Source organism: Corvus kubaryi, unplaced genomic scaffold (genome assembly GCF_017639235.1).
Source record: "Corvus kubaryi isolate FWS band 111438036 unplaced genomic scaffold, C.kubaryi_AGA036_p1.0 137, whole genome shotgun sequence".
NCBI classification, from domain to species: Eukaryota; Metazoa; Chordata; class Aves; order Passeriformes; family Corvidae; genus Corvus; species Corvus kubaryi.
This window is the reverse complement of record NW_024580671.1, coordinates 21,529,775-21,805,324: the sequence shown is the minus strand read 5'-3', so window position 1 is coordinate 21,805,324 and position 275,550 is coordinate 21,529,775. Positions and strand designations below refer to the sequence as shown.

At 39.0% G+C, this 275,550-nt stretch overlaps 7 protein-coding genes and 2 long non-coding RNA genes across 20 annotated transcripts; 5 read left to right on the top strand and 4 right to left on the bottom strand.

The window, feature by feature from the left end:
* Positions 1 to 5,057: 5,057 nt before the first annotated feature.
* Positions 5,058 to 17,545, bottom strand: LOC121659733. The gene is made up of 2 exons (XR_006014431.1): positions 16,269 to 17,545; positions 5,058 to 6,745 (listed from the first exon to the last, which is right to left on the bottom strand). It is a non-coding gene; the product is annotated as an uncharacterized LOC121659733 (long non-coding RNA).
* A 96-nt stretch (positions 17,546 to 17,641) lies between these two features.
* On the top strand, positions 17,642 to 69,386 carry WASL (WASP like actin nucleation promoting factor). Of its 2 annotated transcripts, XM_042018176.1 has the most exons (11): positions 17,642 to 18,103; positions 44,626 to 44,760; positions 46,046 to 46,132; positions 46,646 to 46,742; positions 51,609 to 51,632; positions 56,403 to 56,571; positions 59,787 to 59,829; positions 60,234 to 60,387; positions 63,456 to 63,976; positions 65,056 to 65,164; positions 66,586 to 69,386. In XM_042018176.1, the coding sequence occupies exons 1-11, from the start codon at positions 17,990 to 17,992 to the stop codon at positions 66,645 to 66,647; spliced, it is 1,515 nt and encodes a 504-aa protein (XP_041874110.1). In that variant the 5' UTR covers positions 17,642 to 17,989; the 3' UTR covers positions 66,648 to 69,386. The 2 variants fall into 2 exon arrangements, with proteins under 2 accessions (XP_041874110.1, XP_041874111.1); XM_042018177.1 differs by lacking the exons at positions 17,642 to 18,103; positions 44,626 to 44,760; positions 46,046 to 46,132; positions 46,646 to 46,742; positions 51,609 to 51,632 and adding an exon at positions 53,727 to 54,350.
* A 17,781-nt stretch (positions 69,387 to 87,167) lies between these two features.
* On the bottom strand, positions 87,168 to 93,693 carry LMOD2 (leiomodin 2). The gene is made up of 3 exons (XM_042018175.1): positions 93,058 to 93,693; positions 87,947 to 89,287; positions 87,168 to 87,594 (listed from the first exon to the last, which is right to left on the bottom strand). Exons 1-3 carry the CDS (start codon positions 93,328 to 93,330, stop codon positions 87,568 to 87,570), a joined length of 1,641 nt encoding a protein of 546 aa, XP_041874109.1. The 5' UTR covers positions 93,331 to 93,693; the 3' UTR covers positions 87,168 to 87,567.
* Positions 93,694 to 104,054: 10,361 nt separating this feature from the next.
* Positions 104,055 to 116,837, bottom strand: ASB15 (ankyrin repeat and SOCS box containing 15). Its single transcript, XM_042017571.1, is given in 13 exon segments — positions 104,055 to 104,186; positions 104,764 to 104,792; positions 104,795 to 104,926; positions 104,929 to 104,967; positions 104,970 to 105,162; positions 105,165 to 105,348; positions 105,682 to 105,844; positions 106,482 to 106,634; positions 108,596 to 108,650; positions 108,652 to 108,755; positions 109,155 to 109,286; positions 109,383 to 109,416; positions 116,745 to 116,837. Coding segments are annotated over 13 exon segments (1,443 nt in total).
* Positions 116,813 to 120,958, top strand: NDUFA5 (NADH:ubiquinone oxidoreductase subunit A5). Of its 2 annotated transcripts, XM_042018173.1 has the most exons (5): positions 116,813 to 116,910; positions 117,896 to 117,940; positions 119,210 to 119,326; positions 120,054 to 120,119; positions 120,735 to 120,958. In XM_042018173.1, the coding sequence occupies exons 1-5, from the start codon at positions 116,836 to 116,838 to the stop codon at positions 120,834 to 120,836; spliced, it is 405 nt and encodes a 134-aa protein (XP_041874107.1). In that variant the 5' UTR covers positions 116,813 to 116,835; the 3' UTR covers positions 120,837 to 120,958. The 2 variants fall into 2 exon arrangements, with proteins under 2 accessions (XP_041874107.1, XP_041874108.1); XM_042018174.1 differs by lacking the exon at positions 119,210 to 119,326.
* Positions 120,959 to 121,048: 90 nt separating this feature from the next.
* On the top strand, positions 121,049 to 147,914 carry IQUB (IQ motif and ubiquitin domain containing). Of its 10 annotated transcripts, XM_042018162.1 has the most exons (13): positions 121,049 to 121,449; positions 123,630 to 124,739; positions 125,681 to 125,949; positions 126,779 to 126,916; positions 127,024 to 127,199; positions 127,441 to 127,596; positions 129,445 to 129,655; positions 133,381 to 133,556; positions 137,774 to 137,944; positions 139,387 to 139,563; positions 140,900 to 141,148; positions 141,570 to 141,755; positions 143,944 to 144,275. In XM_042018162.1, the coding sequence occupies exons 3-13, from the start codon at positions 125,715 to 125,717 to the stop codon at positions 144,103 to 144,105; spliced, it is 2,037 nt and encodes a 678-aa protein (XP_041874096.1). In that variant the 5' UTR covers positions 121,049 to 121,449; positions 123,630 to 124,739; positions 125,681 to 125,714; the 3' UTR covers positions 144,106 to 144,275. The 10 variants fall into 10 exon arrangements, with proteins under 10 accessions (XP_041874096.1, XP_041874102.1, XP_041874101.1 ...); XM_042018167.1 differs by lacking the exons at positions 121,049 to 121,449; positions 125,681 to 125,949 and having other exon boundaries at positions 122,112 to 123,764; positions 124,582 to 124,739; XM_042018161.1 differs by lacking the exon at positions 121,049 to 121,449 and having other exon boundaries at positions 122,113 to 124,739.
* Positions 147,915 to 151,344: 3,430 nt separating this feature from the next.
* On the top strand, positions 151,345 to 202,306 carry LOC121659727 (V-type proton ATPase subunit S1-like). Its single transcript, XM_042018172.1, has 10 exons — positions 151,345 to 151,561; positions 157,769 to 157,895; positions 157,998 to 158,066; positions 163,763 to 163,956; positions 164,992 to 165,035; positions 169,538 to 169,623; positions 188,981 to 189,222; positions 189,814 to 189,867; positions 196,622 to 196,859; positions 201,592 to 202,306. The coding sequence occupies exons 1-10, from the start codon at positions 151,449 to 151,451 to the stop codon at positions 201,799 to 201,801; spliced, it is 1,377 nt and encodes a 458-aa protein (XP_041874106.1). The 5' UTR covers positions 151,345 to 151,448; the 3' UTR covers positions 201,802 to 202,306.
* A 334-nt stretch (positions 202,307 to 202,640) lies between these two features.
* SLC13A1 (solute carrier family 13 member 1) lies at positions 202,641 to 252,933 on the top strand. Its single transcript, XM_042018171.1, has 16 exons — positions 202,641 to 206,392; positions 225,120 to 225,254; positions 227,057 to 227,185; positions 227,930 to 228,066; positions 231,907 to 232,094; positions 232,691 to 232,748; positions 232,837 to 232,903; positions 233,403 to 233,563; positions 236,164 to 236,283; positions 237,473 to 237,571; positions 237,661 to 237,762; positions 243,843 to 243,946; positions 244,864 to 244,973; positions 245,639 to 245,800; positions 248,032 to 248,169; positions 248,270 to 252,933. Exons 2-16 carry the CDS (start codon positions 225,156 to 225,158, stop codon positions 248,411 to 248,413), a joined length of 1,818 nt encoding a protein of 605 aa, XP_041874105.1. The 5' UTR covers positions 202,641 to 206,392; positions 225,120 to 225,155; the 3' UTR covers positions 248,414 to 252,933.
* Positions 252,934 to 254,181: 1,248 nt separating this feature from the next.
* Positions 254,182 to 269,311, bottom strand: LOC121659729. The gene is made up of 3 exons (XR_006014430.1): positions 269,190 to 269,311; positions 257,558 to 257,700; positions 254,182 to 255,852 (listed from the first exon to the last, which is right to left on the bottom strand). It is a non-coding gene; the product is annotated as an uncharacterized LOC121659729 (long non-coding RNA).
* Between the last annotated feature and the right edge of the window lie 6,239 nt (positions 269,312 to 275,550).

Genomic DNA, 275,550 nt, shown 5'->3' with positions numbered 1-275,550 from the left:
ACGGTACTTTCAGGCAACAGCAGGAGATAAATGAATAAGGAGAAAAAAAATGTCAATTTATATTGACTAAAGAGGAAGCTAAAGAACAGCCATGACTTCCCACATACTTCTGCATGGCACCTTTCTTCTGCTTCTATTGTATAGCCAGAAAGCAGAAGCTGAGGCCTGTGGCTAAGTCACATCTCATCAATTTTCATGTATTTTCTCATATGATAAGGAAGCAAGCAGGATCATTAAAAAACCTCAGGAGAGCAAGTTATTTATTCATATTGAAATAGAAGATTTTTAACTGCACTAATAAGTACTTTTGAATGCTAATAGAAAATAATAAGACAGCAGTTAAGAAAAAACTTTTTTTTGTGAAAAATAAGTCTGCTTTTCTCTCTCTCTGTGTGTGTGTATGTGTGCATACAGAAGTGACAGTCAGAAACACACCGCTCACAAAATGCACCTCACATTTTAGACTCATTTTCTCAAGCCTGTGCTGTTACTTGGGTAAGAAGGGAGGGTAACAGTAATCTACTGATAAAACCAAGAATCTTGGTTTTTTGAAATTATTCAGTCCTTTTCTTTGTTGAACATTCACGTTCATGAAATCTTGTGAAAAGCTTGCTTGTCAGCTAGTAGAAATATCATAAATATAAATATTTGCAGAAGTGTTCACTTTGGTCATGCCCCCTGGCCTTTTAAAAGCTCTCTGTGTAGGAGAACTGAAAGAGGAAGGATTCTAAAAAGTGCTGAAGATGAAACAGGGATGGAGGAACAGAGAACCAGCACCCAGACCCCACTGGCAGTGCACACCTTCGCTACACCACCCTACAACAGATAGCAAACAGGTCATGTTCCTGGCACCGCCAGACTGCCTGGGCTCAGCAGCCCTTTGCTCCAAAGAGGCATTCCCCACCGCAATCAGTGGTGGGGAAAAAGCCTCCTCAATCCTCTGACACAAGCCCTTTCTAATAACCATCCTTCTAAAGTATGAACTTCCTTTCCAGCTTTTTTTTCTTCTTTGCAATGTTTTTTTCTCAATCCTTTCTGCTTTCTGTCTGATTGAGACTCCATCTTCACCAGGCAGATCACCTTAACCCTTCTACATTTAGCTTAGCGCAGCAAGATAAAAACTTACCCCAAACAATCAGATCTAGGTTAAAAAGAAAAAAACAACAAGTTTTCCATGAATTGTAGAGAGGAAAATAAGAGCAAAAACGCAAATGTTTTTCCTGGCTTGAAGGCCACAGTTTGGATCATGTACTCCTAAGGCTATCCAGATACAGAAGCTGTATTTTCCTGCCTTTGCTATGCCTTCCTCCTTTCCCTTCCTAACAGAGGGCTTTATTTTGATTTACAAGGAAGTATGATTCAATTTTAACTGTGAAATACAAAAGAAATTGTCTCAAATTAATACTTTCTTTTTTTTCACAGAAGAAGCATTAATTATGACTTTAAAGAATACCAAGAGAGGTTATTTCCTCTAAAATATGGTATAATATAAAAAACATGGTATTATAGAATTGAAATATTTAGAAATATGGTGTACTGATGTTTTTAATAAGATTTAACTCAAATTCAATTAAACACTCCTTTAAAAATCTTAATTTCAAAGCTTTTTCTGTTTCCTTTTTCCCTTCCCTCTATTTACCTCCTCTTTGTTACCATTTTAGTAAAAACGAAATGCCATTTTACTTCTTACATAACTAGTAAAATCCAAGGGCCTTGCCACATAAGCTCGACTCCAGATTTCAAGGAAGTAGTACAGTCATTTTCCATGAAATGTCGTGCCTCACCTTTAAAATAATTTTTGTTTTTCAAGGATAGGCGGCATATGCATGTGGGGAACTCCCATATGCATGTGGGGAACTCCCATGACGTAGGCTGGAACACATCCTCAGGCTTGCAGCTTGCCTAAACAAATGAGGTACGGAGTCATCAGACTGCTGTGAGTCACCAAGAATCCCACACTAATCCAACTTGAATTGAAGGATATCTTTTGACACCCACTGGGATGGTGACATGCTCCAGGTGGTGAATAATTTGCTCCCTCCGGAACGTGGGATTACCACACGGATGACACTGTATCACCTGGCCAGGGTGCGAGCGCGGAACTACCTTGGGACAATGATTTGCTTCCCGGGTCAGAGGTGGAGTCATGCTTTGACACGGGCTGCTCATATTAGGGTTTCTACATTTCAGAAGAGTTTGTCAGGCAATAAAAATGCTTGAAAGCATTTCAGTTATTCACACTGCTGTTCGTACCCATGTGAAGGGAAGCAGTCTTGGCTTACACTCTCAAATAAGTCTTACAAGACTGCCTGAGAGATGTAGGAGGCTACATGTTTTGACTTTCAGTAGGAATCACTCACACAACTCATTTGAATGAAAGGTTGGGTTTTCCACCTTAAATAAAGACTAGGACTTCCATGATAAAACACAACATTACACCTCTATTCTTAGTAAAATAAAACATAGTCTCATCATGTGTTGTACTAGTAATGATGCACATGGTCAAGTTTGTCCAACATTTTTGCATCATTACACATTATTTTTAGGGTACTTGAACCCCAAATAAAAGCAGGGAGACACTCTATGCTCTTTTGCTCCCCTGCACTTTTTTGGGGTGACCACAGAGGAAGCAGCTACCAAGTGAGTGTGAGGGGAAGCAGACAGGGCAAACAACCAGGGCAAACAACCAGAAGATTCATGGAGAAGGTCGGGGCAAAGGCCAGGGCCTCCAGAGGGACCAGTGGAGATGAGCAAAGTGGAGCCAAGCATGGGGGCAGACAACTGCCAAGGGATTGCCCCTTTTCCCATTTCCTACTCTTTCAGCATCTGACTTCAAGATAATTTTATAGACAAAGTACTGCACAAACCATAGATATTTTTCTTTCCCTTTTATGTTTTCACCCATATAAGGTGAAAAGAATAATAAACCACAGTTACTATCTCAAAAGGTCATCTTCTGAAATGGCTCTAAAAAGAATCTTGTGAATGGGTCAGATGCGTTCTCAGCCACACACTGGCAGCCCCACTCTTCCTAAATTTCAGTTGTATCTGTGCAGATCACCAATCTTCAGTACACTTCCACAGATATAAAGGTTTGAAATTTGTTAATAATTGTTTTTATGGTACACAGAAAGAATGAGAAACCCACTCAGATGGAGCACCATGACTTGCTGAAGAGCTGGCAGTGACCATATGCACTAAAAGGCTATTTCTGTCACACAAATTAGCAAATACGTCCCTGAATTCAGGCAGGATGTGTCCTAGTCTTGTGCAGAGGGCCAACACAAGGACCATATGTCATTTAAATGCCATTTAAATGCTATTTTAAAGGCACTAGTAGGACTTCTCTGCTCCTTCACTCTTTCCACGTGGATTAATTTGGTAAATGTCATTTTGATACCGTTTTCAAAGGAAAATTGTACTTTAAATTGAGGAAGTGGCACCATCTGGTGGGTGAAAATTAAAGTGTAACTCCTTTAGCAAGTGTAGTTGTTTTTCACTTTTCTTTCAATTCCCTGCCCGCCCCCCCCCTTTGTTTTTTGGGTTTTTTTAGATTCTCATAATTCTACAGAGTAGCTCTCTGAGTCTGAAAAATAATCATTGTTTCAGAAGACTTTAGCACAAAACTGAGATCTATTATGCAAAAAATGCACACTATTATGATTACCTACCATGCTATACAGATTTCTAACACATTGGCTAATGTCACAGAAAGATTTTTGAAAAATCCTTTTGAGGTCAGCTCCATAAAATTAGAAAAAAAACATGTTCATCAAGAAAAGAATGCTACATTTGCAGTGGCAATGTGTTATTCATTCCAAGGAGTCAAAATTCTTCATATCCACATACAGATTTGTTTACAGATTTAAGCCTATAATTTAAGCTTCAATTAAATTATCCAAACTAGATTTAAGCATAATGTGTGGATTTGCCTTTACTCACGTGTTTTCAGGACCATTAGTAAAGTTCCTAACAGTTTAAAGATAATAATATACCTACATAGCAATTTACTTAAAAACAGATACCCCTGCCTTCACTCTTAGAATTTACAAATCGCAGAATTTTTTTTTTAATACCTAAATTTCTTCTTTTAAAGGACTAGTCAGAATTGTCAGCAATCTACTGTGAAGATAGAAAAAAAGGATATTGTGGAAGCTGAGTGTTACCAGATTGTTTAATACGCAAACAGCTGCACAGCTAAGAGTAAATGTGTAGTGCTCAAGCTCATTTAAAAGAGTGCTCATAATTGCTGTCAGTGACCTCAGTGGGATTCACCTCTCTTTAGATATCAGCAGTGCAAATGTCTATACCTGAGCAGGTCACCAAAGCTTGTTTTGAAGTATATAGGGAGTAAGAGTTGCTTTTAAGGTGCAGTTCATCTCATCCTGTACTAGACATCAGAAGTAGATCAGCTGACTCATACTTATTTCTCTCCTTTGCTTATAAAGGGAAAATAATGTGATTAGCATAGGTGCAGATAACTCCTGCAGTGATCTGCACACAGTCAAATGAATCCTACCCCTTGTGCCTCACAGAAGGAACATTATCAAGATTTGTTGAGCCCTGTGGATATTTAATTCAGAACTCCAAATTACTTTAAACAGAGAATCTTAAATACATATTTCAAGAACAAGCTCTAAAAATAAAAAACAAATTAAGAGCCATTAAAAAAGCTTTATATAGGGCTACACATGCTGTGTCAGGAGGTTGGCATGATCCTCTGTGGTGAACCTACAAGGGGAACTGTATATTATACCACCAGTTGCTTTGCATTTAGAGGCACTTTCAGTTCATTTTGCCTTTGCTAAGCGTATGTAGAAAGCAACATTTAACAAAAGTTAATGGGTGAAGTAACAATAAGTGCTGTTTTTAATCACTGAAATACAACAGCACCATTTAAAAATGAAGCAGCAAAAGAATATAAAGAGATATACATATAGATATATAGATATCTATATACATATATATATGTATAAAGTTGTAAAGGCAAATCATAAGACAATGCTTCCACAAAAACTTATTTAGCAAGACCATAATTACCTAGAAAGGAGGCAACACAGATTAAAAGTGTTTATTGCAAACCAGCCCAATTACACAACTGTTGAGAAAAGATACCAGAACTTTGTGCAAAAAAAACATAATTTGGCAAGATAAACTTTGTAATTACATGTCCAGTGTTTAAGGAAAGTACAATTCCTAGCCCAGCACAAAGCCCTCTAAGAATTAAGGAGTTTGCCTGGGCTCTCTGGCTCCATGTTTGTATGGAAGCAATTGCACAGACCAAAACCATTATGGAAATACTGCCTTAGGCAAGGCAAGAACCTGGTTGACCCTTTGGCCAGTTATTGAACTGAAGCTCTTTTGATGTTAGAAGCAGTCTGGCTCATCTAAATGCCAGCCACTCCACCCACCTTTTCATCTCCTGCTGTGCTTCTTCAGTTGAAAATGTCACCAAGATTACAAACTGTTCCTGCACTATCATGGGCCTGACAGCAAGTGTGATGCCTTTCCCCAAATCTCTGTTCCTGCCATTGGCATCCCATCCTCACAGAATTAAGGGCATAACTTCAGTGGAAAATCCTCTGAACATTAAACTTTGCCTCATCAATTTGAACACAATTTCGAGTGAGCCTGAGAGAACCCAGAGCCTTTTCTGTAACTGCAGAAGGCATTGCCACCATCAGTTGGTATACTGATTGCCATGCTAATTGTCACATTCTCTACACTTCCTTGATGTGCCTGTACTAGAATGAGCAACACCTTATTATAGTTTCTCTTTCTCAGTATTTTTGTTGGGACAAAGTGAGAGACCAGTAGAAACACTGGAAACAAACATATTATTATGAAAGGGAAGCCATCAGAAGATTTATCCAGATTTATTTCATCAAGATTTATCAATCAAGAATGATTTTTGTAAACATTCTAATATGGCACAAAAAAAGCAGAATAATTTGAAATTTCTTCATTAAATAATCATACATTTAAAAAATCTTAATGATCAAGTCTCTGTATCTTCCCTGTCTGTAATTAAACTCAAGAGAGGCGTAAGACTTCTTGCTAATAAACTAAAAAGAGATTTCATAGAATAATTTAGAATTTTAAGTCAGCGGTGGCTGAAAAGAGAATACAAAAGAGTTGAGTACTGAGCCATGGCTGGTTTTGGGTCTGGAAATATTCCCACACCTTTTCTTAGTAAAAACCTCATCTACCTTGCTGCAGGTAAGACTACACACTGGAGAACCAGCCACGTTTGCAGTGCCCTTGAATTCCCATACATCTGTTGAACTCAACATGCACCCACTACAATCTCTTTGATTCATTGTAAATGTTTACCATAGGAAGAGATTTACATTTATAGGCTAACTGCTTACAAAACTCGCAAATACATCAGGACTTTGAGAGTGGGAGGTTTTCCACATGACTTTGGATTCAAATTATCTTGCATGACCAGCAGTTATTTCAAAAATCAATGTGAAGAAGCAGAGCTATTCAAAACTTTCCAATAAAATGCATCTTGGAAATCCTGCCTGTCCTGAGGCCCCGGGCTATAAAACCTCATGCAGACAGAAAAGCCACATTAAAAGTTCAATTATAGCCTTTGCTGCTGTAGAAGTTCCAGTATAAAATGCATTGGAAAGGCCAAAGACAAATGATGCTCTACAAGACTGTTGAATGTAAATGGTTCTTCTCTCACGAGAGTTTTCCTCTACCCAAGTGGTCAGGTTGCATCCTTGTTGGAATAAAACTGCAGGATAAAAAAAATCTGTGACTCTATACGAACAAATAATGCACACACACATATATATATATAAAATACATACATACATATACACACATGAATGCTCCCATCTCTGCAATACATGGCAATTTTAATGAAACCAACTGTAAATAACTGTGCTGCTCTCTGGATTGTGGGCTGCCATGAGACATAGAGTGATAGAGACCTGTAAAGTGCATGTTTTGCTGGAGGGAAGGAGGTTACAGCTGGTGGGAAATTATTGCTAATCTTAGAGAGTATATTATGGTTGATTAACTTTACGGACTGCATTGGTTAATTGATGGTTTTGTTTCCAAATACTTGGAATCTCTGATTCCTGGCTCAGAAGAATGTGTTTAAACACAGCTCACTTGTGTAGATTGTTTACTGGGTTTTGTTCATTTGCTTGTTCAAACTTTTGGTGTAACTTTAGCTATTCAGTTTTACTGAGAGAAAAACATATGTACAGCAAAGCACAGACTTTGATCTTTTATTAGTGGCTGCTTTTGAGGAAGAAGATAAAGTTAGAGCAGCTGATCACTAGCAGTAAACAGTAATTTGCTTTAAATTAACAAACAAGAAATAGCATGTAGAAGTGGATGTTGACAAAAATTATTGCTACAAGACAGAAAATGCTAATAGTAACACTCTTGAACAGTGGCAGGGTCTCACTGCATTTCTCTTTCGGCACTCCTGTCTTCTGAGAAGCACAGTGCTGAGCTGCATGGGGTTTGTGTCCACACACGTAGCTTGCAACCACCTTGCAATGCCCTTCCCCAGGAAGTTACTACCAGTGCCAGATCTTAAGCAATCTAGAGGTTGTGATAGCAGAAGGCTGAAAACAAGATATAACTTGCACAGCACCATGTGCCTGACCTGATGTCACAAAGGATTATACTGGGAGTGGTGGTTTTTAAGCTCACGTAGCTGTGTAGGCTTTGAGAACCGCTCTGAGAATTGCCACCATCAAGAAGCATCTGTGTCCAAAAACCTCACCATGAGCCCAGCCCAGCAACCAGGGGCAGCTTCACAAAATTGTGATCACACACTGGCATTTATGAGTGCTCAGATTCAAGGAGAACAGGGATGCTACAAACTCCCAAAACACCTGCTGGTGATGCCTTCTCTGTTGTTCCAGAAAGCTGTCCAACATCTTTACATATCCTCTTTTTAGAATTCTTCCTTTGCATCATTACAATATCATCTGTGATCTCCCTAGTTTTCTCTTTCATGTGTATGCTCAGCATTCCAAGTGGATTGACTGGCATTACACTTGCCAATTACTTTAGATATGGGAAACAGTTATTTCCCCTATGCATTATTTTTTTTGTGACAAGAGTGGTGTTTGAATTTTTTAATAATTTTGAACACATTTACATTTTCCACTTATAGGTTACCCAGAGGTTATAAGGGTAAAAACTCAAAATGAAGCCAAACTAATAGTTATGGGAGACAAAGTTGATGAAACCACAAAGTAAGTTTAGAGGACATTATTTTTTTGTAAATCTTGGACATTCAGAATACAGGCCAGGAAGTATTGTGATAGGTATTTTCATTTTACTAAAATACTTGTTTCAAGTGATATTTGCAAGAGCAATATCCAGCTCTAATGAGATATTGAAATAAACCCAACCATTTTTATTTACGTGGCCATTGCTTTATTCCTGTGGGAAAACATCATTTAGGTAATTGCTGCTGGCTGATGGGCTCTGCACCATTAGATATCCTGTCCTCCTGATGGAATACTACAGGTGTTCCAGCCACGCAGTTCCCAACCATATAGGTTCTCACAGCTACATAAACTCTCTACAAGCCATTCTCTGAGATACTGCACCTTAGTGCCCCCACACCCAGTGAAGGAAATTCATCCCTCAGCGTTTATAGAAGTGTATTGTTTAATAGGATTGCATTTAAATTTCTATAAAGGTTGTCAATCCAATGCTTATGACTCACAATGGAAAATTCCTCCCAGAGAGACTTTATTTAACCACTGACTTCTAGATTCAGAGAATAAGCAGTGTACTGCAAAGAGACGTTATAAACTTTTCTTTCTTTTAAATTAACCAGCAATCAGTTCTGGCTTCAGAAGTTTTATTACTTTTTATTAAATGCAGTAGAGATTGTCTGTTATTGGAAAATGCTAAATAGAATGAAAAAGCTTTTTGACAAAACCCATTACACATATTTTATCATGTGTTTTCTATTCAAAGCAATTTCACTGCTGTAGACAAAACAGAGACTTAAATTAATATTTGACAGATTTGTTTAGAAGCTACTCTTCTTCAACAGACCCCAAAACATTATTAGTTTTAGACAACCTCAGACAGAAGGATTTAAAACTCCTTCCATAGCAGTGATTGGGTTTATTATTACTTTTTAGACAGCAAGATATCTAAAAGACAAAGATGAACAGAAACACTAAAGGGATTTTCTGAATTATTGAGTCCTGTCCTTTCGTGTTAAAAGCAGCACTGTATAGAATCACTTTGTCTTGAGCTCCAGCTTTAAAGCAGTGTAATCTTTTTGTCTCCACTTAATTCTGTTGGAGATATGTTACAGACTGTCCTCATAATTAGGAATCTGTAAATGTCTCTAGAAGTGTATCTTATTATATTCTAAACACTTTTCTGGAACTAACATCACCCTTTACTTTAAAAAATATATATTTCCTCCCTGTTGCTTATAAAGTCCTTCAGCGCCTGAAAAATGACAATGCAGTCACTGTTGATTGATAAGAAACTACAATTTCTGTTCTGTAGGAACAGAAATTATATCAAGTCAACAGAAATTATACCTATTCATTGATCACGAAGTATACTGTACTTAAATTGTTACATCTTTTCTTTGGTCTTCTGCCATTTTGTTTTACCAAGATACCTCATCTCCTCTTTCCTATTCTCCCAGACATGCTATCTATCCTCTGAACCTGTCCCAATCTAAATAATTCTTCCAGGAAATAGGCAGAGAGAATCATACACATTATTCCTAATTAGTGCTTTAGGGCCTTGCACAATGGCACTGATGCCTCCCCAGCTTTAGAGGGAATCTCTCACCAGGAGTGCCAGGGACCTGCATTCACCTTTCCAAGGCAACATTGCCAGGGCAACTCCCAACCACTCCCATATCTCCCCTTCAGTCATGCTCAACTCAGACACTTAAGCACAGCTGCTTTTACTACTCAGTTTCATCTCATTTCTGAAACTCATCCTCAAAGCCACTGTGCTCTTTCTGTCTAATGTTCTAATCCTCCTCATATCTGAACACGATAAATAATGGATAAAAACAGCTCATACTGCAAAATTAAGCAGAATGCAGGTTATGGGTTGCATCATATTTGAAGTAAACCACAAATGGTTATAGACTTTGGCAAATACCCTGTATATTCAAGAACAATTGAGTGAGTTATTATTTCATTTTAAAAAAACCCAACAGTGTAAATATGAATTGATTTTTGTCTTCTCTTATGAAAGTTTAGAGTTCATGCTTTTGTTTTAGTCCATCTTCTTTATACTATTCCTTAGACAAACACTGGGTTATTTCAGTGTGAAGGAAGTCTCTGCATGACACAGGCCTGGGTAATATTCTCTTTTCAGCCTTGACCTTGCACATGGAAAGAGCCAGAGAAAGGAGAAGTATAGATTCAGTGCAGCAGTTGAATACACCTAAACCTGCTCTGGAGATTGGAACTATGATTCAGTTATACTTGAACAGAGATTTTGGGTTACAGAACACCATAAAGCTTAAAAGACCATTCATATTCCCACAGAGTTATGCTACATTTAGAACAATGAGTTATGCTATATATATAACTATATAGAAAAGCAGGTTAATTCATTTCCTGTTACATGTTGCTAATCTAGATGACATTCAAAAGCAGAACAGAATATCTAAAGGCTGCCTCTTCTGCCATTAAATGTTTCTCATGTTTTCTTGTTCTTATCGTTCTAATTAGTAGAAATAAAACCACCTATCAAAAATAATAGTCATAATGTATCTTCATGGGAATAATCTTATATTGCCTATATGTGAAATATACCTCAGACTACTGCAATGTGTAGGTAGAGTCAAAATAGCATAAAAATCTTACAGAGCTTTATTCCATCTGAATTGAACAAATTACTTTCTACCACAGTTAAAAATGGCTTAGCTTTTAGAAGTTTAGTGAAAAATTAAACCCCCCCACCTTAAGCAAACACTGCAGGCTATGCTTATGGAAAATTATCCTCACGTTAATCAGCTGTACATGCTGACAAACTTGTTCTTTTCTGGTTGCCTAGCTGTGTACCAACCTCCTCTGGCTCCCCGCCATGACCTCTGCTATAGCAGTAGCAAGTATGTTCTCAGAAAGCCTTATTAGCTGTGCTGTAGTTTTCTAGTTATTGAACAGCAACTCATTGTACTTCAATTTTTGTGAGAGTATTTTAAATAAAAATGCTTCATTTCATCTTTTAAATAGACACAAGAAAATTCAAGGTCAAGAAAGCTAACTGGACAAAACAGGTCAGCGTTACATGTTATGCTGTTGCAGCAAACACTACAAAACCAAATCTACATTTCAAAATGGTAGGTCTGAAGCTGTCTCATATATACACATATAATTTTAACACATGTAATGATAGGCTTGGAGAACTATGACATCTACAAAGAAAACTTACACATCTTCCAACATTTACTGTCACAAAGTAAAAACTGAACTAAATTTCACTACTTCAGGCTGTAGCACACAGAATCAGTATTTATTAAAGACTGGTTAGTTTTAGGAGGGGGACTGCTGTGGATGTTCTTCAAGTTTAACATTTCCTCCCTCCAGATCAGCCACTGGGTTCTCATACATGTTTAAAAGGCAGTTGGGTACCAAAACTATACAGGGCTTCAAGCAATGCTATGCTACACATATACCAGTATTTTAGTTATAAAAGAAAAAATCAGGTAAGTTTGTTCTTATTGGACAACTTCTCCTTCAGGCAGAGTTGGTGACCATGAGCAAAGTATATATCCACATAATGCAATGACGTAATTTGTATGTGCAATCCTAACATACCATGGGAAGAGTCCTTAATTGAAAGTAATAATAGGGTCCTCACGAATATACCAATTAAAATAACTTGGTTGTCTGTGCTAAATTCCAGATAGTCCTAAGGTCTTAATGAAATTTAACTGTCTTTACTTACTAGAATGCAAGTAAAAAAAAAAAAGAAGTACTTTTAGACTTAATTCTCTCAGAGATGAAACAACTGGACAGACTACAGATTTTCTTACTGATGGATCATATGCACTAAGCAACATAGTTTTGAATAAACAATTAATTAATAGTTTTCATCCATCTTCTCAAGACAGTTTGAAGCATGTTCAATTTTATTTTGATTATATGTTAGAACTCCTACAGCATACATTTGTTAAGATTTTAGATTTTTAAAGTATATTATCTTTTTCCTATAAAAACAATATAATTCACTGTACCAGTTGCTCTAGTTGGCCTGCAGCTTATATAAGTAACCTCCCCAAACACAAAAATCAGGCTGATCAAGATATGCATGTTCTCAATCTTGCTTTATGAGGTGGAGCCATGCACCTGCAAGAACACTGATGCATAAAGACTGTTCTCTTTTCCCCCTCCCCCCCAAATATTTGCATCAACTGGCAAAACCCACACAGAAGCAAGACAATTAAAGAAGTACCAGAGAGAGTATGATGCAACAGAGAAGCACCAGGTCTGGACTCAAATCTGCCCTTTGACAGGATCTCAGTCTTTGGCCTCCAGGAGAGCAGCAGCAGCAGAGCAGGACTGGCAGGCCATGGCCAGCCCTGACACACCACAGGGCTGCAGTAAGGAATTGCTGGTGTGAGCCCCAGCACAACCTCAACACAGAACAAAGGTGTAGTTCATGCCTATTCCTTAAGGTTGTTATGTGCCAGAGAGAGAATTAAAGAAAAAAAAGAAAATCTAAAAAAAAAAGAAATAAAAACTATGTAAAAGTTATTAAGTCATCCATCAGGATCCAAAAAGCAATTGTTGCTGAGTGGCCTTACATATTTGCCAGTTGCTCATTGACCTGTTGGGAGTAAACTATTGACCTCAAGGCAGATTTTAGAGGGCAAGTATGTACTTTGTTCTTAGCACTTACAGTAAAAAGGGTGGATTTTGAATGCACTTGCCTGTGCTTCCCTCCTCTCAGTAAGATGAGGCTTCCTGGTCAGAACCATGCTGATCAGGGTGGGAGGTCAGTCACGCTGCAAATAAGAACTGACATTTCAAAGCCAGAGCAAGATTTTTGTTGTTAAGGAAATGTGCTCTAACAACGGATTTGCAGATCACAGTAAGGAAAGAACATGTTTTTCTTTTGCTTTTTTTAAACTGGTGAAGTTCTTGAGCTCCATGGTGGCTGACTAATGGCTGAAGGGGGGTTTCATTATACTGAATTCAAAAATTGTCAGGAAACTTACAGGAAGGAATAAATATTCCTTGTAATACCTGTGAATAAAACAAGACTGACTTACTTACTCCACTCATGGTCATTGCTGAGTGTAAAACTCAAGAAGTCATACCTCTGCTGAGGTATAAACCAAGCAAAGAGAATAAAAAGAGTGTTTCAACCAACCGTGCGCCATACAATTTTGAAGACAAGCTCTAATGCAAGGCTAGATGCTACCTGGACTGGGGAAAGAAAAATGTTTTCCTCTAATTTGCAGAGCACCTACAGAACTGTTGCACAGTTGCTGTAGGCAATGATGAATAAGTAAGAGGAGAGAAAGGATGCCTCAAATTCCAGCATGTCCATCTTCCTCACAGTCTTGAAAAGGAGAGCGATACAGTCTGATGCTTCAGGCCACAAAGGAATTGCTGAGGAGCTCTTGAAAAGAGCGACATCTCCCCATAACTCGAAAGTACAATTCTATATCCAAAGCAAAATCAGTATTAATCCTTTGTTGAGTAAAATGGAAGGGCACAAATTACTTTTCAAGTAAGCAGTATGATGTCCAAAATGAGGGCTAGAAAAGATTCAGCAAACAAAAAGATATATACAATGGGCACTACAGGAAGAGAAAAGTTCTAGCTGGCACCTAAGACAGGATTCGTGCAAGAAATGAAAGAACTTACTGTCCCACAGCACTGGTTCTCAGGCTGCAGTCTGCTCACTCTTGCGGCAAGGACACACTGCTGCACGGCCTGCCCACCAAGGGGGAAGCTTCTTCCTACATCTGCATGGAATCAGCAGAGGCTTTACTGACCAATTAATATAAAACTTAATTGTCATCTTTTGTTGCTAATTCATGTCCTTCTGTTATTGAAACCTACAGCATACAAATTCAATACAGAGAAAATAAAACACCATAGGTTTGATCCTCTTTCTTCCAGACTATTCCTCACCTGAAACAGATAATGCAAAATCTCTGAGAAAGGAAATGCAGTGACTGAATCTGAAACCAACCCTACATGATTCAGTTACCTCCAGAGGGGGTACCTCTCAGGGCTGTGATTCCTAAACTTTTAAAGGCTCAGAACACAGAGAGTAGAAGTGAACGAGGTTATTATCAGTGAAATAACTAATATGTTATTTGACATCAATTCAGTAACAGTGCAAATCCAATCCTCTTCAATGGAGTCTCTTGAGAAAAATGCGATTTACTCAAAAAAGAGAACTTGTGTCTTTACAGCTGCAAACCCACTTCCAAACACAAAGACACTTCCTTATTTTCAGTTACCACAAGCGGTTTTGCAGTGAGCAGACTGGTATTTTCTACAGGCCCAACCAAAAAGGGTATTGAGGGAAAGACGCTTTTCTTCCCTTTTCTTCATTCCCAGGCTGCCCTGTTGACATACCCCTCCTGTGTGGTCACAGTAATCACAGCTCTCACTCCTGAGCTCCCCCGGCCATGCTCTTGTGGTTGCTACAGCGAGGTTTGCCCTTGTCCCAGACCATTCCACTTGTCACTGTGAATGTCATGAGATGGAAGAGATGGTAGGAATTTTTTTTTTCCCTATGGAAAGGCATATTCTCTGTTACCCTTGCTTGTTCTTTGGTGTAATCAACTGTCTCTTCATTTTATGGAAAACAAGAAAACCAAACCATGACCTAAAATCAGGACTGTGACAAGATCAAGATTTGGGAAACGCAGTGATGATACTAAAAAAAAAATAAATCCTTGGATAACTATTTCTTTTTTCATTTATATAGTTCAGTCATTAATAAAATCTTGAATTATGATTCATAGCACTAGAAAAATGAACTTTAGATAGAAAGTTTTCCTCACATTCTTACTCCATTTTCAATTGTAGAATGTTACTTCTGAAATTGTGTGAATATTTAAACTGTGAAACTCAAAGTACGAACTACTACTGTAGAGGTTCACATTTAAAGACAAAATTCGATTTTCTGTCAAAGGTAACTGACAAGGATAATAAAATCTATTTATTGAATAAGTATTTATAATACAGATCTTTAAAATCATGACACTTGCTTATATTGATACAGATTATGCAATTTCCAATGTATTTTAGTACCCAGGTGCTATGAGCTGGTATCCTGAAATGGAAAAATATGAAAGAAGAACATACTCCCAAGAAGATCATAGACATCAGCAATGGGTATCACAATTTGAACCCTAAGGAGCACAGTGAAAAATTCAGAGGACTGCCTCCAATAAACAGCAATTGCCCTAAGTCAGCAAGAGCAGTCCAATTCCTTTAAAATACAGACAGGTAACTCTACTTGGTGGCTTTCCTTGAGAGAACTTTGCTTCAAACTGAGTGTTGTATGCAGAAATAGCAGGGTTTTGCTGAAATTTCTGCAAACATAAATATCAAAGGCAAAGATCTATTTTTCAGTGGATCCCTTGGATGTATTGACAAATACTGGTATTTCCCTTTCCCTTCAGGACTTGCTGCTTAGCCATGACACAAAAACAGAAACAGCTTTTGCATAATTAATGAAACACAGGGGCTGAAAATAGACCTCTTTTCTTCCCTTTCCTGGCTACCCTTATTAAAAAAAGCAAACAAAATCCTAAGAATAGAGCCTGAAGATTAAAAGGCCCTTAAGAATAGCTACCAGCCTGCTGGTCTGAAAAGAACAGTATGAAGCAAAATGCATCACCTGTAACACCCAGGCAATATGGCAAGATCTACACAGGAACAATCATCAAAAATTTTTAGAGAGAAAAAATAATCAAGGAATACAAGTGATTAAAAGATGAGGACAGTACCCATTGAAGGCATACTATATTTTTGGTTATTTACACCACCAGCAAGAGAGGCATGTAAATTTCCTCAAAATCGCTTCGGCTATACAATAATTGTTTGGTTTATGTAGTACAAAAACCCCAAACAAACAAACAAACCTCAAAAAAACCAAAACCCACAAGAAACCTCACCAAAAATCCCACAAAATACCTTCTTGCAAAGTGCTGCCAAGTGTTTCATCTTTTTATGTATATTTGCAATGAAAGAAATGCTGCCAATATTCTATAGCTAAAATATTTCCCATTCTGCTAAAAATACACACATACTTACACAGAAAGTGTATATTTTACAGGAAGTGCGTAAAACTGAAGAACCTAGGATTGCTGAGAAGTACTTTGGAAGCACTTGGTTCCTACTGGTTTTCCTTTACACTGAGACTCACGCCACTTCTGAGAGACCTGCAGATTTAGGAATCCTGCATATGCATGCATTTTAAACTATTTTTATGGTGTAAAATCAGGATTTTCTTCCATATTCTTCCTTGCTTACACTTTTGGACACAGTTACAAGCTCTTAAGTACAGGCAAAAGGGCCTGCAAGTAGAGCAGAAGGGGCTGCCATCTGTCCTCGCCTGATCTTCATATAAAGACTTGTGTTCCCAGGTTTTCCTCCAGTCTTCCCTAGTTCCTTTCCTTTTGTACTTCTTCAGTTCTCCTCCACAATGCACAGTAAACTACAATGCAGGGATTGCTTTAGCACCTTCCACACGGACAATTAATTTATCAGAGGATGAGACACCAACACACTCTCCACCTAAAACCACAGAAAACTAGCAAGGTGCTCACTTTGATATTTTTCACCTTTGCACGTGAGAAACACGAACATTTCTTTTGTGCAGCTGAAAGCTGGGTATAAGCAGCAGTGCTCTGGGTCTTTGGGTTTTGAAAGGTCTTCAACCTTCATCGCAGCTAGTTGCCTTCACATGGAGAGAAGCAGGGGGAAGAAAAATCTAGCTGACAAAGGCTGTTGATTGTATACCTGATTTCTCCTAAGCAGCTGGCCTCTGGAGAGCCTGAAATATCTACTATTTTGAGGTGTTTCACCTCAGACTGTGGCAGGCAATGTTTGGCCGGGTTTGCCCGGCCTCCCCGCTGACTGAGAACAGTGACACCCCGGCTGGGCAATCTGCGCGGCCAACAAGCTTCCTTTCTGCTACAAAACGAGAAAAGACTTTTTGAGTTACAAATTACATCGGGTTCTACTGACAGCTGAAGGGCTTCCAGCACACGCTGGTTCCCGCATCCCCGCGGGCGGCCCGGATACCCCGCGCTCAGGCGATGTTGTCGGGGCCCCTTCGCGCTCCGGGCGATTCCCCCACAGACCCGGGCTCCCCACGACCTCGGCCCGCAGCACCGGGCGGCACCGCCCCTCGCGGCGCTCCAGCGGTTCCCACGGCTCCGGGACAGCGGCCGCGTCCCTACGGCAGCGACCGCTTCTCCTTTTCGTCATCTTGTCTTTTTTTTTTTCCTTCGTGCTCTGAGCATCCTTCCCCTCCTCCTCTCGCCCCCGCTGGCCGCCCCTGCCCAGCACCGCCCGGCCCGGCAGGTACCGAGGGGGCGGGCGCGGAAGGCGACGCCCTCCCCTCCCCCCCGCACGGCGCATGGTCGCGGCGGCCGCGCGCTCGCTGGGCTCCCCCTTGGCTGCCGCGCGCCGTGGTCTCGCCCGCCCCCGCTGCCATGTTGGATCGCGCGGCCGCCGGGGCCGGGCCGGAGTTGGAAGTTTAGGGGCGGGAGCGATCGAGATCGGCCCCGGCGCGGAGCGGCTCCGGCGCGGCTGCACCGCTCCCCGGCTGCCCGGCATCCCCTTTCTCGGCCGCCCCCTCCCCGGCACCCTCCCCGCCGCCCCTGTCCTCCTCCCTCCTTGCCCGGCCCCGCGAGGGAGGCTCCGCGATGCGGCTGCTGTGAGGCCGCGGCGGCGGCGGCGGCGGAGGAAGGGGCCGCGGGCGCCATCGGTCGCAGGGCGGCGAGGGCAGCGCCGGGCCGACCCTGGCCATGAGCGGCGCCCCGCAGCAGCAGCCCCCGCGGCGGGTTACCAACGTGGGCTCGCTGCTGCTCACCCCGCAGGAGAACGAGAGCCTCTTCGGCTTCCTCGGCAAGAAATGCGTGGTGAGTCCCTGCCAGGGGGGCGAGGGGACTGGGGCACCCCCAGCCGCCCCACCCGGACGCGGCGGGCCGGGGCCCGGGGCGGACCGGGGGCGTGTGAGGACAGCCCGGCCGGGCGCTGGGAAGTTGAGGCTGCGGAAGTTTCGTCCTGCTCCGCTGCCCTGTCCCGGCGTCGGGAGCGGGGCGGCCCTCGCAGGCCTCGCCGCTCGCCCGGCTCGCCCGCAGCGCAGGGCGGGGGGCGATGAACGGCGGCGGCAGCGGCCCCTCGGCCGGCCCGGTCCGGCGGGGCTGCCGACCCTGAGCACCGAGCCCCGGCCTCGTTCCCTCCGAAGCCGGGCGCTCCGGGCGGCTCCGAGACCGCCTCGAGCACCGGTGTGGGCGCCGTCCTTCCGCGCCTCGCTGTCCATCGGCATATGGAGCTCCCGGGGGCCGGCGGGGCTCCATCTGCCCTGCAGCGCTGCAGGGGGAACCGGCCGCAAAGGAGCAGCCGCGGAGCTCGAGGGGCACAAGTTCCATTGCTCGACGAGGCTGGGACGGACCTCAGGTGCACCAGCGGTACAACAAAGTAGTGTTGACGAAGTTGTAGGAAGGCTCGTATCAGTGCTAGGCCTGCCCTGGGTTTAGTCTGTACTTTCTTAGCCTAAACAACAGGTTCGTGTACTCAAATACGACTCAAATCTTTCATATTTTCCTATTTCTTTATCAGTAAGTTCGTTTTCAGAATACCTTCTTGCATGTAATGTAAAACTGTACTAAAACTATTTATCTGTATTAAAGAACTATTTGAAGGCTTCAAAAGATAACTGTTTTTATTAGAAAAGAAGCTTCTTTTTAAAAAATCATGTTTTCCAAAACAATGATTGTGTTCCGGTGCATTGTGTCCAGTACCTAAAAGACTATTAGGCCTTGCTGTACAGCTAGGGAGGATGTTTCATGAACTTAAAACTGTGACTTAAAGCAGGATATCCGTGTAGTCATACTGGTTCCACATAACTCTGGACTTTGAAATGATATTGTTGATCAAACTGACTTTTGCAAGGAAAACATAAGATGCAGTAACTGAACAGGAAGTAGAGAATATTTACATTGGGGTGGGTTAGATAAGATGCTGTCACAGTAACTAAGTGTGTCAGAAGGTATGAGCCTGAAGTATATGTTTTGAAAAGTGTAGATTTGTAGAAATCCCTCAGTTAATTTCAGGCACATGTTTCATATCTTCAGCTTCTTTGCTAAGAAAGAAAAAAAAACTGTATCAACTTTTCTCTAAATACAAAAAATAGTGCATGAATTTGTGTGTAAATTGATTTCCAGTTTGCTTTTCTGTAACTTGATTTTTTTCTCGTCAAGTGGATGCACTTTTCATTTTTGTTATACTCATCTGTAAAACTCAGTTAAGTTCCCAACTTAACTGCATAAATAGTATGCTGAAAGCAGACTGCAAGTAAATATCTTCACAGGATCTGGGTGTCATGGGATTTATGGCTTGCTTGAAATTATACATTCTGATTTACACTGAATATTGAATGAATTTCCAGTTGAGGTTCTTATAATTGTGGTCTGTTCTTTCCCCTTTTCCCCAGCCCTTTATGCTCTCTAAGTTAATCATAGGCTTATTTTAGTACTGTTAAGGTTCTCTGTTCAGTCCTGAGGACTTGAGCATTGAAGGTCTAGAGGTATTTAACCCGGCTTTTTTGGCTTACTGTGTGGCATGAGCCAGAAATTCAGAAACAAATGAACAGATGGAGTATTTCTGTCCTTTGGCGGGCATTGTGTTAAGCAGAGCAGTGGAATGAGTACCTGGAGATGGTAACAGCCTTGGCTAACTTAAAACCACAGTATCTGTTTGAGCCCAGTAGGCCTCTTGGTACTCTTGACCTTCTAGCTTGACTCAACATGCTGTGCTGATAAATGCCTTTTTGCTGTAATGTACACGATATTTGATCTCATAATATCCATGTTTGAATTACTCATTAGTGAAGCCTCAGACTGTAAGTGCTGCTTTTTAAGAAAGGAAAATTTTGTGAGTTCTGTAGGATGCTAAATGCTTGCTCTTGCAATCAGCTGAAATGTCTGGGCTGCCTGGCTGCTGCAGGTGGTGTTTCTGTCACTCTGGGGTGTGGAGAGGCTACTGGATGTGATGTGCATCAGCCACATTGACAAAATTTTAGGTGTTGTTTGACTAGGCCTCGTGTTTAGATCACTACTGCAGTGAACACCAGAGGAACAATTGAGACATTAAACTACGATCCTAGATAGTCTTTGTAGTAATAATTTATAGAGCTCTTAATGGAGGGCATAGTGCTGCTATTAGGCCTGAAGGGCTTAGTTAAGAAAGCATGTGGTGCTCTGGATCTGATTTATTTCAGTGTTTCCTTTGTTCCTGACTGATAACAAGGCAGCTATTTTGAAATAGCATTGAGGATTCAGCTACCTGGTTTTTGTTCTGTGAAAAAGCAGATGAATTTATCAAGTAGTATAACTTCAATTGAGTACTCACAATCTGTGAACTCAGAAATGGACATAGTTCTAATGGCATCTTAAGTAATAATGCCTGATAGAAAAATTTCCTGGGAGTGGGGGAAATGGTGAAGAGCCATCACTCTTTATGTTGCTGAGGTTGATACCATTTTGCAGACTACTACTTGTACTTCGAGAAACTCACTAGTAAGCAAATGTACATACAGAGGGTAATAGATCTTTTTTTTCTGCTCTTTTTTTTTCCCCCCTCCACTTGCTGAGCTGTAAAATGGTTTATCTGAATCTATAAGTGATTAAAGTACCTTTGCCCATGACAGATCAGGCTTTCAAAACCAAGCCACTGGCTAATAGTTAAAGCTGTAGCTATAGTTAATTTGGCTGAAATACGAATCCAGATGTAGAACTACTTACAATATGTCTCCAGTGTAAGGCAGCCCTTTAGGATTTTCATTGTTTAGGCATGTAACTAATTTTCATTCAAGTTTGTGACCTTTGTTATCTAGGTCAGGTGTAAAATTTGCTATCTGTAAAAAGCTTTCAATAACTTTTTTATCATAATGTAGAAATAAAATTCTATACTTATACTAAGGGGAGATATGAGATTAGTTTTGTGCATATTAATGGATTTTTTTTGTGGTTATGCTCAACTTAGAAATTTTTGCTGAAGTTCTGATAAGTTACAAATCGTTACTTTAAACAACGATGAGTTTTGTAAGAAAAAGCAAATGCTAGATGTTCATTTTATAATTTGTGTGATTAATATTGGTCAGAGATGTCAGTAATGAAAAACTAGCTTGTTCTGTAGAAATAATCTTTTGAGAGGCCTGAGGAAAAAAAACCATGAGAAACATGTATTTGGTAGCATTAGGAGTAGGTAAAATTGAGTATGGATATTTTATGTTGCTTAGAAGTGAGACTCAACACTTGGATAAGGCGTAATGAATAAGGCTAGGAATATGTTGTTCTTTGTAAGATCTTGCCATGGTTCATGTGGTAAACAGGAACTGGTGAATGATGCAGAAAAAGAAGTGACACAGCAGTAAGCTAACTAAGAAAACTGTTTTGGCTGCTTTTAAAAGTGAATGTGACCAGAATAAGTTTATATATCAGAGCCAAAGAACAAATTGCAGTAATAGTTGAGATAAAACAAAATAAAAACTTGAATGGCAGTTATAGCTCTTAGTTGATAAGAATTAAATGTTTTATCAGGAAGGGACTTGTAAGATGGCTTGTTCTTATGAAAATAAGCATGAACTAGGACTTGAAGGTGGACTGCAGGTCTAAGTAATGGGCAACTTCATGTGTCTGAGAAGTGCTGGGATTCCTCAGTTTGAGTTTAAGCTGCAGTCTGTAGGTCCAAAAAACATCAACATTGCAGTTTAAAAAGGACTTATCCCCTATACAAATAGGGAGAACTGAGTCATTAGTTCAGTGGTGATTCTCTCATCTTTGCATTTGTTTTTAAATGAAATGTTGAGGGAGAAGATTAAGTGTAAAGGATAGGGTTTTGTGGAACAGAAGAGTTTTGAGAATTATGCCTAGATACCTTTTGGGATTTGTCCTGTTCTACAAAAGACATGTAGCATCTTTAGAGACCTCACTAGTATCCACTAGAGTGAGTTCCCTGAACAACTTGTCAGTGATAATCCTCCATTCTAGAGGGAGTGACAGTGGGTTTTTGACAGTTCCTTTGAACCAAACCTGTGCCTACAAAAGTGATTTTCACAGTAATGGATCATATCAGACTCTCCAGAGCAAGTGGTACAACCGTCGTCCTTATCATAGTGTGTTTCTCATGCTCGTTTTCCTCACAGCTTGCTATTAATGTCTTTACAGCATAGTTCACTGCCTTAGCTTATTTACTCATGGATGAGAAATGCTTTGAGACCGCTTAGAAACAGTCTAGAAGGCATCTTGTAGCTGTATGTATTTGAGACAGAGCATCAACTCACAAAGTGTGGGATATGGTTAAGTGCAGAGCTGTCTGCTTCCTGACAGTTAAGGAGTAATAGATGAAAATTTAGGTGTTAAAATCCCATAATTGTCAATAAACTTCACTGTCAGTTATCTAAATCTCCTATTCAACTTACTTTAAGATAGAAACTCAGCTAATAGAAGTTTTTATCTTTGCTTCAGTGACTGTAGTGGTTACATCCCTCCTGGCCATGCTTGTACCTCATGTGCTAGACAAATTGTGTCTTGATATGAGGAGCGAGTCCTGATAGAAGTTTCAGTCACTGTGTATCTCTGTTGTGAAGCCTTATGTATTGCTGAATGAAGGGTGACCTAGTAAGGTAGACCTGCAACCAGTACCTCACTCTGTTAAGGCTTCAGCATGATTGCATTCTCTTCTGAGCATCTTTGTAGATAAAATATATCTGTTTTGGAGACAGTCGCATGCCAAAAGTCTCTCAGCATCTCTGTGGTTAATCAGATGGTCAAGCATGCTACTCATGCTCCTGATAAGTGCTCTGGAATCCTATGGTATACATACACAACAGGATGAAAACAATTTGTAGTCACAAGCTGTTGTGTTGTAACTTGCTGGTTTTTCACAGATAAGAATCATATTGAGGAATTTAGAAGAGGGAAAAGTTTGAATGTAGGATTCAGATGAATGGTCGTGTTTTGACTGCTAGATTTTCACCAAGATGTCCAGATAGCCCTTGCTTAGCAGAACACCCAAGGAAGAGGTAGGTTCTTGTTAGAAGATAAAAATTGAGTTTGCTATTTCATGCAAATATGTAAATGTAAAGACTACTTTGTTCTTCCTTGAATGGAAAAATTAGTGTGATTTCTTAGCATTATCTGCTTGTAAATACTGTTTTGAATTTTTTATCACTAGAATGTTTTTCTCTCTGGTTATTTCTTCTGAGGTTCTGAAAGATGTAGTACAAGCTGAATTTGCCACAAGTGAAGAGTGTAAGATCTGTCTCATAAGAACCGTGCAGTTTCAGGCTAAAAACATGATCGTGGGGAACACTCTAACTTTAGATCTTGAATTTCTTTTTTTGAAGGAATTCTGGTACTTCTGCCTGAAAAACTCACCTGTTTTTTCTTTAGAACTTCTTATGACCCTTATTGCTCTGTTTTTAATAGTGCCAGCATCATCTACTGCTTTCATTGATAGTGGCTGCAGGTGCCAGCAGTGGCAGCAATTGCCACTGGCAGCTTCTATCTTAGTGCTGGAATGGGTGAAGTGAAGCATTGAAGATATTTGTATGTCCTGAGTGAGTGCCACCTAGAAACTCTGTACTAGTTCATTAACCAATGTGAAAAAAGGCCCAATCTCATCATTGACCTCTTATAGGCAGAACTGTCTGCATAGTAGATGGGGTTTGTGGAGCTTTAAGCATTCAGTTTGCTGAGAAAATTTGCTGTTGACTTAAAGCTGTGTGGTAAGATTTATGATGTCCTCTCCTCCAGTGAGCGTGTTTCATAGGCTCATCTCTTGAGGAATCTTTGTAGTATAGAAATAAAACTTAGTATAGTATGGAGACTTATGGTTTCATTACCTAATACCTAGATAATAAAATACAGGAAGTAACGAATATGTGTCAAAGGCACTAGACAGAGTTGCTTATTGGTAGGTTAGGGTACAGTTTCCTCAAGAAAGGCTGACACTGTTGCTTGTGCACAGAGGGATTTTAATAATGCAAAGTGGATTTAATGGAACTAGAAGTGTATCTTCATGGGTGGTTTTAAACAGCCCACTCTACCAGAACATGACTCAGATGCTGTACAAGATAGTTTAGTTTCTCAAGGTATTTGCTTGGGTACACTGCCACACTAAATTTTGTGGCTTCCAGACATGTTGTTTATGCGTGGATAACCAATAAAATGGGAACAGTAGGTGTGCAGTTACCTTCAGGGGCAATTACAGTTAAATTTGAAGATCCTGAAGTGTACTGTGATCATCACATGACAGGAGCAGTTTTTTAGAAGGTCCAAATGGAAAAAGAAAAGATTCAGTTCAAACAATCATAGGGACACTTTCTTAGAAAGCTGCTCACTTGCTTAATTCTTAAAATTAGTAGTGTTTTCTCAGACACTTGTGAGTTAAAGGTAGACAGTTTTGCTGACACCTCTGTGCAGTAAATGACACTTTAGGCACCTCAAATTAGAATGTCTGTGCTAAGAATATATGATTCTGGAATAAGTTCATTAAGTGAATTACTCAATTCCTGTAGACATAATGTTCTGTGGAGATGATCATTGCTGGCAAGGAAACTGTTGCTGCAGAGCTCCACAACATACTGACAGATTTGCAGATTGCTTCTCACTTTAAGCACTTGCTTTCATACATACATCCCCACCTTGGTGAGGCTGTTTTCCCTCTACTGTTTATTTAGCTGTCCTTAAAATCCTCACTCTTAAGGCAGCATTTTCTTTTTAGGTTTTCTGAGAAACAGTGTTAATACATTTCTTCAGTTCTCCAGTGTGTCTAGCTTGAAGCTGAAAGATCACACTAAGGTTGTGTTTCCATTTCTGTAAGACGGTTTCACACACCATTTTTCCCCTTCAGAACTTTGTGTAATTCATCTCCTTTCCGTTCAATGCAAATGTGTTATTTCGCCTTTATCTCCCGTTGTTCATTAGCCACTATGCAGCATCAATGGTGTATTTAGCGAGCATAGATATGTTCCCATATAAGCGTATTTTGCATGTGAAGGTACTGTGCCTGCAATTTGAGAAACGCCAACCTAGCAAAAGAAAATGTGACTTTTGCCTTTTTGAACAGCTTAGAAAACTGGTCATTATTTGAACTCTCAATTATGCAAAGATAACTCTTGCCTCCGAGATTGCAAATCCTTTACAAAAACCGCGCTTCAAGTGGTATTGATGATAATGGCTTTCCCAAAAGTTAGCCAGCACTTGCTGAGATTAAGTAACCAGCCCTACTACTTGTCTTGCTGTCTAGGCTGAAGAACAAGAATATTTGAAAATGGGAATTTGGCAGTAAATTCTAAATGTCTTCTCCCCTCTCAAGGTGACAGCCAAGAGATTAATTTATCTGTGTGTGATTTGTGGATAAGAAATTAGTATTAATTTGTTGTATTAATATTTTTTTGTGCTAGAAATAAAGAAAAGTGAGAGATTTTTTACAACCTCCTTAGTACATTTTATAACAGAAGCAGTAATTTATTGACTTAAAAATAATTTTATATTTTAGGAATCAATTTAATCACTATTTCTTTTGTAAGTCCCACCCTGCTGATGTACCATGAAGTCCTGCATAGTGACCTCTGCCCTCCAAATCTCGTGTCTCTGCTTTCATCATGTTCTCCTTGTACTCTCTTAACACACATACCCTTTTTATCTTTTTAGCAAGTTTTCTGTCCTGTCCCAGTAACAGGGTTTCCGCCTTTCCTCTTTCTGTCTTGTATCTCAAGTGCTTCCAGAATCTTCCTTTCTCCCTTCAGCTCCTGCATCCATAATCTGCACAAAGATCTCCAGGTAGGACTGACTCTTCTTCACCATTCTCCCCTCCACTCCCTTATTCCCCTTACTTCTCATTTCCTCAACTGCTTTGTTCTTGAGGATAAACTTTGTGTCGCATCAGACACATAGTCCTACTGTCCCGGTTTGAGACAAATTTGGAGGAATGCTTTGGGAGGAACATCCCCCTCGAAGGAAGGCAGGTTTCAGCCACCCCTCCCCCACCAGGTTCGGGAAGAAATTCCTTGGAGGAAAGTGAAAAAGGAAAAAAAGTTATTTATGTAACAAACACAATGCACGCAGGCATGGGAAAAGAATAATGCTAAATAATAAAACCTCTTGCTGTGGAGAGAACCTGGGTAGATTTCAGAGTCCTTTGTGGATGTGGCTTTCTCCTCTTCGGAGCTGGGTCAGCTTGGGCCCCTCCAGGCCGAGGTGTAAGGTCTCCCAGCTGATGTTTTGGTGTTGTTGGACAGTCCAGAGGAGAAGAAGAAGAAACCAAAGTTCCAGGAAGACTCCTTGTTTTAGCTAACGAACAAAAAGCTAGCTAGAAAGCAGGAGAATGCCACTCTCTTCCCTGCTGCAGAGAGCCGAGCTGAGCAGCCAGGCAGGAGAAGCCAGTGAGCTTATCTGTGTTTTTGAACACAGTGCTGAAGGAATTCCACCAGCTTCCCCCCTGCTCCCTTAGCTAGCTTTAAAGCTACAGAAAAGGCTCAGGATTCATGTCTGGGCATAGAGCAGGTCATAGGGGATACCCATAAAGTCACCCCAAGACACCTACCCATACCCAGTTCCCAGATAGACATGGCATGTAGTGTAACTCAGCAGAGCACTGCACAAGGAAAGACATGAGGAGAGGAGGCAGTGTCTATACCAGCTAGCTGTTTGCTGCTGCAGTCATGGAGTGCACTTGAGCCTGAGACCTGGCCATTACACGTTTCTCACCTGTTTTATCTTCACTTGCCAAAGTCATTGTTAATGTTACAGGGAAGAGAACTTCTAGTGGATATGAGAAGGGTACACAAAAGGAGGAGTATGGTATTCCTCAGGGTTCTTGAACTGCTCCACCCTTCACTGCTGCTTCTCCAGGCAGGACCAGACTCTCCAGTTTGTAAGCTGCTATATTAAGAAACTGTATGCTGGAAGATACAGCTTCAGCAACTCTACAGGCTCAGATCTGAAACCACAGAATTGCTTAGTCCTGCTTCGACTGAACTGTAAGTTATTTCCTGCTCCTCTAACCATGTGACAGCTCTCTCTGAGCATAGCTAAGATGTGGTCATTCTTTCTAAGTAGACATTTTTTCCCTTTACTCCCCCTCAGTCAGCCAAAGCAAACAGAAACATCACTTGGCTTATGACACTAAATATACAAAAAGGCATCCAAATAGACTCCTCTCTGTAAAACTGTGCTTGATTTCTGTGGTTAACTGAAAAGAGGAAGAAAACTATGAACATCCTGTAGTGGTGTGTGCTCTGTGCAATACCGCAGGCAAAAGCTTCCCCTTGCATTTCGAGAGAAGGAAGTGGTAGTTTCTAACAAATTAAATGCAAGGCTATTTTTTTCTTTATTTGCTTTAGGTTTTAGTTAAGAGTATCTCAGGTATGAAATTCATTTTATAACTGGACACGCATTTATATTTTTAGCAACCTGATAATTAACAGTTAAAAAAAAAAATCAGGGTTTGGGCTTAATTTTGTGCAATGTTATGTGAACCAATATTTTTTAGCCATACAATAGGTATTGTAATTTTAACCTTTCTTAAACAGTGTTGGCATCTTTGTGTTACACTGTTACTGATACTGTTAGCACTGCTCAGTTTGTGTAGCTGGAACTTTAAAACCTTGCGTAGTTTTAAATTTAAGGTATGATTGCAACAGAAAATGCTGGTTGCACTTGATGTCTAGAACTCAGTAGTGATTCAACACACCATTTCTTTATTTTACAAAATAGTTCCGTCTTTAAGAGATTTGTCCATATCATATTCAGGTGCCAGTATTTCCATACTTGAGAGACTGATAATACAGCTGTTGTCTCTGCTCAGAGCATGCACTTCCTTGCCTTAGTTCAAGCATCTAGATGCAACATACCTATAGTTGTGTTACAGTTTTGTTTGATAGGATGCATGGAGATTGATTTGGTGCTAAATGTTTCAGATATGTAGATCTCACTCCATGCCATAGTTTAAACCACATCTTTTTGTGTCATTTGGGAGGTCTTGCTTTGAATGCTTCAGTTCTTCATTGAGACTTTTCCTTAACAGCCTCTTTGAACACCTCTGGTCTTTTCTGCCTGTAAATGACAAATCCTGTTTTTTTCTCTGCCCTCTCTTCATATTGTTTATGCAATCTGTTTGTCGAAAAAGTAAGTGTTCATGCTGCTGCTCCAGGCTTCACACTGTGTAACCAAGGAGTCCATCTCTCACACTGGCCATACTTGTCTGGACCATACCTTTATGTCCCTGATAACACTTAAGCTTGGTGGCAGAAGGATGCATCATGTCCTTTTTCTCACCTCTGGTCTGTCAGCCAGCTATGCTTACATACTGATGGCTAACAAACCTAAGTAGGGCAGTAGCATGAACTCAGGCTCTGTTCCGTGACTGTCCACGGTGTTCAGTTTGTTGGCACACTTCCTGGCAGTTTTGAGTGCTAGCCTAGTAGTTGCTCAAATTAATAATGCGTGTGGGTTTGAGATTAGAATGGTATAAACAGCTTCTGATACATCTTACGGGGTAGGACTGTCATTACCCAATTTGTGTTGGGAAGAGAGTTTGTTCCTCCGTGCATGTGTGCATTCTGCACCACTTCCAGTTGTATCCAGAAAGTGGCCCAGATCTTTTACTATCTGCACAACCAGGGAAAGCTGCTGGGAGACAAAAGCAGCTCTGGTGCTGAGGATGGGGTGATGTGAGCTGTCTGTTCTAGTGTTGTCAGTAGCACATACATCACAGAATAAGGGTCAGCTCTTCTGCTGTGAACATAACTGCTTGCTTTGACATTAAGTTCAAGTCAAACCTGGTTTTTTTGACAGCAGCAAAATTCAGTATTGTCTTTCTGCTCCTAGAAATTGCTTTTGGAAGCCTGAGAAAATACAGGTGCACAGAAGTTTACAGCAGGCAAAAGTGTGCCTGTGCATGTAACAACCTGCTGCAGTGGACAAATGATCAGGTCTATTTGATACTGATACTGTGAACACAGTCTCATAAGGTTTCTGATATCTGATTTCAGGAGGAAAAAGATTTTGCCTTCTGGTAAGGAGATGTAGCTGACTTCTAGCTGTCCTCCTACAGAGTTCATGAGGTGCAGCAGGGATGACCTTAAAGGCATTTTTTTCACTTCACTTCTTGTTTGCAGAGTGCTGGCCTACCAAGAAGATGTATTCCTGTATGAAGGTGTCTCTTCTGATGAGTAGTTTGTAAGTAATTTAAGAAAAGTTCTGTGCATCTTCAAAGCCTCCAGGGATGTACTGTGTTCTCATGGAACCTTACCTGAAGCTGCATTTTGGAGTGTTTTGGCAGTTTTCCATCAGCTCAGATGCAATAATTTGTTTCCTGATTGAGCTCCAGAGACTGTTCTAGGGTGTGAAGTAGTGTAATTAGTGATAGTTTAATCATTGCATACTCTGTCTGTTCTGGTATCTCACCTTAATCATTGGTTCTTTCTGGGGTATAAAGGTATGAGCTCAGGCAACTTTTCAGTTCTGTCTTCTATGTCCACAGGATTTGCTAGATAGTGTTTGCATGCCTCAGTTCTGTAAACACTTCTCTGAAGTTTTTATTTTGTCATTTTTTCCTCTTGAGTGTCTGATTATTCCCTCTCTCCCTTCAAGCCATATTTTTTTCTCAATGTCACTTTTATAAGTCAGCACTGGCAGGAGCTGGCCCCCGGTGAGGCTTGGTGCTGTACAACTGGTTCTCTCCTACAACAGGTAGCATTTGGTTCAGAGCAGAAGGGAGATAACAATCTGTCATGGATTTGAAGCTGAGTGCTTTTAGTCTTTATTTCAGGATGGTGACTTGCATGTCAATTCTGGCTGCGATAATTGTTTTAGCAATGAAATGATGCAGTACCAATATCCATTTGACTGGATATAACTTCCCCAAAGTCACCGCATACAAAAAATATCACTATGATGCAAGTCTGAATTAGCAAAGGGTGTTACGTAGTTGGCTTATTCCAAATAAACAAATCAGAATATGGATGTCTGCCATGAGGTATGCATCATCAACGCTGTTTTTCAGTTCAGGTGCTCTGGGCACTTCATGGAGTGCAGCATGGTGCCTGGTTTATCAGGGTAACCTAGTCCTGAAGTGAACTGACTGACATGTAACTTCGTTGAGTCTGGAATTCTTCAGAGAACCATTGTGTTTCTTGCAGAACTGAAGCTTTTAAGTAGGGATTGTCAGATTTAGAGATTTTAGTTCCACGTAAGCTAATAAAAAAACTCTCAAGCTGTGTATCATATTGCACATAACATGGTGGATGGCAGTGACCTTCTTCTGAAGGATGCAGTTTTGAATAACAGATGTTCGATGGGACACTTCCATTGGTGAAGCTGACTAGCCTTCAAATTATTCTGTAGATCTGCTCTGTGTGCCCAGGAGTGGATACTAGACTATCAGGAAATCAAGATTTTATTTCCCTCTCCCCCCTAGGCTTTCTCAAGCTCCAGCTGTGTTACTGGCAGTCTCCATCACAGTCTACCTGTAGGAAGTGTTTGTACCACAATAATAAAGCTTCTGGCAATTTTATCTCCTAGGTCTTTTGAGGACCCAGTTATACAGACTTAAATCTGATGTTCATAAAATCAACCATACTGTACTTCTAGCAATGTATTGCTATTATGTAGGTCCTACACCTGTGATAATTTATTCCAGGAGACTGGGAGAAGTACCCTGTTTTTATATTAATGTAAAGTCTCTCAAGTAGGGTGTAATTTTTCTTGAACTCTGTCTTAGTGAGGTAACCAGCTTGTTTTGTCTAAACTGTATACTCATGGGAGTGGTATTATCTGTCATACACTCAACATCAAGAGCCTTCTGTTTCTATACTAGTAGATTGAGGCTGTTCAGGTGCTCAGAGCAATTGATGTAGTTAGTTGACCACAAAGGAAGGGAATATCCATACAAAAACTGGAAATCCAAAGTCTGCTTTGACAAGGGGGTACCTTCTTTCAGTCATTGGAATTTAAGGTGCATCAGTGCCCTTACAGAGGAATATCTTGTTTCCAAAAGTGTTATACATCTGAAAAAAATGATCAGTATGTCACTAATAACTTTTATCTGTTCAATGGTTATAACTAGCATTAATGTACATTTTTATTATGTTAGTATGGTGTAACAATTTACCTGCTGATTTTATACTGTCATAAAAGCACTGTAATTTATTGCGTAAGTGGAGGTTTTCAGAGTAGCAACAAACACTTGACCTGACAGGAAGGCAGCTGCCAGTTCTCTCAAGCAACAGGAACCAGTAACATTGAGCATGTTAGCCTCTGTCAGCTCCGGAACAGACTTGGAGACTTACAGAAAAGTAGTTCAGAAAACGAAGCATGTAAGGCTTCAAATCTGATGCTTGATTAGGATAATAATACTGGCTAATTGGACTGCAGTGCAGTACAGATTGATGGTTGTCAGTGTTTCAACTTCACTGTGATCCGAAGCAAAGCTATCTTAAGATCTTTTTCATTTCAGTTAATGTTTTGGCTAAACTTGCTGTATTTTGTTAATTCAGACAATACTCACCAAAAAGATTAAAGGTCAGTTTCAGACCAGATGTTTCTTCTGGATGTTCTTTGAAATAAATATTTTCTGTCCTAGGAGCTGTTAAAATACCTTAAACTACTGTGTCCATGTTAGTTATACATGTTAGTTATAAACTACTGTGTACATGTTAGTGTGACTTAGTGGATTCTAAACTCTTACATTGGTCTAATAAATACTTATTTTCTTTATTGTAAGCTTTTTCCCCCTCACATGAGTCTAATACTACTAGTACCGTTGTAAGTAGAGTGAAATAATTTTTATATTACTTGTCAATTCAGGTGGGTACACTTTTCATTTAGCATATATGTTATTGTTGTTGATCAATGTTCACAAGGTACAAATAGGAACACAGCAGTTATGGGGAGCTAACTATCTTCAAATGAAGATGAGGATGCTTTTGTTCTGATCATCCAGACATTAATATTTAAGAATTAAAGATTGAGAACAATATCACTGTATCTCTTCCTTCCTTCTGCTATGTGAACTTGTACTACCAGCTCTGCACCAAAAGAAAAAATAAGTATTGTATGGTATTTTAATTTTTTTTTAAAACTGGAAACTGGTGACTAGTTATGGACACCAAAGTGTTAAGTGCAGTGGAAAAATACATGCTGCTGTCCTCTTTCTACATTTTTCTTGTATAAAGAAACGCTTTATCATTAAATAAGTAGATTCTTTATGGTTTTTGCTCTTCTAGGTGTGTTCAGTAGAGCTGGTAATTTCATTATAAGAAACATTCTGGCACTCTAAAGAGTTACAGAAGAATTTTGGCTTCAGGGAAGGAGCTTTCCCGTTCAGCAGCCCTCTGTGCATTTATTTTCATATAGTGGGTAGTAAGTTCGGAAAGGAAATTGTCAACTCCATTGTTAATATCTGAGTTTCAAAATAGTTCTTAATCTGAACTTTTTATTAAGTTGTAGCTTGGCAGAGCTCAATTGTATTAATTTCTTTTTTCACCATGGAAATTGGATATTGCAAACTCAGCAGTTCTTTCCTTAAGGCTGGGTGTTTTTTCCCTTCAATAAACTACACTCAAATATTACCTTTGTACTACTCACTTAGATAATCAAGGGGGAGAGTGTAACAAAAACACAAGGTTTTTTTTGGCTGGGACTTTTTTTTAGTAGTAGAAGTTGAAGGTTTGTAATATCTGACCTGAGAGTTCAAGCATGGCAAAGGCCATGCTACAGTGGAGTTTTCAGCTCATAGGGGAGTTTAGGGGACCAAGTAGCAATGCCAAAAGCTAAGCTAAACTGTCCCTAGCATTTTTCAATGGAGCCTTAATCCTTTGTAAATGAACCTAGATATATGGGGATGATGAGATTGCCCATGTTGAAGGGCTAGTCAGAGCTAGGATAGAGTGCCTAGTTTTCAAAATGACGTCTTTTTTCTGGCTGGTTGGTTTGGTTTGGTGGTTTTTTTGTGCATTGTCTTACATCTTTTTCAATGCTTACATGCTGAGACTTTACGGATTATTGTTGCTCAGGGGTTGTCATGGAATAGACCACTGAGAAATTCCAGATACATGGGAAGTTTTGAGTCATACGCCTTGTACTCTTTAGTTTTCCTTCTTAAGAATCATGAGTTAAATGTACTGTAAAAAAAATAAGTGTGATGGGGACTTAGAAAAGCATTAGTAAGTTTGTTACAAAGAATTTGCAGCCATGGTTTGTCTAGAATGGAAATAGGTGACTTAAATTGTAAGCGTGAGATCTACATACAGTTGGCCATCTAAGACCACCGTTCTGTGACACTGCTTCCAAACTGCTAAAGTTTGTTTACACACGGGTGAATTTAAGTGGCTTTTGGCCTCCACAGCACATTGGTAAATGTAGTGCTGGTACCTGCAAAGAAGGAGCCCCTATGGGCAATGATAATTGAAACTGTTAGCTGTAATAAATGTCACTAGACTCAAGGGGCATCTGCAATGGTAAAAGAGTATCTCCATGTCCGTATCTAAAACAGATGTGGAAATTAACCTGTCTTAACCTTTGTTATTAGCAGAGAAGGTAATGCTGACACATATCCCACACCCTCCAAAATAATTTCTGTCTGTGACAGCATAATATTTCTTCATCAGTAGTTCTCCAAGCACTTTACAGAGGTAGAGCTTAGTGTCTCCTTTCCATGTTACAGATGAGGAAACTGAGGCACGGGGCAGAAACAAACACCAGCATTGCCAGAACTAAATGAAAACCAGCAGTCTCCTGGGCATTCAACTGCTGTCTAATGTTTTATCCCTGCAGTAAACTTTGAATATGGCAAGGGATCATAGAAATAATGCATCTTCATGCCTTTTTTTTTCCCCCCATAGTATATCTACTTTTTAAGACTTGTCACTGGGAACAACTATTCATAGTAGACTCAGTTGGTGGTATATATTTTAAAAAAAAATCTTACATGAAGTAGTTATGTTTTCTTGGATCAGACTAGAATTGCTACAAGTCTTCTCTTCCAATGTGAACTGCTGAAGGAGGAATTAAAACATGTTGAATTGTGGCACGGTGAACGTGTGAGGGGGGTTGCATGTCTAAGTACCTTTATGTAAGTGGATTGAGTCTGCTTTACAGGACAGGACACAAGTTGTATACACAATTGCGAGACCAGTTGCTGACTATTATTCAAAGAGGTTTTACTTTTAATAGCCTTTTCTCATATTTGCTAATATTTTGAAGGGAGTTCTTTGTTTTATGTTGGCATGTAATTAACGTAGTCTTAAAAAAGAGTTCTTTTCTTTTAAAACAATTTAAGCTGGTTTATTTCAATCTTCCCTAAGTATCAAAAGTCAAAAGTCCATATTATTTTCTGTCATCAAGTGTAAAGATCATAAGTAAAGTTCACCTAAACATCATCTCTGCAAAGCAAATACTCATTTTTTTAATCTGTTTTTTTTAAATCTGGACCTGGGAGTACCAGTGGATGCTAAATAGCACTTTAAAGGGCTCATTAATGAGTGTTTCAGAGCTGGGATAATTTCTAAATTCCTGAAGTTTATGCTTCACATCCTTTCCTTAATCAATTTAACTGCTGTTCTACAGATTTTTACTTGTGAACTTCATGATACCTGTATCATTGACTTGGTCAATAAGAAACTGCAGTGGATCTAACTCTAAAAAAATGGGCCTGAATTCTAATGTTTTTTCTCAAAGCACTAATATATTCAAAGTGGGTATGAGGATTGGCTTACAAGAATCTGCATTTAATGTGGAACTAGCATGTATCATCTAGAAAAATGTTACTGTGTAGAGAATGGAATGATTGTTGACGGCTGAAGAAAGAGGACCTTAGTTCATGAAGGCAGTGAGTTGCTGTAGAAGAGAAGGGAATGTTGAGGGAAAGAAGCTGTGTTTTCTTACAGCTGGATGGTCGGTGGAACAGGACAAAACAGAGGCAAACTCCAATTTTATCCCATGCGTTGCATGAAACTCATGATTCTTGACTTGAATCTGCAATTTCTGTGTATGACCACGAAACACAGTTTTGAGAACTGGTTAATCTATGTATAATCTGTACAATGGTCTGGTTGTGTAAGTTTCACCCGAGTCTTGGGAGTCTTGATAAATTTAAAATGGATCAAAATTCAAAGGTAGACTTCAGCATTTCATCTAAAAATTCCCTGACCGTTGGCAAGAACAGTCTTAAATGCTTTGAATCTGAGTGTTTCTTGGGAGGCTGTAGATGGGAGTGGAACTGCAAGACGAAATGTCTTCTGTAGTGAGAATTTTTGTTCTGTGACAGTAGACAGTGACAAATTTATGGAAAGCCTGTATGCAGCACATTCTCTTTTTCTGAAAATAACTATATGTACAGCTGCAACTCCAGAACACAAATGACTGTTCTGCCGTGTGTGCTATTTTGTGGCCAGCCTAGGTTTCAGCAGCATTAAGCAGTGACAGTGACGTGCAGCTCAGTGAGTGATGCTGTGCAGGTAAACAGGAAGTGACGGTGTTCAGTTTGCTCATCAGTGGAAGCCCCAGGTTGTGTATGTCAGCTGGTAAATGATCTGCCAACCTGAGATAGTTTGGAATATTATAATCTGCAGCATGCTTGTGGTTATGGTTATGTCATATCACAGGAAGGCTGAAGTCTTCCATGTGCTGTTCTGAACTGAGGTTGTAGGATTTTAAAATATCTTCATGCTGTGTCTGATAAAAGAATGTCTCTCTTAATCATGTGCTGTTTGATTAGGCTTTATATGCTATGCTGTTTACCCACACCTTAATTGTTGGTGTTCTGTGATCCACTGTTGAGCAGTGGGTGTTTTGAAAAGGAATTGGCCGGCTCTAACTGAACTGAGGGATTGTGGGAGGTACTGGAAATGCAAATGAATTTGTATCTGAAGTATCTGAAGACACTTGGAAAAATGTGAGCTGTCTTAACTGGCTGGCTGAGGATTAGGAGTGAAGGATCTCTTTACTGGACAACAGCAGACTTAAGCTCAGACAAGCACTTTAATGGCTTAGATTTGCTAAAGAGCAGTCCCTTGTTTCATCCCTTTTTTATATTGTGACATCACTTAATGATCACTGGTACCTTCTTCACATCAGTAAAAGATCTTCAGTGGGGATATTGCAGCTGACTTGTCTGCTTATCAGGGCACAGGCAAGGCAGGGAATCTGTTCTTAAGTATTAACTTTTGTTTTTTTTAATAGGTTTTATTTTTTTTATATGTTATCTGTAACTGTCTTCTCATATTTCAGAAGTGATAGGAAATACCTGAAGTGGCTTTGTTATTTCTGAAAAAATTTCTTTCTTCCTTCTCCCTTCAAATAAGAAAAAGCAGTATCTCTTACACAGTGGCTTTATTTCTAATAGCCTAACTTTGTGTATAGGTGGAAAAAAATTACTATTTTCTTAGCATCTATACATGCGGCATTTTTAAATCAGTGGGCAATCATGGGAAATTAATAAAAGTAAAAGAAAGCTTTAAGCTTGAAATTGAACACTGTTGGTAATTGTAGCAAATAATTTCACAAGCAGTAGAACTGGTGATGATGCCTGAGATGGCCACCTAAAAACAGAGACTAGACAAGAATAAGGGAATAAAGGTAGGTATTTATTTGAAGGGCCTTCAAATGTATACCCTGGGCAGGCCAAAGGCTACACCCAAGATGCTGAGTCACAAGTTCTTCACACTTTTGTAAGTTTGGTTCATTTGCATATCAGGGTTAACTCTTCAATTAAAACTTCAGTTAATGATGTAATTTCCCCGAGTTTACCCCCCATCTTAAGATACTGGTGTACACATTTTGGGCCTGGGACAATCTTGGTGTCCTTGGAGAGCAAGCTTGGAGAGGCTTGTTAGGTCAAACTAGCATGAGAGAGCAGAAGTTAACAGGCTACAAGAAACTTCAGAGTTACACACTAGGCAGTACAGGATTTGAAAAATATAAAAGTTAAAACCTAAGGCATCAGTGAGGCCTCAGTGTCTTCAGCTGAGTAATTTTTAAATTTGCACCAAATAAAGTTTTACTCATGTGATTGGATGTTTACAAAAGGCTTTCTTTTGTCAGTTCTGTCGATGTGAAGTCTTGCTTTAGTTTTCCTGTCTTTGGAGCAATCAGTTGGTCTTTTGAAAACAATGTCCTGTAAATGGCATAAAAAAGAAGATTGTTTCTAGCTGCTTAACTTACTGAAATCTGCCAGCAAACTTCTGAAATTCTGTATGTGTTCTTTCTATGGGAAACTAGTTTAAAATTGTGTTGGTAACATCTGAAGAGGTAGCTTTTTTGCAATACACAATTGTCTTTAAAGAAAACATTATTAATAATTTGCCAAATACATCTTTAGAAGCTGTAATAGCTTTAAAAATTGAAGTGATCACAGTTTATCCAAATTAACGTAGTAGTCAAATCCCCAGTAGATGAACACTGTCACATTTAGATTCAGTTGTGAAGATTCTGGAGGCAACCTGGTGTGAAAACATAAATTATAAACCAGTCTGAGAGTTGCAAAATCTGACTGACGAAAATCTAATTTTGTAGTCAAAATATTGTGGTGTCCTTGAAGAGTATTTTAGCAACAGGACAGCACGTGTGTGTGTGCATGCTATCAAGACAGTATCACACTTTTTTTGTAGAAGATGCTGCAGCCATAAATAGCCTGATACACTGGTTTTTGGGGGGGAAAACTTAAAAAGACAGATGTATCTCTTGTGCTTATTCTGTCGTCTGGGACCATAATCCTTGCAAGTCCTTCAGATGAAGGTGTCAGCAGTAAGCAAGAGTAGTCTGCCTTCAGCATCAGCAGTCCTTCCTCTCTCCAGTTTCTTCCCATCTCAATCCCTTCCCATCTATAACTGAAAAATAATTACAAGTTGACACTTGTGAATACTTACTGAGATTTTTAAAATTTGGTGGTGATGTTAATTTGTGTTCTTATTTCTCGCTGCTAGGCCTGAATTGCACCTATACCATCATACTAGACGCCCATGTTTAAAAAAGTTGGCTTACCTACTCTCCAGGGCTAATAAATATTGTAGGATTTTGAACCTAATTAAACTCTTCTAAGTTTCTGTGAAAGTGCCTGGAAATCTTTTTGTCTACTCCAGCAAATGCCTCTGCTACTTAAAATGTTGCAATTGTTAGGGAAGCATACTTGCATGTTTTTTATGTGGCCTAATTAGTTAGGGGGTCATTTCAATAGTGGCAGGCTTAGTCAATTCATTTAAGATTAGCTCTGGAGGAGGCTGCATTGCATGCCTTCTGTAGGAGTGCATGGTGGAGAGAACATTCTCCCTGGAAGTGGGTTATCAGCCCTTTCTAGCAGGAAGGGAACATACTGTTCCCACGTGATAGGAGACTCCTCAATGCCAAGAAAAAAAGCTACATTTTTTCTTGAAACAGGACCACTGTGCAGAAGGAAAATTAAACTGCCAGAAGGTGCAAGTAGAGCTTGATTGTGTAGGGCACCAAAGTCTTCCCTTGAGAAAGGGGTGGAAGTTCTGGTGCATGGTCCCTACAGCAGGTTTTATGGTTCTGTATAGAGTGATGAGATAAAATGCGTAGCTGTATTGTGCACTGCAGAAACATTTTTGGAAGGTCCATGTATTTATAACTCTGAAGATAAAGCATTTGCAAAACAACAGAGATTTATTATCACTGTCTAATTACAATTTTGTTTGCATTGAATAACACGAATTAATTAAAGTACCAACATTTAAGAGTGTAATTGCTTAAACATAAGCCTATTTTGGAAAAAAACTAAGATTTCAAGTGCTGTCTCTACTTGATTAGTCAGTGGTACATTTTGGTTGTTCTTCTCCTTCAGAATATTTGTCATCTGGAGAAAAAAATGTCAGCCACTGAATTCTATCTAATTGCCTAACTTTTTGTGAATGAAGCTCAATTTTCTATAGAGCACAGTCTCACTTCCGATTCTTGTCTTTCTCATTCACAAGTCTTAATGACATTGTTTCCGTATGTTCTTTCATGACTCAGCTAATGCTAGGCTATTAGAGATTGCTTTGGTACTGAAGCTTCCTGCTGTTCTTGTGGTCAAGATTAGAGTTGGACCTTACTAAGCATTTCCACTGTGAAGTGGTACTTGATGTTAGCATCCCTGTGTTCCTGAACCCTGCTGTCTGAGGAAAACTATTCCTGCTGTTGTAATGTCAGTGAATAGCAACAGCCCTTTATTCTTGAACAGTCACTCTAGAAGCAAATAGTGGGCTATCTTCCTGGTCTTGTATCAAAGGAGAAATGTGTGACCCAGGAGCACCCAGCTTTATCTGGTCAGGCTGCAGCATGTTGGCTTAGCCATAATGAGGGTTTCCACCAAATTAAAAATACCTGCCATGCATACTTTCTCACCAGCTCTAGTAGTGATTAGGACAATGTTTCCAGATACCTGGTCTATGGAAAAGAGAATAGAAATACTGATTTCTATTCTTTTACAGGGTTTGGATTGCACACAACTATTCACTATAGCTTGTTTTTTCCCACAGGAAAAAGTAGCTAATTGAGCCGAAAGTCCTCAGACTGACTTTGTGAAGAAAAGCTATGCTTACACAAAAGCCGTAGCTTCAAGAGGTTACTCTTTTTGGAAGCAACTGCTACTACTTGCATTCTTACATCACAGGACAAAGTCTTTTCTTTTTTTAAAATCATTTTTTCCTGGTTTTATTTGTAAGACACTTTCAGGGACTGGGAAGGATAACTTAAGGAAAGCAAGCCTGTCGTGTGATTAACTTTCGTGTGTATGCAGGGTTTTGCACCTTTATGGGAAAAAACACTCTTAAAGTTGGGAAAAGATTGAAAGTTAATGCTAGTGTGTCTTCAGTAGTACTGTCAACATGTAACACATAATGATACTGAACCAGTAGAGAAATACATGAAACCTAGATGCACTTATATGAGCAACAAAATGGGAGTGGTTAAGCACAGAAGTGATTTTGTAGCCCTTAAACTTAACTGGACAGGACCTTGAGCAAATGAATCCTAGGCTTTTAATTACCCTTTTTGTGAGCTAGAGCTTGGCTTGGAAGACTTACAGAGATCACATCCAACCAAAGTAATTTTATGAGTCTTTGATCTTTGCACCATAACCTGTTGTCAGCTGTATGTAAACACTGCAAAAAACATCACAGTGGGTCTTGCTTTCTGTTCTGGTGTATACTGAGGTGGCTGAATATCTTACAGCTTTAATCTTGCTGCCACTATTTGTTGTGACTCTTGGCCAGCTATGTTTTAATGTCTGTCAGCCATAAGCCATCTATTGTAATGATTCTTTCTTGTAATGAGATGTGCCACCGTCTGTGTTGGCTTGCTTCACTGTTTTTTGAGAAACACTTGAGTTACAGCAAGTCATTAACTTGACAGGCACTGCAGCAAATGTTCACACCAGAAGCTGATCAAAGTGCACAGCTATCTGCTGCCCAGTCGGAAACTGTCAGTGGCTGCTGTGATCACATTCTACGAACTTGTGATGACTGGTTGTGGCTAAGTTTTCCAGGCAGAAAGTGTTCTTGTGAGCCTTTTGTTGATACCACATATCCTGCAGTATGAGTCCAAGGGTCGGACCAGATCTTCCAGTGAGAGGAGCCAGTGTACAGCTGACAACACAGACTTACTGCTTCATAGCTCATCAGCTTGAAGGGTGTGATAAGTTCCTGGAGCTTGTGGAAAAAGTAAAGGGAATGGAGCGGGATTGCTTTTCAGCTCCATGGCCCATCAGTTTTTGGTGGACTACCTTACTTCTTTCCCCTATACATCTTTTCCAAATATACAGCTATATAAGAAGAACAAGGTCCTCACCAAAACTCTTGAAAAAAGCAGTAGTGACAACTTTAAAATCCTCCTCCTGAAAATACAGTAGTAACTAAGTAACCTACTACATGTCAGAAAAAAATACACTCATTATGTTGAATTAGTGGTGTGACCTACTCCAGCAAAATATTTACATATAAAAGAACCCATACTTTTAAATGCAATATTCTCTTCAAGAATGCTGTGAGAAATATATTAATTGGCTTCAAAATAGACAGTGAATACTCACTCAGTAAATGCAGTAGAATACTCAAATTATGATATTTGTAAATGTTCTCAGGTGCAGCAATTATGCAATTAAACTTGGAACTTTTTAAATTGAATTTGTGTGGCTAGGATTCATATTGAATCGTGGTAGGTAAAGTTTTATTTTCTCAAGTTTTACATTTTGCTGATAAGTCTGTAAATTTCCTAGTGGTGTGGATAATTACTTTTACCAACTTTGTTCTAGAAGCTGAATAGCAGAGAGCTTGGCACCACTGCTCTACGTAATGAAAATGAACAGGGCATGAAGTAAAAGGAGTTGGATTTTATTGTTTTTTCCCTATATTGTCCTTTTAATAAAAAAACATGAGTGGTGTGACAGCAGAATTTGTAACTTTATATTCTAATATGCAAAAGCCTCATCGCAACTTGTCAACACTAGGAATTTGTGCAGTGCTAATGAGTAAGTTAAAATGCAATTGAACTCTAAACTTGGTAGACCTCAAAACAAAATCTACTTTATATTCAGTGAAATTGTTTTCTAACTTGTAAATCAAGCTCTACTCATAGGGTAACCAAGTATACATTAAATATATTATGATTATGCAGAATGAGGACACACTCTGTGTAATATTCTTCTTTGTAGTCATGGGTTAGGTATTGGTTCAAGATTTTATAAGCAGTTGTCGAGTTATGACAGTTACTGGTTTACCCAGATAATCCAGTTGGTGCTTTTGCTATTAGATATGATAGTAAGCAATGCATTGGGAGCCCTTTCTTGACACAGATCACTGTCTCCTGTGCCTTGAATTTAAGTTGTATAATTCCTGCCAAGATTACCCATTTCTGTGAGAAGTCCTGTTGGGTAGAGGTTAGTGGAGCTGGAGTTGTTTTGGAGTGTTAAGAAGGTTTCTTGCAGGGGTGGCGAGGTAGTTACTGTGGTTAAATGTGAACTGTAAAATGGCCCACCTTTGCTCCTGCATACTGTCTTGTGTCTACAAGGTTATCAATTTAACTGTTAGACAATATTGGAGAAATGAGGGGAAAAGGCTGTTAGAGAATCAGAGGTTTTGAAAGAAATCTGCCCAGCTGTGCCCAAAATTAGGTCATTGCCTGTTTGCAACATAGAGGGGAAAATGGTATCTCTTAGCTGACATTAAGTTGCAGATGTAACTGTTTTGTTGTGGTAATATGGCTAATTCTTAGGTCCCATTTTACTCATCTGACAAGTGCAGTTATGATTAAATTACTCATATTACCCTGCAGATTATAGGGAGAGAAGTTTTACTCCACACTTAGTTGTAGAGCATTTGAGGAGGCATCTACAAAACGCTCTTTTCATCAGACAATCATGATTTAACTTCTTCTGTAGGTTACCAGCAAGATTAGTAGTAATCTGACAACTTCTGATGAGGTGGCTGCAAAGAAGAACAGAAATATATCTTGACTTGTGAAAGTTAGCATCACAGTTCTCGAGCAAAGGTTATATAGCTTCCCTAAGGCATAGTTGTCAGTCTGACTGTATTACATCGACTCTGTTTTAACAAAACTGAAAGGTTTTTGATTAAAAAAAAAAAAACAATTATACTTAGGCTATTCTTTTGGGTTTTAAAACAATTTAAAAAGTATGACCATGGTGATAATGATATTTAGTAGATAATCTCATAGTGCAAGAAGACATGCCTGCATTCTAGATGTCTACTGTCTTGGCTTGGTTGGTGTTGATGAAGGCAAAGTAATCCTTGTTGAGCAGGTGAGGAAAACCCCATAGGGAGCCCATTACTCAGATTAGGTATAATTCATCCAGAAAGGTCTTGGAATTATAACAGATCTAAGAGAACATCTGCTTAATATTTCATAGTGAATAAGGAAATACAGCTTTTGACTGATAGTGAAATAAGTAGAGAACAAAGCAGAAAACTATTATTGTGACCCTGTGTTCGAAGGGCTAACAAACAGGATTCATATGGGATAAGGATAAGTCTTACCCTCATTCAAAGAAGGACATAGTAGGACAATTAATATCCATGTAAGAGTGACAAGGGTAACATGCAGCATGATTTTTTTTCTCTTGGTACAAGAATGACTTAAAACCTAGTTTTAAGTTTGCTAAACTTCCTAAGGAGAACGTAGAGGCCAAAGAAGTGTGTCAAATATCTATAAAAGCATGTGCAGCATAAAGAAACAACTGTGGAGCCATCAATACCATCTCTTAGTATAAGAGTAAGGAGGGACAATCAACTGAAACTAGCAGGTGGCAAAAGTCTACATAAAAGGAGCTAATTATTCACACAGTGCATAAGTAAACTGTGAAACACAATCCTGTCCAGTGTTGTCATGCTCCGAATTTCACATAGGTCTGAAAAGTGAATAGACAAATTCACAAAGGAAGAATGAGGTATGTGCTGTAAAACGCGTGCTGGCCGGGGAATCTCTGAGCTCCAACCTGGAATTTCCTGGGGATATGCTTCCATAGTTGTAATGGTATACTCTTGTATTTTTACCTTCTCTTGGCATCTGGTGCTGCTGGAGAGTAGATCCTAGGCTAGATAGCCTCTGGTCTGGCCCATTACAGATCATTTAAGCTTTATGTCCTTATGACTTGGCTGCTAAATAAATATTCTTAGAGGGCTTCCATTTTCCTTCCCTCATGGGACTCTTAAGGCAAGACACATATATACTAGAAAATACGCTCCAGAACGTTCTAGTGACTGAAGCAATCTGGTGTGGAATAATCTTCATCTCTTACTAAAATCTCTCAGTTTGAAAACAGAACAATTCCTGGGTGCCAGTTGGCAATGAGCCTAGCTCATGTGAATTCTCAAACCATGCCCAGGAATTTTCAGAGTTCACTAGTTGGCATAGGTTAAAATTGTGCCAGAGACCACTCAAACAATTAAGCAATGTATTCCAGTTGCATTCCAGTACCCAGGAGTGTGTCCAGGCACTGTGTAATTTACAGTTTCATCTTGAGTATTGTGTTTGTATCCAGTTTGAAGTACTAAACAGACATTTCCTGGCACAACAGGGCTTCTCTGTGTGACTACTGTAGTTACAGATCTGCTTCTTACAGGCTAAATCTCTTCGCTGATTTTCATGAAAAAGAATGAAAAGTTCATTTGGGTTCTTAAAGTGTCTAAATATTGCACAGAAGTGAAAATCTAAAGCATAGGAGTGATATGGTGTTATTTGAACTTTATGGTGTTAACTACCTGGGAAATCAAAGTGGCAAATGTCTATATGGATATATCTATATGGCAGCAAAATTGCTGCCTAGAACAAGGAACAAAATTAAGAGATGCTTTGGGAAAGGATCAATTATAGAATTAATGATTTTTTCCTTAGAAATAATAGCTACCTTTTCTTTTTAGACGATGTCTTCGGCAGTTGTTCAGATATACGCAGCAGATCGCAATGCCATGTGGTCAAAGAAATGCTGTGGTGTAGCTTGCCTTGTAAAGGACAATCCGCAGAGGTCGTATTTTATCAGAATATTTGACATTAAGGTAAGCATCTTTTTTCTTTTTCAGACTCTTTTAAGTTTGGTTGCATTCATTCTCCATTTTGAATTCAATGAGTGTAGGTTGTAGCTATGCATTCACAGAAATTCTTAGATATGTGGTCGTGTTTTAAGCAGTGCAGTTGCAGTGGTTATTAATAGGCAATTGCAACTTTCTCAGGTATCCCAAATTTAAACAATTTCATATATGTCATCTTTAATGGATGAAATAAATATCAGATTCATTTTTTTTTATAGCTCTCAGAAGCTGTCCTCTACAGATCTGATTAGTCACATTAGTGGAAATTAGTATAGTGTCATTGGTATGGATAGCTATCAAAATTCAAGCAGGTGTCACTGCTTTGGATGGTTTAAGAAAATAGATGCTGTCTTATGCGTGGGTGGAAACAATCTTTTTGATCAGTGTGGTGGTGCATGTGAAAACTGCAGAATAAACAAGTTGTATGTTCTGACTTTTTGGGGGGGTTTTGGTGGCTTTTTCTTTCATCCCCTCTCCACAATATAGACACTCATACTGAAGATCTTTGTCTTATTATAATATTCCACTCAAGAGAGTGGGAACTGAGAGACAAAGTGTCCAAGATGTGTTGTCATAACAAAAATGATGCTGAGAAACCTAAGTCCTACTGACTGTGCTGAGACTTTGGAAAGCTTCCCTTTATTTCCACAGCCAGGAAACAGCTCCTTATCTGTCAGCAGTCAGTGCTTGAAGACTCTCAGATTTGTTCAGGATTGCCAGCTGGCACTTGCATTTGACTTTGTGATTTGGTCACTTGACTGTTAAGGCTTTGTGAGAAACCTCTTCTTTGGGTGCTGAACTGTAATGTCATTAAAATACATGAGACTTCTTAAAAAGATGAGATTTTTGTTCTCTTTAAGTTAACTGTTTTCAAGTCAAGCCTGAGATAAGAACAGGAGTCTGGAAGCCTCCTTTATTGCTGTTGCTGTTTTGTCACTGTATTCTTATGACTGGTCACTATTACTTCTCTCAGTATCACTCTTGCAGGGTTGTAGAACTTGAAAGAAGTTTTTGGAAACATCCAGGAATTTGAACAGAACGCAGCTACCTAAAGTAATAGGCTTTCATAGCTCTTCCACAAGCTCTGGTGTATTTTGATTTTGATTGAGCTTATCCATTGGGTTAATAGCAAGGCAGATGTTTAGCACTACGCTGGTTCAATTCTTAGTAGGTTCTATTGTAAAAGAAGTTAAACTCTGCAATTTCATCTGACGTTTTTCAGTCTTTTGTTTGTTTGTTTTCTTCTTTTCAGGATGGAAAATTACTGTGGGAGCAGGAGCTGTACAATAACTTTGTATATAATAGTCCTAGAGGATATTTTCATACCTTTGCTGGAGATGTGAGTCTCAATGTGTTTGAACACGTTTTAAAATGTCTTTGGTTTGAACAGTATCTTCTTTTAGTGTAACTGAGGTTATTAATTAATTCTGTAAATTACTTATAAAAGCTTATTTATTAAAGGAAATTTTTTTGGTATCTCAACTAGAAAATTCAATGTGTAGTACGGAAGCATAAAACATGGTTCTTTTTTTTTAGCTTTCTTTAATGAAATTACATTTTGACTTGCAGATGATGTTTATGACATATCATCTATTCTTAAAGCACTAATTTTCCTCTCCCCTCCCCCCTTTGATTTGTAGGTACAAGATTTTGCTCATATCTGTTAGCCATGATCTCTAGAAACTTGATTAGTAGACAGGCATTCCTAAGATGCAATGTTTCACTAAGACTTGGTTCCAAATCTGCAGTGATTTTTTCTGGTTATACCTTCAGAAAGGTGTAAGACAATATTTAAGAAAGCCTTTAAAACATCATCTCAGTCATGGGGGGGGGGAATATTAATGTTTTTCAGACATGTCAAGTTGGTCTTAATTTTGCTAATGAAGAAGAAGCTAAACTATTCCGCAAAACAGTAACAGATTTACTTGGACGACGGCAGAGAAAATCTGGTAAATATTCAAATTAATCTTAAATTCAGGCTTGTTTATGTTGTTGTGGGGAGGGGGAGGCAGGAAGCTACTGCTATGTCTGAAAGCCACTCGGGGCACTACTCCCATATTTATATTTTGAAGTAATTATGCTATTAAACCATGCTTCTTTCTCTATTGTGCAAAAATTAGTATTTTCTGAAACAACTCACTCTTGGTGTTCTGTTCTATGAGTCTATAAGTCTCAGTGTAAGCTGAGACCCCAAGGTTGTGATTTGAAAATATAGATCAGGGAAAATAAAAATGGCACACCAACATTGGGAAAACTAGAAATCTTTCTCTAAGTTGTTATTGTATTTGAATAAACTCTCTTTTAGCCCTGGGTTGTTTATAACTGATTTGTGAAATTCAGCCCAAGTGGGTTGTAACATAAATTTTACCATCTGGTATGTTCAGTAGTTCGTGAATTTTTGGCATTGATCCAGCAGCTAGTAGGGAAATATCTTTTATTCAGAACTAGTGATCTTGGCTTAGGCCAAGAACAGAAGACATAATGTGCCTATGCTGTCCTTAGCAGCATGGGACAGTGAAGCACAGCATGCTTTTTGCCAGCTGCAAGATGCCTTGGGAACATGGTCAGTGCTTTAAAGGGAGCTCAGGCTTCCTGCAGATATCGGTCATTTTCCAGGGAGCCCATAAACAACTTTCCTGTCTTGACAGCCGTATGTCCACGAAGGATAAAGTGATACAAAATACAGGCTTGGAACAAGTAGATGTGTTCAGGCTTGCTCTAAGATGTAGTGTGGACCTGTGTGTGAGCTACAGGATGTATTTTTGTAATGCATTCTGGAACTGAATTGCACTAGCAATGCAGTGTAAATTACTGTAAAAGGAGGAAGCCTTCCTCCTGGAGAACTGTCCTTGCAACTGTTCTTGGGAATGTGCATTATCTGTATGTATTCACTTGGATTTCACCAAGGCATGGTGACTCAGGACCAGAGCACTTGTTCCAGGAGCTTAAATGACGAGATTCCCTCAGCTCAGAAAAAGTTCATAAGGTTTCATGAGAAGAAGTGGAATCACTAAGAAGTGACATTAATAAAGTTTCTCATACCCACACTGGAAAAGTGATTTTGCATCTACTGTTCCTGAAGTTTTACTCTATCATATGTCTAAAACACAGTGCTACGATGCACAGACATGACTTGGGAGGAGGCATGTTTGCATTATTGGCCATAGCAAACTTCGTTTGAAAATAATGGTTCAATCAAACCTTCTGTTCACAGAGTTTTTCTTCTACATAGAGATTTTTTTTTCATGGGACCACATTAAGTTTTTCTCGTTCACTCTTTGGACTTAATCTTGGTTTGTATGCTAAAGCTCTTGTTACTTTATATATTGTTTTAACCAACAACTCCACCTCCCCAAACATTTGCAACTTCAAGACAACCATTATTTTAAAAAAGAAATGAAACAAAAAATAACCCTCAAAACAAAGCACTTCAGGTTTTTCCTTGTTAAAAGCTGCAAACCAAGAATTTAAAACAGTTAGGAGATTCCTTAGTCAAGCCACCAGATGGAGTTCTGTATTTGTCCTTGTGACTATTTATTTGTGCTTCTAAAATAACAGGCTTTGCACTTGTTCAAATCAAAGCTGATTTGCTGTTGGTGTTTATGCTTTTATTTATTTTTAAATGCTTGTATAAAACATATATTAATTTACACAAAGATTTATATATAATAGAAATGATACTAAAGTTGTGTATTATGTATAATATTAATACATCTTAATATAGCTTAACACAACTTCTCAGTCACAGAGATAATAGTCTGGTAATTTTGATGTTTTTCTGGTTTTACTCCCATACCTTCCAAACTATGTGTCATTTCATAGTAGTGCCACCTGAGATGCCTTCAACTCAACTAAGTACTCCATGTGATCATTTAGCTGCCTGTTATGCTATTCAGGGCTTGCTAGGAGACTTCTCCAGGAGTCTTATGGAAAACTTATTGAAAGGTAGCAGTAACAGCAGTTCTGGCTCACAAAGCTGTGACTTGGAGGTTAGTACACAAAATACTGTCAGACAGCTAAGAGAAGACACAACAGTGTTCTGCTCTTCCTCATTCAGCGTGAAATGCACTCCAGTATACAGACAACCCCTGAGTAAGTGCATCTGGAGTTCCAGAGAGCTGAAAGTTTGGCTCCAGAGAATGTACAAAAGCTTGCAAATGTACAAAGTATCAAGTAGAGACTAGAATGAGGGACAAAGGTAGAGAAACAATTCTTGATCTGTTGTCCTAATCTTTGTAATAGTGCAGGGTTTCATCTAACTGAACTCTGGTTTGGGTTGGCTTCATTTTGGGGGTCTTGGGTTTGTTTTTTTTTTCCTTGAGGTTTTTTTTGTCAATTAAATTCTTAACCTTAGGTTAGAGAGAAATTTTTATAATTCATTAATTTGTCTGTGGACTTACTTAAATAATCTCTCCATTTACTTCTTAAAACAATCCCAGATAAGTTCCCCCAGTAAGCATTGTGAACACAGTGTGCCCTTGCCACTGTAATACACTCTCACTTCAGGTATTGCACATAAATACCATTAGTTTTTATTTTTATTATCTTGCCTCAGAAATGTTAATGTGTGTGCACACACAAGTGCCTTCTCCACATGCTGAGCACTTAGCCCTAAAAGGGAAGCAGATACTTTTTCTTAACTGCAAATAGTCTTTTCTGAAGTAGGAGGCTTCTTGACTAGTTTTTATGTATTGCTTGTAGCTTTATGGGTGGGAGCCCTGTTAACCTTCCATGAAACTTCTTTTTTCCTCCACAAGCTCTTAGCTCCTTCATAATAGACTTCTTAAATTTCAAGATAGATACTTAATATGAAGAGGGATTTTTTTTATTTGTTTTGGTTTTCTTCTTTCATCTTTGGTCACAGTTTTTGCTGTCTGGGTGACAAGGGCATCTTTAACCTGCTCAGCTTGCATTGGATTCAACTCTTGGCAGAGATTATTCTCATTTCCAGGAATGGTCATTGAAGGGAGCTGTGGTTTTTTGTACATAGGTAGCTGCTGATATTCATCTGTTTTAGATCAGTAGGCATGTTCCTCTTTAAAAACTGCAAAATCTGCCACTCTTGTCAGGTCATCTGCATTTCAGGAACAAAAGTTCGTACTTTCTTGTCAGCAGTGGTAACCACAGAAAAACAGAGCTAGTCTCTTTGGGCCACAAATAAATTAGCCAGTAAAAGTTACAGGATAATGTTTTGGTTTGTTACACACTATTTATTTTCTTGAACTGTTTATTCTAATCAAAATTGTAAAGGATTCCCATGATTTGACTCAAAGCCACTTGAGTCACACTTCCTGTGAATACCTCCTGCTTTTGCCATCTTCCCATCCTATGACAGATGACTTGCAATCGAGTTGTTGATTAAAACTCTAATTATGGTCCAGAGGTTGAGGTGGGGGTTGATTGTTTTTTTTAAGTTTGGTTTGTTTTGTTGTTTGGGGTTTTTTTATTGTTATTATTGGTGGACAGTACAAGATGTGGTTTCTTAAACTGAATATTGTAGGAAGAGAGAGCACAGTATTTGGCCAAAAAGCCTTTTTTTTCTTTTTCTTACCTCAGACCTGATACCTTATGCTGAGGCACCCTTGCAGAGGTTCTCCACCTCTATGCCTGAAACTACCCTGCTGTGACTTAAAAATCGGCTGGCTGGCTGTGGAAGGCTTGTTCATCAAAAGTTGATTCTCAATAGGTTTTTGTCACCTTCCCATGAAGGTTTGATGATCTTGATGGATTCTTTTATTCCTATCTGAAGATCAGTGGACTGACATGAGGCTGACTTGCCTTGCATACTTATGATTGTATATTTTTTGATTTTTAAGTATTCTTAGGACAAGGTCAGCACCATCTGTGGAGGCACCTTCTCCCTTCTTATGTTTGTGAGTCTGGAAAAATACAAGAAGTTAACGGTTTTTCTGGGGTTTGCTGGAAAGCGAAATGCCCTTATTATACAACTCTTGGGAGCCCTGTTACTTACTACGGATACTCCAGATCCTTACAGAGCTGTGGGTTTTGTTGTAGTGAGATGATAAACTGCTTGCCTTTATGGGTGCTGCTAAATCCAAATTTCTTAAGAGTATGTGTATAGATGCACAAATAGTGTAAATATGTACTGGGGGTGGATAGGAATTAATAGTAAGTGAGGGAAATCTTCTTTAAAGGGGAACTTACTATTATAAGCTGAGAATATTGAGGTGTGAAATGCTTACATTTTAAATCATCAAGCCAGATTCTTCATGGTCTTTGAAACACTCTGGTGCTGTGAATAGAGTATCATATTAGTATCAAGGAGATTCTAGTTCTTACCATATTGTTCAGCTACCTGTTGGATAATGTAGGTGAGGTGTCTTGCCCCTGTGTGTCCTATTTTTTATGCATAAAGCAAAACTAATTAAATTTTAGCTTCTGTGAGAGAACAATACTCTATAAAGTGCTAATTATATTTCAGATTAAAATGAAAGGACAGTTTCATTCAGTGGACATCAGAAAGCATAATGCTTCAAAAATCTTACTTTGATAGGTCATATTAAAACAGATAGTTTTTGAATACTTCACTCTACTTCACGGTTGAAATGCCTGAAACCAAGTCAGTAGCTACTGCCTTATGCTCCTGCTCAGTTTGTACAGTTGAAATCAGTGCGTAGTGTCTAAAACTGGGGGGTTTTGTTCTGTAATACTTTTTTTTAACTGCACAGGTAGACTTTAGGGATATAAATAGATTCCTAAGTTTGAGGTCAAGGTCATTAAAAGCTTCAATAGAAACTAAAATTTAGAATTATTTTTTCCTGTTCATTCAAAGGTTCTTTTTTCTTTTTCAACAGAAAAAAGACGAGACCCACCAAATGGTAAGCTTTTTGCATGAATCTCTGCATTTTATTTTTTCCTTTTGCTGTCATTTACTGTTTATGTATAGCTTTGTTTCAGATTTGTTCAGGATGATCATGTAGTGACAAAAGAGGTAAACTGGAGGTTACAGTATCCTTTTTGTTTCTGTTCTATGGTATTTGTTTAGTTGCGGCTTGAAAACTTTGTGGCTTAGCTGGAATTTGTAAAGAATGTTTCTGGAGGAGCATATTTTGTTGCAAATAGGACAGAGGGCCCTTCAGCTTAAACTGAGAAGAAAACTTTGGACCTTGCATTTGCTGCTTGATCTTCAGAATATGATGTATAGGATCACTATACAGAGTTAGTCCATTCGTCTTAATAGCAAGCATAATGATGATGGATTTAATAGAATGTAACAGTCTTTTGGGTTTACGTCATATGTTTGTTAATATTAAACTCTTTCCGAATGAAGAATTATTTGAATCTCCTTGTCTCTCAGAAACATGTCCCACTAGGATGAAGATAACAGGTTCCTCAGAAGATCCTCGTATTAAATTGATGGAAGGAATCAAACTGTGTATCAGTTTGATACAGAACTTTTTTACCATCTATTCTAAAATCATGAAAAAGCCACATCACTGATTATCAAGTTTGATGGTTTTGATTTCTGAATTCACACTGAAGTTAAAAAGAGATTTCACCTGTCATATTTCTGTTGGTGATCCAGATCATAGATCATACCCCTGTATCTCTGAGTTTGCTGCTGGAGCAAGGGTAGAGTCAACTGATGTTCTGAAATCCCTGTATGGCTTGAGGTGAAAGCCTTAAAATTTGTACTAACCAAGTCATTCAAGCATCTCTCTGTAGGTCACCAAAATGTTTAATTCCTAACTAATCCTGAATTATGGGAACTACTGATTCCTTTTATATACGCAGATAAAACCTCCCTCATGTGGAATACTTCTTAAAAACATAGCTTTTTCATATTGATAACCTTTAAGTTTTGAGGAAATTGAGGCAATCATCAGTTGAGGCCAGGTATTTTTAGTATAGATTCAACTTTGGGCTGTTAAGTTTTGAGACACTCATAGTAATATCATCTGTGATGGTCTCGCCAGGTTTTCTGAGCTTTCAGAAGGTTTTAACTGTTCTGCTCTCCTAAACAGCACATCCGTGATAGCAATGTCTGCAGAGCAGATGGAAATTACAACAGCAGTGATCATGTAGTAACACCTACCACAAAAAATTTCGCCTTTGTCTCTATTCTGACACAATTTACTGGTCTAGTTTGCTATCCTTGATTAGAATAAGATTTAAGAAAACTAAGCCTGCAAAAACTTTTCTGCTTAAAATACTCTCCATACCTCATGCTGTAAGACCTTGGGAACAATATTTTTCTGAGAAAAATTCTCTCATACTAAACTTGCAGTCATTGTCCCTATGCTGGATTTATCCTGAGTATTCTGTGGAAGACATAGGGTTTATGCTCAGTGTTTCAGATTTGTAATCACTTCAAAGGTTTTCAGCATATCTGTTTTTTAATAAACTGTTTCCCTGGGACATCCACATGCTCTCTCAAAATCTGTCCGTTTTCCTTTTCTGAATGTATCAAATTCTGTCATGCCTGGCTTCTCTGCTGGTAGAAAGTTGCATAGCCATGTCCTCAAGTAGTCACAGATAAGACACAGTCAGGTCATGGATTATAGCCTTAGGTTGTTATACTCTCCACAGACTTCACATTTCAGTATTTGGAATTAAGACTGGAACAGATACATACTATCAAAATGTAACTGGAAAAAAAACCCCACACCTGTTCTAATAACAGCTAGTTTTTGTTTTACTCTTCATATGCAGTTTCTGTTCAGAAATTCTGTTAGGGAGGAATGATGAAACACCTGCTTTTTTGTGCTGGGTATTAGTGCATTATTAGCTCTAAAACTGAAAAACAAGAACAGTCGCATTTCTGTACTCACATGACCCATGGTTTAAATACTGTGGGGAATTTTGTTTTACTGGAGTTTGTTAGTCTGGATTTTCTGCATACATTGAAGCTGCATGGAAAAAGCACTTGGTCTTTTGTATGACGTTTTCAATGATACGGATTTAAGATTTTTTTTTTGTAGAATCGCAGGATTAAACTCAAATTGGCATTAGCAGTTATGTAAAATGTATTAGTCTGTAATTTCCTGGGATTTGTGTTCTACTCATTTGTAATAGCTAGGTCTCTTTATGCAAATAAAGAAGAGTTACTGTGGTTGAACTGACCTTTTAGTGAAGTACTGGATGAAATGAGGATTTGTCAGAGTATTAGGTTTTGAGGGAATCTCAAAGAACCATGTGATGGACTTTTGTTTCAGCTGTTAACTAGAACAGTTTGCATTTCTTGTAGGGCTGTCTGTAGTCTGGCACAGATACCTAGAGAGGCTCTAAATAAAATACAGAATAAAATTAACATTTCAAAATGTTCTGTACGACGTTTTCTGGAGCCCCTTCTGAAGACGTCACAGATACTGATAACAGTGGATGCTTAAGGCCACTGTACTGTCAGGTGCTTCCTAATGATGAGCTCTATATGCCTCTCTCATCTTCATTTATTGAGCTGTCTACACCTGATGGGGAAGGTGCATGTCTAATGATGGGAAAAATATTACTGGATATAAATATGGCAGTGCTAGAAGAGTACAATTCTTTCCAAGGTTCTTTTATCCCTCGTGGACATCTAAGGTCTAAACCAGACGGTAAGAAAAATTTTCATCTTTAAGTTTACTGTGACCTCTCTTGTATGAATATCATTGTCAAGGAATCGGGCTATTAATCCTTGATTTTTAGCTCAGCTGATTAAAACTTCCTTTTGCAAATTGCTGCTGCTTTACATACAACTGACCATGTTTGGTTAGTTCAGGATTTTATATACAAAAAGGTGCATTTCAGAGACTGCTAGAAATTGAGAGAAGAATATCACAAACTTACTAGCATTATAAAGGCACCCATTTCTTTTTTGAATGTCAGTACAGCTATTGAAACTGTAAATACCAATATAATAGGTGAAAATGGGCAGAATATAACAGAAAATGTAAGTGGTGATTAAAGTGAAGATTAACTCCTAGTGTTTTTTGTTTTGTACCATGGAAATTAAGACTGTAATTTTCAATTCATTCTGAGATTTTACTGAACTTATCGTTAAGTTTAGAGTTGATAATATTTGATGATTAGTCAATTCAGTGCTAATTTTAAGTGAAACTCCAACAATGCAGATTGTTTTGTGTTGTTGTATGTGGTCAGATTATGTACTCTCAGAGGACAGTTGTCTAGATCAAAACATTTCTAGATAAAAGCATTTCTGCTTAGCAGAAAATGTTTCAGAAATTTTTCCATGCAGTTTTAAATCTTGTCCTTTAAGACTCCTAGGGTGTTGGAGAATGTTAAGAATGTTGGAGTTGTCATGTTTTAGATGAGTTTTGTCTAGCCCAATGTCATGTTTCTGTTCTTATTTCTTTTCCTGGCCAGTACTAGGTGCTTCCCACTGAGGTGTTTAACTGCAGATGTCAGCTATGTTATCTGTTGTACTGTCTACTTGTCCTTTATGATTTTTATTTTGAACTCTGAACATAAGGCTTGTTGGTTCTTTCTGAATGCAGTTATGAAAAAATAGTGTCAAAATAAGGTTCAGATTTATCAAAGTCTAATTAGACTTTTTTTATCATCTGCCCAGTAAGGCTGGGTCTTACTTCAGCTGATTTGCTAACCACTGGGTCTTAACTCACAGGGAAGTAGGGAGTATTTTCAAACTATTTCTTGCCAAACTGGTTTTAAATTACCTGCTTAATCTCATTCTTCCAAAACTGAAATTACTTACCCTTTTTGTAGGTTTCTTTAAATATACACCTGTGTGTATGTATGTATACATATATATGTATATAATAAATGCATAAATTGCCTCTTAGTATTTAAGTACTGCTACCACTTGCTTATGTCAAGAGTTATCTTCTGTCAAAGCTAAAAAACCGGAGTGGAACATGTGCTAGGTATGTTCATTTGCTAGTATCACACAAGTAACATAACATTAAAATGCTAAATTCGCAGGAGTATAATTCAGATACATTTTAAATAACTAGAAAAATAATTCAGAATTATTTATAATTAAGGACAAAATTTGAGAACATGCATGACACACTCAAGTTTTATTTCTGGTGCCGTTTTTACTCTTTGCATGCTGTTGCTTATCTGGGACTTCACTGTTTTGAAAACCTGTCAAAGAGTAAGACATAAGAAATCCTGAACAGTTCCACAGATGTTGTCCTATATTTGAAGACAGTAGTGTGTCCAGAGCAGCCTTCTGTAGTTGTTGTGATGTTCAGGTTCTGTGTGTGATGGCAGAAGGCATTCCCACTTGGGGCTTATTAAGCAAAGGTTCTGTCCCCTGAAAGATTAGTTTAGTGTGCTGCCCAGGTAATGGCCTGCTGGCTCTTCGGGTCCAGCTGTTTATGAAGTCACATCTTTGATCTTATCTAGGACTGTAGCTATGTTGTATCTTCATGTGTCTCATCATTCCATGTGTTCTGTGCAAGCGGCAAAAACCAAGTCATAATTCAGAAAATATTTCTGTTTCTCTGCTTTAGCAACACTTTTTTTTTTCATCAAATAACTTAGTTTATGCATCTGACATCCAGAACCAATCTGGATGCACATGGCTTGTAGAGCTACAGCTCAAAAACAACCCTCAACGTTTGTGGATTGAACATGGCATTGTTGAAACACAGTAGTAAAAATCCTGTACTTTACTTTTACAGGCCCAAATCTACCAATGGCAACTGTTGATATCAAAAACCCAGAAATTACAACTAACAGATTTTATACTCCACAAGTCAACAATATTTCATATACCAAAGAAAAGAAGAAAGGAAAAACTAAAAAAAGAAGATTGACAAAGGCAGATATTGGAACTCCATCTAATTTCCAGTAAGTACATTTTTGAGTTTGGTTTTGGATGGGTGGAAGTTTTGTTGGGGCAGGGTGGTTGTTGGCATTTGGTTCTGTTTTCTTTTCTGACTTTTTTTTGTGTCAGTTACACTTGAAAATGGCCAAGTCTTGAATCTGTGTAACCTGAACTTGAGCTAAGTAAATGCTAGCTGGAATGCTGTGGGGTTTAAGCAGGTTAGCTTATACACAGATGAGGATTTACTGCAGCTGTTAACAAAAAGTCACTTGCTATCCAAAATCAGCTTAGAAAACACTTCAGCTGCATAGGGGTGCCTTACTGAAGTTGTTAGCTCAGTGGAGACTCATATTCAACCTCACTGGTCAACCCTTTAATACTGTTATTCCTATGCCTGCACATATTTAGCTGTGCTTTGTCATGTGAAGTACACATTTGGGTCCTGACTTGTCATAACTGCAGAAATGACTTGCCATAATTTCATCTTTGGCTTTCTGTTTACAAACTTTTTCTGATGTGTAGGCTAGGACATACATCTTGTGATGAAAGTACAGCATGTATACATCCTTCAAGAATTTTTCCTGATGTAGTTTCTAATGTATCTTTAATCTTTTGGAGTAGTTATGATGTACCACTTTAAGCTTCACTTTCATGAAACTTGGTTTTGGTCACTTTACTCAATTAACTGTTGCTTTCCTGAACATTATTGATATTATAATCTTCTGCCTTTTAAAATAAATGTACTTTATTTGCTGAAGCAACAGGAACTTAAAGAGCTTGAGTTAGTTACAGGAAAGATCAGTTTCTGTGAAGCATTAGAAAACCAGTGTGAGGTTTACATGCCAAGTGATTGTCTTGTTCTTTTGAACTGGTATGTTGCATCACTTACACTAATATGTTTTCCCAGAATAAAATTCCATTAAAATAATGTTGACATTACCAGTTACAGTAACATTACTGCACAGTGTTTTGGGATAGTGCTCTGTGGAATGGCATAGTGGATGGAACATAAAAGAGGTGGGCTAAACAGACTCTAAACAGAGTCTCTAAACTCTCCCTAAACAGACTCTGCCTAGAAAATTTAGGCATCAACCTTGTTCTTACTGATATGAGTATCAATGAAGTGCTGCATCTGTTAGTGTCACTTGAATGGAAAAATAGAGAAAAGAAGGAAGAGGGGAACAAAAATGAAGAGTGCTTGGTAGTTGGCCACTGTTGTGGCTGTACTGGTGCAGACTTGAGCATATGCGGACAAAATTTGCGTCACCATGTCAGGCCTCTGTTTGGAATGTCTGGAAGAGGTTGTGCAGCAGCATAGATACAAAATTACTTTGAGACTTTGTGTATGACGTCTATCAGAGTGTGACCTAGAAAAGCTGAGAGTAAGGTGATAAAATACTTCATGGAGCTCAAGCAAAAGATATGTTCCAGTATCATTAAATGTAATATTAAATTGTAAGTGGTGAACCTTTACAAAAGAAGTCTGTTGAAAGTCTTCCTGGCTATTTAAGTTCCCTGTGGAGTGCAGCGGCTATGTGTCATCTTACTGTGTAAGATAGTTTAATTGCGGGTTTTGTACAAACATGCGGAAACTGGCATTTGATATTGTTAGGCAAATAAGCTACTAGGATAACTTGTATGTCACTTGCGCTGTGATACTGGTGAAGACCAACACAGTCACTGTTCATTCCAGATCAAAGTTGCAATCAGTAGATAAAATTTTTAAATGCCTTCTGTTAGACAGCTGTGTAGTTTCAGTGTTTTGAGAGAAAAACAACAATTTGTACTCAACATGAGTACAACTTATTACTGTATACGTTCTTCTAAGTAGCATTGGAGTTTTAATGCATTTGTATTGAAAAGATCTGAAAAACATGTGTCACAGTCAGTGTGTACAAGTAATTTATCTTACTCTGAAGGGTGAAAAATAAATGATAAATAATGCTAAAAGTATGGCATATAAAACTTCAGTATCAATTAAGCGCACTAAATTCTGAGTCGTATGCTCACAACCTCTTAAAAGAGCATCCTGACTCACACACATGTGCTCAAGTATGTGGGTAATACTACATTAGTGGTAAACCAATGTCAATTTACATGTGCCAGTTAATACATTGCAATCAGCTATGAGACTCTTTTAGGAAATGCGTGTCTCATTTATGTGAAGTAAGCTGTAGCTTAGCATTCAGAATTCTGTAATCAATAAATCATCCCATATTTTGGTAGTTAAAGGCATTTAAATAATTAGGCAAAACAGGGCTTTCCTTGGTTTTCCTTTTTTACGGCATAATGTGACTTTAAACCAGACGTTTTACTTTTCTTCTTAAAATAAGTAGTTAGCTAGTCATAGTTACACCAAAACCAAAACTGATCATTGTACTTCAATATTCTCATGAAGAAAACTTGTGCTGTTGGTAATAAAAGACCCAAGCAAGAATAGGAGGTCTGGTGGGTGAGGCACTGTTTAATAGGAGCCAAACAGTCTTTGTAATTTGGCAAGCTTAGCCTAAACTGCATTGGCTACTAACAGCTCACCTGGTATTTTTTAACTCTGAGTTGAACTTCCTCAAAACTGTATCTTGCTTCTAGAAGTCACCATATGTGAAAATAATCACAAAACATGGAGTCCTGGTAACATTATGGCTCTGTCTTCATATCCAACAGCAGTAACATGAAGTAGCTTGGAGTGGCACAAAACCCATCTTTGTTCTCACTGGTTATAGCATCACATAGAGTAATACTTTAGTAGCCACATGACATGGCTACTAGAAGCTTAGGGAGATGGCAGCTGAAAATAGTCCTGACTTACCTTTGAAAGATGTAAATGGGAGAAGGGTGATAAGAGAACACACAGTGATGGTAGGGAGGAGGAGGTTTTCCAGCTGCATGCCACTGAAAAATTTGGCAATAGCTCAAGGTCCAGTTGCTCTGTAAAGGCTAAACTTCTCCTTGATCTCTGTGCAGTCCTTCCATCATTATCCGTGTGCACCATAGGGTAGCATGAAGCCTTCATGTTTTCCACAGACTGTAACTTAAGGAGAGAAATAAATTTTCAATCTTCTGGACGAGAGACAAAAAGTGGAAGTAAAGAAGTTTTACTATTCCATTCTCAAGTGGGGCACTGAGGAATAAGAATTGCTTAGAAGCTGGTAGTGATCTCTGGTTGTCTTGGTATCTTCTTATTTTAGTTAACAAGATCCTTTTTATGCTGATTAAATGGACTTTTCTGCTTTTTTAGACACATTGGACATGTTGGTTGGGATCCAAACACAGGTTTTGATGTAAGTAATTTAATAAGTTACTGAAGACAATGATTTAAACTTTAGAGACTTTCTAATGTAAGTCATGAAGATTTGCATTAAATAAAAAGTTAACTGTACAATTAAATAGTTATAAATGGGGATTTTATGATGTGATGTAAACAGATGTTGGAGTAGAAGGGAATAGGCCAAGGGGGACTGAGGGGGGGAGAAAAGATTCAGAACCTTCAGTTTTTCATGCAGGATACTTACCCCTCCTAAAGTAGTATTTTCCAACTTGAAAAGTCAACCCAGAGACATGTACGTCACCTTGCTGTTCCTTTTAATGATATGGTTTGTGGCTATTGTTTTCCCCCAATACAAATGATATTTTAAAAATACCTCCACATTTCAAGCTACTTAAAACTAATGTATCTGACTTGCAGGTGAACAACTTAGACCCAGAACTGAAAAACCTGTTTGATCTGTGTGGAATTTCAGAGGCTCAACTAAAAGACAAAGAAACTTCAAAGGTCATATATGATTTCATTGAAAAAACAGGAGGTGTGGAAGCTGTTAAAAATGAACTGCGCAGACAAGGTGGGATTCCTTTTATTTCTACGTAAAAATTAACAGGGCATTTTTTGCCTTAACGATGTTGATGCCTTAACTGTTGATGGTGAGCAGTTTTTGATTCTCTTCTCTGGGCTTCATGTCACTGCAGTTGCCCTGGATCATGTTTCCATACACTATATAAAAATGTTCAGGCATGACCCATGAGAGTACTTGTCCCTTAGGAATAAAGATATTTATGCCAATTAAATAACTTCCAGTAGCACTTAGTCTGGCTGCAAAGCTACGCAGTATGTTTGATAAAGATTTTTTTAGACTGCGTGTGTTAAATATTTATTTGTAATCTCAATCTTATAAAGAATATAAAATGTTGGAAGCCATAATGCTGTTGTCAGCTGTAGTGGTAGTACATGGCTGGCAGGTATGTATGGTGCCCATTTACCCTGGCAGCTCTATGTAGTGAGCCTTCCAACACCTACAGACCTGCAAATTTAATATTATTTTTTAAAGTTAGTTTTTTTCTAATTTGAAATTAAAAATACTAGTTTTAAACATGCTTCTGCTGCAAAAAATTTCTCAAGCTGCTGCCTGCCTAATCTTTAAATGTGACCTCAGCTGATGTATTATCTAGTGGAAGATAGCAAGTCAGTTTAAAATTGCCCTGCCAGTGCCAAACTTCCAAAAATTTACTTAGAGCTCTTCTCAAGAGGAAAATTACGTAAATTGAAATTAATAGCAGTTTGAAAGCAATGAGTAAATTGTTCAGTGACTGAAGAGATACAGAATCGGGGTACAATGACTTGTTAACATTTATTTCTTAGGTCCCCCGCGGTGGAGCGGTATGTACTTGAGCTGGCATCTAAGCATATGCTTCAAAGTATTCATGCTGTTGTGTGATTTTTTTCCTTGATGATATCTTAGTCTGCACCTGTTTGACTGCAATACTAAAAATTATGTTTGAACTTCTTAGTTAAATTGTAAGCAAAACTTCCAGTTACAATTTTTTTGTCTCAGTAAGATATGTCAGCTTCTTTATAGAATCTTAACTCTGTTTAAATGTTTACAGAGTTGTTGCTCCCAGATTGCTAACTGTAAAACTAGATTGAGAAGACTTGCCTTGGAGTCTTATGACTAGTTTAAAATATTTTTAAAATGCCCATTTTTTATTTTGTATGTGTTAACTTCACATTATGGCCACTTGCATGTATGCAATTAAAAGAAAAACCTCATCTAGAACATGAGTGATGATAATCTACCTCTGTGCTTTTTGATAGAGGTAGATAAAATACTCCAGTATTTCAGTGAGTTTATCCACAATTGTGTTACTTGACATACAGGCTTGACTGCTGTTTGAAGTGTTCTTTCTCGACTGAAGCACATTTTTCTGTGTTTATTGCAAGAATTTCTGTGCTTACATATTCACTCTGCGAGGATGCTGACTAGAGAGTTGCAGACAAGCCGTTCTGCTGAGATGGAAATTACTTTCCTGTTTTCCCTGCCCTTTCCCTAGTTTTGGTACTGGTGGTTGTTTTTTTGGTTACAGTACCATCAATAGAAGATTAGACAAACTTTATTGTTAATAGCAGTGTACAGATTAGCGTGCATTTATAAAAAAGAAAAATTATTTTCTTGCTTTACTTGTACCATCTGAGAGGGAAGGGAGAGAGGATGAGTTAATGTGCTCTCTCCCTGCTGCTCCTCCCTCATTTCACTACAGTTGAGTACAGAAGAGCTGAGTGCTGTTTCCACAGATTAGATTTGGCATCTTTCTCTAGATATAATGCGAATAAACCATTTCCCCGCAGGAAAACCTAAACCTTGTGTTCAAAATCTACAGACAGTGCAGACTGGAGCCATGACCACGCTGAGTATCTCCTCAGTATTGCCAAAATCCCGTACGGAGTGCTTGGCGGGTTGTTACGCTTGGTAATGCCGCCCTCCAGTGGCCGGAAAGGGAACTACAGTCATATCAGCCAAAAATGGTGGCAGTTTTTAAAATCGAGAACGTTGGCAGTATGTCTCTTGGAAAATATATGACATTTCAGAGGCAATTCTCTCCGTGTTGTTCTTGTGAAGGGGTAGAAAAAAACCAGCAGCTTGTGGAACTTAAGAACATAATATTTGATTTCAAGAGTAGTATCTTCTCTAAAGATGAGCCGGGAAGGAGCATTTGAGGTACTAGTGACTCCTGCTTCTGCAGAATCCCATTTTTAGGGATGTTCCCTTCTCCATGCCAGTGCAGCCAGCCTGCTTTCTTTGCAAGTAACATGAAGGGGATAGTAGAAGATGTAAAGAAGTATCTTCTTGAGTGTAATACCCTTTTTGTTATAAAGGCATATGAAATCAAACATGAATTTTCCTATTTATGTGACGGCACCTGGATTATTAAGTAGTTATGTGCAGCAACCACACAACCTAAAGTACCATGAACCATTAGATGCTTAATGGAAGAGGAAATGAAACGGTGCTATTTAAAATGCCATTAGCAAAGCAAGTACGTTTCAAGGCCACTTCACAGAGAAATGATCCTGTGTGTTTAGCCCTAAAGTTGTTTCCTTTTGGCCGTCCTTACCATGAAGATATTGTTGGAAGTAATTTTCAGTAAAAGAGACTAAGAGTCAGTTTATGCTGCATTATAATGCATTAGTAGGGGAGTTTCTGTTACTAGAAGATATTGCTTCAAAAAATGTTTCTGCAATTACCTAATAAAATAATGGATAGACTAGAAAGTGGAAAATTCATTTTAAGTCTGTTTTCTGAAAAGTTTTTCTCTTTTGTTCTGTCCTAGGTCAACAAAATTTTACAGGATTCTTCTGAATTTTAATCAGTCTTTCTGTGTATTGCATGTGCTTCGTGCAGTGGGTGACTCTTTTACAGAATATACAACTGACATAGGCTATGTTTAGCTTGGTTTGCCATATAGGCATAGCTTATATTCAGCTGTATCCAGTTTAATCCAGAAGTGGTAAAATTTGCACAGGCACAGAGATCCTTGCAAAAGGCAAGGCACAGCCTGTTTTCTTTTTCTGCTAGTCTCTGAAAGACTTTCAGGTATGGAGTAGCATGTAATTCAAAGTTGTTTTGTTTCATTTCAGCTCCACCTCCGCCACCACCGTGCAGAGGAGGACCCCCTCCACCTCCACCTCCTCCTCCCCATAGCTCGGGCCCTCCTCCTCCCCCTGCTAGGGGCCGAGGGGCACCACCTCCACCTCCTTCAAGAGCTCCCACAGCAGCACCTCCACCCCCACCTCCATCTAGACCTGGTGCAACAGTGCCCCCCCCTCCTCCAAACCGGATGTATCCTCCACCACCACCAGTGCATTCCTCATCTGCACCATCCGGCCCTCCTCCGCCCCCACCACCACCAGCAAGTGGGTCATCTGTTCCTCCACCCCCTCCACCTCCTCCACCCCCTCCTGGTCCTCCTCCACCACCAGGCCTTCCTTCAGAGGTTGATCACCAGCTTCCAGTTCTTGTGGGAAACAAAGCAGCACTCTTGGATCAAATCAGAGAAGGAGCTCAGTTGAAGAAGGTAGAACAGAACAGTCGACCAGTGTCCTGCTCAGGAAGAGATGCACTGCTAGACCAGATACGACAGGGTATACAGTTGAAATCTGTGAGTAAAAGCTCTTTCTTATCCAGGTCCCCTTGAGACTTGCAAATGCAGTGTGAACAGTAAATTGTGGCTCTGCTTTGGGGCCAAGATTGTAAGTTTTAGAGTTCCCGAAGTGATGACTAAACAGTAGTACTGAGAAAATGCAAAAAAACCACATTTGCTACAGATGAGTATTGGTACATGAAATTACCCTTTCAAACTCATTTCTCACTTTTGAGTAAAGCTTTAAGCGTAAATCCTACAATGATGATGCCATAGTATCATGGCTGTACAGAACTTCTGCAAGAATTATGAAAGATTACTGCTCTCCTGAGTATTCAGTAAAATAATCTAAACTGCAGGGGATGAGTTTAGGAGTAATGACAGCGGAAGGCAAACACTACATTTATTAGTTTTATTTTTGTCTTAAAACAGACCTGTGTTCTGCAACTGTTGAGGCTTGTAAGAAGGTGGCTGCCTGTGTCTGGACAAGTGCTGCCCATGAGAGAAGCTGTAGCTGTCCCTGCTGCAGTACAGGCTGTTACTGTTTCTTATTGATGCCACTGATTATCTTAAAATTAATTTCTTAGAAATAATTTTGCCTGTTGGTTCTTATTTTTTGCCACTCCTCTGCACTTGAGGCTTCTGCTGTAAAAAGTGTAAGGGTGTGTTCATATTTATTTGCCATTAGAGGTATGCGTTCTCAAAGTTAATTACTTCAGAAAGGATTATCAGCCCAAAGCAGTCTCAGTTTACAAACCCAAACAATGAAAAATGTTTTGTGGTATATACCAAAGACAAAATAAATAGTGGTTATGCAGCCACACAAGTCATGCCTGTACAATCATATTAAGAAGGTTTCCTTTAGATGAATGCTCATTTCATCAGAGCTGAAATATTTAACCTTGGGTATGGCTAACTGCAGGTCTGTTATACGGTAAAAAAGTTAACTTTATTAATAAAGATTTTGCAGTTTGAGCTAAAGGAACACACTTTCTTCTGGTGGAAAATAAACTCATTAATCTTAAAGGAAGTTTGTCTCAAAATGCAGAGGTTCTGTTTAGCTAACTGCATCTTTCTATTGTAACCTTTTTTCCAAGGTATCTGATGGTCAGGAGAGTGCGCCACCTACACCTGCGCCCACCTCAGGAATTGTGGGTGCGTTAATGGAAGTTATGCAGAAAAGGAGCAAAGCCATTCATTCTTCAGGTGCGTCTTACGGAATTTTTGTGACCTCCCGGTGTCGGGTTTTCAAGAATTAACACTTCTATTTATCGAAAAGTACTCCTGGAGAAAAGCATGGATTCCAGCATATAGTGCAGACCAGGATGCTCTCAGCAGCGCCCTGGTGATGGGCTGAATGGGTCCTTCATGCTGCTTTGAATTACTGGGGTGTAGCAATTCGTGGTAATCCTCAATTAAGTTACTAAGCAAGGTTAATATCCTTATAAAGACTTTCTTGTTGCAACTGACTCATTTTTATTTACTAGCTGTCTGATGAAATAAGTTGTCAAAATATTTTGGAAGAAAGTTTTTCATGCTTTCTGTTTGTTGATGCTAAATCTCTTGCCAGTATTCAGCTCCTGAGCTGTGGCTCCCAGTGGGCTTTGGCTGCCACCTCCTGGATAAGGAGCAGATATCCAGTGTTACTTGACTAGGCCTCTACCAGGATTGAATCAACTTTCCATGCTTAAGTGCTGGGAAAAATCAGGGCTGCAAGAGGATTTGCATTTCTCAAATACCAGCCTGTAATAAATGTGGTTCAGTAGCTGCAATGCAGCTGTTTGAGTACATCTGTTCTGTTTAGGCTTTGATGCATTTTTTTTCTAGAGCTTGCCTTGGTATCAGAACTGGGTATGCAGTCTGCAGAGCATTTGACCAAGTGCAGTATGGTTTGTTGATATGCTGTGCTATGTAGTAATTGCCAGTTTTGGTACTTAACATAAATTAAATACCTGAAGGGAGCTAAATGCAGTGTTTTCCTATGGGAAGGAAAGGCTCTTGTCCAACAAATAAGTAGTCTAATTTTAACAGGCTACTTTTTTTTAAAGTATTTTGCACATAAAAAAGTAGAAGGCTGAATAAAGTCAGCAACAAGCATTGACTTTGAAGTTGATGTTCATTACACAGCTTTGAATATTCCAGTATCCACAATGGTCTTTAGCACACCAGACCTTTTTTGGGGGCGCTGTTTTTTATCTGTTTGTAAAGTAAACGAATTCCATTATGTAGTAAATCTGGGAAAGCAGTTCTTACATTCTAGAAATAATTGTGTTCCTGAAGTTTTAAATCCAGTCTGGAACAAGCTGGTAACTCTCACATTCTCTAAGAAAGAGTAGTAAGTAGTAACTGTTAAACAAGAGCTTCTGATTCTTTTTCTCCTAGAACAAAACACGTTTTTCCTACGTGAGAAAAAGAGTGAGAAAAGAAACAAAATAGATTTAACTTATAGCAAGTAACTGTCTAAACTGGATGTCATGTCTAGCAATCTTAAAATAGAGTATTACTAAATGTATTGTCATGACAACCTTGAACTGATTGTTCTCTTTTCAAAAAACTGACAGAAATCAGTAACACTTTTATCATGTTAATTCTGTGCATGCAAGTGACTTGCTTTTCTTGTCTTACAGATGAAGATGAGGATGAAGATGATGAAGAAGACTTTGAGGATGATGACGAATGGGATGATTGATCATATATTATTATATATATATTTTTTAAGGTGAATGATATACTAAACACTGCTTTCTGTCTATGGATTCTGTAAAATTATCATGTAAATGTTCTACCAATTTGCTGTATATTTTTGTTGCCTTTTGCTTTTTTATTAATCTGTGCAATACCTCATTTAATCTGTAAAGGTTTGTCATAATCCTCTACAAAGCTACTCCCTGTTAATGTGTGCAAGTTTACACCTGGATGATCATGTACATGTGAATACTTTCCATTCCATCAATAAGGGAGTTTAAATGTAATATGTGAGACTGACAAAAACCTTAATGTAATTTAGTTATAATGCAAGAAGGAAAACACTATTTTCATACCCTACTTTTTCTGTATCTAAATTTTCTTATTAAAGCCTAGTATAGCACTATGTTCTTTAAGTGATGCAGCTCTTAGTTTATTTAGCCCCTTGATTTCAAATGCAATGCTATATGAATGTTGAGGCTGGTTTATACTATTGCATGGTTTCAAATACATCAAAACAGTATTGCAGTTCAAATCTTAGCAGTATGCTTTACATAACACAAAAGCACTACAGAAATGCACAGCTAGTTGTGAAAATTACCTTGCCCTAACTATAGTACTGACTGCCATTGAATGGCATTAGTAATTAAATTCTTCAATTGGAGACCTCTATCTGAAGTTAAACAGGGTGGCTCTATATTGTCTGAGTTGTGAAGGCAACTTCGATGCAGACAAGTTCAACTTTTGGTTGGTTTGTTTGGGTTTGGGGTTTTGGGGAGGGTTTCTGGGGGATTTTTTTGGTGGTTGGGTTTTGTTGGTTGGTTTTTTGGTTGGGGTTTTTGTTTTTGGTTTTTTTTTTTCTTCCCTGCTCTTACTTTCAGAATGAAGATGCCTAAATTACTGGGGGCTGTACTGGGGGCTGGCAATCGCTACAGCTTGATTTATTTTTAAAACCAATTTTTTGTGGTTTTTAGGCTGAAGGGCTACATTTAAGGCTTGCTTCAATAGCATTTAATTACTTTTTAAATTTTGTAGGACATTGGTGTACTAATAAACACAAGTGGTATTACTTTGCAGTCTTTGCTTTATGGTACACAGCAGATGCTGAAACATCAATCCTTCATCCTTTAGGTTGGAAAGTCATTAACTCAGAATGACACTTGGATAAGTACTGAATTTTATGGCAGGATTTTGTCTTCATATGTTGGCTTTAAGACTGAGGGTTGTGATGAAGATCAAGAACCTGATTCACAAGAATAGTATTTGAATAAGTGGATAGAAAATGGGATTTTCATTTCACAGCTTGCACATTTTTATAAGTTGTACTTTGTAGTGCAGTAAACATTGGCATATCTGCCTATTATGAGAAACTAATCTATGCTACGTGGGTATTTAATATCTGCAGCATTAATTACTGTACTTACTGTAATTTTCAGGTAGAAAATCATTTTAAAAACCACATTATCTGACACAGAATGTTTAGTTAAATCAGTTACCTTTGGAGTGTAGTTAATACATAGTGTCCTGGGTCTTTGACTGTAGTCAGGGTATCAAACGAAATTTAAGTTATCGAAATTGTATTGACTGAAACCCAGTGTTGACCTGATCTTGACAGGCTGGACCTGCATGATACGGCTTGGATTTCTAACCCAGTTATAACCTAGTCTTTAGCAAATTAATTTAGTCGTATGAGAAGAAAAGAAAGTTACTGAAAAGTAGTGAGAGAGGTAAGGTTGTAGTTAAATTATTCAGAGGATGCTAACTTCTTTCCAAGAGTAATTTAAGCACATAACTTGAGAAAAAAAAATTGCCAAGTGGTCTCACTTTCTTGCAGTAACTTTCGCATTGGCCTCTGCTGCTGGAAACACTTCCTGCTAGCTTTGCTGCTGTCATGGCTTGAGCTTTGGATCAAGTGCAAGTGCAGCCTGGTGTAGCTAATGGCAGTGGAGTTAACAACTTGTGTATAAGGAAAATATTTGTATGGCTTTCATATAACTTCTGGCACTACTCACTTATTTTTATTGCATATAGGGAATTTTAAAATTAAGCAGATGAGGCCTAGAGGTTTTCCTAACATGCTACTTACTAGATATGTTTAGCTGTTATGTTCCCAGAATTGGAATTTCTGTAATATAGTTAATAATTAAGCATCACAGTTTATTAATCAAATTTCTGTTCTGGATTTTGGGAGCTCTGAAGTTACATTATTGAATAAAACTTTGATTTGTAGATACTGGCCAAAGAAAGTTTTTGGGTTTTCTATTTCTTTATACAAAAAGTACACTCACACCTGTGGTGTCCAGGTTAATATTTACTTTAAAGTAGTGTTTGTTCATGATAGATGTCAGGCATACCGACTGCGATGGCAGTTAAGTTAGTCATAGCTGCATGCTTCAGCACTCTGCCACTTGCACTCCGAGCAGAAGATAGCATTTCATGATACTGGTGCATTGTTGCTAAACATTGTAATGAAGGCCTCTTATATATTCTGGTTAATTGACTGTCCAGATAGCCTTAGCAATTAACAAACTAGCATGAGGCTTTTGTATCTCAACACTCTATGTGCATAGACAATATCAGCTAGCCACTTGTACGTATGAAATTCGTAAGAACTTCTCAATCATTCAGTTTTCCATTTATCGAACTGAAATTTTTAGTATGTGAATTTTTGAAATGTACAGTGAATAGGATGTTGCACTGGTGGCAATTCATCATGAAGCATAATAAAATTAATTTGACCCAACTAGTGTAAAACTGTGTGGTTTTTAAGTGCTGATTGTGGCACAGGTTTTTAAATAGATCTGTAGATTGATGACACACTTTAAAAGTAACTTTGGTCACCTGGTCAAATTCACAAAGCAGTAAATAGCCACGGTCAAATCGCAGTAGTTTCATGTCTCTGGAAAGTTGGATTGTGCTGTTGAGTAAACACAATGAGTAAGAATGTGACACCCCATCCTCCTGGCAGATCTCACCACTGCTAAGCAGCTTCCTTGGAAACAGCTACTGCTGCAGGCAAGTGTAATAAGCCAGCAACATTTCAAGGTCAAACAAACATGGTATCCTTAATAAACATTCTAGAAGAAGTACTAAATAGTTAACTCTTGTCAATGAGTGCTCTAACTTAACCTGAGTTTGAGTTCAGGACACTTCAGAAGTTTGCTTCTGTCTTCTAAAGCATCTGAAGAGTCCAGCATTTCAAACTGTTACCTGGCATACGCTTTGTTTTGAAGTTTAGTGCTTATCTGATTTCTAGGCCTTAAGTATGAGGCAAAGTTGAATTGTTAATTGCAGGATGAGCTGAGGTATATAATCATTTCCTTTCCACTTCATAAGCAGAAGGTTAAAATATGCTTTTGAAAGGAGGCTTTTCTTTTCTTTTTTTTCTTTTTTCTTTTCTTTTTTCTTTTCTTTTTCTTTTCTTTTCTTCTCTTTTCTTTTCTTTTTTTCTTTTCTTTTCTTTTTTCTTTTCTTTTCTTTTCCAGTGGTTACTTTTGCAAGTAAGATTCTTGTAAAGAGGAAAAAGGAGGAAAGACCCTATTGCTTTTAAGACTGTTAGCAGTCCCACTGCAACAGCCTTTATCTAATCATTAGAGGAATTCTTGGTCTAATTAAAGTTCCTGAAGCTTAAGTACAGTGATAAGCAGCTTTATTTATAGAAAAGTGAAAATGGTTTAGGGAAGCTTAAAAGATAGCCTTTGTCTCTCAAAGGACCAGTGTTACCCTCTAGCACTGCAGTAAGGACTCCTGTTGCTATGTATTTGTTTACTGCCTGGAGTTTCCTTGTGAGTGAGAAGATGGAAAGGATGGGGTAGTAAGAACTAGAATGTGAGCTGGGAGGTTTAATATCCATGTTTTAACTATCTTGTCAGTGACTCTAGCCTGACACTTCTAAGACAGTCTTTGAAAGTTTGAGGATGTTTGCCCAGCTGTGAAGGAGCCTTTTTGGTTTGTTTTTTTTTTTAATTGCCAATCTGCTATGGCATGTCTGCTATACTGTGCTTGAAAAAAAAAAGCATTGGTTGTTTGAAATCACAGGTTTGAAAACAATTAAGATACATGTTGAGAAGTAGAATCATTGTCCAAATATAATTAGTGGGATGTTTTTCTGACTAATTTTATTTTATGCTGAATTTTACAGTATTTGCAGGTTTAACCTGCTGTAATGAGTTAGACTAGTAATCTGTCAGTTACTCAAATTTTTCTCTGATATAGTTTTAGGTAATAACTGCAGGATTTACCCATCTATAAACAGTGCCTCAAATTAGGAAGCTTGATATGTTACATTTATTGTGGGGTTTTTTAAATCTATTAGTATCAACAAATATAATTAAAGGCCTTTTTTCTTGTGCTCTAAAGGGTTTTTGGAGTCTCTCTGGAATGAAATTCTTGAGCCATTACTTCATGTGTGTGCTTTTTCCTCCCTGAAGCTTAATCATCTTGAGTTTCGTTACTTGAGCAGTATGAATTCTAAATTTATTACTGAAGGACTAGATGGGGGAGTGCAAGTTTTGCTTAAAAAACAGCCATTACCAGCATTATATTTTTATATGTAACAGTTGGGAAACACAATGAAATCTGGTGTTTAAAGCTTAAGAAATAGGATAATGGTTGTATCGTATATCAGACACAAAGTACTTGCTTAATTGACATTGGCAGGCACACAATTGGGAACTGGCTCTTCTGGATGTTGATGCCAAAAACCAGGGAACTGCTGGAGCATCTGAGCTGGATTTGGAGCACTTTGTTGGTAGATGGGTCTTTCCCAGATGGTCAGGATACAAGGAACAGGGACTGACAAACTGTTGAGAAGCTTGCACATTTTCTTTTCTCTTTCTTTTCTAGATAATACTACAAGATTTTTATGGTTTGAATAGTCCTTGGGACCAAAATAGTGCTTATTTAATAATCAAGAGAAGAAATAATCTTCAGAATACAGTCTTTCTGAGTTACGGCAGTCCAACTGTCAGCAGAGAATCTGGCTTTATTTTTAAATTCAAAAATGAAATGGAAAAAGCAGTCCACACCCTGTTAACATAAAACATGTTTTCTGTGGTTCATCTCCTGAGGGTAATGTGTATGAATGTGAAAGGCCCATGGTTAAAGCAGAAATCTGCTAGTTAGTAGTCTTTTTCACCTGTAGTAGCTTCTAGTATCTAATCCCTAGAGAATATGTTACTGAGGCTCACCTGCTGTCTCCGAGACAGGTAAGAAGTGTATTGCTTTTGGGGAGCAAACCGCTCTGCTGTCAGTTGTGTTCACAGTGCTCAGGCCTGCAGCTGGTAGAAGAAAAAGAGTATGAAATAATTTTGTAATGTTAAAGGATCCCTTTTGTGCTGCAGTATCTTGTATGCTTGCCTGACAGGAGCTGGGATACTCTTCTGACTCATACTACAATAACGTCCTGCCTAGACAACTGAGATGTTAGCCAGTCTCAGCCCTTACTACTTGGCCATTCTAGTCCTCACTAACAATGCCCCTAAACCTCTTGGTAGAAATACAGTTAGCACAAATACCTTCAGCAGCTTACAGCACACAGCTGTTTTTTAACACATCAGCTATTTCAAGAGAACACAAGTTGTCCTGATGTGGATTCCTCTTTGGGAAAAAAGTGGTCTTGCCTATGTACCAAGGTGAAGAACAACAGAGATCCTAAATGACCAGTTGAGAAAAGGTCGTGCTGGTTGCTCTCATGAGCCCTGTGGGAGGTGGGTGGCTGGTTAAAGGATAGGTGTAATCCAAGAAGCATTCTTCAAGGAATCAACCCAACACAGATCAGTGCTGGCACAGAAAACAACAAAAATACTGTAGTCTTTCTTTGGTACTGGGCATGTTGCCTGGTTCATTGTGTGTGCTCACTCTCCTGGCTACGAACCTCAGGAAACCATGCAAAGCCTGGGCAGCAGCCACTCAGGCTGATCATCATCATTCCAACATTGTATGTATAGGATAGGCGTCCTCAGTCAAGCTGCCTGTCCAGTCTAGAGATGATGCCTGGATTGGGAATGACTCAGAGCAGATTCCTTGTACTTTGTGCCCTGGATTATAGGTTTTGCAGGAGTTACCTTCAGCTGCACTGCAGTGGGGAGGATTTGGTGAGACCTGTGTATTCTGACAAGCAGAAGTGAATTGTCACAGTGTTACTTGTAGGCACAAGGTATCTTTGTTTTCTGAAAGGCTGTAATTTCAGCCTCCTGATGGAAATCAAATACTGTGGTAGATCAAGTTGTTAGTTGCATTCCTTGTGTTTTCAGTCAGAACAGCCTTTCTGTTTGTCCTAAAATCCTCCAGAAGAGTGATGCAATATGAAATCATTACAGATCTTCATCGCTCCTGACTTTACACCAAAACTAGATTATATGCTTCCTTCTGTTCTTCCCCAAGCCATTTTCAGCACTAAGGCTCTTAACCTTCGGTCCATTCTTCAAATATTCCTCCTCTGCCTCGGTAGAACCTAGTGCCTTCTGAAAGACAGTGAAGAGTCAAGCTGTCTGTACATTTGCTGTTGTGTCCATTCTTTGCCATAAAACAAATTCATGTTGTTAGCAGGAGTACAGAGCCCTGAATGAAACAGCTGCTGTGTGTGACTGAAGCATCTCGTCTAACCTCAAGCAGCACAAAGTGGAATCCTGCATTTGTCCAATTCAGTCACTCTTCTGACCCTTATTCTTCTCCACTTGCTGTAATGAGCATGTAGACAATGAGCAGGTGCCATCTTGCACTTCAGACACTTTAGATGCAGGTGTTTTAACAGAAACCAAATCTGTCTTGCCCTGTGCCTCTGTTGCTCACTTGTGTAATGGTGCTAATAGCACAATGCATATAAGTGCATCTAGTCCAGACATGTACTGCAGTCCAGACATGTGACACTTAAAATACTTTTAAATGCCATTTTCCTTATTCAAATTTAGGTATCTCAGTTCTCAGAACAAAAACATTAGGTAAGACTTCTTTATTTCTACAAGGTCTGGTTTTCAGAATCAGCAGCCATTTTTAAGCTCTCAAGAAGAAAATCAAAACAACACAAATCATGTCTAGAGCAGAGTTAATCTAAGCAGTTTGATTACTTGTGTGTGCAACTATTGGGTCATGCTCTAGTGTTGCATTAAAACTGATTTTTGATTTAATATTTTGGAAACCAGCCACAGTGTGCAGTTCCCCATGGATTTAGATTTAGTAAACTAAAAATGTTTCAATACACTATGTGAAAGACATGAGTTTTGGGACCTACAGAGTAGTTGCTAATCCCCTGGTTTACAAGCCAGGTTTGCAGCACAGCTCCCATCAGGAGCACTTCACTATGAGTGACGCTGTCAGAAGCTTAACTGATCCCGAACAGGGAGTCCTGCCGCAGTGTGTGGGCAGCCCTATCGTATGGCCGCGCCTGGGGCTGCACCAGGCTGCCTCCCTGGCTGCCCACCGACCTCCCTGAACATGTGAAAAGCGTTTGTTTCATGGGCGTGACTCATTTAAAATCGCCAGAATCGTCGCTTCTCTGACTCCCTATAGGTCTGCAAGGTCGAAGGTGCAGCAGTGCTGCTGCCATGCTTTCAGAAAGTGCAGGGGCCTTGGCAGATTTGAGCTACAGGAGGCATTCTGTTTATGGCTTGGATTTACTGCAGCTCTGTGTGTGCTGGCTCCTGCTGGTTTCGTCTTACTGCCTCATCTGTCTCTATCATCTCAGTTTGAAAGGGGCCATCCTGTTTTCATCAGGGTGCACGTTAGAGCTCTGACTTTGTTAGAGGAAAGGCAGCCAGTATCTTTGAAGCGTGTGATAATATTTTTGCTGCTGGATGATAGTCACACTATATTCCCCAGCCTCTTGGATCATCATGGAACATTAGGAGAAATTGTGACATGATGTGGCTGAAGTCAGATTGATTTACTTTCCTCTATTAAATTTCTTCTTTTACAATTTGCACTTGATAATTACGACCATAAGGTAAAAATGTGTCAGCTATTGCATCTGAACAACATGATCCACGCTTACTTAAAAAAACTTCTGGAGTTGCCATACATTTTAAGATTTCAGCTAAGATTTTATTAATCTTTCTGCATCATTTTCACTGGACAGCTTCACTGTCGACTTGGAGAAAGAGAAGGCTTCCAAGAAACACAAGGGCAAGCACTGCTCTTTAAATCTGACCTCCTGCTTTATTACTATGAAGACAGTGGGGTGCTTATTTAGCAGCATCTATTTTGTTGCATTAAAGAAGGAAAAGAAACCAACAAAACCTTTGTCCTTTGTGTTGCTACTTCGAGTGAAACTGGCAAAATGTTTCTGCCCTACACAATTTCTTAAGGTCTTGCTGAGCAGAACTTCATAGAGGTACTAACACCCAATTTTTTCACTTACTTTAAATCTTGGTTGTTCTCTGCATGCATGTGCATGCTGGTGGGATGTTCCAGAAACAGACAGGATGGGAGCTCTGCAGCAGCAAATGCAGTGGTACAGTTGTTACTTCCCTAGCAATAGTCTCAGTCCCAGAGAAGAATATGTGTTTAATTGGTGTGATACTTCAACCACAGGAGTAGAGTTATTGGTCTGCAGAGAGTGAGTCCCTGTAGGATTAGTCTTCATAATGAGCACTGAGCAGCTGTCATGGGCCATGGTTACCTGCTGGGGACTCGTGCTATGAGGCTGTCTCTGCAGGTCATCACTGTTTCTCCTCTGAAGTGTATGTTAGCAAAGAGAAGCTGATACACAACAGACAAGCTTTACACTGCAGATGGGAGCATCTGAAGCAATCTGCACAGTATGCACAAAGCCCCCTTCTCTCTCCTGTGGCACGCAAGGGTTTGGCAGCATTCACAGGGTGAAACAAAGACTGGAGTTACAGAGTTCAGAAGGGATGTGCTAGGCTGTCTGAAGCAGTGCCCCATCACACAGAAGGGTATCAGTCTGTATGAGGTTATATCAAGAGTTCCACAAGTTCTTTCTACACTTTTGGTGGCTCTTGCAAACTGGCAAAACAAAACATTTGGCGTTAGTAACAGGGGTCATTGCTGGGCTGACCAGAGACTGGAGCTATCTATATAAAGGACATACCTCTGTGGTACTGGAGAAGGCATTTTCAAAAAAAGCCTGATTCTGCATGCTGCACTGTATTCATAAAATTCTTCTGATAGAGAATTTTTATTACCAGAACAAACCTATTTTGTCCTCCAAGATACAATTATGTATTTTTTATGTGGTGCAGGTGATTATGTAACTGCTTTCCAATAAAATCTATAAAAAATAATTTTAGACTACAGAACAGAAGCAAATCTATATTTAAAAAGCTTTGTGAACTTTTTGCTTTTGAGAAATTAATGCTGAAGAACATTTATTTAGATTCATAGTGGAAGTTTCAGTTTTATCTTTATATACCAAGGAAACCTCTCATTTATGTTTATCACATACCCAGCTGTTGTTCCAAACACAGGCTTGTTATCAGGTGTGCAGTGCTAATTCACACTGAGATGAGGTATTTCTACTTTTTATTCTAGTTTGTGCAAAGTAGGGAGCTGGGAGGTAACTCACAAAAGGCTGGCTCCTCAATCATCAAAACTTTATGCTATTTATACATTTTAAAAAAGGCATCAGCATTCATTGGTTACAGAGTACATAAGTTTTTCATTAATTAGTACTGAACCTCCTATTTCCTAATTATATCTCTCACTTGTCACGCTAATTGTTCTGCATGCACAGTTCTTCCCTCCATTTGAGTTGGGTTCATTTTGAGTAGGTGGTGAATGGGTTGGTGGTCAAGACCTCCCACTGCTAGAATTACCTTTCCCCCAGTTACTGCTCAGTTCTGCTGACTTCACTCCTGGTGGCTCTTGTCCAAACAGCCCATTCAGCTTGGGATTGTCTTCCCTTTCCCTTAAAAGATTAGCCAAGCACACAATGTTCACAATGCAATTGCTTTATCATAACTGTCCAACTCTAGCTACTGATTAACAACAACAAAAAAATTCAGTTTGATTCAAATTTTGAGAGGCTCAAATCTTGACAGGCTTGATATCACAACCACAAGGAGACGACCCTTTACCTGAAACACACGAGGGATGTCAATTGAGGGATTGTGTGATATCTACTAGGAGAGAATATTCTTCATCAGTAGTGAGATGTGAGATGAAAAGATGTCTTATTCTTTGTTTTGGTTCAGAGCCAGTGGGAAGGAAAAAACATCTTGATGAAGCTTTGATTCAGACTGTCTTCATGGGTTAGGCTTGGCTTTTCCTTACCTCATGTACCTACATCTCCCATTACCCGAGCAATGCCAGATGAGGATTAAAGAGGGGGAAAAAAGGTTGCAGGGTGTCTTTTGGCATAAAAATGTGGACTTCAGCAGACAGACATGTGAGGAAAGGATTGACACTGATGAGAGCCCCTAAGCCCAAGCCGATACCACTTGAATCACGCTGATTACATCTCTGAGAGAGTTATTAAACAGACAAATGTCCCAAAGCAAACATGGAAAAAATCAAGCCTCTTCTATGCAAAACACTGCAATGAAGGGAAGGGGCAGCAGGAGAAAATGGAAGGGATGGAGCATGCTTCCTCCATAATTTTGAAAGTAGTAACTGGAGGAATGGCAAGAGATATGGAAAGAAAAAAGAAAAACTGACCATAGTCAAGCTTTTCTTGGTGCTGTGCAGCATGAAGGCCAAGCTGGTGAGAAAGCCCTTCCAGTGAGAAGTCAGGTCACTGGCAGGATGGTGCTCACCTCTGCCCTTCAGCAAGGTGATCCTTCACACACGACTTGGGGGAAAGGCAAATAAAATCAGAGTCATAGAGCCTGAGTTGGAAGGGACCCTAAGCATCATTTAGTTCCAACCCCCCCGCCATGGACAGGGACACCTCCCACTGGATCAGGTTTCTCAGAGCTCTATCCAACCTGGCTTTAAACACTTCTAGGGATGGGGCATCCACAAATTCTCTGAGCAGCCTGTTCATGTTTCACCATCCTCACAGGAAAGAATCTCTTCCTAATATCTAATCTAAACCTGCTCTCTTTCAGTTTGAAGCCATTCCCCTTGTCCTGTCACTACCTGATCTACAGAAGTCCCCTCCAACCTTTTTGTAGGCTCCCTTCAGTAGTGAAAAGCTGCAATTAGGTCACCCCAAAGCTGCCTTTTTTCCAGGCTGCACAGTCCCATTTCTCTTAGCCTTTTCATGTAGGAAAGGTGCTACTTCCCTCTAATCAACTTGGTAGCCTCCTCCGGACTCACTTCAAGGTAGATGTCCTCACTGTGCTGGGGTGTAGCATCCTTTCTTCCTCATACATTGAATGCAGCCTTCCTCTCTGCAGCACAGTGTGGGCCCCGCTCAAGAGCAGCTGTACAGATACCGTGAAGGAAATTCTGCCAGCACTGGTTAACTCAGGGTTTTCATTTTGAAGAATTATAATATATCTGGTGTAAGAGGCAGGAGATCAGAGTAGAGCTAGAGCTTCAACAGAATTTCCAGACTAAATCCCTAATTTCACTTAGAAGCTAACTGTAATTATGCAACTCCTGATCTGCCTTCGGGCCATCCCCAGCTGGTTTCAACTAAACCAGATGTTCTGCTTTTAAACTATGATATTCTGTGTCAGAAATAGCTACTCAAGCCCACTGCTTGCTTTTAAATGGCAGGAAGGGCCCTGGAAACCTCCCATGACCTCAGGACCAGCAGGCAGCATCTTTTGCTGACTAATACTAGAACAAGGTGGACACATTTGAATCTTCTTTTCACAGATCATTGCAGCTCCCCCAGCCCAGCAAGAGGACTGAACAGTCCTGCAGAAGTTTTCCACCTCATGGCTTGTTGAAGAACTGAGCAGTTTCACCATTTGTTCCAGAAGTAATGAACTCTCCAGACTTGTTAATTTAAAAGCAAATGAGAGAGAGACCCTGAGTCTGCCCAAGAGATACATTAACCTTGAATTTCAAAGAAGAAAATATCCTATAAACAAAGCTATAGTCAATTTGAAAATCTTTTGAGACTACTGCTTGATTTGGAGGGGGGTTAAATATTTATCATCTTGGAAATAAGCTGATTTGGAAAGCAGGTGTTTAAACATTCATTGGAATATGACAGAGTGAAGTTCAGGTCTTTGCTTTGAGACATCTCAGTCATGTGAGTCCCACCACAACAGCAGCACTGGAGACCCAGAAATTCCACCCAGGAAGTGATGGATTGACCCATCACTGATGAAAGAACCTCTGCATCTATGACTCCATTGCCCCTTTATCCCAGGTGGCACCACTAGTGTCAGTACAACGATGAGACAGTATCAGAGAACCAACAGGCAGAGCAAGAGATGGGAGAGCAGTCTTGGGTAATGCACATCCCCAAATGTGATAAGGACCCCACATTTCACCGTGTCTCCTCCGGTGGGGAATAAAGGTGAGAAGCAACACACCGCAGCAGGGATAGTTGGCTGCTTCAGAATCAGTCTGTAGGTGGGATCACAGCTGTCTGACATGGGCAAGGAGCTGAGGGCCCTGAGGGTGGCTGTCTGAGGACCTAGTGCCCTCTGCATTGAACAGGTCTGCTCACCCGGCACTTAACTAAGCATTAGACTGAGACACAGCAAGTTGTTGTACTGACGTGCTATACAGTCACTCACAGATAAGGCCATTCACTGCCACTCTGAGGTAGTCAAATGATAGCCATCCAGTGTGAATGGTCCTCCATGCCCAGCGTGGTTGATATTAATGACTTTACTTCTCACCTAAGAAGATGACAAAGTACTAAATAAGGCTTTCAAATGGATAGGAGCTCCATCTACTGTGTATTTTTAAGGGACGGTTTAATTATGTTTGATGCTTCCCTGGAGCAAAGGCCAGTCTGGAGTTTTTATGCTCTACAGACAGGAAGCTGACAAAATGTGCTCAGTGTCCTTGAGGTAACACCATGTCTTGTAACAGGGAGCTGTCAGAGCAGGATTAGGGCTCAGCATTGTCTGACACCCAGCTGTGAGCTCAGCTCTCCATGTGACCTGTGGGATTCTTTGCAGTGGGAATTTGAGAGTGGGAGCCAGTGGTGGGGTTATTCAGGCTGCTCAGCTGTGCTGGGCTATCAACTATCAACATCTGTGGCTCCTTTGTCACAAAGACCTAGAATACTGATCCAGAAAAATTTAATCCAAGCTAAATCCTTGCTGCCCAATACTGTCCTCCCTCTGTTTCTAGCTAGAGGTTCTCAGCATCTCCTTTGCACCAGCCACACAGCTCTGAAACTGCAATGAGAGGACTAGGGAAACAAACTGGAACAGTCTTCCTTTTTGTTGTGATTTATTACTGCAGTGCATGTCCAGAGCTGCAAAATTGTCTGTGAGCTGTACCAGCTGGTGTCACACCTAAAATCCAACTACTAGGATGTTTGGAGTGATTGGATCTCAAACTGATTTCAGTCACTTTAAACTATAGCAGAGACTGAAAAGTTTAGCTCGTGAGTGGCTAGACAGAAGATAATCCTGGCATGGGATGACATAAATCTTGTAACAAGGGCTTGTAACACACCCAAACCCATGCTACACTGGGATGAAAGTTTGTGTCACAAACTGCGCAGTCACAACAAACCTTTTGGAATGGTGCTGGTGCCTGTCTCACCACTCACAATATGGGCAGAGTTTGCCTGTGCCTGCCCACCCTCTGCAGCTGAGACTAACATGCCATGGTCAGGGCCCACTTGGTGAAGAGGAAAACAAAGAGCTGGAATTTGGCAGAAGTGATCAAGAGCACATGAAACCCGAGCGCTGTTGCCCTCCAACTTGTTTGTGAAACACAGCAACACGTGCATGTGTCACAGATTTAGAGAGCAGTAAGCTGAGACCCAGCGACAGGGCTGACCCCACACTGTGTACACATAAACACTTCCTTCAGGTGCCTGCAAAATTCACTGCTTTAACTGTAGCTCATTGACAGCCCTCAAGAACACTCATGAGTATGATAATTAAAAAATACAGCTATAGCTCCAAATGTTTCTTGGAAAAAAAACCTGGAAAGAAAAGCCCCAGAAATATTTAGTCCCTCACGGGTGGGCTGACCTAATGCTCTGAGCAGAAGGGCATAATGGGGTGCAGAAGGAATTAATTTCTTACATATAGAATTGAAACTTCAAGTACATCCCACACAAGAAAAATCGTCTCATGCGTAGAGGCTGTACCTGGTTAGTTTGGTGAAATGTCTTCTAGGCCACTCCTGGGAATCATCCCAAATTTATCCTCCTCAGAGTTCATAAGCATTTCTGACTGTCAGTTCCTTATACACTTGTTTCTTAGGTGAGGAAATGGCAGAAATGGCATGTTTTCCTTTCCACAGGCATTCTTTCACAGCCAGGTCAGCTGTGAGACTCCTGTCCTCATGGCTTGCCTCATCTGCATTTACAAAATTTCCTGCATTGGATCATGGGCTGTGCTTCTCTCACCATTTAGAAATGCACTGACAATGATCATAGTCACTTATATTCCACCAGTCAAAGCATTCTGTTAGCAAAAATAAAAATAAAATAAATATAGTAATAATGAATCCAATGGTATTTTATGCCTGAGGATCCTGGAGCACACTTCAGTCTATGTGAACATAACCTTGCAGTACTGTGAGATGGATCAGTACTGATGTCTCCAAGGCAAAGTAGAGGCACAACAAATTAAAAAATATACCCCAGAGTACACAAACAGCCCAGGACATAACCCTCAGTCTTGGCTTTGAAACACATGTTTGGGCTCTTACCAGACACTCAGTAAGAATTTTTACTGTGACTCTATTTTAATGAAAGAAAAACTTCTTTTCCTGTGTTATAGTTCTGTAGAAAATAACTCAAATTTTTTTGCCATTAAAAAGGCTTTATAAAATTCGTATTAATTTGAAGCTGAAAGTAGTCAAAGGTTATAGACAGAAATAAATACATCTGGCAGATAGACTGTTTCCTTGCTTTCCACAGTGACAGAATTTTTTCATATCTCCATTTTTCTTTTGGACTGATCCATCCTTTTCACACAGAACAGTTACATCTGGGTCTGATAGTGCCCCAGCTACCCTGCAGCCTGTGCATGACAGTTGCCCTATTTTTCCACTACCTCCACAGAAAGAAAGCCCTCAGCTGCTGTGCTCTCACTGCAGTTCTCTCCTTCGCCTTCCAGTTTCACCACAAGGTTGCATCCACCCAGCAGACCCAAAACCACCACGGACCTTCAGCCCATGCTGCCCTTGCAGGACAGCCCTGGAAAGTCAGGGAGCAGCGTGGAGCTGGGGGAAATGGTCAGTCCATGCTGGGAGCTGCCCCATCCCTACCAGTCACCCCCTTGCTTTGTCCAGCTTCACACCTTCACTTTGCCCACCCAAGCTGTGACAGCACCCCTTGACTCTACTCTCCTCCTTTCTGGCTTCAGGTCTTGGCAGCTCAGGGTGAGACTGAGGACTAGGAAGCTCAAATCCCACCCAAGAGGTAGGATATTGAGATGTTTTCCCTTGATAATGGTATTTTCTGAGTTAACAGCTTTTAAACATGAGTCCTCTGTACTACCTGGAGCAAGAGAACTGTCAGATAAAATAAAATTACCAAAGTACTGCAAAAATCACAGTCCCGAACGGAAACTTCATTTAGTGCCTAACTTGAAACACTGTGAGTGGGCAGATATTTTACATGTATGAAAAGAAAAATATCTCATGCTATTACATAAAAGGGGCCACCACAAATCACCAGGTGCTTGTAAAAAACATCTTCTCAGTGACACAGGCACACAATTTATTTTCTAAGCAAGGCTTTTTTTCCTGGGTGCAGGAAAATTTCTCCTTATGTGTATGGCACAATTATCACTATCCTATTTAAGAACATCAAAATCAAGTAATTGAATTGGCAAGTCAAAGTAAACTTGTGTTACAACTTTTGGGGAATGAATCTAAAAATTTATTATGTTCTAAGTGCAGCATTGGACACATGGATCTGTCAGAACCAGAGAGTGTATGTACAGTGCTGGGCTTATCAATATGTGAACCAAATTTTACTCCCTCTAGTAAATTATTAGTTTCCTGTCAGCATCAGGTGTGGATGGTATTAAGCCAGAATCTAATAGAAGACTTTGGTTTCCATCTGATAGTCTTTTTCTAAAGTTACATCTGACTTACATGGATTTGAAAATAAAGCATCTTACTACAAATTGTAGGAGAATTTTACAACTTTCAGTACTATTCCAGGTTGCAGATCCTGTGGAGTTATCACATCTAAGAGCATTAATTTAATAATGGCAGAGCTTCTGTGTTACCAGTTTCAGGCTTCTGCTTCTGAAAACACCAAAGCACACTACCATTTTCACAAGCTTCTTGCATTATTGTAACAGTAAGAATTTGCTCTTTCTTTTTTAATGGGAAGGCTGTTCCAAGAACCTTCTCATTTTAAGAGTTTGGACATGTCATCTAATTTCTGATCCAAATGCAGTCATGCACAGTTTCTGTCTTTCTTTTTTTTCTACTGCTAACCGTGTCCTGTAGCTCTTTCTACGCTGAGGTATTTATAGACATGAGCTGAAATCCCTTTGAGCCTTTGTTTGGCTAGATTGATCCCACCACCTGTTCTCATCTCTCTCACAGGACAGCCTCTTCAGTTTCCCAATTATCCCAGCCATTTTCTGTCCCTCTTCCAATTCAAAACTATTTTTCCTGGCTGTTAGTTACTGAAATTGTACACACCCTTCCAGATGCTCTTTCACTTGGGCCCGCACCTGTGAAAATAGTGTTTGGAGCTACCTCTCCGCTTACATCCAGGGACTGCAAGTACTCCCTTCATGGCTAACTCATGGTGGTCATTCCTGTCACTCTCTAAACAGCCTGCAGACAAGTCCTCTCTGTTTCGGGTGTGGAGCTGCTCTGCCTTAAGCATTACTTCATTGAACTGGAGGACTTCTGAGGAAGCTGTACTAGTGGTGGCGTGGAAGTCTGCAATACTTACAGCTTCTGCTGTGTTCTTCAAGTTGTAACTGTGTTGTGCTACCATGTGGGCAAGGGAGAGGCCTTGGCTACAGCTGCCCACTCCCCTCTGCCTCCCAGCCTCTCAGGACATTCATTCTCCCACATCATGCACAGGGACTGTCCCACACCAGCTCTTCTGGCTCCCCCGTTCTGTGCAGCACAGACTCGGCCTCCAGAAATGGATGTGGCTTCACCTGGCAGGAGACCCTATGGCCACCTGCCCTGTCTGGTGGGAAGGAAGCACCTCTGCAGGGCAGTTGGACCAGCACCTTTGTCCTCAGCCAAGCCCCAGCAAGGTGGGTCACTGTCCAGAACATCAACAACGGACTAAGAAGGAGACAGGAAACTTCCAGAAGATGTGAAAATAAAATTTAAAATTTCTTGCTCTTTTATGAGCTCATTTTCTTTCTATAATTTCAGACACTTCCCTTGGTAGTGTGACATGAACTAAAGGGCCACATACTGGAATTACAGGTAGCAGTCAGGCTCTGATATTTCTGGTGCTTTCAAAGGTCAGCTCTTTCACAGAACCACAGAATCATTAAGGTTGGAAAAGTCCTCTAAGATTGAGTCTAACCCTTAACCCAGCACTGCCAGGTCCACCTCTAAACTATGTCACGAAGCACCACACCTACACATTTTTTGAACACTTCCACCACTTCCCTGGGCACTTAATCACCATTTTGCTGAAGAAATTTTTTTTAATAACCAGTCTAAACTTCACCTGGTGAAATTTGAGGGCATTTCCTCTTGTACTGTCACTTGTTATCTGGAAGAGACTGACTCCCACCTGGCTACAGCCTTCTTTCAGGTAGTTGTCCAGAGCCTCCTTCTCTCCAGGCTGAACACCCCCAGCTCTCTCAGCCACCCCTCATATGACTCTCTGTCTAGACTCTTCACCAGCTCTGTTGTCCTTCTCCAGACATGCTCCAGCACCTCCATGCCCTTCTTGCAGTGATGGGTACAGGATTCGAGGCGCGGCCTCACAGTGCTGAGCTGTTCCATGTTACACATGAAACACACGGATGCTGGATTTTGATGTGTTTGTTTCTCTGACTGGTCTTCCACAGAAAATGGATGTCCACCCACTGCAGGAGCCTTAGGAGTCCAAACGAGGAGCATACCTGCATCCTGGGGCTCCCGTGTCCAACTTGGATGGGAGCCTAGCACAGGATGTGCAGGAGCTGACACCTTTCCTGCAGGCCAAACAAGAGGCCTCCAGCAGAGATCATTTATCTCCCTGTGACCAAAAAGAAGTGAACTGAGCTTATGGGCAGGACCTGGGCCCCAGGGGAAATGGCCTAGGGGTGTCTGTTCCCAAGCCGGAAACACGCCTTGGCACCTCCTGGCTCCTGCTAAACCATATTGCTGCCCAGGAAGGCAGCACAGTAGCTCCCAGAGGAGTCTGGATGCTTGTCATACTTGCCTGTTTGAATGGAAAAGAGATTGCTTCTTGGACACATCTGTGAGGAAGCTCAGGACCACTGGCAGCAGAGCTGACACCGAGGAGGGAAGGGGACTGGCTTTCCCTTCAGTGGGGCATCAAGACCTTAACAAGGTGTTTGGGGATGCCTTGTGGCTCTGCAAATAGGAGCCATGCCTTGAAATGCCTCCAAGGGAAACTGCCGTGAAATGTATGTAGGCAGAAGGTAATTGCCCAGATTAGACTTTGGCTAAGGCACAGGACTTGACACATGGTGAGGGAGTGTGCTGCAGGAGCTTCGACAACTGCACGCGGCCGCCGCTTCCGCAACTGCTCAACACCTCAGAGCAGGGCTCACACCTGAGAGGGCCCATGGCCACTTGACAGCCACCATAGGCAGTAGCTCTGGACAAATCTTCATAGGAGCTGTGCCCATCATCCTCCTTCCTCAAAAGGGTAATTCCAACAGCTCTTACCAACCTGAAAGATGAATTCTACCTTCCCTTTTCCTTTTTCTCAAGGCTTTTTCTTCTTCCACATTTTTCTCTTCTTTCATCTGCCACTTTTCAATATTCATTTTCTTCTTTATCACCTTCTTTTTCTATATAATTTTCTACCTCTCATACAGTTTCCTCCCTCGTCACTCTACTTCTTTCCTCAAAAGTATGGTATTGTTCCTTAAATACATTCACTTGTCTTGTCCAAATCCTCTCCACTGTGCTTTCCCTGAGTTACTTCATTGCCTTTTATTTTCCCTTGCAGCTGCTTAGATGCTTTTGCCTTTTGATTAAACACCCAGGATGTTTCTCATCCTTCACAAGTTTCTGTGGACAAGGCCTGGGGTCACAGGTCTGTATCCTGACTGTGATCTGCATTCCAGTACTGCTTCCATTCTCAGAAGATCCCAAGCCCCAGCTTCCATTTGGCCATGGGAGATTGACCATGGGTCGATTTTGATGCTATGGGAGCCTATGAAATTATAAAGGCAGCTAAAGACCAATTGTACATACCATATTTCCTGTAATACTGGATCTAGAAATACTCATGAGTTGTTGTGATCCTGAGCAAGAAGAAAATTGTCAGGAAGTGTTTCAGTTAGTTATAAATTGCTTTTGGTATGTTCTGGTCAATAAATACAAAAGAAAAAGGTGTCCACTGTTTTCTTGCCATGGCAGTAACATTTCTGACAATTCATCGGAAGATTCCCTCTCCATTATGCTTAATTTCCCTCCAGTAATTTGTTCCTATTTCTGGGAAAATCTGTCTCATTAATACTTGCAGGTACAAACTTACCCATATTTTTTCAGTACCACTACTGGGTAACCTGAAGTAATTCTCTTTGATGTGGCTTTATATAAAAGAAATACTAATTCTGTTATTTATAGTTGCAATGAGCTAACTAATTAATACTTAGTAGTGCTTCTGAACATATCTCTCTTCTCGCCTTTCAACATTTTGGCCACTACTCAGTTTCCTTCATGTTATCACTGCCTTCACACTAGCTGAAGCACCCAGAACCATAACTAATCTGACAGGGAGATGTCTAGTGCTACACGAAGAAGGGCTATTCGTGCCATTGCCTGCGATGTGATACCTCCAGTCGTGCATCTCCAAATGATGTTGGCTCTGCTTCCACTCTATCATATTGACAGTTCACACCCTGCTTGTTGTTCAACTGATACCATAGGAAAGCCTTTTTCCACCTGGATGGTAGACTGCTTTTCAAGTTTCTCTGTCTGACTGGATGTCTGCACTGGGGTTAGGTCTGACTATAGACAGCACTTGTACCAAATGGATCTCACTTGAATAACTCTGCTGCATCCTTAAAATACTGACGTTAACTTTCAGCCTGTAAGTCAAGGTGAACTACAGCTCTATTCATCTCCCAGTTCTTTAGGCCAATGTTCAGGACCTGGTGTGTAACATCGGTGACCTGACACAATCCCTAGCTTAGTTTTAGTGGTATATAGCCTTATGAACCATTTTTTCCAATGTCAATATGAAACTGCACTAACATATGGGCTCAGGTACTATCCTCCACACAGGCTCAAGTGCAGCTGAGAAAGATCTCAGGTTCTTTCCCAGGAGACTTCCCAAACGCTCATGAGCTTGATGCAACCATCTGGTGGGTTTTCACTCACAGAAATCCAGGACTACGTGTCTGCTTGAAAGCTTCAAACCACATTTATTGTAAATTCATGGGAAAAAAAAAAAAAAGAAACCACAGGCTGGTAAACTATTACATCTCAGTGTAAAGAACTTGTCCAGTGATGTGCAATCAGATATTGACAAGAATATCTAAATAAGCAACAGCTTCTCAATATAAATCTCATTAAATAAAAAAGAAAATTATTTCCATATTTACAGATTACAATGCAAATGGATCCTTAAAGCATTATTTTGTATTTAGCAGGTTTATTTCTTTGAAATAAAAGAGAAATGGCTTGAATCTAAGAGTGTACTTTGGAAGCAGCTTTCTAGACAGTCTATGTCACCAACAGTGAAAGGACAAGCAGCCTCCCCCTTGACCACTGCTCTGCTTCTTTTGTCATCCAGGCTTTCACCGAAGGGCTTCTGGTACCTCGACCTATAAAACAGGGGTGAGAAGGGCATTCATTACATTTGTTGTACAGTCTAGATGGCAAAATTCCTGAAATTCCAGCCAGACATACACTGCCAAGAGCTCTGTACTACACATTATCTCCCATAACAAGACTGAGCCTGGGAAAGTACCCCACTTTCTGTTAAAATCACAGTCAGACAGAAATTACTGCGCTGAGAAAAGCCCAATCAGAGGCAAACCTCCTCCCAAGTGCTTTATTATACTTACGTTTCTAAGATTTTTTTTTTTTTTTTTACTTAATGTGTGTACTAAAATTAACTGAGCTTGCGCTATAGTCAGGCCACAATCAGCTACTGAACTAGGATCTCTTACTTACCCGCCTTAATTGCTTTATGCTGCTTGCCCGAATTGCTTCCATAAGGTTGTCATGGAGAGACCTTTGTGGGGTGGATGGACGGGTGGAGGGTCGTGAACCTTCCTCTGATTTTCTGTCCGAGACTGATTTTAGAGAATCTTTAATTTCTTTCAATATGCTATTCTCATGTTTTCTGCTTTTTTTGCCTTTTTTCTTTTTCTGTCCATTATGTAAGGCTTTTTTTGAGCTTTCTTGCTGTTTGATGACTTCAGCTATATTCCTGGTTGGTGCCTTCTTCTGTGGAATAACTGGAGGAGGAGGAGGGGGAGGGGGAGGTGGGGGGCAAGGGGGTGGGGGAGGTGGGGGTGCAGGTGCTGAAGGCTGGCATTTCACTGGCAGTGCTTTCTTAGGGAGCTTTGGGGAAGACCATGGTGAGGTTTTAGGTGACACATAAGGTGAGGACCGAGGTGTCCCCTTCTGCAAAACTTTGGTCTTTGGACTGACGGCTCCATCACAACCTGACTCTTGTTGCCGCTGCTCCTGCATACGCTTTTGCCTCTGTTTATCCATATTTCTTGTCAGGATACTCGTCATGCTCATTCTTGGGCCAGCAAGGTCAAAGTGGTACCCCAGCTTTACCAGAGTGGTGTTCTCTTTCAACAGTTTGACTATGTCCATTTCCACCTGGCTGCCCATGATGTGCCTTTGATTGTGGAACCGCAGCTCTGTCAGAACCTTGTTATGCTGCAAAGCTCTCATGATGGCCAGCACGCCTTTGCCTGTGATAAAATTTGACTCAATATTCAGACTAGTTATATGCTGATTTACCTTTAACATACCAGCAATAGCTATTGCCACATTGTCATCAGCGTGGGTGTTAGCCAGGCTGAATGACTTAACCACTGTGTTGTCCCTCAGGGCTTGAGAAAATTGTATAAGCATCTGTGAAGTGATGTTTTCAATGTTGTTCAGATTGACCTCTGTGGTGTCAGGGTCATTGCTCCTAACTTTTTCCAAAGCATCTTCAATAACTGTTGGATTTCCACAAGGGTGGATGGCACTGCTTTTTAAGCTCTGATTATCGCTGTCTTTTCCATCATGGCCATTGAGGAAGTTTTCATTGTCCTTTGCACCATTACACTTTTTGTGTCTGATGTGGTCAGAATGCTTGCCGTAATCAGGTCTTTCACCAGCTGCAGCATTTTGCTCTTCCTCATTCTCATCATCACTCTCATCTTCATCTTCCTCATCTTCTTCTTCATCATCCTCTTCAGTATATGCCTCCTCAGACACTTCACTATTGCTTTCTGTGAAACACTCTTCTTGAAGTTCTTCTGAATTGTCTTCCTCTTGCTCGGAATCCTGAACAGGAATGTAGGTGTGCACATTAAACATGATTGAAGTAATGTAAGTACTGTCTTTTGGCACAGGAACAATTATAAGAAACTATATAAGTTAATGTAGAAAGCTAAAAAGAAACAGATACAGTTAGGAGAACAGAAAATGTTTCACCTAACACCTTTTTAACATTATTTCTTTTACATTCTTTAGAAAATGCTTAGCATAAATTGCAACCACTTTACCAATGTCAGTGATTTCTGCCAAGAGAAAACTTGATACAAGGTATTACGACACAGACATATTTCATGTTTTCTATGTGTTGGCATATCCACAAGGGGATATAATTTGGATTCTTGACAGCAGAAACATAAGACAACAATTTCAGAATGGACAGGAGCAACAAGCTTCTTCATTTCATGAGGAGCAGGCATCTCAGGCTGCCTTGCATATGTTAGTATGCCTAGAAGATTAAAGGTTGCCATGCTTTAAAATACAAATAGTGTCTGCATGCATAATCTTGTATACCAGCATGCAAAACAATACAGAATTACAGAAGTCATGTCAAAAATACTCTGGATGCACTGCATGGGCTGTACGTACTAATGAACTACTTGTTAAGAAAGGATTCAGATGCATTCCCACAGGTAACATGTAACCACATGTCAATAACCCCTGAATTTCTTCATGTTTGTCAAGAGCTAAGCTGGTGCTCACTGCCAGCTGTTGCAGGTCAGCTGCCACACTGTAAACTGTTATAACTCATTGTCTACAGAGCAAACACATTGTTTTTCTGAAATACGAGGTTATTTTAGTATGTTTGGTGAGTACCTGGAAGGCAAATTCGGAACCATGCCCCAAAGTTCTGCTTGTTGCCTTCAGCAGTTACGGTGGCAAAAGAGAATTCTCTGCAGAGGAGCAGGAAGAGGTGTTCGCCCCAGGAAAGCCTCACTCTCCACATGGAGGACTCCAGTAGTGCGGTGGGGATCTATGGGGTGTGACTGAACCCAGAATCTACAACAAACCTTAAACCTCTTGCTCAAAAAGATCTTCCATGTCATGTTTTGTCTACTGGAAAAACTATAGGCATGTATTTTTCTTTACAACTGTAAATGTTTATAAAATTTTGGATGAATCGTAGTTGTTCTGTATGCACTACTTTAGCAACATTTGTGTTTTAATCTTTGTAAAACACTAGAGTGTATTTTCCAAAGTGAGTACACTCTACAGAGACACAGCAGTTCTGTTTTGGAATACAAAAGTGTTACTAACAGGACAGCCTATTTTTAGACAACCTGTGCAGTTTTAGGTTTGCTTAATTATCTGGCTCTGAAAATAGAGAATTGTTAAAATGCATGGTACTATTTCACAATCTTCAGCAGAATTCTGTGTTGGGACATATGCAAAAAAGATGCTAACTGTAATGTTTGCAGAACTGTGACAGGACATTGAGCTGTTTCTGCCTGATGTTCCTGAGCATTCAGTGCCTGGGGGGCTGACAGGGTCTGATTGCACTGGGCTGCACACAGAGGTCTTGCAGGATCCAGCCCCACTGCTTCTCCTGTAGAACAGGTGCAGCAAGGCCCTTATGCTGAGAGATACTGTGCTACCTATAGGCTTATTATGGGAATAACACTTATATCTGGAGCTTCTATATATGTGTAGGGCTTTAAGACCTGAAAATACCAGGTACCTAAAACCCTGTCTTCATGGCTTTGGTTTTATATCTCTAGGAATATATACTACAGATGAACAGAAGGAGGTGCCTTTAAATGCACTGTTGATATGTTTAATGATGCTAGATTAATAAAAAAACACTTTTTTTTTTTTTTTAGTGGCATTTCTGAGGTCAAAGGTGGAATTTCATTTCCTGTCACATACATTGTCTGGTGTCATAATAATCTACATGATAATTTTGAAATTTGATACAGAGATGTATTCTTACTGTGGGAGCACTGTGGTACAGGACTGCTGCAGGTAGCCTGCAGGGCTTCACCTTAGTTTGGGGGAGAAATTTGATGAAAAGTTAGGACTAAGAGAGTCAATGCAGAGGTAAATATTTCTGGAGGACAAGTTATTCACCCTAAAAGGCTATCTGCAAGTTGTTTGCCTTTTGGACCAGCTGATCTCTCACCACTAACTATAGAAGGAGCATGAATAACCATCTTAGATAAAGGTGTATAATTTCCAGACAGCTGAAAGCAAGAAGAAAATTGCTTTCAAGGAGCTTTCTTATTGCCTTCAGTGGACAGTTTTTGTGCCCTCTATATCAGCACAGTAACCTTTTCTTATTTAAGGATGCATTTAGGGAGTTTTTTCTCAGATCAAAAAGTACAAAGTCTTTTGCCAGGACTTTGAGGTTTAGCCAGTACCCATCATTAATGCTATATATACATGGAAAAAGAAAAAAAAGAATGATCCTGCCATTATATAAGACACCAAACTAGACCTGTTCAGCAGGTTTTTTAAAACTGCCCAAGTTTCGAGTTCCAGGCTAAGCTGGAAATAAACATTAATCTTGCCATTTACTCTCTAGGACTGACAAACAGGGAGTGAAGTCAATGTCTGCAAGCTGATACTAATGGTCTGATGACAGCTACTGGTCTGTGCACTTGCCTGCAAAGACCTTATACCACCATTCACAAGCAAGAGAAAACACTTACATATAAAAACACGCTGGATATTGCAGGGTAATTTAATCCATCTGACTTTCCTTTAGGAGGATATTTTATCTAATGTATAAACTGCAATTATTTCCTTGCAAACGAACCAAGCTCCTGAATCAAGGCTGTTATATGTTTTGATTCAGTTTTGCTGTCTTTGCCTTTGTTGTATTACTTTCTGCTTAAACATGGGAAAATGTGTCCCTATAAACAGAGTAAGAGCTTGGTATGAAGCAGTGACTAAAAATTCCCAAGTCCCCACTCTGCTTTGAAATTACACGGAGCCATCATGAAAATAGAAGTTGCTTTTTGATTTGGCTCAGTCTCACAAATACTTTTAGCGAGGATCAGGGTGCCAACATGGACATCAGCTGAGACTGAGAGTGCTCACTGCTTGCCAAGACTGAGCCCTTCACTCATGCCCAGCTGTACCGTTCATTTGCAGTTCAGGAAATGGCCTTTATTAGTAACATTTTTATTTTGGGGGATGAGTTGCCTAACAAACACTATTAGTTGATTTTTTGGAAATGCAGTTAAATGGTTTGACTGATGACTCTATCCCAGGCCACTTTTCAAATAATGTACAGCTGCCCTCTGACAACAGTTGCCAGAAGACTCCTGAACCATGCCAAGGATCCTCAGCACGGACAAAGCAACACAAGCTGCTGACTGCAACGCAGCTTTCTTCCAACAAGCACAAAGCCTGGCATCCACTTACTCAACTTCTGACATAACATGTATTCAAAATTATCTTCCTGACATGCTTCTCAGCAGGCAATACTGGCTGTTTTTTAAGGAAAGGAAAAGGCATTTTGTGTAGCTATCTTAAAAAACCAAATGCTATCCAAAAGCCCACATCTCTACATATTAATAATTTCTAGCATGCCATGCCCTTTGAATTTTTTCCTGTCTTGATCACTAGTGATAGTTTTTATGGAACTTTCTTTTCTTCTGAACTGAGCATTTAAGGTACCTCCAGAGAAAGCAAAAACTCCCTGAGCTAATACTCAGCGCTTTAGCAGGCACAGAGGTATGGCTAACAATGTTCTTAAAAACGCTACAAGAGACTGAAAGGGAATTAAATCACTGAGTGAGATCACCAATGAAGAATAAAACCAAATAGCATCTTACCTTCTCGCATGCACCCAACCTCTCTTTTTCTAGGAGTTTCTTGGTCTCCCTCTCCCAGTAGGCCATCAGCGCTTCCCTGCTGAAAGTCCCTGTCGGTGTTTTCTCAGTCAGGCTCTTCTGCCGTTGTCCCACGGGAAGGTTACGGTCTGGCTCTATGTCCTCTAGCTCCCGCTCCAGCTCCTTCAGCTCCTCTTCAGTGAGAGAAGCGAGGAGCTCATCTTCATCAATGTCTTCATATTTACTGAGCTCTCTTCTATACCCAAAGGTAGACATGATCCTGCTTGGTCAGGCTGGTACAGAGGTAAAGTGACCAGGCATTCAAGAAGGCTGCAGCAAGCAAGCTGTGTCTCGTGTGGTCAGCAACTGTTTCCCTGCATAGCCAGAGGCACCCTTTTAAGAGTAATCATCGGGGGCTTACGACAATGCATGAAGGGATGAAAGCATGCTCCGTTTTAAGCATCAGACGTCAGCTAGACATCTGAACAGCAAGAATGTCCCAACACTAATGTTTGCAGGTCCCTTAAAGAGGGGGATTATTGACACACTGGCCATGGCCATATTTAGAGCAGGCAGCTAGTGGGAGAATACCAGCCTTGCAGACGGGGGGGGGCAGCACCAAATAAAACCCCGGGTGCACTTACACTGGCATTGTGTCCAAATTGCAGTAGGGAAAGAACAATGAAAATCCATTTAATCCTGAGCTGTCACAGGGGCTGGAAATAAAACACCCCTGTCATTGCTCAGTGGACTTCCTCTCACTTTCACAGTTTTCTACTGGAATGCTGTTATCCCGCCAAGGTGTTTGCAGGCACTTGGGATCGGTGGAAAGGCAACCAAGGGGTGGAGGTCAGCATGCCAGCACCTGTGGGGAGCACTGCTCCTGCAGTGTCACATGTTGCCTGGAACAAATCACACAATTGAATTTTTTATTAATTCCTTTATTTTTTCTAGGACTATCAGAGGGAGAATCAGCTTGACATGTCCATTTGGAGCACCTGTGAGATTTTTTTTTCACGTGGAGAATTGTGCTCTGCTGGGGAGTAAGGACAGAGTCACCCAGAGATTTAAGGGCAACAAGCCCTGGGTGGGCAGGGGAGCTGTGCCTTCATCACTTCTGACAGGCCGAGCAACTGAAGGCCTCTAGCGGCTATTAATGGCTGTTGCTCGCTGTCACTGACTGATGTGCAGCTGGAAAGTGCCCTTCAAATCTTTACTCTAAATGTATAGCTACATAACAGTTTCTGCTAATAGATGGTACACTATTCTAATATTATTTTTATAGAGAGGTATATTTCAGTAAGAAGAAATTTAAAAAAGAAAGATTAAACTTCGTACTGTTTATTGTTTGTTTGCTTTTCTGATGTGGTTGTTTTTTGTTTTTTTCTTTTTTCTATTAGCAGTGAATAATGGTGAACTAGCAACATTTTCTGAAACATGCAGGCCAGCAATATCTGATAACTTGTGTTGTGAGAGAGGGGGAGGGAGAGGAAGAGAGAAGGTTTTGGTACAGGGAAGTAGGAACGCATCCATAACAACATGTATCAACCTTCTTAAACGGTAACACACAGTGCGCTTTAGACAGTCAAGCCAATATTTAATGGAAAGGTAAGTGAACATAATTTGAAGTGTTGTTTTTGTCTAACATCATCTCTTTTTGGTCGATATGGATTGAACACCTGAATCGACATATGTTGTTCAGCCAAACTGCACATTTCGTTTTATTATTATGCATACTGCTTTACTGACAGTAGAGAGAGGAGATTGAGCAAGATTTTCATAGAGATTTGATAAACAAATTATATTTTTCCTTTGATCATTTGTCTGTATGAACTGCATGTAGTTATGTTGATCAAGAAAAGGTATGAAAGCTTATAACCCTAGTCTTTCCTAACCTACAAAATACATTAATAAAGCAAACATAAGACTATTGTACACCTTAAAATAAAATAAATATTTGCAGGTCATTTACATTGACAGAACCTTTGGATAAAATAAAAAGGAGGCAGATGCTTGGATTACGGAGCTAAGAGCGTTACCTTCACAGTATAAGGTACCATGATGGGTCAAGTGCACCAGACCAGTCAGTGGGTCCATAGGAGTTCTGCTCACTCCTTCAGCTGCACCTGCAGAATGAAGCCTGGGCCAAATTCTGAAAACTGTGAAAGAGCAGGAAAATAATAAGTACCTTTTTTCTTTTAACTTTGCATCATCAATGCGTTTTGGTAGAGCTGACATAGGTATTCATTTTATGTATGCAACTGCACTCCAAGCAATTTTATTTCTTCAGTATGTCTAGGACAATGGTTCACATTGTTATTGTTGGAGTTAGCCAGAGAAGCAGCACAACAAAGTTATGCTTCTTGAATGCATTTTTGCTGACAACATTTTGTTGCAAACATTTTTTTATGGAGTTAGGAAATTTGCACTGGACAGATTTTCTGTTGGAAGATGCTGATTGAAACTGAAATGCTTTTAGAAATATGCTATATCTTATTAGTACAATGTTGATATGTACAACACTGATATGTACAATATTAAAAGCAAAAATGTGCTGTTAAAAATTAAACCTATTCAAATATAGTGTTTCCCAGAAAAATCTGAGCTTGATGCTTTTCCTTTTTTGTCAGGTACAACAAAATTTGTAAGTCTTTCAATTTTCCTGAGCTGAGAGTCCATAATACAAAGTACAAAGATACAGATACCTGAATTGTCTATTCAAAGTTTTCTGTGTATAAACCAAATTTTTCAAACTCAAAGAAACTTCAAAAAACAACATGTATTATTCATTTCTACAATAATATTCCAAAGGAAGATTTAATAACATGAATATTACCTTCAAGGCTACTCCTTGCTGAGGCATGATACAGCACTGGGCCAGTGCTGATGTTTCCTACACAAAATGCCAAAGATGTGCATTCTAGCCATGAGATAATTTAAAGATGTTACTAAAGATGGACAAGGTACTTTCTTGTACATTTCTCCCCTAAATCAGGGGGAAAACTGGCAATTAAGTTAGGTTATGAGAGATTTTTGTCCTTTCTTGATCCTACATGACACTCATGGTAATTTAGGACCTATTCTTTACATGGAAATGGTCAAAGGTGAAGACCCATGAACACTTTCTAGGACAATTTTAATAAAAGAAATAAGGCTGTAGCACATGGCAAATTACACACAGAGAAAAAAAATAAAAGATGCTAAACCTGTAAAGCTAAGTACTCACAGGTCAGAAAATGTGGGAATAGTATTCGTTGTTGCTTGCTGAAGAGCACTTAAAGACAGTCCTTAATTCCACAGTTCTGTAATCATATATTTTGATCCTAGACCCATGAGTATGCAGGATCTTTACTCTTATTCATTACATAGGAAACATCACACACATTTAATAGCCTTTCAGCATTTTATTTTGCCCTGTTCTTCAGCATAGTAAGGCTACCAATGGTTTTAATTGTCCAGTGGCCCGTTTCAGGGAACATGAAGATGTTAACACTTTTTTAAGGAAAAAGAATAGAGGTAACAGAAACCTTAAGACTCAAAGTACCCACTAATTTTGAATTTTGGATTCCCTTTTTGGCAGTATTTGGCATTATGCAAGCATTTCAGCTGAAAGGGGTTTGGCTCCTGTGGGCATCAGCCATGGCTGAAGCTTCCCACCCCTACAACATTTCAGATCACAGGCTCCAACTTCGAGAGGAACTCAGAGCAACAACAGGAGTGATTGTATTTTCCTGTTATTAGCATTCTCACCGGAAACATTTTGTTCCTGTTTCATAGTCCCCTTTCTCAGGCACTATACATGTTCTGATTTCTGAAAAAAACAAGCAAAAACCTCAGCAGTCTGAGCAAACTGTTCTATCTCCCAGGCTGTGGAGATTCTCAGTCACACCATTATAAACAGTCTAGGAAGAGTCCATCATGTGCTAGTGAGGTGGCACAGTGAACTTCCTTCCATCACAGGAGGCAGTGAATAGAGCATGAACCACATGTAGTACAGGAGGCAGATTTATAACAGCTACACTGACTGTTGTTTAGGATGAATCCTCTAACAGGACATTAGGAAAAACTTCTTCATGGAAGGGGTTGTCAAGTATTGGAACAGATGGTCCAGGGAAGTAGTTGAGTCACCATCCCTGGAAGGATTGAAAAGATGTGTAGATGTGGCACTTAGGAACACAGTTTAGTTATGGTCTTAGCAGTGTTAGGTTCTAACATTTGGACTTGGTGACCTAAAAGAGCTTTGTGATGATTTGATGAAGTGCTTTGCCACATCCTAACAAAAAACCCAAACTCCTCCCTAATGCCCTGCTGAAATTCTGTATGAAGGGAATTAACCATTTCACCAATAGGCCATGAAAACTCATCACCCATTCAACAGAATTATTAAAAGGTTTGTTCACTTCAGAACCTGAGCTAAGATGAGAGAAATAGAGAACTGGAAGCATCCATTTTTATAGGAGGAGGATTCACTGTGTCATTGTAGATCTTGGCACCCAGGTTCCTGGCTTTCAGCAGCTAGATTTCAGACAAGACTTTAAATCTTTCCTAACCTGGTGATTTATTTTCTTGGTTTTAAAAGACGAAACCCTTCTAAGTGTCCTTTTTGCCTTTCCAAGCAATTAACTATTTCAATCAGCAGCCTAGGGAACTTTGTTCCACTTCTCATGTTTCTACATTTGGGGCACATTGGCAAAATTGCTGAAAGGACACAAGCAACATGTGGCAGGTGGTGCTCACCCCTCAGCAGGACAAAGCCCACAGTTAAATGCGTATTTCCACTAAGACGAGTGCAGGGAAAACTACAGGCAGGCAAAGAAAGGGCTGTACAACCTTGTCCTCAGGCACAGGACAGTGGCTATTTCAGTCCCAGCTCCCGAGGACAGCCTGTCAGACAGATGCATTGGCTCATACTGAGCTCAGTCCCACGCTGCAGGAACAGGGCCAATTGCCATAGAGCACATTAAAAACAATGCACCACAGCACGCTGGGCTTTCCCCATGTCTTCTGCTGCCTGTCTGCAGTGCTGCTGCTCCTGCCTCTCACCATCACTTTTGCAAGCCTCATTCCTCAACCAACTCCTTCCCTCCTGCCATCCACTCAAGCAGACCCTGAGGCCCCCACTGAGTTCTCTCTTCATGCCTTATTGCTGCTGTGCTGCCTTCTCCATCCCTGGCCCTGCAGGCCCCTCGTCTCCTGCATTGCCTGCAAGCCCCTCACTGTTCTCAGCCACTTCTCAGCCTGTTTGCTGACCTCTCCTTCCTACTCTTCCTTGCACGTCCTCTCTGTCCTGCCCTCGTGTTCCTCACTGCCTGCTGCTTTCCCCCTCTCACTATAGCAATATATGTATTTATTTATTTATTTATCTCTGTACGTGTCTCAGTTTTTGTATGTTGAGTGTACAGGCCCCGGGTGAATGAAGAATTCAAACCATCCTGGAGAGACACAGGGTCAAGCAGCCTGGCAAGTACACAGGGCCACGAGGCAGACTGATGGGACAAGCTGCAGCTCTTACCCTTGGGAGACTCACATAACTTGTGAAAATCGTGCGCACGGTACTGTGCCTGAAAAGGATGTGTCATCACCTACATTTAACAGTGGTATCAGCAGAGAAAATGGGATGAAGCATGCACTGAAGGCATTTGAAGGAACAATTTTTCAGCTGCTTTTCTCTATGCCAGATGATTCTGTTGTTCAGTCCATCTCTCCGGGTGGTGCTGTAAACAGGGAGTCACACAGAAGAAAAAGATCTTTTCTGTCAGCCATGCTGGGGGAACAAAAAATGGGGTAAGTGCAAAGATGACCCTCATTCAAAACCAGTCTTTGCTTGGGAATCAGATTCAGCATCCTCAATCAAAGATAGGTTTTTCCCACAGATTCCCTGCAACACACGCTAGGCTACCAGGAGGGCAGATTCCATGTCCAAGCTGTAGTTTAACAACTCAGACCATCACAAACAGTAATCAGCTTTCACTCAAAAACATGTGCATGTGGGCTGCCTTATTGCTCAGATCAGTTTTGAAAACAGCTTTCTCAACAGTTGCTGGGGACATAACTATACACCATATACCAACAAGCCACAGAGCAAGCACTAATCTAATGTATTTCGGTGGTGGGGGTGTTTGGGTTCCTTTACTTATCAAGACAGAAGAGGAAGAGTGAGTGAAGAAGTGAGTGGGCTCTGATAGTGCTACTGATGGGAAGACAGTAAGGATGCAGGCTGGCAGGGGAGTCAAGAGGTCGACCTGACTGCAGGGAAGGACTGGGGGGAAAAAATACATCTGAGTTCAACATTTCTGAACTAACAAATTTCTCAACCTTTAATTAAAAGAAAGAAAACTCACTGCTCACATTGCACAGGCACCTTCATGCATGGATCCTGGAGGTCTATTTTATTATACAGAGAGGATGCAGCTGGGTGCCAAAGGTGCAGCAGACTCGGGGTTTATTGCTCCTTTTGCATACCTGAATCACACTAAAATAAGGAAGCCAATAGGGAAAAATAAATCTTACTGAATAAATGTCATTCCCACTCCCAGTTTTCTTTCCGTCCTACACAGCTAATACTTTTTAATCATCTTGTGTCAGTACAATGTCATGTTCTGTAATAACAGTGTGAGATGAACCTGCTTATCTTTGACAGCACAAACTATGCCTGCCAGGGTTTTGCCCAAAGCAAGTGCTTCTTCATGTCTCTGCAGTCTGGCCATTTCCTCATTTCTGCCACACCAAAAAGATAAACTGCTTTGTGCGCAAGGAGGGTCTTAATGCTCTTGCTTTCACATAGCTGCTCTTATTCCTCAGGAAGAATCTCAGTCTGCTTTACAAACATTGCCAACTGATTTACAAACTATATATAGAAATTGTTTCACTTGCTACTGATGTACAGACATAGGGTGACCACAGCAGCTGTTTGGAATTACATCGCAATATTGCTCAACAGGTTTGGAAAGGAAGTAGAGGCCACTGTATTGCAAAGAAAGTAACAGAGGAACTGCTGTATGTACAAAAAAAAGTGGGATTTGGAAGGGCAATTTCAATAGGATGCAGTTAGGCTACTCTTTAAAAAACAAAGTATAATAAAACGGTATAATCTACCAATGTAAGAACTATATTATTTGTGGTGGTATTTGCAAATACACTGTAATATGCATGTCCATATGAGGTAGTTATTAAATTATAAGCGGTTACAAAAACTGCATGTATTTCATCCTTTGTTAATACCTGAGTCCCAGACAGCTCTCTCATGTAACTTAGCCAAACCCATGGTTTGTCATTCAATTTAAAAAATGACTCTATTTCTTTTTACACAGAGAGCAAAAGAGGTACTTACTTCTGTATTTAGCATTTCCTTTGTCACTTTTTTTTTAAAAAGGAGATGCCAGAAATACAAACAAGTTAGATACTTCATAGGGAATTAAATACAAGCAGCAGTACTAACCAGGTAAATTCTCTACTTTACTGTCTTTAATTAAGTCGGGTTTTTAGCTGGCGTTTTTTTTTGTTAGTCCATATTAATGATAACAGGAGTTCTGGTAATATCTACCATGCACAAAATATGTGGACAAACGGCAGTGGGTTTGCCCAATTAAATGTAGAGATTTCTACTGAAAATTTGAATTTTGAAAATTAAATATAAATACATTGTACATGTCAGCAGAGCTACACTGCTACATCATTCCTATGACTACTAGCCATTCACTAATATATTTTTACAGCTTTTCAGGAGAATCCAGCTCCCTCAGCCATTGCTTATAAGACTTATGTTCCAGCCCCTGGAAGTGATGGAAAAGCAGAAGAGATAAGACCTGTTCTATAGAGATAAGTCATCACAAATTTATGTTCATGCAAGCCATAGCCAAACCAGGGATATTTTAGAAGGCTCTTCTGCCCCAAGTAAGGGTCACAAAAAATCCCTTTACCTTACCCCAAGGTAGACACAAAAGAGCCTGTGACTTTGTGACTGTCTTTTTCCATGTGTGACTCCTGTACTAACGGCAATATTCTGAGAAAGGGCAGCTCAGGCACTTGGAGCCTGTGCCAGAACACAGGCTGCGGCAGTGAAACAGTAAAACTGGTGCCCACCTCCCACCTCAGCCTCACCCCCACCAGAACAAGCTCTGCCATGCCAGCTCCCAAAATTAGATAGTAGTCAGTGCATGGAGTTTTATGGATGACCCACACATAACATTATGGCTTCTGCAGGGAATAGCTGGTCATATACAGGACTCATGGCTGCGGTCCCCTCTTTCACCGAGCTCTGAAAACACTCACTGCTACAAAGTCCATCCCACGGGTGCTGAAAAGGCTGATGTAACCACTGTTGAATGTCTGGCTCCTTGGAGAGCTCATCAGCCTGGTGCAGCTGCTTGTGTCAGATTTTATGAGAAACAGAAACCAAATTATACCTCTGGTTTCAAACATTGCCCCCAAATCGATAGGAGTCCCTATCCCACAGCATGACTGAATCAGTGCCAGGGCATTTAATTACTTGTAGACAACATTGCCCGGGGGTGGGCATGCCATGGAATTGGGTTGCGGTGGAACAGCCTGTGAGACACACCCAAATAGTCGAGAAAATTAAATTCTAGTGGTGCAAGGGTTCAATCACAGTCCAAGCAGAGAAAATAAGAAGGTTTTTTTTCCTACCAATTTATTCTTCCAGCTGGGGATGTTGCCTTTGCCTCTTTTCACACAACCACCAGTTCTGGTCCAGTTACATTTCCTGCTCCTACCACCATTTAGTCAAGTCCACAGAAGTAGTATTGCTGCAAAATATGGGAGTCAAAAGAGTTGTTCAATTCGTAGCTGGGTCATAAACCTGACCTGGGGAAAACAGCTCCCTTTCCATGACTATCTCACCTCGTATTTCATTTAAAATAAAGTTTTGCTTCTCCCTCCATTCACTTCACAGATGCCTTGAAAACATGAAACACTTTCTCATAATTCTGTACTTGGTTTAGTAGCTGCGGGAGGGGGGCGCGGGAAGGAGAGGAGGGGAAAGCAGGAGGGAAGGGAGGGTGGGCAGAAGTCTTCAGTAAATGAACAGCTTCAATGGGGAAGGACAGAAAAGCTTTAAACCAGTATTAGGCCACCTCCTATAACAGGCAACCAAACAACAAAAAGGGCCTGGCTTTATTGATTAAGAGATAAACACAACCAAGACCACGTCTTTTTAACTTACCTAATGATAGTCAGAGAACTAGTTCATGGTATTTTAAACACTTGGGGCAATGCTCAGTGCTAGATTTGAATACTTTGATGCTGCAGGCAATGTAGCTATTGCCTGATGCTTGTATGAAGTCCTAAATATAAACCTTTGCCCGTGAACTAAAATTACTAATGGAATTTGGCTCTAGCCACAGAAAGGATTTAAAATCTTCTGTCTAAAGCCCTATTTGATCATGTTTCTTTTGCTGGTTGCAGTATACTGTATCAGATATGCAGTTACCCAGATTCTTGCATTGTGGTCACTGTATTCATTAAAACTACCACAATTTAAGGGTTTTTTTATGATTAACGCCGTATTTCTGATTAGGAATTCCCACAAAGAAATATCAGTTTATAGGTTATGAAGCATACATGTATTTATCCTGGTATGTCTAGGACATATTGGCCAGTGGAGCCTTGACTTGCAGTCAGCTGTGTTGGGTTCACTGGGCACTCTGTGCTCAGGCCATGCTTGCAGGCACCAGTCATCTGGGGCATCCTTCTATCAGGGGCCTGGCCCAGATGCCAGATGCCTAGAAATTTTTCACAAGCGACTAAATTAATATTTTTCATCCTGGTCAAAATTTCTGGCAAAACCCCCAGAAGTTATGTCTCAGAAAGCTACATCAATAGTAGCCCTACTGAGGGCAGAAGGAGGAATTAAGCCTCCTGTTAAACCTTCTATGTGTCCCAGACTAGTAATTTTCACTTTTTCCATTTGCTCCAGTGAATCTGTCATGAAGAAGACCAGACACACAAAGGACCGATACAGCTCTCTTTGGAAGTGGAATTTACATCTCTGACTCAGAAGTGAGGTTTCATATGACAATGACATAGAGCAAATAAGGAGAAATTCTGAAGAACAGGGAGAGCCAGTTTAGGGGGCAGGACAGAAGCAAACTGGAGCTCAGCTTTGGTTTGTGTGAATATGTGTGTGTGTGATAACCAGCATATCTCTCAAATAACAGGCTGCCCAGAGTTGTTGGGGCTGCTCCATCCCTGGAAGTGTTCAAGGCCAAGCATTCAACGAGATGGCTTTGAGAAACGTGGCCTAGTGGAAGGTGTCCCCACCCATGGTAAGGGGGTTGGAACTAAATGATCTTTAAGGTCCCTTCCAACCCAATCAGTTGATGATTGTGGATTTAGCTAAATGGATTATGCCCTACATAAACCCGACATCCACCAACTGAAATATCTTCTTAGTTGGGAGGGTTTGTATTTTTTTCTTTCCTCAAGATGGAAGGGATGGTAGAACAACAAAAGGAGTTTGGTAGAACTCCAAAAGGGAGTTTTGTGAATTAAATATTCTTTAAATTTATTCTGTCAGATTTTTTTTTCCTCTAAATGTGCAGAAGCATACTGTGCAGTGCATGGCAGCATGACTGAGGGTGAGTCTGTTCAAGCACTGATCTGCCACAACTCTGAAGAAACCATAATTAAAGTTACAATATTGCTTAACCAAGGGGATATACTGCTTGGTTTCCTGGTTTGTTTGCACATCAAAATCTATTTTTTGCTTAAAAGGGCCTACCTAAAGTCCCTTAAATTTTGCCAAGCCTTGAAATATGCACATACAGAAGTTGTACCTGGGAGCAAACACTTTGCAAAAATACCTAAAAATAATCATTTAGATGTTTGAAGAATTTTATATTGGACCATGATTTTTAATGTGTGAAGTATGCTACAACACTTTGGATGAATGTTACCTGACATAAGTAATTAAAGTTTCCTATAATAAATTCTAACATTATTAACTGGAAGTTAGATATTTACCCAGTCTGTGGTATCTCTCTTCATTCTTCCTGTGTTTCTATGAAAAACTTAATTCAAATACTTAGAGGAACATAATCCATATAATCTACAAAAACAGAAACCACTTTTCCAGCTAAATGCTTCAATCATGGAACAGCAATAAACTCACAGAACTGAAACAGAGAACATATCAAATCATAATTCCAAAATCTGTGCAGAGGAATGCCAAAAGAACAGACTTTAAAGCAATTACAGAAGATAATTTAAACAAAGTCCTAGCAATGGACTTTAACAGTCAAATTGATACCTAGGTAGGTTACTTTAAAAGCCATTTTCTTCCATGTTTAACCTTTGTGAACCCTTCATTTATGCAAACAGGCCTGAAGGCAAAAACAAACAAAAAAAAAAATTTGCTGTAATTTGTGGCACTGTTTTGTTCAACGGAAATACTTCTCTGGAAACACATTTACTCCACTGGTTAGGAAAGGAACAGAAATTCCAGAATCCTGCCTCATTATTTCTTAAAATTTCCTTCCCAAATCTCTAATATATGAATGCAAATATAAAACCACACTACATACATCATTTTCTCTATCTCAGAGTAGAAAATGAGAAATGGCTATTTTATTTTTAGAGTGTTTTTAAAAAAGGATTTTGCCAGTATGTTAATTCTACACAATAAACTAGAATGTTTAACTCTGGCTAATGAAAAGAGCAAAGTGAAGAGAAGCAAGGAAGGTATGTATTTACTAGTTTATCCTTTATTGAGGAAATAGTCAAAGTTCATGCTCTGGAGCTGCCCGCACAGAAGAGTTTCTAAAGATACCCTGACACATGAAGTCCAAACACATCTCTACATTATATCCATGGCTGAGCAACAGCCTCAGCATCATGTCACCATTCAAAGGATACCAAATGCACTGGGGAAATGCATATCATTAAGCAACAAAATTAGCAGTTGACATCTGCTCCATAAGATAGGAGTAGCTTTACAATTCCATGGCTGCCAGCTCTCACCGCCACACAAACACATTTTAAAGGATCTTTGTTTGCATTTGCTCCTGCTTTGAGCAATATTTTGGTGCAAAGGATCTCACTGTTAGAAACAGCACAATAAAGTGCAGTTTTCCTTCCATCCACCTTTCCTTCAGATTGTAAGTATCTGAAGTTACGTGTTCGGTCAAGAGAGTGTTGACATCCAAACCATTTTCAATGACGAGCTCTAGAAACTGGTTCTGGCCATCTACAGCTGAGTGAGCTGTTTGGGTTGTGGCTACAATAAGATACTTCTTGGCCCCAAAAAAACAGTGAACAAAACTAGGCAGGTGTAATTTCCTTGCATGAGGAAAATAACCCTCATCCAGCTATACTCTGAATTACCAACTAGACATTTTACAAAAGATCAAAACACAGGAACACCAGTTTTGAGCACTGTCAAATAGGATGTTGTGTTTAAGTTGTTTCAGTGGTTTTCACTTAATTCTAAGGAGAGTGTTTTGCATTTTGCTTTGATTATGCTAAAAATAAAAGTTTATTAAATCTAATCTAACACAGGTATTTCTAAAATATAAATTTGTATAAGTATGTTTCCAAGTTTACCACAGCCATCTCTGATGTGAGCTTGTGCCACACTTTTTCTTAGAGAAAATGTAAAGTCCAAGCTCATACTCACAAGCCACTTTGTGTATGGGAAGCAGTCCTGCCTCATTAGGCACATTGCCACTTCCTCCATATTCCAAAAGCAGAGCTATGCAGCCTAGACTACGTCCTCCAGCTGTTTTAAACAGTACTGATGCACAATCATCTGCTAAGGTCTTGACATCTCCACCTCAAAGGAGGATACAGAACTTATATTTATATCCAAAGTGATTTGTAGATCATCATAAAAACAAACCCACAGTACTTTCCTCCTTATTATCAGATATATTTAAGTTGAAACTTTACTAAAACAAGAAGTATTTTTTGTGGCAAATATAAAACTCGAAGGCAAAATAAGAGGTGTACAGATACAAGTTCAAGTGCTCACCTGAGTGGGCTCTGCTTTGACTGTAAGAATGGCAACTGAGCACTTTGAAACTGGCATATTTCAAAAACACTTCATTAATTAATACCAATATAATTCCATATGTGGAAGGAAAGATAGGAGGGAGGGAGCGATGGAGTGAGGAGAAACACTGAAGGGCAAGAAGGGCATGTAAAGAGAGAAATATAGAAGGGCAAGAAGGGCACGTATAGCAATCTCTCCTTGACTGAAATGAATTGCTTTCAACTCTGCCACTCCTCTCACACGCATTATGGAAAAATGGAAGCATCACTCCAGTCTAGCAAAAACACTCACCTGTGCTTCCTTTCCTTCTAGGTCATTTCCTCCTTCTTTCCTTTTCCATAATCACCTGAAAGACTTCATCAGTCAAGCAAGATGTATGCCAGTGCAGAGGTGTAGTTGTCTTTCCCTGACTACATAGGGGTATGATTAAGATGCTCCAGCACATTACAGTGACCACATTCAGCCGTAAGCCCTAAAGGTGTTACTCAATATTCACCCTTAATGTTCACATTTCCATCATTTGTCAGAAGATCAACAATGTCTGTGCATCTCTGTTTTGCAGCTTCATGCATTGCTAAGCTTTAGAAAAGCTTTTCCTCATGTTTCTATAAGAAGAAATTAAAAAGATTTCCAGTCCTAGAAATATGAGAATCCAATATATGGTAAATAAACAGTAATGTCATCTGCTTGGGAAATCAAGGTACTCCAATACGAGCTCAAAACTGCCTCAGTCTGGAGCATAGAAGGTAAAAGCCGCTTTGATTCTGAGAATCCAGAAGCAGGTATATCACAAGAAAAGCAAAAATTAAAATCACATAGTATTCAAATATGGTCCTTACCTTTAAAGTTGTTGCAAACATTACGGCATCCCAGGAAAATTCCACTTGTGACTTTCTTTCTCACCTGGCAGCTCAAATCCTAGTGTGTACTCTGTCGTTGTCGTCAACCAAAGTACTGTTGACATGTGCCATACTTAAAGGCCATATGCTGTTGTTTTGAGGTTCCATGGTTTTCATGGATAACTACTCTTGCAAATTATTTACATATTAAATCGTGATGCTGAGTAATAGTCTTATTTTACTTCTGAAAAGAATGAACTTCTGCTTTGGAATAGCAGATCACTCACTGGCGGAGCAGCTGAGAGAGATCAGCACCATAGGGTTAACAAATTTAACTTTTGTGAATGTCCCATTATATAAGAAGGTTTTCAAGAGGCAACAGTCTTCATAATTACCCACAACTGCTTTGAAGTATAATATGACCAAATGTACCTAAAAGCCCAGATCATCCCACTAGACAGATACTTCTTCAGCATTTACGTTTCTACTAAAGAGACCTCTCATCAGAGTTTTAAAATTAAAAGGAGTAACTAAATCATGAGTATCATCTATTAAGTGTTAAGCACCTGATCCTCTGTTTCACTGAAACTACAGTTGAAATGCATGATGTACGGCAATATCTACATCCACATTTTCAGTGCTAAGAGACAGAAAAACACAAAAAGCATCACATAAAAAATAAACTGATGACAGACCTCACTTTCAGGAGTTTATACTGTATAGAGAAACATTTAGGAAACTAAATTCTCATTATAAGGGGAAAGATCTTTTTCAGCAGCTCTAGTTAACTCTTTGCAGGATTCATTAAAAGCAATGGCTGAAAATAGCTGAAGTTTCACAGACTTACAATTATTGAAAAGAACTGAAAGCAAGAAATTTCAGAAGAATGCCTTATAAATGCCTCAGGGCCTTAAAATGGTAATACAGTATTTGCATTGGATGAAAGTTAATAAAAAGTTAGATAACTGAATATTTCAATAGTGATAATTGCATTATACATTACATTTTCTCATATTAATTTCACAGATTTATTCTCTTCAGAATCATGAAGATATTTTGACATTTAACAGAAACTGGAAGCTAATATAGCTAAATTACTCATGTACAGTAAAACTCACTTAAGTCTACCAATAGCATAAAATCTTCCAAAGGAATCATCTTTCTTTAGAGTGGGGTATTACAGTGCAGTTGAAACTTGTTTTCAGCACAAGAGGGGAGGGAAATGAGATGAGAGGTTTTTCAAAGTACCTGCCTACTCCTCAAGAAACCATCTGATAAAACCAAAAATCTCCACTAACCTCCAGAAAAAGTACATTCCAGTTAAAACCATAGCTTATTCTTGTATTCTACTTGTACCATAAGATGGTTGAATAGGACCAGGTTGATAAAGGTAGCACCTGACCGTACAGAGAAAGTACCTTGAATAAAAAAATTGGTCCCCTTTTCTTAGCAGCAGCTCAGCAACCACCTAAAACATAAGGAGCATCTTAAAGATCAGCTGAGTGATCACCTGAAGCATGATGAGTGCTGAACAAAATGCTGGGTACATTTCACCAGGTGTTGGGCATTTAGTTTCATCTAAAGTAATGACCAGCATTTAAACCACACAAGCCAACAGGAGTGCTGGGCTGGGTATTGAACAAAGAAGAAGTGCTGTTAGTCATGTTGCTTAAACCCAGACAGAGAAGGCAGTTACCAGGAAGAAGTGGAGTTTCTCCTTTGTAATTTATGGTACTGGGATAAATACCCTTTTTCCAGGATCATTTGCACATTTTTCACACAGCTAGTTTTTGCTGCCAAAGTTAATGCTATTTTTCCATTGCATGTTTTGTATTCCCATGTTGATTTATAAGATGCTAGAGGTAAGAGAGTGAAAAAAGATAAACCAAAATTAAAGCACAAGGCTGTTAACACATATACCAGAAATCCTTAAATGCTAAGCTTTTATGAAAAGTACCTGTAATTATGTTTACCTAACCAGTACTGCCAAGCACAACGAATGCTGAATAGTAATTTTTGCTTTGTCTGTACAAGTTTCTGAACAAAGTGTTAAAAATGGTCCAAGTTATTTGCTGGTGTAAATCGATGCAACTTTTCCAAACCCAGAAAATTTGCCTGAACATTTAAACAACACAAGCAAGAGGCTTCATGGAGGACTTGGTCATACTTTTTTAGTTCTAGCCTGTTGGCGTCTTCATTGTTCTCAGTTTCTTTGCTGCTCCCCTTATCTTATGGGCTATTTTAACCTTACTTGCCATCTAAAGTGATTTCAAGTATTTGTGGAATTGGTCGAGCTGCAACCTCAGGCAGTGGAAGCCACTCTCTTTGATCAGTTTCCTCCAAAGCACATGTCAGGTTCACAAGCTCTTGAAGCCCAGATACTTGACCTTAGAAACTCGAACAGATAAACATGATGCAGTTGAAAAAATAATATGCCAAAAGCTCAGATTTGCAAAGGGACTACTTTATTTTAGTTGTTTTACCTTGCTTCATGGATGTTACAATTTTCCTATTGTTCTTACCAGGTGATACAATCAAATGGTCTCATCACATGTTATTAATTATCACTTTTAATGGTCCTTAATATGTTAAAACCCCCCAAAGCAAACCACAGTCACAAATATTGCTTTATCTTTATACTGCCAAGGCACAGTCTATTAAAGAAGACAAACGACTTTGGACTCTGCACTACTGCAGCTGTGAAGTTTAATGGACATTCACAGGAGTTTGGTGCAGAAGGTCAGGTGATGGTCAAGCCATGCCAGCTATTATTTTCAAGGTGTGAGAGTCACTGAAATGCTCAGTGGATTAGCAACAGAGTATGTCAAACCTTTTAACTATAGTCATCAACTTAAATTCAGTCTGCTCGTATCACCAGCTGTAACTGTGGCTTATGTTCACCATGCTTTTTCCTCACATGTCACATCAACCAACCATCTTACTAGTAAATTCTCATTTTAACTGGAAGGTCAGGAATGTCACTCTTTACAACACCTTCTAGGTTTTTGAAGTGTAAAATGCAGTCGTTTATATTGTGAAACACACAGAAGGAAAAAAGCTTTCAGTTAATATATGCATAGCCATAAAAACCTAGGTTTTTCCAAATGAGTTTTGGGTTTTGATCGTTTCTCTGATTCAATCTTAGTGGCTTAACACATTTGTCCTGTTGAATCAGGGGTTTTTTTAAATTTTAAACTACTGCTCCCACAGTTTGTGCAGTCATGTGCTCTTTCTACCACACTGAACACTTATCATCCTCAAAGTGTTGAACAAATATTAAACAATTATACTAAGTCCCTGTTGTATGGTTTTCACAGAGGGATCATTGTTCTAGTCATTCTGCAAATAGAGAAGGAACATTGGAAATGCTATTTGGAAGAAATCTTCTGAAACTTATTTTCAAGGGGAAATATTCATCAAGTTTCTTTTTAGACTAGTTTCTGCATTGCTCTTGTAAGCAGTAAGTCACTCAAAGTACCACAGCCAATATTATAATCCCATCCGCAAATACCTTACTACTTAGTATATTATGATAAAGCTCGCAAACCAAAATTAAATTAGTAAGGGCTTACAGTCAGATTGACTCAGAAACTAAAGGTCTCTCGGATTCAGATCCCCACATAATACAGTGTAGTGGTTTGGTCTAAAATACTCATTACTGTTTATCTTCTGTGAGATAAGAATTAGGAGAAATGCAAAGCAGGCACCAAACTTGAAAGAATATAAAGAAGTTTATTAACAGACCTAAAAGAAGGGAAAAAAAAAAAAAAAAATTATACCACCTTCAGAACTCTCCTCCTCCTCCCACTTTCCTCCCTTCTCCCACTGACAATGTGAAAAGACAACCCTTAAGATGTTCAGTCTGTTTACCACTTCCATAATAACCTTGTTTAGTCCATTTAGAAAGAGAAGTCTCTTCTTGCTCATGCTATGACAACAGTATCACAACGAGACAGCCGCCCACTTCCAAATATTGTTCAGTCCATTTAGGAAGAGGAGTCTCTATGCCTGCGTGTGAGTCCTTTCCTCCGACATGCAGCTTGTTCAAGGTCACACACAGATAGCAATTGGTTTTCCTGCGTTTGAGGGTCCACTCTTGAAGTTTTTTGGGGTACAATTTTAAGGTTGAGCCGTTCAGGAACAAAACCAGAGGCCCTTCTCCTTCCCTGGGAGCAAAGGGTCTTCCTCATCTTCATTGTTAGGACTATCTCTGGGAGCATCTCTAGGAACTGAGGTTTTCTCCTTTCCCGTTTGGAGCAAAAGTCCTCATCTGGTCCATCTCTCCCTGTCCAAACTTCTCATGAAATTACAGCTGCGTCAGCATCTGCCTATCTCAGCGCAGGTGCTTTTGCTTACGAGCGGAACACTCCACCCCCCATATCTTCATGGAATTACAACGGGATACTCTGATATACCATAGCTTCACAACAGAATTTCAGCTTTAAGCATCTCCTCTCTCTCTTCCCTCGGGTTTTCAGCTCTTCACAGCAGTAAAAAGGGTTAATCTCACCTCGGCCTTGCAGCTTTGCAGCTGGAATGTTGAATTTTTCTTATCGCAGTGGAGAGGGGGGAGAGCCGAGCCGCTCCGGCTGCCCACGGCAAGGCAGTGGGGGGGTTCCACGGCTGGAACAGGTCCATCGGCTCCAGGATGGCCGTGGCCCGGCCCGGCCTGGCCCAAGCAGGGCCTGGCTGGGCCCGCTGGCCCCGCACGGGGCCCGCAGCCACCTGTCCCAGTGCCGGAAACGAGAGAGAGCTTGGAGGGGGAGTTTGCCTATTCTTAAATGTGGATCACAGAGGTGATCACAACTTTAAGTGGCTTAAAGAATTGTCCATATTCAAACTGGCCAGCTGATAGGTTCCATCAGGTCCCAGAGGAAACTGTAAGCACCCCTTAGCAAGGATATCCCTTCCGGGACAATGCTTGCTAACCTATGACATACAGTTTCTCACCTCTTTCAATGTGTACTGGAACCATGGCCTGGGTTTTTAACTGCAAGGAAAAAATCTGAAGGAAAATGTTAAAAATCTATACTTCAATCCCATTTTTTCTGAAGGAAAAAATATTCAACTTTGGTCTTGAGTGCCATCTCTGAACACAAAGGAGTCCAAGAATAACAAAAGAATATTCACAAACACCTTTTCACTTGGGGCTTAGAAGAACAGACCTTTTTGTTGTTCATAAAGGACAAGCTTTTCTGAAGGTTCTCTGCTCCTTCCTATTGTGTCCATAGTCAACGTTATAGCATAACAGGCTAAAAAAAGATTTAACACATATGATGAACTATTCATCACAATGTGGACACATGTATCACTCTCCCTCATCTCTTGTGGGCAATGCACTCCATTGACAGGCAGGAGAATTCTGAGGCAAGGTTCTTTTATGCATTTTTCCTCTCATTTTCATTAACACTTCTCTAATTCTGATGGCACCTTAAAGCTTCCATCATTTAACTCACAAATACACTCTTGTTATGTACACTCATAAACCTTTTAGAGAGCAAAGATAAAACCTCTCCTGGACTAACAGTTTCAGAAGTATACATTAATGAACATAACTACAACCTCAGCCTGCCATCAGCTACAAGGAAAGTACATTTTAGAATACATTAATATTTTGTTGGCAGCTAAGAGGTGCTCCTAATGAAATAGCTGATTTACATAAGATAATTTATTAAGGAAAAAATATATAACATTCATAATCTCATTTCCTCCACAACAGCTCTAAGACAGAAGTTACTTTCCCTTTTTTCACACCTTCCATTTTGAAAACCCTCCATTTGAAGGTTTCGTGCCACTGATAAAGCTTTTTTTAATGAATCATGATCCCCCTATTGGATCCACATGGATGGACCTCCATGCAAGCCCTACTAAGTTGCTGTCCTTAGGAGAGTTGAGAATTATTATATTACAGCCCATCATATCATACTTACCCCAGAGCCTGAACCAAGAAAGCTCACGAAGATTTATACAGGCCTTAGATCAAACCCTCACACCGCAAACTCTCTGAAAAAAGTCAGTTTAGCGTATTACAAAATCTTTGTAACAATGTACGGCCACATACGGTCTAGTCCTGCCAGATGATCAATACCCTCCCAACATCAGTGTTTCCAAGAAGAGTTAAGAACACTAAGCAAGATAGTTGTTTAGTAATAAAATCCTTTTATTTTCATTAAAATGTATTTCCTTTCTACCATTCCTTTCTCTCCAGAAAATCAGAGGAATAAATCAGTTCAGAGGCCATCACAGAAAATTTTCCTCTGGTCATGCAGTTTCCATACCCATGTGGTCAGCTTTCTCCTGCTTTGCTATACTCCCCTGACTGATAATGCCACAGGCATCATAAAGCTCTTGAACGCAAACTTAACCAGAAAGGTCTCAAGTGAGCAATGTTTCAGAAGTGCTGTGCGTACTCTTTTCCAATCGTCTTATCCCACAAAAATTCATATACTGTGAAATGAGAAAGCTGGTAAGGTAGCAAGCCACCGTGACAGGGTAGAGTAGGTGTACCACAAACAGCTCCCCAGAGCACAAGTGCTGGACACACTGCCAAGGGTCTGTCTACACGCGCTTCGAGAGCCTGATCTGCTATATCACTGCTGGTAATACACTGTGCTGAGGTGACAAGGTCTGACCAAAGCATGGATGTTCCACAAGGATCACAGGGGAACGTAACAGCATGGCTGGTACTCTGAGCAGCAACAGAAACATCCCTGCTACATTACGTGATGTGGCAATGAAAAGGCTAAAAAGCTCAGCAGGAAAATCTTCTTCCATTCACCCATGGCAGTTTCTCAATTGCCAGACCCACACACTAGATCACAGGAAACAACTGCAAATCCTTATTCTAAATGAGTTTTAGTTTTTTACATTACAAAGAATATTTTCATTAAACAACATTTTGAGTAGCCTGGTAATTTTCTTATATTTTTTTATATTCATACCTGAAAAACTAGATATTACTTCTTGATGTTTTACTTAAAACAGAAAAAATATTTTCTCTCTAAGTTACTCTTTTTTCATTAGTAAAAAATATTAACTACTTGCTAATCATGGGAGTTGCATCCTTCCTTGGAAAGAAGTGTATCAACTATTCATTGCTTTTAAACACATAAATTTATGTGGGAGTTAATGTTATTCTAATTTCTTATCCTTAAAATAAACTAGACAATCTTAGCATTACTCTATAAATAGAAGGCCCTTAGGCATGCACAGAGGTTATTCACAGCAACAAAATAATTACTAGCAATCTAAATTTGGACTCAGTTTCTTAATTATTACATTTTTAAACTATTTTTCTTTTAGTCTAATTGGCGAGCATACCACAGTCTCACCATTTCAACCCATTATCTTGCCAGTGTTACTCTGGGGCCTGCATTTTGAACAGCCAGGACTGGTGCCCTGCAAGCTGAGGTGTCCTGTGATACTTCTAAAATTAAATACGCAGTTGCTAGATAAATTAAGGTCTGACCTTGTACAACTGTAACATAAGCAGACTCGACCCTCAGGAAAGTATTACACATGACTTCTCTAAAATCTCATCAAATGTAACACGAGGTCTGGGGGTACAAGAAGATTATCTGTGCCCCCATTGGTTAAACAACTCCCATTAAGAAAACTAATGACTTGCCAATTATTCTCAAGTGCTACGTTAACAAAATATGGGAGCATATTTACATAAATCACAACAAATTTGAGAAGATTTAGCCTTTAACTAATTGCAGACCCCACCATATTACATCACCAAAAACTGATCTCTCTCTCTGAGGCTGACATGATGGAAAGCCTTAGAGATACCATGACAGACAATTACAGTACTTATTTAACTAGTTTAATAACTTGAAACTGGGCAAAGAAGCAGGAGGCATGGTACCACAGACAGCAGTGATGAAAATACAGAATAACCCCAGAGCAAGATCAAGAACAGCAGTACCCAGCAAGCTAAACCCAGGCATGTGGTAAGGAAGAAGCTGGAAACATCACTGATTCAAAACCTCGGTCATGTTCTGGTTTCAACCAATTTAACCGATTAGTTACCATCTTTACCATAATGAACAGACAATAAGGGTACACAACAAACTGAAAAAAACCTCCAAACTTCCAACTTCTCTTTAATTGTTCTAATGAAATTCAATTTTACACTGTGAACTCTTCCATGACTCTCGATTCACTTGCATTTATAGAACCATAAAAGTGTAAGCTTAACTAAGACACTACATGCATTTCAATCTTTGAACGCAACAACAACAAAAACATTTAATGATAATATTCACTGCAATTTCTTTTGCCAGTGTGACCTAAAAGTGGCATGCCCCTAAAAAACCCAGTCTAACAGAAGCAGACAGAAACAATTCTGAGATCCTGCTCTACTGTTGGCTAAGAGATGATATGAACAGAAATATATTCTTATCTAATTAAAAAATAAAAAATACATATTTATAATACATATAAAGAACACAAATATTTTACTTACTTACTTTCAGTCCTTTCATTTCCTTTACATAACCAGGACACCATCAGAATTAGTACATATCGACATTACAGACATGGTATTGCTTTGATTTTCACATATTTTTAATAACATTATGCATTCTGCATAAAGTGCCTGATTCTACTCTTACATAATCACTACATATAAATCCATCAATTATGTTCATACTGAATAAATAGAAGAGTTTTGCCCAGATACCAAATCATATGGCAATTTGAAATAAAATACCCTGAGACAAATTCATTGGAGAGAAAAACATGGGACGAAGAGCTACAGCAAGGCATTCCTAGGGTGCCTACATACTGAATATTAACAGACAGGATAATACTCCTAACAGTATCCCCAGTGTAAAACAGATAATAAATAAAATGAAATACTGTCTGGGTGGTTTGGAGGGGTTTTTTTTGGTTTGTTTTCAAAGCCAGGGACTTGTTGATTGTACACTGATAATACTTTGTAGTTTTCAGCTTTGTTATGTTTTAAAATAAATCATCTATTGAAACAGGGTTTGACCAGTTTGGAGAATTTCTCACAGTACCACTCTGGGATTGATTTCATGAACATTTTCATCAACACGGCCTACTGTTTTTCACCCTTTGTTAGGATGTGGCAAGGACTCCTACGTGCTTAGGCTGTCTAAACAGTCACTCAAAACTACTTTTGAACGATGCTGCCTTAAAAGATCACCAGGCACAGAACAATTTGTGCTGTGGTCTGTTAGTGTGGTCAGGAGAGAGATCATCCGGTTGGACCATCAGAGATAAGGGGAAAATACCGGGCTGATCCAAAAAAGAAAAGGGAGAAACTTTTAAAGACTGTCATTTTGCAAAGAGAAAGAACTTCAGTACCTTGGAAAGAAACTTCAGCTCTTTCCAGCGCAACTGCAAAGAACCCAGAAGTGGGGAAACACAAACCCCGAATTCTGATGTAAACTGTATTAACCACTTTGGTTTAGTTGCAGATTGGTGGAAGTGCATGTTTCCCCAAAGGACTGCCATCCAGGCAGAACTCGACGACATTCTGAAACTCGGTCTGTTCAGTTTGCTTACCAGCTATGGGAAAGAGGAGCTCAAGAGCAGCGCAAAGGAATTAGAAAGAAAAGTTTGTCCAGAATAAGATATAAACTTACAAGGTATTACTCACTACGCAAAACTCACCCATTAAGTTAGCAACTAAGCATAAGACTTAATAGAGGACCAACTGGATCGTCAAATTAACATCTTGTTCACCTCTACCAGTAACTGAAACTGTCTTTTCACTGCTCTTTTGTCCCGTTGTCTCTTATCTCAAGGCCCGCAATTAAGTTCCGTATTTTCTATTTTCTGTCTGTTTGTGTTCTAGGGCGTTTTTTGTTTACTGAGCGATCCCACCACCGGAGGCACCGCTCCGCGCGCGGCGCTGCCAGCGCCCCCCTTTCCGCACAGCGCCGGCCCGGGCCGCTGCGGCGCATGCGCAGCCCGGCGCCCTCCGCCGCGTCCTCTGAGGGCGCCGCGAGCGCGGCCATGGCGGGGGCGCTGAGGAAGGTGAGGCGCCGCCGGGGGCCTTGAGCCGTGTCCAGGTCCCGCTGCTGCGCGGGGTCGTCCTTTCTGGGGAGAGGGCAGGGGGTGTACGAGCCGCGGGGTGAGAGCGAGCGGGGCACCCTGCAAGGGAAAGGCCGAGGGCAGCGCAGGGCCCGGGTCCCCTCCCCGGTCCCCGGGGGCGGCGGGCTCGCGGTGTGGGGCGGCAGGAGGCGAGGGCACCGGAGCTGCCTCAGCAGCCACTTGGTGGGTATCAGGCACAGCATCGCCAGGCGGTCGGAGGGGATTGTGCCGTTCTGCTCTGCACTGGAGCGGCCTCACCTTGAGTATTGTGTGCCGTTGTCGTCATCGCGATTTGAGAAAGATACTGAGCTATTAGCATCCAAAGGTGGGCAAGAAAGATGGTGAAGGGCCTGTAGGGGAAGCCCTATGAGGAGCGGCGGAGGCCCTTGGTCTGTTCAGCCCGGAGGAGGCCGAGGGGGCACCTCATGGCAGTCTACAACTTCTTCATGAGGAGAAGACGAGGGGCAGATCTGACCACTGATCTCTATGGTCACCAATGACAGGACCTCTGTCAGCGGAGGTTTAGTTTGGATGTTATGAAAAGGTTCTTCACCCAGAGGGTGGTTGGGCACTGGAACAGGCTCCCCAGGGAAGTGGTGACAGCACCAGCCTGACAGAGTTCAAGAAGCGTTTGGACAGTGCTCTCAGGCACATGGTGTGACTCTTGGAGATGGTGCTGTGCAGGGAAGGAGTTGGACTAAGTGATCCTTGTGGGTCCCTTTCAACTCAGGATGTTCTATGATTCTGATTCTGGTAAGGTGAGCTGCTCCCTCTTGGAGCACTGGAACTCTGAGATAATGGGGATATGGCAGGAGGCAGGGCTGGTGTTACAGAATGGTCCCTGTCAGGTACATATTGAGTCAAAACAAAATAATGAGTGTGGAAATGATGTTTAGCTGTGTTAAGTATGTTTATGCTCTCTCTGCAGACCACTGGACTTGTAGGATTGGCTGTAGCTGAGAACCCTCATGAGGTATGTCATACATCTTGTTCTGTACTAATGGAAACTGTCAGTGAGATCTAAGGTTTTTGTGATGTGCTTGCATGTGTAGGTCTGCTGTGTATCTTAATCTGGTGCTAGCTTAATTAAACTAGTAAAACTGCCCACAGTGATAAAGGTTTAATGCGTATCATTGTAAGTTATTTTATGAACCAATATTTGATTTCTTTCATCAGTAATGCCAAAACAAAGAACTCTTTAAATTCAGTTCTTCATAAATATAATTTCTACTTCACAGGCAAAAAGATTTTTCCTGCTTTGCTACATGGTGTACCCAAGCACTGAAACAACTTATACTAGAGGGATAGCCTGATCTTAGATGATAGAGGCCAGCCATGTGGTGCAAAGCAACGTCAAGGCCCTGTGATGGCAAGCAGGGCTGAGATGGGAATTCAGTGGTACTCAGGAACTGCGTTAGGTGGTTCTTGTAGCAATATGTGGCTTTCTTTCTGCCTCCTCAGGCTCAGTAGTGTATGTTTGCCACATCATGCTTATTCAGGAGGCATTAGCTTTGAAAGAACTTCAGTAAAGAACTTCAGTTCTCCACTCTGAAATTTCTTATTATACAACAATTATGTTTCAAAAATGCTTTTTACTCCAATACTTAAGAATGTTGTCAAAAAGAACCATTGATAAAATCACTACTGTTTGGTAAACATTATTCCAGCTCAGTCTACAGCCGTTTCAGACACCTGCTGGGTGAGCTTACTACATTTCAGTTTTTTCAGTGACTTAAAGCCAAGAGTAAAGTACTAGACAATGCTTTAGTTGAAGCTCAGATTCTTTGCTAGTCTTCTTTTTGTTTCCTATTTTTTCTTCCTTGTATTTCTTTTAGTATTCTGCTTCTATTTCATATTGTTCCAATATAATCTCTTTGTATCTTCCTCAGGTAAATTTTCAGTATCTGATGGGTTAGACATGAATTTGCCTTTTTTTTTTTTTTTTTAAGAGCACTTTACAGCCTATATTGTTTTTTCATTTTGCATCAAGTGTGTTCAGAATGCAACTGTCTTTTTCCTTTTCTTTTTACTTTGAGGAATGCAATGGTAATTTTTCAGTCCTGATAAATCCCTGTTTCACCCAAGATGGAGTTCAGTGGCTCAGACTTAATTCTTAGTTAATCTTACACTTCTGGATTGAATACCATATTTTGTGTATAAATAGTAGCTTAGTAGGTTTAGTAGGACAAGAAGTGAAATAATTGTAGCTGTGTATTTTAACCATGTCTTGTGATCACTTCAGCGCCTGCGAATACTGTACACAAAAATCCTTGGTGTCCTGCAAAACATTCCCAAAGATGCAGCTTATAGGAAATACACCGAGCAGATTGTAAATGAGCGATTTGAGTTGGTGAAGAAAGTAAGTGCAGTGTTATTTCATTATAAGGCACATAAAAAAATTTCATAGGATGAGAAAAATGATTTTTGGAGTGCCTGGCTGTTTCTCAGGTGCACATGTAACTTTCTGCTATCAATTCAGAAACAATTGAAGCATCGAGGTTTATTTTTGTTATTTACTGGGATATTTTGATGGCATATTTAAAGGAATTGTTAATCTCCTGGTGATGATCTGTGAAAATTAGAAGCAAACATATATTTTTTGAAAGATTCATAGAAAAGTGGTAATTTTCACACACTTGCACAGAAAAATGTATGTGCTCAGGCCAATGTAGTATCTTAGAACAATCCTTGTTTTCAGTATTTAAAACCGCTTTTTTATATTAAGCTGTGCAATACTGGTTTTGTGTATTTAAGATGATAATTGAAAAGTTGCATATGACTCTATAAAAATCTAAGAACAAGACTTTTTTCCAAGATATAAACTAAAGCCGTTATCTGCTAATACTTCTTTAGGTTCATTAAATAGCATTCATTCTTTGTATTTATCATTGAGGGTTTGATGTTTGCTTTTCAGTAACAAATGAGTGTGAGATTTCTTTGATAATGTAAAATTATATAAGCCAGCTAATTTGATAGTAGTTCTGAGAAAGACTGGAGTGTGATCTGGTTAAAATACTGTTTTCATGCTTTTTATGGGCTTTCTACTTCTCACTAAAACATTTTATTGTATGTATTTGAACACACAGGAGACTGATGTGCAAAAACTGCAGGACAAACTGAATAGTGGTCAGATAGAAGAAGTCATTGTACAGGTAATGAGTGGAAATTTAAGATGAAGTACAAATGTAGAGGTGTTTTTTAGTCTTCCTTTTGCTGAGCTTCTGTACATAAAATTGTCAGTTTTGTGTATCTTCCTTTGCTGCAAAACAAACAGTGAAACAGAAAAAAAAAAAAACCTGAAAACTAATTTTCCTGTTGTGTTTGGGATGGCCATGCTAAAACTTTAAAAATTAACCAGTGTTTCTTGTATTATGCTTATAAATATGCATGTATACCTACATTGCTTCTTACAGAGTCTAAATTGGTGAAAAGGGCAGAAGAGGACTGAAAAACATAGGGGCATAATCCAAATAGAGTGGAAAATACCATGAAGTTGTCATTGGGGATGTCTTGCTGAACAGACTGTCTGTTTGGGGGTGATGCCATTTTTTTAAAAAAACAAACCCCAAAAACGTTACAGTTCCTTAGATATTTAGAGGTGAAATTTGTGGTAGTCTGTGATCATGGTAGATAATGACATCACTTAGGTGAAATATTAGGTGAAATATTAGGTGAAATATTATTTCACTATTAGGTGAAATAGAGGTAATTTAATATTTTGGCAATTGTATAGAATTTAAGACTTTGTGTATGGTGTTTATTAACAGGCTGAAAATGAGCTGTCCCTGGCAAGAAAAATGATACAGTGGAAACCATGGGAGCCTCTGGTTGAAGAACCTCCTTCTGACCAGTGGAGATGGCCAATATAATTTTCAAAATGGTGTAACCTCTTGAAAGTAAAAAGGAAAAAATGAATTATTGATCTATTGTTACTGACAGTTGTCTTTAAATTAAAGATAATCACTTCATTAAAATATATTTTGTCCACTTATATTTAGCAATCTAAAGACTGCTGCCAATTTCTTGCAAAAATGGTTTTAAGAAAATTCTTTCTGGCATTTCTACAACCTTTGGTTTATTTAATTTTTTGTATTTTAACAGGGTATTTGTGCCTTATGCTGAGTTATTTTTATAATCTGTATTTGTAAGTTAAAAATACAGACATTGCAGGCCACTTGAAATCAAAATCCAAGCTGAAGAAAATATGATGACTTTGTCCCACCTCTGGTTGTGTATTTTTGGTTACCCCCTGACAGGGTCTTCATGGCCATGCAGATACTGTGATGAGGGATCTAATGCTTCCCAAAAATAACAGGTTTTTAGGTTTCAGCTGAATCCCTGTCCTGAACTGGCTGACCTTGCTGCCCACATAACTAAACACTATTTCTGACTTGCGGGAGGTACTGGGAAGATTGGAGAGGTGAGGGGGAGAAAGAAGACTACTACTCAAAAGTGATGGCAGCACTGGTTTCTTGTTAGCAGGTAGGTTACCATACTTGGCGTAACACGTGTGGCACAGGCTTTAGTACTGGGATCCCACAAAGTCTTCGTGTAGACTTGTATTGGTGTATTGTTGATTCACATCGTGAGTGTTAAGTGTTGCAGTAAATGGGGTGACATCAAGCTGGCTACTGGTCACTAGTTGGGTCCCACAGGGCTCCATCTTAGGCCCAGTGCTCTTCAATACCTTCATTAATGACTTAGGTGCAGGACAGGAAGGCATACTAAGTAAGTTTGCCAATGACACTACTTTGAGAGGAGCTGTTGGCTCCCTCGAGGCAGAGAGGCCTTTCAGAGAGACCTCAACAGGTTAGAGAGATGGGCAATCACCGACAATATGAAGTTAAAGAGAGACAAGTGCTGGATTCTGCACCTGGGATGGGGCAACCCTGGATATGCGGACAGATTGAGGAATGATACACTGGAAAGCAGAGCTGTAGAAAGGGACCTGGGGGTCCTGGCCAGTGGCAAGTTGAATTTGAGTCAGCAGTGCCCTGGCAGCCAGGAGGGCCAACCCTGTCCTGGGGTGCATCAGGCACAGCATGGCCAGCTGGGCAAGGGAGGGGATTGTCCCACTCTGCTCTGCACTGGGGCAGCCTCATGGTGAGTGCTGGGGGCAGTTTTGGGTGCCACAAGAAAGAAAGAGCTTTTAGAGTGTCCAGAGGAGGGCAGGGAAGATGGTGAAGGGCCTTGAGGGGAAGCCGTACGAGGAGTGACTGAGCCTGTTCAGTCTGGAGCAGAAGAGACTTGAGGGGAGACCTCATTGTGGTCTTCAACATTCTCAACAAGGGGAAGTGGAAGAGCAGGGACTCATCTCTGGTGACCAGTGACAGGACCCAAGGGAACAGCATGAAGCTGTATCAGGAGAGGTCTAGGTTTGCTATTTCAAGAAGGTTTTTCAGAGGGTAGTTGAGCACTGAGATTAGCTCAGTTGGTTAAAACATGGGGCTAATCACACCAAGGATGTGGGTTCAGTCCCTGGATGGGCCATTCATTTCAGAGCTGGACTTGATGATCCTTGCAGGTCCTTTTCAATTCAGAATATTCTGTGATCTGGGAACTCAGGATATGCTATGATTCTTTTGAAAGCTTTTGTTCAGAGATTTAAGCTTATAAATCCCAATTAAAATATCCTAACTAGATCTAAGGGTACTGTGCAGGTTTGCCTTTACTGATGTTTTTTTCAAGACCATTAGTAACATTCCTGCAAGTTTAAAGACAGGAATATAGCTACATCACAAAAATCTGCAGTTTAATAAGCATTTATACATGAACTACTTACATCACACAACGTACTTGGTCATAGCTGTTTTTTCATAGTTTTTAGGCCTATACATTTACCTGTGACATCATTATTATAAATTATTAATTACAGATTTATATTCTATTTCTTGCAAATGGTATTGGAGTAGGTCAATAGAAGAGAAAAACAGTATTCCCAGGGAATTCACTCCAGAAACGTTTTTTTCATATTTAGCATTGGGGTTTTTTTTCCCCCAACTATTATTACAACAATTACAGAAATTTTTAGATTTTGAAAATTGAAAAAGCGTGAAATACTTTGTTTCATTGTTTGGTTTTGAAGGATTTTTCAGTCTTGACGAGGGTAGAAGCTGGTGTTTACCTAAGTAAAACCACTAGATGGCATTCCAGAAGAGGATTTCGATAAAGTTAACAAACACAATTTTCACATGAGAAATATTAAGGGATTACAGACTTGAATGAGGGCCAGTGCTGTCACATGAGTAATGCAAATCAGTGGATTTAGGTAATAAGTATTGAGCTGACCTGAGAGGAATCAAAACAAATAAAAAAACCCCGAAGTCTAGTATGAATGATACTGGCATGAAATACTGGAGGGGGGAAGGAAAGTTGCCAGAATATGGTAGCAACTACTGGAATTCCTTCTACTCTTCCATAACAGACATTTGCTGAACTCTTATTTTTCAGTTATTTTCTCCACTTCTAAAGATGTATTTGTCATGTGATTTAAAACAGCTCTCCTATAAGCTCATTAATTGTGCTCCAGGGGAGAGGAAGGTTTTTTTCTTGGCCCACTGCTGCTGAAATTCGATACATGGCCTTTAAAATTGAGTTTCACTGATAAAAGCATACTCTTATCTTCTCCCTTTCACAAATGCACATCTGTGTCCTCCATACAGATCCTAATTTATTCCAAGAGGAATATGCTAGCAAGGCATAATTTGAAGGCTGACTAATGATTTTGCTTGATTTTTCTCCTTTAATTGTTGGAAATACATGATGATGCAAAGGATTTTATCATCTGTAGTAATATGGTAAGGTAAATCATTGCAAGCTTTAGAGTTAACAAACTTTAGATCTTTATGAGATCATCTGCTTGAAGTCATGGGAGTAAAAAATTATTTTATCTGCAAGGATGGGACGTGTTAGAGACAGAGCCTGTTACACCAGAAAAACAACTTTCCCATTGCCAGAGCAGAGCAAGTACTGAGGTTTTTGTCATTCCGAACCTGCCATCTGTGCTGCTTAACCTATCCTGAGTGGCTGTGTTCTGAACCCGAAACCAAAACCAATAGGACATGAGTGAAAGCTGCTTTTTATTATTATTTTAATATTCAAAGCTTATATGCTGTTGCAATGATTCTTCATTTTTTTTATCTAATGAAACTTGGAAATGAGTTTGAATGTTAATCGACTATTTAACAGTGACAAAGTGACACAAATGACAGTATCTTTCTATAGGATTAATGGTGATCCTATTCTGGGAGTTCAAACCCCGTGTTAGAAAAAAACAGCATTAGCAGTGGTAATGGGAAATTTCTGTTGTTTTGATGTGAAACAGGCCCATGATCAAGTGCCTAACAATGTCTTGGAAACATGGTAACAGTGACCATGGCACACAATTACTGAGAATCCATATAAATTCAATGCCTGCTGAAATGGTTTTTTCAGGATTCTCCTGGAATTGCAACACAGAACTTGTGTATTTCACGTCTGAAAGTTGTGTGACTGTGTCCCCTCAGTTTTCTTGTAGCATGCTGAAACATTTGCAGGAGTTGGCACCTCAAACACCAGGAAATTCAATTTCATACGGTTTTCATTCTCATCTGCCTTTTAATTTCCACTTAACAGCCTCAGTCCTCACAGCACAGAACCTCCAGGGAGCAGCACTATTCGGCACAACCCATGGCATGGGTACGCACTGCCACACAGCTCGGAAGTGACCGTGTGTGGTACGAGGGCTGGCAACACTCACAACACCCTTTCTCGATATCCAACAGTTCTGGGGGGTTAGTACAACTTCTGCTACTATCTACAGTATACGGATATAAGGAAAAACAGTGTTTTCATACACTAGGGCCGCTGTGGGCTGGTAAGAGCTCATCATCGCCCTGCTCAGGGTCACAGCGTAGGCACGGCCACTGCGGGTGTGCCAGCACTGGGGCCGCTCCAGGCCGCCAGCACGGGTTCGTGCAGCTGCTGTGGGGCTGGAAGGAACCAGGGGCGTTGCTCATCCTTCAGCGCCGCTTCCCTTTCCCTCCCCTCCCGGCCCTTCCCGTCCCTGGTGCGTTTCCCGTCAGCGCAGCGCGGCCCGGCCCCCGCTCCCCACTGCGCACGCTCGCGCCGCCCGGGCCGGTTGCCGTGGCTACCGCGCCGCCGCCGGGGCGAGCAGTGCCCGCCCGGAGCGCGGCCGGGCCGCGAGGTGCCGCGGGGGCGGGAGGGTGCGCGGGTCCCAGCCTTGCGCCGAGCGGCGGCCGCAGTCCGGCCCCGGTGCGCACCGTGCCAGGGGCCGCCCCTGCGGTTTGGCACCACCGGCAGCCGGGCTCCCGCCGGCACCTGCGTCCCGGGTCGTGCGGGTTTGGTTGTGGTTTTTTATGTTCAGGAGCGTGGGCTTAGGACTCTTCCAGCCTGCGTCATTTCGGTGCCAGCCCGGAAAACCGTAAAGGTCTGCTGTGTCTGGGTAATGACCCCTTGGACCATCCTGTTCTATAGGCAGAGAACGAGAGGTAAAAAGAACTGTGCTGGCTACCTGCCTTGGAGTATTACGTTTGGTAAACACCAGCCAGAAGTGCTTTCTGTTTGGTGCAAGCAAAGGTCTCATGCTGTTCTCAATAGGCCTTTTGGGAATAGATACAGGAAAAGCTTTTCAGGACAGTAAGTTACTCACAATTCTAGTAGTAGAAATGTTTCAGTATGCAAGTTTTAATAGATCCTGTGATTATTCTTGCAGAAAGGTTAAAAGCGTGCAACTGATGCTTTAGGAAATGGAAGATGCATCAGATAGTGGCTTTGAAGTTGTTACATCAGAAGGGTCAGGTGCAGAGCAATCACCGGCATTCTCACAAGAAAAAGCTCCAGTTAGCACATCACCTGAGATCACATCTCCTGTTAACAATGAGAATTACTGTACTTTATCTGAAATAAGAAATTCAGAAAGGGAAGAACAAACTTCTCAAAATTCAGTACTAACAGAGAATACAGCAAATGGGACAGAGACAGGTAAAGAAGTTGTTAAAATGTTGGGCAGTAGTGTTTTAAAGAGGTATTTTTTCAACTTGGTTATAGCTTGTTGCAACCTTAGACACCCTCATTCTGTTTATGCTTGCTGGGATTTGGTCCTGAAGTAACTTTTTAAATTCTCATATAAATCATACTCTAAAGGTAAGAAATGTATTCTTTATCTCAGGCTGTACTAGTAATTTATAGATGGCATTTTAAAGAATGATTGTTATTTCCAGAAATGTGTATGAGTAGGTATACATATTTTGCATGTGCATTTAAATTAACAGTTCAGACTACATCACAGAAATCACCTTACTATTTTACTTTTCTTAGATTCCCCTGTAGCTTACCTGCCACCCTTCTTTATCCGTGTCTTTCTCCTGCAGTTCCCCAAAAGCTCCATGATTTCCTACACCTGTTCCTGAGTGTTTTGAGTGTCTTCGGTCACTTCCTCTTCCCAATACAGGACCCCGTTTCCTTAGTTCTTCAGAGCAGAGGCAGCATATCCTGTTCAGCACATGAGCACAGTGAATGACAGTTCCTAGTGGGGACCTGCTGACTACCTTCCTCTTGGCTGGGTTGCACTTGGATGCTCTCATACTGAGTGGCTGGCTAGGAATGTCTTTAGTGACATTACATTAGATATCTCCTTTAAAATTGTATGAAAATACTATTTCAGCTTTCAAATAGACTGTCTTTCCAGCTGAAAAAACTATGATTATGCTGTGTTGCAGTGCTATAATAAAATCACCCTGGGGTAAACTTGAATGAGTTACTTAGTTGTTTTGAGAAGCTTCTCAGGAATGAATTTTGGTTTTATTTTTAGCAAGCATGATTGAGGATAATGAAACACTTAGGAAGACTGATGAAACTGTCCAGTCTGAAAATCTGGAACATTTTCCCAGAGAAGTCATTCAACAGGATTACCACATGCCTGATGTCATAACTGTCAGAGTACAAACAGGTAAATGCTGGTTTTGCACATGTATCGATACATATATAATTATGGTCTAGTCTAGGTGTGTTACTGAAAGAAACAATATTTCTATTTTGGAACTTCCATTTTAACAGATTCGGATTCATTTCAAGAAGTAGTTGTAAAAATTGAAAGACGTACCTATAATAAACCTTTTCTGGGTGGATTTAGGAACATGTCAACAGGAGTGGAATTTCATAATGCAGGATCACAAACAAAACCCAAAAGACGACCTGACAAAGGAATTCAGTTATTTTGTAAGGAAACACAGGTAAAGGCTTTGTAGTGTCTTTTTAGGATGTTGTTTTTGCCAAATGGAATAGACTGCTTACACTATTTCTGATAGGAAAGAGGAAGTAAATCCAAAATAAACGTGCAAATGAAAGTATTTAGTGGACAAATATCATTAGTCTTGTGATTTTTATTACAATTAGCTAATTTTGCCACTTACTGTAATGAGGAAAAAATCTCTGTGTATTTTGTTCTAATCTAACATGCATTTTTTTCCCCAGACAGTTGTGGAAAAAAATAAGCAACAACAAACAAGAAATACAACATCGACACAGATGACTAAAATTGGCCTTTATGTATCAAACATGACTGACAAACTAATAACTCCTGGAAAGTATTTTACAGCAGAGGAATACCATAAACGTAGACTTGAAGCAGTAAGTCCTTATCTGTTTGAAACTCTCTGTAAAGCAATGTATTGTGAAGGTTATCTGAATATTTAATGCATGTTCAGAGTGTTCAAAGATTTAATTTAAAAGGGAACTGTAAAATGTCTTCTTATGCTCATCTTTTGTAATCTTTCAGATAAAGGGGAAGTGTGTGTTTGCTCTGTGGTTCTAGTGACATTTGATACCTTGCAATCTCTTAAATATTAAGAATTCTGAATTTATTGTTTTCTGTCTTACAGTGACAGTTAAGTTTCCATGTGGAGCATTAAGGATTGAAACAGGCTTGTTCCTACAACAAAGATCCTCGTGATCTTTGTGGAAGAACCTAAGCTACACGCTTAATGTATGACCTGAAATAGAGAGAGTATTGGGTTAGGATTTGGGAGATCTGCATTCAGCTGTTGAGTTTTGTGTTCTTTGTCTGTTTGGTTGGGTTTTTTTATCAGACTTGGCAGGTTACCTTGGGCAAACTGATCCGTTTTGGATTCTGTTCAAGCTCCCTGCTTTGACACTAAGGTAGAAATGGGCTGTTCAAACACAGGCAATGGGTCTGTGGGGTTTTCTGGTACACTGAGTTGCCTCATGAAGGTAATTCAGGTTATAGATTCTGCATATTCATTGTGCAGAGGATGCCATTGAGGCATTTCACATTGCTTTTTTGGAAACCATGTATTCCATGGCTGCACAGCTAACTCAAGTATGCCCTAAATGGCGTTAGGTGAGGCACTGCTTTGTAAATGCTCTAGTTATTAATTTGATTGCTGGAAATAGTCTGAATCCAACTGGATGGAGAAACAGTTGATTACCCAAGTGTCTAAGTAGAATAATTGTATTAGTAATTGTATTGGCATGGTTGGCAAGATCTTTGAAATTTTCTGGGTAGACGTTTCCTGTAAGAACTTCTTAAATCAGTCATCTTTAGCTGACGGCAATGAGCATCTTGTAGAAATGGAACCCAAGCAGGGAATCATTTCCTCAGGACTGTCTTTAGTGACACTTACTGAAATCTGTAGTGTATCTATTGGTAATTTATCATGCACAGTAGAGAGATGTCAGCTTGGTGTTGGTTCATGTTGATGGATTTGCACAGTGCAGTATAGGTCCATACTGAAATACTATTTGAAGGCATATTCAAGAGAAGTTTTAGATTAAGATATTACCAGAGACAGTGAAACTGTATTAGTATGATTTTCTCCTTGATAGCTTTCAATGCTGAACAATGCTTAGTATCTCATGGTATTGATCTGACTAAACTGCTTGTAGTTCAAGTGCTAACTCAGCCAGCAGAAGGTGAGGCTTGGGAAGGTAGCTGATTTAATTTTCTTTTTTCATTTCTGTCATAACAGCATTAGTAATTTCACTTTCATTATTTGTTCATAAATAAAATGCAGTTGATTTTGTGTTGATTTTTGTATCTAGAAATTTAAAAGAAATTTTGCAAATGTGTCTACATTCCCACTATGTAAATTGGTAGTAAGATAAGGAAAAGAAGAAAAGCAGTACATGGCAAAAGACATTTTTAAGAGGAGATTTGAAAAAGAAAAATGGGTATTTAAATATAGTTTATATTTTGATTTGATTATTTGAACCTAGTTTATTCACTGTACTCACTGGTTAAACTCCTGCAGTTACATAACTGAGTAATCATACTAGTGCTTAAACTACTAGTACATTACTGATTTTGTAACACTTAAATTAGTTTCACTACAAGACAAATCTTAGAAAATGTAGTTAGGGAGCTGGAGAACAGAACAGTTAAGAATAAGATACTATGCTACAAAATACTATGCTGTTTTGTTTTAAATTCATGATTCTTTGGTATTGTATCACATATAGGTAATAGTATTACAGAAATATTTCCGTCGTTGGCATGCTATAAATTTAGCACAAAATCTGATGGAACAAAAGAGGTTAAGGCTGGCACGGGAGGCACAAGAAGAATTACAGAAAAAAAGGGAGAAAGAAGAAAAATTGAGAAGGGAATATGAGAAAAAACTGAACCCTAAAACAAAAGAAGACTTTGAGCTACTGTACCATGACTTGGAATGTAAGTTTTCTTAACGGGAAATCCTTAAAGCAACAAAATAGTACCGTTTATTTAAAACAAACTTACATTTTTAATAGATATTTCCATGATTTTTTTTTTCACTTAGAGTGGAATTTGTTTCATTTTAAAATAATTATTTTACTTTCATGTGTTACTAGAAACAGAAAAAAGGCTTTGATGCTCTGTAAGCACTGTTCAGCAATAACTAAACATCCCTGTGTCATCTACATCCAGCACCTTACAAGCTACTATGAGGAGAAATTAACTCTAGCCCAGCGAAAACTAGTACACCTTTTTTGGAAAAAGCTGGCTTGTAGAATAGTGCTATTTGGCAGTTTTATTAACATTTTTTATTTATGTCTAAAGTTAAGGTCAGCTAGAAGAACAAAAAGGGTGTTTTTTAGATCAGAGTTACTTTGATTTTTTACTCTACGTTTAGGACACTGAAAACAATTCTGTGAAGAAATTAGTATTAAGATCCATAATTCATAATTTGCTATAAACTTTTTTATAATGGATTAAATTTTTGCACAGAATTTTACAACATATGACAGAAGTTACTCCTTTTGTCTTAGTTGTCTTCTACTGATGCTTTTTCTCCTTTCTAGTTCATTCCATGTTTCCCAAAACTGTGTTGTCAAAATTTTAAAAATCTCTTAGGAGTTCTGCAGGACATTCAGAAAGTCATACATTTCCTATTCTTGGAGTAGATGATGTCTAATACAGGCAAGCACCTCTAAACTTTTCCAGAAAAATAATGTGAATACTGCAGATAATTGGCATAAAACCTTACAGGAAACTAATGGTGCAAATTAACAAAAAAACTTAAGAGTTTGGAAAAATAAAAACAGTCAAAAGCTATGGACTCATACGAGCATATAAAGAAACAGCAAGACAAATTTTGGTTTTTCACAATATCTCTTTTAAAGCCAGAGGTTTGTACTGCGACTTGTAACAACTCCTTTGTTGTCTAGGCTACAGTGCTGTATGGTCTAGCTCTTTTGTAGTTTGGCTATTTTTGTCCCTGTAGCAGAACTGACCTAATGGATTACCTACTTCATTGCAAAGCCACCTGCCCCAACTTAAACCATCTCAGCTCTTTCTTCAGTGGTAAACTGAGCATAAATTTGGTGGCATGTGTTATTCATAGAGCTTAGGATCACGATTCAAGAATTCCCAAGTTATACACTAATCTTTTAATGCTGTCATACTTTGTGTGGCATTGAAAAAATCGCTTTGTCTGAATTAATAAATGATTTATAAATATCACTGTTTGTGACAAATGTAAAAATTATTGCTTGTCTTGAACTTTGCAGTTGTTGGAATGGTATCTTCATGAGATTTGTGGTTTGTTTAGGGTTGTTTAACCCCCTCTTTTTCTTTGTAGATAGTTTGCTTTTCACTTCCCAAGAATCAAGCCCTTTTAAAGGTGTATCTAAATAATCAAAAGCCAAGGTACTCAGTATTTTTTTCCTTGCCACTTATGAGAAGTCTTACTATTTGGCATCTGATTTCCTGCAATATTTTCTTCAAGAAGGTGTTTCCAGACTAATGTGCTATTGGATGTATGATCCACTTCTTTTTTTTTTTTCTTTTTAAGTATGAGGAGTCTTACTTGCAATAAAAACAACCAAGTACATATAAGCTATGGAAGAGTGCTGATCTCCATGATACTTTTAGAGTTGAAACTTATGGTTATGCAAGTGTCTCTTACTTAATTTAATGACTTTGGATTCACAAATAATAAAACTTTCAGCTAAGCATGTTCAGGAATTTCATATCTAGGCAACCTGAAAAAAACATGCACCACTTCAAAACAGAACGAATTCCAGTATTTGAGGGTTTTTTAATATTTTGTTAAATATAATGGTCTGGTATCAATCTCACTATTTAGTTTTTGTTAACTGATGTTGAGTAGTTGCTGCTCTACGTGGAGATTTGCAGTCATGCTCTTTTTTTTAATAAAGCTTAATGATTCTAGGAAGTTGAGGATTTTTTCCTACCTGCATCTGAAACAACTTTACATTCTTATAGTGCCAACAGTTTACACAAGCTAAATCATTGTGACAGTAATAAAATTGAGCGTATTGTCCTCCAGGGATCTGTGAAGGTTATTGCTGCAATCACAACAGGGTTACTATTACAGGGTCAGCCAGTACAAGCAATTCCTGGTGGTACCAAAGCTTGTCTGTGCCTATATAGTGCAAATGAGATCTATCTGTATATTCAGCATGTCTGCATAGGTATTTATTATTTATTTGAAAAGTATGAACTATTTTATTCTATAAAAACCAGAATAAAAATTGTAATGAGTAATAAGTAAAATCCCTGCCTATAGAACAGATAATCTAAGAGGAGTGTTTTAACTTGGTTGCATGTATAAAGGGAATCAAGAGGTGAGTATCTGTGTGAGTGACAGCTTCTTCATTTCTGAAAGTATAAAAGTGCTTACTCTACTTACTGGCTCCACCTTAGAAGTTGCTGCCCCCTTCAGGCATAATAAAGCTTCATGTAAATTAATTCTACATAATTATGTTGTTTGCTGAATTGACTTTATTTAAAAAATATATTTTGGGGTTCTCAGAACTTGTCAGACAAATGTCATATTACAGCTTGGAGAGCCTTAAGGAAATGAATTGAAATATTTTAAAATGGAAAACATAAGTTATTGTAGATAAGAAGCCACAGGCAGAAAATAAGCCTTCCTCCTTTCCCTCCTCCTGCTTCTAATCTTACCAGATCCAGCATGTTACAGGCTTTTTCAGTGCATCACATATTGGATTGTTTTCTTTTATGCTGGGTTTTGCTTTTGCCTAACTGTTCTGCAATGATAACAACACTTCGAGGTATTAATCAGGAACGTTGAAGTTTTGGATCTTACAAAATTTCCTACAAAACTCCAGAGGTATTTGAACTGAATCAGACTCTTCAGAGAAGCCAAAAATTGTTACAGGATATGCAAAGGCAGTAAACACAGTTTGATTTTACAAACAGACTTCTCTAAAGCCATGTAGTCTGTGTACGGGCAGCGTAAGTGTCGGGGTCAGATTCTTACACAGCATGTACTGATCCATGTGCTGCCCTCATGACCATCCTGTGGCTTCTTCTGTGGCCACTTTCTCCCACTTGGAGGGTTATGTTGTAGAAGAGTAAAAAGAGCGTAAGGCAATGACTGTCTAGTTATTAATGTATATTCATCTGCCTTGGATGGCAAAAGGTGATACCACTGCAATATCCAGTGTAAGACCTGGAGTGCTAAATGTGACTGTCAGTCAAGTTTTATCTCGGTTTTGGAGGACTTCAAGCTTCTTTAGATTCTACTAATTTATGCAGGGAGAAGCAGTAATATTCTCAGCACGGAGTACTAGTGGTACCACAGTTAAGAAGCAGCCATTTCATCACACATTTCCACAGGAGCTAAATTCTTTTTCTCACATAGAGCTCCTTTTTCTCCTACTCATCCTTAATTTTGGAGTACAAATTGGCAGTCTGGAATTGATGTACACACACATACTCTCACAGAACATCTGTATAATTTACATTCCTTTCTAGGCCATCTCACATGTATTGAAAATAACCATAACAATCAATGGCCTAAAATGGAAACTGGCTTTTAGTGAATATTGAAGGAAAAGTCAATTATATTGTTTCTTATTTAAATATGAAAGCAGAAGTTTTGCTGGAAATTGTCTTGTAAAAAATACCCCAAATATTTGTATCTGCAGTGTGGATGCAGGAGGAGACTGCACGAATTAACAGAACTCTCAGTGGAGCTGAAAGGAAGGCAGCACTTTGTGCGCTTCTGGAAGAAGAGACAGAGCTCATTGCCTGCATTGGGATGCACAAACTAAATGCCAATGTGGAGAATCAACAAAAAGCAATACTGCAACTTCTGGGTAAGGTCAGTAATTAGGCTGATCATAAAGAATACCAAAGTACAGGAACACAAAATACACTTGCAAAGTACAAAAAGTAACTTTCGTGGTTTTTAACAGTTAATTATGTGAATGCTAGTTTTATAAATATCCAAATTATGTTGTTGTTCATGTCAATACAATTCAGTAGATTTCTTTTTCCAAGCTGAGAATTTCATAGCTCTCAGACTGACTGAAGGTTGAACAGTGCATCATTAAGACTGTTAACTATAAAAATATAAACAATAAATATAATAAATTATAATAGTATAAATATGTTATCCTTCAGGAATAAATTAAATCTGTCATTAATTTCCCAACTGAGCATAGGCCTCTGGTCATTGTATGTCTGTCTTTAAAGAAAGCATTTATTCTGTTTTCATTTATAAAGAAGAATTTGAATCTGATGTTGAACTCAGTTATTGAATCACTAACTTTAGTTCCCTTAGAACTTCACCTTGAGATTTCATTCTTTTATAATCTTGAGGATGATATCTAAGGTAAGTGTTGTTCAGTCGTTACTAAAAAAATAAGCATTTCTTCATTCACAAAGATGATTTTAAATGACATTAAATTCAATGGTATCTTAATGTAAAATACAAAAAACCTTGTCCTTTTAGGTAGACATCCACTAACTGGAAAAAAGTAATAGATTATTTTCTGTTTTCAAAGTATGTGACATGATTGTGAAAAGAAATACTGCAACAGAAATGATCTTTAGCTAATTTTTTTATTATTATTTTAAAATTTTGACTATTAAGTGCTCAAAAGTAAAAATGGCAGTTTTGTCCAAAAGAGGTTTTTTTCATTATTTTTATTACTGGTGCAGGGGAACCATACTGTAAGTGTGAATTGATAAAATCTATTACATTTCTAATTATGAACAAATTGCTTATCTGAAATGTTGGTGGAACTATTACCACATTTATCGCTGTGGTGTGATTGTTTTATGTTTTACTGCTTTCATGAATGAAAATCCCCAGAAAACTAAATAATTAGGAATATTTTCAGAGCCTTGAATCATTCCTATGTTTAATGTTTGCTTCTATTACTTACAATCTATTCTGTTATCTTGTAAGAAAAAGAAGCTTAGAACAGTCAAAGCAAATATATTTCTCTCTTAACTGACTGTCATTACTTCTCCCATGAGGATGATTTCCAATGTCCTACCCTGAACAGATTACTTCCAGCACATATTCTGACAAACTGTACAATTCTCTTACATCTAAAATCAGGAGCAAAGTACGAGAATTCTCAGTGACAGCTGATGTTTAGAGATTCAGGAGATGCATCAGAGACAACAGATATTCTGTCTTTCCAAACAGTGGACGTTTTTCTGAAGCAGTTAATACTAATTTATTTATTCCTATTTTAAATGTATACATTATGTTTTTCATGAAAGAGGCTGTATTCTTTTAACATTTAAAATCTAATAAGCTTCTGAACTAGTGTAACTTTTCATGGTTTTTTATCATGTCGGCTGTAGGATTTTGAGTGTTATTCTAAACTGTTGACATAGACAGCAGCCTAACTCAGAGGTAGAAAAAGTAACAATTTCTGCATTTTTTAAAAAGATAAAATAATTTTGTAAATCTCAAAATTAGATGGATGGTTTGCTATGACTGTAACAGTGCAATTTAAGCACTTTAAATGACAGTATGAAATTTGTTGAGTGCTTGATTAGGGATTATTTAGTTTTTTCTGCAATTTAAGCACTTTAAATGACACTATGAAATTTATTGTTGAGTGTTTGATTAGGGATTATTTAGTTTTTTTCTTGAACTTTGAGCTGGTAATGTTGATCTGGATACTTGCCAGTTAAAGCTGGAATAACATCTTTCACATCTGAAGACTGCAAGCTGCAGTGGCCAGTGTGGTATGAAACTTGCTTCTCCATGGAAACCTTTGTTCCCTTCTTTGCTACTTTAAGCATGTACCTCCACAGGCATGTGTGCTCTTACAAAGGTTGCTACTGGTTGTTTGTGCACTGTGTTCTAGGGGGTTCTTCTTTATGCTGAGCTCGTTGTTCTTCTGCATTTGTACTTTGGAGATGAAGTATTTGATTAAGCTTTTATGCAGCAATCGTATTTTCTTAAAGAAATTTGTGTAATTATTAACTGTCGCTCAGTTCATACCCTTCATGGTTTGTACTATTTCTGCACACATCCTATGGATTTTTCTTTATTTTACTTACCTTTTTCTCTCTGTCTGTGGCAGTGTGTTTCTCTCCTCAGGCACTCAGTTTAGTAGCCTTGCTTTCTGAAGTAATACAGATAACAGGGTTATTGTAAATTCCACAGCACTGCCAGCAGACTGAAAGACAAGAAAAAGCTGGCAGAAGATCTCAAAGTTTTAGTTTTTCACATGTCAGTATGGAGAACAGACAAACAGTCCTGAATCACAGAGGACTTGTGATTCCTTCTTTTTTCCATAAAAAGCTGCATTTTTTTTTTACATTTGGAAATGTTTTAATGTAACACCCAGCTATGATAAGGTAGTAAGAAAAAATACAGAAGTTGCGGATATATCTTCGAAGAATTAATTATAACACAATTGGTCTGTGTTAAGGGTCATTTGCAGAACAGGATACCAAGACTGCTTGCACATACTCGGTTTGCAAAGTTATCAGAAGAATCTAATTTTACTGACTATTTCCTAGGCTATACTCTGGCCATTGATTCTTCCTAGCATAAGCAAATGACCTTTCTGTGTTATTGTAAGTGATTTCATTGAAGAGGATCAAGTGTGGGTACTGAATTAACTACTACATGGAAAACAGCAGTTAGTGCCAGTCTAACATACAAAGGATCGACAGCATGATAGACAGCTTCTAAGTCGGTCTGAATTTTATTATTTGCAAAATTTCCCCTCGCGGGCGGCGGCTGTTTTGGGTTTTTTAGCTAATGTCTGGTTTTGCTATTGCATTTCTTAATTTTGGCTCTGAAATGTGACCTCTGGTTAACAGTATCTCCTTTAATTAGAGTTCTACCCCCCCAATAATGTAATTAAATATCAGTAATTTGGTGTTAAATCCTTTTAAAAATTATTTTGTCTTTATTTTCCCTACCTAACTTTATTTAAAAGTGAGGAAAAGTCTGTTTTGATTGTGGTGGTAACTAATCATTTCTCTTCTAGTTATTTAAAATTCTTGGTATTTTTATTACCTATCACCATAGCAAGCCTGTTTTGTCAAAATAATGATTGTCAATGCTGGGGTCATGTCCAGAAAACTACTAGGCATGTGAATGCTGCATGAAGGGTTGCTGTTGTTAGCTCACACTGAGACTGCAAGGTGAAGTCTGTGAGTGTTAGTGAACACTTAAGTTCCAAATATAGTGAAAGAGAATAATTAATACACAAAAAGAGGTTTCAAATACCTCTCCCCATTAAGAAAAGGAAATGGAATTAAGTAACGATGGGGAGAAGCTTTTGAAAACTCTTTTTCTATTGGAATTGGATACCTATCTCCTTATGTAACAGTGTGATTTGCAACCAAAACGAGTCTTCTGGAAAGAAGAGAATGGTTGGACTTTTCAGGCCCGGTGGCGCAGGTGACATCACGTAACCTCCTATTCTCTGGAAAAGTTAAAGATGAGCAAAGAGATAATTGAAGCATAAAGCATATGGCATGTGGTTAAGCTAGCAGACAAGAACCTAGGTGAAGTTTCTGATAAACTGTAAACACTTACCTTGCCCTAGCTCTAACAAAGCGTATTCCTTCTATCTGTCTCTGCAACTAGCATAAATAGAACAGTTCCCTGGAGACATTTTTTACTGCAGTAGACTTTAAGGTCTTAAATTTGCAATCTCTACACAGTCAACAGACCTATTGATTTTTACTGATATTTTGAAGGGATTTATTTCTGCAAAGCGAAATACAGAGCAAATGTATTCTAACACTACTGTCAGTAAATTCACTTTAAAGAAGTAGAGCATTTCCCTGTAGGAGAATATTATTTGCTTTTAATATCCTGTAAGTCGAAATGTTCATGACCCGTGGCTTTAAATAAAGTGAAAACCATTCATTACAATTGAATGCTTGCTTTGGTGGAAGAGGTGCAATATCAATATTGACAATAGAATTAGCCTTTTGCATTCACATTAAGTCCCTATTTGCTCTGATGAAACTTGATGTAACATAATGCAATTGTTCAGCTGGTGGTCAGATTTTAATAGCTCAGAGTTCTACAAATTGTTTCTGAAGTGTGCACAACCTAGGAGGTGGAAAGCATTTGATGGAAAAATCACTGAAATGGATACACAGAACACGCTCCGTGGCAAAGAACTACTTGAAATCTACCGCAGCATTAGCACAAAGGACATCCCAAAAGATGAGAGAACATCTGTGCTGTTAACACTCAAATGTACAGTGAAGGTAAGTTTCAGTTTTCTATTTATTTTTAGCTTGAAGCTGTACTTTCCAAAGATGCTGTCACTTAATTATGTTGACACACAAGCAATGCTCCTGCTGGCAGACAAGTGCCATGATGATGGGCTGGCAGCAAGACAGCGCCGTGTACTACCTGGTGTGAGAGTGTACTTTACATTCCAGACACACTCTAAATTCGCATTTCACTTTGTCATGTGCATATTTGTCTTCAAGTCATGTTAGAATTTTAACCCCATGATTTTAGACTTCTTTGTATATTAATACATAATACAATTTTAGTATTATTTATTTAATTTTAGTATTATTTTTTTAATATTATTTTAGTATTATTAGGTTTACTACTTAATAGCAACCTTATGAGAACCATGGCAGAGATGTATGTGGAGATTACCATTTATTTTTTCTCAGTTCCTTGAAATACCTGTTTAGAACCTTATCTATCTGTTGGTTTGGATTACCAGTTTTATGGGTTGCAAATACTGATTTTTTTCTGCTTCTCTTTGCCCCTCACTCCCTGCCCCCACTCTTGCTGCCAGTGTTCCCAATGAATTAGAAGTTGGTTGCATTTTTTTTAAGTCTTTTATATTGGTTTTATTTATTTATTCATGTACAAAAAGAATGAGTTTCAAGGTCCTCTCAGGATGATACTGTTGACATCAGCCTAGAATAGAATACTGCTTCCTGATCTTATTTAAACAAACAAACATCTTGCTGTTTGTTTTAGTAGTGCCAGTATTTGATTTAAAGTCACTATGGCATTGAGAGGACTTCTGGTTTATGATCTCTTGCCAATCTTAATACAAGTCAGTATTGCTGTAGTGAACAAGCAAATTTCTGTTACTAGCACTGTCTTTTACCTGAGAAATCACTGAACTCTTTCACCTCTTACGTCTCTCTCTCTGGCAAATCTCCTGCCAAGCATTTGAAATACTGAAGTGACTAACTTCCAGGCCTACTGTCAGAGTCCCCCATGCCTTTTTTGTGGTGGATTTTTTGTGTTTATTTGTGGTATTTTTTTTAAACCCATCCACATTACACCTTCAATCTCACAGCCAAAGGAAGCTTCTTAGGGAAGTAATTCCTTGGGTTTTTGAAGACTTAAAATTTTGCACTTGTTGTGTACCCCTGCTAAGCATCTTTTAGTGCTTCCAGGCTGCCAGTTCCTCACAGCTTTGGTATACATATACAGGCCCCTTAAAACAGAATCTGTAAGCATTCTCACTTTTGGAGTTCTTTACAGTTGTTTCATTGGAGATTGTTTCCCTGAGACACTAACGGGTTCTGTGAACACGTTCTTACATTAACTTACAGAGGTAGCAATGGTAACGGGCATAGAATCCATAGTTTGCTTTCATATCTGCATTGAATGATTTTGTTTGTTTGCTTCTTTATTGTTGTGGAGTTTATTTTCCTTTTTTTTTTTTCAGGAACATGAATGTAAATTAACACAGGAAATAGTGTCATTAATTGACAGGGAAATTGATCTTATGTCAAGAGAGGTGAAAGAATGCAACTTGGAAGGACTGAGGAAAAGAATTTGTACATTATTTCTTCAGTATATTAAAATTCCAGAGTGTAACCCTGAAGTTGCTGGGTTCCTTAAGGTATTATTCTTATTTTGCAGCCTTACATTGTGGCCATTGAATTAAGGAGAAGGGGAATGGAAAACATTGAAAGCTTTTTTATTTTACATTTTGCTGTAGAATTGGTGGAGGAGTTCCTCAAGAAGTAAAATATAGCAAGTATATAGGCTTCACAGAAATAAATAAATTTATTTAGTTATATTAGGAAGCATGGGGAATAGACATGGTTATAAGCACCTGACAAAGTGGCTGGTAGCACTAAAAGAGCCCAGGAGCTCTTGTGTCTGAAGTAACAACTCTGAAAGTTATAAATGGTAGATCTTATAGGATGGTATCAGCAAAGCAGTACCAATATACTGAGAGAGCAATTCATGTTTTTTCTACTGGTCAAGAGGCAGCATGCCATGCATCCAGAAAGGAAGAACATTGCCCATGACAATGTCTAGTGAGCTTGCACCTAAGCCTTCTGTTGTAGAATCAGTTGCTATTGTGTGCGAAGAAGATGTAGTTAGTTTTGTGTGATTGTTTTTCTTTTCTGACTACACATTACAAATAAAAATATGATTCAGTATCACATGTTGCTGCTTTAAGTAGCAATGTCTATTTTTCATCTATCAGAAGAGCATTCCTCATACAGTGGTCAGTGTTACCTCAGGAGCAGAGAACCTGTCAGATTTAGATGCAGATGTTAACTAACCATTAATTTTACACTAGGTTTATTAGCAGATGTATCATAGCAGAGACTAAAGATTATCAGACTGCTCAAACTGGTCCCTCTGCACAGACTATATTATATTCTTTCCAGAACCCATGAAGGAATATGGGGATGAGGAAGTCTCTGTCAAGTTCTGTTTATTTTCTTCCCGTGTTGTTTCTGGACATGTGGGTCTGATGATTTTGTATTCTTATGCCAAAATATCAATATGCCCATGATCTCAGAGTTTCATCTTTGACATAAAGGGCAGATTCTACATGAAAAATTAAATGCAAAGAATTTAGTTTCTGTTTTCTCTCTGTCGTCATCTTTCCAGAATAACTGACAATCTGCATACATAAAAGCACCAGGAAGAGCACTGGAACATAATGTTTAGGATCTTCATATAGCTTAAAAATGCATTGACTGATTTATATAACTGATTTTAACAAATGCAGTAAGAAAATAGAGTGACTTTTGGTATCCTATCTAAGAAAAATCACAACACTATTGGATATTTTAAAATAAATACTTCTAGCTTTTACATATTAAAATACTTGCATGAAGATATGGAAAACGTATCCTGACAGAGTTAGAGTGACATACAAGTAATACAAAGATACCTTGTGGTAAATTAACTCTTTTTTTTTTTTTAATTTTTAGGTTCCACAAAATCCCTTAAAGCTTTATAAAAATGTTTACTTCTGTCATAGCTGCGAAAATTACTTACCATATACTGAGTTTCCCATTCCTGCAAATTCCCGCACCATTGGCAGATGTCGCTCATGTTACCAGCTTGATAATGAGGCTCGGAAACGAGAAGCATATTTCAAGTACAGACTTATACTAGAAAATCTCAGAAAGTCTGAAGTTGATTATCAGGATGATACTAAAATTGTTTTCTTAGTTCAGGTACTGTTGGAAAGAGCATTGGTACTCACAGTAACCAGTGGCTTTGACTATATGTCCTTTATTTTGTGTATGTTGTTGATAGGTTGAGAAAAGGGCTAAAAGCTGCAACTTCTTCTTGTGATATGTGATGTTCCACACCATAAAGCAGCAGCCTTTAAACTCTTGAAGCATAGATGTACTTTCAGAGGTGGTTTGCAAGCTATATATCGCAAGAAATCTAGCTGACAGATCAAACAATCAGATGTTCCAACAGCTATGCTAAAAGTATATATGTATGTCAAAATGCTCTTTAGCCAAGTGATCATATGACATGTGCATAGACTTTCTTTTTTACCCAAAGCTTTATTTGGATTTTTACATGGGTGCAAGACTTGTAGAATGAAACACGCTTCTTCCTTTTTAACCCTGTCTTTCGTTTCAGCTTCCAGATATGCAGTACCTGATTGAGAACATATGGAACTCCCAGTCAGCTCTCAGTGCCTGCGGTGACCTGTATGAGTTGGTTATGATCAGGTGGGATAAGCAGCATGAGTGGTCTCCATGGAACACTATTCTCCTCACTAAAGAAGAGGCAGATGCACATCTTAAGCTGTGTAACCTTCAGAAGGTAAAATTCAGTGGGCTTAATTTTTTACATTATTTATGTTAAGTTTTAATAGAATCCTGTGACTAATTATGTTGGGCCAAATTTAGTCATTACACTTGTCCATGTTTAAATTGGCTCATTGTGACTGTTTAAATGATACAAGGCATCTGGCATGTACAGCTCATTCTGTGTACCTGAACTCTGTCTGGCCCCAATTCTCCCTCCTGAAATGCAAGAAGCTAAGTGGCCTCGTCCCTGCTGCCTGCTGAGAACAGTGCCACGCAGGTGCTCCTCAGAGCAGATCGGACAAGAGCTAGCCTGGATGAGAAGCACACTAAAGACTAACCACAAATACTGTGACAACTGCGTGCCTGTGCTCTTGCACATGCTCTGGACTCAACAGTTTCTGGTCTTCTAAATTTCTCATTAAATAGAAGAATGGTTCTTTGTCTAGAACATACCCATTTGTCATCATAAAATTGGTCACTAATTTCTTACATAGATGTCAGCTAAGTATCCCTTACAATGTAACCTTAGACATTGCAATTAAGCAGTAAAAACAGAATTTCTCTTCTGAATTCAAAACACTTAGGACTAGGTTAAACTCATCATCATAACTGTATTTTTACACCAATCCCCCCAAATTCCATATTTAAACATGGTAGTCTGTGAAATATCTCTCCACTTGATCATATATCAAGAGTATTTTTGTAAGGCATGGGGGAATCCTGAGTTGTGTTTGTCCTGCAGTTAATAATGGATTATTAAGCCTTTCAGCTCCAGGTTATTGATTTATGTAAGTAGTGATCTGCAGTCATTGTTGCCTAGTGTTCTTTTGTTCAGGGTGTTCTTAATTCAATTTTTAACTCTATATGTGTGCATCAGAAATGCAGCTTCAGCTGTTATGTATTGCCCTTCTTTTTGGAATTCTTAAGAGGATGTGATAACTAAACTGACAGAGCAAATTAATTGCTCTCTTTAAACATTTGCTTTATGGATGAAATACATCAGGGAATTCTAAAGGTGAAAGGAATTCTGCCATCCATTGTATTTTGTGTGTGATTGCCCAGCTTGTGTCTTCAAGCAGACATGTTTAACTGAGCTTTAGCTTTAGAAGGCAAAATCAGTTTCAAGCTGGAAATCCCTTTATTGACTTCTCTGACTCACTGTGAGTCAACAAGGCTATTCAGACCATCTGAATCTAGTGATGCTCCTCAGCATCCATAAATTTCTATTACCAGCATTATGGCAGGCAAAGATCCTGATTAAGCACTTCTCTGGTTTGATGCCATGAGTCTGGATGTCATAGTCAAAGAAATGCCATTAACTTAATTAGGTCCAGAGCTTCAGTGGATGGGGGAGCTAGGTCAAAACAGGTAAGCTACACAAGCCTACCTAAAAATCATGAGCTATTTTCGTTAGCTCTTGCAGCAAAAATAGAAGTAAACCAGCTGTAGTGAGGAGTCACCTTTCTTCACTGGTAATGACCAAATCTTTGTTTCAAAAAAAAAAAAAAAAAAGAATGTGAAATAAGGAAAATGAGGCAAAGATAGAATGTTGTAAGTTGAATCAAAGTTTCTCATTCACTGAAACAAAAAAGGCATCTCAAGACATTTATTTCATAGCAATTATTCATAATGATGGCTACAGCAACAGCAAAGGGTTTTTTCAACTAAATATTTTGGTTATTTATTCCATCATCCAAACTACTACTAATCACTAGGAATTTAGGAAAAATGTCACCACTGCATGCAAATGCTGACTGAAATACTTGGCTGCCATGATTAGTTGTAAATAATGACTCTGATTCTTATCAAGGAATGCCCCTACAGGCTTCATCTTGCAAATGTTGATATCTAAGCATTGTCTTACTTAATTTTCAAATGTAAGTACAAATGTCCTTACCTGAAAAAAAGAAATAAATAAGCTTTATCGTGAATGGATAAAAAACATTATTCTGGTTTTAAAACATGACTAATATTTCGTAAGGAGTAATTTCACTACTGGGCCATAAGATAGTAGTACAGAACTACAAAATATTTCATTATGTGTATATAAATAAATTATCTGCCTTAGTTTATTAAAGGGTCATTATTTATAATGTATAAAATATGTCAAAATGTTTATAATGTCTGACATATGAAGCAAAACACAGAGTTGTAGATATTTTAATTGAATTTATGGGATTTGAATTTATTTTTCTTTTCAGGCTTATGAAGCTCCATTTATTTACAAAATAAAACAAAAGCATATCTGGGCACAAAACTACTTTGCTCAGTTTCCGGCGATGTCATCATTTTTGCATAGAAGTAACAATCAGGCTAATGCAAATTCCTGCAAAAAACATAATTCTTCGAAGTTAAAGAAGTGAACTAAATTCCAAGGTTTTAAAGAAATACACTTTTTCATCAGTACCTTAATTGTATTACAGAGATCAGAATAAACTTCTGAGGATAAAATGATTTGATCTCAATCAGTTAATTTAACTGCATTTCAAGTTTTGTAACCTCATTTAAAACAAAAATAAAATGTTGTTAAAGAGCTTTGTAAATTCTCAATTTTTAGAGCAACGATTGTTTTTCTGTGTATTCCTGCATTGCTTGGAACATTCTGTCTGTAGTGTAATATTCCTGTTAGGCAAACTCTGTTAATTCTTTGTCACCCTTTAATTAGAAAATTAATACTATAGCACTGTATTGAATTAATTTTTCTTGTGTTAAGCACATAAGGCAGAAACCCCCTCAAACCATGGATTCATACAGAACAACAGAATAGATATACCTTTGCAGATATAGCTGCTTTGCCCTGCAAACATTTGTGCAAAAGAGTAACTTTACTTTTTGTAGCTCATCTTGATGTTCACAGTGGAACTGCCAGCATGTAATTATTGTATTCAATGTCTTGAAATTATTGTAATTATTATAATTTATCACTCATTATAATAAATTATAATGAGTATTATTTATCATATTTTGTAATACACATTTCAGACTGTTTGAAATATGTTTACTTTTGAGGAGTTTGTATTATTTGAAGAAGTAAATTCTCTCTATAGCTAAAAAAGTTTATGTTTTATCATAGTTACAGAGAAAAACATGATATGGTGTAAATTCAAAAATCCAAGAGAAAATTGCAAGGTTCTTCTTGAAACCTCTGTTACAGATGTGGTTTTGACCCAGCCTTTTGCTCTGACAAATGAAACTGTATAGGAAAAAGCAGTAGCATTTACAGAGAGAATAAGCACATATTTGGCACGAAACAACTGAAAACTGGATTGACTCCCTCAAAAGAATATGAACTGTAGAACCAGTACCTGGATGACCAGTGCATTTTAACATCAGTGGAACCTTTCCATTGATTTTACCATTAAATTGAGAATTTTAGTTTAATTAAATTCTGGATTTTAATTCAGTACTGAATTAAATTGTAGAATTACTTAATTGTAGAATTCTACTAATTGTAGAATTGCAGCACATGAGTATTCCAGTTGACTTATGTGCTTTCTGACATCTGAACCTTAGGATATGAATGGCTGCTAAGTCTGAACTTCCTCCAGTGATAAAAGGAGTTTTGAAGTAAATTATGGGTTGAATGGCAATGCGTCACATAGAACCTGCCTCTTTATACATTTGTTTCCTTTCTTTTTAAGCAGATTTTAAAAAATGTAATTTACAATTCCAGAAGGATGATTTAAATAAACAGTAAGGAAATAGTTCAAAAAATATGAAAAGGTAGTAGTCCATTGATTTCAATGCAATGCAGTGTTGGAGGTTTTTGGAATCCTAGAATCATTTCAGTTGCAAGGACCTTTAAAATCGAGCCCAACCATTAACCTGACACTGCCAAGTCCACCATTAAACCATGAATCTAAGTTCCATATCTACACGGCTTTTAAATACCTTCAGGGACGGTGACTCCACCACTCCCCTGGGCAGCCTCTTCCAATGCTTGACCACCCTTTCAGTGAAGAATTTTTTCCTATTATTCAACATAAATCTCCTCTGGTGCAACTTGAGGCCATCTCCTTCTGTTGCTCTAGACCCTTCACCAGCTTCACTGCCCTTCTCTGGACATGCTCCAGCACCTCCATCTCTTTCTTTAGTGAGGGGCCAAAAAACTGTATTCAAGGTGCAGTTTAATAGTGAACAGCATTTGAGGTGTGACCTCACCAGGGCCAAGTACAGAAGGACAATCACTTCCCTAGTCTTGCTGTCCACACTATTTCTGATAGGATGCCATTGGCCTTCTTGGCCACCTGGGCACACGCTGGCTCACGTTCAGACAGTCATCAGCCAGCACCCCCAGGTCCTTTTCCACTGGGCAGCTTTCCAGCCACTCTGCCCCCAGCCTGTAGTGCTGCCTGGAGTTGTTCCGACAAAAAGGCAGGACCCAGCACTTCACTTTGTTGATCTTCCTACATCTGGCTTCAGTCCATTGATCCAGCCTGTCCAGATCCCTCTGCAGAGCCTTCCTACCCTCTGTCAGATCAACACTCCTGCCCAGCCTGTTTGCAAACTGATGGAGGGTGCCCTTGATCCCCTCATCCAAATCATTGGTAAAGACATTTAACAGAACTGGCCCCAGTACTGAGCCCTGGGGAACACCACTGACTGTCTGCCAGCTGGATGTAAACTCCACTCGCCACCACCATTAGCTCTTTCCTGGCAGTGCTGTTTAGGCACACTGTGAAAATTTTGTGTAAATAGTTAAAAATTTGTGCTGGAATTACAGTGAGTTGGATGCTTGACTAATTATTTGGGACATGGCTTTCAACAAAATAAGTGCCTTGTAACTAATGTCATCCTTCAAATCAGTGTCCAAAAATGGCATTTGAAAGCATAGAAATGGAAAGTTTTAGGACATGTTGTATGGAAAGAGAGCTGTTGCAAGATAGAAAAAGTATTTTCAATACTTAGGATAGCTGAGGTATTTGTTAGGGCAAAGCCAAGTAAAACCAACATAACTGAAATAGTATGTATTTTTTTAAATGTATCATAATGGAAATTAGCATAAAACCCTTCATGTTAGTGGTCTTAAGCTGCTAATTTTGATTATTATAAATGTTTTGTTGATATTGTTACTGAATTTAAAACCAATTTTTTTTTACAGCTTTTTGTCCATAGCATTTATAACTGTACTGCATTTTGAGAAGGAATTAATTCTAAATTTTCTCTAATAGTTACTGTATTGATTCATCTCTATATGTAGCTTATATATGACATTTAAAAAGGTACTGGACAAGTATGAAGAATGAAAATGTTCTCTGTATCAGACAGTGAAGAATACTGGGAAAGCTAACTGAAAATATCAGAGTCAGAGTAAAAATACTCCATTTCTAGAAGAAGTAATTGCACTTTATCAGGAAAAGAAAACTGTTCAGCTAAAGGGTTAGACCTGCCTAAGTTTCTAATAAAACTGAGTAAATTCTTTAAAAGCACAGCTGATCATCTTTGCTTGTTAGAGTTACTCAATAGATGGTTTTAGAATCCGTTGGTAAAAGGGCCTTTTGGAGCGCAGAGCCTTCCAGGATAATGAGAACAAATGACTGCAAAGTGTCAGTACCTCTTCAAAGAACAGAATGTGAGGTGAAATCCTAACCTCCATTCACTTCTGATAAGTGGCTGAAGTGATAAGCTTATCAAGTCTCTTAAATCATAGCTTAGAGGTTGAGCTCATGAGGAATCCATACTCCTGAAACACTCCGGAAGGGCTGATGAGAGTTGCTGGGATTGACTCAGTTCTTTCCCAAAGACTCTCCCTCCCAGGTAAAGGGGATCAGCCCGTATGGTGTGTAAGGTTCCTTCTGCACTAGTAAACACACAAGGCCAATCAACAACTTCTCTTACTTCACAGGATTCTTGTGAGCAGGAGTTTTCGAGCATCAATCAAAATTTGCCTTCTCCCCACCTCCAAGACCACTGGCAATCCATTTCCAGAGGGAAAGGTTCTAGCTTTCTTCCCAGATGCACAAGTGATTAGTATGGTAATGTGCAAGGAAACACATGTGTTTTACCTCCCCTCTATCAAGAGGAAAATCCATGGTTTTTTCAGGATGTAAATTTCCCTATTTATATCTCAAAGGAGGAAGAACTCAGAGTAATTGTTTTCTCCACTTCCTTGCCGCAAAAATATGTCCAAATGAGCAAAGTATTAGGTCTCTTCATAGATAACAAAATTATTGCAAACAGTGATAAAGCAAGATTCTAAATTAAATATGTGAGGGTAGCAAAGTAGTTGCTGATTCCCATTTGGCATATGGAAAGTACTTTTTCAATAGGAAATTACACTAATAGTAACTGAGATAAAAACCAAAATCATTGTCTTGGGTTTTTTTAATTATTATTTATTTTTAAAGAGCTTAAATTTAAATAAGTCTATTAGCTGAGCTGGGAGAAGTTCTTTAATATGCTGCTGTAGTACCATGTTAGCTCCCAAACCTGTTGGCTAAGGATGAAATTTGCATGCAAAATTGATGGGAGTTATTTTTGTCACCTATATATAGATAGTGCTCCTAGTTTATCTTGTGAAGTGTCCTTATCACAACAGTCATCTGTGGCATGTCTTGCAGGCCTAAATTTACCTTCATCATTCACACTTCTTTTTTAGTCCAAATTTTTTACATCAGGAATGTAGAATTCTGGAGTTGAGAGTTTTGGTGAGGTTTGTTTGTTTGTTTAAAGAGCATTGGCAAAAGACATTAGGCTTCCATCATCTTCATCTTTTCTCTCCAATTATTTTTTATGAGTCCCATCTTTCAACTTCAGCAGGATAAGAAATACAGATGATATGTGATAGGCATACAATTGTAAAAGAAAGCATGTAAAAATGGGTAGGAATAGAATGTAAATACAAAGTATGTCAATATTACAGCTGCTTTTAATAAAATTTATTTAGTTAACTGGGGATGCATGGTAATAGAGATATTTCCTTCTTAACTGCCATTTCATAATTATTTCACCGTAGTTTGATTTTCAGTATTTCAAATCTGGTTTGCATTTTAAAAAATCTTCATAATAAAGCAATTCTAAACCTGGACTCAAGATCACACATGAATTTTCAAGGAAAAAGCCCTGTGGAAATGCAACAGTAAATTGTGTGCGCTTTTGTGTATGCCAACAGACATTAATAAAAAGTGGGCTTAGGTTCCTGCTCACAGATAAAAGAACCACTTTTGATCTTGTCTTATCTTAATTAAATGAAAGAATATTTTTGTTAAAATCTCTTTGCAATAGGTATATTTTTTCTTACCATTTGGCAAAAAAACACCCTTTATTTTTAGGAGTGAAGAAGGAGAAAATATATGCAGATATATTTGTGAGCTAAATTTACTTAGTGAGGCAAATTAAAATCCCACTCAATAGGTTCTCCTCATTCCTTTTTTTTCAAAGCTTTCTTCACTTCAGTTTTTCCCAAGCTGTGGTTTGTGGAAAAATATTAAAAAGGAAAAGTCAGTTTGTTTTCAGCTAAAAGTTTGTTCATAAGTGATACGGTAATCTGAGAGAAAACAATCTGGTTTTGTTTCAAGAAGTTTTAAGACTGTTTCTGTAAGGAATGTGTGTATTCAGAGAATACAGAGTATATCCACCAACTGTGCATCTCACTTGTGTGTATTGGAAGCTTGTAATAGTGAAGAAACGGCCAAGCTCAGTATGTGATGACGGGGCCGATGGTGATCACAGCACGTACGGAAACCGGGTGGAGTCCTGTGGTTTGTGTTGCCACAGCCATGGGGAGGAACCGGAAGTGAGGCTAGAAACCATGTGCTCATGTTCTGCTTGTTGCCCAGAAATGTTTTGTACAAACCAAGTACACCTCCTACCAGGAAATATTCCATGCAACACAACAGCACAGAATGGTGGGTTTGACCCCAATCCCACTGACAGTGCTTTGCACAATAGTGGTTAATAAGGTATAAAATGTACCTCAATTTTGTACCTCACTGGGGAATGAGAATTTGACAAAAAATTTTAAGGGATAGGTGGACAGGTTTGTTTTTCTTGCCCTCCACAAAAAGGGCACCTTTTGGTAAGTCTTGGGTCCTCAGTTATGCTGAGTATTGACCTGGGAAATTAAACTTGTGATTGCAGTCTTACTATTAATGCTATATATTCTGCAGCTACTGCATTTGTCACCAGCAATCCCAAAGAACCATATAGGCTGCATTCAATAAACCATGTGATTTGTGAACCCAACTGGCTCTTCTGAATGTGACCAGGCCTGCAGACTATTTGTGCATCTGACATAGGGCCTAGGGTGATGTTCTTGCAACAGTGTGTGAATCGGTTAGTGCGTCAAATACTGTCCTTCTGCAAAATTGAGTTTTGTTGGAAATTCTGTGATTCACTTATTCTGCCTAGGTACTTCTGTTTCTACCTCTGTCTTTGTGGTCTGGTTTGCTGTCTTACCTGTACACACCCTTAAACAGATGAACAAACACTGGCTTGTTAAAGAGAAGAGGTAGGATTTCTAATATATCTCTGAGGAGCAGAGGAAAAAGTACAGTTAAAGAGTTAAATTCTGTGTTATGTAAAAGTAGCATGGAAAAGAAAAGGAACATGAGAATGTTTTATTGCTGTCTTCAAAATTATTAGTGTTTTTGTCCCAGAAATCTGATTTCAGATTGAGTTGATGAACAAATTCCCTTATGTTAGGCAACCACACTATAACAATGTACTGTAAGTTAAGGCAAATAGATTTAACTGATCCAGCTACATGTGCTCAGACAAACGTGTCTTCTGACCTCTATTTGTGTCTTCTTGTACAATTTTCATTGTGCTTCCTTATTTTTCCCTTATCACAACTCGTTTTAACATAGCTCAGAACTTCTTTTGTGCATGATCTCTAATGTCCTGTTCTGATGGTGAGGAGGCATTTGTGCCCAGAGCTAAACACGTGCTGAGACTGCTGCTGCCTAATGTAGTCACAAGGTGTAGGAACAGCTCAGTGTTTGGCAGGCACAAAAATGTGTGTCAGGGCAATTTGCTTCCTGGCATGAAGGAATTCTCTAAGACTATTTTGATCTTGCATGAGACTTGTGAAATACTGAAGTCATGTCACATTCTGAAGTGATTACAATTTGCCCCTGACTTTAGATATTTTTGATTTCTGGGATAGCATCACTGCATGCTAAAGATAGCTTAACAAAAGTGTTTCAGTGGCTCTGAACGTGCCATTTTCTCTCTCTCTTCCTTCTTGCTGGAATCTGCAGTTTGTTGCAGATTTCAAACCTGTCAACACCCAAATGTGTGACGCCAGATCTCAATACATGTGAAAAACTAAGCTGAGGGACATGATAACATGTAGCAGGGGAAGAAGATAGAAGTTCTGCAGAATACATTTTGTGCAGTACAGAAAACTTTTCTGTAAACTCCATTTTGAAGTTGTATAACTGTTATCAGCCTGCCTAGGACAGGAGTTTGGACTTCACGGCTCTCCCCTGCACTTGAAGGTTAGAGGAAACTGTCAGTGCTTTCACTGCAGAGAGTTTTACGAGCTGCTTAAACCACAAACCTGAAAGCATTAAAAATACGAGTGACTCCCAAGTTCAAGTGAAGGAAGTTCATGTTTTGAAAACCCCCCCTGCTGTTGGGGAGCAGCGCCAGCCCGCAGCCTGGCTGAATCCGGCCAGCAGCAGCCCGAGCGGGAAGTGCAGCTGTGCACACGCTCGGGCTCTCCCGCTGCAGCTGGCAGTTCCGCAGGCCCTCGCCTGGAGCCATGACACGGCTCTGCCCGGCTGCTCCCGCCCGGCTGCTCTGCACCCTTGCTGTGCTGCTCAGAACCTCTCTGGCAGTGGATCATGTGCCGATGCTGCTTTGGTCAACTCAGAGGTAAGAAATCGAGCAAAAGTATCCCTGCTTATGCTACTGCTCTGTGTGTGTGTGCACAGAATATATTGTGCCATCGATGGTGGTAAATCAGCTCTGGGCAACGAAATTGTCCAATAAATAAATTTGCACCTTGGCCATCAAACAAGCCAACAGATGATTTTGCCCATTTTTATTTATAATTTTAGTGTTCTACATTGAGCAGAAAGAAGTAAATAAATTCTGTAAACTAAAAATCTGAAGTAGATGTGCTTTATTCACCCTAAGGCATCTTTGAACTCCACTGTTAGAGATGTTGTTGACTTAAAGCCACAACATAAGGCAGTGACACAAAAAAGGAGCTGACCAGAAACTGTGTGGCAGTTTTTTAAGTCTTGCATTTCCTAACTTCTGAACCCTGGCTTTTCACTTTAATGTTCTTTTAAATACAGGTTCTTAAATACACTGCTGTATGTATATGCATCACTTGTTACAAACAACTGCAGTCTTGACAGATCCAGAGACACATGAAATTCAGGGGTTTGCGTGTATTTATGAAATAGGACTTTGAAGCTGTCTTGAAAGAACCAGATGTAGACCTCTTCTGTCCAACCAGGAATTTTATTCATGCTCACTTTAAGGATTTTGTACCATTACTTGGGATTTCCAGAAATATGGCAGGTTGGGCAATGCAGTAGTTTCAGGTGGATACTAGATATGAAAAGTTTTCAGAAATCTGTGGGTCACTTATTTACCACCTTTGCCATGATGTTTCCTCATCTTTTATGCATTTCCAGAACCTGAAACTCTACATATAGAAATCTGCAAGTTTTAAAAAAGTTTGATTTTGTAGCTTTCACTTTTTTTCCCCCTGGAAGAAAAAAAATGGATGTCTCAATGTCAAGGCATTTTTATATTCAAAATACTTAGTGATTCACCACTATGGAAGACAGGCACATATGTGAGTATTAACCCCTGCATTTAAAAGCAGAAAAAATGTTGGAAAGCACTGTTCTTAGGTTAAAAGTGGTCCTAAGCATCCAAGAAAACATCAGTGCTTCCTTTGTCCTACTTCCTGGTTTATATAGAAAACACACCTGCTGTAAATATAAACAAGATCTTATCACTAAATCCCATGTCATAAAAGTAAACTTTCCATCAAGATGCAATTAACTCCCTGTTCTACTGCAGATTTTTCTGGTTTATACAAATCTATGGCAAGAAAATCTGTATACTGGACTGGTAAACAGTTTCATGTTTCCAGAAATAGAACCTTTTATGGAAGAAGTGTTCCTCCTACCATGATATTTGCATTTTAAAAGGAGAAGTTCTTGTGGGGCCAAAATTAGTTCTGGTGAAGGTCAATGAAGCAACTGAAAAGAAGGGTTTTGTTATTTTATAAAATAAAGTAACACCAACAGCAAGTTGGTTGCTAACCCTTAACTCTGTGCTTTACATCTTGGTGCTTCACAGAGATGCAAGGTTTGCAGTGTGTGTTCTACAGGCCTGTGAAATTTGGAAACTACTATTAAGAGTTTTTGGAAACTACAGAATTGCAGCAATTACCAATGGATTTCTGTCCACTCCATAGGAACATATCCCACTGGTTTAAAAGTTTAGCTGTTCATTAATCAACAGAAATTGCGATTCACTGGTCTATCACTCTTTCCCAGGGTATCTGTTAGGATTTGATATCGAATAGTTGAAGGATACTACATTTTGTTGTAATTTAGAACTAGCCAGAGTTTGCCAAGCCATTATCTCAGGACAGCTATATTAGGGAATGTAACACTTTAAAGTCTTTTATGCATTATTACTGTACTGTAATCATGGTATTAAAGATAATGTTAGATGCCAGATAGAGATGAAACCTGCAGCTGACAAACAGATGCAGTGCACAAAGCAAAGGGAAGTGTGGTATCAGTTCTTACAGAGATATTAGTAAATCAAAAACCTCTTTCCTCTAGAAAGAAAAATGCAGATCCCTACTTGGAGAAAAGTGTGTGTTTTTTAAAACACAACATTCTTTCTCAATTTAACTAGGGAATAACTCAGTATGTCATACTGTCCTGTTTTTCACAAAAGAATACATCACTGAATAAATTTCAAATAACTTTGGTGTGGAAAAGTTGACCTTTATTCTAAATCAGCCTTTAAGCTAATATTCCCTGGTTGGTTTTTTGAAGCAGGAAAGATTGAAAGGCTCTTCTTGCATATGATACACAGAAGAAATTTGATTTAGCCATTTTGAACCAATATTCAGAGGAATTTCTTTCCCTCCACAGATAAAGAAAAGGAGTTTGAGGAAATAAATTCATTAAAATTAGCTTTTGTGATTGCCCCCTCGTGTTTGTTTTAGGAATGATTTTTGCCTACAGTATTTTAAAATATATTACTTCCTTTTTTTTTTTTTTTATGCTGTGCTTATATATGGAAAATAATCCTTTTCTGGCAAACCGAGATTATAAGTGACTTTGAGAAGATGTTAATGCCAATTAGTACCTTTGCACTTTTTCCTAAACTACAAGGACTTTACTGAAAAATCTGCTGAAAGAAGGTGTAACATAAAAGGGAAAATTTTTTTTAGCTGTAATTTTATTGGATGCCTATGGAGACTCTGCGTGCCAGTTTACTTCTGCTGTGAAGGGGAAAATCTGATTTCTTAGATGGTAATCACAAGGTGACTGATAGAGACAACTAGTAAGAATAACTTGTAGGAAAGAGTTCCAAAGCCAGCTACAAAGCAAAAATGTAAGGTCATGAGTTAGAGTGATAGAAGTCTTGTTATCTTCCCATCAGCCTTTCTGGTGGGTTCAGATACAGGAAGTCTTGAAATCTTTTCTTCCATCAAACCTAATTGCTCAAATTCCAGAAAGAATTCTGTTCAGGGAAGAATCTGTATGCTTACTGTTGTCATGTCAGAGCAGTGAGTTATAAGAACGAAGCAAAATATCAAGCTAAGCTTGCTTTCCTCACTTTCTTTAGTGCATTGTTGGACTGTTGGAGGAAAGAGAGAGCAGTTGAGTTTTAAGTTTCCTCAAACTTAAAGCTTCCATGAGATTCCTTAAACCTGTGTGGCCCTGCACACACATTAAAGCACATACATCAGCAGAGATGCTTGTCATTTTGAGCCCCGGTGGTGCTGTGGCGGGGAGTCCGATGCACTAGGCACAGGGATGAGTGTACAAGGCTGTGGGTCTTTGGGCACAGGGTTTTGTGTGAGCAGTTGATAACAGCAATCAATATGCGTGCTGGCCTACTGCCGGCTTCACACCGTGCCATCTGTCACTGAGGTGAGGAGTGCAGTGGGATGAGCTGGGTGACTCTGCTCAGGGAAGCACATCATCAGTGTATCTGTGACCTGTGGCACTCACAGATCTCTGTTTCACCCTGCACTTCACAGTAAAGCACCCAGTAAAACATACTGACTGGGCAAGGAAGCTGGTGGGGGGCTGGAGCACAAGTCTTGTGAGGGGTGGCTGAGGGAGCTGGGCATGTTTAGCCTGGAGAAAAGGGGACTGAGGTGAGACCTTATTGGTGTCTACAACTCCCTGAAAGGAGGTTGTAGCCAGGAGTGGGTTGGTCTCACAACTAGCAAGTGTGTGGATAAGAAGAAACAGCCTCAAGCTGCGCCAGGGGAAGTTTGGGTTGGATATTAGGAAAAATTTCTTCACTGCAAGTGTAGTCAGGCATTGGAACAGGGAAGTGGTTGAGTCAACTGGAAATGTTCTAAAAACACATGGATGTGGCACTAGGCACATGGTTTAGAGGTGGACGTGGCAGTGCTGCATGGACGGTTGGACTTGATGATTTTAGAGGTCTTTTCCAGCCTAAATATTTCTATGGTTCTACTTCCTGTCTGAACCACACTGAGAATGTTGTTGCACTGAGCGGACAGCAACAGCCCCTTCAGGGAAGGATGTCGCCTTCCCAGCTGCCATGCACAGGGCTCACCAAATTGTTTAAAAGAAGCAAAATAAATGCATGCATGATATTGTGAATATAAGTGTTAGGCAAATGCTGCATTCTAATAGAATTATTAACCAACTGATGTAGATGTTTTTTATGATGATGAAGTTACTGAAGTTTACTGCTTGAAAGTTAAAAAGTGTCACAAAGGGTTTTTTCAAGGTTAGATAGCAAGAACTGCTTCAAGGAACAGGGAATTTCTTAGAAGCAAGTATGCTTTAAAAGAGGATCATTAAACTTCTGAGGTTTTGAGTTCACAGCAAAAGCCTTTACCATTGTGCTGCTGCAGATAATTTCATTTTGTTTGATGTGCTTTCTGTTACCTTTTATTTTTAATTGCAAGTCCCCAAAGCTCTCAAAAGCTTCATTTTTTTCTTCTAAGATTAGGTATGAAATGGATTTAGTTATTTTTAAAAGAAACATACTAAGATATTCAGTGTCATTTTCTTTCCCACAAGACATTTTTTATCATCTCTTAATTTGATTTATCTGCTTTTCCTTTAATATCATTAGTATTTTGGTGTGGCCATGCAAGGCAAAAAGTCAGCATGAAAGTCAGTTTCTGAAGAGTCATTTCAAAATCTTTGGGACTTTCTGTGTTTTCAAATGTATTCATTTTAAAGATTTTATTTAATTTTTTGAAATTGTGAATTTTGTCTTCTCTGAAAAGTTGAGGCATGCCTGTTACAATTTCTGAGTTGTTTATGTTCATAAATATATGTTAATGTGGATTTCCAAGCAAAAATTAACAAAGAAGTGAAGATGCTGAGTAAAACTAAGAAAATACCAGATAATTTCACCAATAAAAACCCATTTTGTTCATCTCAGCAAGATTTATTTCTAAAGCTTAAAAAGTGACAGGCAAAAGGTCTACTGGAATTTAATTATCACATCTGTAGCATGTTGTCCTGAAGGAGCCGTCCACATACAGAGTTTGCTCTAACACTTTCCCAAACCCCAGAGTCTGAAGTGAGATAGGTATCATCTGGTGCTGCAGGACCGTGCTGGTTTTATCTCTGCCATGGGTGCAGTTTGAGGCTTTCGATTCACTTTCAGCGATCTTCATTGGAATTAACAGGGAAGACTTGGGAGTGCAATATAGGTTTTCTTTATCCAAAAAACAACATTGAACCCCACCTATGTGTTCATTAACCCTGTTCTGCCTCCATCTTAAAGGACTGCAGAGGTTGTTCTCATTCATAAAAGCTTACTGTGCAAGGGTCATTTGCAAATTGCTTTGGGTTAGAAAATTTAATTTGTATCTCAACTTGATCAAGTTGCAGTCATATAATAGCTGATGCTAGAGCACACAACTATTGCCTATATCCAACTCTTTGTAATTAGAACCAGTTAGAGTGTCTGGAATACCTGTTTTCTCAGGCCTTAGCAACTGATGTGTACCTGGGTAAAGGTGGGAGATTATGCATCAAGGTCATGGTTTTCCACAGACAGTTTTCATTAGTCAAAACACCAAGGATACAAATGTTCATAAACATTTTCATCCATATAGACCCATGTTGTGTACTGTTAAAATCCCAATGAGGTATTGAAAGAATAATGCCACCTCTTGTTTTGCCTGTTTTCTGTAGCAGCAAAACTAAATAGATGACTTATTTCTCTGTCCCGTCCTCATAGTGAGAGGTTCACAAAAGAGTGTAAGCTGAGTGCCTTGGGTCCTTCCATTCAGAAGAGCTCCTGCTGCTGGGAAGGTGGCTTTTCTGAGCAGCTGCTGTAGAATGATTCCTTCATCATGAAAACCTTAGGAGAAAACTTGTTTACAATAGCACTGAAAGGACACTTCTACTAACAAATATTTTATAAAAAAATACTACTTTATGACAACTTGTGATCTAGTCTGAGTTCTACTCCTCTTGACCTTCATCTGCCAGCACTGCAAAGTGTTTTGGGAGTTAGGATGCCCTCTGGGAATTCTCTCTGGATGTTTTCAACATATTCTTCTTCATTACACTTAGCAGGTAACTTTTTTTGGAAAGATGCAACTCTGCTGTTGTACAGAAACAAGAAAATAGAGAGACACATTAGCTCTATTCATTCTTACTGTAACACAGTCAATTTGATGTGTAACACAGGCATATGTGGGCAAGTTCTTTTTCTCTTGAGTAGAATGAAAGTAAACTGAACTGCAAAGTTGATCTTAAACTAGAAATGATGATTTCATTACCTGCTGCTGCATATTTAAAGGCAGAAGAGGTATCATCATTGGCAGCAAATTTTACAGAAAAGGAAATTATTCCTTTATAGATCTCAGTGGAATCCAGGCCCTGCTACGCACGAAGGACACATTGTCTCAGCACAGGAGCTGATGGAATTCTTGCAACCTCTTTTTACCCAGAACTCCAGAAACCTCGTCTTGTTCCTGCAAGATAGGGTACGTAAACCATTTTTTTTTCTCACCAATACTGAGCACGAGTCTGTACCTAAATGAGATGCCATGGCTCCTTCTCACCAACCTACTCTCTTTGTTTTTCAGCTTAGCATAGATGATTTCACATACTTCAGTGAATCCTATGGCAACAAGAATCCGTTTCAAAATGTTCAGGCAAGCATTTATCTCTTTTATTTCTTAATGTGCAGTATCTAGAAAGAGAAGTAAAAAGAAAAATAAAGATGTAAGAAAGATGCAAACAGAAAATAATTGGGAGAAGGAAACTGAGTTGCAGAAGTTTTCCTATTTAAATTTTTTGAGATTATTCCAGTTTAAGCTGATGTGTTAAAGGAAATCTACTGAGTGTGCAGATATGTGCTTTGTAGCTATTATATTTTTAAAGACTGAGTTGTCAAAATTGTTCATAACTGACAAAATTGTTCTTAAATATGATGCAATTTTCTGTTGTAAAAAACAATATAAACTTCAAGACTAGCACCCCAAAATTCTGTTTTGAAGCCATAGGAAGAAAAGAAGTTATAGGAACCAGTCATTTTGGTCTTATTTTCAGAATTTAATACCTATTTTGTTTTCACAGAAATTGAAGCTCATTTAGGGAGTTAACTGTTTTATATTTGTATTAATATATCACTAGATGCTGTATTGCCTTAATCTTGATGAAAAAAATAATGCTAGTTGATTAATTTGAAATAAACTCTAGGCACAGAATTTAAGATGGAATCCTCCTGAGTCAGTCAACAGCTTCAAATTCTGTCCTCACTGAGGTTTATGGATTTTGTTCACAGCATCTATGGTTGTACATGACAGTTTATGGAAATGTAACTAGACAAAATGTTCACTTATGGAAGTCATAAAGACATTCCTGGAGGCAGGAACAGAACTATTACTAATGCAAATGGTATCGGAGCACACAAGGAAGTGTAAATTCCCAAGCACCACACAGCAAGCACTATATGTAATTAAATACATAAATATTCACATATTACCCCTCTCTACATCTATACTAAGAACCTCACATCTTCTTTGTATGATTGGAACTGGAGATATTAATCTCTTTGTCATATAACAGCGTTTTAACACTGATGCTGGAAGAGAAAAAATTATGCAGAGTATCTACATGGGTTTTCTGAGGAATGAATGGGAGTCACAATCATCTGCACTGTAAGGATCAGTGGTTGTGTCTGCAAGCAGATGCACTGGTTCTTCTCTGCTATGCCTTATCTTCTCAGGGTTTAACATCTCTGCAGTGCTGTGGCTGGGGCAAATTTTTGTTGCCTAACTACAAAACTGGTTTAATTTCAGGAGCTGTTTAAAATGCATTGCAATGCATGATACTGCAAGTTCCTAATAATGTGGTGGTCTTATTTAAGTAGGCCCTGGATGTTTAAGAGGAGGGTTATCAAAGTATTTAACACATTCTTCTTTTGCCTTGTAATCAGGACTCCGTCAGCACTGTAGATAGAGATTAAAGGCTTTAAAGTCTAGAGATTAGTCCAGAGACTGATGGGTTTAGAAATCAGGTGGTGTACAAGGGGATTTGGGACCTAGTGAGGGCTGGTGAGGAGGTCCTCAGCTAAACAGAATGTAATGTTTAAGTAAATCTTTGTCTGTACCTGGCAGGTCAAAGATTTATACCCAAGTTTTTAACAATCTGAATAAATGTAATCAACTGTTTTCTTTCTGACCTTGCCTCTGTTCCCTCTCTGTCTTGGAGCTGAGAAATTTTTCCTTTTTATGGCTTCTTTAAACCTGAAAAGTTTATTTTTGCAAACTGCTCACCTTAACTACAGCACTTCCTACATTTGTTCTGTTGGATTTGGCAGTCTTAATGCTTTTCTAGTGTAGTTTGATGGAGGTGAGGGGCTGTAACGTGAGTGAAAGAAAATGAGATGTATAAATTACATACTTCTTTTTCAGCTAGATGCCCATAGAGAGAGTTTTGTCAATATCTACTGCATAGGGTTTAGTTCTTAGGCCCAGAAGAGGAACTTTATAATCATCCATATGGATGTAGCAGAGTCTACAAAAATTTTCTCAGTTGCTATCATATTACTTGAACTCCACTTGAGATACTTTGAGTAAGAAATCAATTCTTAATCAGTATATGAAAGATTGCAATAATATTTACACAACACAGGACCAAGTGAAAGTCAGGTCTGAATTTTCTCACTGGGGAAAGTAGAATCTTTGATGTTGCATAATCACAAGTTTTTTACCTACACAGTCTATATTATACAAATGATCGGTGAAGTTATAATAAGTTTTCCATTGCTCTCAAGCATCCTCCTTATGAACTTCAGAAATCAAACTTATTCATAAACCTAAGCCGGAGATTTCATTTAGAATGTATAAGTGCATGTAGCAGCATGTGTACTACAAGAAGAAAGTGTTATTTGAAAAAGAGTTATAGGCTTGTAAACCCCAGAAAGATTTGCAGATATTAGATTTGTTCAGCTGCATTAGCAGCTGTTCTGAGCTTTTGGTATGAATGGGTTTGCATGCAATGAAAGAGTCTTATTTCTAGTTAATACAAAAGGAATCTTACAGGTAGGTCATTTATCTTGAACTTTCAAACAACTTCTAAATTAAATAATAAAATACAAAGATTAGCATTTGGGGAACTTCTTTGTCAAGCAGTCACCTACCCTACCAACTATTTTTCTTTAATATTAGCTTTGGCTTTCCCCAGACAGTGCTCAGCTCCTTAGAACTGCAGTGTGTGTTAACACACTCCAATTAGTGGCCAGCTGTGCAGCTACATAATTATGACTGTAAGTCATTGCCATTTTTGGTCTGATAACTCCATCCTATCCTCACTCAGTGGTCATAGACTGAGCAGTCCTGTTTAGTCACGTGTGATACAGAGGTTCTAATAAAGTTTTAATTGTCTTTATTTTCTCTCTTTTAGTTTTATTATATTATTTCTTGACAAGGGAACATGGACAGAGCTGCATAATAATCAAGATAACAGTTCATAGATTTATTCAGTGGCATGATGTTTTGTTCTCCAGCCTTTTCTAAAATATTATTAATATTTAATTTTTTCAATCCTAATCACTATCAGCCTCTGAATTACCATTTTCAAAGAGCTGTTGTAATTCTCAAGGTTTCATTACTGAAGGGTAACACTCAGTTCTGAGTCTATTACCTATTATTGTGTATGTAAAATCAGGTTTGTTTTTCTGTCACCCTGTACTGCGCTAAAATCAATTTATATTTAATCTTACCAGTTATTCAGTTGCCCAAGACGTTGTACCAGAAACTGCTTCTGTGGTTCATCAGTCAGCCATTGCCTTTACTAACTTGAATAATTTGGCATAATGAGCAAGTTTCATTAGCTCAATATTTATCTTTTTATCAGATAGTTTACGAGCATATGGAACAGAACAGACCCTAGTGCAGTAACAGATACTTTTTTCTACCCTTTCTTGCTAAATCTTTACCTATCCTTTAGCTACCTTCATGTGAAGACAGCCTCTCTCTGGCCAAAGCAGCTTAGTTTCTTCAGTAGTCCTTACCTCAAGACTCTGCCAAATGCCTTGTCTGGGTTCAAGTAGACTGTACCCTCTAGACCTTCCTTTTGTACGTGCCTGTTGACTCCTTCAGATATTTTCAGCGGAATTGTGAGGCAAAACTTTGTTGTGAAAGCTACATCAAGTATTTTCCCCAGTATAGTCCTTCCTCATTGTTTTAGTCTGTATTTTATTCTTTGGAATGCTTCCTCCCATTCTTGGACTTCAGGTTTGCTTCTCCACAGTCCCTTGGATCTGTCTGTAACCCTCAGAAAAAAAAATTGGGTGTCATGTTTCCCACTGTACAGTACAGCATGGAGCTATTATTGTTCAGCAATAACTCCTGTAGCTGCAACACTGTTTATCAGGTAAAGTACATCAGATCAGTTTTCATTTAAATTATAACTTACAGCTTTATGTGTATATTTGACAGCAACAGCTACAGTGTAAAAGTTTGTGGGATAAATAATTGGAAAGAGAAAATTAAACCTTCCCCTTCTCCTTCCTTTTCCCCTTCCTCTCTCTCCCTGTCCCACTCCTGTTTCCTAGCTACTGTGTGCTTTCCTTTAGCAGAATGCAGAATCAGATGTTTTTCAATATCCTCTTCATACTCCACCCCCTTTTGGAGTTTTCGTGTCTTGAACAAGCATGGTAGCTGAAATCCTGAAATGTGTAAAGCAACATATGAGTATTGTAAAGAAAAGTGCACAACTGCCAAATGGCAAGAAGGACAAAGCAGAGGCAAGGGATCAGATTGCCTACCTGAGGCTAATGAATTGATACCCAGCTGTGTCTTCCCTTCACATGAAAAACAGCTGAATACCAGGGGCTGGAAACTGAGACAGATGGCAGTGCAGCACTGGCTAAGAGCAGAGGCACAATTCAGATATTACTCAGTGATACACTTTATATCTTATTCTACATTAAATGAGTAATCTGCTTAATATATATCCTTGGATGAAGTGGCTGTTGCCATTCTGGCTGCTGCTATGGGACAAGGGATTAAAATATTGAAAATAAAATCATTGAATTGCTCAGAATTTCAGGTCTAAATTCAAATCTATAAACAAATCAAAATGAAATGTTTCATCTTTTTCTTCCAGGAGGTGCTAAAAACACTACTCAAAGACCTGTACACAAGATCAATGCTTTCTGCTCTATTTTAATTTCTGCAGTTACTTTTCTATCCGTCTGGAAAATCAGACAATGCTGCATAATCCTCCCTTATGAGCATTTATAGAAATGTGAAAGTACCTATAGCCTTTGCCTAGGAAGGAAAATGTGAGCAATTAGAAAGAACCAGAGCAGGTCAGAAAAGTGGTAATCAGTCGAAGAACAGACAAAAAGGAAAAAAGGAATAGTAGGAAAATGTTAGGAACACTGTAACTCTTATGTTTTCTCTCCTTTGAAGAGTTGAAGGGAGCAATGATAAAGCATCTTTGGTTGACACCTGGCATCAGGCCAGGGTCAACCCACCACAATGTCAAATATGGGCTACATTAATTTTGATCATTTTCAAATCTTCATCTTGCATTTTGTTTCCCCAAATATTTCAAGTTAATTTTATTATCAAGAAAAATGCTTGGAAAGATGTTTTTTGGCTATGCAAGTCCCAGACTTTTAGAATGAGAATGTTTTTCAATTCATTTCACTCAAGTATCTTTATCAGAAATTCAGCTATCAGAATTTTTAATAAAGTGAAAGATACCCTGATGCTTTATCTGAACTAATTCAGCCTGAGCTTTATAATTTGTACTTTGAGTATAAAGATGGAAAGTTTATGACATGAATTTTTTTTGTGTTTGTCTGGAGGCTCTGTAGAGCCTGAAATCTGCAGCTTTCTTTAATTAATTGTTACAAATTAGACACTTTCCTGTACCGTGTGCTGTACCACCAGGATGTACACAAATGCAGGGTGTTTATTATGCAAAATATGACTCCTAACTGAATGGAGCTGCTGGAACTGGAGGTGTCTGACATTGATCTTTCTTACCTCCAAGGGCATTTAGTTAGAGAGTCATCTGAGCTTTGCTTCTGGCAATACTCATAACCACTACACTCTTAGCTTGAGAACTTCTACATCATCTGTCTCTCCTCTTCCACCACATGTGGAAAGGACAGTAAAAATTTGGTGTTACTGAGTGCTTTAAGCTTGCTACAAGAAAGTTCAGGAGCAGCCTGCAGCCACCATCAGGCTGTGAGAATTCACGTGCTGTTTACTGTGGTGGTTCTTCACCTTGAATATTAAATTAAGGATACATTAAAAAAAGCTTGTGTTTAATTATTAATCAGCTAAATATTAAGCAAGTAAATAAACTGTTCATAAATTTGTTACAGGAAATTCTTCAGTCTTCTCCTTCATCTTTAGTTTTGCCAGCTGTTGACTGCAAGGCTACCAAGTATCTCCTGACCGTTCTTCAAGAATCGAGAGATTGGAGGTTGACACATGTAACTAATCTCAATGTCTCTCACCTGGAAGTGAATGCATCTAACCCTAACTTACTGGTGGTTCAGCTGCAACCACTTGCCAGGTAGGAGCTTATCCCAAAGAAGAACTGACCCACATGTGTGTGTGATTTTTAGAGCTTTTGAAAATGTCAGTTGTATTCAGGAAATTCAAAAAAACAAAGTGGAAGCTTGTAGGGCTATCAAAATTGTTTCTCTTACAAGGATGAATTCAGTGTTTTTCAAAGTACCCTGATAAGCTTACCAGGTGTAATAGATGAATTATGTTGAGAAAGGCAGTCAGGCATTCCTATTTTGTCTGCCTCATTATATGAGAACAAAGGGGCAGCTAATAAAACTAAATGGCAACACACTTTTTAGCAGAAAGGCTCAATTACTTTACTCAACACATGATTAACCTGCAGAATTAATTGCTAGAAGGCATTCCAGGAGTCAAAAATACTGGCAGGATAAATAAGCAAGCAAATAAACCTACAGACAAACCTGAAGCTGATAAAGAGCCTGATTTTCCATCACTGTAGAAGGAAGAGGAGGGCTATAGTTTTTCATGTTTCCAGCTCTATGAGGACTGTGACCTAAGAGAGATAGGGAGACTGTTCCTTCAGGTGAATGTATATTTAGAAAATATAAGGCATGGTTGCTCAGCTTCTTCTACTTACTCTTCTTCCCAGCCTGTTACTTGGGCTTTTGTACGTCGGTGTAAGGGGCAGATATCAATGTGTCCTGAAGAAATGCAATTCTAGCTGTCATGTCATTACACAAAAAGAGGCATGATGACTATTTTAAGGAGCTCCTCTACAAATGTTAAACAATGGGCCAACACCAAATGAAAAAAAAGCTTCCCAGAGACTGATCAAAATAGTATCAGCAGTATGGCTTCTCTGCTGCCTAGGTAGTTTGAGGGGTTTAAGAATCAGCTGAAGATGTGGTCCTTGTATTTTTAATGGCTTTGCAGAAGAAAAGGGTCATTAAGAGGAGATGAAAGAATGGCACAGGGATTGACAGTAATCCTTTTATCAGTCAGTATCTTCATACACTTGATTCGCATCATTCTTGCCTAGAAAAGATCTTTAATTATTTCTCTCCCTCTTTTTCTCTAGTGGTTTAAAAGACATTTCCACCCTAGAAGCAATTGCTGAAAATGGTAAGTAATATTACCTAGATATAACTAACATTTCATCACTTGTGTTTTCACTTGAGTAGGGTGTATTTTCTACTCTCTTGCAGCTACTATTTAAAGGTTATTATCCCACTCCCCTTCTACAGTATTTATAACATGTGGTTGTCTTAGTGTTGGGATACTAAGTGTCTGATTAAAAATCCATGTGGATACAGCTCTGTGACTCGAAATGTCATGATAATTGTGAGAAATGAGACAACTCTTAAAAAGATTAATTTATTGAAAACAGAAAAATTGAAAAATTACACAAATTAGAAAAATATAAAAATTCGGGATCCTATGGCTCAGTAGATGGTATGCCCCAGGAGCGCAGGGATTTGAGATCTTCTGGCTGAGACAGCACTAGACCTCAGGTAGAGAAAAAGAACTTGCAGTGCTGGGCTGACTTTAAAAAAATTACTAAAAGCCCCTTAAAAAGGGGTAAGGCTTTGAATGCCCAGCACCAACACCTCCCACAGCTAGCCCGGAGCGAGCAAGAGGGGAAAAGAGACCCCGCCTCTATGCTTCATCTTTTTTATAGTGTCTTTGCTCCACCCCCAGTCCGCCCACAGCCTGCCCCTTCGGTCCAAAGCGATTGGTGCTTTCCCTTTGATGGATCATCTCCGTCCACCAATGGCTCATCGATGTAAGGGGGGGGGGGTATTAGTTGAGATAAGGGAGCTTACAATGCCTTCATTAAAATTCAGGTATTCAGGTTGCCATGGAGCTTGCCTGCAGAGTAATGGCTTTGTGGCTAAAAATAGCTGCTGGCTATTAGACTGGATGGGGGTTTTTTTGGCCTTGGAATCAGAATGCAAGTGAAAACACGTACAAAAAAGTATTAAAATACATCCAACACACCTCAAAACACTTGTAAAAGTATACAGTAAACACAGGAAAGGTAGCTCTTATGGTGTACCGGTGGTTTGAAGTTTGAAAAGGGCAACTCTCTTAATAAACTACTTTAAACAATTGAAAACACTGATAATGGAACTGGATTTTTGTACCTGGGCTGATGGGTTAATTTTAAGATTTAATCTAAAAATATTTAACTCAAAATTAATTAATTAAAGCACTTAATATGCAAAGACCAAGCACAAATAGGGATTTCATGTATGACAATAATTCACCTCTGCTTCAGGCATGAGCCTTTGCTCATTCTCTGAGCCCAAACCCTGCATCTCTGTACAGCTTTAGCTGCCTCCCTCGATCTCACCTTGCAGACTGGCAGCTGGAGGTGCCAGGCTCTTCTGGCAAATCCAAGGCCTTGGTCTCAACAAAGGGTGTCTGCGTGAATAGGAAATGTTTTTCTAATCTTTATAAAACAATACTGATGGCCTTCTTTGCCTTTGGTACAGTCTTTTATTGGTTTTGCAGTTTTAATAAACACTACTTGTTAAAGTTGAATCTCTCCATATAAGACTATAAAAAACTTCTCTTGCCTAGCATCTGGTTGAAAAAGAGGTGCCATACACAAAAATGGCACTGAGAGGTATCTCACTGCAGAGCTTTCACTTACTACTCCAAATTAGAAATTGAATTATGAAGGGCAAATCACTGAAGTGGTAGTTTGGGGGATTTACAGTGTAGTGGGCTGATAATTAAATAGCGTTTTTAATGCCTGTGACTGTTTCTGCTCACAACTGGGGTTATAAAATCAGAAGCAGATTTGAAAATCAGGGGAAAATACCTTAGTACTGAAATCAGTTTTGTATCCTTTTCTCTTTGTTTTTGCACTAGTCCAAAATGAGTGAGTTTTATACTAAAACAAGCAGTTGGATTTTCATCTCTGAATTGCAGCGGAGTTATTTTGTCTTCTTTGCTTTTCCCCGGAGCATATTGGATAGCTGAGACTTGATTTAATGTTGGTCTTGGCTGAACAGCAGCTTTTTCTTTATGGGACATTTCTTTCATCAGCTGCATGGATTCAAGAATAAGCTTCCCAAGCCCTAGGATCATAGTATCATAGAATATGCTGAGTTGGAAGGGACCCATTGGGATAACTGAGTCCATCCTGGCCCTGCACAGGACACCCCAAGAATCACACCATTTGCTTGACAGTATTCTTCAAATGCTTCTTGGACTCTGTCAGGTTTGGTCCTCAGCCATTTCTCTGGGGAGCTGTTCCAGTGCTCTGGGTAGAAAATGTTTTCCTGATAGCCAACTTAAACCTCCCCTGACTCAGTTTCATGCCATTCGCTGAGTCCTGTCACTGGTCACGAGTGATGAGATCAGTGTCTGCCCCTTCTCCTCCCCTCACGAGGAAGTTGTAACTGCAATGAGGTCTCCCCACAGCTTCCTCTTCTCCAGGCTGAACAGACCAAGTGATCTCAGCTGCTCCTCATAAGGCTCCCCCTTCAGAACCTTCACCGTCCTTGTTGCCTTCTTTGGATGGTCTTTAATTGCTTAATGTCGTTTCTATATCGTGGCACCCAAAACTGCCCCCAGCCCTCGAGGTGAGGCTGCCCCAATGCGGAGCAGAGTGGGACAATCCCCTCCCTTGCCAGGCTGGTGATGCTGTGCCTGATGCACCCCAGGACACTGCTGGCCCTCCTGGCTGCCAGGGAACACTGTGGACTCGTGCAACTGTTGTCTCAGGCCACTTTGTTTTGGGAAAGCAGAGTTAACAGATGACCTGGGGGAGGCTGGAAGGAAAGGTATGCCAGCTTTTTGGTTAGTATCAAAGTGTTAATCAGGAAGAAGGTGTGTGGATTAGGGAAGACATGCCACTTTGCAGGGCCAAGTACAAAACCTGCAGTATTGTTCCCATGTAGGCACCTAATTTAGACGCTCTAAAATATGGTGGACAATCTTTGGAGAATTTGAAAATACTTCATAAGAAAGGTAGAGTTCTGATCACAGGCAAACAAGAATCTATATCAATTCTGTTGTCATACGGATGTTCACAGAAGCTTCTCTGGAAGAAGGAATTACCTCTAGAACCTTCCCAAAGGCAAGAGTTGTAGATGTTACTGGTAACTATAGTTACATGTAGCTTCTTTCTGAAGGGAAATGCAAATAACATGTTATTGCATTTCAGAAAGCTGTTGGTTGCATTAATAAAAGAAAACCCAAACTCAATCTCTGCATTTTTCTATGCTTTTTTGTTGTTGTTGTTCTGCATATTTTTGCTAAGGCTGAGGAGAATTTCCAAAATCTTTGAATCCAGAATACAAAATCTACATTATATAATGCCTTGGATCTCCACAACCAATGTAATTACGGCAGTAGTTTTTAGGCAGCTTTTTTTCTGAGTAAGTACATTTCTTATAGTAGATTCTCTTAGCAATAATTCTTAGTAGGAAACTTTACATAGCTGTGATTCTTGACTGGTATGAGGAAATCAGTTCAGTTGAAACCCTACAGGAAAAAAACGTATTTTCATTCTTAAAAAAGCCAAACATTTTACTCAGCCAGGACACCATAATTACAGTAAGTAGAACTGGTTAAAAAGGATAATAATATAAACTCTTATTTTCAGCACATGCAAATAAAACACAATTTCTGTAAAGTATAACCTCGAAATCTGAGAAGTTTGTATGTCCAGGTTATAAAATATCCATCCATCAGGCTGGTATGTGAATGAGAAGTGGGAAGGCCAGAAAGAGTAAATGTGAGTCTGCTTGCTTGCTTCTCGAGCAGTCCCAATAACGCCACTAATAATGGTTCATGATTCACAGCTGTTATGCTCCTTATAAGCATAAGCATGTTCATGTTTCTGCATAAATTTTGGAAACATTTATCAGTTTTAAGTGTTTATTGTAACTGCCTGTGGTTTCAGAACTAGAGGAGCATCTTTTGTAGAGGCGTATTTGGACCTCTTTGAAAGGTTGTCTCTTCCTTATCTGACTTTTCCTTCCTTTTTCAGAAATATTCCACCATATATCTCCTTTGGCCTCCAAAGTAATCAGCAGGAAAATTTTCTGTGTCCTGTTGGGGGTGCTGAAGAAGGCTTTAAATCCACAGAAGGCAAAAGAAATACTGCTACCAGTATTACACATATCATGCCCCACACTAAACACCGTGTTTTGAGTGTTGTGTCTCAGTGGTAGTTACATGTATTTTGTAATTCAAATAATAATACTGCTTAAATTTTATTATTTACTTATTGACTGGTCACTTGACTAACAGATTAAGAGATCCTGTTCACATTTCTTAAGTGATTTCTTCTGCTCTTGCTTTTAATTCCCTAAAGTTCAAACCTTAGGGTATGTTTTCCATTGTTTTACTTTTCAGTTTCAAAATCACCTCTTTTTCTGAATTGTTGTGGTGTTTTTATATTATCTCAATGAAATTGTGCATTTTTCAAGACACTGAGCATGTCTTATCCCATTTGTACCTATTGTGCCTAGATGGAATGAGCACTTAAGTGGCTTGAATAGACTGAATAAACTTAAACATCTAGCTCATTACTTCTCCAACTACTGTAGAATTTTAGCTTTTTGATCTTACAGAGTTTGTTGAATTATACATGTTTCTATTTACAGACAAAATGATTGGAAGAGTGACCATGGATCTGCAGGAGCGAGGGATTCATTTTTCAGTAATTTATACTGCAGTGAGACCTTCAAGGGTGAGTAATCTGCAGTGCCTAGAACTGTCAGATTTTTATCATCCAACAACTTAATGTTTACAGAAGAACTCTGTAGATTATTTTCAAGATTATACAGGCAGGCAATCTATATTATATGAGGTTTTGACCAGAAATGATTGCATGAATTTTCATATATGATACCTATATCACATAACTATTGAAGTTTTACTATTCTAGGAGGCTATAAATCTGCCTTTGTCTGTAGAACTTATTACTGTTTTTAAGAACTGTAAATTAATTTTTTTTTCAGTTTAGCTCTAGTGGTTTTGTAGTGAGTTCTATGTGAAACATTATCAAGCTTCCTAGTGTGGCGGGTTAGTATAGGCAGAGTGTTATTAATTAACTGAAGGCTACTAAAGTATCCATTTTAAAATTGATTGGCTCAATTTCTTTTAATGAATACTTGGTATTTACAACTGCAAGGTAAAATTTTCACCCTTGCTTATAGTCAGAATATAATTTATAGATCGCATCATACCACATTAACAGTAAGCAGCAATGCAGAATAGTTATTTATGCAGAGTTGTCTTTTTGTATGACATACAGGTTGCAATCAAAAAGTATTCCATTTTTAATTTTAATGTGAATAAATGGAAGACAGTCCTGCCTTGAGGAAAACAAAATAGTTTCCATTAAGAAGAGAAACATTTGAAACATTAGGGCTGAATCCTAAAAAAAGCAACTTTGAGAGAAATATGTCTATCTGTTTCAGAGATAACACATCTGAGCTCCTAACATGATAATAGAATCACAGAATCATTAAGTTTGGAAAAGACCTCCAAGATCATTGAGTCCAACCTTTGACTGATCACCACCCTGTCAACTAAACCATAGCACTATGTGCCACATCCAGTAATTTCTTGAACACCTCCAGGGATGGTGACTCCACCACCTCCCTGGGCAGTCTATTTCAATGCTTGACACCCCAGTCAGTGAAGAAATTCTTCCAGATGTCCAACCTGAACCTCTCCTGGTGCAGCTTGAGGCCATTTCCTCTTGTCTTATTGCTGGTTGCCTGGAAGAAGAGGCTGACCCCCCCACCTGGATACAACCTCCTTTCAGGCAGTTGTAGAGTGGTAAGGTCCCCCCTAGCCTTCTCCTCTAATGGCTGAACAACCCTGGCTCCCTCAGCCACTCCTCATGTGACTCGCTCTTTAGACCCTTCACCAGCTCTGTTGCCCTTCTCTGGACTCTCTCCAGCCCCTCAATGTCATTCTTGTTGTGAGGGGCCCAGAACTGGACACAGCCCTCGAGGTGTGACCTCACCAGTGCTGAGTACAGGGAGACAATCGCTGCTCTAGTCCTGCTGGCCACACTGTTGCTGATACAGGCCAGGATGCCATTGGCCTTCTTGGCCACCTGGGCACACACTGGCTCGTGTTCACCTCCAGGTCCTTTTTACTCACATAGACTTGTGAGTGTCCAAGTGGTACAGTGGGTCACTAACTGCTTCCTCTTGGATTGCAGGGTTCCATTTTGCTCCCAGTCCCCGTCTACCAGCTCAGGGCACAGGTTGCCCTGAGGATAACCGGTCTTGCTGTTTAAGACTGAGGTAAAGAAAGTATGAGTACCTCAGCCTTTTCCTCATCCTTTCCTCAACCAAGTTCCACCCCCCCCCTTCCCCACATCCAAGGATAGAGATTTTCCTTAGCTCTCCTTTTGTTGTTAATTTATTTATAAAAACACTTTTTATTATGTCTCACAGCAGTTGCCAGATTGAGTTCTAACTGAGTTTTGGCCTTTCTGATTTTCTGTCTACATGACCTAATGACACCCTTGTACTCTCCCTGAATTGCCTGCTCCTTTTTGCAAAGGTCATCAACTCTTTTTTTCTCTGATTTCCTGTTCAGCAGGTCAGTCTTCTTCTCCCATTGACTCATCTTTTGGCACATGGGGATTGCCTGATTCTGTGCCTTTAAGATTTCTTTCTTAAAGTATGTCTAGCTTTCCTGGACTCCTTTGTTATCAAGGACTGTCCAAGGTAGAGGTTTTGTTGACCCCCTTCCTCCCTTCACCAAGAATCGAAAATTCTGTCATTTTGGGGTCACTTTGCCCAAGACAGCCTCCAACCACCAAATCTCCCACCAGCCCTTCTCTGTTCATTAACAGCAGGTCTAGCAGGGTACCATCCCTGGTAGGCTCACTTACCAGCTGTGTCAGGAATTTGTCTTCCTCACACTCCAAGAACCTCCTAGACTGCCTCTTCACAGTGTTGAGTTTCCAGCAGACATCTGGCAAGTTAAAGTCTACCACAAGAACAACAGCTAGCGATCATGAAACGTCAGCCAGTTGCTTAGAGAACATTTCATCTGCCTTTCCTTGGTTTAGGCAACAGGAAAGACATTTGTGCGATTGTCTAGATCTAGCATGAGACATGCTGACAGGATCTTGAGAGGCTGGAAGGTTTTCAGGAGGGAGCACAATGAAAAATGCACTTCTATTCTTATCACAAGAATAAAACCAAGAAAACCTGTGTTCAGTGGGTATGGAGGGAAGTCCCTTTATCTTATCTGAAAGAAGAGTAGGAGGCCACATAAATGGACTTCATAAATGTTCTTTAAGCCAGTAGTGGGTGAGCCCCTCAAAGGTGTTCTGTGTTTATTCAAAAGTATGGGTTCTTGCATGGAGGCAGAATTTTGAACCTCTGACTATCCAACAAGGTGATCACAATTGTCCCTTCAGGCTCTGGGACAAAGGCTAATTCTACTGAAGAAAAACTAGAACTTTCTTCAGAAATTCACCCTGTGAAATTCATTTCCAGAGACTGGATTTTGAACATGAAACTTAGAATAAAAAACAGTAGCATGAGGAGGCAAGCTCACATGGATATTCTGTGTACTGTGTGCTTTTGTGGCAAAGGACAGAATATTAGTCCAGAGCATGTGATCTGCCTTTTTTTCTATTTCATTTTTTAACAAAGATCCAAAATAAAAATTACTTAGTTATTGTGGCTCTTTACTGTTTGAAATCAAAGGTGCATGGGCATTCTTAGCTGAAAATTGCATTTAGAACAATTGGAATGAAAAATATTTTTAATTAATGAAAGAATTAGAATTAAGAGAAGGAATTTTTTTATCAATTTTAGAAGTTTTTTGAATTTTAAATCTATGCATATTGCAACAGTCTAAATTAAAGTAACTTAGTTTGAACAGCTGAAGCACTTCTAAATAATTAAAGCAATGTATTTTAAGATGTTCTACATTTTTAAAATACAAGCAATTTAAACTTTTCTCGATTGTATAAATTCAATACTGTATAAAAACATTTGAAGCATTTTTGTCCCCTCACAATAAATTATTTCAGTGCATTCAAGGTTATCAACTTCTGTACAGAGCTATAAAAGGCAAAGCAGAATGTACTTCTGAGGGTTCATCACTGTATATTAGCATGTAACCTCTCCTTGGTATGTATTGCAGATCTTTGGCTGTGCTTGAACTGCAGAAGGTATGAACTGTTTCATAACCATAAGTGAAAGTACTAACTCCCTTTGCTTAAACCATAAAAACTATATTGCATGATCTAGAAGTTACAGAATCACTCCCCAGTGATAGCCAAGATCAATATATATAAGAAGTAAAAGGCTTTAATCATGTTGAGAATGATTTTCAAATGCACTATGTAAACTCTATAGCTATCATTCACTATGGAAGATTTGCCTTTACTAGTGGCCTTATTCTTAGTGATGAAGGAAATTGGCTTTAGATATTACACTTAAAAAAAAAGGTAATCTCCTTCTATCATTCACTATGGAAGATTTGCCTTTACTAGTGGCCTTATTCTTAGTGATGAAGGAAATTGGCTTTAGATATTACACTTAAAAAAAAAGGTAATCTCCTTCTAGTTAGGTAAATTAATTTTGTACAGTGAAGGTCCCAAAAAAATGGTGGTTTTGGGCTGCTTCTCTTCTGAAAGCTCTACCTACTTGCTCTTGGGCTATTTGTGGCTTAATAGCATCACAGTGACATATTCGTTTGTTTTTCCATTGCCTCAAGCATAGAAAAAGAAATGTGAGAAATGCATGTATTGGAAGAGGTTCCAGGCTGATACTGGCTTCAGAGAAAGTGAATTAATGAGCAAAACTCACCTTTGATTGAGCATCTTTTCTGATTTGATGAGCAAGAGCTGTTTAGTTTAGTCAGTGCAGACACAGATACCTTTAGGCTATCATAATTATCAGTTCATTACCCCAGTGCATGATGGAGATTTGTTCAGGCTGATTCTCATTCTGTTCCAGTTTCAGCGTGATTGGAGGGCTAGAGCACCTCTTCTGTGAGGAAAGGCTAAGGGAATTGGGATTGTTCAGCCTGGGGAAGAGAAAGCTTCAGGGTGAACTAATTGCTGGCCTTCCAGTACCTGAAGGGAAGCTACAGGAAAGCTGGAGAGAGACTTTTTACAACAGCATGTAGTTATAGGACAACGGGGAATGGTTTTAAACTGAAAGATCGTAGGTTTAGATTCAATATTAGGAAGAAATTCTTTCCTGTGAGGGTGGTGAGACACCAGAACAGGCTGATGCCTCATCCCTGGAAGTGTTCAAGGCCAGGCTGGATGGGACCCTTAGCAACCTGCTCTAGTAGAAGGTGTCCCTGCCCATGGCAAGGGGCTTGGAACTAAATGGTCTTTAATGTGCCTTTCAATTCAAGACATTCTATGATTCTATGATTTGAAGCTGGAAGGCAGAATTAAGACTCTGAATGAGACACCACTTGGTGACCTACCCGAAATGATTTCACTAACCAGTTGATGATTCCTCCTACCATCTCATAAAGGAACTGCCTTCCTCCAACAAAGCAACTGCTGAGTCTTGTGGCTCTTGTCCTCAATGCTTTACCTTGTAGGTCTAGCTGAGTTGGGATCTCTCTGGCTGAGAGAGAGATTTGTATCACCTAATTCTGGGCAAGTGAAGTCTGTATGTCTGCATCTGAAGTCATCAGCCAGGGTTCTCTTCACAATCAAGTACTTTTTAGGGTATGATCCTTCTGACTGTTTAGTAGGGGACCACTGCAGGATGAGATGAAATGCACCCTTAAAGGCAGTCATCACGCTTAGGTTAGATCTTGACATGTACATATAGTCAGACAGCTCTCACTCAACATTTCTCATATTTTTTTCCATTAAAAACCAGAAACTTATCCCAAGATGTCAGGAGTGTCCGGCCAGGGTTTTCCTTCCCTTTGAAAAGCATTTGATAGCTTATTTTTCTTCATGAGAACCAAACCCCCTGCAGTCCTTGTTCTACTTTTTCATCAGGAGTTCTCATGAATATGTGAATTTCTGTGTTCTTGGGGAGTTTGATCAAGGTCACCTCTATACTTGTGCGTTCTTCTGGTTAGTTTTTTGGCTCATGGTTGTGATGCATAATTTTACCTTGCTGTTGTAACTGGAGAAGTTAAAAAGGCTGCCGTGATTTAAAGACAGATATGCTTCAAATCATAAATCTCATCAAGTCCCCCATACTTCCAATCCTCATAGGTGTCCCTGTAACATTTTTGCTAATTTTCTTCTGAAACTGCAAGACAGTTTTACAGTTGTTATCTTTTCCCAGTGAGATCAAATGCTGAGGGACCACATATTGCTAAAAGGAAATTTATGGCTACATCCCAGCTGATACTCATTTTGTTGACTCCACTCTTTAGAGATGCATTGTGAAATGCTGTTTAAATTTTCTGTATTGCCATTTTCAGAGAGCTTCAGTTATCATCATCTTTGGACTCCTTCATTCTACAGGCTGTCTGCTCTGGTTGGTGTTTATATGTGTTGAGTCTTTGATACCACTCAGAGCAAAGCAGTATGAGTTATAGGAACTTCATACAGCTGGAAGTAACACTGGAATCTGTCACACAAGTGGTTACTTTTGACACTTAAAAAATGTCTCTTGGAGGTATCCTCAGGTGCTACTGATGTGGACCCCAGCTGAAAAGAATATGAAAAGTTTTTATCTGCTTTGACAATGCTTGTGGTTATGTTTACTTTGTTTCTGCCTTCTATCTAATGCATTTTTTAAAATGCATCGTATTTTGCTGTTGCATCTTCCACTTACATCCAGCTCCCCTCTGTTTTGTTGACTATTCAGTTTAGCACTCTGAGGAGACTGAATGCTGCAACAGCCACCCTGCTGACTTCACAGCTTCTGGCTAATGGAATGCTTTTGATCATTTAATATACTCAAACATTATATAACGTGAGGTTTGCCATGAATAAAACATTAGAAAAATGCTTATAATGCCATTTCAGGAGTTGGGGTGTAGATTAAATATCCTCACACATCCTTGAATACAGGAGTTGCCTTTTTCATTTAGTCTTGTATTTTTATATTTGAAGGAGCAACTGTAGTTTGACATAGCATAATAAAGCATCAGTGTTTCCAGCCTAAAAGAAGAAGCAAAAGGAATTCCTTATCCTTTGGTCCTCTTCTCTCCCCACTTAATGAATGGCATTATAATAAAACATAAACTTTAACTTGTAGATGAAGCATGTACATTTAATTACTTCCTAGCTAACTCAGTTTTGAGAATTTTTTTCTGACACAAGTAGAGTATTTTTAAATAACTACAAAAGAACTGCTTAAGGCAGGTTGAAGCCAGTTAGTTGTCACTCTAGATGAACAAACATTTAGCTAAATTAGTTTCCAAATTGAATGATAAAGATGTGAGAGATGCTTGTTAGCAATTCTGTATGATTCATTCCATGTGTTAGTGGGGAATTCAGAGAAATAACTGAAAACTAGTGTTTTACCTTTAAGTCTAGACTTTCCACCAGGGTGAGTTAAGATGTACTTACTTTAAACATTTTTACAGATTTAGCTTAAATTTTATATTTATATATATATGTGTTTATGCACTTCAGTGCTGAATGAAAGGCAGCATGGAACTAAGCTATTATTTTTATATGATCAGGACAGTTTCGTTATTTTCAAATGCTAAGTTTTTAAGGCATAGATGAAACCTGTACAGATGTTCCATATAGATCAAATCAGAAAGTTGTATTTATTTTGCATTTTAAGCTAAGGACCAAGAAAACTGGGGTGGAGGAGTGGGATGGTAGAGAAGGACACAGGTGAGGATGAAATGTTTCTTACAAAAAAACCCCAGAAACTGGTAAAATATAAGTATTTTAAAATTGCGATGAGTATTCTAGAAGTTACGGCCATATATAAGCAGAGGTAATAAATGTAATCATGCAAAATGAAATTAAGGTATATGGGTAAAATAGGATAGAATAAATGGAATGTGTAACTGTAAAAAAGTGTATTTATATGACACGTTGGTTAGGCATGCTAAACACTTTGGAAGGAAAATGCCTGGGTAAAAAATGTGTTGGAGTGACAGAATAGAGCTGTAAGGGACTGATACTGTGTCTTGAAGGAGCTTTGGATTCCAGGAGACAAAGATAAATATTCTGAGAATTCTGGAGACCTATTCTAAGAATAGTGTTTGAAGACTGAGGTTGAACACAACATCCAAGTGATATGTCTTTAACATAAGGATTAAAATAATCCATCTATCTGTGATTTGATAACTTGTCCAATAATCACCACTAATTATGGTGACTGACACTGTTTATATCTGGAATACAAACTGTTTTAACACAACATAATAAAAGGGCAAACTGTGTCAAAAAAGGATTTTCCCCCACACCCTCCTCCCCACATGGAAGCATCCCAAACTGTGTCATAATTAACAGAGTGAAAGAGGTGAGGCTATTAAAAGTAATAGTCATGCTTCAAAAAGCATGGTACTGTATGATACAGAAAATTAAAAGGAATATACATTCTTGCAAATTTAGTGCAATATCATATGGCAGACCTAAAGAGATTCAGAGGAATAATGTGCACAAGACCCAAAAACTATTCATAAAAACACATCAGACAGGAATTCTTTCAGAGAGCACTGGATCTAATAAAAAAGAGGAACTCAGAAAAATGAGTGACAATGCAAAGCCAAATGTCCTGTGTGTTGATCATTGGTGTGGTAGAACACAGAGAAGTTCTCATGTCAAGCACTTTGTCAATAGTCATTGAGCCTCAAAACATTTTGCTGCTACTCAGCTGGCATTAGAATAGATCAATAAAATTAGTAGTGTCATATCATCAAGGTCATGTATTATTCACCTAAGTTTAAACTAAAGAAACTGCCAAACTTTCATCATGATTTCTAATGTACAATTTTTGAATTACACATTTATAATATATATGAAAATTATAAAATAGTTTAGCTTTCATCCCAGAGGAGCAGGTTCTTTCAAGTGTGAGATGGGGCTTGAGAACAAGCTCCTTCTGTCTGGAGCAATACAACCAGGAAACCTACCTTCCATACTGACAAAAATGGTTGAAACCGTAGTTATAAATATGTGGAAGAAAATACAGTGTGATTTCAGTGTTCTCTAAGAGGTGTAAGATGTGCAAGTAAAAGTGACTGTGTTGCTAGAGTAAAAAGGGTAAAAAAGTAGAATTATTTGGTAACAGGAATAAAAAATTTAAAGGTAGGAAGGAAAGGATTAAAATAAAGGATTTATATTCACAGTGGGGAGTATTTGCCAGTGGGATTCTGTGGGGATTGATGTTGATGCCTTTGCTGTTCAGCAGAGTAATTAGTATGGAAAGGGGGCTGAAATCCAAAGGTGCCAAAGTTTGCTGATGTACTGACAAGTTGGAGGAACCACTCACAGCACTGCATTACTGGGTGATAAAAAGAGAGATACAATCCAGTCTAAAGAAAAGTTACATGTAAGGAAAACCTTAAATATACATATTACGCTGTAGTGAGTGGCTGCTGTTTCTCAGAAGAGGGACTGCAGTACAAATGTGGGTAGATCTCTTAGAACATCCCAGCAGTCAGCAGTAGGATGAATAGCAAGCAGAGTGCTACCCACCATTTGGAAAGGAGGAGGGCAAAGCAGCACATGTCAGCTCACTAAGCCCTTGGTGAGTGCAAGTCTGCCAGTGGAATAGCACATGTGGTTCACCCCATCTCCAAAGGATACAGTAAAGCTACAAGATTAAAACATTTCAGCTAGGAAAAGTGAGGGAAATTCAAGAGGGAAATAATAAGTAAAACCACCAATTACATGGACAGGCTGAACAGGAAATATTACTCATTTTCTCTGGAAAATATCCATGGCAATCACCACTCAGACCATAACATGGGAATTTAGGGGAAGCAAATTCCTTTAAAGAAAAAAGTGAACTATTTTTGAATGACAAAAGCACACAGATTTCAGTGATTACATAAACTAACTAATGGAAGAAAGGCAGGAACGATGGATGGAAAGAAGATCCTATTACCTGTGTTAATTTGAATGCAACCTTCAGCCTTGAAGCTTTCTAACTCAAAGATTACAGAAGTCAAAGAGGGCATCCTAGGACAAGTATTGTTTGTATTTACCCTTTCCTTATTTCAGCTGCCAGTTACTATCAGGAGCTCTGGCTGTGAGCTTTGCCCTCACACAGTTTAGCTGGTCTTATGTCTTGGCAGTGGAAGGTTGGGATATTGACATAGCATTTCTCTGGGACAGGAGTGTGAAAGGTAATATGTAACTTATTTAACTAAAGGCCAGGAGCCAGAAGAGGCAGTCAACAGAGTAAGCAAAGCTACACTGTAAGAAGCTCATGGACTTTCCTCCTCATGCTTGCCTATTAGGTTGTTGTAGAATTGCCACCTCTGAAAATGAAAATAATTGCCACCTCATAAAAAAAAAACCTGCTGCACATAAATAATTGTTCTGCTGGCAACCAGGAAATCCATCAGGAGAAGTGACTGTGTCAGCTGAAGATTGGGTAGGTGCGAGCTCAAGCTTGGTGCAGTCTTCCCTACTTTCAGTGCAGTGAAATGGGCTGGATTCTCAAGATCCATGTGATTAAGCATCTGCAAATTGCCTCTGGGAGCTCTGAATCCTTTCCCTGTTCATTGCTACTGCTGAGCACAGAGACTTGTGTCTTCAGTGCCTTCTCCAGACACAAAAGCCCACAGGCATGATCTTTTCCACAGGGAGATATACATTCCCATTTTAGGGAAGCAAAGGGTTAGAAATGGGAAACGAGTACATCTCTCCAGAGGATGACAGTGTATGTGCATCCACCCATGAGATACCTGGGGCTGAAAAGCCAGGAGCTGAGAGATATGTGGCTGTATGGTTGGGTGGCTTCTGCATGTGGTCAGAACTGCCTTACGCTAAATATCTACCTGCAGTACTTCTTGTCTTCCTTGCCTTCATATGAAACTGAACTAAAGCTTGTGAGAGAACAAGCTGGTGCAGTCACAGGGATGCCCCATGCATTGAAAAAAATTTGTATCCTGGATCATTTGTTTTGTACTGCAGCCTCTGTTGTCTGTGCTAGAGACCTGGCCGTTAGAAGAACAAAGACACACTTTACCAACACGACATAAAAATTTGCTCTTAATCAGTAAATGCAGATCACATTTCCTGGGAAGTGTGAGATCTGATGGCAAAATAACAAAGCCCTAAGTTTTAGTCCATCCAGTCTGTAATACAGATAGGACTAGTTAGAAGAAACCTGGATTATTTCATTTTCATTTCAAGTGAAATTTCATATTCTGTCTTTCTTTTCACTTTACAAAACTTCTTGAAAAAAATTATTTTCTTTATGTAGTGCCACAGAAGGTTTTGATTTTGGAAATTCAGTGTTTTGTAGTAGGAAGACATTTTGTTGTGCTGTTCTAGATCTGCTATATTTATGCATGTAGTGGCTATGTTTTTCTCTACTTTTTAACTCTTACCCTCAATGTGATCCCCTGAAGTATTAGACTGCTCAAAGCCATCAACTAATAATTTCCAACCATTTGTAAAAGTAAAGAGGGGCCATCATTATTCATACATAGCCACTGTGTATACAAAACCATGGAATCATTAAGGTTGGAAAAGACCTCAAAGATCACAGAGTCTGTCAGCCTATGCAGCCATTTAAACTCCTAAGTGCAGCACACATGCCTCTAAAGTTAGCATAAAGAATTATAATTTCTTAACAGAATTTTCAAACATATTTATGGTTTTAGCAAAGGAATATGTCTTTGCTTTAGGGATGGATATTGAAATGCTCTCTCTAGAAGTTACTTTTATGAAATCTAAGGTCTTTTCCATAAAAATCTGTGAACTTGGAATTGCATGCAAGTCTCTTTTCAAAGTTTGTACATTAGAGTTCTAAGCATACAAAGCTAAGAAGTAGCCAGTGTGTCAATAAAAGGTTAACAGACTGCTAATGCAGTGTTTTGGTATTGAAACACAGAGCTTATTTCTTTCTCAGGACTCCATTACCCATTCCTGCTAGCTGACAACTTTAAACTGAAACGGATTTCAGTCAACTAATACATGATATCTTTCTTTTTAGAAAGCTGTCTAGTTAGAAAATTGACTGATAAAAGAAAGTTGTGGTATTAATATCCCTTGATAAAATAGTCTTGTATGGTCAGACCCCTGTAAAGTACAGCAGAGCTAGAGGCAATGGTGGGAGAGCTCTGGGACTTGCCAGTGCACCCCTGGACTGTTAGGTGGGGATGCTGTGAGAGAAGAGGCTAATTTGCCCTGGGTGAGGTTGACAAGTCACTGTTTCTGCTGGGATCCAACCTAGTACTGTAGCACTGCTCTGAACCATGCCAGCCTGCCAACTCGCTCCAGCTTCACACGGGAATCTTTGTTACTGAGCTGCTGTGTGACATTTGTCCTTAGCGTCACTGCTAGACCAGAAAAAAGGCAAGAAACGAATCCCTTTCCTGACAAAATGCCCCAGGCACATTTTTTAATTTGTTGGTGGAAGCGTTGCTTTAAAAGCTGTACATAAAGTGATGCCTGACATCAAATTTGATGTTACATGGCATATTTTGTTCTTGTTCTGTATTTTTTGTTTTATGAAAGCCTCAATGTTTACAATTTTATTGAAACACTGCAACTATTTTTCTGTTTTGTGATTTCTGATTTAGGCCAAGTAATTGAGCGATTTCCTAAATTGATATTTAATGAACCAGAAGAAATACATTCTACTCTTTAGTGCACTACAGTATGAAAGTTAAACATCAGTTATTTTAACAGCTAGATATCTCTTCTTCTGGGGCTTTCAGCCAAATCACTTGCAAAATTCTGCAACAGAACAGGGAGGGTGTCTTGCCTTATGTTGAGCGGAACTTTTGGAAGGTGAATGTTGGATTCTGCTGTGCCTCCTCACTGTTAAAAACTACTTCCTTCTCCCCAATACATGATTTCCTTATGACCCTAAAAATATTCCTTGCTCCTGATCCACAGTTCTCAGAATGTGAACTTCCAGCAGGAGTAACTGACTGTGGTTGAACCAAATCCGCAGCCAGGCTTGCCACTATCTGGCACTGAAGCTTGGATATGATATTGGAACAGCAATGGACATCAAGCTACTAAAGCAATTCCACAAGAATGCTGGAAGGAAGCTGGTGTTTGTTTTTTAATAATCCTTATGTTATAAATTTCCATTTTGCAAAGTTTCATATTAAAGCATTGTAACAAGGATCCATAACTAGCAGACACAGAGGTGGTAGTTCCACCTAACTTCTGGGAATGATTGCCTGCTTTGGTCTCATTTTGGTTTAGTTGATGGGCTAGAGGCAGGTAGGAGAGAAGGAAGTTATGAAATGGAAGTTGATGACATTGGCTGAGGTGTGTTAACTGGGAGATTTAACTAAGTTTTGGTGGAATCATGTCTATTTTGAGAAAAACTTGAAAGAGGAAGAAAGATTTATCAAGAGAAACAAAAGCATGGAAATCTTAAAAAAAGCATGGCTATTATTTCTGAGATTAGCTTTGTCTAGACTTTCTGATGTGGATTTCATTTCTATATATACACCTTCTAGCTTACATACCCTACTGTCAGAAAAATTATATGGATATTAAGTGCAAGAAAGCAGAGTAGAAGTTAAAAACATTTTTATCGATTTTCTGTGAAAAAAATGCTTGTTGTAACTTCTCTGTCAAAGAGATCCAAGCTGCTAGATTTATTGGCCAGTTTTGCAGATTAGTCCTCCTAAATCCTGCAGGATCAAAATATTAAGTAGAAAAAGGGAGAATTTTAAGGGTCTTCAGATTTTTAATTTCCCTGTGACTAGCCTACATCTGGGACAAACAGTGCTGGCAACTCTCCCAGCACTATGAGTAACACATTTTGGCTGCTGTCTGCATTTTTCAATTAAGTAACCCACCAGACCCCCATGCAACCTCTGTACAACTCTCACTGCGTATCTGTTCCATTTTATTGCAGCTGACACTCCTCTATCCTTTTCCACATCTCCTATAGCAACTTGAATTCTACATATGGACATAAGAAAGTGGGGAAAACAACCAGTTGGAAGTGGGTATTCCCCTAGCAGTCTAAAGCAAAATCTGTAGCTTCTTTTATCTCTACGGCAGAATTTCCTGAAACAGGGCCCAAAATCTAATGCTCAACCTGGGGACATTTGCATCAGCAAATATTCCTTGAATGATACATCTGGTAGATTCTTTTCAGGATTAATTCTGTTTTACAATGCAAGTTCTTAATACATTTCTTTTTCTCTCTTTTGTATACTGCTTGCAAAGTCTGATTTACTAAAAAGGTGTAAGTTAGTTTTAACACTTTTGATGACCAATACATTGTTTTCATTGAAACAATTGTGTTTGGGTTATTTGTCTTAACTAAAATTTAAGGTGTTGAATTAAGTGTAGTAGCTCCTTCCAGCTGCTATTCCAGCTTATACATATTCTGTTTTACTTTCTAAAATCAGGATATTTTTATAGTTAAAATTCCTGCTCTTTCTTATGTTAAATGAAAAAGTTTGGTATAAAAATCCATTGAAAATTGTATCAAGAAAATAACAGGAAATAGATATTTCTTCAGAAAATTTGGACTACATTTACAGACATGCAGGTATGTGCCATAGATTGCCTTATTTTGAAACCTTTCAAGTGGAGTGGTTTTCACAAGTGCCACATCACAACACCCTGCTCTGGGTTCTGTTGCTTGCATGGTCCCTACTAACTCTCTTGTCTCTGCTCAGTGTCGGAGGCACAGAGTAGTTCCATTCTCTGTAAATGACTGTCAAGAGATCTTTTATCCAGCCCAGTGCTGCTAAGGGACAGGCCTGTGAAGAAGCACATCTAGCCATAAATACGTGAGCTGATACTGCAGATTGTGTTTATGTAGGCCATTGAACTGAGCAGCCCAGTAAATACTGCTGTTTTATTGTCTCTTCTAACAGAAGATCTTGAAGTGCTTGCTCATTACTTGGGTGCCCTCCACAAGTCACAGCAGTTCTATCAGTTATAAAACAGAACATGATGTTTTACAGTGACATCATTACCTATTACTGTAAGACGTGCATTTTGACATTAACATTCATGTCCCAGCCTTGCTTTTGTGAAAAACCCTGAGTGATGTAGAACACCAGGTACAAGCTGATTGTCACAGCTGCCAAGTCATTTGGCTTGCTGGTAGAAGTGTGCATGGTTCAACAGGGAAGCCATCAGATACTAATGTGAGACAATAAGGTTGGTCATATGTCTTGCAAGGCACCAAAATGATAGTAATCATTGTTAAAAAATGAATGCACATTTCTGTGCATTCTTTTTCTCCTGCTTTATCAGAGTAATAGTAGAGGAAAATATAGAGGGAAATAGAGTCAAGGATTCTTCTGAGAAAAATACTATGCTATTGAAATGTATTCTGATGTCTTGTTTAGGCTTACAGTTGCTGTACAAGTACATGAAATAGGGCTGGAAGGGACCCTAAAGATCATCCACTTCCAATTCCCCATGCCATGAGCAGAGACACCTTCAACTAGACCAGGTTGCTTGAAGCCCCATCCAACCTGGCCTTAAACACTTCCAGGCCTGGAGCAGCCACAAGTCAGCCTAGAGGGGAAGTAAAAAACAAAACCCCAAAACATTAGAAATCATAAAAATGTAAACAGTTAAAACTTTCAAAAATAGAGGTAATTGGTAACTCTGCTTAATGTTCTAGATTTTGACAGTTTAAAACACTGTTATACTGTAGTCTTCCCCTGACAGGTGAATGAATAAGTCCAATCAAATATATTTCTGTTCACTGCATGTGTGATTTTGTAAAGTTGACACCACAAAGAACATTTTTACAGTTATACCAAATTCTAATGCTTGCCTTTCAAATTGCTGACCTTTAGCAGTGCGATTGCCTGCACTGCAGATTCGTGATGCGCTATCCTTCAGGAAAATGGATATATTAGCAGGGATGGTGGTGATACTATCCATAGTGAGACCATGATGCCACATCAAGTAGAAAACATGGAGGAAAACTGATCTGTTTTTGTGGGAAGGAATATGAAATGACAGTTTCAGAAAAAGCATTTGAAATGTGCGGGTACTTGGCTGGGGTGTGAGTGCTGAGTGGCTTCTGATATGGCACAGCCAAACCCCAGAAAGAAGCATGATCTGCCCTGCACTGAGCACACGGCAGCCTCCAAGTGTCATTTTTTAAAGGTCATCTTGCAAAAAGAAGATTTTGATGGTCCCTGTTAAAGCAAATTGAGAAAATGCAAGCATACAGTTCTTTTGGTATCCCGTCAAAAGAATTACAATTGGTACACAATATGTAGATGCAGTTCCATCTACCAAACCCAAAATCCAGTTCAGATAAAAGGTATTTGTCTTTGAGGTGTTATTGTAGCAGTTGCAGTGCCTGCCCTCCCCTCCGTGGACCTTGCACCTCATGATTTAGGCCATCATATGTGACTCAGGAAGATTCTTTGTCCTCATTTTTACAATGTATTTTGAGCTTGTCTCTACATGCAGTCCCTAAATATTTTCAGGTGCTTTTCTTCATTTGTGCTATGCTGTGCAATGCTAATAAGCAATATCTGGTTCTGATACTGCACTTCTTTTTCTTTTTTTTTAAGTAGAAGCTAGGATTCTTACGTAGTTTTGCCATACTAACAACTGATTTAATCATGTTATGACTAAAACTGGAAAAATTACCAATTGCCATCTAAGTCGGGTATATACAGAGAATGCACTGTAGTGCACAATGCAGTATGGATGTATGGATTAAACTAAGATACAGCCTTAAAAGAGAAAGGGAATGGACCCTTCTGCCTACTCACCTCCCTCCTTGAAAAGTACAGAAGTATCTTTTCAGTAAGAGCAGTAATCCCACAGAGAGGATGTGGTCATAAATCTATGCTGTTAGAAATTAAAAGGAGCAGCAAGCACCACCAGGACATTTTCTTATTCTTGATGTGCACACCTTAACACAGCAATAAGAGGTCAAGAAACACAAGATTGAAACAGAAGACACAATCACCTGTTGAACTGATATTCAAAAATCCCAAGTTGTAACCAGTGTAAAATTTAGTCTGTTTCTGTTGTTCATTACCATTCATCATTTCAGCAAATGAAAGTTTCATTTTCGCAGTATTTTGTATGGTTCTCATATGTGTTTACAACTATTTGATTTATATTTGTTTTCAACTGTAATTTCAAATGTATAAAATGGCCCCAAATCTTTTTTCTTGTCTCTAGCCACTCTGTGTTGGAAGAGCCAACAAAACTGTGGCAACAACAACAAAACAAATGAATAATTTTGGATGTGAGGTCTGTTTGCTTTGAAAAGGATTCGTATGTTTGTGTACCAAAATGTTGCCAGATCTGCTTCCTTCCTCCTTTCCAAGAGAAATGATTCTGAATTAGGAGGCTTGAAAAACAGATCAAAGGGAAGAATTTTGTTCAGGCTACCTCTAATGCAGGTTCAGTTAGTAATTACAGCATTCAGTTCTGGTCTAGGAAAATACAAGTGGCACCCTTTCTTTTTCTTTTCTGTACATTATTTAATCAGGTCTTGCTGTTGTTCACTGCATGACTGAGATCAAAAATGCCATTGATAAATTCAGAGAACAGACAGTGACTCACACATCCCTCAGTTCAGATTAGGTGAAGGAGAAGGGCACACTAAATAACAGAATTAAATATGGTTTAATGATTGGCAATGCTTCCACGATGTATTGTTCCTAAATAATCTAATTTGATTTACAGTAATTCAGTGTAAATGTAATCCATTTGTCAAGGAAGTGTCTTGTAATTTATAGTTTAGCACGAAATATATGTCATCAGAGAATGATTTTAATTCAGTAAGCTCATGTTTGTGCAGCAACAAAAGAAAAAGAAAATGTTCCTTGAACAGCAAAGCAGGGACATAGTGGATTGCAGTCACCTGGAAGGAGCAACTGCTGCCCTCTGGTCTCCAGTGGGTCCCAGGCTGGGCTGTTTCAGAGATCCTCCTTCCAGCCTGAAGACTAAATTTTTTAAAATCTCTGACTTCGAGTGTGCTTAATTCACAGAATCACAGAATATGCTGAGTTGGAAGCAGATTGAGGGATCCCATTAGTGCTCATTTCCCCAAATTTTGGCACACTATCTCATTGCTCATCACTGGACACCCTGGTTTTGTGCCTTTCTCCCTTCCAAGCTCATTTAAAGCTTTGTTGTCAAGCCCCAGTAGCTCCCGTGCTAGAGCTCCTTTTCCCCTCTGAGACAGGTGCATCCTGGCAGGTGTCAGTGGACCACGTGTTGAGTAGATCAGCCCATGGTCAACAAACACAAAATTTCTCCACTGACTCCAGCTTCAGAGCCCTGCATTGACCTGATGGACCTGCCTATTCCTATCAAACTAGTGGATTTTTTTGTTCCTGAAAGCCCTTCTTTCCAGGTTTACAATCTTTTGATTCATATGCTTTCTGAGAGAGAGAAGGGAATCTCTATGTAAGAGCCTCATGGCAAAGTACTGCTCAGAGAGCAACAGAAATAAAGCTGTAGTCTTATGATTATATTTTAATAGCATTCTTTTTATTTTAAGGTACTTCAGCCTAATCCCCCAAGTTATCCCAATCACAGTATCCAATGTAGCATTCTTTTCACCTGTTAGCAGGTGGTTTTTAAAGCCCTCTTTAGATGATACATGGGGCCCACATAGTGAAGTCAATAGTTAGACAGGATATAATTTAGACTTCAGCTTTTCCTCTCAGTTTGAAATAAAATGATTACATTTCAGGAAAGCCTAAGGCAAGATTTAAAGTTTTATATCAAAAGTTGAATATTTTCTTTTGTTGTACCCTGTTCTTTTTAAGAAAATGGTATTCATTTAAAATAATGCTTGTTCTGTTGTATTTGAAAAGGCACTACTCTGAATTGAAAAGAAATTCATAAAGTATGCATGTATGGGAGGGGACGATTGCATTCTTTACTGGAGCATGTAGTCAGAGGGTTTTAATGCAGCCCATTCTGCTTAACTGATAGAATGAGGTACCTGCAAAGACGAGCTGTAAGTAACAGATGGCCAGTGGTGTTTACAGAGCAGCCATTAAGGTGACAGAACCTTCTGGGGCTCCTCTCCACATCCAGGTTATAAAGTGATATTATAGTCTCTATTTCAGACCAGAAAATGGTCCTTGACTGTCTTTAAACCCATGGAAAGTAGTTCTGGGCAATAGCTCCACCTAATTACAGTTCTTGTAACCGTTGTGATGCCTTTCATTTCTTGTACCCTAAAGTTATACAAGGGTAGAGGCCACTTGTAGCATACAAAGTTGTAAAGCTGACATGGGACTCAAAAATAGGTGGAATATCCCAGATATGAATTGAATAAGAAATGAGGAGTAAGATAAGAACAGGTAAGGTTGCTTTAACTGTTGATATCCGTGGGGCTGCTTTACCAAGGACGCCCTGGGCACATTTTTTAAAATCATTACCTACTAAATGTAATTCCTGGAAATATCCTAAAAGCAGATGTGTCTCTTGTAGGAGTTCAACACATCAGCCAAATGAGCAAAGGTCTTCTTTTTCCAGAAGCCATCAGAAGAGTCTAAAAATAAGTTTGCTGTAGCTAAGTAGACTGCTCTCATGCTTGTTAAAATGGAAGACTGCAAAAACCATTATTGTTGCTTAAGGGAAGAGTGTCACTGAACTTGAAATTTTGTAAGTTGAAATTTTCTTATGATTGTATTGCAGAAAAAAACCTTAAATTTCTTTCAGTATATTCTTCTGGGGAAAAAAAATAATTCTTCTACCTGTTAGCACAAATGAATACTACTATCTTAAGGCAACACTACCAACATGGTTTACATTCATTTGCCTGAATTCCGTGGTGCTTGTTTTCACGTGTGGATACTTGGCCATAGGAACCTAGGTTAACATTACCTCATTAGCCTTCACACCACCAGTTAAACAAACAGACAATAATAAATATTGAGGTTGATTGGGGGTTTAAGACTGGGTGCTCATGGTACAGAATGGTGAAGGGCTGTTTTCAATTGAAATTACTCTTACAAAGGGATGAATTGTTAATGTGCTGTTATTCCAGATTTCTAGAAGAACTGATGTGGTGACAGAATTAAGACGACAATTAATGGCTGCTGAGGAAGAAGACAGTTTATCATATCCTCCTCTGAATGTGACCACTGGAAACCATACATGCATCCTTTTTTATGCTAGTAATTTCAGCCTCAAAGCCAGCAGTTCAGTTTTAATAGATTTGACAAATGCAACATTTGTAACACAGAATGTGGATATTTCTGCCTCTGAGTGCTCAGACAGCAACACAACGTGAGTAGCACAAGAAATTTCACATCATTATGCGTGCGATTCTGAAAACTATCAGAAGTGTTACAATGTAAAATTAGTGCTATTTTAATTTTCTTCTTCTAAAGCATCCAAAATTTAAAAAAAAAATTGTATTCTTAGAAGAAAAAAGTTAAGTCAAGACCACAAAAATTGTTCAGAAGAGGCCTCTTAGTTTCAGTCTTTTTCTTCTTATGTTCCTTACTTCCTTGTTTGTTTGTATTTGATCCAGACAGGTTTCCCTGTGTCTGATCTCACAGTCACAAAAATCTCCACTGGCATTAATGAGATCATAACTTCATTCTCTTGAAGGGGAGTATTGCCAGTTAGGAGGTAGTAATTCAGCTAGAAGTACATTAGTGAAACATGATCTCTGTTTTCCTTTACTTTGAAGCACCTGCTCTTGGGTAAATAAAACCCTAGAAATATTTAGTCATATTTTTCTGTGTACTGAACCTTTGCTATATGACTTCTGTAATTGCCTACTGATTTAGAATATTCCCTCAAATTGAAATGTCACAATGATCTAATTTAAGCTGACTACTCTAACATTAAAAATCTGTTTCTTATTCTTAGACTGTCATTAAAATACACAAAACCAGTGAATGGAATCAGCAGCCTAGAGATAAGGTAACTTACGATTTATTTTAAATAGATCTTTTGTGGTTTACAATGCCTGTTAATAAATTAGGAGCAAAAAAAAAAGGGGAGGAGTTAAATGAAGATATTTTTGAATTTGTTATTTTCTTTCTCTTCTGAGGAGTCACTATGCAGGAAAACAATAATACAGTCTTTATACAGAGAATATATTCATGTGCTCAGGCAAAGTTCTGAAAAAATATTGTAGGCAAACATCCATACTGTAAGGTACTGGTATATGCAGCTTCCTGTTTTACTGATAGGATCGGGCCACAGTCCTCTCTCAGGTGAATCTAATTGTGATTTGTAAGAACCTCTAGCAGCTGAAGTCTACCTGCATAGCCAGGGCTGGATTGAGTACTAATGTGGGTTGCCAGTGCACTCTATTAGTGCGAGCTTGTGGTTAATGAGGGGTGCAAAAAGTCTTAAAAAGTCCTTTTTGCTCCATGGATGCAATACAAGACTGTATTTCTCCTACCATGACAAGAGGGAAGAAAAGCTAGGGAATTGGAAGACCTGTGAAGAAAAATCAAAGGGAGAATCATGGAATCATTTGTGTTGAAAAATATCTCTGTGATCACTGAATCCAACCTTTAACCCAGTGCTGCCAAGTCCACCACTAAACTATGTCCTAAGTGCGACATCTTTTAGATATCTTCAGGGATGGAGACAAAGCCACTTCCCTGGGCAACCTATTCCAAGGCTTGGCAACCCTTTAGCTGAAGAAATTTTATCTAATATTCAACCTAAACCTCCCTGGTGCAATTTGAAGCCATTTCCTCTTGTCCTGTGGCTTCTTACTGGGGAGACAAAACGAACCCCCACCTCACTACAACCTCCTGTCACGTTGTAGAGAGTGATAAGGCCCGCCATAAGCTTCCTCATCTCCAGGCTAAACACCCCCAGCTCCCTCAGCCCCTCCTCATAGGACTTGTGCTCCAGATGCCTCCCCAGCTCCATCGCCCTTCTCTGGACAAGCTCCAGCCCCTCAATGTCTTTCTTGGAGTGAGGGGGCCCAGAACTGGACACAGGATTTGAGGTGTGACCTCACCAGTGCCAAGTACAGAGGGACAATCACTGTCCTGGTCCTGCTGGCCGCACTGTTGCTGATCCAGGCCAGGATGCCATTGGCCTTCTTGACCACTTGGGCACAGGCTGAGTCATGTTCAGCTGCTGTTGACCAGCACCCCCACGTCCTTTTCCAGTGGGCATCTTTGCAGCCACTTTGCCCTGAGCCTGTAGCGCTGCCTGGGTTTGTTGTGACCCAAGGGCAGGACCTGGCACTTGGCCTTGTTGAACCTGATACCATTGGCCCTGGCACTTGGCCTTGTTGAACCTGATACCATTGGCCCTGGCACATCAATCCAGCCTGTCCAGATGAATGCTCAAGTGAATAAATGCCATTATTTACACTGAGACAGAAGGACATCCTGTGTTTAGGTAAAAGGACCCCAGAAGAACTTGTGTAGAGGAGAGTCAGTGATGTGTTTGAAGTAGTATTCAGAGTGCATAGAGACACTTGCAGTCATTATCAGAGATCATGACAGGTGGCAAAAAACCAGACTTAAACTGTTATTTAGCATCTCCCTTCTCCCTCAAACATCTAGAGCTTCGTGGAAGAACATAATGTACAGATAAGATTGCTGTTAGTATAGTATTTTTACTTTTTTTACTATTAAAGTTAGCTGTGTATAGGATCCCAGAGACTTGTCCTTGGTGATGGTGTCAAGCATGCCTTGGTCTCAATATTGTGAATTATCAAAGGGACATGTTCCCTAAACACCATGGGGAATTAAAAAAATATTTTCCTTGGATCCCATTCAAAAAATACTGATCTCAAACCAAGACTATACCCAAGTTGTATTTTTCCTTTTACTACAAATCCCAAAATATCACTTTCTCTGGTGCTGCCATGATGCACTTGTGTCTGCTCTTTACTGCTCCTGTCCCACTCTGATAGAGACAGACCCTCCAAAACACTGCTCTGATTCTCATTCTTCATCTTTACATATCCTAGCACAAGTCTTAGCTGGTCTGCTGTAATTTCTTTCTCTATGAATGAATCTGGTTGTTTCCTACCTTTGTCCTGAATATGGCTGTCCTCAGCATAATATCATCCTTTCTAGTAAAATTAGAGTTCCAACAAAATAGTGTAATTCACAAAGCATCCTATGGAGCATGGCACTGTGCTTCAAAACTAGTTTACTGCTAGATCTTAAAGGTGTTGTTTCTTCAGCAGTCAGAAGGCTTCACTTAACTGTACAACAGCAAATTGCAAACCTTGAGACACTACTATAGAAACAAAATCCTCTGAAACATTTATCTTAGATTTTGTTTGCTGCAGCTGGCAGAAGATCAAATGTGATGTTAGTACACACATGGATTTAGTGAGGATTATTTACGTTTAGCCATCTGTTTATTAAAAGAATTATGATTTTAATTAGTTATTGGATGAAAAATTTAATGTGGTCATGAATCTGAGTTGCATCTGGAGAGAAGAAATTTGAAGCAACTCTGCAGACAGACTAACTGTAATTTAAAGAAAAATAGTACAAAAGGTGAATGGTTCACATTTTCTTTCTTTTTCAGGAAAAATTTTTCTATCCTTTAAGCCTGTTGTAGTAGAAGTAGAAATACTCACAAAGTCTTTCTTGACCTGTGCTTCTACTTGAACACATTATAACTAAATACCAAAATGCATAAACAGCCATTGAAGCTGGAATAAGAAACTCAGGCTCCACAATAGGTGAGGATTTGAAAAGATAGCTCAGGTAAGGTCCTGAACGTTGTCATGCCCAGCAAGTAAGAGTAGCATAGGCTGGCTGTGTTTTGCAGAATTTGATTTATTCCATTGGTCCACGTGTGATCCAGGTTTTTAATAGACCTTCAGGGCATTTAAACACAAATATGTCTAAATCGATGAATTTTTATGTATGACACAGGTGCTTAGAAATGTAAAATGGAATAGAGGAAGAATGTAGGGAGTAGCTTCCACGGTAACCATTTCGTGAACCTTCACCATGCATTGGCCTGGGTGTGGGAGGTAGAGAGTGACTGCTTCTGTATTGCTTTTTTCCCCTCTTCCCTTTGCTTATTAAGCTGTCTTTATCTTGACCTACAAGTTTCCTCATGTTTGCTCTTTCTGTTCTCCCCCCTGTCCTGTCGACAATGGGAAATGAGCAAACAGCTAAATGTGTGCTTGGCTGCTGGCTGGTATCAACCTCTAACACCTCAGAGCCTTTATAAATTAAAAATAATTCTAAAGACTCACCTGTTTATTTGTAGTTTTCTGTTGGATTGTCACTTGATGGGACAATAGTGTCATTTTAGGCCTCTGTTAGCTACCATAATACAGTATTGCATGCTATATAATGCAAATAATAAGATACATGGAACAGAACCAGAACAAGCTATTGACTTTTTTCATGATTTGCTAACACTTTATTCACCTTCTGTATCTCAGTATGTCTCTTGTCAAGAGCTTCCATAGACATACATTACAACCTCTGTTTTCCCCTTTTGGTTCATTTTGATTACATTTCTTGATCAAGATTACTCCTTGGTAAGATCATGGTCTGCCTTCACAAACAGGACACAAGCAGGGCAAAGAGGTGGAAGGAACAGAGCTGAGAGCTATGACTTCACTTTTTGCCTCTGTGAAGGCCATTTACTTAAGTGTAGGAGAGCTTATCTTGAAGACAGAAAGTGAGGCCAGAGAGGACCATGTTCAGGTAGCTCAGTTTATTAATCAATAAAAGAGGTTCTAACTTCAGCAGCATGAGCGGGATCCAGACTCTGCCCCCCTTATCAACACCAGTCCATGCCCACGTACGAGCAGCTGGTCATATCCCACCTCCCACTAACAGCTGCAACTGCTGCTTCAGCCTGTGCACACACACAGCTGTCACCTCCCTCTCCCTCTCTGTAGCAAAAGTTACAGTTTTATTCATCCTCCTGCTCTTGCACTGGGAGATGAGCTGTTAGGGAGTGGCTGTAGAGTGTTGTGATAGTTTTAGAAAAGGAAGCTGCTGCTGCAGCAGGAGTGGGAGCAGTGGGAAGTAGTTCTTTGCTGGAAGAAGCACCATCTCAGCTCTCTCATAAACTGATCCAGCTGTTTGAGCACTTGTCTGTCATTTTCTCTGGGAAAAAGTGTCCAAGTGAATGGAAGTGTAGAGCATTAGTATTCCAAACTTACATTGATACATACTTGACTGCTGTTGTTGCTCAGTGTATAGAACAGAATAGAGCTGACCCAAAAAAACATGTTTTAAATTCTTTTGCTTAACAGTTGTGTTTCTCTTTGAATCTTTGAAACAGTAATACTAGCTATCTTCTGCTTCAGAAATACCTCTGCTTGTAATGATTAGCCACATGAGACATGATCAGTGGTGGTGGCATTCAGAGTTCATACAGTTATCTGGCACAAAGGGAACCTGGCCCATGACCAGGAGTTTTCTGTGCCACCATACATAAAGTACATAATGTCTCTAATGTACATAATTGTCTCTAATGGTTAACATGAACGTAACATTTCCTTAAAAAGCCAAAGTACTTTCAGTTCTGCAGATAAAACCTTTGTTCTCTCTCTGCTCTGTATGATTAATTTGCTATAATGTGCTCCTTCTATTTGCTATCCACTCATTTGAGAAAATGTTAATGAAGTAATTCTATAGATTTTTGTTTTTTGAATGTCTTTTTTTCTTGTAATTTAATGAACTATAGTTACATCAGTTATCAGTTAAGTGTGTGCTTGTTGGAGGCTATTCACTGTTAGTTGTTTGGGAAAATGCTAAAGATAAGAGCCTGTATTACTAAGTTAACTGTGCTCAACTAGTTAACCAGTTAGAATATTAATTCCCGTAAGTCTGCAAGTAACACAACATTTTAGTCTGGTGTAATGTGGAGAGATAGTATTCCCTTTCACTCACGTACATGGCCTTATAAAACTTTTTGTTCATATGGTCAGTTTACAAGGAATTTCCTTCTTCACCACTTTTCTCATCTTACCAGCAAATGTACAGACCAAACCCGGCCTCTGTGGTTGGCATAAACATTTAAGTAAGCTTCTCTGTGTTTACAACTGGCTTTCAGCTAGTGCCTCTAGCATTGCTACTGGGACACCATGGAAATTCTGTTCAGATTGTACTGTAAATCAGGAAAAGGTTTCTTTCTTCTAGCAATAATATCAAAGTTTTAATTTTGTAACTGTGTAAGAATAGAATATTTTCTATATATATTTGTGAATGTGGACTGGATGGAATTCAAATTTTTTTTTCTTTTTCACTGATGCTTGCAGCTGAATGTTTTATGGATAGAATGGCTCAGGCTTAAAACATAAGGAATGCCATAAGACAAAACATCCTTTGCTCACTTCAATGACACTGTGTTCTAGAATTCCTTCCGAGCATTTTGAAATTCTTGAGGATTCTGAAGTTATATGAATGGCCACAGATTATTAATATTAAAAAAAAAAAAAAGTATAATTTGTGGTTAGATTCTATGTTGTGTGGTTGACACAATATTGAAAGTAACTAATTTGAGCAAACAAGCAATACTCTACAGAGAGAATATTCTTTCTATATACATATACCCTATAGAACATAAAATAGTCTATATTGTGACACATTTAAGATGACTGTACTTTTTTTTCAAACCAATCATAATTGCATCTAAGTTATTACTTCGTATTTTAAAGTCAACATACAGTGTTACCCATTGTGGATAGACATATTAGAAAACTTAATTTTGTAGCAAGTCTCATTTATTGCTAAATAGATTTCTCTTCTAAATCTTTTGTTGCTGTCAATAATCGAAAGAAATCATCAGCAAACTATATAGAGGTACACTTGCATTGACCAAGTAGGGTTAAAGTATTAAAAAATGTACACTAAGGAGAAAGGTTTATAATTTCCTTATGAAATAGCTTGAATGCCTAAAAGTAACAGTATAAAAAGTGGCAAAGATTAGCACATAGTCCTGATCTGTAAAGGATCAGGATGTACTTCTGGATGTCTGTATTGTTCAATTCTCAATTGTTTCTGTTGGGAGCTGTTCAGACTGCATTGGTAGTAACACACACATAAATTCCAGGATTATAAACTGCTGGATACTGCTGCAATACCACACATACACAGACGCTTTCAAAATAAGAAAATACTTTTTTGCGCCTAGCCTACTTCCAATTGTGAAACTAGAGCTGACAATCCCTCCTAACCCTCCAGTTAGGCAAAACTGTCTTCTACATCAAATTCAGACCTTTGCAAAGGAAATTGCCATTTAGGCATTTGAGCTAAGAAAGAATTGCAGTGATAAATTAGAATGGCTATCATGCTTGTACCTATCATAAAAGCAATTTTCCAAAAATCCCATGAAGTGTTTATTCAGAGGCACTGCAGTCTTACTGACACTTTCTCAGCTTCTCCTCCTCTGGTTATAAACTGTTGGTAACTGATGAAATATGGCGCTGGCAGAGGCCCTTGAAGAATGAAATTGCGTTTGCTTCTTGCCTGCCACAGTTGTAAGAAAGCTGTGCTTGTGAGATGAAACTCTCAGTAGTAAACACATTCACAGAATGTCTTCACTTCTCAACCATCTTAATGACATGGGAGGCCATGTCATCATCAGCTGTGATGTTTGCAGCCAGCAGTAGTGAACCTTTATCTGCCACCAGTACTTTATCAAATGTATATTAATTTTTTTCCTTCTAACCTTTTGACTTCTTTTTTTTTTTGTCCTCTGTTCCTAGGTTTTTAATGAACAACAAGTTCTATGAAGGCTCCGCCAGAAAATGGTCCACTTTAGATTCAGTTGAGATTGTACAAGATGAAGAAAAGCTTGCTAAATTTAATGTTTCTGCTATCTCTGCCCCTGCAGAGTATTCATTTCATTGTCAGCTGGTGGGAACAAGCAATCTCTATCCTGCAAGGCTAGTTCCATCCAATGATGAGGCAAAAAATTGGGATGTTTTCATTTCCAAGTTGCAAGTGAGTATGCATTGCCATTTCAGAGACAACTCCAAGAACTTTTACTTACTATTGTAGGTGTTGAATGACACACATTCAAAATGCCCTTACCTTCATTTCAGCCTGGGGGGAAACGTAAAAGAAAAGCTGTTCCTCTAGGTGAGCTATTTGGTAGAGGGGTACAAAAGATGCCAGTTGCTGAACAAGGAGAACATGAAAGCACAGCTTTGAAAAACAAAACTATGAAGTTGTCCACAGGAAAGAAAAACCAATTAAACCAAATGCGCTTAATCAGGCAAAGAATGACTAAGTCCTCATGCCTGTTTAATGAATTGGGCTGCTCTTGGAAACAGGGGCCTCTTAGGTGGGTGGCTTTATGCTGCTTACTTTGTTTTTATTTGATTTCTTGGCACTTTGTTTACCCAGGAAAGTACAGCTCAGTGTGGCTGCTGTTTTCAGTGACATGGACTGTCGGTACTCCTGCAGCTAGAAACAAAGCCCAGTGCAACTAAATTTAATGGGAGGTTTGCCATGGACTTCAATCAGGAATGGTACTAGGTCCTGCGTGGCCCAGAAGGAAAGCAGCTGGCTTTTTTTGAATGAAAACAAAGCTTTTCTGCATATTTATTACAGTAGTACAGACTACATATGTGAGGTGTAGATGATTACACCTTTACTATTTTGAACTTTGTTCTTGACTTCAGAGAAACAACAACATTTATATCTTAAAACAATATTGCACTAAAGGATCTCTTTGATGAAAGAGATCATGAAGATAATAGGAATAATTCCAAACTGTACTCTATTTGTCAAACATGAGCTAACCTCATGATAACTGGATACAAATGCTGATATAATTGTATTTATAATTCTGATAACAAACCAAATCTCAATAATCTGACTCTAGACTTAACATTTCTGCTTAAACAATGGCAATCTCAAAGAAAGAGCATTGGTGCTTAGATTTATTTTGCACAAATTCCAGTATCAAGTCTCACCATTTTTTGAGAAACCATGTTGCAATACATACTAATGTTGTGAAGGTTCCTTATGATGGTATTTTTTTTGTAAAGGACTGAAAATACCATTGTCCATGCAACTGTACTTTGCCTAGTTAACTCTTTGGAGTTAGGCTTTTGCATCACTAAGATATGAAAGGACATGGCCTGTGGAATTACAAAGTGTTCACTTACCATCTGTCTTTTCCTTGAATTTCTATATTACTGCCTTCTTAAATAAGCCTTGCTCCAACTTTAGTAGGCATCCTTTCATTGTGGTCTTAACCAAGAGTAGAAGTAATAGGTTTCTCATCTTCCTTATTGATCTGGAACAGCAGCTGCTTCCACTGTCCAGACAATAGAACTTCCAATTCCTCTTGAGAAAGGGCTTTTTCTCTGATCATTTCCTAAAGATGGAACACAACGTAAAAACTCCCAGTCTGATTTTTTTCTGTTGTGTGAGAAAACAGAAGGTCATGATTCTGGGCTCATTTCCAAGTTCTATCTGACCTAGATCATACTTTTCCAGGTGCCTTCCACTGATACATACTGAAAGGTGATCTCAACATCAGTCTTGTTATTGCATAAGGTTTAGAAACCCCTGAACACTGTTGCATGGAAAAAAGCATGTGGGATGTGCTCAGTAGTTGCAGCCAGCACAAAATCTTGTTGCTGAAACTGAAGAACACGATTTTCATGTCAATGTTACGCAATGAATTAGAAACCAGGATCCAGTGCCAATCAAACTGGCACAATTGCACTTTGCAGTGTTGGCTGCTGGAAGCTAGATCACAGTAATAGAGGGACAGTCACAGCTACAGAGGGAAGCTTTGCACAGCTTGTTCCAAGGCAAGGTTGAACTGGTGTAGCCTTTTACTTCAGTTCTGGAGCTGCCTCATTCACTACCACTGAAGAAGCTCTGTGGGATGCTGTCCAGGCGTGCTCACAGCGTAGGATGTCACTACTCATGTCTCACCATACCTGTACAGAGCACCAAAACTGCTCTGGGTTTAGTGGGGGTTTTGTTGGTTGTTGTTGCTACAGGAATGGTTGTTCTACCACGATACCTTTTGTCCTTTTGAGGATCTCATATTTGTCAAAGAGCTTAAAGAGGAGGCTGCCACCAAAAGCACTGCTTTTCTTTAGTATGTGTGGTTTAGAAGCACTCTGAAACCTATGAAAAACTGCCAAAAACTTTAAAATCAAGAATATTTGGATTCTTTGTAGCTAAAATATCTCAAAGTTCAAAAATTAGAAGTTTGGTGTGCATTTAAGAGCCATAAACCCAGCATATTTTGCTTGAACTTTTTGTCAAAGGTCATATGATGAGAAATGTCCATTCAAAAATATTTAAAAACAGTAAATACAGACTTGTATAACAAAGACAAATGACTGGTCCAAACACTAAAATTAAGACTCCCACGGTGCAGAGGCCTATATACAAAAGGCTTTTGCATTCTTAAATACTAGAGAACCACGCGTAAGTATTTTTAACTTCTCTATATATGCTGCTAAGAGTCTCATTATTATCTCCTGCCGGGTGTCTTAACACCCCCACAGAAAGGATAAAGCTTCAGAAAAACAATAAAATAACTCTGCATATTCTTCATCTCCTGCCTAAAAGTAGACATAGCGTTTTAGGAATGTAGAATTGAATCTTTCACCTAGGCGGTTCAAGAAGCATAATGCTGTTTTTAAAAAAAAAAATAAAATAAAAGGAGAGGACCACTAGAATGAAAATAATAAATTTCAGTATTTCTGGCTCTAAATCAGGAGTGGCAAAGCTCTTCTAAATGGAATAAAGTACTTGTTAAGTACTTCAGAGAGTTCTTGTAAATGTGGTAAGAAGTGTGTATTGTCTTCTAGAATTTCAATCCGGTTTTTTGAACACAAATGACTTAAATCGTCACCTGCTTTCTGTTTTTATTGCCAGTAAGTCTTTCAAGCTACATTTCATGACTCCTATTTACATTCTCACTTGTGGTCAAAGCAGTGGCTTAACAAGAGAAGGCTTTTGCAATCACATGTATTCTCTAAAACTGTGCAAACAGTTGTCCAGCCCTGCAGCTTACTTTCACTAATCCTGCTTTAATCAGAAGTCCGAGAACCTTTGATGAAAGCTGACAGTCTTTGTGAGTTAGCTACCATGATCTGACTTGTAAAGATTCTTCTACAAGGCCTAGAAAACATTGAATTGCTAAAATTGTCTTCACATTATGTAAAGAGCCCCTAGTTCTTCATACAGTAATAGTTTTATTAATCATCATTCTGGAAGGTACAGACATTGCTCATAAAACACATATTACATAAACATTAATTTTAGGCACCTGAGCCATGACTGAATGCAAACCCAGAGTGTTTACTGGTGTAGCATGGTGGATTTGTTCAGTTTGTACCAACACCTTTCCTAGGAAATACAAACTCTTTTATTACCACAAATAAACTAAAGCTTTCCATTTATTTTATTGTAAACCATAGAATAATCATGGAGTGGGAACACATAAAGGAAATCCATGATCTTCTGCTTTCTTGCTTATTGCCTGGTGGTAGAAGTGATTGAAGTAAAACAATCATTTTTTAAAATTTTTATTTGATAATATGTATAGAAAATAGTAATTTTTAATGTGTTGTTTCTTTACCAGTGGGTTTGTGATATTTGCTTTCCTTACACATCCATTTCAAAGATTCTGTAAATGCATAAGAATCCCAGTCTTCATTTTTCTTTATAAAATTTTTAAGAATGAATCAAAATGAGATCAGATGAATTCTTTCCTTCCTCTTCCTCCACCAGTTATGTTCCCTTCCTTCTGAAGGAATCGGTGCTTATGCCATTATGCGCGTGTTTGTAGAGGTGGGGATTGTCTTCCCTTTCTTCATAGTTTTCTAATCCTTTGACTGGTTTGAACAAAATTTCTAGAAAGTTAGTGGTCTCAAAGGCATTCAGTTTGTTGCTATTTTTGTACAATTGGGATCTAGGCAGAGAATATATCTCCAAATTTGTTGATTTTTCTGAGGAGAATTACATGGTTGGAGGTCAGTCAGTGGCAAACATTGAGAATTCAGTCAAAGCAGAGATATTACAAACTTCTCTAACTGCTTTTGAAAAGTTTATATAGGTTTCGTAAGTTAATACACAACACATATCCCATACCTCAATAAAGCAAGCCTTCCCTTCTGCTCTGAGTCTTTGATGTCTAAGGAGGGAGGAAGAAAGATTTCACAACTTTTTTCTCCTTGAACTTTCACTAAAACTCAGCCAAAAAAGGTCATCTTTATTAGATGCATTTTAAAGTATGTTCCAGGAGTTTTGTTTGTCAAGGAGCTATGAGCTAAAACTGTCAGATTATTTCAACAAATGTCATGATCTGAGCAGCCTTAACTCTCATGCCTTTGAGTGCTTTGAGTTTCCTGGTTCTGAAGTGGTCATTGAGCCGATGATCAATGAATACTGATATGCTGATTATGTGACTGCAGAATACTGATCACATGTCCCCTGTGGGACTTTACTTCTAAAAGTAATACAAATTTCTGAAGTGGGAAACCTACTTCTTACCAAAGAAATGGATTCTGCATCTTTAATTTCCTGGGTGAAAAGGAGATTGTTTTGCAGAGGATTTTGTTCTCACTCTTTTTTTAATGGGCAGAGTATAATAGTTAAAAGGTGTGGGTTTTTGTAATTACCACATATATCCTGAAAGTAGGGACTACGCCCCATGCTTAATTGCACTCATCTGTCTACCTTTCTTCATTTTCAGATTCAAGGCTTCAACATTATAAACAACCAGTTTTCCTACGCAAGTGACTGTACAGGTTTCTTCACTCCTGCAATCTGGATGGGCTTGGTAACATCTATAATTTTACTATGGATCCTGACCTATGGAATCCATATGATCACGCAGCTCACAACAAACAACAGATTTGATGATCCCAAAGGTCCAGCTCTGTCAGTTCCTCAGACAGAATAGCCATGGATTGACTTAATGACACTGTGGCTTTTCCTGGTCTGATGTTTATGATTTTTATAACCTTTTTACTTCATATATATATATAACTTGAAAAGATACCATAGGAAAATCAGATAATTAACCTACATATAAAAGTGATCCTTATGTTTGGCAACAATAATAATTCTATTTGTTATTACGATCATTTAACAGCTTTTTGTGTTAAGGTTCTGAAGTGAGACTGTAGAGGTTATTACTGTCTCTGGCTATTAGAAAGGCCATTCAAAACTTCCTTCAGATTAACTTTTATTGACAAAGAAAGCATACCACAACATAGATAACTGGGAAGGATAAAATATTGTTGATGGGAAGCTATATATTGAAAATACTGGTATCTCTAAAGGCTCTTCAGTAAATATGTCATGATGATGCTACAACTTAAGAAATTTTAACTGTGTTTTGAAATTTTATCTCTTGAGTAAAACATCCAGAAATGTACAGAAGTAATAAAGTGTAAGTCACTAAATAGATGGTCCTGAGAAGTCCTTTCAAAATACATTACTTTGTTCAGATGTGGTATCATGAAGGAGAAGGGTTAGATTAAAGTTTGGCTTCCATCTAATGTTATCTTATGCTTGTGAGAATTAGATTGAGTAACGCTGACTTGTGTTTGCTTTAGCCATGGACAGCTGATGGGGTTCTAGGCAAGATAGGTCCTTGTCCAAACAGATCACAAAATGAGATTTGGTGTCATGGCAGTGAATGCATATTTCAGGTTCAGAACCTATTATGATTCAATGTGCCGGTGCAGAGAGCATCTAACAGAGATAAGGTCATTTTCTTAGCCTCCTCCATTTTCCAGGCATCTTTGGAGAAGTTATGAAGTTCATACAAAAAAAAAAGGAAAACTAGTACATAAAATTGTTAGAAGCACTGTGATAATGTACTGTTTAAGTCTGAGCATTTTATGGTCATCTCAGTGCTTCTAGAAGCCTGAAAACATTCACAGTGTGCTGTGTTCTTCTGCAATTAATAGAAACACTATATCTTCTAATTGGGTAATCCGATTATGGAGTGAATTACTAAATTTTATTAAGAACAAGGAAACAGTAAAAGAGCAATGGTAAAATCGCAAAAAAAGGTAAAAATAAGGCTTTTATTCTTTCTTCTGGTATGTTTTGTTTTGACTGGGCATGTTCAATTAGTAGTTAAAAAAAAAAAGGCATTTGGACAAAATTACATTTGTGAAATGAGAAAAAATGTAACTTTTCTGATTCTGTACAATCAAACAGAGGAAAGACAGTTGGAATCAACTATTTAACTAGACAGACAATAGTTTCTATTCATCATTTCTGGGTGTCACACTTTTATTATGCAGTCCAAAAAGTAAATTAAATGCTGTCTGAAGCTATTCCTTCTGAATCAGTCAACCCTGACCTAGAAAACAAAAGGAAAGTGTCATATAACTAGCAGAGGTGTCTCCTGTGCTGTAATATTTTTCCCAAATGCTTTTCAGAACCTCAGAGAATGCATTTGATCTACACAAAGCCTCTGTGTTAGAAAGGCGTATTTTCTTTGCACAATCAGTTGCCAGGAGACAACTGGACTTGTTTTATTAATTCTCCCTTCAAAGCAGGTTGTATGAATGTGACAACGGAAAATTGACATAATAGTCATGTAACTGTCGCTAGGAGAGGGAAAGGCTATTACAAAGGACTTGCTTCGTAGAAGACAGCTTTCTTAGGACTTTTATCTAGTTTCAATAAAATTTGGAATAGATTTTGTTCAACAGTGGTGATGAAAAGAACTGAAGAACAGCTTTACCAGGCCACCTAGCTTAGCATTCTATCTCCAGCAGTGGTATGAGTATGGTGAGCATCTAGTAGTGCTCCCTGCAGATGTTCTCCCATTCTCCACCATTTAGCTTAGGTACTTCCTCAACTAGAAGTGTTGCCTTTGTATTTAATAACTCTGGGTATAGTTATAGCCCATGAATTTATCTGGCCTCCTCTTGAGCCTGTGGGCTCTCCTACAGCTCACAGTGTCCTGATTATAGTACGGTACTGGGAATGCTTGTATCCTCTCTTGCTTGCCCAGGATGGACTCTGGAGAAGAGGGAGAGGAAACAGTCTCACGAGGAAAAGATAAGCCTCTTCCAGAAGAGCTGTTTGCTGTGTTTGGTATTACACATTCCAGGGTGAAGGCGAAGGCATTTTTAACAGAGAAAAGCTTTTCCTTTCCACCTTCTCTCACAGCAGTGATACCATGCTTTGGCAAGTAGGGCCTGTGGGGGCAGGTAGTCTGTTTCTGTAGCGACTTGGGATATCTTTGTAATGGGGAGATCAAACCACAAGCTTATCCTTGTGACGTCTGTGCTGGGAAACACATCATGAAAAGAAAGGAACTATCTACAGCTCTAGCTGTCCTGGGGGCCAGGTGGACTGGGCTCCAGGGACAGTGGCCGGTCTGTTGTGGAAAGGAACTGCTCTCTGTCCACATGGGATGGGTTCACCTTCGTGCTTGGGCCTCTTCTCACAGGGGCCACCCCTGCTGACAACACCTGGACGCAGACATCCAAAACCCCTCCTCAGAGGGCCATGTAGGCTGCTGGAGTCCCCACGCCCTCGGAAGCCCTTGCAGCTGCACATCACACTGCCCTGTGGCTGGAGACAAAGACAACTGATCACTTAGTTCAGCAGGGAACTTCATTCTTTGTATATAAGACTGTGCCTAAGACTGTGCCTCAGGAAATTCTAGGAGGATTTTGCACCTGTCTGTGTTTGTTTCTCTTTCTGAATAAAGTTAAAACCCTGTCAGGGGCCTTCCAGTTCTGCGTACTTCTGATTCCACAATTCAGCTTAATCATAAATGTACTTGTTAAAACATGCCTGTTTTGGGAGCTGTTCCAGACAGACTATTAGCTCTGTCTGGAAGAGTGTGAGTCTTTAGGACTTCTACCAGAGTTCTCTGAATTCATCAGAAGTACTGACTTCTGTGTGTGTTAGCTCATTTCTCTACCAATTTAAAAAATATGTAGTAAAGATGAAGGGGATGATGGGTAAGAGTATAGTTAGAAAAGTAAGAGCTTTTTTTTCACATATATATATATATACACACATATATAAATTAAATTTTGTGAAAAAGAATCAGGATCTTTAAAAAAACTGTGGCAAAACTAAAAAAAAAATCAAGTCTGAAGAATCAAGATTAAAACCAGAGAAACCCTAAAACTAAACACAAATATTCTGAAGAAATATGGTATTTCATCACAAAATTCAGTAATAATCATTTGTTGGAAGGGATAAATGAGATGGAGCTAGAATCTGAACCTCCTGATTTGTGTCCTGGTCTGTTGGTTTCTCTGCCTGTAAAATTACTCATTTCAAAAATCATATAGAAACCCAGCAATGACTTATAATGACACAGAATTATAATATAAATAGTCCAAGGATAGTATTTTTATGGAGGCAGTAAAGGAAAATAGGTTATTCTATCTGCAAGGAAAAACTCAGTGAAGTAATTAGCTCCACCTTTCTTTCTGTGTGACTAATAAATTACATGCAAATCTAAATCAGCTGAATTATTAGGCAGTGCCCAGGCATTAAAGAGTTCTGTACTGATTTCAGCATAAACTGAGGTCAAACAGGAGAAGCTGTAGAGGCTGAAAACAAGGAGTGACTTCAAAAAGCTAATTCCTAAGATAATCAGAGACACAAGAAGAAGTTTGAATGTTGGATACTGGTCACTGCTGGCAAAAAAATTAGCAGTAGTGGTGATGACTTTCGGGGCAAGTGTGGTGACAATTTTACTGTTACACCAAACAAGAGGAAGAGACAACACACACAAGGGGGGTAGGGAACTCCTTTTCCTGAAGGCTGTTTTTCAATCTTGCATTCTGTCATGGGTTGACCTTGGTTGGCTACCAGACACCCACTTGGCTACTCTCTCCCTCCTCCTCCTCAACAGTACAAGGGAAGAAAATACGATGGAGAATCTTGTGGATCAAGGTAAAGACAGTGATACCATTTAGCAGTTACCGTTATGGGCTAAACAGATTTATGGAAGATTAATTTATTTCCAGTTGAAATAGGTTGGGTAGTAAGAAACCAAAACAAAACTAAAACAACGCCTTCAGTCTGCACAAATGCCAGAAAATCCCATGGTGTCTAATACCTTCAGTAAAAAACCCTGATCTTCAGTTTGCTGATAAAGATTTTGTTCTCAGGTTAGTCCATTAGCTATCAAAAAGTAATGCAAAATCAAGGAGAAAAGAACAGTTTTTCCAGAACTCAGATTTCTAAAGGCTTAAAAATTTTTGAAGTACAAGGGGGTGGGGCAAAGGGAAAAAAAGAGAGAGACCTTACCAAGGGGTGGTTCCTTAAACAAGTAGTCTCTCCTTGCCTGAATGTGGGCCAGTGTCTTAATCTTCCTACTTGTGTAGGTGGAAAGGGGACTTAACACAGTGACTGAGCCCAAGAGCAAATCAGCTGCTACTGACTTCCCACAAATGAAGTGGCTTCCTTCTCTCTACCACAGCTTTTTGTATGCCTCCTGTGGGAACACAGGTTCCCTGCTCCAGATTATCTGGATTTCTATATAACCCCTGGAGCTGGTATGTTCTTGAATTATTATAGTTGAGCTTTGTTTTAGACTGGTTTTTGTATCATTCATCGTTGCCTTAATAGAAGATAGTTTACTGAATGGTTGTGTTTTTTCTGCTTTGCAAAGAGCAATGTAAGTGTCCAGTAGAAGACTGAGAAACCCATTTTTAGTCTTTCCTAGTATTTCTTTAACTAAATGCGTACAAGTGACATAAAATGAATGGTGCACAGTCACCACAACATCATATGCAACTAACTTAGTTAATGAAAACTGCAAAAATAATGTTTGTAACATAAAAACAAACCCCTAACAAATGTTTTTATAAAAGTAATTTAGGAAGGTGGATAAGTTAAGGACTTTCTGATGTAGTATTTGAATTATAACTTTGTGTATCCTATTTACTGTGGGTAAATATGGATGCATATAGATAGCAGAGTGATCAATTGAGTTATTTAACAGATATCTTTCACTGAAGTGTACCGGCATAATTTAAGATACTGCTGTCCCTGCCTACCCTGCCTTTCATTCATGTGTATCTGTGCCTCAGCTGCCTGTTAAGCACACACTGCTGCGCTCTCCTTTTCCACCAAAGATGTAATGTATCAGATTTTGCACTAGAGTAGCAGAGATGCAGGTTCTTGTCTGGGTCTGCCATTCTTGCTGCTGAGTGATAAAATTCTGGCAGAGGAGCAAAGCGGATAGCTGCAAACACTGATGTCTTAACGTATTATAGCAATACTGGGGAAAGATTTTTACTATAGTTGTCAAAAGGGGAAATATAAAGGATTCAAATAGCCAAGTGGCTTGGCAGGAGCAACATTACTGATAGCCTGAGAGGCAGGACCAGCTCCAGTTCAGGGAATGTGTTTTCTGTCTCCACATGCCTTAACACACTTCAGCTAATAACCTATGTCAGGGCAAGTTCAGGAGTGCTCTGTTCCATATCCTGCTATGAAGACCCCTAAAGGCTGTCTATGGCAGAAGAGAGCTAGAGAGCACCAAGATCCAGCTGTGGACACCTTCTCTCATTCTGTATCTTCAGTCTGCAACTGAACAGGGATGGCCCAGGCCCCCAACAAGTTTCAACCCTTCTCCTTAGTAAAAAAGAGGAAAGACAAATGTGGGAGAGGAGGGGCAGTACAGATCATCATCTTTTCCTTGGTAGTGAGAATCCTTGCACTTCTGAGTGATTTCCAGAGTCCTTGCCTGGAAAAGAAAGGCTAAAAACAAAGGACCCAGCCCGTTCCAGTGGAGGTGTGCACATGGTGATGCTGGGCTGTCTTGGAACATTGCTCAAGTCTTCAGCTTTCTCTCCCAGAGCCACTCTTTGGGGCTGTCTGCAAACTGAGGCAGGAGTCACTGCTTTGGCTGCCCTCCAGAAACCCTGAGGTAGCTGAAAGGGGGTGTAAGGAGGGTACTGTGCAGCTATATTGCATTTATCTTATCACCTTCATGAAGCATCAGAATTGTACCCCAGAGTGCTTGAAACAGAAAGTTAACTCCCGACTAGAAAAATCTGATATTTCATCTAGCTTTTTATAACTAATTAGTATTACAATACCAAAATAGCGTGCTTTTGCTTGTAGAACTTTCATGGATATGTACTTATACTGCAAGAGTGGAGCGGTTCCATCAGTTTTCAGTGATTTAGGTTTTCACAGGAGTTTTTGCCTGTGTACTGATTAGTTTTGACATCAGAATTTACACCTTAATGGCTTACTGCTACCAGTTTCTGTGGTCTAACAGTGATTAATAGAAACCTAAATGGAGGTAAATTGGTATGGTAGGGTTTTTGTCTGGGTTTTTTTTTTTTTCCCCCTTAAATAACACAAAAATTCTTTACTGGATATATCAGGGAGTTTATAGTTCACTCATGTTTTGACATAATTTGAACCCTTTTCTGCTATAAGTGCTTTTATAGCACTCTGAAGTTCGAGGCATCAGAAAGGGTTTTTTGGGGTAAGCATGCTTCTGGCAATGGGTAAATGAGCTAAAGATTAATGATGACTTTTCTGAATTGTGAAATATGAAACTCTCCTCTGTATAAAACTGGTGTCTAAGAATTAAGAAAGACATAGGTTTTTGCCTAATGAATTACTATCTTCTGTTTGTTATGAAACTCTTGGTTAACACTTGATCTAGTTAATTTTATCACCTTACTTTATCAGAAAGCTGAGGGCCTCCTTCAGTAGGATCACTGTTTTCATTTGGAATAGCTGGTGGTTTCACTTCAAAGATTCAGTAAGATTGCATGTTCCTCATTAAGTAAATCTGCCCCTTGTCTAATCAGGAGTGTATGCATGTGCTGCAAATCCAGGGCCAGATTCAGCTGTTCTGCAATGGGACTCTTGTTCCAGAAGTGCTTTATGTATTGTATCTGGAAATTATATAATGATCAAAATTACAGCTTGTGTGCTCCTCCAATAGTGTAATAATGTAGGGCCTCCTGTCTCAAAGCATCAGCACAGTTCAACTGCTATAGAATCTGTGCTCCAGCACTTTGCACCCTAAAGGGCACTTGCAACAGAGGAGATAATGCCTGCCATTAGTGTTCTAAGTGAAATAATTTCATTATTGTCATTAGAAATTATTGGTTTAGTGTATTTGGAAGGAGGATGATCTTTCTGCTTTAATCACTAAGGCCAATGTTAATTTCTTATTGGATACTTCTTTTAAGGAACCTCGTATCTTCACTCTACTGGTGGCGCTGTGTTGGTAGTCATTTCATACCAGATACTAATACAAGATTCTGATACAGAAGAGGTCTCCAAATCAAGATTTATTAATGGAAATCAGTTCATGTATACGTAAAATCTGCAGCTTTTTGTCAGAATACAGCCTCTTTTTTCTGGTGTGCTACAGCATGTTGTCATATATAAGCATGTATAAGCTACAGCTTATACCTGAGATAACACTGGTTGTGTAGACCCTATCGTTTGTCCAAGACCATAATATTAGCAGTTCTCCCCCCAAACCCTAGGGGTTAATGCAGAGATTATACAGATTTACGTCTTCCTCCTCTGCAGTGTGGTGCTCCTGCCATGTCTTCTCCAAACAGACAAAGTATTATCATGCTACCTAACAGGCAGAAGTGGTTTGGCATTTAAATATTGCACCTTCTTTTGCTTCATCATTTTTGTTCGTGGGGCTATGCCATCGATCTGTACATCTGGCTTTAAGCTTTGCCTGAGCTGAAACTTACATAGTTTCTCTACTTCTCAATGTTTGCAATGAACCTTCTTTGCCAGTAAGCAACAGAAGTGAGGGTTGACCTGATCTGATTTGGAAATACTGTGAAGTGTGAAATTTGAGATCCCTTCTGTCCACATGAGGCAACACCTTCTAGCTGGTCCTTCCTGTTAGGTGACCTGATTGCTTAGAGCTGAGCTCTGTGCTTAAAAGCATTTGGCAGGTGCAGTGCACACCTGAGAGTAGCACAAAGCCTGCTTACAGCCCTTTGCAGAGGGAAGTTGCTTATTTGTTTAGAAAATAGAGGCTATTGCTTAACTAGCGATATTTCAGTGACTTCCATAGCAACAGGCTCCGAGAGACAAAGCAGATCTTCACCAGAGCACACAGCAGCTTGAAAACAGAATAGAGAAAATTTTACATAGCAACAATATGAAGTTTCCATTAGCTTTTGAATTTTACCTGTTAGTTAGCTGATGATTTAATCAGTGAAGTAATGGCTATTTTGCTAACCAGTTATGAGCAAATTGGCATTGATTTCTTTCTGTTGTCAGGCATCCCTTGTTTTTGTAATGACTGGGGATGTGCCAGCGCAGTGTGGTGCCCCCTTCCCTCCTCTGCCCACACAATCCGGCAGGTGCCTTGCAATGATTACTGTATTTAAGGGGCATAACATTTAGAAATTATGGCCTAGTTCAATGGTACTGGAATTTTTCCATCTATTCCCAGAAGTCAAAGGAATCTGTACAAACACATACATCCATGTTTGTGATTAAATATGAAAAAATATGAAAGTAGTAATGGAAGTAATGGAACATGGTTGATTTGGCCTTTTTATTGTTCTCTCCCCCGATTTTTTTAACTGGTTCTTGAGAAGCAGAGCTAAGCCTCAATAGATCTTCACAAAATTATAGTTCTTTTATGAGCCTCCTTTTGCTCATGGGTGTTTGTGCCCAGTATTCCTAGAAAGCATCCAGGAAGGACAAGTCTCCTGATATTCAAATCATGGGCAAATGCTGATATTTTATCTTCTTATTTTATCATTGGACCCTATTTTGCCTAATGATTGCATCAAGATGGTAAGAACATAAACTACCAAATTCATAATCTCATGTTGTTTATGCTTTCAGATAATGTGGTAATTTTTTAAACGCAGTTAGTGTTGAGAGCTAAAAAAGAATCCAGTTTTAGAGCAGAAACCCCACAATACTGTTGTAGTCCTATTAAGGACTATTTGGCCATAAGGTAGCTGCATAAAATCCTGGATTTTGGACTGAAAACAAGGTGTTCTTGAAAACTACTCTCTCAATTATATTCTTTCAGTTAAATATGTAGGCTACTTTACACAATTTTTTGGTGAAACAAAGGCTGCTATAGAAGTCACTGGCTCAGCAAACAACATGAAATGTTCTATCTATCTATACATCTATATATCTCACAGAATCACAGAGTGGGTCAGGTTGGAAGGAACCCCAGTGGGTCATCTGGTCCAGCCTCCCTGCTCAGGCAGGATCATCCCAGAGCTCATGGCACAGGACTGTGTCCAGATGGTTCTTGACTATCTCCAGCAAGGGAGACTCCACAGCCTCTCTGGGCAACCTGTTCCAGTGCTCGGTCACTGCACAGTAAAGAAGTTCTATTTCATATTCAGGTAGAACTTCCACCCACACACCTTGTTGTTGCTTAGACACAGAAACACCACCTCTGCTTTGCCATTGCTGCACCCAGACACACACAGAGCCACAGCAAAAGCTCCAGGTGTCATCATCTCTTGTAAGGATTCTTATCACCATTTAGAGTGTCCTCAGACCTTGCTTCCACCTAGCACTCCCATGAACTTCCCTGAATATCTGCCCTACTATCACATTAGTTTCTGTGTTAGGAACAATTCATAATTCCACACGTTCAGAACATTTTATTTTCTTCAATTCTTTCAGTGTGGTTTTCCTTGGCAGTAAGAAAATCAGATCCTTAAACATCTAATATTGTTTCCTTATACAATTTGCTGAGATGAAACATTCTCTTTTTAATTGTATATGAACTGAAAAAAATTAGGAGAAGCTCTGTAAACAGTCCTGTATTCAAAAGATTTTTTTTATAGTTCGAAGTGGAAAAGGTCAGACACATTTAATCCATTACTCTTTCTTCAGGAGAAGTTTGTCCTTCTCCTTCACCCTTTAAACAAGTAATCCCTCAAGCCTGGTAAACATTAGAATCTCAGGACCACAGTACTTGTTGTTATATTTCATTATCTGAAGAATGAATAAAAGTTATTAGGGCATTTTTGTAGCTAGATTAGAGACAAATGACATAGAGCATTCAATTTTTGTGAAGCCTGGATATTTTCAACAAGTCAGTGAAGCAGAGTCCTTTGAAAAGCCAGTATTGAAAACTTCTCCCTTTCTCCTGAGGTAATACTCTTTGCCTGACTGTGACAAAATTCTCACTGTGGTGAAATGAATTGTAAGGATTCTGTCCTGTTAAGCGGGAAAGGAACCATTTTTAATTAAAATTTTTCTGTAGTTTAGCCTGCCAGCAAGTCCACTGAGGAGCAGAGAAAAGAAAGCGAGCAGAGAGACAGAAATGACAGGACATACCAAAAGCGAGATGAAAAAAAGGAAACACTGGAAAATTTCATTCTTCCTGTGAAAAAGTTGCTTCTGATACAGCAAACAAGGCTCAGCTCCACTGTCCAGAGGCAGGAAAGCTGAAATATGTAATAATTACAGCTGGATGAATACCATGGATAGTCATTCACATTCTAAATGGATTTGCTTTGATTGTATTTATGTCATCTTTTTTGTTTTGTTTTGGTGGATATTCTGTTGAGGTTGTGGTAAACGGTGGCTAGCAGTTGATTAATGTAAACTCCTTGGACATACATATGAGCTTTAACAATATAGTACTAATAATTCAGAATCTTTATCAAAAGAGATATAAACAAACATAAGGTACTTCCCCCCCCCCCCGCCCAAAAAAAAATTCTTTCTTCTTTCTTTCCTTTGGGGTGTGATAAGACACCCAAAAATATGTATTAGTGAAGATTACTGAGAATTCTTAGCAAAGAAATCTTTCCTTTTATGTACTAACAGTGCACTGTGTAGCCCCTCAATAATCCTAGCAAATCCTCCCTAAGTGATAAATGTTTTATGCTTATAAAGGTTTATTGCCTTTAGAATTCTACTGACCTTTGCAACAACAGAGCTTATGAGAAACGTTAAGTATTAAAAATAGTTGCTCTTGTTGCTTTGTTGTAAATTTGAATTTGGCACACACTTAAGTTACAAATACTGCATGTGCTTTCTATAAAATATAGTTTTACTGCAATGTATTAATGGCCTGTTTTCTGTGAGAAACTTTTGTCAAATCATGCTACAGAAAACAATGGAGAACCACTGCAAAAAGAAACCTTGCCAAAAAATAATGTAAATGCATAGTGAATTAAGTGAATGAAGTAGGAAATTAGGGAATCATGTATACAGACTTTTGAAACTCAGAAGAAGAGCACAATGTGTGTTTTGGGTTATATTCAGCTATAACTCACCCCTGCCTGAATTTGACACAACCACTGTTTGCAACACATCAGTCACTAGCTGTAAACCAAGTGTGTTCAGCTATAGAGATTAGTCAATGTTAAATTGAATTAGGTTAGGAGATTCCTCACTAATTACTATGTTTATAGTCCCATTGCTTGCAGTATCAATAATAGAGATGGTATGGACTTAGCAAGAACGTTGTTTTGCAGCTTAGTCTATTCTGATTGTGAGTTTTAATTGGGGTGGGTTTTGGTGGTTTTTTGGTTTTTGTTTTTTGTTGGGTTTTTTTTTTAAGAGATGGGCCTTAATTGCAATGGCCATTTCCGCGATACCCCTGACTTCCTCCACTGGTCTGCATGTGCCTCTCTCAAAGTGCGATGATGCCACTGAGATTCAGGGGATCCTATCAGCGCTTTTGCAGTCTGATTGCAGGGAACAGGGCTGATGTGTGTCACCTTGGTCTCAGAGAAGGCAGCCAGGGTGCAAAGCAGGCTGCTGAGGTGACCAAAATGTGGCAGTAACAGCACAGCCCTGGTGATGCTGCCAGATCTTTCTACACGAATGTCTGAGGTTGCTGAATTTACTGTGTGGCCTGTCAAGAGACAAGACAGGTGAGGAAGATATAAACAGAATTAATGGCTTTTAACAAGGCTGTGGACAGCACAGTTCCCTTTGCCCCCAGGGCTGAGCAGCAGGGCCTAAGTAATCTAACCCTGAGTGCTGGCCACCAAAAAGCCGGTTGGTCCATGCAATTGAGAAATTTTGACCCAGGCAAATTTAACACTTGATTTGTTGCTACAGATGTATTTATGCTGATCACTTAAATAAAAAGTTAATTGGCTGCAGCCATCTGGACAGAAGGCAAGATGGGGGAACTTGCTCATGAGGGAGCATGCTGAGGGACTGGGCAGGTTCAAAAGCTGTCAGGGAGGGATCAGGGCACAGAGATGGGAACCTTTAGCTCAAAGATGGGAACCGCTGCAAGGAGCAGAGAGCAGCTGGCCAGCCCTGACAGGCACAGAGGGAAAACTGTCCACATCAGGGGGGGCTGTGCAGAATTTTCTCTGGTCAGGAAGCCAGAAAACTACCTAAACCAACATCAGAATAAAGGACTGTTTTGGAGTGGGAGAGGTCTGTATAAAAAGGTAATATTGATTTATTTAATTTTCTTAGCATATTAAGTAGTTGATTTTTTTCTGTTTAAAATGTTAGTTGACTCACTTTATATTATAATAAAGCCTGTTTGGTTTAGGGGGTTGTTTGTTTGTTTGTTTGTTTGTTTTTTAAAGCTTTCAAGTCAGTTGTTTTTGAGGAGACTTGTAAGAAAGTGGTTTACCAAGGATACTTAAACACTGTAGAAAGCTTGCAGTCTCATCACACAGCTGTGATCAGCTATTCCCTGGCCCCACCACTACTAACTTGAGCCTGGTTGAAGACCAAATTGTTATAATACAGATTATTTCTCTCCTTGGTTGCTCTGCAACCAGCAACAGCAGGTTTCCTGTTGTTAGATCACCCTGACACTCTGCAAAGGAATGTGGAGGCATTGAACCTTGTGACAGAGGAATTTGCAGACTGCTTGAGTAGCCAGGAGAGTTTTCAGAATCTGACAGAAATTCTCATTAGCCTCCCATTGTCAATTGCTTAGAATACCTGGGGAAAGTGGTGTTTCTCTGCATAGCCACACAACATATTTATCTTTTAAGAGACATCATGACCACTCTGCCGACTTGGCTGCAGTGGGTTAGCAGTACTTACTATCTGCACACAGCTACTGCACAAGGACCCGAAGTGAAATGGGAGCCCCTTGATGGGGCTGTTAGCACACATGGCAGACATCTCTATTCCCAGCTGTCTTGACCTCAGCAGCCAGAAGAGACTGGTCTGATTTTGAAGGTCAAGCTATCAGCCCTGCTGTGGACCAGGGCTGCAGAGCCAGCCTCTGCGCCCTGCTGGCAGCTCTGGGCAGGCAGGAGCAGTGTGCCTGCTCACCAATGATTGCTGTTAACCAGCAGCTGCCTCTTCTCGGGGGAAAGCAGCAAGCCCGGTGACGTTGTCCCATAGGAAAAGCTGATGTGTGGGATGAGCCAGCATCGAGTTGTGCCAGTCTTATTACTGGAGACAGAAGAAGGGCGTTGTATTGCCCTCATCAAGGGTTAGAACAGAGAGAGCCCAAACAGTTGGTTCTGTATCAATCTGGCCTTGAGTACCACAGCTGGGAATGTAATTTGTTTTCAAGAAGTATTTCCTTTGTATTGATAAGTAATTGTGTTCTAAAGAGATCTTGAACTGATGAATTAGGTGGAAAACAACAATTTTCATAGCATAAGGGAAGTTGACCAGGAGTGTTATGGGGGGTTTTTTTCCATGAAAGCTGCTGTGTCACACATCAGGAATGTAAAGGAAAGGATAATTTTGTTGAAATGTTGACAATTTGTTTAAAGTGTGTCCAAGAGTTGGCCCAGAAGCTAATTTGCGCTACTGCTATTGAGTTTGCTCTGTTAAGAATCCATCCCTTGGGAGCCCAGTGCTGCTGTGCTGTGCTACCCAGCAGGACACAAAAACATCTTTACCCCTGAACTGTATTCTTCTGCCTTCTTCATAAGTAAAGTTATAATCACTCTGGATATGTTTTAGAAAAAAAACCCAGACCCTGTTCTGAAAAAGTCAGAACAAAATACAATTTTTTGGTATTATTTTTAGTTATTGTTCCACTGTGGTTGGATGAATTTAATTTTACTTTGGGAAAGAGGGGTGGTGGGGAAGAGAACATATACTAGGATTTAATTTGGAAGAACCATGAGGATAGGAAGTTTGGCTGGATATCTGAAGCTCATTCCTGCCATTTGAACCTGTAAATCTGTAAATCTTTTACAGAGCTATATATGGCTGATTGTTAATCCTTGTAAAGATTAAGAAAAAAGGTAGTGACCTGAAGCCAGGTTAGAGGAAACAGTGACTGATATCTCTCCATAATGAATTTCAGTAAGGAATTCCAGATTGCCATACTTTACATATTTGTGGTGTTGCATCTCTACCCTCTTTGTCCTTCATATTTTCTTGGGAATTGGAAATGTACAGCTAATGAGGCCTTCCATGTAATTGAAAAGAAATACTGTTGATTTGTAAGACATAAAAGATGTTTCAGTTTATTGACCCATAAAGTATGATTTTGCCACTTTCTTCCTGATTTACACCCACTGTATCTGGTGATTTGACCTCCCAGATGTAAGCGGATCCTTCAGGCAAGTGGGTCAGTAGAGCTGGCAAAGGCTCTGTGTTTCCAGGTTGCAGGAGCTGTTAATATACAAACTTGTGTTTGTTTTTAATCAGATTGAAACGAGATTAAAAGCAAAAAAATCTTGCATGTTAGAAATTTAAGAGAGGGGGAACCCATATTTCTAAGGCATGAGCTGTTTCCAAAATTAAATTGCTCAGCTGGTCTTGGCTTTGGCAGCAGCTGCTGGGAGTGTAGGCTGGCCACATGAACAAGTGTCTTTGTTTCAAGTGACTTTGCTATCACTGATACAACATGATCTATGGCCATGTATTTCTGCTTCATATCTGCCACACAAGGCTAATAGTTGACATATTGTAAATCCATCTCCTAAATTTTTGTTGCAATCTCTTGTTGAAGAGGCCTTGCCCACCACTGATGTAAACTTGCATGAGCCCATTAACCCTGGAGACTGGGGTCTCAGCCTCGTGGGACTGAGCTGGCCAGCTTGGAACCGGGGTGCTCCCGGGATCTGTGGGAGGCTCAGAATTACATCTAATAACAAAGTAATAGCATCTTTATGCATTTTTCTATATATCCTCTTAAGTTCAATTAAGAGGAATTCTGATTCTTTCCACAAAAATGGCATGGCTGTACAATATTCATTTAGAGCTTGCTTTGAACCTGAAATAAGTAATTATTTTAAAATAAGGGAGAAGGGGATGGTGCTAGTCAAGCCTAATCATTAGTGCTCCCTGATCTTCCATGCTGTTAGACTTTAATACTGAATCACATTCAAATGAAACAAATTAGAAGAGCCCTAAAATATGGTTCAGTGCAACTCTGGACCTGATCTCTGAGCTTGGTCTGTTTTAAAACAAATTATTAATGGTAAAGCAATTACTGATGAATATTTTTCTCTCCTGTATTACTTTAATAAACACATTGTGGGAATCAAAGTGGGACTTATAGTGTGATTTCACATCTGAATTTTAGTCTTTGTTCGCTGGAATATATTTTCCTTGAAATACATGTTTTCCTTTACTGTTGATTAAATGACAGCTATCAATATGCTCTCTTGTTAAGAGGTTGATCTTGCATCCCAGAAGAAATCAATTTTTTGCAAGAAAAAAAACATTCGCAGCATGGCATATAAGTCTCATGTTGCTAAATTATGAGACATTAAGGGGATTGCTCCCCAACTCAATGAAAGCTCCTCATCTAAACTAAGAAAGATGCATGCTAATTCGTGCAGATTAATTCTGTGGAAATGAGAGAATTTGCACTTGGTCAGTTTTCATCACACAAGCATTAACCTTTTCAAAAATAATAACTTCTCAGGTGATTTTTTTTTCCTGCTCCCTCAGAGAATTCCTGTGATAATAAAAGAAGTAATCCATGAAAATGCATCCTTATCAAACAGAATTTACTCTTCAAAATTGAGCTGCCTTTCTTCAACATGACAGCAGTAGGCCTTTGGGCAGGGGAAATGTAAACATTGGGAGAATTTATTATTGGCGAGGGAAGTTTGCCAGATTATGACAAGGGTCAGTTGCCAAAAGGCGTAAGTCTGTTGTCCCTAAAAGGAACACACTAGGCAACCATGTCCAGGAGTCAAGGCATTCAGTGAAGCCTCTGGAATAAGGGTGGAGCAAATCATTGGGCAAGCTCCAAGCAGGGCAGCTCCTTCTGAAGCACTTGAACTGATTCAAAGAAAATGGCTCTAAGTACAGGTCATCATGAAAAATCATTACACTAATGGCCTTTAGGTACAGTGGGTTTCTATTCAAAATGAAAAGGATCATGTTTACAATGCATAGTGAACTTCTCAATGTAAAGGAATTGGATTTTGTTTCTTTTCAGTTTGTTTGCTTTTATGCAGTAAGGAGTGTGGAAGTGTATTCAACATGTCAGATTTCTTCCATTCAGAAATACAGTCTGAATGTAGGTATAAAATGTGTTTCCTCTCTCATCACATGATCAAAATTGATTTAATCTGGTTTCTGTGAACTGCTTCTCCAAAAGGTATCAATGATCTCTTTCAGAGAGAACTTTCTCAGCTGTTCTGTAGTGTAGAAATGGAAATGCAAGGAATCTTATGAAAATAAATGGAGTTCAGTAGTTTTTTTAACTACAGCTGTTTAGCGTGCCAGGCCAAGAACATAGGAATAAAACACCTGAATTATTTCAGAAGTCTCCATCTTCAATCTGTAAATTCACATACTGCTCAGAATTTCATGCTATTGTAATTCCAGAAAGGTACTTTTGTTTTGATTGTTCACCTCCTTTTCTGTACAAATCTCATTGTCTGTGATAGCATTCTGCTAAGCTTAGAAGAGACTGTTCCTTAGGAGATACTTTTAAAAAAGAAAAAACACAGTTTAAAATACAATTACGTTTCCATTAAGATTTACTAACCTAGTTTTTGGAGCATTTAGAGTTGTTGTTATCATCTTGGATATGTACTTAGAAATTGGAAAACTTCAGGATGGGACACATGTGACCACACATCCAATTCCACCACTGTGGAACTGCACTCAGTGCAGTTCCGCTTTCACTTCTGCAATAAGAAAAAGTGAAGGAGAAGGAGAGTTTAATTCTCTCTCTGTGTTTTAGGGGGATGTTAATAGAATTTTCAGTCCCAAAAGCTTTTGTGTTTTTAAAGAAAAATAATGAGCAGCAACAATGGGAAACGGGCAAAATTTCCTGTGCTTGTTAAAAGCCTTGCAGAATATGCCAGATCTTGGGGAATTAGTGCTTGTGACTTAATTTCCATGCTTTCTATTTAGTGAAAATTTATTCTCAATGGCATCTTTCTAAAGGTGGAGATCAGTATTGGGTTTGTACTAAAGATACTTAATTTTTCTCTGGCAATAATGAACCCCTTTGATCCCAACCACTGGCAAGTTAATACAGAAAAAGAGGTGATTTCCATTTTTTTTTCAATGATAAGGAGTGAAAGCTACTTATTCAACAACAATAATGGACTTTGAAATTCTGATAAAATCTTGTTTAGTATGGGTACATGCTATATCCATTTGCTTAAACCCTAAGATCAAAGGAAAGAAGATTGTTTCTTTGTTCAGTGCTCCAGGTCTTTTGCAGCTATTCTTGACTTCAGAGAGCTTCTTAAGACTTTTTCCCAAACAAGCAGAGGCTAAAACAAGTCTGTCCTACCACAGACATCTAAAAGTTAGATGTCTTGCGTAAGGCTTTGTAGTCAGTGAAGAGAAACACTCTGTAATTCACCTCAGCCTGGTTAAAGCACCTCAGCTGAGCAGGATGGGAGTACTTACATCTATCTGTAGATTGTGAAACAAAGGTTATGGTGATCAATTTAGATATGGATGTGTAAAATCAGAAGTAAATCCCACCACAGTGCTCACCCAGGCCATTTCTGGAGCTTTCCTCTCTGTCCTCTACATAGTAGAACATAGTAACTTCAGAATTCAAGTTCTTCTTATATAAAAACTTAATATTTTTGGTAATGCTTCTCATTTTTATCAATAAGTATCATTTTGAGAATCATTAATATAATGTTGTAGAAGCATAAATCCTTTAAATGTCTTTGGGAAGCTGCTTTTATAACATTCCTTTGCCCTGACTGTTTTTCCACCGATTTCTTCCCTTTGGGTAACACTTTATTCATCTTGCAGTTCTTGTAGTGATATTTCTGTTACTATAATTAGTCATAAATTGGTGTAAAAAAACCTTTCCTTATAGATTTGAGTGCTGCTCTAAAATAGTGCTTATCTCACTCCGTAAAGGTGTCCTGCTAATCCTGCATGATCAACCTTTGACAAGGAAATTTTTTTTTCCCCCTTCCTTCACGTATCTGTGGATCCTGCCCTGCTGCATGTTGTACTAAATTCTGCATGCTTTGAAATTCTCAGGAAGAATTGCTTAACTGAAACGTTCTTTTTGGTTTGGTAATATTACCATTGTGTCTGTGATGATCAAAATGTTTTAAAGTGTGTGTTAAGATAGAGAGTGGTACTGTAATATACAAGGCCATTGACAAGGGTTGATTCGGTTCACCAGCTAAGCACCGCCCAGCTACTCAGCTGCTCTGACTCCAGTGGGACAGGGGAGACAATAGGAAGAGCAAAGGTGAGAAACCTGTGGGTTAAAAACATTTAATAAGCAAAATAAAGAGGAATAATAACATGGAATAATTAGTACAAAAATAAAGACTAACTACCTCCCGGAAATAGGTCAATGCCTAGCCAGTCTCTGAGCAATGTCTCTCATCCCAGAATACCTCCTCCCCTCAGTTTTTGTCACTAAACATGGTTTTATATGGCAGGAAATGTCCCGTTTAATCAGTTTGTGTCAATTGCCTTTGTTGTGTCCCCTCCTAACTTCTTGCACACCCCCGGCTACTCACTGGGAGGGCAGAGTGGGAATATCTTAATGCCGTAGAAAGACTTCTCAGCAATAACCAAAACACAGGTGTGTTATCTACAGTTTTAGTCACATTTTCAAAACATCACATGGTCCAAACCAGCACCATACAGACTGCCATGAACAAAGTCCATCCATCCCCGCTCAATCTCTGCCCTTGAGTCCATACAATGTATGTCATGCTCGGGTCTTACACTATCCAATACAACCTTACCAATAAGCACCACTCTCTTTCCTATCATGTGATACATATATATACAGATATGATTCCTGCAGTCTATGGATCATCCCTGTAAAACATTCTTAAAATGTCCATTGAGTTGTTTGATGCATGACTTTGCCTTCATGTGTTATGGTGGTTGCTCCCGACAGGAGAGACGGCATATTGTGTTAAATTGTTGGCTCACACTGGGTCATCGCTGTGCTTGCCTCTCTTCTTGCAAGGCTCATTCTCCATTGGTTCAGGTGATTCTAGACATAGTACTTCCTATAATATGCAAATCAAATCACATTTTATTTTTCCCCGGGGTTTAATGTCCTTGGGACATAAAATAGATATCCCCATTCTTCCACATTACCCATGAGTTGTGCCCACGTCTTTGAGCAAATTGCCCTATGGCCCTGGCTCCAACATCCTTGATGCTGCTGACCTGGGGTGTCTGCAGGTGCCTCCTGCCAGAGACTCCAGTGGAGTCATGCTTCCTCAGTGACATACAGAACATTTCTCTCTTCTTGACCTGTCTGGAGTGGCCCATAGGGACTGCATGAACTATATGCTGCTTGGTCTGTGCAACAGCTTATTGCTCAGGGCTTCAGTCAAAACAGTTCTTTTGGATCACTCGAGAGAGAACTCACAAGCTGACTACGAGTCCTGGAATATGCATTCTACAGAATCTCGTAGTGCCCAGGAAAGTTTGAACTTGTTTTTCTTTCTCTGCTAAGAGAAAGTGGGGACACGACTGCTGTCTCATTGATTGTATTTACTGGAGTGTGATGATGCCCCTCTTGCCATCTCATTCCCCGTAACTGGATCTCTCATATGAGTCTTTGAGTCTTCCTTTGTTTTATTGAAAATCAGCTTTTGGAAGAACCTGAGTTTTTCTTTTCTCTTTCTCAAACCCTTCTGCTTTGTTGTCCCACACAATTATGTTTTTGAGCACACAAGGCCTTCTTCAAGTATGAAAGAGAAATAGCAGTCCTCAACCAAGCTGCAAATACAGCTATCTACACAAAACTTCAGCATAAAAGGACCATTCCCACAGGCTTTCCTGAGGGCTGAAAAAAATGAACCAGAAAACTCAATTCAGCTGCTGAGAAAATACACAAGGGTTGTGCACAGTTAACACAAGAAATAACAAAACTAAATAAAGCATTCCAAGAAGGCTTGGGATTAAGGGATCAATACTGACCCAGATCAGCTAGCACTGGGTAGCATAACTAGAAATATTCTTTCTTTCTAGAAACTCAGTCTCTTTTTAAATTTTTTCCAGTGTTGCATCTACATCCTTATTTATTTTTCAAACGGAATTTGTAATTTTTTTCATAATTGTTCCATAACACCTCAGATCACATTAAAACCACTTTTGTCTTCACATGGAGAGCTGGGTGTTTAAAGTTCTCATAAGCAGGATTGCATATTCTCTCTTGTTCCAGCTTCCTGCCTGTAAGAAAAGTTTTGTCCCAAATTCCATTTTTTCAGAAAACCTTCAGCCCTCCTCCACTAAACTTATCCACTGCAAATTCAATCTCTCCCTGAGCATCTGTCTGTTAGTCCATTCTCAGGCTACCTGTAGAAGCTTGACTGCTCCAGAAACATCTCAGCGTAAGTTTGGAAGGAAACCTCCTCGGTGTAACTCCTTGTTCTGCCCTGACTGTCTCTGATAGCTGACCAGGGACCTGCAGACAGGCTTTAGAATTTCAGTGTTAATTATGCAGGACAATTTCTACTCTTCATTAGCAATATTTAATTGAATCAGGACTGGAAGTCTCTTTCCCTTTTCTCTTTTGTTCTGGACTCCTATCTCCACACGGCATTTTGCTATAGCCGTGATTGTCTAAGAATGTTGAAAAAGCAGATTTAATGGTCTAGTATCAGCTAGAGGGTATTATCTTTGTCCTGCTGATTACTAGTTTATGATTCAAAACCATTATCAAAAATATGGTCTAGAAAACTAAGCAGAATAGACCTCTTAAGGATCCCATTTGAAATATCTTCAAAGTATGATGTAAAAACAATTGCAACTGCTCTTCAAGAACAATTTTTAAGAAATAATTTGTACATACAGGCATAATTTCCCCTAGAGCATTTCTTTTATGCTTACCTCTGACTTGCTTTTAGTTTATCTAAAAATTTATTGAAGTAAAATGAAATGGATATAATTTACATCTTTGGTCACTAAGTTAGTTGCCCCGTAAAAGCAGAAAACTAAATTGAGTTCATGTGACATATTTAATTTCCATTTATGTCTGACCAGTTTTCTAGAAACTTGTAATACTCCACAGTTTTTCAGATATTTGGCATAACAAAATATATTCAAATATATTCTAAAATAGTTCTCAGATTACTGCGTGAATTATCACCCATGAATTATGGTTGAATTTCATCTGGAACTGTTGACTTGAATACATATATTAAATCTAAATATCCACTAATCCCACCTGCACTGTCCCCATAGTGCATTCTCTTTTTCATATTAAAATTAATTTAATTGACTGCCATTTACCTTCGTGAAGACTCAAGAAAAGAAAGTGTTGAATACTCCAGCACTGTCTGCAGTTTGTCTTCCTTTTTGTTTACTAAATCTCTCTACTCTCCTCTCATCTCCTCTTAGTTCTGATACTTTAACAGAAATTTTCTGTGACTTCTCCAACAGAAATATATTTCATATCACAGTCCTTCTGAATTTATCAGTCTAAATGTTTGTTATTCCTTTATAGCACAGATTTTTCCAGACCACACACAATTCTTTTTTGATTTTTGGATATTTGAAGATTTCCTAATGCTGTCTCTGAATTGTTTAAACAAGTTATATATTTAGAACAGCCCCTTTCAAAAGTTACCAGTTCACTTGAACATCTTTAATCCCTTACATTATCTTCCCAGGAAGTCTCAGTCTCAGCTCCCTAGGTAGCGTCAAAGCTGTTTTCCCAGTTCCCCAGTAGCAAGGCTGTTACTTCATTATACTTTCCCAGTTCATTTCCCACCTTTGGGTTTTCAGGCAATTGCTTTTTGAGAGTTAGTTATGAGGTACTGCTTTCCCGTAGCCAAAGTCCTACCTTCCTGAACCCAGAAGTGTGTACTCAAAATGACAATCTGATCACTTCTTTTGCCTGCACCCTGACACATAGGATTCTTATAATCAAAAGGTTATATGAATAGCAAAAATCTGTCTTTATTACCTGTCCTTTGGATGGATCTGATGGCAGTTCAAACAGTCCTTCATCTGTCTCCTCTTCCAATTTTCTTCTTTATGTAAGATCTCAAGCACAAAACAATGTGTTCTTCCCCCTTTTAATCTTCACCCACAGATAGTGTACAAGCTTCTTTCCTATCTTTTCCTGTTCTTTATTTGATGCTATTTTTTTTGTATTACAAAGACAGCACCAAGTTTTCTTTTTATTGAAAAAGAGGACAGAAGAATTTATTTATTTTTGACTTCTGTTTCAAAAAGTCTCCCACTCTTAGACTTCCTCAAAACTTTAAATGATATACATAAAAAACCTTATCCTGTTTCTGCATGAGAAGAGAAAATGAACTATTCCCTGCCTGGCAAGACAGAAAAAAAGTCCCTGTTTTCCCTATATACTTTAGATTCTAGACAGATAAAAGCAACAAGAAGGCTGAGGCTGGAAGGCACTTCTGCAAGTCATCTAGTCCAACCTTTTACTGAAAGCAGAGCAAAGTTCAGGTCAGGTTGCTCAGGATCTTGTCCCATCAAGTTCTGAATATCTCCACAGATGGAGATGACGATGAAGAGTTTTTAATTCTGTTCAATAAAATAATCTTGCATATGATTTCTCATAAATGCCCCAACTGGTTTTGAACATATATTCTATGTGTGTTATATGTTTTGACTTCCTACGTAAGTCAACAGTGACTGGGAGACCACCTGAAGTTTTTATTTATTAGCTGTCTAAAACCTGTTGTAATTACATAAACTTGTTATGAGGAAGGGCAGGGAGAGAAAGTCCTGAGAGAGCTGACATCTAGCTTTGGTTTAAGGCTAACACTTATCTTATCAACCTACTGTTAATAAACTCACTAAAACAATAAAGACCCAGATTTAATTTTAACTTGCTTTACTGGCCTGCTTTAGCAATGGCTAAAGGTGATAGCTTGGAAAAATATTAATCAGAGTCAGCTATTTAAAGTCCAACATGTTTTTTGGCAGTTTCTTCAGGAAAGTTCATCTAAACAGACATCAACCATGAAGATTCTTAGCTACCTCCTGGTTTACCGAAGGTTCCTGCTCATTGTCCTCACCCCACTGCTTTTACTTCCACTTCCACTTATCATCAAAACCAAAGTAAGTGACCTGCTTGGAGAGATAATTATTTTGCACCTGTATGTAAAGACTGAGATTCCCAGACCTTTTCAGATTACCAGAATCACAGATAGTTTGAGTTGGAAGGGACCTTAAATGAATAATGGTGTTTGCATTGTGATTTTTTTTTTTTTTGGTCAACTCAGTGTATTTGCACAGAAATGTAGAGAAGACAGCTTCAACATAAAATTATGTACTGGATGCATGAAGATCTGAATCATGTATTTGTGTTCTAACAACATCTGGACTATACTAAAAATCTTGTTCTCATTATTACTTTTTGGACACTTTTAAACAGCTCTGTATGATTGGCAATGAAGATGAATTGTCAGGAAAAGAGCTGCAATTACTTTTTTGTTTAATGAAGGATTTTAAGTTCATCACATTTTGTGTTGTCTGATAGGAAATGACTGAAAACAATGACCTGATAAATTCCCTCTGGTTCCTAAATAGAGAAAAATCTATGACAGGACATCATAGTCTTATTTAACTTAAAATAAATTCTGGCATTCACTAACTCTTGTGACAGCTCCAAGCTGATGAAACCGCTATCTAACAGTGTTGCTAGTGACTGTATTTGGTACAGCTCTGATGCCAGTATAACGAAATGGAATTCTGTGATGTGTTATCATCTGTGCATTATACATCCCATATATGACAATATGTGAAAGTTTGGTTCAGAAGTCCTTGCATCACAGATTGGTGGTGGTTACAGAGCAATGTGCTTCATGCTCTCACATCACAGTTCCAGTATTTCGGTTTCCTTTCTGAGAGGAAACTCTTAATGTGGTAGGACTTAAGTGAGATGAACATTTGCTAGGTGAATGGATATTCTCAAATTGTTTCATACATAACACAGACTTCTTCCCCATAATAAATGATAGCCACTGCTGACTATGATTTAATATTGTTGTTTTCCAGTCAAAGATTCCAAGAGCCACATAATTAAGCTGTTCCTTTCCCAGTACAAACCATTTATGCTGCTGTTGAGTAATTTCATACCCTAACCAGGGGCACTAAGGGTTCCAAATCATTTTCCTTAAAAGCAGAAATATAAATTTAAAACTACAAAAAAGAGATTTCTAATACTCTGGAAGAAACTAGGTTTACTCCATCTCATTATGTTTGTCTGGGGCTGCATTTTACAGGCAGCCTTGAAAGTTATTCTCCCAGGGACAAAAAAAAAGGAGAAAAAAATAAAAAACTCCTGCTTTTCAGGAGCTGAAACAAAAAACACTTGCTAAAATTACAAGCCTTAAAAACAATAGTGGTGTTTCTTGTGAGTCTTGCACGACACCTTTTTTTGTTAGATTATATCCTTGCCTTATTGATACTGATGACAAAACTTTAGGAGAGAAAAAATTTGACCTATTATTAACTGTGAGTACTCCTAGAGGCTTAAAGGTTTGCTTACACAGGCAGAATGGTTTTGATTTACAGGGATTTCATGGCCTGAGAATGCTCCAGATGACCTAGATGATTAATTGTCCTCGAAGGAATAGGCAGCTGACTTTTTTTCCCACCTTTCCTGAGTGGTAGAATTTAAATAATTTTACTATCTCTTAGAAAAAAACTCACTAGAACTATTTCACTGACTACATTTCATATCTTAGCAGGATTGTCAATAGCACACAATAAGTAGCCTAAATGCCGGTCCTTGGACTCATACTTTTTCCAGGTGTAGGGAAGTTCTCTACTGGTGTAGCTGTAGTTTTTGAATTGTGATTTTTCTTTTTGCCGTAGATGATCAACTCATGTTTTTATTGGTGCCTTTTGTATTCTAGGAAGCAGAATGTGCATACACATTGTTTGTAGTTGCCATCTTTTGGCTCACAGAAGCTTTGCCACTGGCTGTTTCGGCTTTGCTCCCTGCCTTTATGTATCCGTTGTTTGGTATAATGGGATCCAAGCAGGTAACATTTGTTTTTCTCTCTTTTATATTGTGCATATCAGGAACCAAAACTCCAAAGAATGAAATGCTTAATGTTGAAAACTGTCAGGCAAATCTATGGATTTGCTGAGTGCCAATCACAATAGTTCTGACTCAAGACTTGCTCACGTGCTTTGTCTTCAGGACTTGTTCACATTTCTTTAATAATTTTTTCTACATAGTGATTTAGTGCTTAGATGCCAGTCAGTAATAAAATGCTAGATAGTTACGAAATATCCTTAATATTATAGAGGCAGAATGTCACAATCATTACCCCATGTGCAAACTGCTGAGTGCAACACCTCATGCCAAAGAGATGACTTCATAGATAGTCATACTCTAAGTCTATGCTTAAAATTGTTATTTTATCTGTTGGATAGATTAAAAAGTAACAAAAACAACATTTCATTGGTGATTTACTATGTATGTGAGATGTGACTGATGATTTTAGGTTGTTCTATCCTAACCTTTATTTTTTATTTTATTTTAACCATATGCACTTTTGTGCTTTTATTCTTGAATCATTTGGTTAAATGAATTTAACAGTTCCAATGAACTTAATAATTTAATTTTAAGCCAAAAATTTTTTTTCTTTATTTATTTCATAGTATAATCTTACTGTATTTTTTTTCATTAAAAATGATGACACCAAATGTTAAGAAAAATTCACAATTTAAAACAAAGGATTTACTTTCCTTTTTATTCTTTGTTTTTTCTTTTATTTCAGGTAGCATCTGCTTATTTTAAAGACTTTCATCTGCTGCTAATTGGAGTAATTTGTTTGGCAACGTCAATAGAAAAATGGAATCTCCACAAAAGAGTGGCTTTAAAAATGGTGATGCTGGTGGGTGTCAACCCTGCATGGTATGTGCTAAACTATGTCTTGAAGGACAATAATACTTGTGAAAAGCTATGTATTGCAGAAATAATTGCCTACTGATTTTTCTACAGTAGAAATCCAGCCTTTCTTTTCTACTCAAACAAAGTAGATACTTAAATTGATATGACTGGTTGGTAGGAGACACTTTATTATTTTGCGGAAATCCTAACTGGAAGTTCCCTGCAGTGATTCTGTTCATAATAAGGATCGATCCTTCTGAACAAAAAGTATGATTAATTTGTGAATAATGTTGGGGTCCAGTTCCCTGATGGTCATTGGAACATTCCCACCTAATGCCTGCAACATAAAATCTGTTCTATGCTGATTATTTTTCTTTCAATAGTGTTTTCAAAATTCTGGACATTCCCAAACCTACAAAAAGAGTTCAAATACACAATGAGGGGGCAAAAATCATAAAACTAAGCAGATGGTGGGGAGGGAAAAACACATGAACACAATATATTTACTTGTGGTGTTTTCCTTTGTCTACATATGAAAAAAATATCAAAGGATAGGAACTTCCTCAGCTGGATGAAGTGATAAGGGAAAAGAAATCACACTCTCTGCTTACTCATTATCAACATATGTCTTACAAAGTGAAAAATTTTTCTTTGCTTGCTTTACAAACTTGCAGAAAAGGTTTAGGCTGACAGATGTATCTGTCAGCGTACCAGTAAGGCTGCAGATAAGATCTACAGAGCAAGTTTAGCTTCCCAGAATACATCATGCTCATGACTTCTTGCCAGGAAGCAGAAAGGAAGAAAATGGTCAGGAAACCAGAAACCCCAGGTCTAAAAAATAAGATGCCTCTTAGGTGATTTAACTAATGAAACGTCATGGGAATGCTGAATTATTTCTATTCCTCAGTAATTTGACTGACCTAATTTTAAGTATCACATGTATTTGGTTTAGTTCTGTCTCTTCTGATAGCTGGTAGCTTCCTGTTTGGAAAAATTCTCCTTACATTCTGGTTCTACTGCTTCCCATTATCTTAAGCTGTATTCTTGTGCTATGCAAGTTTAGTCATTTCAGCTTCTCTTTTGATCACTCCTAATTCTCAACTTTTAGCTGAAAAGTTGAAAGGGAGAACACAAATGGATGGTGTGCAGTGCTAAGCTGAACACTGCTGGGGAACTTGCTGTGGACAGTCAAACCTGCAGCCAGCTGCTGATGATACCAAGAGCAACTCCGCAGACAGAGTTGTGACCCTGGGGAAGCATCCTTCATAACTAGCTCATCTCTATCACATTTCAATCATGGCAAAGGGATCATAAGACTATGATGAGATGATCTGTGAAGGAGAGGATCTACCACCTCTCAGCATCTGCTGCTCACCAGCTGTGTCCATGGCAGGGATGGTGGTGCTCTCTGTGCCCTCCTCAGCCACTCGCAGCAGACCCTGGGCAGCCTGTGCACACTGGAGCCTCATCCAGCCCAAGGCAGAGACATCACTGCAGGAGACCTCCGCATTAGAGGCCATAAAGGGTGTAGAAGTGAAAGTAAAATAGCAGGAGACTTCTGGATTCTGCATTATGTATTCTTCTGGAGAAACTGATGTGTATCAGGAATATGTGGCCAGCAGGACCAGGATGGTGATAATCCCCCAGTACAACATGGGTGAGGCTACACCTCAAATCCTGTATTCAGTTTTGGGCCCCTTGCCCAAAAAAAGAAAGACATTGGCATGCTGGTGCAAGTCCAGAGAAGGGCAGTGAAGCTTGTGAAGGGTCTGAAGCATGAGTCTTATGAGGAGCAGCTGAGGGAGCTGGGGTTGTTTAGTCTCAGGGGGGCCTTTATCACTGTCTACAACTCCCTGAAAAGGAGGCTGTAGCCAGGGGAAGGTTAGCCTCTTCTCCCACGTGAAAAGTGACAGGACAAGAGGAAATGGCTTCAAGTGGAGCCAGAGGAGGATTACATAATAGGAAAAATTTCTTCAATGAGTGGTTGGTCAGGTATTGGAACTGAATGCCACGGGAGGTGATTAAGTCATCATCCCTGGAGGTATTTGAAGATGTAGCACTTAAGAACATAGTTTAATGGTGAACCTGGTGGTGTTATGTTTATTGTTGGACTTGGTGATCTTAAAGGTCTTTTACAGCCCAGATTATTCTATGAGCCTGTAAAGGCCTCCTGTCACTTGAGCCATGCAGTGTAATCTGCAGACTAGCAGAGAAAGGTGAATGTATCTGTGCAACCTGCAAGGACTACAAAGGGTGATAAAATACCGAGTGTGCACTGCAAAGCAAAGAGTGACTTTATAGCTGGATATAACGAAATAATTATCCAAGGCTCCATGCATAATATTTTTTTAACTATACCACATGGAAAATAATGCAGAAAAACTGGGGCTGAATAGGATAGGATATATTTTATTATTTTGTAATCACTTTTAGAGTCCCTCAATACAGCCCACCACATTGTACCAAACGGTCACCTGACCATCAATCTATCTAATGCTAGAAATTTATGATGAATAGTTTTAAAATACATTAGTGAGTGTCATCTGTTTTTATTTTTAAATACCTTTACAAGTTCTACTAAAATGGCATTTCTCTACAGTGTGAAAATTCATATTCAGTATGCTTATTCTGACCCGTATTTTCTGCATAAGAAACACAATTCTTCCTCAACTTCTGTCTGAGGACCTAATAAAAAACTGCCTAAATTAATGGGTTTTGCACTACTTACTGATGACAATTTATGCTGAGTCAAGTCTGTTACTTGCTGGTCTACAGATCATTTCATCACTATGCAATTAAAATGCACAGGGAAAGACAAGGTTCCCCTACTGAGAAAAAATCCTGTTTGAAATGTTGTTGCTATTAGCTGAAATGAAAGGCTATGAGAGACATTTTGATGGTATTTTTATATCATCATATAATGTTTACATGATTTTTATATAATTTCTATATTGGCTTCATGTACTAAGTAAGCTTGACATTTTTTGTGAAGCTTCTGATCAAGGCTGGGCAAAGAACTTTACAAATTGCATAGATGTCTTCTGAGAGGAAGGTGCAATGCCACCATTCCTCCACTCAATTCTCTCGTTGTGATGATGTATGGCAGGTGTTTAATGACAATGACAGCACCTTCCAACTCCAAGAAATGCCTTCCAACTCCAAGAAAAAGGACATTGTGACCTGTATTCTAAATTTGCAGTCCAACTTCACCAGATATTAAATGGAATGTTTGATTTTTTCAGTCACTGATGCAATTCAGTGTATTGCATATCTATTTGTAATAAACTTCTAAAAAGTTGAGCCAAGACCAGATTAAGGAATTTAATGACCTTGCCTTTCCCATTTAATATCAAAGATGATGTTTACTGAAGCCCAAATAATGCCTAGACTTGCCTCGATGCTCTGATTAAGAACTAAGTTAACAACCATTTACTGAATTGTTAATATTTCTTCCTATAACAAATGAACTGGTCTATCTAGAGGACTTTACAGCCTAAGTGATAACTCCAGGGTTTTGACCTAGACTGTACAGTATGAGATTAATAACATCATCAGTGTAGCCATTTTAGCTCGTTTGAATTTGTGACATGCATGGTGCTCTTTCTTCAAAGATGGTTCAAACAGAGTATAATTCTGTAAATAAACATCATTGCTTCTGCTTCCCTTTATAACATATTTGAACCTCTAAAATAAGATAATTTCAGTGTCTTAGATCGAGATTAATTCAAAAACGTTCTCAGAATTACAAGCTTTAAATTTTCAGTGTTTCAGCTTCTCTGTTGACAAAGTTCTCTATTTATATTAAATAGACTGATGATAGGAGGTGCTACTGTAGCAGTCACAGACTCTTCTCTCCTATTCCAGGCTTATGCTGGGTTTCATGGTTAGCTGTGCTTTCTTGTCAATGTGGCTCAGCAACACTTCTGCTGCTGCCATGGTGATGCCAATTGTAGAAGCTGTAGCTCAGCAGATCATCAGAGCTGAAGCAGAAGCTGATGAGCTGGAGCTGTCCTGCTCTAATGGCTCCATCAACCCAGCACTGGAGCTGGACGGTAGGCGCACGGAGCGGTTCTGTCTTTGCCACCCTCACTCAGCAGTAACAATTACAGCAAGTACACAGCAAGTACAATTAAATGGCTAGAGAAGTATTGGCACCATTATGTGCTTCACTGTGAGACTTCTCTTGGATTACTGTGTGTGAGCTCTGTAATGATCACAAAGATCAATTAAAACTGAACAGGTGCAGAAGGTGGCAGTTGGATGAGAGGAGGGGAGAAGGGAAGAGGCTGGCTTACCAGGCTCATAAAACGGCTGGAAAGAAATATGATGGCTATAGATGCGCTAAGGCTTAAATGTTAGCATAAGAAAGGAGCTCTTTAAGCCATAGGGTAATGTTGGAAGAACACTGAATCTAAGCCTACACAGCTGGATTGTAAATTAAAAATATTTCTCCTCATTAGAAGATTCAGATTCGGGGGCATAGGAGTCATGAAGGAGTTGGACACAAACCAACTGTTTCTGAGATTGGTGCCTTCAAATGTATTGATGGGATGATGTGAAGTGATTGCCTGGGATGAGACATGCAGATGGAGCCCGTCGAGTTTTACTCCCTTAAATTCTTATCTGTCTTTGCATCACTGTCTTACAGAAAATATAGGAGAATATGATAACCCAGACTGGAAAGAGAAAGAAAAACAAGCTAATGGGTAATTGTTGTTAATTTACTAAATTCTGTTCTAAGAATTCATCTAAATAGAATATCTGTTTGTTACAATACATGCCTTTTTTTTCTAGATATAACAACAGTGTGGGTAGTACTGTAAGCACGGTTGAAAAGGAAAATGAAAAAGGAAAGGAACAGGTACATAAAGTGTCTTTTTATTAAGCAATGAAACTTAGTTTTAATCTAAATCTCACTTCTATGCCACACCTAACATGGCACAGGTAGCAATCAAGCTGGTTACATGTGAATAAGAGATATACGTGTTGTCACACACACATACACACTTTGCTTGTATATTATTTCATTGGTTTGGTCCTCTCAGTCTATTTTACACAAATTAAAGCAACCTCACCAGAGTAAAAACTCTATATATCAGGTGTGTGTATATGTATCAGTCTATACAAAGGCAGTTCTTCTATAAAGACAGATCACAGAAAGGACTTCAGGATTTGACTCTGCCTCCTTTACCTTTACACGAATAATTGTACTACCAGTGTAACTGTGAACCAAACCACATTGCAGACAATTACACTGCCAGTAAATTGTCAGGCTCTTCTGAGATATCCTTGAGTTCTATTTTTATGCCTGCTGATGAGCCCTTCTTATATATTAATTGGTGTATATACTTTCTAAGCAGAACCTACCACCTGCTGAAGCAGAGAGAAAAAGCAAAAAGGACAAATACAGTGGGATTTTCAAAGTGATGTGTTTATGTGTTGCTTATTCTGCTACCATTGGAGGACTGACCACAATCACAGGAACATCAACTAATCTGATTTTTACTGAGCACTTCAATTCGTAAGAGACTATATTATATTATTTGTATTCTTCTTGGTCCAGAGTTTTAACTTTCTTTCTTGAGTTCTCACATGGCTCCTCTAAAACACGTTAGAAACCTTGCCCTTTGATTTGATATTGTTTGATTCTATTGCTTTTCTTAAATGTTTGTTAAGGTGACAAAGTGAAATTGCATGGTTGTATTTGCCTTACACAGAGAAAGTCTATAAGTGATCTGCCAACACATGCAGCAAGATGACCATTGTTTGGTTAAGTAGTACTTTACTGTTTTGGTAGCTGCATGGAAAAAGATAGATTTTTCTGAGAAGGAAAACACTACTTAGCATGAATAGGGCAGGCACTATCTGGCCATAAAGACCTGTTAATTAATTTCTAAGTACACCAGGAGGTAAATTCAGTCTGCTTAGCAAAGAGCATCAGGAGACTTTCAAGAGGCTAAGCACTGTTGAAATGAGAAATCTGGGTCCATTAATCAACAAAAAAGCAAGTAATTTCAAACCAGTCTGAAACTTTGCATTCAATGGAACAATGTTTTAAGGTATTCTAAAGCATTTTTTAATATTCCTTGTTATATTTAAGTAGAATGGTTTGAAAAGAAAATTGGCAGATTTCATTCCAAACCCCTTGAAATCCAATAGTTCTCACTGAACATTTTTTTTCTAACTACTTATTTTCAGAAACATTCCTACTCCAATTTTGAAATAGAACAAAATAAAGCACAATCCTTTTGTTGTCCTCCCCCCACTATTCCCTTTTGCACATGGTAAAATTGTTGAAGACCAGTTATTGATAATATTTGTAGTGTTTGCCTGCAAAGAGTTTACTGTTATTGACACTGAATCACTGTAGAAAGAGAATTATTAAAATCAGTCACACTTTTTCATTTTCCAGAGGAGATAGGTCTAGAAAATAAATCAGTGTGTCCTGTCCATCCTTGCTTCAGGCAAAACCTGTAGTGGATAAACCAACAACAGCAGAAAATCCAACCAGAACTGTGTAATAGATTGTTTTTAAAAATCATTTAAATTTATCACCCATTCTACCTGAGGAATATTTGCTCTGTAGATGAAGAATACGTAACTTCAATATTCAGATTACTAGAAATACTTACACAAATATTCAGCCCTGTACAAACTTATTGTAGAACTTGACCACAATAAACTATCATTTTGTAACAGAATTGGGTCTTTAGCATAAAGTTTTTAAGAGCTTGTTTTGTTGCTCATAAAGAAATTATCACACATATTTTAGGAAAGATCATAAACACTTGAGCAAGTGATGAAATGTTAAATCATTACTATGCTGATATCAGTTCTTTCCTATCTTGGAATTTTTACGTTCAAAAATGGATGTGGCTAACCATGTACTAAAAGGTACATAGCCATGTAATCAATAAACTATTTAACAGCACAATGCTCTATATTGTTCCAGTTTCACTGTCTCATCATTATTTACAGTTGCAACTCAGAACATCACCCCAAACAGAGGGTAGGGGGTTAGGTTTGGTCTCTGCTAGACTATATTTGTGATATATGTAAGCATCATAGTAAATATAGATCAAACTTAAAATTTGTACAATACTTGAGAGAGCATTTATAACAAGCATTTACAGCATCAAAACCCTATGGACTCATCAAAATTATTTTCCTTCTAGCAAGAACCTGAAATACAATAGATTGTCTAATAATTGGAAATAGTCATTAGCATCTCTATCTGGACATTTTTCTTTCCCTTCCAACTCATTTTTGCATCAAGAAGGAGGGCTGCTCAAGGAGACTTGAATTTTCTCATTTTTAGCATTAAAAGCTCTCTCAGTAGAGCTGGGAGAGCTCAAAGGAAGAGTAACTTCTGTTCACAAAGTAAATTGGAAAGCAGGCTTTTTTTACCCTGCCTTTTTGCCTATCTGGCATCAAAAACATTCAACAGTAAAGCAATTTCTTTCAGAAAAACAAAGCCTTTCTCCTTTTCTTATATGCACATGGAAGGGAGATCTCTGCTTGAATAACCCACATCTATAAACAGTAGATTAAGACAACCTCAAAGAGACAAGGTGAGTGGAGAGACAATCCACCTAGCCAATGAATAGTCATGAAATTAGTAATAATAATTTTGATTTTAATCAGTTTTGAATCACTTATGGAAGTCTAAACAATACAAGTCTCATTGTTGGTTCCACTGTTGCCTTCTACATTCATTGGAACTTTTTCATTTGAGTATATTTTCTTGTGCTAAGGTCTCATCTCAAAAAACTCCTTTCTTTCAAATTCTGTTTCTTATAGTTCTAACAGTCCTTAGGCTGTGCATGGCCCTCCCTTGCTTACTGAACTCACTTTAGACACACCTCAGTCAGTGTCAGATCCCCAGACCTGCTGCTGATCCAGTGCTCAGATAACTGGCACAGCTGGTTCCTGTAGTGGTCATGATGACCAGGAACAGGATGGGAGGGTGAGGTAAAAGGATGCCAGAGGCCACCTCATGCTGAAGTCCACTGCCAGCCAGAAGAACTCTCCTGCAGCAGTGCTTTCTGGCAATTCTCACAAGTCTTCATTCCTTTGCAAAGCTCAACTGAATTTTTTTTTTTTTTTTTTTTTTTCATCCAGACGTTACCCAGATTGCCAGTGCATCAATTTTGGATCCTGGTTTATCCTTTCCATCCCCATCACAGTTATTATTCTACTCCTCTCCTGGGTTTGGCTCCAGTGGCTTTTCCTTGGGTTTGAGTAAGTGAATGGTATAATCAATAAAACTAAAGGTTACTGATATAAAAGATAATTTGTACCAGGAGTAAATATTGCATCTTAGTTTAATAGGCTCAATAGGAAAAAATGCAGCAACAGTGATTTTGCAACCTTGATTAGTATGGCTTAATCTCTGGATGGGACAAGAATTTTCTAAAATAAGGATCCTGGACTATTCAGCCCAGTGTGAAAAGTCTGTATCACAAATGGGTGTACTCACTCCGCTATAATATACACACATCATCATTAATCAGTGCATGTATGCAAGACAGAAGAATACTGAAATCTTACACATTTTTTCTGACTGGAAGAGTAATAGGTGTATGCACTTTGTTGGAGTGAGGCATTGGTTTGAATACTTGAGCAATGTCTGTGTTACAAACTGGATGACTGTATTTGTAAATGTGAGGTAAAAAACTTCTGCTTCTCCTAAATTTGTATGTGGTGGTATGGTAGGGTTTCTGTTTCTCCACAGAGCTTGGGCTTTTATAGTTCTGGAGAGGACAGTACTTCTTTTGGGATGATTCTTCAAAGCCTTTTTCTCCATGGGTTCACTAACATCTGGAGAGATAGGCGGGACACCAATCTTCCACAGTTACGTGGCTACTTATGGTGCAAGACATGAAAAGTGAGACTAGTTTTAAGCAGACAGAATCACCCCATGTTTACCACTCTATATGTGAACATCTATTGTTTCATTTTTCTTTATTGTTTTGATAATGTTCTTTTTAACATTGTGTAAGAGTCTTGTCCAAGAATTAAGCCATGGCTTGTAGCAAATACTCTGCTTATCAATATGTAGGCTACTCATGTGATACAAACTTTTTCATTCCAAAACAAAGTAAAGCAAAGCCACAGATGACTTTTATTAAAGAGACAGGTTATATATTTGATTGTTTCAATTAGTTCACATGATTTAAGTTTCACCCTTCCTGGGCAAATGAGCTGATCACTAAGAGGACACATTTTGTTTCTGCCTGTCAGTCTCCCACTGGGCATTGTCAATTAATTCCAATATGCTCGGTTTGGTGTGTGATAAGTAGATGGGAGATACTGCATTGTAAAGTGACAGTTTTAGATTTGTCAAGTGCTATTGGTAACTGGAAAGGTTGGACACTTTTTTCTATATACACTATTAACTCATCATCAATGTTGCTGCTTTACATTCCAGTTTTAAAAACATGTTCAAGTGTGGCAAGAAGAAAACAGCTAGAGAAGAGGCCTCATCACGGGTGATTCTACAGGAGTACAAGAAACTTGGACCAATTAGGTATTTCAAACTATAAATCTGCAAACAAGAGCAGGTAAATCCAAATGTGAATTCAGGAAAATTTATAATTCATTCTACTTCTGCTATAGCTACCCAGAAACTGTTACACTTGTCCTGTTCATTCTAATGACCCTTCTGTGGTTCAGCAGAGATCCTGGCTTCATCCCAGGATGGTCTTCACTTTTCCCAAAGTAAGTGATTTCTTTTGATAAACCAACAAGAACTGTACTGTGCCTTGACTACATACCTTCTTTTCTTACCAATTTTCAAACATTAAAATATTTTCTATTGAAAAATATTTCTTTCAGAAATATGCCAGGCCCAAGTTGTTGCAGACCTTTGTAGTGTATACAGAAGATAAACTCCAGCCATTTCACAGATGTATGTGTGAAATAGCTGAAATGTGTTAAAGGATAAAATAAAGTGTGTCTTAAGAGGCATTGTGACTAGGTTTTAGGCTTAATCTGGTGAGGGAAAATGCATAAGTACTCCACTTTCTCATCAAATGTGAAATTTAAAGAATAAATCTGGTTAGAATTTTTTGATCTACTGCCCTTAGTGACAGAACACTTGTATGCAGGGTAGCCAACATCCCCTGCTTGGACAGCTGAAATTATGGATATAAATTCTGTCCATTCCTACATAACTCCCTTAACATCATAGTTTACCTAACACCAAAAAGTCAAAAACTATTGTGTTTTTTTGCCTTCTGCTGCAACTTCCCCAGGATCACCTGGATTCTTTTCCCTTTGTAATCACTCAGTCTTGCAGCAATTTATATTACTGTGATATCTCCTTTTCTCTTGCTGTAATTACTGTTATTTCAGTTCTGTTTTTCTGTGATGAAGGTTTGAGTTTTGCTCTGGAGTGATGGGAAGTAGTTGTAGGATAGGTCCTCATGGATTTAACATTTACTACTGGATAGCCCAAAGGCCAGTGCTGGACCAGGAGGGTAATTTTCCATTTTGTTTTCCTGTGTGTTTGTGATAAATGACATGTGAAGGCACACAGACATCATGCCTTCTCTCTTTAAATATATTTCCACCACTTACGCACCTTCCCAGTGCTCTTCCAGAAAGTCCAAGAGAGGATGTCACAAGGAATAATTGTAGCACTTCAAAGATTTAAAATGTAACACAAAATTATTTTGTCGAAAAAAATACCATTAAAAAGTGTATTAATAACTAAGATTGTTTTAAAATTATTTACTTTTAATCATCAGAAAAAATTGAAAAAGAATATTTGTTTTTTCTTTATAACAACAGCTGAGCTGATGATCATTGTCTCATATGAAACACTATACTCTTGAAAGGGTTTTGGAGTGGTGACCTAATTAAGGAATCAGCTAGCTAAGCAATCAGGCTGGGTTGGTTTCTCTTCCTGCTTCCTGTTAACACCCAGTGCTCACTGAGCATTGTTTCAAGAGCTACATATTAAACTGAAAAACAGGAACTGTAAACAACCTTTCAAATACAGGACTTAGGCTCAAATGACTTTTTCAATTCAGAGAGCCCCATATTCCTATTTGAAGCTGAAGTTATCATTATCTGAGGATTTTGTACAGTGGCAGAGAAAAATAGAACATTCTCAAAAATAAGCATGGTTCCAGGTTCTGCACAGGGATGTTACTTTGTGGATGGCCTCTAATGTTGTCCTTGGAAGGAACTGCAAGCATGTGTCATATGACATTAGGCCGAATACTGTTGTAATTTGGAACAAAGAGAAACAAAGCTTTCCTTATGTACTTTAAGAGGAAAGAAAGCATTTCTTACTATTCATACTTTGCCTATTTCTAGATAGCTTTAATTTATGAATCAATTATATTAAAAGGCATAAAACCAGTAAATCAGGTTAATAGTTTCTGAGCAACATAAACTTATCAGTGAAAATACATGAGAGGGGCATAGGGTCAGCAGAGGTACAGCTGTGAGCAAGGCATATACTTAGAAAAAAGCCCCAAACCAAAGAAGAGCAACAACAAAGAACTGGGAAAAAACCCTCAGATATTAGGAACTGTGTTTCTTTCACTATGATGTCCAAGAGGCTTCCAACAGTGCACTGAACTGCAGATTACATCTCTTATACATTTGTTCCCTAAGGCCCCTGCCTATAAAATTACTCAGTGTTTTGGATTTAAGTACAGAGATAGGCATGTGCGCGCACAACTTCCTTAAGTTCATGGTTCAGGAAACAACTATAAGGAAATATTCTCCACCCTTACAGAAATCCGATAGCACTTGCTTCCACAGGGCCTTATCCCACAGAAGGCCTAAGGGAAATTCTGCCACCTGAAAAGAGCTTTGACCTTATGAAAAGCCACAATGTCACTCCCAAACTAGTGAGTGAGTCCTATTAGGTGGGAAATGCACCACCCTCAGGATCTTAAACCGGAAAAGGCTGTCTGATCCTTTATTCTAACTTTCTGAAGATCATAAGAGTTATACTGTTCTCTGTGTTAAACCCAGTGAGAATTTATTTTATTAGAACCTGAATTTCCAGAAAGAAACCAGGGTTGATGTTAGGGTGACAAGTCCAGTATAGTGGTTTGGTTCAAAATATCCATTACTTACTTATTTTCCTACTGAGATAAGAATTAGGAGAAAGCAAAGAAGGCACAAAACTCAAAAGAATACAAAGAAGTTTATTAACAGAACTAGAAGAAAGAAAAAAGGTGAGACTAAACCTTCAGAACACTTCTCTTCCCCCCACCTTTCTCCCTTCTCCCGCTGACAACGTAAAAAGACAACCCTTGAGATTTTTTCAGTCAGTTTACCACCTCTATAATAATCTCTCTCTCAGTTCACTTAGGGAGAGGAGTCTCTCTTGCTCATGCTATGGAGACATCTCCACAAGAAACAGTTCTCTCATGGCTTCAATGTCACAGCGAGACAGCCGCCTGCGTTGGTTCTCTGCTCAGATGTGAAAGTCCCTTCCCTCGACTTACAGCTTTCCCCAAGACTGCTTTTGAGGGTTCAATCTTGAGCTAATGGGATACCATTTTAAGGATGAGCTGTTCAAAAGCAAAAGGTTCTCTTCGCCTGTCTCTGGGATCATCTTCATCTCTAGGAACAGAGGTCTTCTTCTTCCCTGGGAGCAAGGGTCTTCATCACTTTCATCTCTCTCTGTTCAAGCTTCTCACCAGATCACAGCTACTTCAACATTTGCTTATTTCAGCACAGGTACTTTTGTTCATGGCTGTGGTTTGAACGCTCCACCCCCCCATGCTTTCATGAAATTACAACAGGTACTCTGATGTATCATAGTTCATCACCATAGCTTTACAACAGAATTTCAGCTTCTAGGTTTGAAGCATCTCCTCTTTCTCCTCTCTTGGGATTTCAGCTCTTCCTTCTTCACTGACTTTGGTGTCTCTATGGTGTTTTCTTCACGTGCCTTCACCTTTCCCTTTCCTTTGACTTGGGAGAGGATTGATGTCTGCAGGTTACATCTGTTCTGGAGGAAACTTGCAACACTAAAAGGGTTAATCTCACCTGGGCCTTGCAGCTAGAATTCACTTATCGCTGTTGGTCACACCTAATCTCTGCCGGGCAGCGGCCTCAGATGAATTTCGGCCACACTAGGCAAGGGCTGGCCTGGCTGAGCCACGCTGTGCAGCTGCCTGCATGGAGCAGGGCTGTGGGGGCTGGCCTGCATGGAGCAGGGCCGCGGATGGAACAGGGCCATGCGGCTCCAGGGTGGCTGTCTCCTGGTGGGCCCAGCCTGCACTGAGGGGGCTGTGCCGGGTGTCCGGCGAGCAGAAGCGGCTGAGATCTCAGCCAAGCCGTGCCGTGGCTGACCCGGCCGGGCCGCGCCGAGCAGGGCCCAGCCCGGCCCCGCTGGGCCGCATCACAGGCCCCCCAGTTACCTGTCCGAAAGCCGGAAGCAAGAGAGCTTTCCCGGTTTTGTTGGCTCTTAAATGTGGACCAAAGAGGTGTGTCAAGCTTCTTAAGTGGATTAAAAAAGTTGCTAATATTCAAACTAGCCAGTTGATTGGTTCTGTCGGGTCTAGAGGAAGCTGTAAGCACCTCTTTGCAAGAGAATCACTTCCGTGGCTGATGGAGCCCTCCTTAACTAAAAACCCAAACTATGCAAACCATGACACCCAGGTTCCTCAGATTTTGGAATTTGCTACTTTTCTTGATAGTCATGTCTGTTGTCAAGCTAAAAAAGACAAACTCATATATTGCTTTCTGTCTGAATATAGCTTCCAGCTATGTCATTTTGTCTTTCTCTGTTGGATTAAAAACTCTTCTGTGATAGGTGCTTTAAAAGTATGTGTATCTTGTGATTATATCACCTTATAAGCTTTGCTTGATGAACTAAATGGAATGCTTAAAGCTTTGATTCAAACAAAATTTCCCATCACTCTCACCACCCATGTTCATGTTCTCAGACCCTTGTGTGCATCCTCACATATTACTGAATACTCCTTTAATATGCAAACACTGATATATCTGAAATCCCAGCAGAAATACTGCCATTTATTTATGTTACCTTCACACTGGCTCTGCGTGACTCTGCCTGAGCAGAGGGTGTTGGACCAGATAACCTCCTGAGGCCCCTTTCAAACTCAACCATTACATGAAAATGCAGCAGCCTAGAGGAAAGTGACAGCATGAAGTGTTTCTGTATCTAGATCTTGCTTTCCTTCAAAACTTCTAGCAAGTTTTAAAAGAATGTAGGATAGGATCTGAGAGGAAAATATTTTCTATCCCTAGACCTGGTGCATCTGGTCCTAGGCTAAAGGTAATATATAGGCAGAATCCTCTGCCTTAGGAAACCATAAAAATATAGTAACTTTCTTTCAAAATGTATTTTCTATACAGGCAAACACTAGGAAGCAAGAGACAGAAAATATTAGAGAATCACTTCAACTTCTTTGACATCTTCATTTTGTGACAGTGCTAGCTAAAATTATGCTGGTTTTGGTGTAAATCAGCTATGCATATTGTGCTTCTTTTTTTTTTTAATTTCACCTAACAAAGCAAAGGACTCCATCAGAGTTTGGAGCATATAACAGAGAATTTTTTTTCCTTTCAGTGAAAAGTTCTGGTTCAGTACAAAACATTAAGCTGCTGGGAAGATCTGATGGGAAGTTATTATTGGACCTACTGTAGCTGAATATTTAGAAAAACATATGGTCTGAGGCTGAGAGAACAAATATATTGGTGTATTGGTTCAGAAAAATCTTACAGAAGAACTTGCAGAAAACAGAAAAAAATGACAAGGTTAAGAAAATGTTTGCTTAGCTTTCTTCAGTAAAATTTCTATTCATTTTAATGACCATCTTGACTGAAATGAGACAGACTGGGATATGTCACCAGCTAACATTGTGTAACAGATTGGATGTGTTAAAATGGCCTTAACAGCTCAGCTTTGCACCTTGCCTGATCTTGGGGCTACTCTTTACAAGTTAGAAGGATATTGAAGCAGTTTAAGAAACAGTAGTGCAAACAGTTCTTAGGCACTGGAAATGACCAAAACAAACATGACCTTTGTGACTGTGACCCTAGTAATAACAGCCATAGGAAGATGTTAATAAAGCTCTGCTGCCTTTCCTCAGCTACAAAAGCATCACCCTTTGTGGGTATGCACTGTGCTTTTTAAGGCCTCTTAAACTGAATCTATTGCAGAGCATAATTTAATTTAAATTATTAAATTTATGACTGAATTGTGAAAACTAGTTTATTAAGCATCAGCTACTCCAAAAAATCCCCCTTCCCCCAGCTTATTTCTGTGTGGCAAAATAACACATGCTTACTCAAGATGTTTATTTATGAGTTTATAGGGTCTGCACCAAATATTTCTATAGATGTGAGGAGCTCACCTTGACTGTCTGCCAGGTGCCCACCCAGCCACTTTCTCACTGCCTCTCCTCAACAGGACAGAGGAGAAAATAAGGTCAAAAAGTTTGTGGGTCAGGATAATGACAGGGATAACTGATTGCTTATTAGTTACCATCATGGGCAAACCTGATATGGGAAAAATTATTTTAATTACCAATTAAAAATAGAGTTGGATGGTGAGAAACAAAGACAAAAACTAAAACCCTTTTCCCCCATCCTCTTTTTTCCCGGGCTCAATTTGACTCCTTCATTCCTTACTCCTCTACCTCTTTCCACCACACCTAGTGGTGCAACGGATGGGGAATAGAGGGTTATGGTCAGTCCACAGCAGGTCTTCTCTGCTAATCTGTCTTTCTCCTCTCTCCTCCCCTCCTTCTCCTGACTATATATATTTATATGGTTTTTTCTTGTTAACTTCTCCTTAGGTATAAAGGCTATATTACGGATTCAACAGCTGCCTTAGTGATAGGCCTCCTGTTCTTTATTATTCCAGCAAAAACATTGTCTAGGACGTCAAATGGAGAAAACAGTTGAGTATATTTTGATGTAGATTTTACAACAGTAAGGTATCCAAGTTGCTACTGTAAATGTAACTTATTGCATTGTTTAGAGGAAAGTTGTTAAATACTAATGCTAAAGTCTTTAGTAGAGGATATAAACCACTGGGCTATAAAGCATCCCTGGCCTGGAAATCAGTGCCAACAATTATGCAACGTGAGCAGCAGGAGCTAGTGCTGGGCAGGAAGCTGCTACCTGCAGCCCACGGACACCAATGGAAACCACCTTTCCACTGACTGCAATGGGCTTTGAAATGGGACTGCATGGAGCAGGGCTAGGCTTATGTTTTGAAAATGTTACTGCTTAATTATAGTACCCTATAAAATTCAAAACTACATGAATTCATTGTCATGTAATTTTTCCTCTTCAAAATGGAATTTTTGTTTAAAGTATACCTCTGGCTTGTCCTCTTTATGTATTCAGCTGTGCTGCTGAAAAAAATGGGATCTAGGGATTCACAGAGAAAGCAAGGTCAGAACCTAAATGAGTCTAAGTGAAACATCTAAGTGAAACAGCATTTGCTCAGTAATCTGTTTGAATAGAGAAGTTTTATTGAGTAAATTAAACTCATTGCTATTCTACAGCTGTCTTCCACATAGGGAAGGAGGGGAAAGGGGCCAATGCTCCACTGGTAGAAACTGTCGCAGCTCTAATGTCCCCAAGCCATGACAGTTGTCCCCAGCTAAAGGTCTGCCCCAGGAAGTGCAGGTTGTTTCTGTCAGAGACTTTGTTCCTGTTACAATGAGGTTTTTGTCTTTGAATTTTTCCCAAGTACTTCCTCAGGGAGATTATTTCAAGAGCTTGTCAATATGTTTTTAAATGTTGGTTGGGGGACTATATCTTTTTCTTATTTAATTTTTTTTCTCATTTAATTTTTTTTTTCTCTAGCTGTTTTTGGTTACATGCCACTGATTACTTGGAAGGAATTTCAGTCATGCATGCCCTGGGAAATAGCTATTCTTGTTGGTGGCGGGTTTGCGCTGGCAGACGGCTGCGAGGTAATGCAATTTATAGAAGATACTGAACAAATAGCATGACCCAATCAGGAGCAATTCAGACATGCAGTGAATTCACAGCTATTCTCTTGTTTTAGCAAGTTATTCTGTAGCAATATTGAACTGGATAAATGAGACAAATATTCAAGCTGTTCAGAAAGCAGGTTTAGAGAAAAAGAAGTTCCCTATGTCTTCCAAGATTATGCACAATGATGACTCCTGTTTCTTATTTAATTTAAATCTGATGGGGGCAGGAGTTGTGAAGACACACTGTTTCCAAAGCCTCAGACTTAATGTCACTGAGGTAATTCCCATGTGGAATTACTGATGGCTACTCCAATAAATCAAGCAGGTTTGGACCTAGACTCTGGTTATGAAGCCTAATATACTCATATTACCATTCTCTGATTAAGACTCCTCTAACCATCTCAGAGATGCAAATATAAATAAATGGAATATAGTTTGCATGGGCTCCTATAGGGCACCATTGAATTACAAAAATGGTCTTAAAAACATTTGGTAGGAATATGGAAAATATTTCCGATTTTTCTCTTTTACAAAAATACTTCACAATTAGCAGATGAGTAAAGTCCTGTTATACACCATTTGCTAAATATTCCTTTCAGTGACTTGCTAAAAAAAATCATGTTCTCACATTCCTCATGCAGGTTTCAAAACTTTCTGAGTGGGTAGCAAGTAAATTGACCCCTCTAGGATCATTACCCTTGTGGCTGATTATCCTGATATCCTGCCTTATTGTCACTTCAGTAACAGAAGTTGCCAGCAATCCAGCTACCATTACAATCTTTTTGCCCATACTGTCTCCTTTGGTGAGTATAACAAGCTTATTTTTAATCAGAATCTATTCTATCATCCATATAATAATGCAGCGGCTAAAAGAAGGAGTTTTAAAAAGTCTCAATAAAATACTTCATGCAGGTTTTTTGCTGTCCTCTATTGTGCATTGGATACTTGGTTGCTTTAGGTATTTCTAACAAGAGATGCTGAAAATTTAGTAAAATTACATAAAAGTTCATTTCATTATTTAAACCCAGACAGCAATCAAGCTCCACGCTCACTCAATCCCACACCAGTGGGGTCTTGAACAGAATTAGAAAGAGAAAAGCTAGAAAACTCATGGGTTGAGATAAAGACAATTTAACAAGGAAGGCAAAAGCCCCACGTGTAAGCAAAGCTAAACAAGTAATTAATTCACTGCTTCCCATGGGCAGGCTGGTGTTCAGTCATCTCCAGGAGAGCAGGGCCACATCACATGTAACAGTTACTTGAGGTAAGAAATGCCACCACTCCAAACTCCCCCCACTTTATATACATATATATATACTTTATATATATGAGCATGTTGCTATATGGTATGGATCTTGATCTGTTGGGGTCACCTGTCCTGACTGTGACTCCTACCAGTTTCACCCCAGCCTCCTCATCAGCATGGCAGTGACAAAAGTAGAAAGGGGTTTTTCTCTGTGTAAGTACTGCTCAGCCAGAAGAAAAACATCCCTATACTGTCAACACTGTGTTCAGCACAAATCCAAAACATACAAACCACTGTGAAGAAAATTATCTCAGAAAAATCTAGTACAGTTCAACATGGGAAAATTGATGCTGTTATTACTATTTGTGAATATTTGAAGCTCTTAAAAGGACAATTCTCTTAGGGCTTCTTCAGGACTGCATCTTCAGCAAAAATGGTTAACATTGCAGGTTGTCACAAAGAGGAGAGAGGGCTAATAGATGTGCTTTGTATGTACTTCTCATTTCTTCTGTCCTTAGATCAATTCTGTCCTTTCTTATCATCTTTATCAAAACATCTGATTCTTTCTTCGTCAAAACTTACTGATTGTCTTCTAGCCTGTAAATTTTCCTATTGGCCAGCCTTGACATATACTAATGTATTTTCTTTTTCAAAGAAATTTTACTCCTCTTTTCACGTAATTACAGAATCATTTAGGTTGGAAAAGATTTCTGAGATCATCATATCCAACCTTTGCCAACTAAACCATGACACTAAGTGCTCTGTCTAGTTGTTTTTTGGACACTTCCACAGATGATGACTCCACCACCACCATGGGCAGTCCATTCCAATGTTTAACAACCCTTTCACTAAATAAATTCTTCCTGATGTCCAGGAATTTATGACCTGAATGACATTACCTGATGACCTGAACCTCCCTTGGTGCAGCTGGAGGCCATTTCCTCTTGTCCTATCACTAGTTGTCTGGGAGAAGAGACCAACCCCCACCAGCCTCCTTTCAGGGAGTTGTAGAGAGTGATAAGGTCTCCCCTGAGCCTCCTTTCTCCAGGCTGAACACCCCCAGCCCCTTCAGCTGCTCCTCATAAGGACTTGTGCTTCAGACCCTTCCCCTGATCCATTTCCCTTCTCTGGACATGCTCCAGCACCTCCATGTCTTTCTTGTAGTGAGGGGCCCAGAACTGGACAAAGCACTCAAAGTGTGGCCACAACAGTGTTAAGTACAGAGGGACAATCACTGTCCTGGCCAAATCATTGCTGATCCAGGCCAGTATGTCATTGGCCTTCTTGGTCACCTGGGCACACGCTGGCTCATGTTCAGCTGCTGTTGACCAGCACCACCAGGTCCTTTTCCAGTGGGCATCTTTGCAGCCAGTCTGCCCTCAGCCTCTGGTGCTGCCTGGCATTGTTGTGACCCAAGGGCAGGATCTGGCATTTGGTCTTGTTGAACCTTATCCATCCAGCCTGTCCAGATCCCTCAGCAGAGCCTTCCTACTCCCCAGGAGATCAACACTCCCACCCAACGTAGTGTTATTCACAACTTTACTGAGGGTACGCTCAATCCCTTCATCTGAATCATCAATAATGTATTATATACAAATTCAATGCTTTTGCTTTTTGTGCCTGTTTAATATTCTTAAAAAATGAGTTACAGGAAAAGGTGATTGCTCATTGTTTAAAATGGCAGTTCTATTTATGTTTCACTTGTGTTAATACAAGAAGTTTGTATTTCTGTATTTAATTTGGCAAATGTATCCCTTGACAGCTGTATTCTCTTTCATTTTTTGGTAGGCCGAAGCCATTCACGTGAACCCACTTTTCATTTTGATACCTGCTACCTTGTGTACTTCCTTTGCATTCCTGCTTCCTGTAGCAAACCCAGCCAATGCCATTGTATTTTCATATGGTCATTTAAATATTATGGACATGGTGAGTTTTAAGCAAAAGTCCTAAAGGGGATATTTGGCATTTTAAAAACTTTCTTCCGTGTCTTGATGCATGTTTCTGCTTTCTTTTTCCTCTTCTTCAGGTGAAAGCTGGCTTGGGCATTAACATCATCGGAGTTGCTGTAGTTATGCTTGCAATCATGACATGGATTGTGCCTATATTTGATCTCTATACTTACCCAAGTTGGGCACCCAACATTCCATCTACAAATGGCACTGGGCTGTAAAAAAAAAAAATTGTTTCTTTTTTTTCTCATATGTGGTGAGTCACTTAAAATGCTTTTCAGTCACCACAACAATAAGGATCTACATTACTATAAATGCTGTATTTCACAGTCCCAGAGACTGATGATCCAGTCTGAGAGTCTAATCAGGAAGAGTGCTAGACTTTTAAAAGATCATAGTTAGATCAGGTTTCTAATCTACTTCAGCTAGTCTGAATTTTTATATCTTCATGTTATGAAGGAAAAAGAAAAAAGTGCATAGGCATTATCACTGACAACTTTCCCCATTCTCAGGGTAGCAGAACAATGAAATTTAGATTTTATTATTTCAAATACAAATCCTTGTTATTACTTGTTTGGGGGTTGTCAGAGAGAATATTGGTTTTCTGTTTTCTAGATTCAAACTGTTTGAGACAGTGTTGATCACAAACAAAAGATCAGGCAGGGGACTGTCTTGAACCCATAGTTTACAGACCTGTCAAAAATGTACAAAAAAATGGAGAAGAGCAGAATGACCACTTACACAGCACTTTATCTATTAAGCACCTTGTAACCTGGAAGGAGAATGCGTACTTAAGCACATGTTTAGTCTACGTCCTCCCAGGACCTCACTAAAATATGTTGTTGCTCTTGTAAAAAAAAAAATATATATATATTTCTCTGGATATACATACATTGATAGATCTGAGTTGATCTGTACAAATGGAGACTAAATTATCATCATACCTCTCTGCAAAAAGTAGAGATATATCCCCTTGAGGAATGAAACCGTAAGACAGTGCTGAAGATTTAACAGTCAATCTGTCAATCAAGTGCGTCTTCACCAGGAGGCTCATGATCTCTGCAGGACAGGTGGCAGTTTAACGTTACTAGACTGTGTTAATATTGTAATGTTCTAAACACAAAACAGTGCAATGTGGTCAGAATGTAAGTTGGAGTTCAAAGATCTCTTCAAATATGTTCTATTTGGTTGTTACACATTTTTCACCATGAAGACTATAGCCTTACCTGTTGTGAAGATCCACGATAATTTGTAAAGAGCATGTAATTAGTCGTCTGAATGAAAGCTGCATGTATTTAAACTGGATCATGCCTTGGGACATCTGTATGATAGCTGTAAACATCAATTTGTCTTTTAAAGATAGTGTCCGTTTTTCTTAAAAACAACAACAACCAAAAAATGCTTTTGTTTTTTCATTAATGGTTTACATTTATTTTAGGTAGTGCATGTTTAGAGATGTCAGTCATGGCTTCTGTAATGCCAGAGCGCAGTGTATAGCACTGTTGTAGATGTAGTTTGTTTCCTGTAGCTATTAGTTGCAGGTTCAGCTGCAGTGAATTATTAAAGAAGCACTTTTTCTTAATGAATGGTTCTCTATAAGTATTAGTGTAAGTATTGGTGCATGACACCATGCTTTTAAGCTGGATGGAGGCTGCTATCACAGTTTTTTATACAGTGGCAAAATAGGGCTATGACCATCACTGGGGCAATCAGGAGCTGCCAGTATACAAATAATGTTAACTGAACCCCTGCAGTAATGGTTATCATTACAGGTACACGACACTTCGCTAAATGAAGTCAGGTACCAGAGGGAAATTCTTATACAAGTAACCAATCCAACATACAAATTTTGGATTATATCATATGGTATTTTCCCAGAAGCATGTGCAGTGCAGGAGCTCATGGCTTGTTCAGGCCTTTGGTCCTGCAGGGATAGAGAGGAAGACCAGCAGAGTGCTCTTACTTTAAGGTATTACCTTCCAATTCTGTCAATAATTTCCCGATTATTCAAGGACAGTGGAAACAGTGAATCACAGTATTTCAAGTGGAAGGGATCTCAGAAGTATCCAATCTTGCTCAAAGCAAGGTTATTACTCTATTCAGACCAGGTTGCTCAGGGATTTGTCTAGTCATCTTGAAGCTCTCCAACATGAAACCCAACATGCACAATTTCCATGATTAATATTCTCCAGTGCTTTACTGTCCTTATGGCAAAATATTTTTTCTTTAAACAAATGAGCAAACATATTAATTTTAGGATAACAGACTCATTATTTTCCTTTTAGTTGGGATTTTTTTTACTTTTTCATGAACCATGAAAGAGGGAAGACAGTCCTCTTTGTGGCCTTATGGTTACCACTCCCACTGGATGTGATACTTTCAATCTCCACAGGTCTGCTCTGCAAAGCCTTATAATCATGTGACAACTGTTGTTCAGCCAAAGGAAATCTGTTAACTGCTTCTGAGCTGCCCCCGAGTTTTATTAATGTTCACAATACAGAATTGGCTGTTGTAACCTCAGCCTTGAAAATGACAATGAGGTCTACAGGGGTCCATGAATGCACTTATCCATTAAATCAGCCTTTGACACCAGTATTCTCTCTTCAAGTTGCATATCTTCATGGAAGAAAATAACCATTTTTCACCATTTAAGAGAATGCTTCAGAAGCTGCCGACCATAAGAAGTGATACAGTTATCAGTAAAGCTGAAGCTGTTTGTGCCAGTTGATTTTCAGCTGTTCATTTTCTTTACTTTCCAGCTTATTCATAAAATCATAGATAATATGACAACTAAGGCCTCGTCATATCTGAACCCTCACAGACCACAGAATTTCCCTAAACTATTTTTTCAGGGCAGAAATTTTGGTTAAGTATCTTAGTAAACAAGAAAAAAGAGTCAATTGTTTAATGAAGGATGCATTTTCAAAAACTATTTTCACTAAAATTGGCATATGCGATGGATAAGACACAAAGAGAGAAGGGAGAGATTTGTTGAGTAAAGTTGATCATCTCTTGGACCTTGTGTTTTTACAATGTGTTGAAATGAAACACAGAATTAAACATAAATTCACTTTCAGTGACCAGCATCTTGTGTCATAATGCACCAAATTAGTGACAAAAGTAAATGATTAAGCATGACGTTTTTGGAGACCCTATTTACAAAGAAAGCAGTTGTGAATAATCAAGTGGTAGTACTGGGAAAGTAGGGTCTCACCAGGATTTTAACTTGTTTTGCCAGAAGATTAGGGAATGGGTCAGACGCAATGTTTGAGATTATTTGTTATTATTACTAATTTATTTTAAAGCTTTTAGGAACATTTTAAGTAAAAATTAACAACTCTGCAGTGCAGGGATTAATATTGATATTATATTCCTCACCTGAGAGTGTTCAAATGGAGGAAAAAGAATTTCAGAGTGTGGTGATCTGTGTACCCAAGGAGTGGATTTAGCTCTGACTGCAGGCGTGGATCACCATGCTGATCACCAGCAGAAACACACTCTTCATATGTTGCTATTATATTCCTTGCTTTGACCAGAATTTGTATTAGGACAAATGGTGGAAATGCACCTGTAATTATTTTAAGAGTTGATTAATATATGATGACATTAACTATTTGTAAATTGCTTTGTTCATAATTTCCATATAAAAGGTGGGTTTTTTTCTTTGAAGCAGATGAATCTAATTAGTTTACTGTAATAGTACATGAGTAATATTTATGACTTTCTATTTATTTGTGGTCCCATTCCTGATGAATTAAAAAGAGCTTTTTCCCTATACTTCACTGGGGATATGTGCCAGGTCTTTGTTCTCCTTTTCTAAGGTCATGCTATATTTAATGTATTTTCACTTTGTTTTGGAAGATGTGCATTTAGATTACCAGAAACCACAAACCAGGTGTACCCTGGAAAAGTCTTCTTGACTTTTCTATTTTACAATCAGGTAGCCAGCTCAGTCTTGCACCATAAATCCCCTTATGTACTTTTAAAATTAAATTACTGTGTTTGTTTACTGCCAGGGTCTAGCTTGTTTAAAATCAACCAGCCTATAGCTCAAGGGCTCACTGAGGAGCAGTGCAGCACAGCACCTCAGGAAGAGTGTAGCAAAAAAAATCCTGGATCTTGCAATTCTTTGATTAGGTGTAGATCTCAAACCACCTCGCATATGAATAAAAACAACAAAAATACTCTTGTATGTTATGTGCAGCTGCTGGCAGGACTGGAAGGCTTCTCGAGACCCCTTAGATGTCTAGCAGTCTAGTCCTGCCCCCTCTCCTGACCTGCCCTTGGCAGCCCACAGCAGGATGCCACTAGTTCTGATGGTGACACCCTGCTGCCCCAGAGCACCTGAGGATATTCCCCAGTGGTCAGGCCTGCACATCTATTAGATCACTTTGCAGCTATTAGTTAGAAATTATAACTTCAGTTATCAGTTTAGTTCTCTGTCTCTGCAAAGTTCATTTGATGATTTATGGTTTTAACAATCACTTGAACTGAACTCTTGTCAGTGTTATTCCTTAACGCTTTTGCCTTTTGTTTCTGGCAGCTGATATATGTTATTTTACCTGCACAATGTTCAATTTCTGCACAACTTTCCTTTACAATAAAAATCTACTATTTTAAAAATAAGTATTTTCTGAATGCTGTACAGTCCAACATGTATTAGTGATAAACTAACAAGAGCTAAAATTGTGATCTGCAAAGAAAAGCTATTTGTCAATAAAAGTGCCTGAGATTTCTTAAACTGTTTTTATTGTTATATCTCAACACTTGATACACATGGCAGAGAAAATTACCTGCTGAGAATAATTTAAATTTTCTGGATATTGAAAAAGTCCACTTTTTAAGTAATTTTAAAAGCAGAAAAAGGTCTTTTAGCTTTGAAAAGCAGTTATAGTAAAAAATCTGTCCTCCGCCCTGTTCCTGTACAAACACAGAATAAATATATCACAGTCTCAAACTGTTTCAGGATTAATCAGAAATTAGAAAATCAGAAAGCAATGCATATACCTATGCAAAATAGCTCTTTACTGCCTGGTTTCTGATTCAGGAATAATCATTTTAGGTCAGGATGCTGGAGCATACCCATGAAGATAGCTGGAAGAGTAATTTCCAAGCATTTCATTTGGTCATCTTTCAGTGGAGGGCATCAGATTCTGCTGTGTTCAGTTGTAGCAAATGTGGAAACTTGAGTGCAAATTTCAGATTGCTGACCTAATCTTGCAAAGTATCTGTACAAGATGTAGGATAAAAGGTACCACAAGAAGTTTAAAAACCTAGCTGATACACCCAAACCATCCAAAATAAAATTCTAGTTAAAAGCATGGGCCTGAAACTCTTGTTCTCAGGCATCAATTCAAGAATGTTGCAGGGCATTTTTGTGCATCTTGCTTCCTTCCCTTAGAGATTTCCATTTTCATCCTCTAACATCCTCTAACAACACAGGAAGCATGAAAACTTCTTTTGTGATCCTTCCTCAAATGCTGACTAATTTGAACCCACAGCTTTTACATCTCAAGAGAGACCAGTGTTACCTGTTTAAGCCTTCTTCTGACAGACCTTGAAGCCAACAGAGGAAAATTCCTGAGCCCCAAAAAGAGAGCTTTATGCAAATAGCCTGGGCCATGAGCTGTGAGGGGAAGTTCTGAGTCTGGCAGCTGGGACCACAGTCACACCTGTGCTGTCTCACATTGGTACCCCCTCCAAGGCACAGGGAGAGACTTTCACCCTGAGAAGCTGATGATAAGAATGTTTTGCTGTAGCTGGATTATGGTCTCATACCCCACAGAGAGATACAGGCACATGACATTCATAGATACCTAAATTAGGAATCAATTTGAAAAATCTGAGAGAGTAATTTAATATTTCCAGGACTAAGCAGACAGGCAGATTGACAGATTTTTCTTTGATTATAGCTCTTTAGGTAAGTAATCATGAAAAAAAATAATTCAAAGCCTATGCTAAAATACAGACAGTTGGTTTTTCAGGCCAGATGTTTTCTTTAAAAACAAAGTCTTTTTATTATATTTAAACCAATATAATTCGACAGAGTTAGAGGCTCAACCTTTACAGTACACAGAGCATCATCGAGGCAAGTTGTTCTTCATCCTGAACATTGTAATTCATGTTATATGATGTCCATTTTCACTTGTGCTTATCATGAATGTAGATAGCAAAGCAAGCATATGTACTAAATCTACAAAACATTAGCATCCCAGGCTAAGTCTGGAATAACTAAGTCACAATAATTTGATAGTTTTCACTTCTTGGCTCAGCAGAAGTAAACAATGTTAAAGTCTCTTGTTTTTTATAGCACTTGATTGAATGCATAACAAATGGGAAAGGCATTTTCAAATGGGAAAAGCATTTTCTTCTCTCTTAGATGATTTCTCTGAACAACTGTCCCCTTACGTTATCTTGAAAAGCTCTGCCTCTTACTGCAAAGAAATAAAAAGAAGAAAAGAGAGAGGAAAAGAAAATAAATGAGAAGAGCAAGGGAGCAGGGAAGAAGGAGAGGAAGGAAGAGAGAGAAAGAGAGAGAGGGAGAGAGAGAGAGAGAAAGAAAGAAGCTAACCTACAATCTTCAGTTCTGAGTCTCACCTTTCAAAACTGGTAATGATCAGTGTACAAGACTGACAACTTCTCCTGACATTCTTCATGGATTTGAAAAGTTCAGTTTGCATAATATAGAAAACCATGTGGTGGCTAGTTCTTTCTTTAGATGCTATTATAATGCATCAGAGGAGAAGGAAATGGATGGCATAGATAGTACTATAATTTTCCCTGTTCTCACTGTGAAAGCAGATGGAGTTTTGCACCTATTAAGAACAATTCTTCAATTTCAATAAGCCTTTAACCCTTTCCTAGTTACACTGCATATTTTCAGTGTAACAATTACTGAATACATGGCTTAGGCAGTATCTCGTGGGTGACATTTTTGAACACCACTCTTGAAATTCTTAGGTGTGGAGTCCTCTTCATGTAATAGTGGAATATGACTAAAGCCTTATAACTAAAGCTGAACTTCTAGTGCCCTTTTGCAGCCACTTACCCTCTTACTCTCAAGTTGTATTGCACTTACAGTATGATTTTACAGACCACAAGGGGGAAAATAGATTGTGTTATACATGATGTCGACAAGGTCAATGAAGGTTATTATATGAAGCTGCCAGGAGCTTAGGACTTTTCTGCTTCTGCTACACAGCTGTCATTGGACTACATCACAGGAAACCTAAATCTCCTCCTAGCTAATCCAAGATGGAAACTTCCATCTGCTCTGATTCCCTTCAAAGGCAGAAAACTACAGTAGTAGACAGCTGAACTTGGTCCAGCCAAAAAGGTCTTGTGTCTATAATGCTCCCTCAAACTATGTCACAGCCAAAGGCAGATAAATGTTAGTTGGACCCTAATCCAACCTCTTCCCATGTATTCTACCTTGCATTGTCACCTGGGAGCACAGCTCCTGGGATTGCTCTCGAGGTTGTCTTCTGACAGTAGATACCCATACAAGAACCTTACAGTCCAAGGAGGCATCCTCAGCTTGGTTCAGCTTCTACAACAACCTCCAGAATGCATATCCCCATAGCACATCTTGGGTCTTCTTCCTTGTCCACATCTGGGAAATGTCAAGCTATCTCTGATTTGATGCCACTGAGCTGTTTTCCTGAAAAGTAAATAGGGTTAGCAGAAAAGCAAAAAATACTAAAAGAAAACAATAATGCTAGTTACTGCTAGCTACTGTACTGTGCAGGGCCCTAGTAAAATTGTGAGGGTTATTTTAGCCTAGCAAAGCAAACAAAAGTAAAAAACCTTTTCAGAGACTGGTGACAGACAACATTAATGGAAGGTTTGAGCTATTTAGCAGTGGATCAGAGCTATAGAAAATCCCGCTCATTTTACTCTTAAGAATAGCTGCAGTCCCTAGCAGTGTGATTACCCAAGGTTGTGAGCCACATCCTGCTGAAATCAATTTGTAAATAAAATCCATGCATAAATAAAATGACATCACTTGATTATTGGTTGCAAATTAAATAGAACTGTTTCCCAAGATATGTGCTCCCCTATGATAAAATGATGACTCTCAGCAGGACCAAGCAATAAATTTCCAGCATTATATTGGCTTCTGTCTTAATTGTGAAAGTAACTAAATATCAGTTGGAATGTGGAAGTGGTGTGGGCAATTTTTCATATTTTCCTGTGGCTACTAATACATCAAAGCTTAGCAATAGCAAAATGTTTTTGTAGGTACTTATTACTAAAATAAATAGTCTTTGTAATTTTGATTATAGCCAAGACAGTAAGGAACTTGTATTAACAATACTTGTAAATGCAAAAAGCACGGCAAAATAATTAAACATTTTGAATTTGGTTAACATATTAGCATTTGCAGGTGATAATGTAGCTTTTAATTTCTGGAGATACTACTCCATCTAGAAAAAAAAAAAGCTAGTGAGAAAAGAGAACTCCACTCAGATGAATGCCAAGTTCATCTACAGGAGTTTCAAGAAAGTAGACTCTGGTAGCAGAGAAAGTTGTATAATACAGATTCCAATCCATGACATATAATTTAAATTTTTCTCACATGAATTAGCCATGTCTCAACTGGAACCAGAGGACATGGTGACCAATTGATCAGTTCTCCCTGTAAAGGTTTATGTTGTGTCTGTTTTTAAGACGTTGAGCTGCTATTCTGTCACTTACTCAGACTTTAGCTCTCTAGACTGAAACAACTAACACGTTTCTGTAAGTTCCTGAGCATAATTCCTGAGTCATGGGTAGATAAGCACTGAGACAACTTATACTTCACCCACTACATGAGTCTGATAAGTTGTACTGCTCATGTAATTATCTGTATATAGCAGCAGTATTTCCTTTGTGAAGTTCAGTATCCTGAGTTCCCAGATGCCCGGAAAAATTGACAAAATTAGGTATGGAAAAGGTAATGTATGTTTTAAGCAAAGTGTAAATATTTAACTGACAAAGGAATGCTTTCACTGGCATGTCTGGCTAGTGGGTTCTTCATCATTAGACAGTTTTCCATTTCTAAATCATCTGAATATTTTATAATAATAAAATAATCATTATTTTTTTTAAACTTTTGTTTGTTTGTTTGTTTGTTTGTGCTTTTCTGGACAGTTTGTGGTATATTCACATACCTTGTGAACCCAGGTGCCCACAGAGGTGGGGACCTCTGTGGGTTCAATCTTATATAGGCAGGTATTCCTGATAAATCTAGATAAAGCCCCATCAGCTCTGAGTTCGGTAACACACACTCCTTTTCTCCTTTTCTTCATCCCAAAATGAAGGTTGTGTAATTTTTTAATTACTTTTAGAGAAGCATCTTTCTCTGCTTATGAACCACTACAAACCTTGGACTTTTTCAGTCCTACTGCTGTCCAGGTAAAAAGTCCTTAACTTCATGAAGTTAACTTCACTGGAATCCTTCATGAGGAACCTTCCTGAAATCTTTATCCTCACCAAGTTCATCAAGGTCAAGAGCAAGGTGCTGCACCTGGATTGGAGCAAACCCCAATATCAATACAGAGCAGGGGATTTAGAGCAAGCTTGCTGACAAAGGGCAATGGTTTTAATTGAAGGAGGGGAGATTGAGATTTAGATTGGATATAAGGAAGAAAGGCTTTATGAAGAGGGTGGTGAGGCACTGGAACAGGTTGCCCACAGAAGCTGTGGATGTCCCATCCCTGAAAATGTTCAAGACCAGGCTGGATGGGACTTTGATCGTATTTCAGAATATTTACTCAATTTAGCAATACAGTTTTGAATTCTAAATCTGTCTTTGGAGACTGTAGATTTTATTATATCATTCCCTTCCATGTTATCTAAATCACAGGTTAAACTAATGCTATAGGAACCCAGAACCAAAATTTTCTCCAAGGTAACCTAGTAGATGTATGCGCACTACATATATGCCTCCACTGTTTTTGGCAAATGACCCTTGTTTTTCAAGCACAGATTTTGAACACCCTTTATATGTGTTATACCAACACTATGTAATTTTCTTGTAGGTCATATCACTCTAAATTAATTCGGAGAATGCAGTGAAACAAAAGCCTTACTAAACCTAAGATTTACTTTACTTTTATTCCTTCTTCATCTACTAAACCAGTCTTGTTGTGTAGTCAGAGAAGGCATTGCTTGTCCTGGCATGACTGGCTTTTGACAAACTAGTGTTGGCTGTTTCTTACCAAGTTACTGTCCTCTAAATATTTAAAATTGGTTATTTAATTGCTAAAATAGCATTCTGTGTATCTAAGTGAGTTTGACACATTTGTTCGTTCTTTACTCATGTCAGACCTTGCTGTGTGCCATCTTCTCACAAAGAAGTGATGATTATTTAGAAATTGTTTCATGTAAATTCCTGAAGTATTCAAGAGGGAAAATACAATCAATTATCCCTGGTCTGAGTACATGGTACCTATCCAAATGTCCTTCACCTGTTCTTTTACTATTCTGGATTGCTTCCCATACCCTTAATAATTTCCATTTATTGAGCATTTGGTTGCAACTGACCTTTTATATGAAAATTGAAACAGAAGTAAAAGGTCAGAAGATTTTGTCTTCTTGGTGACGTAATGAATTACACCTCTTACCCCATAAGCTATGGCCTAGACTTTATATTCCTTCAAGTTCATTTGTTAAACAATATTCTGTTGTATCTTTTATGTTCTTGACTACTTAAAATGCATTTTGAATACTGGCTGTGGAGGATTCTGGAAAGACAAGAACCAATAAGCAGCTACCAGTAAGCAGTCCTAGTTCACGGCTTCTGCTCAGCTTGCTGTCTTTGTGCGTGTCAGGCAGCAGAAATGTGTCCATTATCAGATAACTAAACTTCAGCACCCTGTAATTGCAAAAAGCATGGGAGCTCAGACATTGTTCCCTTTATGAGTCTGTTCCACAGATATGCACAAAAATGGAATGGGTGTGATTTGTCACTAATTTTTCAAGGCAGACAGAAGGTGCCTACATTCAATTCAGCTGAGAAAAAATAAATTATTCTCTGGATTACTTCATGTTTAATATTTTACATTAAGCTCTATGCTTTTGTTTTTACTCCAAATATGGCAGCCACATGTAATAAGCTATGGCTTTTCTTTATCTAATTTCTTTCTTATTGGGCCACCCATGATAAAGGAATCTTGCTAAAATGGAAATAGAAGAAACCTTATCAGTGTAAAGAGACACATAAATGGGCTTTTTGTCACTTCATGTTTTTCTGCTTCAGGATGTACCTTATTGAGCTAAATATTCAGGAGCACGTTGGAAGTTCTTTAAATATCTGAGCAGAAAATTGAAGGCATCTACATAGGATGTAATGGAGTAGCAGTTTTGTCTCTTTTATTTCTGAGAAGTGTCTGTATGTATCCAGGCTTTGCTGACTTCACACAACCTTGCTGAAGTGCCTCCAAGAAGCAAACAATGGCATCTAAATTATTTAAGAAAACATTCACAGCACCATAATGAGTACTAACCTATCTCAAGAATAAAGGTCAGTAAATCTATCAGGGTCCTTGAGCTTTGCCTTGATGATATTTCCTATTCCTCTAACTAATTTCCTTATTATTTTTAAGAAAGGTAATAGAATTTGACCTGGAATTTATTAATGGCCTATGCCATTAATTAGACCACAGGTAGCAGTTAGAAAAACACAAGAAAGATAATACTAAATAATCATACACAGACTTTCTCTAGTTTCAGTTTTAATTGGCATTGCCTCAGCTAATTACAGTTAAGCGAAGCTAATATGCAACATTACATACTCAGCTATAAATATATTTGCATCAGAGGCTTTCCATGGATCTATGAAAAAATAATAACTGATATTCATGTAGCAACATAATAATCACCACTCAACTCTCACTAGGAAAGAGTTTGTGTATAGAATTTGAGTGTAGTGTCTAAGAGAGGACCATAAGATAGGGGCCATGGGCTTCTCTTCACTGCTGCCTCATTCTAACTAGTAGCTCCACCTTCGTGCACTTTTTTTACCAGTACTATTGAAGATTATGGAATAAAAACACCCTCACATTCTTCTAGGAGACTGCTGACTTTCAAAAGAAGTTGCTCAATAAAATCCAAGATAGAATTAATCTTTTTATTGGAACAAGGTGAAAAACCCAGAGAAAATGCATGGTGTGTTGAAATTTTCACCATATTCTTTTGTTAAACTGTGCATACTCAAGTTGAAGATGATGTCATAATACTGCATATTTCCCAGTGTATCAATAGCAAAGTCAAATAAGGTTAATTGTTTCCCAGACTGAGAAATAGTTGTAGGTGAGAGAGCCTCTTCTTGAGACAGTAGAGCCCAGTGAAAATAGACATGATCCTTAGAACTCACAGTTTAAAGCTAAAGAAGTTAAAGAAAACCTCAAACAGTTGAAGAAAACATCAAATTCTTTTCATCATCTAAACCAAGGAACTTTGTAAGCTTCCCTAATGGATGTCTTTCCCAGCTCATTCAGTTTCCAGCTACTTTTTACAAAAACAATCTTCTCCTCTGTTTCGTCACTCTCTTTTTATCCAGAAAGAAGTGTTCGAGCACATGCACAAAGAGGTGGCAAATGTCTAGAGAGCCCTCAGGAGACTGGATTAGGTTTTGGCTGAACTGGTACAGATGTTCACAAAACACCAGGAATGTTCTGTTGTACAGAAATGCCACATAGTGAATAAATCCCAAATTTCCAATAGCCCTAACAGCTGTTTGGTCAACGTTGCTTTTCCTTTGCCAGCTGGCATCACGGCAAATCCCCCACACAGACAGGAGTGCTAGTATGCAGAGATCAAAAGAAAGAGTTATGACTTATTTAAGACCCTCTCTTCTTGAAACATCCATTGAAGACACAGCAGCAAGAGAACCTGGCCATTGTAAAAATAAATATCTAAAAGGGTCTAATATGCAGCAGACTAAGACACATACCTGTTTATTCACAGAATATAATTTAATTTAATAGTCACATTTTGTGACAAGTCACTGTCTTTTTACCATGGGAAGAATTACTGCTTCCTGGGAATTTAAGATTGTGCTATTTGTTAGTCACTAAATAGAAGTACAATTTATGTGACTTACAGAACTTAAAGCCTAATGGTGACTTCAGACCCAACAATATGTCTTGTCTGCCCTTAAAGACTCTAGGCATATAAATTTTCCCTTTAATACATTTGTCATAGGTTAGCAAGCATAGTCCCGGAAGGGACGTCCTTGCTAAGGGGTGCTTACAGTTTCCTCTGGGAACTGAAAGAACCTATCAGCTGGCCAGTTTGAATATGGACAATTCTCTAAGCCACTTAAAGTTGTGATCACCTCTGTGATCCACATTTAAGAATAGGCAAACTCCCCCTCCAAGCTCTCTCTCGTTTCCGGCACTGGGACAAGTGGCTGCAGGCCCCGTGTGGGGGCCAGCGGGCCCGGCCAGGCCCTGCTTGGGCCAGGCCGGGCCGGGCCATGGCCATCCTGAAGCCGATGGACCTGTTCCAGCCGTGGAACCCCCCCACTGCCTTGCCGTGGGCAGCCGGAGCGGCTCGGCTCTCCCCCCTCTCCACTGCGATAAGAAAAATTCAACATTCCAGCTGCAAAGCTACAAGGCCGAGGTGAGATTAACCCTTTTATTGCTGTGAAGAGCTGAAAACCTGAGGGAAGAGAGAGAGGAGATGCTTAAAGCTGAAATTCTGTTGTGAAGCTATGATATATCAGAGTATCCTGTTGTAATTCCATGAAGATATGGGGGGTGGAGTGTTCAACTCGTAAGCAAAAGCACCTGCGCTGAGATAGGCAGATGCTGACGCAGCTGTAATTTCATGAGAAGTTTGGACAGGGAGAGATGAACCAGATGAGGACTTTTGCTCCAAACGGGAAAGGAGAAAACCTCAGTCCGTAGAGATGAACCAGATGAGGACTTTTGCTCCAAATGGGAAAGGAGAAAACCTCAGTCCCTAGAGATGCTCCCAGAGATAGTCCTAAAGATGAAGATGATGAAGACCCTTTGCTCCCAGGGAAGGAGAAGGGCCTCTGTTTTTGTTTCTGAACGGCTCAACCTTAAAATTGTACCCCAAAAAACTTCAAGAGTGGACCCTCGAAAGCAGTTGCGGGAAAAGCTGCAAGTCGGGGGAAAGGACTCACACGCAGGCAGAGAGACTCCTCTTCCTAAATGGACTGAACAATATTTGGAAGTGGGCGGCTGTCTCGTTGTGATAATGTTTTCATAGCATGAGCAAGAAGAGACTTCTCTTTCTAAATGGACTGAACAAGGTTATTATGGAAGTGGTAAACAGACTGAACATCTTAAGGGTTGTCTTTTCACATCGTCAGTGGGAGAAGGGAGGAAGGTGGGGGGAGGGGGAGAGTTCTGAAGGTGGTATAATTTTTTTTTCTTCTTTTAGGTCTGTTAATAAACTTCTTTATATTCTTTCAAGTTTGGTGCCTGTTTTGCATTTCTCCTAATTCTTATCTCACAGCAGATAAACAGTAATGAGTATTTTGGACCAAACCACTACACTAAATTGGTGTTTCTGCCCGGTTACAAACCGAACCCGCGACAACATTTAACACAAACAATTCTTGCCATCCATGGACTGGATGCTGGTTGGAAAGATCATGGCTCTTTCATTGTTCTCTGTTCACCTAAGGGAAGATATTCTAAAATGTGAATTTTCCTGGGATGAATTAAAATGTTGTGGTAGAGTGCATTCTTGTTATCCTAGTCATTTGGGTTGAAGCTGGATGAGAAAAGTATTCTTTCACTTCATAAAAGGTAAGGGAAAAAATGTATCTGCTGGAATTTATGGTAAGCAAATGACAAATGTGAAAATCTAATAAAGTGTTCCTAACAAGATGGAAGAACTAAAGATATATTCACAGACAGCATCTCCAGGAATCCTATTCTGAAAAATTATGGCAATGAAAAATTTCCATAACAGAAGTGCACATTAGAACTCCCTTTTGTTCTGTTGTCTTTATCAAATACATATTCAAAAGTGAATTATTATCCAAATGTTAGACTGTAGAGAGCAAAACAATTTTGCTATCTGTTTAGCACTGAAAAAAAAGGGGAAAACAGTATAATCTATGTATATCTTCAATACATATTGGTAAAATTATATGTTTGAATAAACTTCATACAGGTGTCTTTGAGAAGCAGCAGGATAGTATTTGTTGCAAAGCTTGTCAAACTGCTTATCGCTGTCTTGTTCCACTACGCTGCTGGGTATTCTGGCTTGAAACCAGGACACCATGTCCTTAAAATTACCAATGTGTAAGTGCTTTGCTGGATAGTGGCCAATTATACCAGGCAAGATAAGGTCCATTGACCTTTTAATGTTGCATTTGTATAGATAAAATTTAAAGATAACATCAGCTGGATATACCCAAGAGTATCTTAATTCGTCCATCATATTTGGGAACCTACCCAAGTGTTTTTCTTTCTCTCTGTTATGAATAGATTTACTCTGAACACCATGATATTTATTTATTTAAATTCCACCTGTCCTGTAGGGGATCCAGCTGTCTGACAGGATCAGTGCTTTAAAAATAACAAGCCTAGATATCTGCAAAAATAGATATTCTCTTTCAGTAGTAGTGATGATATTTTTAAGCTCCAAGACCATCTAACTCAGGGGTTTTTTTGGGTTGTTTTCTGCTTTCCTTCATGGCCATGGAGAGTGCAGTTACATAAATGAGTGGAAAAATGAGGTAATACTTTTTCAAAACTTATCTAAAATCTCTAAAATTATGCCAGAGGCAATTATTTTCCTGTTTTCCCTTTTCTTTGACTCTCTATCCCTCATGTGTCTTCAGATTTTTTTTTTGGCTTGGCCAACCTCTGAGCTGCTTCCATGCTTCATGCAGACAATACACTAAACCAAAATTAACCCGAACTGATATTTAAATGTTTAATGACCTGGATCCAGAGGCACGTATGAGTTTCTGCTACATAACCCCCAAAACAATGCATTTCATGGTAGGGAGCTTGAGAGATAAATTTTAAATAAACAGGGGAGTTTGGGTAATATCATGGACTATCCTTGAAAAGGATGTTCTGGTAGAGTCAAATTCGAGGAAAGGATGATACCAGAATTGGAATAGAAGCAAATAGTTCTTGCACATTTAATTTAAATTTTATAAATTTAAAAATCAAGATTGCTTTTCCATTAGAAAAGTTCAAAAGACCATTAATGTTTGCCAAGGAGTATTTTCCTTAAAAGTTCATTAATACTTGTGATATGCCTTAAAGAAAAAAATAATGTACACAGACAATTGGGATGCCATCTCCAAGTCCTGCTGATGTCCATCAGCAGTGATGCATTCAATAGGACAGCCTTCCTGCTCCCAGGCTTCCTGAGACTCCTAATGTGGCCTTGGAGAGATCACTCAGCTTTTGCATGGGCAGGAGGAAACATTCTCCATGAGCTGCTACCAATGACACATAATAAATGAACAGATATGTGAGTACATGTTTAGACCGTTGCAGTGTAACCACACTGGTGTTACAGAGGTCCACCTGACCTTTCTATCACAAATAGATTAATCAAGAACAGCTCAACCATATAAAAATGTTATCCCTGCCATGCAGCCAGGAACCATGCTGTCTGCAATACAGTGATCAGTCGAATCAGTTCTGTTGAAAATTAAAACTGCCTGAAGGCAGCTTTATTTCATCTTAATAACTTTTTAATGTCTTCATATAAAAAGATAGAAAAATTATAGAGAGAGACTATAGGCATGCTACTGGTTTTAACTGAGTTTATTTAAAGCAGTTTTGTAGCATCATTTGGACATTGGCCCCTTATTTACATGTACAAAGTAAATAATTCACCTTTAAATCCAGAGCTGCTGATCAAAGGAAATTAAAATCTGAGGTTCACCAAGTTAAAGTACAGGCTTAAGTAGGAGCTGAGACATTTAAAATTCTGGTATTGAAATAGAGAGATACTTTTCTTGGCATGAAAGTCTTTGCCCTATGTTTTAGCCATCTACAGTAGAGGTCTTTGAATTAATCCTCTTTCCTGGAGCTCCTTCCTAGTTGCAAGGGAGAGAGAGAGAGAGATGCCCCTAGAAAAAGATTCATTTGACTTAGCAGCTATCCTACAAAGCACAGCTTCTGCCCTCTGAAATGACTCCTTCTAGAGGCAAGGGAGAGAGATCCACTAGAGGATGCTTTGTACAAGATGTTTAACAGTAAAATTCCTAAAAGTTTAGCCTACTTCCAACTATTTCCTCAAGCTATTTATCAAAAACCTCCACAAAACATCAACTGGTTAAACCTGGTGACAAATGTCAGGGTTCCCCCCAGCTGCTGGCAGGTGCAGAGGATGGCTGTGCAGTGCAGACCCCTACCCCTCAATACTATCAGATATGGCTGTGGTCTGGAAGCAAAACTAATACCTCTAGACTTACTGGTTATTGCCTTCTCCATTTTTTTGCTCTGAAGCAATGCCACACATATGCTCCTAGGAATGCCGCAGTGGTACAGTGATACAGAGCTTATTACTGGGTCTTTATTAATCCCTTTTAGAAATTCCTTTAGGGTATTTTGTACCTTAAGACAGGTTGAAGAAGCAACTGACAGTCAGTAAACTATGGCAATTTTCAGGGAGTCTGTGACTCCTGAAGTGATCATTGTCAGTTGGTTTAAATTACAGAAATCTTCAGGCTATTCTGTCAGTATCTGGATTTCTTGGGTTATGAGAAAAAAATCATGGTTATTTTCTCCTCTGCTCAGCAAAAGAAAAGGAAAATTTATCCCTGTAGGTTAGGTTAAGACAAGGGAAAAAAAGGAATAAAACCAAAACAACTTTCTCATTAATTTTGTTCATATGAGAAAGACATCAAAATCCTAATTAATGATGTTAGAATCTTTTAGATGTGGTCTCCAGGGCTGTGGAGAAACAGAAGAGACAGAGATGTGTATGGCCTCATACAATTCACACCAAGGTCTCAGCTTGCTCTGAACACTATCCCACCAATCCTGATTCACAAAGACAGTCCAACAGAGGAATCCGAAAGTTGTTACTGATTTTTCAGTGTTTCGTCTCAAGTTTTTAACCCATAGGAGGGCTATAACATTACTGAGAACATGAAGACATGGTGGGATGACTCCTACGATTGTAGTGTTGGAATGGAAGGATACAGCTATTTAGGAAGGACAGGCAGGGGTAGTGAGCAGCTGGAGGGCCTTGAGCTTCACGTGGGAATAGAAGAGATGATTGAGAGTTTGTGAGTGACGATTAAAGGGAGAGCAGGGACAGGTGACATTGTAGGGGAGTCTGCTACAGGCTGCGGGCTGCCCGACCAGGAAGGCTGAGTGGATGAGGCCCTCTATGGACAGGTAGGAGTGGCCCCACACCCACAAGCCCTGGTCCCCATGGGGGACTTCAACAATACTTGTTGAAGGGAGAACACAGCAGGACATAACTTATCCTTTTCCAAGTGACAGAAGAGCCTACAAGGAGAGGTGCTATGCTGGACCTTGTTCTCACCAACACGGAGGGAGCGGCTGGTGGGGAATGTGAAGATCAAGGGCAGACTGGGCTGCAGTGACCAAAATAGCAGATAGCAGAGATCCATCCTAAGATACTTGGGAGAGCAGGGAGTGTGCACAGCAAGGTCCCTACCCTGGACTTTAGGAGAGCAGACTTTTGCCTCTGAAGGGATCTCCTTGGCAGATCCATGGGATAAAACCATGGGATAAAACCCTGGAGGGATGAAGGGTCCAAGAAAACTGGCTGATATTCAAGGATCACCTCCTCCAAATTCAGGAATGATGCATCCCAGCAAAGAGGAAATTGGGTAGAAATGCCAGCAGGCCTACATAGACAGTGATCTCCTGATCAAACTCAAACACCAAAAGGAAGCCTACAGAGGGTTGAAGGAAGATCAGGCAGCCTGGGAGGAATAAAGAGAAACTGTCCAAGCAGCTAGGGATCAGATTAAGTTAAAGCCCTTACAGAATTAAAACAGATCATGGATGACAAGGGCAACAAGAAAAGCTTCAATAGGCACATTGGTGGTTAAGGGAAGACTAGGGAAAATACAGGTCCTGTCCGGAAGGAAATGGGAAACAGGGTTACCTGGGATACAGAAAAGGCTGAAGTACTGAGAGTTTTTGCTACAGTCTTCACTGGCAAATGCTCCAGCCATGCTGCCCAAGTCACAGAAGGCAAAAAAAGGGACTGGGAAAATTAAGAACCTTCCACTGTGTACGAAGATCAAATCTGAGACCATCTAAGGAATCTGAAGGCATGCAAGTCCATGAGACTTGATGAGATGCATCCATGAGTCTTGAGAGAACGGACAGAGAAAGTGGCTAAGCTACTATCCATCACATTTGAGAAGCTGCGGCATCTCAGTATAGAAAGAGGGCTTATGAGAAACATGAAGAGAAACTTTTTACCAAGATCTGTAGTGACAGGACAAGGGGCAACACTTTTATCCTGAAGGAGGTAGATTTAGATTAAACATAAGGAAGAAATTGTTCACTGTGAGGGTGATGATGCATTGTACCAGGCTGCCAGGAGAAGTTGTGCATGCCTGTGGTGGCCAATTAACCCCCTAATTCTGTATGTTCCCCCTGTTCCCCCCCCTAGCCTTGGCCACTCCCTCAGTTTCTCCCTATTTGCTCCTGTACCCCAACCCTGCCCAGGGACCACCCCTGGGCCCCTGACAAAACCATCCTGCACTCAGAACATGCTGTCTCTCTACCTCTGAACATCATGGGGACAAGATGTGATTAAAGCCATCTCAAACCCTCATGAGAGACCCTTCTCTACCTCCTTTACCACCACTGCATTGTAACGCTGCTGGCTGCCCGAGCCAGATCGCGGGGCTGTCCCAAATGGACTCCGGGATGCGATCAATCGCACGGCCCTAGGAAACACTCGCTGAGCTTTCAGGGAGCAGCAGCCTGCTAGGCAGAGTCCAGTGGTTACAACACGTGTCCCATCCCTGGAAGCATTCAAAACCAGTTTGGATGGGGACCAGGGCAACCTGAACTAGTGGGTGACATCCCTGCCCACGGCAGAGGGATTGGAACTACATGACATTTAATTTGCCTTCCAATTCAAACCATTCTATGATTCTATGACAAGGATCCCATGAAATTATATTTATAAAAATTAAAAATAAATGTTTGAAATATTTTTTGATTCTGTCACCTGACTTCATTGTATTCTGTAATATTCTCCCAGCAATTTATTTAGCCGTAAGCATAAACTATGAACCTGCTCACTGAAGAGCTCTTAATAAGTGCAAGTGACAGAAAGATAGAAGGACTCAGATTATCTGACCAGTTCTTTTCTCCACAGAATATGTAATTCTAATTTTAAGTCATACCATACTTTTTGGATTTGTTTTTCCTTCACAATTTATTTTTAATCCCAGCTCTTTCAGCTTGATCTGTACAGATATAAAACAAGGCAGATGCATGAGCTTCCTCCTTATTATTCCTTAGCATTCCATTTGAATATTTCCTAGTGTAGAAAGTAAGAGCCAACAATGAAATTTCAATGCAGGATTTCACAGCACTCCTTTGGAAAGATGATTAATAACGGTTGTTGAAAGTACAGGATATGAATCACCCTCTATGTCCTAATGATTGGCTCTGTAAGAAAAAGAAAAAATCACCGCACCAGGGGGAAAAAGTGTTTATAAAATTATTTAAAGCAATCTACTTGCTGACTTACTTAGCTAGGTAATCACTACAGCTACGGTCTAAGGAAAGAAAGATTTCTGGCCCAGTTTAAAAATATGAATTGATATCTCAGAACATGACTTCTGAACAGAAAAAAAAGATTTTGTCTTTGATTTATCTTAGATCAATAGTGAGTCTCTGACTAAACACTGCAAAATAGGTATTATTGGGCATACTGTGATACAGCAATTTGTGCTTGCTTTTCCTTTGGTAATAGGTCTTATCTAGAAAAAAGTAGGGATGAACATATTCAATTAGCTTTCTAAAATACAGTGTCATTATTTAATTCTCCTACCTTTATATCCATGGACGTTTTCCCAGTCATTTTTAGTTACTGCCTCCTGTGGGCTTGTGTAGCAGACATGCTGACTCCTTAATTAAAATTGCATGCCAGGAAGTAAGTAACTGCCAGCTGAACGCTTGCCTCCTACTGCTGCATTCTGTCAGCTCGGGGATGGTTTTCTTTCTCCTCCCCTCTTATTATTTTTTTAAAGAAATGTCAATTTCTGTTTCTGAAAGTAAATTTGTGGAAGTCTTGAAATGCACTTAATCTGGTGTTCAAATCTAGAAAATGTTGTTATTTTTTGTGTAGAAGAAAAACACAAGCACATTAAAAGGACGAAGTCAGTTTGATAAGTCTGAATAACCCACAGACCATGCACTTAATACAGTCATAAAAAAATTGATGGACAAATCAGAGTGGCTTATGCTGCAGGTTAGTTCCCATCTGGGGACATACCTGTAGAACACTCATGGAATTAACTAAGAAACTTCCTCAGACATTTCTGTTTTCCTGGAGGTAAAGTCCTATTCATGGAGGAATGAGAAGTCTGGACACCTGCCTGAAGCTCCTCAGGCTTTGAGAAGAGATGCAGGACAGCAGTTGGTTTTCAATAGCACACAGGCGCGAGTGCACATCTCTGCGAGGCAGAGAGGCTCCCACACCATCCATGCTGCTGCTGGCTACTGCCCAAAGGGCCGTGGCCAGTGCTCTCCTGGAGGCTGATGCTGCTGCTTCTCTGTGCTTGTGCACTGAGCTTTATCTAGAACCCTTCCCTCTGAAGAGCAATCACACTGCCTTTGCTCTCAGTCAAATCAGAGCAGAGAGTTCAAGGCAATTTCCAGAGCTGGAATGTTGAAGTCAGAATTATTAGAGCCCGCACCAGCATTTGTTGATTTTCACCATTGCTTCCCATGTCATCACCCTCAGGTAGTTTCTGGTTTTGCTTCTAGGAGATTAAGTACAGAAGCCTTCTCCCAAAGAGGGGGAAATAGAGTTCGGCAAAAGTTCCTCCTATCCTTCCAGTTGTACCGTTTGTACATTCCTCATCCTGTGAATATAAACTCACCATTCCAAAGCTTTCCAGATATCTGCAGAGGGTTGAAACAGGCTGGTTTTCTTGCCCTGATAAGTGGAATCCACCTTAATGTTGGCTGCCAGAGACGTCCAGGTAACTTCTGCTCTACCAGCTCCCAGGAATGGAGCTCCCGAGCAGCCAGAGGCCTCAGTGGTTTCTGTTCACATGCCTGCTCTGCTCCACAGCTCCCAGGGAGAAACAAGAGCTTAGCAGCCCGGATAGCTGGCTGCTTTAGCATTTCATACTTCCAGGCTAAGATTTTTACTCTTTTTTTACAATTCTCTTTGTTTTTTCACTTACAGAGTGAAATTTTGACCCCGGGAAACTCAGTAGGAAAGTTGCCCTTGATTTTAGTTAAGCTCGGATGTCTACTTAATATGACAAAATGGGGAAGCAAAGCAAATGTTTTAGAGACAAGTAACATCTTTTATTGCAGTAACTGACATACTTGGTAAAAACCAGGTAAGCTTTTGGGCTTACAAACTTTATATTCATATTGCACTGGGTTAAATATTCATTTGAAGTTAAAATGTACATGAATATAATCTAAATACAGCAGGGCTTATATTTTAACTAGTACCCAAATTATTCGCACTTTTCAGAACTAAATTTAGGCTTCCATTTTTGGGTTGAAACTGATAAACCACAAAGGTCCACCACAACCAAGACGCTGAAAAGGAAAATAAATTTTAAAAGCCATCACAGCGCAAACTGAAAACCAGCTAAGATCCTTGTGTAGAATGTGTAGAAATGGCTCTCTTGCTCTGGTTTGCATTTTAGTTCTCATTTTGCGTGTTTATTGCAAGCAGGTAGGAGCAAAGATCATGAGTCCAGATGTCTTACTGCACTCAAACCTTCTTGAGTTTGAATTACATGAAGAAGAAGAGCAGACAAAAACATGGATAAAGATACATTTTGAAACAAAACTTTTAAAAACCCATCATGGTTGCTACGCAACAAAAGCATACTTAACCTTTGCTAATGATTAACAAACCACAAAATTTGCACAAGCCAGGAAACAAGTAGCAAGGGAGTTTCATTTTGGGAGTTTTCCAGGTTTTTTACAGATTTTGGTCTTCTAAAATTTGCCAGGAGATAAGAGGGAGGAAATTACCAAATTACTGAACTAAAGAAGGCTTTGTTCCCCTGTGAAATACTAGCAAGAGATGTTTGTGTTCAGAAGATTTTTCCCCAAATGATACTCACCCTGAAAAGATACCTGAGCCTGAATGCACCGAGCTACCTTTCAGGTAGGTGCCTGGTTTCCCAAGATTTCTGTCACCTACTCATCACTGCAAAGACACGGGGCACAACCTTCACTTTGACTGTTCAGAGTCAATTATGGTAAGAGTCTTCACCGAATATTTTCCCTGTCATGCCTTGATCCTTTTTCTCTCAGCATGGGTGATCACAAATATTGCTTAACAAATATTATTTCAGTCCTTGAAAATCTCTTATTGCATCAGCTAAAGTTAAATCCAGTCTATCTCATCTACACATCTCTAAATCCATTTATAAGGCCTTTATCACTATGTTTTGCTAAATTTCTTGCAAACTTCCCACAGAGTAGCATATAAGGGATCAAATTAATTTCTCTTTAAGGGTTGGGCTGTTAGATAACTGAAGGTTGTACAGTGAGGTACCAGAGTCAGGCCATGAAAATGCACTCTAGATAGCCATGAGACCACAATTTAGCCCATGGCTACCAATGCTATGAGTGTGAGTTACTGCCCAAGTCGTTTTTGCCTATAAAAACCTCAGGAAAACAGAGACTGTAAGAACATCTGTCTCCTTGCTTATGTAATCAAGCCTAGCTAGATTTGTTTAGATTTATCCTTTATGTATGGCTCCTCTAAGTCTCTTTTACATATCTGCCTGTTTGATTATGGGAGAAGCAATAACCTGAAGTTGTGAAAGTAAGATTTTCTGTCTATGTGATTGTGAGATCCTTGATCTCTGCATGTTTCTGCGGTGTGATTCCATTTCTGCATCCAGTGAAAACTTTTTCTGCTGTTCTCTTGCCTACTTTTCCTTTCTGCCCTTCATTAGTAGGCAGTACATCCCCACAGGGTACATTATGTCATGAAAAGAGATGGTGTCTGTTCCTGTCACATAGCCCTTTTTTGGAGTGTCAAAGACAGGGTTGTAGGACAGAGTTTTCTTATAATCTCTGGCTCAGAAATGGACATCACACACCTGTGTACTGGAAAACAAGATATTCAGTGAAACTTGTTAGGTGTTTTGGGAATGATTTGCTTCATTCTCCAAAAAACGTAACAATTTATTGAAATTGAAACATAGAAGAGGAACAGCATTGGCCCTTTTTGATCCAATTTCTTATGTGAAAATAAAAATTCCAGTTTCCCAGTTTGAAATTATATTTAGCTTCATAATTTAAGATAATGAGACAGATATTAAAAATTATCTAATTCGCAAAACCAAAGTCAATTGGAACAGTATATCTCGATTGATGCAAACAAACTAACAAACACAAATATGATCATTATTGTGCCAAAACCATTTTAAAAGTCAAATGTTTATCCTAAGCTTGGAAAAGAAATTCTTTTAATTGCATAAAAACATTCTTGGGATGAAAAATCTTACTTCCCAGAAGAGGTGCAAGAAAAGCCTGGCAGTACTTTTTCTCAAAAACATGACATAGGACAAACGGACTAGGAATAGGAATGCCAGACAAAGCACTAATGCATTTACAATTTAAGAATTAGTTGGTTCTAAATTTAAAAGTTTATTCTCTGGTATATCGGAGACCTAGATGCAAAAAGCAGTTTTCATAAATCTGTTCAATAGGGGTAAAGTTTATTTCATTTGTTTGTGACATGTCTACATTAGATGCCTAAGCCTTTACCAATGTTGTGCTCTGTTTCTAATTAAGGGGTTCAAAGGCAGAAGTCCTGTTGAGGATTTATCAGGTTTATACCAGAGATGTATCTCAGAATATGCTGAATTGCTCTGGTTGCATGTTTGCCATGTAGATTATTAAGGCAGTGTAGGATACCCATCTTAGAAGTCTAAGGTTTGGTCACCTAAGTAAAACCAGACAATTTCTCAGGTGTGTTTGTTTTATTTTGAGAGCAGATATGACCAAGATGACAATACCTTTCTCCAATTATTATGATGGTTCAAAGTGTCCCTCTCATGTACATGCTTAACTCATGGTGCTGGTTAAACACAGCTGTGTATACTACTTACTCATCTCTGCAGAAATTATTAGATCTTCATGTAACTCTAGATATGGTTAATCACAAATGCAAGAGTTTTATTACAACTCCCAATATACTAAAATGCTTCCAATATAAGCAAACTGAAACTGCCCCTGGATTATGGATGCTGTCATAATAGCTTTGAAGCCATTGCCTTGCTTCATAATACTGTTCTTTTTGAAAGAAATGCTGCTCTTTTCAAGAGCATTAAACATCAAATTGATTCTAAATGCCAAGGTCTGGAATCAAGAGGAGAGTTATAACAGATTAACTTTACATAAATATTTTTGGAGTTCAAAAATTTCAGAGCAAAACTGAACCAACTATACACTTTCCTTACTAATATTTACAGTTAAGAGGAGAAAAGAGGGAAGAGGAGAAAAAACAGGGCCACATGCTGATTGGGTTAAGAAGGTAGGCAGAATTAACGAGGTTGATGAAATTAGGTAAGAGAGTCTGCTACAAACATTAAAAACATTTTTAATGGGTTATCCTTTTACTGGGAAACGTTGTGTGAAACTAGCCAATGCACTGGAAAATGAAAGCGCTGATGGACTGGAGGAAGCACGATGCATCAGATACTGAATAATCCAGACATAATACTTCATATGTTTGCAAACTACAAGGAGACACAACTGAACAGAAATTTCAAGCATCTGAAAATTCATGCAAAATAAGTCAGCAAGCCAAAAGACCTTCTGCAAAAATTTTCTGTAGAAAATTATCAGTGCCATAGCTGAGATTATTCCTATAAACCTCAAAGCATGACTTTTTGTAGATGTTAATCTTCAGAGTGCTAATATACAGGAAATGTATAGAAATGCTTACTGGTCTATTAAACTATAGTTCCTCATATTTCCAACAGATATATACCAAGTAAACAGTGGTGATGGGATGCATGACACTGGAAGCCTACTTGAGCTCCCCTGCACTCTTTCCATGGCACAGTCAATATTTTTGATATTTTATAGCTTTTATACTAGAAGCCTTAAATTTGTTATACAGTTTAAGATTTTTTGTGTGCTTGCACTGAGTAAGATGAAGTAAAAAAGATGGGGGAGAGTCAGACTCATTAGTGTAATTGGACCCCTCCAGACCTATACTTCTGAGTGTGAATTACACCTCGTTGTCCCCTTTCTGCCTGCCTCCCACACATACACACAGACACACACACGTCTTGTTGCTGATCATTTCTAAGATCATAGAAACTATCTTAAATTAATTTACATTTTCAAGGGGCAGTAACTCTTATAATTGAAAGACACAGTTTTTCAAACAAGCTCCTTCTTTACCCTTGCAGTGTCTTCAAAGGAAGGGGAATTCCCTGCTCTGGCACAATTCAAAGTCCAGTTCTGCAGTTAAGCTCAGAATTTAAATTGTCTCACGTGGCACTCCATAGGTGAAACTCATTCATATTTTTATGAACAGTTAATTTTTCAATATTCTCTTTGAAATTTGGCATCAACTTCCAATGTTCCTCATAAAAAAAAAAAAAAAAAGAATTTGTTTTCAAGAACTGTTGCCAAAACTTTGGGCTTAAGGCAAAAGCAAGGAAAGTCTCCTAGAAAGCAGTAGAAAAGGTTCACTATCTTGAGCAAATATCACCTGTGAGCCATGATGCTGGGTCAGAGTGAACATCTGATGTACACCGGGAAATACACATTCACAGACCTGATAAAGAAAAGACAGAGTGATATATTCGTGCCTGACAGAAAATAAACACTTTATTTACAGAAGTTTAACTCTTTTATCACGAAAGAACTAATCAGCCACTTAGCTACATGCAGTACTCAGAATCAATTCTCTTTGCTACGTAAAGATTCACATGTGTGTCTGTACAAAGGGAAACTCCCCCAAGATCATATGTCTCTTCTAAAATCACATTTCATTGCCAAAGCATCATGGCTACTGGACAGCTCAGAAGCTGAAGGGGGATAGACAGGCTGATTTAATCATGTGCCTATCAGAATAGAACATGAATTCTCAGTTCTATTGCCATTAGCACTTCAAAGAGAGTGTGACAGGCATATTTAGTTTTAAAAAAATAATGAATCTGTTTCCTCCCAGATGCAGAATC

Bases quoted from the DNA above. Each gene is read 5' to 3' on its own strand.
- LOC121659727 (XM_042018172.1), top strand. From the start codon at position 151,449: ATGACACGGCTCTGCCCGGCTGCTCCCGCCCGGCTGCTCTGCACCCTT. The intron at 189,223-189,813 runs GTGAGTAGCACA...TCTTATTCTTAG, and splicing joins TGCTCAGACAGCAACACAAC to ACTGTCATTAAAATACACAA. The intron at 196,860-201,591 runs GTGAGTATGCAT...CTTCATTTTCAG, and splicing joins TTTTCATTTCCAAGTTGCAA to ATTCAAGGCTTCAACATTAT.
- LMOD2 (XM_042018175.1), bottom strand. From the start codon at position 93,330: ATGTCTACCTTTGGGTATAGAAGAGAGCTCAGTAAATATGAAGACATT. The intron at 89,288-93,057 runs GTAAGATGCTAT...ATTCCTGTTCAG, and splicing joins GGTTGGGTGCATGCGAGAAG to GATTCCGAGCAAGAGGAAGA. The intron at 87,595-87,946 runs GTAAGTAAGAGA...CCTGTTTTATAG, and splicing joins GCATAAAGCAATTAAGGCGG to GTCGAGGTACCAGAAGCCCT.
- SLC13A1 (XM_042018171.1), top strand. From the start codon at position 225,156: ATGAAGATTCTTAGCTACCTCCTGGTTTACCGAAGGTTCCTGCTCATT. The intron at 232,904-233,402 runs GTACATAAAGTG...CTTTCTAAGCAG, and splicing joins ATGAAAAAGGAAAGGAACAG to AACCTACCACCTGCTGAAGC. The intron at 237,763-243,842 runs GTAAGTGATTTC...ACTTCTCCTTAG, and splicing joins TGGTCTTCACTTTTCCCAAA to GTATAAAGGCTATATTACGG.
- WASL (XM_042018176.1), top strand. From the start codon at position 17,990: ATGAGCGGCGCCCCGCAGCAGCAGCCCCCGCGGCGGGTTACCAACGTG. The intron at 18,104-44,625 runs GTGAGTCCCTGC...TTTTCTTTTTAG, and splicing joins TCCTCGGCAAGAAATGCGTG to ACGATGTCTTCGGCAGTTGT. The intron at 65,165-66,585 runs GTGCGTCTTACG...CTTGTCTTACAG, and splicing joins CAAAGCCATTCATTCTTCAG to ATGAAGATGAGGATGAAGAT.
- NDUFA5 (XM_042018173.1), top strand. From the start codon at position 116,836: ATGCGCAGCCCGGCGCCCTCCGCCGCGTCCTCTGAGGGCGCCGCGAGC. The intron at 116,911-117,895 runs GTGAGGCGCCGC...CTCTCTCTGCAG, and splicing joins TGGCGGGGGCGCTGAGGAAG to ACCACTGGACTTGTAGGATT. The intron at 117,941-119,209 runs GTATGTCATACA...TGATCACTTCAG, and splicing joins TAGCTGAGAACCCTCATGAG to CGCCTGCGAATACTGTACAC.
- IQUB (XM_042018162.1), top strand. From the start codon at position 125,715: ATGGAAGATGCATCAGATAGTGGCTTTGAAGTTGTTACATCAGAAGGG. The intron at 126,917-127,023 runs GTAAATGCTGGT...CCATTTTAACAG, and splicing joins AACTGTCAGAGTACAAACAG to ATTCGGATTCATTTCAAGAA. The intron at 139,564-140,899 runs GTATTATTCTTA...TTTAATTTTTAG, and splicing joins AAGTTGCTGGGTTCCTTAAG to GTTCCACAAAATCCCTTAAA.